At 43.2% G+C, this 288,358-nt stretch overlaps 2 long non-coding RNA genes across 13 annotated transcripts; both read left to right on the plus strand.

Moving 5' to 3' along the window:
• Positions 1-93,295: 93,295 nt before the first annotated feature.
• LOC115090657 lies at positions 93,296-211,260 on the plus strand. Of its 12 annotated transcripts, none has more exons than XR_003856456.1 (8): positions 93,296-93,622; positions 106,487-106,616; positions 110,293-110,367; positions 123,317-123,407; positions 129,540-129,645; positions 146,943-147,083; positions 184,561-184,654; positions 210,869-211,260. It is a non-coding gene; the product is annotated as an uncharacterized LOC115090657 (long non-coding RNA). The 12 variants fall into 12 exon arrangements; XR_003856449.1 differs by having other exon boundaries at positions 93,297-93,622; positions 110,255-110,367; XR_003856455.1 differs by lacking the exon at positions 123,317-123,407 and having other exon boundaries at positions 93,299-93,622.
• LOC115090658 lies at positions 126,002-126,963 on the plus strand. The gene is made up of 2 exons (XR_003856457.1): positions 126,002-126,394; positions 126,637-126,963. It is a non-coding gene; the product is annotated as an uncharacterized LOC115090658 (long non-coding RNA).
• Positions 211,261-288,358: the final 77,098 nt, after the last annotated feature.

Raw genomic sequence — 288,358 nt, forward strand, 5'->3', positions numbered from 1 at the left:
AAACTTAAGCTGAGGCTTAGGTCTTGATCTGGTCTATGATTCTAGAGGTTGTGCAAGGAGGTTACTGTGAGTGCTGCACACTAGCAACAGGCCTGCTCTACAACTACTTAATGGAGGGAGAAATTTCAGCAATCTGCTCCTAGGCATTTGGCCTAGCTTCTCAGCAAAGTTCCTTGAAGAATCATGGAAACCACTACCAGGAGAATATAACCATGAGAAGTCTCGTTTTTATATTATCATCAGCATGATACTAAGTGCAGATTGCTATTGCTGCGAACTGAACTGTTTTTTGCCAGCAGAGGAACTCTTTATTCTAATGAGGAGCTTTGGTTTTTGCTGCTTTTACTATATTATTGTGAGCTGTGGCTTGACAGCTGCAGTACCTCTGGTGTTTTTCCCTTCTGTGAGTGGGAATACATTTTGACAAGTCTCCCGGACTGAACTCATTTTCAGGGTGTGGGTTTGAAGAGGTGTGGGTGCCTAGAGACTGTTTCCCAAATTTTTTTTTATTCTTAAGGGAGGTAACTATTAGAACTACAGATGGGAAAGTTTTTGCCTTTTCCCTTTCCAGTAAAATAATTTATCTGAGGCCAGGTTCACTACAAACCATCTCCTCAACTGTTTTCTAAGAACCGCTGTAGCCAGTGAAAGATTTGGAGTTCTAGTCACTAGTTAAATTCAGGGTCAACTGGGCGTTACACAGACAGATTGGCTGAATCTGCCAAGGAGACTTTCAGCTGCATAAAAGTATTCAAGTACTTTCACAATGCACATACTTTTTTAATCTGCTGTAAAAAAAAAAAAGTCTTTCCTAGGGATGTAACTTGGTCAGGAAAGAAAAGTATGCACATACATTTAAATAAAAAATACGTGTGCATGTAATCAACCCGTGTACTTTGCGCTCCTACTGTTCAAATATATTAAACAATCTTCTTTACAGGTACTCTTGGCTATGAGCATTTGAATATCTTTTGTTCATGTACACTTTTTATCCACACAACCACCTGTTCTTCAAACACAGTCCCAATCCTATCCAGAGTCCACCTTTTGTAACGCCTCTCACCTATGCACATAAAAGTATGTGTAATACAATGTGTGCAAGTAATTTTACACATGTGCTGGTTAGGTAGGTTTCTTAAGGGCCCTTTCTGCAGGTAAAAGACAGAATACTTTACCCTTTGTGGGAGTAGTTCTGTTACACTGCACATAAATTAGCCAGCAAATATGTGCACAAGTTGCAACTATTGTCAAAGCTGAATCACATACATAAGTTCGCTTTGAAATTATCCTTGAAAAGCTGCACCCACCTGCTATTTGGTGTATGTGTAAACTCTGACAGCAGTTTTGCTGTCAGAGTTTACACATACACCTTTTAAAATTAAGAAAAGCATGCACGTACGTCCAAAGCCCACCCAGATTTCACCCCCCTGGAAGGCCTCTCCCTTAGGCGCATAAATGTATAGGCATACAGCCCAATTTTAAATGGCCGGTGGGTGTAAAAAATGGGGGTTACCCGCGCGGCTGGGCCTTGCATCCGCCGCACGCATTTTAAAAAGGGCCTGGCCGCGCCCATAACCCTTGTTACGCACACAAGAGTCAGGCCAAAGAAAAGGGGCGGTCCGGGGGGGGGGAGGGGTAGTCCAGGGGGCGGGGCAGGGTGGAGCTGGAGACGGCCAATACAGCGGCCATTTGCCACTGTGCCAAGGGATCACGCGCTGTCGTAAGTTCTAAAACAAAGAAAAAAAAAACGTAGGGCCTTTTAAGGGGTTGGGGAGGACAGGGGAAGAGGGAGGGAGTCTGGGCAGGGGGGGGGGGGTAGGGAACTGGGGAAGGCTGTAATACGTCGCCGCGCGAAAATTGCATTTTTCAATCCCATGTGCGCGCCTCCCTGGATTTTATAACATGCATGCGCCAGCGTGCGCATGCATGTTATAAAATCGCGCGTCCATGTGCGTGCGCCGGGTAGTGGGTGCTCTTGGACGCGCATGTGTATGTTTTTAAAATCTACCCCATGGTGTGTAAGCACATAATTTAAGACTTATATCGATCACACAGTTTCCTAAAGGGCCATTTCTGTGGGTTAAGCTCTACTTTACTTGTAGAAGTCCTTTGGTAATTACTGTTCAAATATATTAAACAATCATTTTTAAAGGTACTCTTGGCTATGAGCATATGAATATCTTTTGTTCACCCTCTTCTAGTTGGTTTATTGTTTTATACTTCATAAACTTATAAATATCTTTTCAGGCACATTTAAAATAGGCATCATAATTCTTTGTATCACTAACAGTATTCTTTGTATCACTAACAGTATTCTGTTCATATTCTGTGACCTAACGTCTGTTAGGTCACAGCATGGTAAATGTTTCTGAAATTTTGCTCTTCCCAAACTACCAAGAATTATTAGCAGAGAACACCAAAATAATTAATAGGAGCAGAAAATCAATTCACTAGATATTGCATTGACAGAGAATGGAAATATTGTAATGAACATTAGAACCCTAAAACATACATTTAGCCTGTAATGGCAAGGGACAGACGCACAACAAAAGAACTAGCTTTGGTTTTTATTTTATGGACTTAGTCACACACTGATAACCTGTAGGGGGTAGTAGCACCGTACTTCAGATTGAAACCATTTAATCCAAAATGGCATCAAACGCATGCACCAGAGTGTGCTAATTCAGTTTATAAATGAGTGATTCAGAAGCCCACTGAGATCTAAAAGCGTAAATAAATCGTTATTAAACACGTACCATTTCAATTCAGTTTCTAGGCAACGCAATGGCTACAATTCGCAGACAGACTCCATGCATCTCAGCTCCAACTGTGTCAGGTGCTGAAATAGTATGCATTTGATAAAACAGAGTCTTGTAGAGTGCAGACCACTGGTTTGAATGGTTTATTTAAGAATGCACAACAGACACTTTAGTTAATGTCCACTGCATATTCTTCGTTAGTAACTTTTCAAGACTATATCTTAGCAGAGTATAACACATGTAGAAAGCAGGAAATGCACCACATTATTGCTTCCAAAAGGTGCCTATGCAGGAAGAATGATGTATATTTCAGAATCCTCCAATCTGAAACTATGAAAGAAAAAGCGACAATTGTTCATCCTATCTGCTACAACAAAATACATTCTTTTACAGTCTTACCATCATTCTTTCGGCAGCTGAACACTTTCGGTACCTAGAGCCAAAGAAATGTACAGAGCCACAGGGACAAAAAAACATCCATTTCATCAAGGCATTAAGTTTTTTTTAGTGGTAATTTTGTACCAAATATGCACTAATGCATTAGCAAAACAAGAAAATAAAGTGTTATTGTTTAAGAAAAAGTTCTAAATCAGATTTCATTTTCCAATACTCTTATGGCAAAAGTTTACCCTTCTCATAAAATATGCTCCCAGTGTAGAATTCCCCTTGTTGCCTTGCATACATCCTCAGCCAGAAATCGTCACCAAAAGGAACATGAAGGGGAATTACTAACTTTTCATTTACACCAACAGACAGCTATACTGTTCTGTAGCATTACTACTTAGTAAAGATTTTGTGTCTTTTACTGTACTCATGACAAAAATCCTTATAAAATATTAATGGCCAGCTCCTTTTAGCCAGATAACTTTAAACCTAACAGGATACCTTTTGAATACTGCCGGTTAGATTTAAAGTTATCTAGCTAAACATAGATAACTTTTGGCTTAACAAGCTGTATTCAGAATAATATGGTCTGTTTTGCAGCGACATTTAAAAAAAAAAAAAAATCTGGCCCCACAGCTATGGCATCCATTAACCCCCAAGTGAATTCCAAAATTAGGCCAGTGGGCTCGTACCCTCCCCCACCCCCAAGCCAATGGCAGAAAAAAGTGTCTGGCAAAAAGGCGGGGGAGGTGGGCCAGTAACCCCCCTTGAGGATTCAAAAGCAGTATATGGGTATAGTATTCCCCACCTGTCTCCTACCCTCCAAGGAGGCTTCAGCAGTACCTCCTTTTCCCAAACCCCGAATTTGCACAGGCCGACTAGGCCCCCAGTACCAGTATACCACTCCTGGCAGCACCGGTCACTGCCCTTGCACAGAAGCCTGGAGGGGGGTAGGGAAACTGTGGGATCTATAAGTGCTGACTTGGTCCTCATGCTCACTGCAGTCTAAGGATATGGCAATGGAGCACAGCACCTGAGATCTGGGGGCGCAGAAGGGAAGGATTCTGAGATTTGCCTTGGGATTGGGAAGTCTGAAGCGTAGCCGGGGCAGGAAATGTGAAAGGCCCCCAACATTTTGCAGCCCTAGGTATAGGCTTAGCAGGCCTATGTGTAAATCCAGACTTGATCTATCGATAGCATCCCTTAAACAGATGTGGCATTCTCTACTCATTAAAAGCCCGATGGGCGCCAAAACCGGGAGATATGAGAATATGTCGGGCTGGCGCACGCCAAGCGGATTTTAAAAGCCGCCCGAGTAAGCGCATATCTGTTGCTGCGCGCACAAATTAAAAGTTTCAAGAAGGGGTGGGATGGGGCCATGGCCTGGGCGCTCATAGATTTCAACTTCAAATTTGTGCGTGCCAGGGGACCCCTGCCGCATAACTTTACTTCTGCTATGGGGGTCGTGTAAGTAATAAAATAAAGATAAATAGATAGATTGGTAGGGTTTTAAGGGTCAGGGATAACAGGGGAGAAGGGAGGCTTTTAAACTAGAGGGGTTTGGAAGTCCTATCCCTTACCTGGGCGAACTGAGAACGAATTGGGAAAACTGGTAATGGTGTCGGCAAGTGTGTCTATTAAAATCCCACCCCCCCCTCCCCCCACATACACAGCAGAAGTGGCATTTGCGCACAAAGGCGCACGTTCACTTAAAATTGTGCACACATGTGCGCTGGTTCAGGCTATTTTATAAAATACATGCATATTCATGTATTTATTATATAATGGCTGCATCTCTGGGTGCGGGCCAACGAACGCACACACATGTGCGCTCATGCACCTGTTTAAACGTTACCATCAATGGTTTTACTGGTAAAAACCAGCAAAATCTACATTCAGAATTTTAGTCCAAGACTCCTTTTTCCTTTTGGGTATTCTGTCCACTTTTCAAACAGCTGTCAAAATGGAACCCTCTTCATTAGGGCAGACCCATTCCTTTGAAATGAAGTCCTTTATTGCAGGTTATCAAGGAAGAACTGCTTTCCTTCAGCTCAGATCCCAAGAGAATGCCTTCCTGGCATTCATATTTCCCTCAGAAATCCACATTCAAAGTCGTTGCCATCTGCTTAACGAGAAAGCTGAAGCTGGACTACTGGAAAAGACAGATTCTTTCCCCACAGTCCTCGCCTAATTATGATTCAGAATCATCATCAGAATGAAAAGGGAAATCCCTGTAAACATTGCAGGAGCCTAAGGACAGGGGGAGGCAGAATCCTGAAAAGATATGATCTACAGGCACAGTGCATGGTTTAAATAGCAAGAGATCTACCTCAAATCATTTCTTAAGCCAAAGAATAAAGACAAGTCTAGTCATAGAAACTGAGAAAGTACCAGGAACATCATCAGGAGCAAAAGCTTCTTGAGAGATATCTTCAACTGCAAGGAGGGGTTATCCCAGATGCTACCTCAACATACACCAGACAAAGGAAATGAATAATGAAGTCTGGATCTACATCCTCTGTCAAGGTTTTGTACTTAATTATGATATCCATCCCTGGCTCCAGCAGACCAAAAAGCTGCAGAAGTAGCACAACCCAAGTAGTCCTTCCCTGAAAGAAAGGTTTCCAAATTTCTGGCAGGCCGCAAGAAAATAATTCAAAATAGTGCCCTGAGGCCCTCTACCCACTTGAATTTGCCAGCAGCCCCTACTGAAAGAAGTTGGGGATCTGAACTAATAGCCTTCACTTTCTAATAGCCTTTGTAGAGCTTGGAAATAATGTTATATCCATCTTGCAGGGTCATTTATCAAATGGCTATAAGGTGTTTTCGCATGCGTTAAGCCCCTTTAATGCCTGCGAAAACACCTGTGAAAGCACCATAATGCATAGTGCTATGCAAATCAGAAAAAATGGAGGCGTTTGGGGTGTGATTTGTGACCAAGTGGGCTGGGTTCACAAATTTGCAAAGCTGTATCGCACAGCTTTAGCTACACCTTTTTCATTTGCAAAAATGCCATGCAATAGGGCTCTATCATGCTCTCTCTCCCCTCCCCCCCCCCCCCCCCAATGCCCTGATAGCTAGGCTGGCTCTCCAGGACCTTAAAACTACTAAACATGGTCGTCCCCCAGTGGTTGTAGGTAGGAAATACAACCATTCTGGCACTTATCGCAAAGTGTGAAAAAGTTATCGCAATTTCGCTAAGATAGCACTTCACATAGATATTAGCACAAATTGCGATAAACTGCCTATTACCATAAAACACACCCCTTTTCCTATCGCATGCGATATTTAGTGCATTTTGATAAATCCAGGCCTTGGTCACTAATAATTTCTTTCATACCAAAAAAAAACCCAAAAGGATGGAGAATTATGGTCTTTTCCCATTGAAAGACCCAGCAGCAAAACTGGAGGAAAGGACCATATCTCAGAAGAAGAAGGAACAAATCTTGAGGAATGTAATAGAACTTTGCTCAGTATAGTGGCTGAATATTATTAGAACTGAGAAATCTTGCTCTGCCATAAACTGAATTAGGTCAAATATCTTCAGGACAGGTTGTGCAATCGAGGATGGGTTTCTGAGTTGGGGACTTATATTTCCAGACACTTGTTATTTATTTATACACTGAAGAATGAAAGAACTGCTCTTGCAGGAGTATGTACTGCTGTTTATCATTAATCATTGTTCACAAGCCATAATAATTTAGTCCATCTTTTGCGAATTTAATAGTATAAAGATCAAGTGAGCTAAAATTTTGATGGCTAGCAATGGTAGGGCAGGATAGGGCTAAAATACTGTGACATATATAACTATCGTTTAATATAAAACTGTCCACATATAATGGAAAACTAACTAAATAAATCAGTACGTAGGATAGATGGTAAACATTCTTTATTTCTCTGGACTTTGACATTTGCTTCAACATGAATTATGAAGGATCACCCGGAATGATGTTATATAGTGAACTTTGTACTCTTCTTTCAGCCTCAGGAAATTACTTGCTGGAAAATGATGGCATATTACCACCCTTTCTATAGACATTGCTTTTACTTTGGCTTTGCTGGCTTTGGAAGTTGACAGCGCATTTAATAAGATATAATAGGAAAGCTGTGTCACTCCCAAGAGCCTGACAAATACTCAGTCTTAACGGTCTGAAAAGCAAAAATGGGCTGCAATTGAAGAACTGGAAACCTATAGGTATTGCGATATATATATGGGATGTGTGTATGTATATACATATATATATATATGGGATGTGTGTATGTATATACACACATACATATACGTACACAAACCCCAGTGTTCTTTGCATAATATTTGATACTAGCAAAATATGCACAGTCAGGTATTTTAATAAGATTAAAAGTTTAAATTTTAAAGGGGAAGGTGTTGGTTGGAGGGATTAATTTAACTCATTTAATCATATTTGGCAAATCTGAACACACGGATTTGATTTTACTAAAGTACTGTATTTAATTTTCTATAGACAATACAGTGCTATATGCTGGACTTCTACCAGTTTCCCTTATAATATCTCAATTCAAAGTATATAAGACTTTAGTCCTGGGGGAATTCTGTGCTACTGCGGAATGCAGAATTCCCCTCCTGCGCAGAATTTGGCAGGCCTCAACGTGCTGCGAGATGAGGCCATCCCACTCATAACGAAGATGAAGCAGGCCCCGTTGTGTGGGAGTGGGCCTGCTCCATCTTTGCCGTGAGCAGAGGCAGGTCCCAGCGTGCCGCGAGTGGAGGCCATCCCGCTTGTGGCGAAGATGGAGCAGGCCCGGTTACAGTGAGTCTGTCTGTGTGTCTCAGTAAGATTGCGAGCCTGGGGGGTGAGAGAGAGAGCATATGTGAGGGTGTGTGGGTGCTACACAAAGGGAGCTTATGTTAGTTGATTGTGAAGGAGTGGGTATATGTGTGAGAGACTAGTTGCAGGTGTGTATGTGAAAAAGGATTGTGAGTATGTGAAGGTGCTTGTTTGTGAGAGAGGGAGCCTGTGTGAGGGTGTGTGCATGTGTAAGAAAGAGCACCTGTGTGAAGAGATGTGTGTATGTGTGTGAGAGAGGAAGCCTATGGGGGGGGGAGCGAGTAAGCGAGCCAGCGTCAGGGGTGTGTGAGAGAGAGACATACAGGTAGCCTGTGTGAGAGTGTATGTGTGAGAGAGAGATGGAGCCTGTATGAGGGTGCGTGTGTGTGCGAGAGAGAGTGAGAGAGCTTGTATGAGGGGGTGTGTATGTGCACTAGAGAGAGGGAGCCTGTGTGTGTGTAAGAGAGAGAGAGGGAAAAAGGAAGCCTGTGTGAGGGGCAGTTCTGAGAGAGGGGTCAAAATCTGGGAGTGGAGATAGCGTAGAAAGGATCAAGCCTAGAAGGGGAGGGGAGAGATAGTGGCAGTTAGAGGAGTTGGGGCCTGAGAGGGCAAAGTGAAAGGAGACTGGCCAGGGGAGTAGGGAGAAAGGGTGGAAGAGACACTCTTACAATGAATTCCTAGGGAAATTCTGCTCAAAATATTTAAAACTCTGCTTTTTAAGTAATAACATTTTCTGGATTACATTTTAAATTAATTACTTAAAGACTGCCATATATATTGCGCTATTTTGACCAATGTAAAGTATGCAGAATTTTATGTTTTTTGTGTGTAGAATTTAAAATTTTGTTTGCGCAGAATTCCCCCAGGAGTAATATAAGATTACAATTCACTAGAATGGAGAGGACAATAATGTTACAAACCTTGTCTAGAGGAATCAGTCTCAAGAAGAGATGGCTGATTGTTTTTGCTACAGAAAGACAGAACTGCCATAATCAGAGGTATGTTTTGTAAAAGCAAGCAAGCCAAACTTAATGAAACTTTTTATTACAATGTCTGTAATGTTCTTGGGTAATTTACAGGAATGCCATGATCCAAATCCTGTCACATGACAACTGTCTCCACAGGGGTGAATTCTGCTGTTATGAAAACTGGATCATGATATTGCTGGATGCATACAGATGGAAAGAAAGAGGTTTTGATATATATAGATAGATAGATAGATAGATAGATAGATAGATAGATAGATATAGATAGATATATAGTATCAGGGATGTTCATGGAAACTTTGGGTAAAAAGCACATTTTGAAGGCTACAAAACTGTGAGTCTTATATTTTATAATGATACACATCTTCATCACATGTGATATGCTCCATTTTCCTTATTCAATTTGCTGTATCCATATAATGTCAAAATACTTAACAGTGCAATCCTGATCCAGGCCATACATCAAACAACTGACCACTGACACAATCTTTACAACTTAATGATTTTAAAATGGAATTTGATTCATGTCATTCACAGTAAGTCATAATCCAGTTACACATACAACCAAGAAGGATAAAAGTTTTGCAGGAAACAGACTGCACCCTGGAATCTCTATGGATACCAATTTAATGTTTGACGGGGAAGAGTACAGCAGTCGGGGTATTTATCATCCACCTAAGCAGGATGGTGAAACAGGATGTGAAATGTTAATAGATATTAGACAGGCTACTAAAAGTGAAAACACAGTAATAGCAATAGATTTCAATTACCTCAAGACTGATTGGGTAAATATCTCATCAAGGCATGCTAGATAAGTAAAGTTCCTAAATGCTATAAATGACTGCTTCTGGCAGCAGCTGGTCCTAGGAATCAATGAGAGGGGATGCTACTTTAGATCTAATTCTCAGCGGAACAGAGGATCTGGTGCAAAGAGAAATTGTGGTGGAGCTGCTTGTAAACAATGAGCATCAGCGGCCAATTTAACCATCTCCTCCAGCTGCCCTTATGCCTTTGGACAGTCGGCAATCTCCCTCCTCCTGAAACTGTGGTGGGAATGGGGGTGTGGGACATGTTGCCCTCCGAAGTTCCAGACACCTCAGTGGGGTTCCTCCTGCGTTTATATGACCACACAGGAATAGTTGTTGGAACACACTTCTGGCTGCAGGGCGGCCTCCAGCCCACAGGCTTTGGACTCTACGCCTACTGGGAAGTCTGCTCCTGATGATCATTAGGGATCTGCATTTATGTGAAATGAGTGGGTAAAATTCAACAAATGAGATAATTTTTGTTTCATTCATGGAACCCCAAAATGAATGGAAGGTGCCCATGAATTAAATAGGTGTCTATGCTGACCAAAACTGTTTTTTTAATACTCGTCAGAGGTTTTTGTAGATTAGTGCCTTTTTAAACCAGATCAGGTTTGGCTTCTTTGTCTTGCACCTTGTTTTCTTCATGGATTGACTACTGCAATTCCCTGTACATGGGCATTACTGAAGTAATACAATTACTGAGGCATTACAATTACTCCAAAATACAGTGGCAAGACTTACCTTTGGAGCATCAAAGTTTGATCATGTCTCACCACTTTTAAGGGAACTGCATTAGTTGCCTATCTGTTGCAGAGTGGTATTTTTTTTTAATGGCTTTGGCTTGTCTATAAGGTCCTTTCTAGGGGTCAACCTGACTAGTTGGCCAATTTTCTGTTGCCTTATCAACCAGTTAGAATTCTAAGATCTTCAGAAAAGAAACTTTAAAGGCTCCCCTCACCATGGGAGATTTTTCTAGAGAGTACTAGACAAACAGCCTTTCAGTTTCAAGCCCCATTACTCTGGAATTTTTTGCTTTTTGACATGACAGCTGAGAGCAATTTTATGAAATTTAGAAAGTTGATCAAATGCTGGTTGTTTTTACAGGTTTTGACTAACTTCTTAGAACTGTCTTAATGATTTTATGCTTAGTATCTTATTGAAGGTCATTTTATTATGTTTTGTTATTTGTTTATGTGTTTTATGATGTTTTCATTTTTCTGTTTATTTGATGTTTATGTTTATTTGTTTTATGAATTTCTAATTTTATGATTTCATTGTTCATCATTTTGAAAGTTTTGAAAATTGGTATAACAAATAAATTTATCATTTACCATTTAAGTCTACAGCCCATTAAAAAGTGCTACAGAGAGACTAATATAGCAACCAAGGAACTCCTGAGTGAGGTAGTAGCCAGGACAAAGCTGAGGTGGGAGAAGAGAATAAGTAAACAAGATGGAAAACCAATCAAGTTGAAGCTGCCCTGCTCCTGAACATACACTCTGAGGATCTTGCTACTCAGTCTTGCTGTCATACCCTAGGTGCCACACATTAGCCTTGCTGCTATACCATTTAAGCTACATCTTAGAGGTCTTTCTGAACTCAGCCTTCCTGCTATACCACACTTTACACCTTGGAGTTCTTTCTGCTACTCTGCCTTTCTGCCATACCCCAAATGCTACATCTTGGAGTGTTCTTGCCACTGTGGGTAGCTGCTTTGCACCTCTCATGGTGCTTTAGGGACTTCATGCCATCCTTTTTGCTGATTTGTCCCTCTGTCAGTGCCTGGGGATTTTTTTGGCATTTTTGCTGCTTTTTTCCTCCTTGTGCCTTAGGATATTCATGACACTCTTAGTGCTGTTTTTCCCCTTTTATGCTGTCTTTGGGGGTTCATGCCACATAGGTGCCCTTTTCTGAAGCCTTGGGGTATTCTTGACATTCTTGCAGCTGCTTTGCTCCTCTGATGGCACCTTGGAGAACACCTGCCATTGCTGGTACCCTTTTACCCCTTAGTGGTGCCTTTGGCTATTCATACCACTTTTGGTGCCACTTTGCCACAGTATTGATGCCTTGGTTCTCCTTTCCCTTATCATATTGTGTACTCTCAAGTTTCATTATAATTGATTAGAAAACCCCAATTTTGAATCTCAAAATAGGCTGAATTGTTTCCCCCATTGATTTCAATAAGAAACAAATTACATGAATAAATGAAAATTTGTTTTTGATTGAAACTAATGAAACAAATGGAGGCGACCTGTGAAACAAATGAACAAAACAAAATGAAACTGTTGCCTTTGTACATCCCTAATGATCATAATGCAATCAAATATGACAATCACTGGAGGTAGAATAATAAACAGAACTACTGTATTTAACTGTAAAAAGGGTAATTATGATAATATTTAATTTTAATTTAATTAAAACATTTATGTCACACAATCCAATGGTCTAGGGGCTTATACTTAAACATACTGTGACAAATTATAAAATTCCAAACAAGTTAAAAATAAAAACAATACAAAACATACAATAAGGTAACTTAAATTATTAGAATAAAATACTAAAAACATGTAAATATTTAAAAGAGTTCTCATGCTAGACAGTCTGTACAGTATAAATTTGTATACTCCTCAAAAACACCATTGAGATCAAGTACCTGAATCAATAAAATTAATAAAATGCTTGTTTAAATAAATGTGTTTTAAATTGCCTTTTAAAAATGTTCGTACAGGCTTCTTTATGCAACTCTACTGGCAGGAGGTTCCAAAGCACAACATCATCTACAGAAAAAAGCCTTTCTTTACAAGTAACCAAAAGGATCTTATTATAGCTAGAGACTTCTAACAGACATTGTCCCTCAGATGTTAAGGACCTTGATGGATGGTACATTTTTAAAAGGGAATTTATACAGGATGGAGAACTGTTACTCAAAATTAAATGAATCATAACTAACATTTTATATTGAATTCAAAAATTAACAGGTAACCAGGGTATAGTATGTAACTCTGGAGTAATATGTTCATTGTACATCATGTCTGTCCGAATTCTCGCTGCCAAACTCTATATAATCTTAATTGCTCTAATAGTATAGGCAGGCAAACCCAAAAACAGAGAGTTGTAATAATCTAAGCAGAGTAGAATGAGAGCTTGCACAACCATCCTAAAATCTGAAGGGTCTTTAAGGTTTCAATCTATGGAACATTCATAGTTTCCAGTAAGACTTCCGGACTAATGATTTAACATTCTTAAAGTAAGATCAGAATCAATATTGGTATTTGATATCCTTCAAAAGTAAATTGTAAAATAAAATATCAGCTTTCCAACTAAGGAAAATTATTTCAGTTTTTCCCAAGTTAAGTACCAATTTATTGTGTGCTATAACAGCTTTTGATTGCTACCATGTATATTGCTAATGACCCAATAGTTAAAGTACAGACAACTCTAACAGATCTATGAAGATCCAAAGCATGGGTATATCACCTTAGCACATACTAGTCAATGACTTGTATGTATCCCCCTAAAAGATATTGATCCTCCAGGGAAAATATCTTCCATGGCCTCTTCCAAGGAGTTATTAAAAAGTCTGGAGTGATATGTATTGTATACAGGAACTCCCGGTATATAAAAACTATAAATAAATAAATAAATCAATCAATCAATCAATCAATGCTAGGTAAATGTACCTCATCTAACCTGAAAAATCTCAGGCAAGCATTTCAGGGCCAAGGATGAAATATATTGTCAGTGCCCCCCCCCCCCCCCCCCCCCCCAGAACACTGCCATGGGCCAATCTGCTGGCTCACTTTTTGGATATACTGGCCCTACATAGCCTATTTCCACAATTTAGGTTGTGAAGGGATATTGGATCAACATAAGTATGGATGGCAAGGCCAGCAGCATCACAAAATTAGCTGCCTGCATGACCACTGGCCCAAGTACACTATCAAAAATTCTGTATGTACCAGGATTTTGATCTTCAAAGAAATCAAGGGCAGCTGCTGGCTCCAACATATGCCCTGCTGTGTAAACCATCGCACCGAGACTCCCTGATAATCAAGCCCAAAATGAAGACTGCAAGGACACCCATGAGCACACTCGTGTGCCTGGTGCACATACACAAGGCTAATGATCCAGATAAACCTTCCATGTGGGAAATGTCTACATGGAAAAAAAGAAAGTTAGTATCAGTTATCTCAAGCCTAATATAAGACGTAAAGCCCCTCCCCCAACTGCCAATGCCTGATATTCTGAATGACAGAATCTGGAAGGCCAGCCTCCGCAACACTCATGGCAGTGCCAATCTAAAATAAGAGTGCTCCGCACTGACGAGCATCCAAAGCCAAAATTCCAAGAACCTTCCTCGGAATCACTGTAAACTGTTATTTCATTGAAGGAGAAACACTCTCATGATCTAAAAACTGAACACCACCAGCCAGAAGAACCCTCATAAAAACCTGAACAATCCGAAATAGGCAAGTAATCAAATCCAAAGCCAAAAAGGTATAAGTGAAGTATTTGATGATTCAACAGAGAAACAAAACTTCTCAGCACTAATATTGCAAAAAGACTTAATAGTTAATAATTCTCAGATGTTTAAAAATCGGAGGAAAAAAGACCTCAGGACCTGTTGAATTGCCTTAGCGGTTGTGGACCGCAAAAGAAGAATTTTTTGGATGTTAAAAGTTGAGATTCAGAAGTAACTGCCTTGAAGCAGCCTCACGGCGAAACATCGGCTGATGTCAGTTTCAGAACAATGAATGGTTTCAATGCACATTTGGCACTCTATAGCATTGGATACTGCTGAATACAGATAAGTTTGAATCATTATCGTATCCGGATGTTCTAAAAAAAAGTTTTCTGAACATATCATTTTCATGAAATTTGAGCAACAGTGGATCTGGATAATAGAGTATGAAGTTTTAAGAAAATATAAAATTGAAAAATTGAATTTAAATAAAAATTTTGGTGGCTGGAGGTTTTTTAAAGACCAATGATTACAACTTACCTCTTATATGTTGTATGTTGTATGTTGTATGTAAAACAAACATGAGGTCCTGAGGTCTTTTTTCCTCCGATTTTTAAACATCTGAGAATTATTAACTATTAGGGATGTGAATCATTTTTTGACGATTTAAAACAATCGTCAGATATATTTTAAATCGTCATAAATCATTAGAGCCGCGATACAATAACAATTCCCCCGATTTATCGTCAAAAAATCGTAAATCGGGGGAGGGGGGAGGGCGGGAAAACCGGCACACCAAAACAACCCTAAAACCCACCCCGATCCTTTAAAACAAATCCCCCACCCTCCCAAACCCGGCGCGATCTCCCACTCTTGGGCCACGGCTGCGTTAATAGAAATGGCGCCGGTGGCCCTTTGCCCTTACCATATGACAGGGCAAAGGTAGCACCGGTGCCATTTTGGTTCCTGTCACCCGACGGCACGAGTGCAGGAGATCGCTTCCGGACCCCCACTGGACCCCCAGGGACTTTTGGCCAGCTTGGGGGGGCCTCCTGACCCCCACAAGACTTGCCAAAAGTCCAGCGGGGGTCTGGGAGCGACCTCCTGCACGTGCGTTGTATTGCCAATATTCAAAATGGCGCCGGCGCTACCTTTGCCCTCACTATGTCATACGGCCCTCCCCCGATTTACAATTTTTTACGATTTAAAAAAAAAAAAAAAAAACCAAAACATGACGATCAGATTTCCCTCCCCCACCAGCCAAAATCGATCGTTAAGACGATCAATCACACAATTCACATCCCTATTAACTATTAAGTCTTTTTGCAATGTTAGTGCTATCAAGTAATCAAATCACCAGTATTAAGTAAACTAATAGGCCCTTCCTAATATATAGACTTTTTTAATAAGTTCATATTCAAGTGCGTTACAGTACATAATTGTCTCTAAAATGTATTTTTGTTTAAAAAATATATATTTATGCAATATGGGCCGAAGGCCTCGGTCCTGCCCCCACCCCGCCCCACCCACTCCCCACCCCTTTTTTCAAGCCCCGGGACATATGCGCGTCCCGGAGCTTGCGTGCGTTGTTGGGCCTATGCAAAATAGGCTCAGTGCACGCAGGAGCAGGTTTTAAAGGGTTATGCCCTTATATTACCTGTGTAACCCTTTTAAAATCCGCCCCTATATGTGGCACTAATAACTATACTTATCAAAATCTGTGTTTAACAATTATGGGAGTAATTTTATTATAATGTGCATAAGTTAGCTGGCAAAAATGTGCATAAGTTACACCAATATTCAAAGTGGATGTAGGCACATAAGTCTGCTTTGAGTATTATTCGGGCAAAACTATGCTCACACAATTACATCTGCTATTTGGTCCGGGGGTGGGGCGGGGCATGGCCAGAGGCCTCCGCATGGCCGCTGGTAGCGGGGGGAGGGCAGGGGAAGGGAAGGTGGGGTGAGGGTAGAGAACGGGAGAAGGCAGCACGGCTCGGAGCGGACTCGGCGCGCGTAAGGTGCACAATTGTGTACCCCCTTGCGCGCGCCGACCCCGGATTTTATAACATGCGCATGCCTGTGCATGCTATAAAATTGGGTGTACATGTGTGCGCGCCAGGTGGCGTGCGCACATGTACCCCCGCACGCTCCTTTTTAAAACCTACCCCATACTTTTTAATATTGATGGGATCAATATTTCAGTGCACTTTTCTAGTTAAGTCCCAGGTTTAGCTAGACAAACACCAGGATTTAAAAATCATGACAGTCTGACTTTTCTTGACATAGCTGGATAAGGTTTTATCTTTCTATATCAGGGGTGGTCCAGGGCAGTAGAATTATCTGGCTAAGTTATCCAGATAACACTGAATCAGCTGTTCTAAAGTTAGCAAAACCATCTTCATGGTGCACAATAAACAACCATCACACTGCACAAAACAGGCTGTTCCATGAAAGGTGTATCACAGTTCACAACATTTCCAGACAGCCTGTTTCAGTATCCAGAGGGGGGAGAGAGAGAGAGAGGGAGAGAGAGAGAGAGAGAGAGAGAGAGAGAGAGAGAGAGAGAGAGAGAGAGAGAGAGAGAGAGAGAGAGAGAGAGAGAGAGAGAGAGAGAGAGAGCTATCATGTCTACTCCCTAGACAGGTATTTGTATCCCTATGAGAGGCCCACCTAGTAACTCGAGGTGGGAATTAGGTAAGAGTGTAGGGGGTTGGGGCCACTTTCACATTTAACGTGAGACGTACGAACAGAACAGTGGTCTCTTGTGAAGATTTGAAGGCCTTCGGAGTGAGGAAACTCACTCCAAGATGAGATTTGGGCAATGTTCTCTCCACCTAGCCTGTTGTTGCCCAGGTAGAGTGTCCATCAAGCTAGGTGGAGAGAACATTGCCCAAATCTCATCTTGGAGTGAGTTTCCTCACTCCGAAGGCCTTCAAATCTTCACAAGAGACCACTGTTCTGTTCGTACGTCTCACGTTAAATGTGAAAGTGGCCCCAACCCCCTACACTCTTACCTAATCCCCACCTCGAGTTACTAGGTGGGCCTCTCATAGGGATACAAATACCTGTCTAGGGAGTAGACATGATAGCAAGTCTCTCTCTCTCTCTCTCTCTCTCTCTCTCTCTCTCTCTCTCTCTCTCTCTCTCTCTCTCTCCCCCCCCCCCCCCCCCCCCCCGAAACAGGCTGTCTGGAAGTGTCGTGGACCGCGATAAACCTTTACTGGCCTCTAGCGCACAATGTAACGCGAATTAAAGGGTTGTAGCTAGGAGCCGCGCTAACACTGCGGCTGTTTCCCGCGTTAACGGCTGTTAGCGCGATTTGCGAATTTATCTCCCGTGGTAACTCCTTGGAAAATGACCCTCTTAGTTGGTTAAGTTTATCCAGCTAGGGGCAGTTCTATCATGGGGAAGGGAGGGTAAAAGGTGACACTCAAAACGCTCCTGTGGCAGCTGCCTCACCATGCTGAAGAGAAGGGCCATGGCAAAGCCCATCCCGCCATGACCTGAAGATAGAAGGCTTGATTGGGCCACAGCAGAGCCCTTCACATCTCAGCCTGAAGATTGATGGCCAGGTACGACTGTGGCATTTCCCATCCCACTGCAACTCAAACACAGAAGGTCCAGTGGAGCTGTGCCTATCCTGCTGTGGCCCTGAAGATCAAAGGCCCAATAGGAACATGACAAAGCCCAAAGTTCAAAGGCCCAATGGGACAGCCTGAGAGAACCGCAATGAATTCATCATAACACAGACTGAAGAGAGACTCTGCAGGCCACTGCCAACCCCATCCCACAGTGGCCAATGAAGAGAGGGGGAAGCCCTGAGAGAATGTATGAGTATGCAAGAGAGTAAGAGCTCCATGTTGCGAGATAGTCTGTATGCATGTGTGTGTGTGTGAGTGACAGAATGGGTGTGAGAAAGCATGTGTTAGTGTGTGAGAGAGCCTGTATGCATGTGAGAGTATGTGTGTGCGAGCTCTTGTGTTCATGTGTGTTTGAGAGTGTGGGAGAGAGAGAGAATCTGTGTGCATGTGTGTGTGAGTGTGGCTGTATGCATGTGTGTGTGTATGAGAGGGAGAAAGGGTGTGAAATAGTGCCTGAGTTCATGTGTGCATATGAGAGAGAGCCTGTACGAATGGATGAGCGTGTGTGTGAGAGAGACTGTGTGCATATCTGTGTATGTGTGAGTGAGTGCCTGCATGCATGTGTGTGAAAAAACTTATATGTATGTATGTGACAGCATGTGTGCGTGTATGAGACAGAGGGAGGGTGTGTGAGAGCCTGTATGTGAGAGTGTGTTTGTGTTTGTGAGAGAGAGAGCCTATGTGAATGTGTGAGAGAGAGGGAGTGAGTGTGTGTGTGTATGTATGTGAGAGAGAGAGAGAGGATAAAGTTTTGGGGGCACTGTCCCCCAATCCAGGATAATCTCAAGATGGCAGGAAATCAAAAGATCCAAGTTATGGAAAGCAGGAATTTAAAAAAAAAATCTTAATAGTTTTTGTTGTTGGGTGTTATTTGATGTGTTTATTATTTTGAAATATTTTATTGGTTTTTGAGAACGTTTTAAAAACTTTCTTGAGTTTAATTATTGAATGATCTGTTCCTCAGCTGTTTTGAAACACTTATTATTTGTTTTAGTACAGCTTTACTATTATATTTGATGTTATATTTTTTATTTTATTATGTTTTATGAGGAATGATAGTGTTTTTGTTGTACTACATAGAGTCTGGCTTCTTGCAGTTTCCAGTTCAGTTTTTGTTTGTATATTACTTTTTATACTTTTTGGTCACTCTATTCTCTATTTGATGAGGGTCCATCTGTGATCTGTATGTGTAACTGAGGTGGGGTATTCTGCTGGCATGTAGTTTTTGTGTAGGGATCTATAGCAGTCTGGCTTGTTCTGTTTTCCTAATATGAGGTGTATTGATGTTTTAGGACCTGGTATAATATTTGCAGTGTTGCATTTTCATAGGTAGGCTTGTTACTGTTTGAGTGCTGGCAATTGGGAGGTTCACTATATTATAACTGTAATTCAGTTTATTCATGGCTTTCTGAGAGCCAAGCACACGTTGAATATATTTTACAATATGCCTAATACTAAATGGGTTCCAATTGTCTTTTTTTGCAGGGTTTTCTGGTTGGCACCAGCAGTGCATTTGAAAACAATATACATGTTGTTGTGATGTATTCACCTCAGAAGATTATGTATGAACTTTTTTATGTAAAATCTGTTATTATAAATGTAAAAATTTTAATTGTGTGTGGTGAGGACTGGGAAGGAGGGGGTGCAAGGCATGTGTGCGTGCGTGCGTGTGTGTGTGTGTGTGTGTGTGTGAAAGAGAAAGAGAGGGAGAAACGGTATGAGAGAGTGCATGTGTGTGTGAGAGAGCCTGTGTTCATCTAGTGAACCTATTACCCTTTCACTACCTGGAGAGAATGTGCCACACAGAGACCCCCACCATTCGCCCAACTCCCACTTCTCCAGGGGGCAAATGCTAGGAAAGCATGGGAGGCAGGTGGTAGGGTTCCTGGGAATGTGGCAGGATTGCCAGATTTCTAGAAATATTATCACTGACACTCTATTTGCCACTTCACTGGGAACTCCCAACCCCTGTGTTCCCTTTCTGAAGCATCTGAAATCATACAAAGGGCCAGACTCCAAGGGGAACTCTCTTGGCCCTCTCTGTGATTTGACCTATGCCATGCATTGGTGGTGGTGGTGGTGGGAGGGGGGCATCTCATCCCTTGCCTCAGGCAGCAGATTGCCTTGAACTGCCCTTGTAGCTGGCACATAAGTCCCAACATCATCCAGACTCCAGGACTGCCCATGTGCATAAAATTATGCATATGCACTATGTATGCAAATAATTGAATGTGCTTATCTATGGTACAATTTCTTAAAAGGCCATTCTTGCAAGTAAAACACTACTTAACCCACATAAGACCCTTTGAAAATGACCCTCCCTATAGATATATGAATTTTCCGTTTGTTTTCAGCAGTTTAAACACAGATCTCAAAGTCGCATACAGTGTTGAAACAGACCATATCTGATCGATCAGCTGTGGTCAAAGTCACAAAGTCAACTTTCACAGTAACTGATGATGCTACAATGGCAAACTGATAGTCACTCAATCAAGAATCCTCTAAAGCAGCAATAGTAGCAGTTAAATTGACATCCTAAACAAAATGTAACCAATATATGTTATAAAATGGAATACACACTGTGAAACTTATTATCACTGTTGACTTCTAAAGAGAGAGGTTTCACTCATAAATTCTGGAAATCCTTCCCTCAGCTCCTTGCTATCTAGAATAGAAGCCTCATTACGTTTTACCTTAAGTGGGTAGGAAACACATTTCATTTGATTATTACACATCCTTAGAATGAAATTCAAATGGGATGCATTTCAAGCTCATTTGAGGGAAAATTAAATCACAATTGCATTTTATATATGCATCTATATGCAGTTTAGGGAGAACAGACTCTGTAGAATTGCTACACAGATGGGTGAGATGATTTTCAAGGTTTTATTTCTTTTTTTTTTTCCCCAAAAACTGAGTGAAAAGAAATTAGTGACATTAACTGACTAAACTTGCTGTTGTGTACCATTTGTTTTAAAAACTGTATTTCCTCAGGAGATGTACGATTCTGCAAACAATCCAATTATGATAGTGGTTCCCAAACCCACTCTGTTTTGAGGGTATCCACAATAAATATGTATGGATCTCCAGTGTATAAAAACTGATCATATTCACTGTAGATATCCTGAAAACTGGCTGTGGGGTCAACAGAACAGGTTTGGGAAAGGTTGCCTTAAACAATATGGGGTGAATTTTCAAAACATTTTGACAGTGTTTCCAAATTAGTGTGCCGTGAATGGAGTGCAGGTGTGCCATGGCTGCAGTCTCATTTCCTGTTGCCCTTCTGGCCTACAGAATGTCCTCCTGCCAGCACGTGGTGTTGAAGAGCTGCGCTTATCGGCGGCTGCTCCTACTTCCCCTCTGCTGGCTCTCTTGTGCAACAGAAATTGGACGGGGCTCTGTAGGCTTGTGAGACCTGCTGGCCCCATGCAGTTCCGACTGCAGAGGCAAAGGAGGGGGAAGCAGCACTTGGTAAGCCCTGCTCCCAGACGTTTGCTGTTCAGGGATTGGGGATGGAGTGGGGAAAGGGACAGATGAATGTGCCACAGTGTGTGGGAGGAGAGGGAAGGGAAGGTGATGATGATGTCAGGAGATGGAGGATAGGGAAGTTGATGATGCCAGAGGTTGGGGAGAAAGGGAGAGGGAAGATGATGATGATTCAAGAGGATGAGGAGGAAAGGTGTAAGGAGAGGGAAGATGATAATGCCAGGGAGTGAGGTTGAAGGATGCCAGGGTGTGGGGTAAACAGAAGATTGATAATGTCAGTGGGGGAGAGAAGTGGAGAGAGAGGGAAGGTGATGATGCCAGGGAGGTGAGGGAGAGGGAAGATGATGATGACGATGATGCCAGAAAGTGTGAGAGAGAGAGGGGTGAAAGAGAGGGGTGAAGGCAGAGGGAAGGAGATGATGTCAGGGGGAGAAGGAAGGTGATATTGATGATGAAAGGTGGTGGGGAAGAGGTGGTGGAAGGTCATGATGATGATGCCTGAGGATGAGGGAGAGGGAAGGTGATGATGATGCTAAGAGGTGAGGAAGACAGATGAAGGAACAGGAAGGAGATGATGCCAGGGGGTGAGGAGAAGAGAGAGAGAAAGGGAAGGCGATGATGATGATGGGGGTTAAGAGAGAGGAAAGCTGATGATGATGATGTGAAGAGGGGGCGGAAGAGGTGGTGAGGATGCCTAGGAGTGGGGGAAAAAGGAAGATGATTATGATGCCAGGGGGTGGCGAAGAGGGAAGGTGATAAAGATGATGCCAGAGGTGAGGAGGAGGGAGTGAAAGATGATGATGATGATGACAGGGGTGTGGGAGAGAAGGGTAGAAGGAAAGGGAAGGTAGTGATGATGATAATGAGGATGATGTCAGGGGTGAAGAGGTGGAGAGGTAGAGAGAGAAGGTGATGAAGCCAAGGGGTGCAGGAGAGTGGTGAAAGGAGAGGGAAAAGGTAATGATGATGCAAGGGTGGGGGAAGAGATGGTAGGAGAGGGAAGGTGATGATCATGGTGGTGGGAGAGGGAAGGTGATGAAGCTAGGGACTGGGCAAGAGGGGGAAAAGGAAAAAGAAAATGGTGATGATGATGCCAGGGGTGAGGAGGTAGAGAGAGAGAAGGTGATGTTGATGCCAGGGAATGAGAGAGAGGGAAGGTGATGATATTACGAAGGAGGAGGAAGAAATGGTGAGAGAGGGAAGGTGATGATTATGATGCCAGGATGGTGGGGGATAGGGAAGGGAAAAAGATGATGATGCCGGGGGAAGAGGGAAGGGAGAAGGTGATGATGCCAAGAGGGAGAGGGAAGAGAAGAGAATAGAAAGTGATGATGGGGAAGTGGGTGGTGTGCCACAACAAAGTGACCCCTGTGCCAGGTGTGCCACGAAGGATAAAAGGTTCGGAATCACCACATTATGAGGATAGGTTTAATGCGTCCACGCTCATATATGGGGGCATATGGCTGTGTGCAGTATTTTATAACCAGTGCATATACGATTCATGTGTGTTATAAAATACGCATAACTCTATCCTCCATCATCCTGGAGACTGCAGTGCACATCAGCTTGTTATCCGCGTAACTTTACTACTGTTCCAGATGGGACGCAAGTCTGTGGATCTCGGGTTTTAGGGCTTACAGGACAGGGTGAGGGGTCTGGGTCAACTGGGGGACATGCAGGATGAAGAACCAGGGGGATCCTGAAGATATTGACTGGGCAAACTGTTGGACTAATTGGAAAAACTGGGTTGTCCCTCAGGCGAGCAGGTTTTCAAATCCACCTACATATGCGCATAAAAGCTGGCAAACTCACAGGAAAGAAATGTGAAGTACGTTTTCTGGAGTAATCTCTTACGATTAGACTCATACTAACTCGCAGGAGGTGTATTTTAAAACATGCGCATGCAAGTGCACGCACAATTTAAAATTGCAGTGTTATTTCCGCTTGCACGCCGATACCCACACGTATGGGCGCACGCGCGCTTGTTTTAAAATTAGCCTGCGAGATTTTATACGCATATTTTAAGTAGCACTCCCCCCTCCCCCCCTCATAAGTAGCTTTTTATGCGTATGAATCTGTCAATTTTGTAATGTGCATCTGTGAAGGAAATTACCAGTTTTACTAATTAGTCCTGCCCATTCCAAGCGCAGGTCATTGAGCACCCTCCTGGCTCTTCCCTCAGACCTCCCACCCACTCAGTCCTTCACAAGAAAGACATTTAATATCACTTATGCCAAATAATGAACAGGTGTAAATATATGCGAGTAAACTGCCAAATCTCTTATAAATTAGCAACTTACATGCACAACTGTCGGCCCATCCCTGGAATGCCCTAGACCATCCCTTTTTTTTTTTTTTTTTTTACACACATATATTTACGCACAACTCTATTTGCATGTGCATATCGGAGCTTTATAAAATAGCATAACTGCAGGTACATACTATTTACACTGCATATGCTAATTTTTCTGCACTCAACTTTTTGAAAATTCACCTTAATGCACGTAAAAACTGGCATATACGCATGTACATAGCCTCTACTCATGTCATTTGTATTTTATGAAAGTAAAAAAAATACATGCGCACTTTCATTTTCATGCTCACACATGTGGGCGTAAATAGAGGGGTGGTCTAAGGGCATTCTGGAGCAGGGGCTACTTTAAAAGGCACGCATGCAGACTAGCCAAATTACTCATGTCATTTTACACTTGCTAATTATCTGGTGTAAATGATATTAATCGTGTTGATTGTGTAGTACTGATGGGGTGGGGAGGTCTGGGTGAACTGGGGGGGGGGGGGGGAGTTTGAGCTGAAGAACCAGGAGGGTCTTGATGACCTGGAGAAGGACTGGGAGAACTGGCAGACTAACTGGTAAAACTGGTAATTTCCTTGACGTGCGCATGTTTTTAAAATACAGCAACTTATACACGTAAATTCTGAGTTACTCAAGTAAGCCCTACTTTATTTTCGCATGTAAAATATAAGCTCATATATTTTAAAAATAGGAAAAATATGTGCGTTCAACACACTGATATACATTCTTTCATTCGCCTACATATGCGCATATGTTGCAGGGTAGAGAGATGCATATTTTATAAAATTCGTGAATATCATACATGCAGGTTATAAAATACCAGCATTATCTGCTTGTGGGTATATATGTGCGTATATACTATTGTGTGCATCTGTTTGAAAGTTAGCCTCCCTATATTTTGGCAGCATGGGTTTCCTATACAATCTTATAGCTACATTTGTTTCAAACATATTTACATGTAGGCTCATCTGTATTTTTCTAGCTCAGTGGTCACTCAAAGAGGTCTGCTTTTCAGGATATACAGCATGAATATTCATGAAACATGTTTGCAGATTATAGCTATAAAACAGGTTATTTTTGCAGATTATAGCTACCCTGAAAATTATCCCATTTGGGGGCTTGAAGAATCAGATTTAGCACAGAAATGAAAAATACCATGCACAAGGCAATGCTGTATGTTAAAGGTGACAAATGTTGGCCTAGAATTCTGATTGGTGGAATGCAAGTAGGGGCTCACAAAGAATTTTAACCCCTAATTTGGATGCAATATGAAATACTGCTCAGAAAGCTAAGAGTATGTACAAAACTACCTGAGTTAAAATCGGGCATGCTTGTGTGCTTACCCAAGCTATTTTTATAATATGCAGGCTTATGTGTGCGTGCTATAAAATTCCTGCGCCCCTGAGCATGTGCGACATGTGAGCGAGTATGTGCTCCCACACGCCCTTTTGAAAGTTACCATCTTAAGGTTTTATGTATGTAGAATCGCAGAAACCTTGTAAAAAAGAAGCCAATTCTATTTTAAAAGTATCACTCATTTCTTCAATATAAAAAAAGATATGCTTACAAACTTCAAATGCTTCCATGTTGGCTTACAGTAAAAGACATCAATAAATTATGCTCTTTAGTCAATAACTTTATTTGGAAGGGTAAACCTGCCAAAATCAGCTATGCTAAGCTGACTAATAGCAAGAAATATGGGGGACTGAATATGCCTGCTTTTTGTTTCCATAATGTGGCCTGCCAGCTAAGGTTTGGATGGGAATGGTATTTAGGAGAGTTTAAATTTGATATCCCAATTTAGCTAATGAATTGGCACTTCCATATTCCCCTGTGGGGATTTTGCATGCTCGGCGTACCAACTTACCCAGCAGTATTAAAAATCATATTTGGATTAAACCTGTACTAATGGCTTGGAAATATATGTGTCACTGGTGGGGGATGGTAACATTGGACTCTGAGCTGATCCCCTTGGTTGGTAATCCAGAGTTTGTCAAAGAGTAATCTAATTTGGTGTTTCATACTTGGAAGATGCAAGGGACTGAGGGAGGTTTCACAATTGTATTGTAAAGGGTGATCTACAATTTTTTCCTATGATCAACTACAGACCCAGTTTCAGGCTCCCCACAAACATTTTTATGCTTACCTCCAAGTAAGTACAGCATTACGAACATAAATTGTTGGAAAGGACTCCTGCTTTACTTACGCAAGATACTTTTATATCTCTTTTCCAAACTGTACAATGTAAACGTAGTAGTCTTTCATATTGGTACAAATTAAGAATCCTGAAAGAATCTGTGGATATTTGTACCCCTTGGGCCCCATACTGGATGGTGAATACAGGAAAATGTGTTGCTGCAAATGCCATGTCAGTGTATTTTGAACTGTCCTTTCATTCAACTATTGAATCCACTTTTCGGGAACTACAATTTAAAAGAATTCATCATTGTTATATTGACATGGTTAAAGCATTTCGGATGAGAATAACAGACTCGGACAATTGTATCAAGAGCTCTGTGGAGAAAGGCACTTTCTTGCACTCCTTTCTACTGGGTTATAAGGTGTTTCCTTTTTGGGAGGCTGTGTTTATACAAACTGAAAAAGTGGTCAAGGTTAAGCCTCCGTATGAAGGAGCAATGTTTTTACTAGGTGACAGGAACTGGGCTAATGACTTGTCACCTGGATTCCAGAAATGTATTCGCATGGCCCTGTTAACTGCTAAATGGAGTATTCTACAAATCTGCCCGGGCTTTTTCTGTGGAGATGAAAGATGAACTTATAGATGCAAACGGAAAGGCTCGATGTTCGCTTTCTTCACAAGGTGGCTAATTCAAACTACATGAAAGCTTGGGAAATGTTTCATTCTCATTTACCTGTAGACTCTCAGACCTCACTTGCAGCTGCAGGCTATCTACTGCTTGGTTCTTCTTCCACTCTGATTCTAGATGTTTGACTGGTTGAATGTATGTATGGCTGTGAATTGTTGAATGTGGTTTGAATTTTTTGGTTATACGTGATGTTCTGTGGTGCTATTTAGCGCTTGTTTTTTTTGTTTCATAAAGCAAAAATTGCACTGTGATGTATACCATTCTGGCAAGTCTAAGTTGTTATCTTAACTAATGTATATCACATGCTGTTTAAATACAATTAAAAAAAAAAAAAGATATGCTTAGATGTTTTGGTTTGAATAAATGCAGTCTGTTTTAAACAAGACATGACTTACCACTTGTTTAGGACTGGGAACAAACAGTTGAACAATTTATTCAGCCTTTAATTTCATCTCAGACAATGAAATAATGCAAGCCTTTGTTTTCATCAGCTTGGTTACATAAATCTCCACTGTTTTGTAAGTACTGGCATTTATGAAGGCTACCATAACAATCTAAATAAAATATATTCAGAAACTGTAAATCTGGAATTAGGAAGACTGTAAGACTTTCCCAGATTACAAAGCATCATACAGCAGCTGACTGATCAATAAACAGAGCTGGCAATCTCTTATTTTTAGTTACTGTCATGCTATCAAGTAGGATAATGTTTAAAAAAAGGAGGAAATAAGATAAAACACCAATCATTTATGTATATACTACTGTGTTTTTATCCAAAATGCTGTCTAGTTAACATATCATTGGAAATACTGAGAAGTAAATTATAGACTCCTATGAAATATAACATAAGAGAACTGAGGTCTTGGAGGCACCTTCCAGAAATATGAAGCTCTGGAATATATGTCTGGAATATATATGTCTAATACCAGCAAAGTGTGGAGAAAATAGTCCTTTTCGTCTTCACATATTTTGATGTACCTTGACATCATTTCATCTTTGTAATCATAAAATACAGCTTGATAGAGGCTTCTTTTTACCAGCAATCAAGATTCATTGACATGTTTGGTGAACCCAGAAATACCTGAATGTATCTGCAGAATGGCAGAAGGCTTTCCCTCTTTGCGTCTTGGTCTCAGATGGTCAATGGGCATATATCAGCCTCTAAGAAGTCTGAAAAATAAAAGAGGGGGGGGTGGGGACAAGAAAGGATGTGAGTTTGCTTTCCTTCAGACTCCTGTGGCAGAGCAGATTAAGATATTGCACTATAAAGAAGCACATTATCCAGCTAACTCTGGAGGCCTCACACCATGCTGAAAGTGGCTGACAGCCCTGACTTTTCACGGGGAGATGAAAACCCAGAATCACTTACAAAAAAAGGTGTTGAAATGTGAGACCTGGGGAAACACCTCTAGAGATACCTGTTGTTTACTACAACGGGAAAGATTTTCAAATGCTGATGCACAGAATTATCCATCAAAATATTGCCCATTCCTAAAACAAAATAAAGTCTTTCAACTGTTCCAATAAATGCAAGTGTGTCACCAAACTCAGCATGGAAGAGAAGGGAGAAATTTGGAGGGAGCTAGCAGGAACATTGCCTCGGGTTGCCTTGTAGTTATTTGTTGAACTCTGCAGGATTTCCTTATCAATGTCAAAAGAACCATCAAGAGACTCACTTTAGGTGGGTTTTCTGTTCTAGCATGTCTTATACAGAGCACATTATACAGGCAAAGTCAAAAGAGTTACTCAGTGATACAGCCAGGCCACTGAGCTGCTCAAATACATTTGTAGAAACAAAACTAGACAGAAGTGTGATATCTACAAGCTACACAGCAGTTTAAGAGCAGGAAAATACATTTGACTGCTGAAAGGCTGGTTTCTTAAGGATATTCAGAGGTCAATGTTCAAAGGCTTAGTCCAAGTAACCTTTGGAGTTAACCAGACAAAAACCGAGATTTCAATATTTCCCTCTAATCCCTGGCTAAGTTTTATTCGGGTAACTGAGGCACTGGGGGCGTTCTGGGTGGTGCTGGGAGTGTTCCACAGGTAGGACTAAACTTTAGATGGTGAGCACCGATATTCAGGGCTGTCCTGCTAGTCAGCTGGGTAAGTCTGGACAGAAAAATAGCTGTCCGAAAAAGTCATATGGGAAAGCTCACCCAGATATATTCAGCGGTAACTTTTCCGCACAGTAGCCCACCCAATATCAGTGTTTAATGTTTGCATTCCTCGTAGCTTCCTTCTTAGTTGTCCTAAATAACATTTTTTGCAAATGCACTCTACAGTCAGTCGGTCACTACCACAAACACAGGTAATTAAAGCTTCTGCTTAAAAAATTCTTTCCGATCTCAAAGGTAAAATCTCATAATTTTGTGGCTACAAAAGCCCTCAGTGGGAATGGAAACACAACAGACTGATGAAACTGAGATAGTTTCATGAAAAAGCAAAAGATTGTATGTGGTCATGATATTGTACCAAACTGTGAAAGAACCCAATCTTCGGTAAATAGAATGAGCGAAACGGAAAGACGCATTCAGATTAGCAAAAAGAATATGTCTCTATGAGTTTTACTAATTATGGACATGTCTTCATCCATTACCTATAATATTAGCAAAAGTAATTCCTGCTTTTGAGGGAAACCACTGAAAAATACTGGCATAGCTTTAATAAACCAATTATAAATCACTTCCAGTAAAAAAAAAACAACAAAATTATGCTTTTAATGAATATGTACACCTATGGTTGTAAGCAAACTATGCTTTCTCTCTCTGACCTGTCTTGTTCCATATCAGCACTGATGTTAAGCATATTAGACAGTAAATGTAATTTTCTTTTTGAGATTACCATTTCTTGTGCACTCAAAGTAAAACAATTTTGCTTCCTCATACACCCAGTCCATAATTTCCTCTGCAAGATAGTGCACTATTAATTTTCTACAAACTGGGATTCATGCTTAAAGGGCATCTTTTACTCTTGCAACCCCTGAATTCAGAAAAATGCACCCTTTTCCCCAGTTCTAACATAAGAACATGCCATGCTGGGTCAGACCAAGGGTCCATCAAGCCCAGCATCCTGTTTCCAACAGTGGCCAATCCAGGCCATAAGAACCTGGCAAGTACCCAAAAACTAAGTCTATTCCATGTTACTGTTGCTAGTAATAGCAGTGGCTATTTTCTAAGTCAACTCAATTAATAGCAGGTAATGGACTTCTCCTCCAAGAACTTATCCAATCCTTTTTTAAACACAGCTACACTAAGTGCACTAACCACATCCTCTGGCAACAAATTCCAGAGTTTAATTGTGCGTTGAGTGAAAAAGAACTTTCTCTGATTAGTTTTAAATGTGCCACATGCTAACTTCATGGAGTGCCCCCTAGTCTTTCTATTATCTGAAAGAGTAAATAACCAATTCATATCTACCCGTTCTAGACCTCTCATGATTTTAAACACCTCTATCTTATCCCCCTTCAGCCATCTCTTCTCCAAGCTGAACAGTCCTAACCTCTTCAGCCTTTCCTCATAGGGGAGCTGTTCCATTCCCCTTATCATTTTGGTCGCCGTTCTCTGTACCTTCTCCAACGCAATTATATCTTTTTTGAGATGTGGCGACCAGAATTGTATACATCTGAGTGAACCCCTGGCACAGATGGTTTCAGAAACTAACCATTTACTTGTTTCTAAAAGGGAATTATGTATTTTTAGCATGTTTTTTTTTTTTAAACCATATCCTATCTCAAAGAGTAGTGCAAAGGTAATACTTTCCTCAGAATGCCTAAATATTTATATCATGATTGTTCTCCTCTGCTTGTTGATCCTGTGTCTAAAACATTCTTCTCTTAATAATAGGTAGTCCAATTCAGCATGTTTTTTTCTCATTTTATACCTTTGGTAAAACTCCTTAATGATTCAGGCTTATAGTTCTGGAACAGAATAAAGACATTAGTTCACTATGCTCAGTCATCTTCTATGACCTAGTCACCCTGGATTCTAAATTCCCTTAAACTAGTGTTTCCATCATCTCCTTGAGGCACACCTAACCAGTCAGGTTTTCAGGATATCCATAAAGAATATGCATGATATAGATTTGCATACATTGGAGACCCAGGGTATGCAAATCTATCTTATGCTGATTCATTGTGGCAAACGTGAAAACCTGATTGGATACGTATGCCTATTACCTTCAACATTAACATTTCTAGTCACCGAAAAAGTGCATATTTTATTGTTAATTACCCCTCCCCCACAATGCTTGACATTCACAGCAGCAGAAATCTTGGCTTAGTGGTCACTGATGAAAAATGGTGGTCAAATCAGCTTTTACAATCACCCTTAGCCATCTAGCCCCTGGATCCCTGCCACACGGACTCAGAAACATAATGGCCATGATGGGATCTGTAAACCCATAATGCATTTACAAAGCTGAAATTTATAAGTGTACTATTTAATTACCTGTGCTGACAGATGTCCTGAGTTGAAGGAAAATCCACTTAAGATAACATTAGGTCTAACTACCTGATAAGGCTTGCTATCAAGGGCATTATTGCTTTTAGGGAAAAGGAGCTAGAACAATTTATTTTTCTAAAAGTATTGGCTTCATTGGGGGTTTTTTTTGTTTTAGATAATTTTTTCCTAACTTCTATTTCCGTGACAAGGTTTAGCTGGCTTCTGTTCTCAATTCACACCGGCTGAAGCTGGTTTCTAAGGGGCTAATGCTAACATTCATTTTCTACAATAGCAGCATAATTTTCAAAGGAAAATATAAATGTAACATACTATCGTAGCAATTTTCAAAAGCTCATTTACTTGTTTTCTACGATAGTATGTTACATTTATATTTTCCTTTGAAAATGACCTCTTAAGTTAATATAGGTGCTGTGAGTGATGTCTTATGGTATAAGATTTCATCCCTCTGGTTAACACATTTAGAACACATCCCAATCCTCTTAACCAGAAGTGACACCACATGTCATAAGAGATATCCATAACATGCATGCATAGGTGCTGCTCAGAAATGAATAGACAAAGTTCTGGTTTATTCGTCAAGGTTATACATTTATAGTAGCAGTTCTTCACTGTAATACAAAATTATGGGACCATCTTTGAATAACATTTTACTCCAAATGGTTGCGATGGTAAAGACCCTATTAAATAAATCCTCTTCTTCCATGTTGCACTGACAAAGAATATCATTTTCTTGTTGTTGGGACACAATACAAGAAATATATTTAAAGATATATTCACTATAGAGGCCTAATTCAAAGAGTGATTGAAAAAAATCCTCAGACCAAGTTAAGATCTCCTCTTCTCAGACATACTACCTCAAAAATAGTGACTTGCATTTGAACAGGATCCTAAATTGCTATTATGCTTTACAATTCAAAATTCCCCACAATGTCAATAATGAGTGGAGAAATCAATGATGCCCCAACAGGGGTGATTGTCAGCAAATTAGTAGAAGGGTTCACTAGATAGGAGTCTATACTGGATCCGGTTCTGACAAATGGAGACAGTATCAATGACCTCATGGCAAGGGAAAATTTAGGGTAATTGATCACTGCACTAACTGGTTCAGTATTAAACTCTGACCTGAACTGAATCATCATAAGATCAGTGAACATCAGTTGCTATTATTTGAATTGTTGTTTAAGATAAGATAAGAAGATAAGATGAAGGCATTAAAGTACACATTTTAAACAGCTTATAAACACTGTGGACTTGAACTGTCTGCCAAATCATTACTTGTGATTGTGATTATATACGTGATTTGGTTCTCCACCTACTTTGCTAGACAACCAGAACTGTGACAGAATTCAATGATGCTAAGGACAGATATAGTGGGAGGAACAAGATTAGGAGATTCCAATACAATTTACCTTTCATTCCCTCAAGACCAGAGACACGGGAAAGGCAAGTGATAACATGAAAACAAGGTGGAGGTAAAGGAAACACAAGTAAGTGACACTACAGGCCACAGGTTAGCATGGACTGAACCAGCAGGCAACAGCTCCTCGGAAACTAACTGGGTTGATGTTGGTGGCTAGCTACTATCTAGATTGCTTACATGAATTCGACAGCTGGATATTAAGGCAGTTATACTAGAAAGCATCATGATAATCATGGAGGTGGGAGGACTTGCATGTTGGATTAAGTATTTTATGTTTCATATTCCTATAATGAAGCTAGGACATGTTTATAGATAAATTGAAGTAAATAAATACATGAACATGAATACTTGTACCCATGGAACATCCACCAGGAATGGCCAAAAACCAAAAAGGAGAGAAATAAGAAGTGCAATTCTACAAGCAGGCAAGCTTCAATGGCTGGCAGCTTGGATATATTCTTAGCAATGTAGACCAGAAAAACTGGGCAAAGCAGAGAGGCTAATTGGTCTTTTTATGCTGTCATCTATTAGCTACTATACTACAGACACATCCATATACCCCTTCTGTGTGTGACTGTTTCTGTGTGTGAATTTTCTGGAACTTGGACTGCATGAAAGCTTCCATAGAGGACAGAACGAAAGAAAAACATTGTTATTATACAATTATAGTTGGGTAAACTGATACAATGGGAGACAAAGGGATTTGCCCGATGATAGAAAGGGACTGTGGCAGAAAAGAGACTCGTGATCAGCAAAGGGATTATTATTTTATTTATTTATTTATTTGTTTGGTTTTCTATACTGGTATTCGAAACATTATATCGGTTTACAAAGGAAAAAAATTGAAATAAATAAGGACCCAACATGACATGATTGAGATCTCTAATTATTTTATATGCCTGTTCTAACAGAATGTAATAATCTGATTAATAATCAAATTGCAAAAAAACAGACACCTGGAAGAAAGTAACCACATGAGGTGTGGAATTACAGATCATAATTCATGCAGTCTGATTTCTGGTCCATATATATTCTTTGCATCACAATATAATATTAAACAAGTCATAATTTTTTAAAAAATAAAGCAAAATTCTGTCAGCATTTACAACACACCCTCTATAGGCAGGAAAATATAAGCAATATAATTCTATAATAATTCTGAAACTAAATATGTCAGTGTAGTGTTCCATCTCACCCTCTAATTCAAATTCACAAATATTACATCAGTAATAAAGGAGTACTATCATTGCCAATGATGGGTTTCTTTAGTGATGTAGACCATGACTTTTGTTATACGGCTAGAGGACTTCCCAACCTGCTGTGTTAAAATCATGGGCTTAACAACCCAGCACAGCATTCTAGTATGTTCCTATTTATTTAATGCTTTCTTTCATCCTTGGGCATAGGTTGTGGTTAAATCGTAGAATTTGGCTCATCCTCCCAGGAGGATGGCACACTCCTCTGAGCATGAAATGTCAAATCACTGCCAGCTGCTGTGGGGGAGATGGTGGTGCATGACATAGGGTATCTATGTCAACTGAAGCCAACTGCTAGGGGGATTAGGTGCCAGTATAGCACCTGCTATGCCAATCTATCCTAGTTCATGGCGGAGAAATGCTTTAACATAGCATTTCTACAAGCTCTCCATATGTGTAACTACCCCAGTATAGGCCAGCTTTAGATGAGCATTGTTAATCAATGTTTGATGCAAACTTTGGGCCAGATTTATCAAATGTTTTCTCCCATGTTGTTATTATTAAGAAAACTCCTAGATAAATTAGACTCAGCATCTCTTTAGACAAGGGGTGTGACCATAACATGGATCTACAAATCAGAAAAAGGTCTGCTAATCCTAAGTTTAAGTTCTGCCAAACTCCAACTGTAAGTACATCCATTGAACTCCCTTCTTGTAGTAGATTTAATGGAAGCAAATAATAATAATATTATTAACACCATTGATCTCTTTGAAAGCTATCTTGTAGCCCAGGTGCCAAAAATGCTCAACATGTATAAGTGTGAACTGTGTATTGGGTTCTGGTAAGGATCAGCATAGCAAGCAGTGCTTTGGTTTACACAGACTGATTGTGGTAGCAGACAATATGCCATCATAAATGAGATAAAAATCAAAATGAAGCAGAATTAGAATGATTTTTCGACTGGATTTACTCAAAAGCATTTTGGCCACTGGAGGTTAACTATCATAGCAGGAGATATTCACAAGATATTTGCAGCATACATGAGGAGCCCCCATAGTCACTCCATCCAGAGACATATATACACCCAAATAGATACATGCCTTTTATTTACCTTTGCCATTCCTCAAACATGTATATATTTACTCCTGCGTGAGGCTGATGTAAACCAAGGATGGAGCACAGTCACAGTTGTCGGCTTCTATTACTGCCTAAGGAAATAATTTTGGCATCTTTTAACGATGTTTTTATGCTTCCATAAAATTAGGAAAGCTAAGTACAGCAAACACTATTTTTCACTCTATCAAATAATAGCCCCTCATTAACCCCTGCTCCACTTCCTTCCCCCTTTTTAATCAGCCATCATGGTGTTAATTTTTTTTTTTGACATACAGGGAATCTGAACCATATTTTTTTAAATAAATTTAGGATGTGATTTATCCACTAAACTCACCAAATATCTTTTGGCCATACATTTTTCTTATGCCCTAAATTTAGGTGCATTGACTCTTCAATACCTGATACCTATATCTATTTTTCCACTAGTATCACTGTTTTAATGCTTTCTGACATTTCTTTGGTGATTCAAGATAGCTCTAAAACCTAACCATACTACTGTGGATATCTGACATAGCAGCTAAATACTAAAGGATGTACAGCAAGTGTTTAATAGTGAACAGCTGAGAAAAGATATTTTTTATGGCCTTCCCTGCACAGCTTCTTGAGGTATGACCTGCAAAGTTTGTGGCAATCTAGGCAGTGTTCCTGTTTCTAGCCGAGATAAACATTTACGCTCTATTCAGTTCAAACAGGAAAAAGGTAACCCTAGGACGTGACCTTTAATTTCTTTGAGACTGTAAAAGAGCAAGTCTCCACTGCAATGCAGTTAAACATCTATGAAAAGACAGAGGTCTAAGCACACTGCTCCCTTGCTTTGTTATTACAGGTGTACTCCATTCTACATTCTATGAAGAAGGATCAATTATTTGCCCAAGGACGCAATCTTCAGGCAGCTTGTGAGTAGATGTGCAATGATAACAGACTGGCATTAGAGACGCATAAAGAGAAAGATAATATAATGAAAAGATTATTGATGGGCCAATGAAAAAGCAGTTAAGTAAATAAAAATGAACTGTGCTTAACCAAATTTTGCTTCTCTGCAGTGTTGTTATAATTGTGTACTGTTTTATTGTTCAGATCAGTGCAAATGCACTGTACAAGGTTCAAACTTCGCATTTACTGCAGTAAGAAGGTAGATAAAAGCATTTTAAAAGCTCTGGGAGTTCATATTTATATTGTAATTTAGTTTCCAGAAAAAAATCACTTTTTAATAACTTCATTTGCTGTAAAAAAATGTTCTAATACTTCTTTTTTCTTATCTGCTGTGATGACTGTTACTTCCATAGCCATTTTCTATTCAGGGTTCTACGTTCTGATGTTTCTGTGCCCAAACACAAAATGGCTGCTGCTAGAGGCAGACAGAATCAAGGCAGATACCAAACTATAAATGACAAGACTGCTACAGATTCTTGCTCAGGTATTTTTGTGTAGTAAAAACAGCATTACAGAACCCTGAAGGTCAAAAGAAGACAATGGAAGATGAATTCTGAGAATATTGCCCTGTCAATAAATATGTACTTAGAAGAATAAACTTTTTGAAAGCAACTGTGAAATATGTTTCATGTTTCAGTTATTTTATATTAAAAAGGCTGATCAGTAGTTTTAGGTGATGGTTGAGATTTATTTGACATGTCTATTTAAAGTTAAGTTGACATGTTCTTTTGACATATTCAGTCTGTGGTAAATTTCTAGTGTTCATGAAATATTATGTAAAAATTGTTAAATTATAATTCCTGTACTACTCGCCTGATGTCTTAGATCTTTAGTTAATATGTATTAGGACATCTCATTAGTGTAGCGCTCGGGGGTGGACCCTTGTCCTGGGGCAGTGGAGAATGGCTCCCTGGTAGGGACCAGGAAGCACCTGTCCCCAGGGGGCAGAGCACTGGAAGAGACTTGGATGAGCTTCACCACGGGAAGCCCGCGGTCCCCCCGGGTGGAGCTCGTAGGGGCCCGGGCCACTTGGACTTAGGTGGGTCTTGCAGGGTCTCCTGGAGAGGTAGTAGACAGGAAGATCAAGGAACAGGCCGAGGTCAGTACCAGAGAGACAGTCCGAGACGAACGCAGAAACAGAGGGACGCTGGAACAGCAGGACGCCGGAGCAGCAGGACGCCGGAGCAGCAGGACACTGGAACAGAATTCAAGGGAACCTAAGGCAAAGGAGAAAACCTGTTGCAAAGGCAAGCTCTGACTGTCAGAGCTTGCCTTAAATAAGGCTGGACAAGTGACGTCATCCGGTCGGGCCTGATAGCCCTAGCGTGCCGCGGCCCCTTTAATTCCTGAGAAGGAGGGTGCGCGCATGTTAGGGAAATCCCAGAAGTGCAGGAGCCTCGATGACGGCACGTCAGCCGCTGGACAAGCCCGGGGATGGCGGCGGCACCTCCAGCGCGCCGTGAGGCCGCACGCGGCTGGCAGGGCCGCGGCAAGAAAGTGAGCAGGGCCAGCCACGGTGCCCGTGGCCAGCTGTCGCAACAGTACGCCCTCCTCAAAGGCCCCCCTCCCCCCGGAGGGGACAAAAAGGCTGGAGGAACCTCAAACGGGGACTCGTATGCATATGATGATTGACCTTTGTTGGGGGCGGAGCACTGGAAGAGACAGAGACTTGGATGAGCTTCACCACTGGAAGCCCGCGGTCCCCCCAGGTGGAGCCCGTAGGGACCCGGGCCGCTTGGACTTAGGTGGGCCTCGCAGGGTCTCCTGGAGAGGTAGTAGACAGGAAGATCAAGGAACAGGCCGAGGTCAGTACCAGAGAGACAGTCCGAGGGTACTACCTGGGAGACAAACAGATGAATGCAGAAACAGAGGGACGCTGGAACAGAAGGACGCTGGAGCAGAATTCAAGGGAACCTAAGGCAAAGGAGAAAACCTGTTGCAAAGGCAAGCTCTGACTGTCAGAGCGGGCCTGACAGCCCTAGCGCGCCGCGGCACTTTTAATTCCTGAGAAGGAGGGCGTGTGCGTGCTAGAAAAATCCCGGAAGTGCAGCGGCCTCGGTGACGACGCGTCGGCCGCCGGACAAGCCCGGGGGACGGCGGTGGCACCTCCAGCGTGCCGTGAGGCCGCACACAGCCGGCAGGGCCACGGTGAGAAGGTGAACAGGGCCAGCCACGGTGCCCGTGGCCGGCCGTAGCAACAATTAGATTTAGACTAATCCATATTTATGAACACTATCTCTGTAAACTGTCATTAATTGTTGATTTATAGTATGAATGTTACATTTGTAAAGTTGTGCTCTTTATATGGAATGATGGTATATAAAATGTCTAAATAAATAAATAAATAAATAAATAAATAAATGATATACTGACAGCACAGGAAACATTTGTTTTCCATTTACATATCAGGTGGAAGAAGAGCAACAGCAATCCAAAGGTTTCTCACATTGTTCTGCTAATGGGCTTCAACTGTATTCTGCATGGACCAACTCTAAAGATCTAAGAATGGCTAACATCTGAGTTATTATAGTCCATTCTAATACAGACTTCTACCACTCCTGTTACAACATCAATTTTATTAGAAAAATAATTTGTGCAAAATACTTTTTATTACTGACCAGGAAGATTTCCAATACTGATATTCTTCTCTTGGGTAAAGCAAGTATTCTTACCTGTAAACATTGTTCTCCATAGAAGGTAGGATGAATTAGTCATTACTGCATGGCTGACATCATCGAATGATGCTGACTAACCCAGTTCTCAGTAAGGACTTTAATGAGTATGTGTGGGAATGCCTGCACACATACTGCCTCGTGATCCCCTCAGTCTTTTTCAGAGCTTAAGCTTTAGTAGTTGACTTTCCAGAGAAATTTATTTATTTATTTATTTATTTATTTTGCACTTTTATATACCGATTTTCCAATAACAGAGCTACTGATCAATTCGGTTTACATTCTGAACAGAACAATGACAAGTTAATGTCTTACAATGAACAGGTAAAAGTAACTTGGATACAGCTATATGGGGTAATAACATAACATAACATAACGTAAATGCTACAGAGCCTAATGTAGGCTAAAACAAAGAAGCAAGGTATCAATCTGGGAATGGATTTAAGTCTGTTAAGGATTCAAAGAAGGCCTGAGAGTTCTGGATATGATCTATATAGTTCTCTGGGGGGGTTACTAAAGAAGGGTCCTTGGCATGAATAGTTCGGCAGGCTGTTGCTTATGAGAACGCTTGATTCTCATGGAAATGAGAATGGAAATGTATAAGAAATGGAAAGGTATTAAGAATGTTAATTCGTCCTGCTGTCTATAGGGAACCCTGTTTGCAGGTAAGCAAACTTACTTTCTCCATTGACAAGCAGACATGAATTATCCATTACACATGGGGAGTCCTAAGCTGAGGGCTGCAATGTAGATAAACTTACTTAGACAACTGAGTGAACAAGCTGTGCAGATCTGCTAGTCCAAAATTACTGTCTCCTCGGGACATGCTGTCTAGACAGTAGTGGTATGTGAAAGTGTTTACAGATGACAAAATAGTGGTTTTGCAATTATCTTCAATGGAAGCTCACTTGATGAACCTTGACAGAGTCTATAATCTGTAAGCCAGCTAGCACATAACAGTATGCTATATGGACCACTAACCAATTGGACAGTTTGTTTGGCAACTCCCTTCCCAATCTATTGAGATCAAAGGACATGAACAGTTGAGAAGTTTGATGGTGAGGTTGTGTCCTCTGTAGGTAATAAGCCAGGGCTCTCTTAGAGTCCAAGAAGAGAAGAGCCCATTCTCCTTTTGATGCAAAAGATCCTGAAAAGAATACAGAAAGCACAATAGCTTGATTACTGTGTCACTTTCAGAAAGAACCTGGAATGAGTTCACAAAACTGAAGGTATGGTAAATATGAAACTAGAACCTATAGTTCACTTAACCTCCATGCCGAAGCAATGGTCACTAAAAACAACATTTTCCAGGTGAAAAACTTCAAGTCCACCAACTCAAGCAATTCAAACAAAGCTTTCAGCATTTGAGCTATGATTACATTGAAGACCCAAGGAATTGGAGGTTTACTAACCAGAGGTCTAGAATGATACTCATATTTATGAAAGGATTGTATCAAAGAGTGGAGAGAGATCAGAGGCCCCTCCACCTGCTGCTGATATGCTGCAAAGACACTGAAATGAAGCCTGACTGAAGAGGTGCTGAGGCCTCAGGAAGAATAGATATTGAAGAAGTCCTTTGGTCCACAGAAGAAAGAATCCAGGTGGCTGGTCCCATACCAAGTCGAGAATCTCTTCCACTTGAAACTTAGGATCATCTGGTTGATGGATTTCTAGCTGAAATCGGAGCATCCTCCATTTCCTTTGGAAGGAATAAGGCGGAGACTATTGTGCTTTCAACATCCATGCTGTGAGGGTCAGAGATGGAAGGTTAGGATGGCAAAGCCTTCCTTTCTCCTGTGTCATGACAGTCTGAGATATCCTCAGTGGAAGTGGAGAATTAACCAAGACAGATCAGATATGGAAACAAACTTGCCATGGCCAGGATCATCCTCACCTTGTCTTGAAGGATCTTCTGGAAGTTCCTGGTGATTAGAAGAATCTGTGGGGATCCATAGAGTAGGCTGACATTCCAGTTTAGCAGAAAAGCATCAGAAGCTGATCTTAAGGAGCAGACATTTTTTATTTTCCTGTTGACTACTGAGATGAACAAGTCAAACACCAGCTTTCCCCAGTGACTCAAAAGGCATTCATGACCCTTTGATCCATGAACCACTCATGCAACTGTAACATTCTGTTGAGATGGTCCAGCAGAAGTTAGATCACTTAGAGATGGGCACTGTGATGTCCTGCCCATTACCAGATTTGGGTGGCCTCCAGGCAGACGGTATAAGCACCTATACCTCACTGTTTGTTTATATAGAACATGACCATTAGGTTGTCTGTCTGGATTAAGATTTTCATTCCCAAGAGGTGAGAGAAAGCTCTCAGAGCATAGCAAATAGTTCACAGCTCCAGGTGATTTATCTGTAGATGATTCTCTATTGGTGACCAAAATTCATAGAGCCATGTATACTGGTGTGTGCCCTCCTCCACTCCTTGGTGGAGATGTCAGCAGACAATCACTTAATGTGGTAGGACTCATAATGCAAGAACTACCTTTAGAACTTCTGGATCCATCTACCTTTGAAGGGATGCTCTCATTCCGGAGGTCATGGAGATTTGAGATGATCCCATTGGCTTCAGAGACCCAATGTAGTCCCCACATGTGTAAATGAGTAAGAGGTATCACAAGCATCATGGCCATCATGTGACCAAGCAAAATCAGGACTAACCTTGCTGATGTTCGATTCTATTGAAGTAAGACCCTTACCAGGACCACTGGCAATGCAGCTCATCAAAAACTGATGTCCAGTTAGGCCATTTCTGCTGCTGAGCCTTAGGCTGATCCTCTTTCCTCTGTTGATCTCAAGTGGGAGAAGCCTGATGATCCTGAAAAGGGCTGAAGGGACATTTCTGGAAGAATGAGTTCTTGTAAGAGAAATGGAGAAATTACTACTTACCCGATAATTTCCTTTCTTTTAGTGAAGGGTAGGCCAATCCCAACGAGTGGGTTATGCACCTCTCCCAGCAGATGGAGACAGAGCAAAAGCTGACGTCATGGCTATATTTTCCCATCCCAACATCAGCCCGCTAGTATTCTTTGTAAAAACCAAACTGTGGACAAACCTGATTAAACTCAAACATTATTAGCATCAGGCAACCATTTGCGTTTCTTAACCAACAGGATCACTGAGCTCAGCCAAAAGAAGGAACATATCTAGCTAACTAAGGGCTATAGTAGCCACTTACCAGTTATCAACAAAAAGCAGGAATCATACTCTTCATCGTACCCCCAAAAAGGCTAACCACAAAATCCAAATCTGGCAGCCGAGGGCGGGTCTGGAATTGACCTACCCTTCACTAAAGGAAAGGAAATTATTAGATAAGTAGTAATTTCTCCTTCCTTAGCATTTGGGTAGATCAAGCCCAACAAGTGGGATATACAAAAGCTAATCCTGAAAAGGGCAAGTCAAAACCACCCATGCAAAAGTGGCATCCTCCTTGGTCCTAACATCCAAGTGGTAATAACTGAAGGTGTGCAAAAATGATCATGTTGCTGCTCGGCAAATTTCATTCGGCGACAATTAATGAAGCTCCGCCCAAAATACCGCCTGAGCCCTCATGGAATTCAGTCTAATCTGCTTCGGTTAGGCAACCTCAGCAGCCACATAGGCTGCTATAATGACCTCCTTGACTCAGCGGGCAATTGTTGCCCACAACACTGGTGCTCACTGCTTACCTCCACCATGGAGCACAAACAGGCAATCAGACTTCCGAACAGTCTTAGTCACCTCCAAGTAGCTCAGTAAATGAAGCATGTCCAAGGAATGTAAAAAGCGGTATGCAGCTTCATCTCTGTCCCTGGCAGTGAAATGTCCCAGGCAGTGAAAAGTGCTGATTCAAATGAAAGTCCAAAAACACTTTGGGCAAATAGGAAGGCACAGTCTGAAGCTGAACTGCACCATGAGTCATACGGAGAGAAGGTTCATGGCAGGAAAGAGCCTGCAGCTCAGAGACTCGACGAGCCAAACAGATTAATACCAGAAATACTATCTTCAAAGTAAGCATCCGCAAGGAAAGAGTACATAGCGGTTGAAAAGGTGGACGAGTCAGGAACTCAAAGACCAAGTTAAGATCCCACAAAGGCACCGGAATCTACAACAGGGGACGAAGATGTTTAACTCCTCATAAGAAATGGGACACATCCAGATTGGAAGAAAAAGGCTCTCTATTGACGCTTCCCTTGTAACAAGCCAATGCTGCGACTTGAACCTTCAAGGTATTAAGGGCCAAACCCTTAAGCAAACCCTCCTGTAAAAATTTAAAAATCAAAGGAATATCCAACTTGAGCAGTTGAATACCTCGCTCAGAACACCAGGCCTCAAAGACCCTCCAAACTCTAATGTAAGCTAGAGAAGTAGAAAATTTCTGGGCCCGAAGAAGAGTGGAAATTACAGATGGCAAATAACTGCGCTTCAACAGCTGAGCCTTTCAATGGCCAAACCGTAAGACAGAACCGATCTTCATGCAGAATGGACCCCTGATGTAACAGATCCATCCGAGGCAGTAGCTGGAAGGGACTGTCCACCAGAAGTCTCTGGAGATTGGTGTAACATGACCTTCGAGCCCAATCCAGAGCCACTAAAAAGACGGTGTTGGTTTGATTTGCAATCATCTGTACCAGCCTGCCCAAAGGCCAAGGTGGGAACGCAAACAGCAGGGCGCCATGTGGGCACTCCTAAATGAGAGCATCTATGTCCATCACTTTTGGATCCCACTTGCAAATGAAAAAGTGTGGAACTTTCGCATTGTTGAAATTCACCAACAAATCTAGATCCAATAAGCCCCAGTGGTCCACCAGGAGCTGAAAGGCCTCATGCACCAGCTCCCATTCTCCTGCTGAGGATATTGTCCTTTCCGGAAATGTGAGAGGCAGATATGCTTAGGAGATGCTGCTCCGCCCATACCATGAGCGCATCTATCTCCTCTGACACCTGTCGACTCTTGGTTTCACCTTGATGATTGATGTAAGCCACCACTGTCGCATTGTCGGACATTATTTGGACCCCCCAAGCCTCTAGCCACTCGGTGAACCACAGGCACACCAACAGAACCACTTGTGCCTCCAGTCTGCTGAAGTTCCACTGCAGCTCTATTGCATTCCAGCGCCCTTGCTCCACCAACTCCTGACAGTGAGCACCCTAGCCCTGGAGGCTCACATCTGTTGTAATTACCAATCAATCCAGCGTCAATAGGGAAATTCCCTTCCTGAGATGGTCTGCATGTAACCATCAGTTCAACTAGGATTTCACTTCTAATGGAAAGAGCAGCCTCACCGCATAATTCTGCGACTGCCGACTCCATCGGGAGAACAAGGCGGGCTGAAAAGGGCGCATATGTGCCCTTGCCCAGGGAACCACTTCTAATATGGTAGCCATCAACCCCAGAACTTGTAGATAAGATCACACGGTTGGACGAACAGAGTTCCGCAGGAATCAGACTCACAGCAGTAATGAGTGGATCCGAGACTCCGGCAGAAACACTTTGCCCTGCCTTGTATTGAATTGAACCCCAAGATACTCTAGGGTCTGAGACAGCAAATTGCTCTTGGCCAGATTCACTACCCAGCCTAGTTCCTGTAGCAAGGAAACCACCCTGCGGGAAATGCAAAGACTCTCTTCCAATGTCTTGGCTTGAATCAACCAGTCATTCAGATGGGGTGAACTAGAATGCCCTCCTTGTGAAGGGCCACTGCTACCACTACATGACCTTGGAAAAGGTCCGGGGCACTGTGTCTAGTGTGAAAAGCAAGGCCTGAAACTGGTAATGACAATCTAGGGCAGTGGTTCTCAACCCTGTCCTGGGGACCCCCCAGCCAGTCGGGTTTTCAGGATATCCACAATGAATATGCATGAGAGAAAATGTGCATGTTATGGAGGCAGTGTATGCAAATTTTCTCTCATACATATTCATTGTGGATATCCTGAAAACCCGACTGGCTGGGGGGGTCCCCAGGACAGGGTTGAGAACCACTGATCTAGGGTGACAAATCGGAGGACCAGCTGATGTTTTTTTGTCCTGCGAGCCATTGTCCCGAGGACTCAACCCACAGACCAATCAGGGGAGGAGACACCCCTGTTGCGTCTCCCTCAGTCCCACTCCCCTCAGTCTAAAGAGATGGACCACTGTCGTCAAAATCGAAAGGAGGCAAATCTCCCCGAGCATCCAGGCAGCACTGACACAGGCTTAAAGAAAGCTCTAGCTGAATGGCTCTAATGTGGCAGGCAGCACAGACAGATAGGTGCTTAGGTTTCTTTGCTACGAGCGCTATACTAAAAGCGCACAGCCCGAAGAAGGCTTGCACCTAGCTTTCCCATGCATACAAACACGTCTAATATAGACGCACAAAAAATGTGCATCCAAGCCCATGCGCCTTGGCCATTCATCCCAGTGGATGCCCAAACTGGATGCCCAGGACCGATGCCTAAACTGGGTGCACAAGATGTGCGTCCAGAAGGAAGAACATCCAATTGCATGCATAAAAGAGAATGGGTGCACATCTGGATGCACAAGCACACGCCGATGGTCTGCAGCAAAAAGCACTCAAAAGTACCCACGGGCTATCGCATGCCAAATGGGAGAAGCCTAGAAGCAGGACCTAGCTAAAAGGCTGCTCAACCTGCCATTCCTGCAATCTCTCCTCACCTCACAGAACTCCCCAGAAACGGGACAGCCGAACGCCAAGGAAATAGACCCTTCTGCTGTCTTCCTGTCGCTGACTTTTTTTTTTTTTTTCATACGTTAAAAACTTTTACCTGAGCTCAGCCATCCTTGGCTGAGAAGAGGAATGGATCCCAGCTATGGGGAAGACGGCTAAAGCCTTCACTGCCAAGGCTCTCTTGGCCTCCAACCTCTAATTGGAATTTAGGTCCATGCCAGTCAAGGCTACCGGATTGAGGCACTCTACTAAGGGAGGGACTGTACCTCAGGAGGCAAATGGTGCTACATAGACATCTCCTTTCCAACTTCTTTCTTGTATCCCACTGTCATATTAGTAAAATATTTTTTTTCATTTGCAGTTTATCAACAAGTAGGTCCTGCTTTATCAAAGAATGAAAGAAAACCTTTCATGAATCACATCCATGGTTTCCAAATCCTAACTGACTACTTTTTTCAAAATGCTCCAATCTCATCGTTTCTTACAGCAAATTTTGCTGAAAGAAAACCAAAGGATTAACTGTGAAGCTACACAAAAGGCACAGCTAAAATAGTCAGTGAATAACATTTTCACAATGGCTGTTCACATTTGGTGCACAGTATTTTAAAACTCTTAAACATTTGCCTGCGATCCTGAGATAGCACAGTTAGTTTAGGAGAATATGACAATGCAGGGGCTACTACTGAACAGAGAAAGTGAACAAAGTCCGCATGTTTTTGATGACACCTGTTTACAAAAAATGCAAGAAACATTTGTTACCATATGCTAATATCTGATTCAAAATAAAGTTGTACCCATATTAAGGCAAATTTTAAAAGTCCTAGACGTGCCAAAGCCGGAAGATATGTGCAGAGGTCGGGCTGGTGCATGCCACACAGATTTTAAACAATGCGTGAGTAGGTACGTGTACAAAGAATTTTTTGCAAAAAGGGGCAGGGTGTAGGCATAGTCTGAGCAGGGCATGGGCATGGCCATTCTGAGATTTCTCAATAAAATCGGTGTGTAAGTATTTATACACTAAAGCTTGCGCTGGGGTCCCCTACCACAAAACTTTACTCCTGCTATGGATGGCGTCAGTCCTGAAACCAAAAAATCTAAAGAGTTTTGGGTTGGGGCTAACAGGGTAAAAGGCTAGTTAACTGTGGGGGAGGGGGGAGTTAGGAAGTCCTATCCTTTACCGGCTGAACTGGGAATGAATTGGGGAAACTGGTAATTGCATCAGCATCTGTCTACTAAAATCCCCCCACTTACACGGTAAAGCACACATGCACGCGTTTATATAAAATTATGTGCACATGTATGTGCGTACGTTAAAAATTGGCTGCATATATTGACACAAGCTGGCATACACATGTATATGAGCGCTCGCGCAGCTGTTTAAAAGTTACCATTCCCGTGTTGGGCAGTATTTTAAAAGTTCACACAAGAAGCAGGAATACTTACAACCTGAACCAATTACAAAATTTATGCTTAAGTTCTGAAATTCTTTAAGTAGCTCCCCTGGATTTCTTTTGAACACCTGAGAACAATCATGTTCATAATAATGTTATAAATTAAAATTCTTGTACATGGAGTGATATTGCAAAGGTTGCTTCCAGACTTAATGCAGGCTGACTGGATTTGAGCACACGAAAATGTGTGACAGTTCTGAACAGGGATGTTCAAATCTTCCATGGTGGAACTGGAATCAGGTGCATTTCAGTCTGTTTTGAGATTGACTAAATCCTTGGTTTTCAGAAATCACTGAGAGATACATTATTCCCTGTATATGTCAGGGAAAGCCAAAGTGGAGCCTCAAAACTACAAAGCCAATCAACTAATGCAAGGAATTCCACCTCTACAGTACTTCAGATTTTACACACATGCTTTGCGAAGCTGCCTGGCACAGGGGTGGCTCAAGGCAATTTGCTGCCTGAGACGAAGGAAGAGATGGCACCCCCCCCCAGTCCCCCCAGCCCCTCTCACCCTCCTGCTCCTCTGCCCCCTCACTCCTCCTCTGCCCCCCCACACCACACCCTTCTACACACACTCACTCTCACCAGGGCCTTCATCTTCACCATGCGTGGGACAGGCTCCGCTCGCGACTTGCCGGGCCTTCATCTTCACCGTGAGTGGGACAGGCTCCGCTCGCGACTTGCCGGAGCCTTCATCATGCGTGGGACAGGCTCCGCTCGTGACTTGCCGGGCCTTCATCTTCACCGTGAGTGGGACAGGCTCCGCTCGCGACTTGCCGGGCCTTCATCTTCACCGTGAGTGGGACAGGCTCCGCTCGCGACTTGCCGGAGCCTTCATCATGCGTGGGACAGGCTCCGCTCGTGACTTGCCGGGCCTTCATCTTCACCGTGAGTGGGACAGGCTCCGCTCGCGACTTGCCGGGCCTTCATCTTCACCGTGAGTGGGACAGGCTCCGCTCGCAACGTGCCGGGCCTTCATCTTCCAAATAAGGGGCGGAGCATGGGCATGGGCTGGGTGGGGCATGGGCATTTCTGGATTTCAACTTCAAGTTAGCATGTAAATAATTATGCGCGTAGGCGCACACCAGGGTCCCCTGCCGCGTAACTTTACTTCTGCTATGGTTGACGTGCAAGTTGTAAAATAAGGAGAGGCAGACAGATTAGTGGGGTTTTAAGGGTCAGGGCTACCAGGGGAGAAGGGAGCCTATTAAATTAAGGGGTTTGGAAGTCCTATTTCTTACCTGAGAGAACTGGGAATGAACTGGGAAAACTGGTAATGGCGTCAGCGCATGTGTCTTTTAAAATCCCCCAATTACGTGGTAGAAGCCGCATTTGCGTGCAAAGATATGCGTCCACTTAAAACTGCATGTACATGTGCGTGTGGTAAGGCAATTTTATAAAATGCATGCCTATATGCACGTATGTTATAAAATAGCGGCATCCCTTGGTGCAGGCCAACAAACATGCACACATGTGCACCTGCACGCCTATTTAAAAGTTACCATCCTTACCTTTTACATGCACTAAGCCCAGGACAATTTTATAACAGACACTTAAGCACATAAAATCAGATATTATGCGCATAAATAGTTTTGAAAATCGGGCAAATAATTCCCATCCCATTTAGGAAAAAAATCCCAGTGAATACAGTGCTTAACTTTGAGAAAAAAATAACAAGCAAAAGTACAGCAACAGGAAGCCAATTTACTTTTTTAGAGCCTCAGAATTGTAAACTATTCCTTATTTGTAATTTTGACCTTTTAACACTTTGGTACAGTTTAATGTCCTTGGGTATAGTCTTCAATTTGGATATTCTTCATCTGTTTTGTCCTGCTTGCTTTAGATAAGCCATCTCACATATTTCTAGTCTAAGACAAAATACCTTTTTTTTTTTTGAAGAATTACAGCCGGCTCATACAGAACATAAAAACTGTCATTTATTGAAAAGCCCAAACCTCACAAACCTATATATATATATATATATATATATATATTACACTAAACTCTAGGCTAGTATGACCCTAGGGATGTTATCTCAGTCTTGAATCTGCATTTCATAAAAGAATGAAATCAATTTTACTTGGATCTTAAATGGCATCTATGAAATCAGTAGGTCTTTTTTAGTTGAGAATTACGGCCTTGAGCAAGCCAACAAATATAATGTTACCTAATTATAATTGCCCCATCATATTCTTTAAACCAGTCTGAAATGCAGTGTTTTAATACAATTCTTTGTATATTGAGTTGATTATAAATTGCCCTTATTTCAATGAAGTTGTCCTATGCTCTGCTGCAAATGGTACATTTTAGACATTTTGGCTTGCTCCAGAAAAATGTTTAATTTGCTGTACCTTCTCATGATTTCTGTCAAAGCACTTCATCAATCAGCAAGTTACAAAGACTAATACTTCATTTGAATTTCACGGATTTTACCTTCCTTGGGGGAACGGCAAGAAGAACATTAGAGTGGAAAGAACAACTGGACAACAGATTTATATGGTAACAGCAGCAACATTACTTCTGTTAGATGAAGAAAACAGAAAAACTGATATTCCCCATTAGAAAAACCTGCATTTTAGCTACATGCCATCTTCTTCCTAGATCAGGGCTAAGCAACTCTGGTCCAGGAGTGCTGTAAACAGATCAGCTTTTTAGGATATCTACAGTGAATATGCATGAGATAGATTTGCATGCACTGTCTCCAATGTATGTAAATATATCTCATGCCTATTTATTGTAGATGTCCTGAAAAGGCAACTCCGGACCGGAGTTGCCTACCCCTGTACATACATACGCTATATACGCTACATTTACTGACAATCACAGCTCTTCCCTGATGCCCTGTATTGTGTTATTTCTAGGGTTTAATAACAATCAGCTCTTATATATTCACAGAGGTTTTGCAGGAACCAGGAGATAACAGAAATTGCAGTTCTTCAATATTTCATAAGAATATTGTGCAACACGACAAGTTTTCAGAGATCAGATTTTACAGTTTGCTATCGGAAAAGGCATCAGCTAACCTTTATGGACTTGCATGCAAGACACTGTTTCTATAAGCAAATGACGTCACAAAGGGATGCTTGCAAGAAGGGAAACAAACATTTCCCTGTTTCCAGCATACAAACATTCCAGGTGTAAACAATTTTCTAAATTTGATGGCTTACGTCAATCTATAGTATACTAGAGTCAGGACTGGCTTCTACCAGGTCTCAAGCCAGGGGTCTGAGCAGCTGGAAGGCTGGTGCCTTGCTCTCTTTGCCACTGGAGGGCACTGGTGAATGCATACTGGTGCAAAAGAAGAGACCATGCAGGCAGCCTGCTGGAAAAGCCAAAGATGGTGCCCCTGACGAAACAGATAAGTCCCAGGTCCTAGAAAAGAGGCTGCAGGGAACAGAGGATTCTATTCTCAGAAACTTGACAGCTGTCAAGCCACTATGGATCCAAGAATCTGTGATTGATGGGAACTGACCAGTTATGAATACTTGGATATCCTAATACGAATACTTGAGATATGATTTGAGAAACTTGACCTCTGTGTGTGTACCTGAACCTGAGAAACAAATAGATGTAAAGATACTATGAAGAGAACTGCCTTGAATTATCAATGAACTTGTATATACCTGAGCCATGCTCTGGGTGAGCTACCATTTTGTTTCTGGTTTATTATATATGCTCTAGAGATGTGTATTAGTTTTTAAACAAAATGAAAAATGTAATGAAATACCCATATTTTGTTTCACTTAAAAACTAATAAAAATCCCTCCAAATTTTTTTTGTGTGCTGTTTACTTTGGTTTTGGAAAATCAACATAAACAGAACCACCAAAACAGCAAAATTAAATCTCCCCCCTACTCATCCACCCAAAGTGGTCTCTAACCTCCTTCCTGTGGTCTGTGAAGCAGAAAGGGGCAGAAGCAATTCCTACTTGCTCCTGCCCAACCAGGTCCTGATTTGACACTGGGCAGCCCTAAGGCTGGCACCGTTTTGTTATACAGCAGTACATATAGCATTACAACAAAATGGTGCCATCCTGGTGATTGCTCCTGCCTTTCTCTATTTCACAGGCCCCCAGGAAGGAGGTAAGACACTTCTGAGGGTGGGCTGGTGGAGGCCTTATAGGGAAGGCCCAAAGAGAGGGTGTGAATTGTGCTAATTTGTTGCCGGTGTGTGTGTGTATGCGTTGGAGTAATTTCTTTTTTTTTTCAAATATAAATGTTTATTTCAGTTCAGTAAACAAACCAAACCAAAATAAACATTACACAAACCAAAAAACAATTTTTAAAAAACCAAAATGAGAAAATAAAATATGAAAAAAATGTTCCCTGCAAAGCATGTGCTCTGCTTTTGAACCTGCTAGATATCAGAATCATTTTTCCGCTGCCTGTTGCCGCTAAAATATACTGGTTACGATTCTTCTTTTTTTAAGTGACTATATTGTGTTTGCATGCCAAATTTTATATGTCCCTGTGGTAACTTGGGTGATAGCAGCCTAGGAAACAGCCAAGAGAAAAAGGAGGCAGACTCTGGCAGTTTCCTTTATGTGCAATTTATTTGTAGTGAAAACAAAATCAAACAAAGAATGCAGCTCACCTGAAGCTCAGGTAGCACACAGACATCAAACTTACCAGGTCTTTGCACAGACTGGATTCCTGCCTGCTCCCCGGGGCCTGTCTAATCCTTCTAGGCCCTGAGTTCTTATACTCTGATGAGGGGCTCCTCCCTTCACCCAGGATTCCTTGTGAGTCTGGATCTTAAGGAGGACCAGACGAGACAGCTGTGTCTCATCCCTTAAGGTAGTCTGAGAGAGTTTCCTATATAATCGCTCACATATCCTCCCTCTCAGCTCAGCTTTGTTTAAATGAGCACCTGCCTGTACTAGGGACACCTCTCTAGACAGGAAATCTGCATTGGTGTTTACCCTGCCTGCCCTATCTCGTATTTTATATTTGAAGGGCTATAGGCCCAGGAACCATCTCATCACCCTTGCATTGGACTTCTTCTTGGTGGTCCATTATGAGCATTAACTGCCATCCCAGCAGGTAGTAGGATGAGGCCTCAAAGGCCCACTTGACTGCCAAAGCCTACTTCTCAACCATTGAGTAATGCCTCTCTCACAGCATCAGCTTCTGGCTAATGCATGTTATAGGATGTTCTTGGCCATCCTTATCTTGGACTAAGGCTGCTCCCAAGCCTACTTCTGAGGTATCGGTCTACATCGTAAAGGGTTTGGTGAAGTCTTCAATTGACAGGATCAGTTTGGAGCACAATGCCTCTATCAGAGTCCAAAAGGCCTCTTTTCCTTCAGCTGACCACTTTACCTTCTCTGGTGCTTTTTTCAACAACAGCCTTGTGAGCGGCTCCACCTTCTCCAATTAATTGGGGATAAAACTTCTACAATATCCTGTGAGGCCCAGGAACATCTCACTTTTGCTTTTGTTTGTGGGACTGCCTCAAACTTCCAGGACTGTTTATGGAGCCTGCCCTTCCCCAGATTGTAGCTAAGATACTGGACTTCTAGACCTCCTAGCAAGCACGTCTTAGAGTTGGCGACTGGTTAGAACGGCATGGAGTTGACTTAGGTGTATCTTCCAATCTGGGCTGTACACTACGATGTCATCCAAGTAGGCGGCTGTATACCGTTGATGTGGGCAAAGTAGGTGGTCAACCAAGCACTGAAACATTGCGGGGATGCCATGGAGTCCAAAAGGGAGGTCAGTGACCTGGAAAAATCCCCCTGGCGTCAAGAATGCAGTCTTCTCCTCTGCTGCTGACATTAGAGGCACCTGCCAATACCCTTTTGTGAGATCCAGGGTACAGGGCATTCTGAAATTGTTGCTGCCCTGTAGTGAGTACCTGTATCACTTGCTCCATCTTCCTTGCTTTCTGAGCTGCCTCCAAACTGTGTATCTCTCTGGGGCAAGGAGAGAGGAAAAAAAATCTGCTGGCCTGTCCAGCCCTTACTCACTACTTGAACCCTGACTATGCAAGTGGGGCTAGCCCCCTTGGCCTGTTGTAATTTCAGCTGGATGAGTAGAACCAGGAGCCCCAAGGAAAAAAAAAGAAAAAAAATCCTTAGGGTATTTTTTTCTGCTGCAGCTGTGGGCCCCTGCCTGTGCTTCCCGCTTAAGAAAAAGGATCTCACTGTTGCCACCATATTGTAGTAACTTGGGTGATAGTGGCTTGTGAAACAGCCAGGAAGAATAAGGAGGCAAACTCTGGCTGTTTCCATTATTTGCAATTATTTATAGTGACAGCAAAATCAAATAATGCAGCTCACCTGAAGTTCAGTTAGCACACAGCAGGTCTTTGCATAGATTGGGCTCCTGCCTGTTCCCCGGGGCCTGTCTAACCTTTCTAGGCCCTGGGTTCCTATGCTCTGGTGAGGAGCTCCTCCCTTCACCCAGGATTTCTTGTGGGTCTGGATCTACTTTAAGGGACTAAAAGCTATGTTTAGTCCCTTAAGGTAGTTTGAGAGAGTTTCCTATAGACTCCCTCACAGTCCCCAAATAAGTTATGTAAAAAAATTTGAACTTCCTGCAAAGACAAAAAGGATAAAAGATTCATTGATAAGTTTCTCAGAGCCACTGTTTGGGATAACACCATTGACAATGTTTTATTTTGCTTTTAGATGCACTAAATTGACTTCTCAAAAGCTTGTGTCTTAAAATATGTATTAACCTAATTAAGACAACTATTTTCTGGTCTTCTTTTAACACATTTTAATTTTGGCAAGCATTTTCATTGTTTGGGTTTTTTTTTTTAAACTCAAGAGTTTTCTAAGTGCCCACATATTCCTGTGTTTTCTGGAGCTAATCATGTGCAACTAATTTCTCCTTAGTATTTTAAAAGACAATTCTCAGTCTACTTGAACACACATCTCTGATCTTCTGATTTCTGCCTTGCAAGGGTACATTTTGCCTTATGGGGTACTTTTCAACGCAGATGTGGAAGTGCAGAGTCATGCATCTGGGATATGGTAATTCAAAAAAGCTGTATGTAATAGGGGGTGAAAGACTGATGTGCATGGATCAAGAAAGGGATCTTGGGGTAATAATATCTGTTGATCTGAAGATGGCGAAGCAATATGACAAGGCAATAGCTAAAGTCAGAAAAATGTTGGGCTGCATAGAGAGGAATAACCAGTAAGAAAAAGGAGATGATAATGCCCTTGTACAGGTCCTTGGTGAGGCCTCATCTAGAGTATTGTGTTCAGTTTTGGAGCGTATCTCAAAAAGGACAGAGGCAGGATGAAGATGGGTCAAGAGGCAACCAAAATGGTGTGGGGTTTGTATCGGAAGACCTATGAGGAGAGGCTGAAGGATATGAATATGTTTACCCTGGAAGAGAAGAGATGCCTGGGAGATATGATACAGACCTTCAGATACCTGAAAAGTTTTAATGGTGTACAAACTTTGAACCTTTTCCATTGGAAAGAAAACAATAGAACTAGGGGTCACAAAATGACTCAGAACCTACGTCAGGAAATATTTCTTCACGTAGAAGGTGGTGGATGCCTGGAATGCCCTTCCGGAGTAGGTGGTGAAGATGAAAACAATGAAAGAATTAAAAGGGACATGGGATAAACACTGTGGATCTCTAAAGGCAAAAAGAAGGAATGAGAAAAGCGTGCAGGGGGTAACTTGTTGGTGTGGCAGTTACGACCCTTAGCACAAGGCATGGAGATTACTATTCTTGACCAATAAGTCTTGATTCTTTTAAATCCACTGTAACATTGCTCCCCACTTAGACAGCAGAGGGGAAAAGAGTAATTGGATTCAGATGGCAATCAAGAGCCCCGACTTCCATGGTCTGAGATACTGATATGCAGACATAAAGGGGCGGATTTTAAAAGGAGCGCGAATAGCCTACTTTTGTTTGCGCTTCAGGCGCAAACAAAAGTACGCTGGATTTTAGTAGATACGCGCGGAGCCGCGCGTATCTGCTAAAAACCTGGATCGGCGCGCGCAAGGCTATGGATTTTGTATAGCCGGCGCGCGCCGAGCCGCGCAGCCTACCCCCGTTCCCTCCAAGGCCGCTCCGAAATCGGAGCGGCCTCGGAGGGAACTTTCCTTTGCCCTCCCCTCACCTTTCCCTCCCTTCCCCTACCTAACCCACCCGCCCGGCCCTGTCTAAACCCCCCCCTTACCTTTGTCGGGGGATTTACGCCTCCCAGAGGGAGGCGTAAATCCCCACGCGCCAGCGGGCCTCTTGCGCGCCGGGCCGTGACCTGGGGGCGGTACGGAGGGCGCGGCCACGCCCCCGGGCCGTAGCCACGCCCCCGTACCCGCCCCCAAAATGCTGCCGACACGCCCCCGAAACCCTGCGACGACCGGGCCCGCCCCGACACGCCCCCCTCGGAGAACCCCGGGACTTACGCGAGTCCCGGGGCTCTGCGCGCGCCGGTAGGCCTATGTAAAATAGGCTTCCCGGCGAGCAGGGCTCTGAAAATCCGCCCCAAAGGAAAAAGCACAGGACTACTTTACAGCCAAAACTAAAGGAAATGAAGAAACAATGCATGGGAGTAACTTACTGGTGCAGCAGTTACTACCCATAGCAGGAGGCAAGGAGATTACTAACCTTAACCAATAAGCCTTGATGCTTTTAATGCAAATGCAACATTGCTCCCTACTTTGATGGCAGGGGAAAAAGGGAATTGGATTCAGACAACAACCAAGCTGAAGATTTCACGGTATTGCCCACAATGACTCTGAGGTCCTTTCCTGGGTGGTGACTCCTAACACAGAACCCTGCATGTAAATGCACAATTTGGGATTTTATGTTTGAAATTAATTCAAGATTTTGTACCACTAAGACTCAAGTATGAGGCCCTGTATGTTTACATTATTGTGGTTTATTTGTTTTATTCATATACTTTCAGACTTTGAATAACTTTTAAAAGATCCTGTCCAGATCATAAGACTGCACTGCATATTAACCCTTTGACATTAGGTGTCAAGATTTTCTCACAGGGACGGTAACTTTCAAACAGGCGTGCAGGTGCACATATATGTGTTTGTGTGATCGCGTGCCCAGAGATGCGGCAATTTTATGACGCGTGTCATAAAGCATCCTATGTGTACTTACCTGTGCCTAATTTTAGGCTTGTGCTCAGCAAACGTTGGCTAACAGACACACACCTGAAGGGATTTTTAACAGATACATGTCCAACTGATGACCAGTTTCACCCAGTGTTCAGCTAGGTCCTCCCCTCCCCCCGGGTTCTTAGGCCTGCATGATCCCCTGTTACCTCAGCCCCCTTAACACCTCACAGATGCCTATACATTTTTTTTTTTTTTTAGATTTTACATCTCCTCCTTAGCAAAAGTAAAGTTACGTGGCACTGGTCCTGGCCGTGCGCCCAGAACGCCTATGTCCCACCCTAACCACGCTTGTTTCTCTCATGGCAGATAATCGCACAATTGGCACTTGTATGCGCATCTGGTCACCTTATAAAGTCGGGTGCAAGCCCATCTCCCGATTTTGGCACCCGCCCAGCTTTTAAAATTCAACTTCAATTGTAATTCGGGTTCTCGCAGGTAGATCCCTCCATTTTTAGACTAATTAATCCAGTACTCAATTCTTTTATTTCAATTTTAGTCAACAGCAGGAAACTGTTCCATAAATAAAAAGTGAAATTTTCTTTTTGTGGTTTTCATGTTTAAAAACTGAAGTTGTAGAACTCATTGCCAGGGCACATTGTGGAGGCCAGCTGCATAACTAGGATCAAAAGAGGAATAAACACTTTTATAGAAGTCATAATTAAAATCTTATGATTGAACTAACAGCCGTAGATATCAGTACAGGTTTAGTATAACCATAAATCATGACTCCATGTAAATGGAAGGGCATGACAGGGGATGGATATTCCCTGTTCTTAAACACTTTCACTAAGCACTCCTTACTTGCAATTATTAAAGACAGGATGCTGGGCTAAATGGATCTTTTGTCTGAGCCAGTACTGCAGTTCGTGTCTGACCTCAAAAGACCATATCTGACCATTTAGTCCCAAAGTAAATAAATCACATACATGACCACTACTGAATGTGCTGTCACATGAAGGCTGGAGTGAAAGATTTGCCCATGAAACATGCATAATTTTGACTGCTAACTGTGACATATGCCCTGTAATATGCCAACATGTAATCAGATTCAGAAACAGCAAAAGATAAGAGATGTACACATTTTTCACATTTCTGTGAATTATCCATAAACAAGAAACAGTCTGAGTTAACTTTTTTGACCCAAATGCTAAAGTGCATTTATAAATGATCCACTTCCTTTTAGATGATGTTTCATTATCATTGATTTTACATTTGTCATGTAAATGTTAGTCTCTCTGACTAAACCATTTTCATCATTTTGCGAAACTTTTCACGGAAGGTTGATTATGTGAAAGATTTTTTTATTCATATTTGTAAAGTGATAAAGTAACTTTTTTTTTCCACATACTGAGAGAAAAAGGCCAACATTCCCTCTGTTCCTTGTACTGATGATACTTGGGAGGGGGAAAAGGGTACAAATTTTACCAGAATTTCTTACAACTAATCTCACAAAAACATAGGAGAATTCTCATTTATGCAACTTTTAAAAGGATACTGATTTTGTAAAAATGCATAAGTCAACTGAATGTTTACTCAATTGCGATCGGATCAAGGGCTTTTTCCTTAGCACAGTTACAATGGATGAAAAATCTCTCTACTTTCCTGAAGATTTACAGTTGCAATATACAATACTCTGGAATTTTAAGAACATCTCCCATCTGTCAGCCTTATTTTTTTAAATGACTATTAATTTTCTCGAGATGTAGCAAATTTTGTGATATAAAATCTATGTGATAACGACTGCAGTTGAAGGGGCTTTAGGGGTTGAATGTGGCACATTTGGCATTGGATGACAATTTTGTGTAGGGACAACTTGACATTATTGGGGTGTGGTGATGGGAGGGGGGTCTGTTTTATACTGAAACAGTTTAGTGAGGAATTGGATTAGGTGATATATTAAATTAAAATTAAAGTAAAATACATATATATCTATACCTTTAAGATTAGTCCAGTCTTTAATCATGAGGAAGTCCCTGGGCAATACAGGATGAATGCATAACGATGCTTTGACTGGTTCGCCACATCCCTCAACATCATTATGTATTCACACTCTAATATCAAGGGACCTCATCATGAGTGAAAAAAGGGTTAATCTTATATATACGGATTGGGACACTAATGTATACATATTTCTCTCTATCTCGCTCTTTCCCCTTTCAAACAAGATTCTTGGTTAGCATTTCAGCCAGCTTTAAAGATTTGGATACTTTAAAGCAAGAGCAAACATATTTAATACTTCTCTAGCATGTAGCACCTCAGTAAGTTATATTCAAAGGAACCTCAGGAACCAAATGCATCTCTTCCATCTTAATATTACAAATGTTTTTACCATGTTTGTATGCTGTGAGCATATCATGTTATAAATAGTTATCACTAGCATGTTATCTCTTGCACTTCAGATAGATACAGATATAAACCTACAGCTGCAGTTGGTAATTTTTTTTAAACTAGGTCTACTTCTGTTTTTCATTTTAATTTTAATTTTTTTTTCACAGGGTCTCATCTCTAATAGTGGCTCTTGGGCCAAGTAATGAGCGTTGTATTAGAACGGAATGACAGCGGTCTTGTTTTAACTCCAGTATAAGTAAATGTAATAAATTAACAACAACTTTATACATTAGACAAAAAGGGAATTTCATTTCATATTTAAATATGCATGTCGTGCCAAGTATAATTTCACCATCATAGAATATTTATCGAGTATATTGACTAAGTGGTAAACATACGGAGGATAACTTTCAAACAAATTTGCGCAGCAGCATATATATGCACGTACGCGGCCGCAAGCAGATCTACACAAGCATTTTATAACCTGTGGGGTAGATTTTAAAAGCCTGGCACATGCATCAATGAGAGGATGCGTGCACAAGTTGGGATGTGCGCTGACCAAATTTTAAAAGCTGCCCAGATGCGCACATCTCACTTGATTTCAAAGGGGTGTAGTCTGGGCAGGGCATGGGTATTTCAGGGAGTGGTCAAGGGATGTACACGTAAATACTTACGCATCCCAGCACACACCCAGGTCCTCTGCTGTGTAACTTTACTTCTGCTATGGAGGTATAACTGTAAAAAACAAACAAAAAAACCCCAGCCACTGCGGAGGGGTTTAAATGGTCTGGGGTAACCGGGAGGGGGCAGTGCAGGTCATTAAACCAGAGGGGGTTCGGAGGACCTAGCTCTATACTGAGTGAACTGATGGATGAACGGGTGAAACTGGTCATGGCGTGGACATGCACCGGTTTTAAAATGCCCTGACGTATGTGATAGAAACCCGATTTACACGTCTGGGCATGCTCACACTTAGAACTGTGTGCACATGTGCGCACTCCCAGGCTATTTTATAACATGTGCACATAAGGGTGTGCAAGTTATAAAATGATGCATATCTGGGTGCATAACGGCATACATACGCCAAAGTGCACTCGTGCGCCAGTTTGAAAGTTACCATCCCTATGTATAATATATACATATTTTATAAAGTATGCGTATCTTTACCCTGCAACATTTGCTCGTATGTAGGCTTTTGCGTGACTGCATGCCATGCATTGAAACCACGTATATCAATGCATTGAACACGCATACTTTTATACCTATTTTAAAACTATATGTGTGTATATTTTACTTATAAAAGGAAAGAAGGACTTATGTTTCAGTTGGCTAATTTCAAAACATACAGAGGTAAATGAAATCAACCAGCTTACCAAATAGTTCACTAGTTTGCAACAGTTCTTCTCAGGGTCATCAAATCCCTCCTGGTTTTTCAGCCTGAACTCCCTCCAATTCACCCAGACCTTTTACCCAGTTTGTATTACACAATAAACACATTGAATATCACGACAGATAAGTAGCAGGTGTAAAAATATGCAAGTTGCCAAATCTACATGCTATCTTTTAAAATAGCAACTTGGTGTTGGTTCCGCCCCTTTTTTACACAATTATCTGTGTGCATGAAAGGGTAAATAAGTGCATATTTGAGACTTTTTAAAAATATGGAATACACGAGTAAAGGCTACTTAAATAGTTAGTTTTATTCAAGTCATAAAAGAGCACAGGCTTTCAGACTCGAAGTACAACTGTTTCACATTATTTCAATACCATACTGTAGTTGCCATGTAAGGCCACATGGATACATAGAAATAAAATGTCAATCGACTTCCGGCGATGACATCAGACTGAGCGGAGGTCACACTACGGGCTCCTTGAGAGTCCGCGATGAAATCCATATTTTGCTGCTATTCCCCCCTCTGGAAACAGTCTCCCTCCCGGATAAATCGAGGCGCTATAGTCTGCTGATCAATTTGAACTTAAGTCGCGTTTGAAAAAATCCCCGAGATGACGAGTCGGCTACGAAAACCTCCACCGGACAAGACAGCGGCAGAGACCATGCTTTCCCCTGAGGGGGTGTCGGACACGCTGATCAGGGAAATCACTCGCGTGGTCTCCACTGTGCAGAAATTACAGTCCTCTTTAGATGAAATACATGATAAGTGGGCTAATGATCAGACTCGATTGGCGGCCATGGAAGCCCGGGTTCCACATCAAGAAGAACGGCAAGAGGAGACCGAGAATAACGTGGCGGCCCTGCGAGCAAAAAATCAAGATCTGGAGGACAAAGTTGATGAATCTGAAAATCGAGCTTGGAGGAATAATGCACGGGTGGTGGGCCTACCAGAGTCCTTACAATCGGATGCCCTGCACCATTGGTTTGAAAGCTGGTTACCCACTGCGCTTGACATCGAGGTGACGGGCAGGCCTGTTCTGGTGGAAAGAGCCCACCGGTTAAGCCCACAGGCGGAGCCTAATCGGAGACCACGCCAAGCCATAGCATGCTATCTACAATGCATGGATAAACATAACATTCTCCAAGCCTATAGGAAAAAGAAAGAATTGCAATATGAAAGACCTAAAATTTTGATCTTCCTGGATTTCTCAGCTAGGGTATTAGCGGCACTTAGGGAAATGACCTCCTACTGCACGCAATTGTTCCAGAAGGGGATTCGCTTCGCCCTTCAGTTTCCTGCAAAACTGCGGATGTTCCATTAGGGAGAAGACAGGGTTTTCAACACTAAGGAGGAAGCACACATTTTCATGGGCAGCCTGTAACTGGAGCAGCGGGATGAAAGTTTTCAGAGACATCAATAGGCCAGAATCTTCTAAGAGGGTGCTGACCAGGAAAAGGCCTGCAGCAAACCTTTCAATCAAGGTGAAACCATTTCTGGGTGACAGTCACGGACTCTCCGGAGCCCCAGAGTTCTTGGTTTATCCCGATACCTGTGGTATTAAATTACGGGTGTCAGAAACCGTATAAGTGGGGCTGACCTGGGACTTTGGGTGTAGAGGTTGATTCGAATATGGGAAATGGGGTTTATATGTTGGGGTGTGAGTGTAAGAGTGTATGTGTGTGTGTCCAACCTGTGGGAAGGATAGAGAGTTCTTGGACCATTGACCTGCAGTACGATTGTTTCTTTTTTGAATTTTTTTCCATACACAGTTGCTACAGCACTATGGGAAGGCCTCTGCTGAGAGCCCGTCCTGCTGTAAGGGGAGACCAGAGCAGCATCGTTAGTAGGTGGTCCTTTTTTTACGGCTAATATTGTTGTGGGTACTTTAAATATAGCGGGACTAATTCCCCCATAAAGAGAAAAAAAATGCTCCATGAAATTAAACAAAAAGGGGTAAATGTTGCTTTTTTACAAGAGATCCACTTAACCGATGCCGAACATCAAAAGCTGAGAAGGGAGTGATAGGCCAGGTCTTTTATTTGTCTTTTTCCACTAACCAACGGGGGTTGGCGGTGTTAAATTGCCAAATCCCAGTCCTTCCAAGTAGAGGGGACTGTGGCTCATCCAGAGGGCAGATATCTCATTGGGCGGGGAATGACACAGTGTCTGAAGGTCTCATTGGTTAATATTTATGCCCCGAACCTGTTAGTGTTCGTGTAGTTGTGGGTGGATCCTTGGGCCAGTGGCAGATGACCATGCCCCCGGGGGAAGATCCCGAGAGGGACCACTGGTCAGGCTCAGAGTATGGAGACAGACACACACTAGTTCTTTTATTAAACAGTATATCGAACCACCAGAGGTGGCAGTAGTGAGCTGGAAGTGCCCAGCTGGGCTGTAGTCCCTCAGATACTGGAACAGCGATCCTGAATAACTGAGCTGTAGAGAAACTGAATATAGTGAGTAGGCAGGGTATGCAGAGTTCAGGAACAGAACCTTGATGGTAACACTCACACAATAGTCTCTTAGAAGCAGCCCAGGAACTGGAATGAAGTAGGCCCTCGAGGAGCGAGTACCTGGTTCCAGGGAACGCTCTGAGAGAGAGAGATGGTAACTCACTGGTGTTGTAGGCAGCGATGACTTCCTGTGGGAAGTGGTATTCAATAGCAAGTCCAGGAACGTGGGCCCTCGAGGAGCGAGTACTGGTTCCAGACTGCGATCTGAAAAGCATAAGAGAAAGCGAGGCCCCCGAGGAGCGGGTACCCCTGGTAAAGTCCGAGGAGGCAGAGTAGCAAGGTATGCGGAGAGCGAATCCCATCCGCAGCGATACCTGGAAGAAGCTAGGTAAACCTATCCTTTGCTAACTCCATTAGTTAGCGAATTCAGAGACCTTAAATATACGGTGAGGATGACATCACCTCAGGGGGACGCCCCTGAGGTTCGCGCCACTGCTGGTACTTGAGTCGGGGCCGCGCCGCACGCGCGCCCTTACGCTTTTGGGAAACATGGCAGAGTGCAGCGTCTAGCTGGTCTGGGGACGCCGGAGGGGAACGGCAAGATGACTCCGCGGCAGCCAAACTTCCAACAGGCAAAGAGGGAGTCGCCAAAGAAGTAAGGTGGGCGTAGTGGAGACGTCGGGCAGCGACAGTCGCAACAGAACCAATATTCTCATCGCTTCTTTATTTGTCTGGTCTCTAAGCTGATGGAGTGGGAAGAGTATAGTATCCTCATGGGGGGAGACTTTAACATCACGGATAACCCCAGTATCGATTGTAGACCAGCAAAAACCCCTCGTAAAAACTAGGGGGATATGGGTATTAGCTTTCTATATAAAGATTTGCAACTAATTGACATTTGGAGGGTGATGCATTTAGATGAGGTGGGATTTACTCATTTCTCCCACCCTCACAATTTGTACACCCATCTGGACTATTTGCTCCTCACAGAATCACTTTATGCCAGGGCGGAGAACAGTTCTATAGAACCCACCCCCCTCTCCGACCATGATATGTGGTATGTCATCTGGGCCTGAGTTCAGAAGGTAAAGTTCCCTGGATTTGGAAAATGCCTCCTTGGCTGTATAAAGACCCTAAATTCGCCCCCTTTTTAAAAGCTAAGTGGGAAGAATAAATGGGGGGGGGGGGGGGGGGGGTGAGGTGGACTGTTGTCTTCTGGAATGCAGCCAAGGCAGTTCTACAGGGGCATATTTTAGCATATCAGGTTAGTCAACGGAAAAAGCTCAATTCCAAGTTGCTGGTGCTAACCAAGATGTTGATTGCCCTGAAACGCTCCCATGTCCAAACCCTGGATGACACCACAAAAAGAGTTAATGTTAACCCGCAAGGAATTGAACGCTTTACTTACCCTTAAGGCCCAACGTAATCTTTTATTTTATAAATTTAGACTCTACCAGTGGGGGAACAAACCAAGGAAATTATTGGTCAAGCTGATCAAGGGTAATAGAGGCCCTCGGGGGGTCATTAAGCATTTAAGGGGCAAATCTGGCACGGTCACCGGAACCGCGGATATTTTACAGACTTTCACCCAATACTATTGCCAAATATACACGGCCCAACCTTTTTCTTTTGAGAGTAGCGAGGCTTTTTTTTGGGACATGGTAATCCCCCAAATTTCTGACAGCGCAAAACAAAAACTAGAAACGTCTATTCAGCCTGAGGAGGTGATGCTGGTCATAAAAAACCTGACCCTTGCCAAAACACCCGGTCCGGACGGACTTGGTCCGGAATTTTATCGTATCCTGGGGCAACAAGTGGCGGCCCCAATGGTGGCAATGTATCAGGCCACACGGAATAGAGGTTACTTGAATAAGGACCAGAATATCGCCACTATGGTATTGCTCCCCAAGCCTGGCAAGGCCCATGATAGCCCAGAAGGGTACAGGCCTATCTCCTTACTTAACCAAGACATTAAAATTTTAGCCACCGTCTTGACTGCTCGCTTGAGTAGGGTGCTCCGTGATATAGTGCATAGAGATCAGACAGGCTTTGTTAAGGGGCACCTCCCTACCTCGAATCTCTTAAAGGTCATAATGGTGTTGCAATCCCCCCTCAGTTGGAATACGGATGGGATCCTTATAAGCCTGGATGCAGCCAAGGCTTTCGACTGTGTGGAGTAGCCATATTTACTGTGGTCTCTGGGGAAGTTCGGGCTGGGTGGGGACTTTATCAATTGGGTACAGCTGTTGTTTACCAGCCCACATGCCCAAGTAATGGTTAATGGGGTTCTTTCTCAGCCATTCTCCCTGGGGAGGGGGACCCGTCAGGGCTGCCCCCTAGCCCCCTTACTTTTTGTATTGTCCCTAGAACCATTGGCGATCAAGCTTCGCATGTTACCCAGGTACCACGGTATACAAATTGGCCGTCAACAGGTTAAATTGGGTTTATATGCAGATGATATGATGCTATTTGTACGGAGCCCAGGAGAGACTTTGGAAGATATTCTGCAGTCCATAGACCACTTTGGCTCCTTTGCAGGCCTCCGTCTTAATCTGGACAAATCTGAGGTTTTACTGCTGGACGCGGCTCTGCCACAGTGCTGGGTCAGTTCGTTCCTGCTAAGCTGGGCGAGTGTATCTATAAAATATCTGGGGATCCACCTTGATGCGCAGAATAAGAAAGTGTATGAGGCTAATTTCCTCCCTGTTATTGTTTGTAAGGTTTTGGGTGGACCCTTGGACACTGTGGCTGCTGACCACGCCCACGGGGGGAAGTCCCGTGAGGGGCCACAGGTCAGGCTCAGCTTTAGGACACACAACACAGATAGATCTTTTATTAACAGTACTGAGGAGCCACCAGAGGTGGCAGTAGTGAGCCCGGCTGGGCTTGTAGTCCCTCAGGGCTCTGGAACAGCGAACCCACAATGGCTGTGACAGCGGTTTCTCTCGGTAGGGAACACAGGAGCTGAAGTAAAGGCAGGCCCTCGAGGAGCGAGTACCTAGTTCCAGGGAACAGCTCTGAAAGAAGTAGATGGTAACTCACTGATGGTGTAGGCAGCGGTATCTTCCAGGCAGAAGTGAAGTCCAGGCAGCGAGTCCGGGAACATAGGCCCTCGAGGAGCGAGTACCGGTTCCAGACAGTGACCTGAAAGAGAAGAGAGAGGCCCCCGAGGAGCGGGTACCCAATAGAGTAAGTTCAATAATGGAGAGGCAGAGTAGCTAGGTACGGAGAGCGAATCCCATCCGTAAGGAGTTAACCAGTATGAATATCTGATGCTAACTCGATTAGCTAGCAGTAGTGTAGGCCTTTTGTATCCGGGATGCGTGACATCATCACAGGGGAACGCCCCTGAGGTTCGCGCCAAAGAAAGTATTTGAAGCAGGGCCACGCGGCACGCACGCCCTAAGGCAGCTGGACAGCATGGCGGGAGGCAGTGCCCAAGCCGGACCGGGACGCCGGAGAGGACGGCAAGCAGACGCCGTGGCAGCCAAACATCCGTCAACCACGGGAGGAGTCGCCAGAGAGGTAAGGAGGACGGAGTGGAGACATCGGGCAGCGACAGTCGTAACACTCCCAGTCCTGAAGAAACCTAAACATCAATTGGACCAGTGGCGTGATCTTCCATTGTCTCTCCTGGGTAGGTGTGCTGTTGTTAAAATGGCCATTTTACCCAAATTTGTATATTGTCTTCAAATGTTGCCTCTGTGGGTAAGAGAAAAAGATCTACGTAGCTTTAAATCTATGATAGGGAGCTTCGTTTGGGGTGGGAAGCGTGCCCTTATTAAATATGACACTCTGCGTTTGGACAAGGGACTGGGATTTGCGCCTCTATAATGTTGCCTGCCTACTATGCCACATACAGGATTGGGCTTCGGGCCAGACAAAATTTGACTCAAAGGAGCTGCTAGCGGAATGGACTGTGCCCTTTCATCACTTAACCTTCTACACATGCCGAGTCTCAAAGTTGACATTCGGATCTTGTCCTCCTTCTGGATGAAGGCACACTGCAAGGCATGGACGTGGTGATGGATGTCTATTCATCGCAGCTTTCTCCGGAGCCAAGGAGGGAGTGTTTTTAAACAGTGGGCCTCCAGGGGCTTTCGTTTGCTTCAGCAATGGGTGGATGAGGACAGTTCCACTATTTACTCTTTTCAACAGTTGCAAACATGGCTGGCGATCCCCTCAACACAGTTTTTTGCCTGTCTTCAAGCTCACCATTATTGTTTCAAATATGCAAGGGAGATTCAAGCCAACTAATATTATCTGATGAGGAAGATTCTTTCTTTGATACCCCGCCACATTTCAACAAAATCAAGGTGTGGATGTTTCAGCTGAAAGCTGCTCTACCCACCACCCATTTACCCCACTTGGCGTCTAAATGGCAGGAGGATCTGGGGGAGCCCATAACAGTGGACATTCTGAAAAGAGCCTTCTCAGGCATAGGGAGACAACTGCCCTCTGCAGCGCTCCGGGAGACGCAGTTCAAGCTCCTACACCACACATTTCTTTCAAGAGCAAGGGGAGCCTCCACACATCTATGGCCTTCTGATCTATGTCTCAAATGTGGCACACAGGTGGGGAATCTTTGCCATACATCCATATGTTCTCTGGATGTACAAAACTGGGACATTTCTGGTCACAAGCCAAGGGATTGATGGAGAAAGTCATAGGATGTTCTATCTACACTTGTTGAAGGTAAAAGAAGCACTCCCCCGAGGGGGATTAAAATATGTCTGCATGGCCCTGGTACTGGCGAAAAAGCAAGTGTTATTGACATGGAATTCTGACCTGTCACTCACCCCACAAGCATGGAAGAGTTCAATGCAACAAATGGCACAAATGGAACTCTTGCGGAAAATCTCTATTTCCCACCCAAAAAACTCGCATTGCTTTACGTTGTTACTTTCGGTTGTACGAATGTATGCTTCATTTTCTATAGGATATGCTGGTTTTGATCCTGCAGGTTTGGGCACCTGGGTGTGTAATGTATGAATGTGTATGCGAGTGTGTGTTATGTGTTAGCTGGGAGGGAGGGAAAGGGAGGAGGGAGGGAGTTTCTACAAAATTGTGAAAATTGGATCTTTGGGAAAACATTTAGTTGTATGCTGTTATACTGACAATTTTGGCTGTATTGTAATCTATATGTCAGCTGGTTGGCTATATATTTTGCCTATGTTTGTTATTCCTTTGATCCTAATAAAAGATATTATTTAAAAAAAAAAAAAAAAAGAAAGAAAGAAAATGTCAATAAACAAGGTGTGGGTAATACATTTTTATTGAACTAACTGAATAAATTTGTGACAGCAGATGTGGTTGTTAAATTAGTCTAACAGAAAGGTATCACCTATCATTTGTTTGTTGACCTTTAGTTCCACATTATTTCAAGGATCACATTTAAATATGCCATTGACTGTCCTTTTATTTTGCCTTTTACAAACTCAGTATGAAAGCAGATATTGCTATGTTACTTGCCAGTTATATAGAGCATATGATAAGAAGCAATCTGTTAAATGGCTGAAAGAAAATTGAGAGAGGCAGATATGAAACCACAAGTGCTATAGAGTGGTTTGGCGAGCAGGACACTGCATTGGCCTTCTTCCCCAAGTTCTTTCCCCTCCATCTCCCATTGGTGCTCGACACAGCCCTCTCTGACTCAGTCTCAGAAAGGCTGAATCAGACTGCTGGCTGTATTTGCCCCACATTAATTGCTTGCTTTGGTTTCCAGCAGCAGTGGTTCTAGGTTCTAAGTGATTGACAGCAGGAATGGAGACATGCAAGAATAGGGAGATGTCATGGGAAGAGAATTAGCATGATGTATGAATTAAGGGAAAGGGATCCAAACCCAAGTCATGCAACACTATTAGTGATCCATCACACAGAAATTATTATGACTCACTGTGGTGCCCCATTCACACTACAGTGGTATCTAAGCTGTCTGACTTTAAACACAAATTAATTAATATATTAGTAACTATTTAATTATTATACTTGACAAACACATGGCCACAACCTATCATAACCTGCAACATTGTATTTTGAACAACCAGGAATAACCAACAGAAAAAAAGAGATGATAATGCCCTTGTACAGGTCCTTGGTGAGGCCTCACTTGGAGTACTGTGTACAGTTCTGGAACCCGTATCTCAAAAAGGATAGAGACAAGACAGAAGCGGTCCAGACAAAGGCAACCAAAATGGTGTGGGGTCTATATCGCAAGACTTATGAGGAGAGGCTGAAGGATCTGAATATGCACACCCTGGAAGAGAGGAGGTGCAGTGGAGATATGATACAGACCTTCATATTCTTGAAAGGTTTTAAAGATGCATGAACTTTGAACCTTTTCTGTCAGAAAGGAAACAGTAGAATTAGGGGTCACAAAATGAAACTCCAGGGGGAAGGATTCAAAACCAACATCAGGAAATATTTTTTCACAGAGAGGGTTGTGGATGCCTGAAATGTCCTTCCAGAGGAGGTGGTGAAGAAAAAAGCAGTCAATAAATTAAAAGGGACATAGGATAAACACTGTGTATCCCTAAAGGCTAGAGGACTGAAATGAAGGGGGTGCATGGGAGTAACCTGCATGGAGCGGCAGTTAGTACTTTTAACAGAAGGCATGGGGATTACTACCCTCAGTCAATAGCCTTCATGCTTCTGATACAACTGCAACATCGCTCCCCACTTTGATGGCAGGGGTGGGTGGAGGGGAATTGGATACAGGCAGCAACCTACATGTGACCTAACTTTTACGTTCTGGGGTACTGACATGCAGACATAAGGGAAAAAGCACAGGACGGCTTGTAGGGCCAAGTCCCAAAATCCCAAAGCAAAGAACATCAAGCAGCATTGTCTGAATTATCTAGGAGGCTACACACCCAGTAAAAATGCTGCTAGCAGTAATTTGTTATGGGTTTGACAGTTGCTTGGTTTTGATTGTAAATAATACTACCATTATCATAAGGCTTGTCAGTAACTGCACGGTGCAGCAGTTACTATACGTTTAAGAGAAACATGGACGTATCCTGCATGGAACAACAGATACTACCATAGGAAGCTTGCTAGGCAGACTAGATGGTCATCTGGCCCTTTTCTGCTGTCACTACTACGTTACTATATTGATCTGCTGTCTAGTTAACAAATTAGCATGGTTGAAACCAATACAATAGCATATTCGATATTGGTCCTAAGAGACAGACTAAATCAGTCCCGGCTTTTAATGGTCAGTGCATTTCCAAAGCTTGGAAAAAGCCTTAAGTTGGCAGTCAACTATCCACCAAAACCAGGAGATGTGCACAAAAGTCGGGCTGGTGCGCACTTAGCTGATTTTTTTTAAACCACCCATGTACGCGAGTATCTCCCGCTGCACACCCAAATGAAAAGCTTACAAAAAGGGGTGGAGCATGGGCATGCTCTGGGCGGGGCATGGATGTGTCAGGGCCTGCCCAAGATATGAATGCATAAGTACTTGTGCGCACTGTCGCACACCAGGGTCACATGCCACGTAACTTTACTTCTGCTGTGGATGATGCAGGTTTTGAAACAAAAAAGCTTAGGCAAGTCACCGGGGTTTTAAGGGTCGGCGCTAAGAGTGGGGAAGGGAGGCTATTAAAATAGGGGGGGGGGGTTTGGAAGTCCTGTCCCTTTACTGGGGAAACTGAGAACAAACTGGGAAAACGGTGAATGGCATCAGTGCGCGTCCCTTGTAAAATTTCTCTCCTTTCGCGGTAGATACAGGATTTGCTCACCGCATGTTCATGTAAAATTGAGCGCACATGTACGCACATCCCAGGCTATTTTATAACATGCGTGCATATATATATACATGTATGTTATAACATGACCGCATCCCTGGGCACGGGCCGATGAACGGGCTCACATGTGAGCCCACGCGCCTATTTAAAAGTTACAGTCTTAGTGTGGACCAAGATTTCTACAGAGGCCACAGCATATACGACGAAGAGCTGGTACTTACCACCTACATAGAAAATGGGCTCCAAAGGAAATTAGGTGCAGAATTGTTGGATTTCACAGCACTCTGGCTTATTAATGAAGCTGCCAAGGGTGCTTCCAAACTGGATCATGAAAGTTACTGTGATGCTCTTCTGTGGCAGAGTCCCTCTTGGACCAATGACAAGAGGCCAGCAGACTATTTCAGGGCCCTGTGGTGGCCCCAATTATGTTTCATCTGTAGGCAATCTACTAACAAGGTCTCCTATGCTCATATATGCAAATAAGAACATAAGAACATGCCATACTGGGTCAGACCAAGGGTCCATCAAGCCCAGCATCCTGTTTCCAACAGTGGCCAACCCAGGCCATAAGAACCTGGCAAGTACCCACAAACTAAGTCTATTCCATGTTACCGTTGCTAGTAAAAGCGGTGGTTATTATCTAAGTCAACTTAATTATTAGCAGGTAATGGACTTCTCGTCCAAGAACTTATCCAATCCTTTTTTAAACACAAGCTCCATCAGTCTGTGTCCTAGATGACACTTTAATTAAAGAATAGAAGAGCTTGTGGACTACTCTAGAATGAACCCTGCTGAACAGATTCAGCACAGGCCAAAGACCATAGGGTGCCATTTGGATTTTCGTCCTTTATGTAGTTGTGGTGAGATGCAAACAATGCCCCACACTGTTGAGGCATGTCCTCTTGCTATAGCAGTCTAATAAAACTGAACCAAACATAAGATCAGGCTGTTTAGCTCTGTGGTTTTGCAATTGGTAAATAAATTGCTTCTATTGACCTACAATCCTGCTCTATTTTTTTTTTTTTTTTTTTAGATAAATGGAATTACAAATTCACAGATGTAATATAATGTTAACTTACATGTATGGGCCCTCTTTCCTTGAACAAATTGCGACTCTAATACATGCAAATTTATCTCATGCTTGTTCACTATGGACACCGTGAAAGCCCAACTGCCTATGGAGTCATCAGGGCTGGTTTTGGAAGCCCTGACTTAACAAAAACAGCATTCCATACAGTCTTAAAGTTTTGTTGAAACTGGGCATCCTTTTTAGTTGCATCTTTGATAACAGCATTAATATAGAGGCTTTCTATTCAAATGGAGCTACCACAGCATGGTCTATTTGCACGTTGGAAGGACATTTGAAAGTAACTGACAAAACAGTGGCTTTGCTGCGGCTAACCATGGGTTAAATATTTATAACAAACTGTTAATTTACAGTCTCTGTATTTGCTGTGGTTAGGTGTTTCAGGTGGATATGTGTTCCTAAATAAGATAAGATTTAATTCCCCCACCCCGCCCTGGTTATTTTGTTTCTCAATTACCTTCCAGACAAGCACCAGCAAAGATGTGCTAAAAGCCAATCTATCTTTTGAGAAATTATTGCAAAAACGTTTGCCGTGTTTCACCCCAATTGTAAAAATTCTTCTGAAAGCCCAGCCCAGCGGCATAGTGTTAGTGCTATATACTGCCACATGGAAGGACTTGAATCCTAGCTCAATTCTTTTGCCTCCCGCCCCCCCCAGGTCCAGCCAGGCTGGACATACTGCAGACAGTATTCAAAGCTCCTGAGGGGGAGATCAGGGGAGGGGGTGTCATAGTCATTGCTTAATGGGGACAACTAGAGGCCAGTCCTCAGCCAAGAACCATCACAGAAATAATTGGACTGAAGTTGGGAGGCCATAGAAAACAGGAATTTCCTGTGAAAAGGGCAAAGAGTGACAAAATCTTGCAGAATTCACACAAAATCAGTGGCAAATTCTGTCAAAAAACTGTGATTTGTTTAAAGAATCCTTTTCTGGGAGTGCCAAAAGCGATGTCTTCATTTTGTAACTAATTTGAAAAAGCAATAAATGCCACTTTTTAGTTTGAAAAGTTCTGCACATCTCTTAAGAACAGAATAGGTCAGGAGTGAATGGGCAGCTGTAGATAGGCTGTAATGGTCTTTTGTCTGCCATCAGGTTTCTACTTGTGAAGAGGTTTTATTATTTAAAGAAAACACAGACAAATTACCTGAAACGAGTTTGCACCCTTTCTGTGTGTTACTTCCAAAGGACACTGTTACTCTGTTGATTCATGGCATGGTTTTATTTTCTTAAGGCTTTTAATTCAGCTACGTGATAAACCTGTATTTTAATAATAATTTTTCAAGTATGAATCAGATGGATACAATGAGTTGTTATTTTTGGTATCAAGTTAGATGTTACAAAAAGGACAATTTTTGTCAAAATCCAACATTGGTGGGGACAAAGCCACACCTACACACCAAGACTAATATTTGCTCTTTTGTAAATTCAGGCTTTAATCATAATTTTACTTATAAAAATATAAGATTTTTAAAATGTGAAATAGAATATTTTTTAAAAAATTCTAAACCACTGCATTTACCAGCTGTGTCTTAACAGCAGAGGTTTTTCCTAAAGATGCTATAACTCCTTGACAAAGGAGGTAAATTTAGACATAAATTTTGGTGTCCAGGATGCTTTCCATAGGTGAAACAAAATCACAAACCAGCCAATTAAACTAGGTAAGAGTTGGATTTTTGACCACATAAAGCAAGCTGCATGGTTAAACTTTCTGATTGCATAGGACCCTGGCAATTTTGGTTATCTCTTTAAAAAAATATAATTCAATAAAGATATAGGAATGAAAAAGACAACAGGAGTAGAGTTAAAACAATTTTTGTGATATCAACCTGCCAGAACAGGTAACGTTTCCAGAAGCTGTGGATTTCCACCTAGAAAACATACAAGATGAGAAATTCAGCCATAAAAAAATGTAAAAATATAATAAAATTAATAAGAATATGAGCACTTCATCACAAACAGTTGCAATCATGGATGTTTTACTGAAACAAGGGCATTATCTCTTGCACTCCCGTAAAAAGAGATTGCTCAAAGGTTTTATTATCAGTACAAGTTTTACGTATTTCAATCACTGAAACTACATTTTGATTTCATTTCTATTCTTTATCTTCACATGCTCTTTGTGATCTTAAATCCATCATCCCGAATTGTGCATTGAAAAAAAGCTTTTTGAAGAATGAATTTATCTTTTTTTATCTGGTTAGATGGGATAAGGTCAAGTATATATTTGAGTAAAATAAAACAAATAAGGACAGGTTGGCTTAAAACAGATAAGTGTGGAATTGCAAATGTATTTGCTACAATGTTCACCTCTGCTTTTGCAAATCATGCAAAGCTCTTCTTCTGGTAGCTCTCAGGTGTCAAGGGACACCCAGTTTATTTTAACTTCGGTTCTCTGAAACTGTTCAGGCTGTAACTATCTTCCATCTTCCAACAGGAAACAAGGTGTACTAGAAGAGAACAAGCTGTTCCATCTTTGCTCTTAGAATGTCAAAATGGCAGCCCGCAGTCACATTTCCACATACAGTAACATTGTTTCAGAAATTTTCAGAGGAATGCCAAAAGGAAGGAACAATAAATTCGCCAAGTAAACTAATGCTCATGGACCCTGAATGATGACTGCATATAGAACAATGAAACACATGCACTGAGCACATAGTAACATATATATTTTTAATTTAAAAAAGTTTGAATCGGCCCAAGTTTAAACCTGGTGAGCAGCAACACTAATCATTCACACTTCAAACCTGGTTACAGACCCTTCGTGTATCTTTCATAATTGAATTATGAATGTTTGCGAAAGAAATGCAAATGGACAGTAACTAGGATCAAAATCTTGACCTTGGCATTACTGCTGTCAAGATTCCAGTTTGTGCAAATCCAACCTTTTTTTTTTTAATGTTGAACTTAAAAGTGCTTGAGAGAAATATATCCTAGCACTGCAGCTAAGAGACAGCAGAGATGTGCAGTAGAGAGAGGATTAAATTAATCTTGACACAATACAGTGTCTTTAAGTGAATTTTATGTTTGCGAGACATACTGTATTGTCATTTCTGGAATTCCAGCCCTCTAACTACAGGACAACATGTAGAGCAATGGCAACACAAGCTTCCCATGCTAACCTGCTCTGGATAGTAGGCAAGTTCATCTCCACTCTGATTGTTTTTCGCATATTTGCTGAGATGCAAATATAGACACCAATTTGTTTCAAAATGTGATTTTTTTTTCCTTTAATCTCGTGGATACCTGGCAGTTAAGAAATCATTAAGGGAACTGGCAGGATGTCAACTCTGCCCACTGCTATGCAGAAGAACCTGGACGCAGTTCTTCCAATCTCCCTGTCAATTGGGGATGCTGTGAAGGTGATGTTCACAGCCCATGGGGGCTGGGGGCCATAGCCATCATGCAATGGTGACACCTAGTGGTCGGCTTTAGGACCCATGACTGCAGGGTTCCAAAAGAAGGCCTGTTGTACAGCCCCTGGCTGAAGACTGTCACTACAATGGCTTTACTAAACTAAGCTGGGAGGGAATATAAAATAGGGGAAAAGAATCCCTTATAGCACTGGATTCCAGTCCAGGCTCTGATTGAGTTAGAAGCTGAAAAGAACAGGAGGAAACTGCAGGATAAAAAAAAAAAAGGAGAAATAGTAAGGAGCAATGCATTACCACTATATTAGCTTTAATTGCAATTCAGCAAACCTGTCTCAAAATAAAATGTCAAGTTCACGATCAGCCAGCATCACTACTTATCATGAAATCATGGGGTTACTGTTCCTGCATGTCATTTTCTCCTATTAGCATGAACTGGCTTGACACGTGACACAGCGAGTTGCTAGGCCCAATATTCCACTCCCACCGCCCGACAAGTATCCTGAGCTAACAGAGAGGGCACCTTCTCATACGCCAAAGCCAACTCATCTGATAAAACTAGCTAATTTATTACTGTTAATCTAAAATGGATTTAAGTTATATTTAATTGCAGTGTTTTACAAATCTTTATGAACTGCCACATCAGCAGCATACGTCAGTGGTATGTTATGTTTTTGAACCTGGCTGCGGGTTGGCCAGCCGAACTACTCCATTTTCTAATTTGTGCTAAGATTCTGGAAATGCTTGTAGCACTGGAGGCACTGCAAATAACGGTAGCAATTTGTGCCCTTGCAGCCGATGTGTGCATTTCATGTAGGTTTAACAAACCAAAGCCTCCAGTATTTATAGATTCTCTATGGTCTTGCACACAATACTGAGGTAAATGTTCGTCTTTGCATGCGTTGCCCACATGAAATCTTGCTTTCAAGCGCTCTTTGCTACAACTTACTACGAGTGCAGGGCATGGAGTAAATTTTACCACATTTCCATAGCAAAAAAAAAATGCAAGCAGATAGATGAAACTTGGAGCAAAATGTTTCCTTCTACTTTTCTGCGTTGGTTATGAAGGGTAACTGAAAGCTCCTGCTTTGTTGCAGGTAAGGTACATCTAGAAAACCCTCTTCAGATAATTATTTCCCATTTATGGCAAACATTCTTGTTCTCTGGGACATAAAGGATTTTTTTTCAAGGACATACACACACACACACACACACACACACACACACACACACACACAAAAATATACGTTTTTGAAAAGACTGACCTGCACAGAGAAGGAGAGTATTCAGACAGTATATAAAATCACTATCAATAATCATTTCCCCCAAGTCACAAAACAGAAGGCTAACCTAAATGAATACATTCCTCACTGAACAGAGCCCTTAAATGTAAACTCTCCTTTTCTTAATTCAAAGTAGAAAGATATATTAATAGTGTAATTCCTTTACAGCTGATGTTTTTAGGCCACAAAAGTCTTTATAATTGTGAATAGTAAAACAATTCAATCGCTCCCCCAGTTAGGTACAGAAATCAACAAAATGAGGTCAAAGTTATAAATAATAATACCAATACTGCAGAAAAGCTAGGATAATCGGAATTGTATCAACGAGTGCATTAATACTTCTGAGTCCAATTACTTTATGTTTCTCCTAGGCCTCCACGCGGCAAAATTCAGGGGTGCATAATGAAATATGCTCGGTGGCATGCATCCTTGCAACCGAGCTGAGAGTTCTCCTGGCCAGGCCGAATATCTTTTGCTAGCTTACGGGGGAAAAACCCCCCACCACTTGTCAAACATCTCCAAATATTCGGACACAGAGTTTTGCAGGGCTGAGGCCACAGAAAAGAACGGAAAGGCAGCTCTGAAATAAAACTCACAAAACATCAAGCACAGGGAATTTTAGATTTTTTATTTTCTTAGAACAAAGAAAAAAAAAACATGTTTCCTAGTAGCATATGTCAACAGGGATGATCGAGAGAGCCATGTTCATAACTATATCATTATATTCATCGTCTTTTCTTATCAATACTGTGATAAGTCTGGCCAGCAATGGGTCTTCCAAAATACAGATTCCAAAATCTAAAAATGTCTAAAATAGCTATTTTTAAAGTACTCTACTTGAATCTTATTTTTCATCAACTATGTTTAGAAACTTATGTCTGTGTGTGTGTGTATATATATATATATATATATATATATATATATATATATAAACCCATATACAACTGAATAAAATCAGTTCCTCTGAAGTAAGCTCCAGCCTTTATTTTCTTTTTGCTCAGGGTATGAATGTTACATTAATATCCCCTTTTGGCTCTGCATGGCTCTTCTTGGCTGCAAAAGATATTTTCCCACACAAATCAACCCTCAGCTCTTTTGAATTGAAACAATATGGCTTGATTGTTGTGGGAATTTTTTTTTTGTAAGTTACTGTAATTTATAATGTTCCCTACCCACTTTTACATTTTCCTTAAAAAAAAATAAAATTCAAAACCCCATTTTATTCAGGGCCACAATTAAAACAGAGAAAATCAAGACCTTGTTCCCAGTAAGTCTTGTTATTAATCATTAGGGGGAAACTAGAGGCTCAACAATCAGAGTGGTAAGGGCTTTATATTTTTCCTGTCACAAGATACAATTTTCAGAATGATTTTAATCTAAAATGATACCAGTTAGAAGAAACAGATCAGAAAATGAATAAATAGCATGATTCGACACTAAAATAACCTTGTCGTTTAGCCCTTATAGTGTTGTATATTCTCCTAGACCTGGTTTAACAGTTGTATTTAGTTGGCAAGTTATAGTAATCAAATGAGAACCTGTTTTATTTTTATTTTTGGGAGGGAGGAAGGAATATAATACAAAATGTAACTGTGTTCCAAAAATTATTTACAGGATTTTTTATTGAAAGTAATTTATGAACAGGTTTTTGTGATTGTCTTTTTTTTTGGGGGGGAGGGAGGAACCAGCAATAAAAAAAAAGGCCAAACATTCCAAAATGGTCCCTGGTACATGCAATAATATAATGCTGAATGTGGAACACAATCTGTATGTTAATTTGTTCTGAAAAGCAAATTCTATTAGGTGACAGCATGAAATGTAAAACGGATGCCAAAAAATGAAGAGAGAAAAAAAGGGACGTTATGAGACTGGGAAGTTCTATGCTTCAGTTTTGCTAGGTTCCTGCAGCTCACCAACAAAAAAGATTGAGGTTTCTTGCACCTCAGCTTAGAGAAAACCCTGCATCCTCCCTCTAGTTTATCCAAGAAAGAGGTGCCAATGCCCGGGAATATATTATTGAACTAATGCATAAAGTTTTAGCTAACGACGGCTGGTATCGCAGGAGCCCTAACCTAAGCAGCAGTGAGTGTGCTGAAATTTGGGGCATATCCTTTTCACAGCCCAGAAAAGAACCGAAATTGAAATCATCGCAGCCCTCGGTTGTTTTCTCGTTCTCTTGAAAGAGTTAGTGCTCACAGCCAAACTTTTAATTTTTTCTACGATTTTTGAAACTGCACACGGGGGAAAAGGCTGACCTGGCTCTCTCTCTTACCATGGCTAAAAAAAAAAAAAATCAGAACTAAACCCAACCTGTACATGTCTCCAATCAAAGTAACTTAATCCCCAAATTTCTCCAAACACATCCTCAAAGCAAGCACTGTGTTTAACCAGTACAAGCATAATATTACCTTCCAGGTCTCCTGTGTGAATGCAAATGAAAACACAAGAGGTAAGTTACTTACCATAGGTCTGAAGTTTAGGGTTCTATTTAATTAGTCTCTTCTACTGAAACAGTGACTCACTAAGCAGGATAAAAGACACCCCCTGCCCGACTGAAGGGTGCATTTCGGTGCTGGGGTTGCTTCCAGCTATCTGAAATTCCTATTGCCAGTCAGACTGGCAGGGAGAGCCCTGCTGAACTGAGCTGCTGGTTCTCAGCTGCACATGCTAAGCTGGGCTTTGTCTGTCTCCTCCAATAGACCACCCTCCCTGGAAGGAGGGGAGACATGCTACCTCTGTCCCATTTGCTGATTTTCAGCTGCAGGCACAGACAAGTGCTAGCTCCAGGAGGTGTATAAGCTGAAAGTTAATTATTCCAGTCTTGGCCTCTCCTAACAGGAATGCTTATGGGTGTGCTGAGAAAAAAAAATTAAGTAGGGCAAATGAAATCAAAATGCAGAATGACAAAAATTCACGTCTGCTAATGTTGCAGACAAGAAAATGTACTCTGCATACATTTTCATCTTATTGCTCCCCATTCCCATACCCCCCCCCAGAGAGTATCAAGGATTCTAGCTGCAAAAATTATTTTGGTGATTTTGGGCCTATGGTAAATCAAACTATCGAGAATATTGCCTTCGGTTTATTCACATGGAAAGGCTGCATGCTAAGGTAAGCAAAATAAATCTGTTAATGAAAATGTTAATGGCAACCTAGAAAAGTCCAAAAAATGACTTGCAAAAGGCTGCCTACTGGGAGATACATCTTATTGCATGACAAAGTGGCTGGAACTCAAGTTTCCAAAAGGAAAATTAACTTACCAGTGGTCATAGCCCATCATGAGACTTTCTAAACAAAAAAAATCACATCCTATCACTGACTGATTTAAAAGTTAACAAATGTTAATATGGTATCCTAGCCCAACAATTCTAAATAGAATTTATTGTGGAACATGTTTCCAGCAGAAGTTTAGTTTACCTCATCCCTTTCAATCTTTAGGGTTAAATGTAAAGCTGCTTTTCTGGCCCCTGGCCTATTTCTAGCTTCTGAGATTAATCCTACTGGCCTTTTTCTTTTTTTTTCATTTCTCTCTCATCTCCTGTTCACTCCAACATTACCAAATTTCCACATTTGATTTTGTTCTGTATAATATATCCAGTCTAAGATGCATTTTGTAAAATTAGTTAAATAGCGATATAAAAATATAAGTATTCATCACTGTAATGGAACTCTGCATCTGCGAGTGGCAAAATCCAAGGATACTGAGGTTCTACTGCAGCCTCCTGTTGGATGCCGTGTATATGAAGTTCTCCCCCGCATTGTGAGTTTGTTTTGTAATGATATGCGCTACTTTTATATTTGCTGTAGCAGTTGTTACGGTAGCTTCCCCCTTGGCAAAAGGGAAAACCAGAGACGAAGGTGGTGCAGAAAATATAATCATCTGAGCTGAAGTCAATTTGCACTATAAACCTTAAAAACTATAGCATACAGAGCACTATTCTGTTAAACACCCATGGCACATACCCTTCAGGACTCCAGTGGGATCAGTAGAAACTACAAACAGCTGACGTATGATTGTGTCAAGAACTTTATGCAGCAAGATAAATTAAAGAGAAAAAAAGAGGTTAAGCACGAAGCACAATCAGAATAGGTTGAAAGAAAAGATGATTTCAGAAACACAGGCAACATTCAATTGTCATGGATCTCTGTTTAAGATTTAAAAAAGAAGCCTTATAAAATTACAGCTGTTGATTTCAGATTGACAGACATATAGTATTGATTTTATGTCATAGTGGGGCATGTAGAACACATCGAACAGGCCGTGAATAATTCTTCATTTTACCATGCATCCATATCTTTCAACTGATACACCAAAATAATGTCAGGCAACAACCCAAGAAAATCCAAAAACTGGATTACTCATTAGGGTTGGCACTCCAGATTATAAATTTCAGCACCAGCTATAGATTTTGGAATTATAAAACCACTCATTTCTTCTGACTGTTCTGCCGTGTTTTCTTATCTCTGCCTGCATGCTACCAGAAGCATGTGCAAGAAGTGCCATCTAAGACAGTGAGCATCAGGGCTGCCGAGAAGTCCCTGTGAAAATTAAATACATGGGCTCATTTCCCTCTGATTTATTGAATTTGATCTATACTACTTGAGTCTTTAGTAACAACCATGCCCCACCATGCATTTGGTGAGCATTTCATGGTTTGCAAAAGTACACAGCACATTTTCCAAGAGATCTGGGAAAATGAATCCACTAAAAGAGAGCTTGTGGTTTCTTTTTTACTGATCAGCTTCATAAATCAGATATAAAATGCTGGCATCAGGGTTTAAAAAAAAAAAATCAAGCTTTGCTATTGTGTGGATGAAGAATACCATATAATTCATATGACTACTATTCCACTATACTTTTAAACTCCAAGAATTTTTTAAGAATTATCATGAAAGCAAAGAACATAGGCATTTCACAATTACACTAGAAGATCAATATCTGGAATTTAAAGAAGATTAAAAATACTTTATTTTCTTTGAAATATGTGTCTTTAAAGTAAAACTACTATTTCGGCATTTATACATCATCCAAAACCAGGACACTTAACAGAAAATATGGAAACATTTGAAAAATAAAAATTGAGACGTGTGTGAACACTGTCTATTCTTGACGTGTTTTTTTTTTTTTGTTTTTTTTTAATAATTCAAGAGGGATTCTCCCACTCTGCCTGCAGCAAATTTTGAAAATGGAACCCACACAGCTTAAACCTTAGAACACAAGCACAAAAATAATTTATTTTTCTCTCTCTCTCTGATATTTATCCTGTTTTAATTTCTCATGCCAAAACATTGCACAGAACAACACTTTCATGAAGTCATTTTTTAAATTAAAATTTGGGGCTCTTATATTTGTTCTTGATAGCATGTTATTTCCTTTTCATGTGTTCTCTGTGCAATACACAAAGAGAAAGGATATAACGCACCATCTGTCATGGCGTGCGCACAAGTCCGATGTGCCAACAGACTTCGGCGGGGAGAGGCTGACTAATGTGCACGCCCAGAGAAAGCCACAATCTAGGGTCCAGCTTGGCAAGGAGGACCTACAGTGCCCTTGACTGTACTCCCAAAGGGAGCATACGTTGCAAAATTCCTTTTAATAGAGGCCAAAATTTAATAGAATTATGGATCAATGCAAAATATACAAATAGGGAGGATAACTTTCAAACAACACATGCATAGTTTTACCACTGTATTTTGAAACCAGCGTGAATGAGATATACACATTTCATAAAATATGCGTATCTCTACCCCGTAAAATATGCACGTGTGTAAGCTTACATGTGAATACAGGCAATGCATTGAAACATGTATACGTTTTCCGACCTATTTTTTAAATATGCGTGCGAATATTTTAGGCCTGAAATTAAAGTAGAACTTACTTGTATAAATCACAATTTACACGCATAAGTCAGCCAATTTTAAAACATGTGCGCATCAAGGAACTTAACCAGTTCACCAATTAGTCCACCAGTTTGCCCAATCCTTCTCCCAGTTGATCAGCCTCAAGTCCCCTCAGTTTGCCGAGACCTCCCACCCAGTAAATACTAAACAATAAACTCGATTTAATATCACTTTTGCCAGATAATGAGCAAGTGCAAAAATAACACAAGTAAACTAGAAAATGTATGCATTTCTTTTAAAAAAAATAATTTATGTGTGTAAAGGATGGCCCTGCCCTAGACGGTCCCTTTTTTATACGTGTATAGGTGTGTGCAATAGTGGAAATAAGCACTTTTTGGACATTTAGAAAATACAGAATACATGAGCAGAGGCTACTTACGCATACGGCCTGATTGTCAAAAACATTCATGTGCGTATAGCTGGGTTGTACACATGTAAATGCACTTTACCCATGTAAGGGGGCTTTTGAAAATTGCTACAGTAAATGCCATTGAATTGTCCATAGGGGTTTACTCGCATAAGTGCACTTTACTCACGAAAATGGCTTTTGAAAACTACTACCATGGCCCTGATTTTCAATAGTATTTGCACGCTTAAAAATAGGTTTTTACACGCATAAATGTACTTTACACTTGTAAATGGCTTTTGAAAATTGCTACTATAGTATGTTCCATTTATGTGCATAACTCCTTTGAAAATTCATCTGATAATGTTTTGAAAATTCACCTTCGAGTAAGGTTCGGTGGTGGTGCTGGGGGGAAGGAAAGGATGCTAAGAACCTGAAAGCTGTTTTATAGCATGCACCTTTGCATAAATGTGCTATTATAAAGCTGAAAAATGACTACAGGACAATAAATCCATGAATATGAAAGACTATTGACAACCCAGAACAGAGGTCTACCTTTTTCTAGTGGCCTGATATTACGGTAAACATGTCCAATGTTGCAGTCAAGGTCTGAAGGCGATGTCCTGAAAATGCCTCGTCCTTTTAGTTCTGAAAAGAGATCTGAAAATTAATCTTTTCTTTTTTTATTTATAATAATTTCTTCATGCATAATGTAATATGACTGGATTTTGTTTTAAGAAATAAGAGTCTTATATACTAAAGGCTTTTTCCCATTTTATATCTATGGAGGAACATACATTGACTGAGATGCAGTGTAAAAGGTCATCTGTCCGCTCTTTCATCTTAGAACAATATGACAAGGACATTAATTATGGACTCACTTATTTGTTTATCTTTAAAATGGACAGTAGGATAAGTACCTTTATTTTATGTTTGAATTATCAGAATAACAACTTATTAATCTTTCTACAAGCTCTGCAAAAAGGGGAAATGAGCAACCAAAAAACCCAAAGCAACAGAAATAAGAAATGGGGTATTTTGCATACATAAAAACTAAAATAAACCCTAATAAAGAATAAAATATTATAACATTACAATTATAATACTGGAACCTGCCTCCCCCAAACACAAACAGATATGGTTAAAATACCTATTATAAGTTCAAGCACAGTACTTGAATTAGACAAATTAACTTTAAAGACGCTATATTGCCAATGATAAGTGCAGGTGGATAAGTGGCTCACTTTGGGGATACTCAGAAAATGATTTCTGTGCATGTTGGACATGGACTTTATTTCACTTTTTAAATTAGAGCAAGCCCTGGTGATAATCATCGGCTCTATACCATGAACATGCCATTAAATAACTTAAGGATGCAGTTATTAAAGAGGTTTTGTTATAGTCATGGAATAGGAGAAACCCTTTTGAAAACGCAGCCTCGTTTTATATATATATATATATATATATATATATATATATATATATATATATATATATATACATACTGATGCACATTCTCAGCCAGAGCTGTTTCACAAACAATCCCAAGGCAGGTCCAAATGTGAAGTGTAAGCCAAGGTCAACGCTAGGGATTCCAAACCCAGAGTCACAAGGACAAAAAGGGACTTGTTCAAGATCACACAGATCAGTAGCAGAGCAGAATCTTAAACTTATGTTCCACGACTTTTCTGAGCTCAACCAATGAGCTATTCCTTCTCCCGTTGTTGGCATGTATGCTTAAAGAATATGTGAAGCAAGAATGCACAGTTTTCAATTCCTTTATATTATGTTTCATAATTTTAAAAAACCCTGCGTCCAACAACTTATTTATAGAAAATATGTAAAGACTGCAGTGCTATTAATACTAATTTGGGATTAAGTAATTGTACCTGTGCTATTATAGTGAACCAACGTTACAGGGTACAAAAATAAGTACAAGAAAGAATGAATGATAAAAGTGTGCTTTCTGTCTGGGAATTCTTTGTTGTTGAATCTTCCAAAGAGGATTTTAAAACCACATAAAGGGGCTTAGGAACCAGAAATACAGGGCCTTACTCAATAAATATTTGTCCCACTGGCAAAGAATGGGAGAAAGTCCTTTTAGAATAAAATAAACATTGTCCCCATAGTCACAAAATAGAAACACCCCTTTAATACATCTGGCCCATAGTTTGAGAAAGAAATATCCATAAAAGGTTCTCCATTAGTAAATAACAGTTTGTAAATACTTTTCCTCACTACAAATCACTGACCCAATGTAAATAAATCATGGCTGGACATACCAGGGGGGGGGGGTCAATTTGCCCAGGACCTTAAAAGGTGGCACTTGGCTCCTGCTCGAGGAGCAAAGGCTGCAGGAGATGAAAGAGCAGAGGCAGCTTGGACCAGAAAAAGCACCAGCATTAGGGGAGGAGAGGCGACGTGGCAGCCCCAGGCCAGGCCAGCGGCCAGTAACTATGGCCTAGGTTGGGCTGCAGAATGGATGCTGAAAGGATGGGAGGGAATTAAAAGAACAAAGGAAAAATAAGCATCTGTACAAAAAGAAATGTTTTTTTTTTTTTTTAAGTTATTTTTTTAAAAAAGCTATCAAGATTGTTTTCCTTGGCTCCTAAGAATTTTGGTTGGCACCTAAGTTTTCAAAAAATTGTTTTATCATTGTGAATGATTTGTACTGAGGCATAAGTGTTTTCCATTAAGCCTCAATGTCAGAACCCAATCATTCATTAATTACTTTTAAAAACTTGTGCTTAGGGGACCAGAATGACCCACGAAGCTCTTTCTCTTTTTATTACGTGAACTTAAGATTCAGATGCACAGTTTATACATTATTAATACTCTAGCTAATGTGATGTACTTGAATACACCGTCTTGGACCTCCAAAATAAGGAAGACACTCTTCACAAATGACTCTATCCAAAGACCAAGTGTCGGGAGCATGCAGGGTGGCTTTTAGACGAAGCAGCCAAATTCTATGCACCTTGACATTTTGTTTTTCCAGAATGGGCACTGGAAACTCCTTCCTTCAAGCCTTACCATACCCCCCCCACATACATTTTGTGCCAGTAACAAAAATCCCTGCATCCCAGTTAATAAAGTATGCCTCCCTGGTGTGTACCTATAACATGCACTCTTACTCCTGGAGGCCAGGGCACTCAGTGGCAAAGTTCCTGCTCATGTTGCCATTTTACCACGATGTGTTCCCATATTCCTCAGGACTCTGTAAGGCTTTAGTTTTAGAGATTACAGCCTTAGATATTCAGTAATCAGCATATTCCATGAGTCACTGTTTATTTGTTATAGAACAGGAATGTATAGCAAGCACTGAGCAAAATATGATTTTGGAAGTTGGTGTTGATTATAAAAGGAAGTTGACAGAAGGAAAAACTATAGTATCTATCAACCATATATTATAAAATTACATTTATTACAAGTTGGCTTCTCCCACTAATTTCTTCTTATAGAAATAATAAAAAGCTGTATTTTCAGGGAATAAGTTCAACTACAGCATTTTTTAATTCTAGTTTCACTTATTTCTTGGTGAATGAAATGCGTATTGTAAAGAGAGTACTACAACAATATCCTGTGATTGGTCGGTACTTCAAATGAAAAACAACAACCTAACAAGCAGATTTAAGACTTTTGAAAGAGATCGAGGTTTGGCGTATCTGGGGCTGAAACAGATTCCGGTTGTGTGCGCAAAATGTGCAATTGAGGGCGCTGCAATGTCACTCTTCTTAGACTGCAGCCCTCAGGCAGCAGAGAAGGAAACGTCACATAAAATATAAATCCTGCTAAATTTCATTTTGAATTAAACTGTATTGTAAAGGAAGATTTTTTTTTTTTTACTGAGAGTATATTAGAAGTAAAAATGAAAAAATGCAATTGCCAATCACCTTTGGCTAGTAAGGACAGGTGCTATATAGCATTGCCTGGTGATTTAGAAAATAGACATCATCCAAGAGGCCATTATGAATGTTATAAGCCTTTGAGCTGCGGTATTTGTCAGATTCCTCAAACTATACCATTGTTTCATAAGATCAATTGAATTCTATTTGGCACTTATTGCCATGTCACCTTTCCTTGCTGTCCTAACAAGTATAGACTTTTATCTTTTGATACTTATTTTGGAATAAAAGGTGTGCACCACATCTCATTTTTAAAACTCCCCTCCTTCCCTGCATCCACTTTCTATTCCTTAATTATGTGTTCATATTCTCCTTGCATTAATATTAAACTTGATAATGATCAGTACAGCAGCACCTCAATTTCATTTACACTGAGGGTTGTGGGAGTGCCAAGGAAAGAGGAGCTTTCAAAAACCTTAAGTTAATGTTTCTTCAGGAATAAAATATGAATTGGAATGAAAAATCTGATGCCATGATTTTTTTTTTCACATTGGCAGCTGAATTATGTATACAAAGATTGTTAATGCTGCTACTTCAATGCTGTCATTTCGGAAGAAAAAGTATGTTCTTTCCTACAGTGAAATCTAAACAAGGATACTGTACTGGGAGCAGCCTGGTGAGCATCAAATTCTTGTCTCTTTTCCCCTTTCCACTAGTCCTCCTGCACCTTCACTTTCTTGAGTTCCAGGTGCTGCTATCTGAATGGTCTCATCTTAGCTGGCTCTGTCAGACTTGTGCTTTAATACTCTCTATAACAGCCAATAAGAATGCAGGATTCATTCCCAGCCTTCCACTGGGGTTTCCAGGTAGGTGCCAGGCCCAACCCTAGTGATTGACACTTTTCTAGCCTCTTAGATTTTTACGCAAGCATTTTTACAAGCATAGCTCCCCACTCTCTCTGAAAATACCTGTATGAATAAACACATGTTTTATAAATATTTGTATGTAGATTTAAAAAATATATATTTCATAGAAATATACCATTTTCATGTCAGACTCCAATCATCTACATGTTGTAAATGATATTCAATATAAGAGATAAAGGTATATTTTATGTATTAAATTTATAGTAAAATCACCATTAATAACTCATCAATAAAGAATGTTTACATTAAATATTTCAACTAATTTTTTAAAGATTGAATTTAACAGTTTACAATTAGGTCTGCAGTTTTTATATCACATGATCTTTCTCACTCATCTATATCACACGTCCCATATCTGATTTAAGAAAAACAGAAAAATATATTACTGCAAGAAGCTACAAACATGAATATTAACTGAAAAATATGGCAGATGATATTCAAATTACATAACAGAACTGGTGGATGATGTGCAAATTATCTAGTTACTTTTCACATTTAACCACATTCTGTATTTTACCAGTATAAAATATATCTATCTATACCTATATAGATAAATAGATATGCATATAACTATAGGTATATAAATAGATATCCATATATCTATAGAAATATATAAATAAGCACATAACACCTAGAAAACTTAAGACAATATAAGAGATGGCCTCCATTCTTTACTAGGGCAAGGTACACATTGTAACATTTCTGAATGCACCATTTGAAATGTCTGGGCATATCTTAAAACCAATTAAAATAAATCAGAACTGTATTTAAAAATATAATTTTAACTCTCATGAGTACATGAGCATGCTTCTATATTCTAGTGAATAGGTCTTCACCATTTTTCTAGATAAGTATTCTACAATGGGCACCCATAGGTGGTACGTTGCAGTGTCTTAATTGAAATAAATACATATCTATTTTGCCAGGTGTAAAACTGTAGAAATCTAAATTAAAACTCACATAGTAATAAATTGTTTTAGCACCATCATAATAAACCATTGAGTAAAGAGGGATGATTATCTGCACCTGTTTCAAGCTGAGACCAAATGATGCAATGAGCAGGAAAATGCCTCATTATATAATACATTTTAGTTCTCTGAAGGGAAGGCACTATAACTCTTTTGGGTGAAGAACTCCTAAACCCATGTGCTATTTTCTATATTTTGGGGAAGACACTGCCATTCCAGGTCCTCGGCTCTCCCACCCTAGCTGATTAACATCTCCAACCCAGAACCATGAGTAATTCTGAGCCTTGCTAATCAATCTGATGGGCCCTGCAATGGCACTGTAGTGTGCCACATGGAAAGGAGAAAAACCGTAACTGTGAAAAAAACCCTCAGCTATAAAAAAAAAAAGGCCACTGACTCACTAGTTGCTGAATATGACTAACATTGCTACATTAAAACATTTGTGAATATATCTGATCCAATCCTTCATTTAGCTTCGAATCATTGAGTATGCTTCATATTTTGCTTTATGTAAAGTCTAAACAATGGCGTAAAATCTAAGTCACGAGCCGTGCACTTAAATTGCATACTATATGCGTGTATGAGCCTGTGTATAGAAACCAAGATGCAACCAATGGATGGAAATCAGGAAACCTTAATTCTATAAAGAACCTGAAGCCACCTTATTCATGTTCTGAAAACAGTACTGCAGAAAATGACATTGGTATTTTTAGAAAGCAGTTTTCATTCTATATTTAGGGGTTGAAAGAAGCTAATCTATTGAATATTTTCAGCCATAAAAGAAGTGGTTGAATGTATAACAGAATATTTTCATCTTTCACTGCTGCTTTCCCTATATTACCAATGTGTACCAAATATAATGTCGTCCAGTAACCTTTTACTGATAAAACTCTAATTGGATAGCTTACGAGACATTACAATTTTCATCAAGTCATTTGCTTGCCATTATCAAAGAGAAAAAAAATTATAGAATGTTAAAATATGTTGTACCCCTTGGGTGACTTTCTTATTAAAAAAGGTAAATAATAAATCCAAACAACAAATAAAATAAATTATTTTGAATCTACTAATAATAGTTAGTTTGTTCCATAGCGTGAGCCTAAAATAATGCAATTTTTAAAAAATCACTACATTCTCAAAAATGTGCAAAAGTGGATTTTTAGAATAAATACATTTTAAAAAGAAAAAAAGCTTTGAAGTTATTAAACACATTAAATGCTGCACCACAGCTCCTAATCAACCAGTTCAAAGGTATAAAATATGAAACGCACATACAAACATAAGTACACCAGTGATTGCTGTTGCTGATGCAATATATCATGTCCTTTCCCTTTTATTTCATTTCTACACCTACCATAAAAAGTCAATTAAAATTAGAATATTGGAAATTGTATAAAGAATAAATTCCATCTTCACCAACAATCCTCCAGCAGCTGTGCCTTTCCAGGGTGCCAAGTCACTCTCTCCTATTTATAAAGACTCTTCCTCAAATGATTCTTAATTTTTGGACTATTAACTGATAGCTATTTAATTCTACACTATACAAAAAAAGCATTTCGTTTTTGTACTCTGCTGATGTTATTTTTTTTTTCTGAAAAGAATATGAATTTTCAGGATTTAAAAAAAAAGCCCTCTCTCTTATGTACACTGCACAAACTGGGCCTTCTTCACAAAAGTATATTTCCCATAAGCAAGAAAAGGAATTGAATTCTTGCTGATCAAAACCCACTGGAATTAGAAGCTGCTGTACAAAGTACAGCAGCATCGATGACACAATACAAAATCTACTGGATCATGTGCGTGGATTGTATATCTAATATATATTTCATTTACCAGAGAAAAACCAGAAAATCTTAAAATAGCTGATATTTGTTCTACAGAAAGTCATCTTATACTTTATAGCCATTACGAAGGAATCAGTGGTAGCAAAGCCTTCTCAACCGATTATCACTAGCAAATAATGCATTCTTGAATAGTGCAAGTCACTGTTGCATATGGCTTGGCCTTGTGGGTGACCGGCCAGCAAGAATCGTTTTACTGCCCAAATTCAGAAGCTCGTAGTTTCGTACTCTGCCATCGAAATGCAACAAACCTGTCCACGGCCCCTGTGAACGAAAGGGGCTGGGCACTCAGAGAAGTTAGACCTGATCACTTTAACCATGCTTAAAAAAAAAAAAAAAAGAAAGAAACAACTTTACAAGCCACAATACGGTAAATGGCATGAAACACATGTTCAAACCTCTAAATCTGGCGATAAAAAGTTACCTATATTCTTGAATCTGATCCACCTTGATAGGTTTTCGCTTCGATTTTCACAGTGCTAACAGACACACGCGCACACACACACACACACACGCGCGTGCGCGCGCACCCGTTCTGCTGCGGACACTTAGCAACCAATATAAATCGGAAATACCAGCCTTTCCCCTTCATAGTCTCAGCATTTTTAAAATACTTAGATGCAGACTTATTTTTTATTTGTATTTTTTGTGTAAAAACCGAATAAGCAGGTACCTGGACCGGAAGAGAACAAGCATCACTCTTCGGCTATGTTACAGGAAATAAACTACGGGGATACCGCCTCCGTGCAACAAGTTCATTCTTTCGTTTACCCAGATTAAACGAAGACAAATCTCCTTGGGTCGCTTAAGAGACTAGGAACCTGGCGTTTAGTTTAACACCCCCAGTCCCCAAACCATACACACAAAGGATGCTATATGTTGTAAAATCACGCACTCCTTACCAGACGAGAAAAATATTAAATAGAAAAAAAAAAAATCCTGCACATGCATACTTAGGTCGGAATGCATGTTCTTTATTTATCATGGCAACTGCATCAATATAGGATACGATCATCGAAGGCCTCCACCCAGTAATATTTAAAATTAGCAGATATCTAGGTACCACGAAAGCAAACGAAGGAGGATGCACTGTTAAAGAGCTTTGCTGGTTCCACGTCTGTTTGGCTAAACACCTTTTTGGTTCATTTTAGTTATCTAAACAATAATCCGTTGTCGCAGTGTTCAACTTTGATTTGCCTCATTTTAGACTTTTCCCCCCTTCTCTCTCCACCCCAACACTGAAACACAATAACATGAAAAGTTGGCACCTGAAAACGGAGCTAACCTAACCCCTAAACTGCTAAAGCACACTGGCAAAGGTCCTACATTTGCATTGAGAAGCACTTAAAAAAGAAAAAAAATAAAAGTAACAAGGGATCGAGCTTTGCCCACTAACAAATAAAAGCTTGGCAGATTTTGGGGGGGAATAGGAGGGAGGAGATAAGGCACAACTAAAGGATTAAATCCATTTCTTAAAACTGATCTGACCAGAAGATCGAATTAAGCAACCCGGTTTTGCACTTTCACTTTTTTGAAACAAACTTAAAAAACGTCCTCGTTCAAATTGTGCCAAGAACCTTTGTTGCGTTGGTGTGTGAGTGTGATAATCAGTAACTTGGAAGGTTGCAGCACGTCAGTGGGGGAAGCATGGCGCGAGCGTGACAGCGGCGCTTCTTACCCTGCAGGTGATGGCGCGAGCAGCCTCGCCGAGAGACCCGGGCGCGGGCGGGAGGGAGGGAGGGAGGAAGCCGGCCAGCGTTGCCACCTTGCAGCTCTTGAAGCCTCCTGCGAAAAGCAGACGGAGAAGAAGACACTCAGCGCTCGAGTTTCAGGATTCGGCAAGTGCATGCAGGCCTGGCAGGATGGGAAGGCGGTCCCTTACCTAGCAACTGGCTCCGGTTTCTCAGCAGCATGATTTCCACCCTCCCGCCACCCCCCCCCCCTCCCTGCCACCATTACCCCTTGGCTGCCAGCACCCAGAAACAATAGGAGGCTAAGAGGGGTGGCATGAAAAGGAAAAAAAAAAAAAAAAGGAGACACAGAGAGGGAGCGGGAGAGAAGCGTGTTAAGCTTGTCTGGCAGTTAACAAGTCTTGAATGAAGAATGTTAGCAAACAGACAACAGCATGTCTGATGCATGCTAATAGTGCTGCTTCACTACTCGCACAATGAATAATTCAGTAAGCAAAAAAAAAAAAGACACCCCCACCCCTTTCAAATGCCTGCAGAGAGGACAAGGGGAGCGGGAGAAAGTATGCTGAAACTTTCCCTCAGTCTATATTAAAAATGCATTTTACCTACTAAAGAGACAAAGTTGCAGTGCTTGAGATGCTGATACAAATTGTGCCCGTCTTTAAAATTCTGATCTTTTTTACATTTTAACTGCCATATTTCCCCCTTGCCGCCTATTTTATGCCTTTTGTCTTAGAGCTGGCACCTGTCCCAGACAGCGTTTTACTATACACACCCCTTTTCCCTCCCAATCTGAAGGGAAAAAAAAAAAGGCGAGAGAAAGAAAGGAGGATGGAGGGGGCGTTGCGGGGTGGATGGAACGCAGCGGTCCCATCGCAGCTATGGTCATATGAAAAGGAGAGAGTCCACCCTTTTCTTGCCCAGACAGCGCAATTTCTGAAATAAATAAATAACACGGCGCCTTTGAAACGAAGAGCTGGCTTCGGGGAAAGTCGCCGAGAAATGAAAGCCTTTCTCCTCGCACCCTGCAACCCGGCAGACCCCTCGATTCACTGTCTGGTTGTTGTGGGAAGAGCGAGGGGGGGGGGGGGGGGGAAGGAGGGGGAGTATATTTCTGTGCTGTAAAAATGGGGGAGGGCAACAACCCCCTTCAAATAAATCCTTGGTAGATGAAGAGATGAAGCTTCGGCACTGGCATACATTAGGAAGCAAAGCAAAGGCAAAAAGAAAAGAGGGAAAAAATAGTCCAGTGGCAAAGAAAAAAAAAAAACAAAAACCCCGAAGGCGGAGGGTTAAATAAAGCAAAAGATGGGGAGGGGGGGAGAAGATCCTATTTTGAGTAATTGAAAAAGTTGTGCTTTGGCAAATGCAGTCTGAAGGGGGGAAAGGCCCTTGCAGCGGGAGTGGAAGCGGGCGCGGCAGCAGCAAGCTTTTTGCACGGTCCAGTCCCCACCTCTTGAGCTGCTCCGGCAGCTCTGTCTGCGCCGAGGAGGAGGAGGAGGAGTGCCTGAGCGAGAGGCCGGAGCTGATGATGAAAGCGACGCCCGGCCCTGCGTGAGGCCGGCTCCCTTTTCCCCTCGCGCGCGCACGCATGCACGCGCGCACCTACAGAGCCTGCCTGCACGCGGGTAGCAGCCCCCTGCTGAGGGACCCGCACTTGTTCGGTCTCTGTCACAGTCATGCAGAACTCTAAATCCAGTCTCAGATTGACGGGGGGGGGGGGGGGGGGGGGGGGGGACCGTTTAGAGAATGTAAAGCAATTTCAAATTAGGTACTGTATACTTTCAAAATCTCGACGCATGCAACTATTTCAGTGACAAAGAAATCTCTGCTACCCCGCCACTTCTGCTCTCCTCGCACGCTGGAAAAATAGAGAGGGTTAAGTATACAAGGAAAGAACTAGAAAAATGCTTCCATTCAGTGCAGGGTATGGGAGAATCGGAGAGGCAGGTAGTGTTCGTGAAAAGAACTTAGCGATTTTTGTTTTCTCATGCCCCCTTGCTTCTAGACCAGCTGCACAGCCCAGCCCGGGCTGCTTGGCCCTTATAACTATCTTGGCACAGAGTCAAAACCTGATAAGCATTTGGGCGAGACAGCTCAACTGCTGTGCTGGAAGAAAAACAGCTGCCATGATTGCTGTTTGATTGAGAGCGCTTACAAAAAAATGAGAGAGAGAGAGAAGAAACAACATCGGATTGCAAAAGGCAGGCCACAAATGCCTGAGGATTCAGCTGAGGAGAGGAGAATCTGCACACATTTCACTCAAAAAGAAATAGGCTTTTCATTTCCCTCCATTTCTTTTTTTTTTTCTTTCGCTTGAAAACTTGCGATGCAGAGTTGCTTTTCTGCTCTCCCATCCCCCCGTTCATAACCTCAAGCAAACTCGAGGAATCGTGCCAAAAGTCACGTTGCTAGTTACTGAATGCATTTCTTTCCCTCCTAACATCCCTTCAATACCTTTCTTCCTTTCGGCTTGCCCTTCAGTGCAACCAAGATTGTTTTCTTTTTTTTCCCATAACGTTAGGAAATAAGCAATTATAATCCTGCCACCTGAGTTAAAACTTTGGGGTGGGGGTGGGGGAAATAAGGAGGTAGAATGGGGGGGGGGGCTTTTTAACTTCAACATTTGGCTTTTTCCATTTGTAGATCACTGTAACGCTATTGTAAAACAACTTCCTGCCCCCTTTTGGCTCAGGTTCCAGAAGCAGCTATATTAAGTTCACAGGATAAACTTTCATTTCTTTTTTTTTTTTTTTGTTTCCACCGAAGAAGCACGAGAAAAAATGTCCTGCTAATCCCCCCTTCCCTTCCCCACCCCCCATTTCCTTGTGTCCCCATCTTTCCTATGGAGGATTTCTAAAAGGGAAATACGGTTTTCTGCGGCTGTCCAAAGGACATTTTTCAGAGATGTTTGTCCCTCAGCTGGATAAAGCATGAATTTAAAAGGTGGGGTATTTATTTATTTTTTATAATAATCAACATCTTTAACATTGATAACCTAATTTGACTGCTTCCTCTGCTCAGTTTTATCCGCATATCTGTCAGGGAACCAGGGGTTAGCCTAAAGTATGCACACCCGCCCCCCCCCCCCCTCCAACTCCCCACTCAGAACCTGGCTCTGCATCTTTCAGAAAACTAACCTATAACACCCAACCCCCTCCTACAATATTTTCATATGTAGGCTAAAACATTCCTCCTTGCTTTAAAAAAAAAAGAGAGAGAGAGAGAAAGAGAGAGAAAGAAACGTTCTCCAAGCTCTTTAAAACCTGGCTGGTGCAAGCCAAAAGGGAAAAAAAAAATTAGGCCTCATGAGCGCTCTCTTAGCAACAGCATTTCTTGGTACGCCTGCTTTGGCACACATCAGCATCTCTACCCGGCCAAGTGTCCTTTTACACCACATCTCGCCATTTCTAACAACCAATTGAAAGCCTTCTGCTGCAATCAAAAATCTATACTTTAAAGTTTATTGGTAAATTAACAAAAAGTATCTGTGCATGTATATATATATATTAAACATTTACCAACCTGCAGCTTTCTAAGACATTGGGGAAAAAAGGAAGGCTTTCTATACTGTTCCTTCCTCATCCCACCCCATTTATTGCAGTGTTTGGTGTATAAATAAACCTGTGAAACTTGTTTTAAAGACAATCCTGTTTCCTCTTTTCCATGCCTATGGTGCCAATACCGTCTTTATTTGATTTTATTTTTTGCTGTTAGTAATTTTCACACAGTGCTATCCTTATGGGATATGCCTCATACATACCTTCACTGAGAATTATGTCAGCCAAAAATACAGAGTAAGAAAAAATATATGATATCAGAGAGTAAACATATAAAGGTGAAAAGAACGATAATGTTTTGTAAATTCAAAATGTTACTCTACAGTTTCTTTCTGTTGAGGCTGGTCTCCAGGTTCCTGCTTAACCCTTGCATAGGGCTTTTTCAGCTCACTGCTGCAGAGTGCATACAGCCTACTGCAGTTTCAGCATTTATTTTATCCATTCAAAATGCAGTAATAGTTTTTTCAAGATTTCTCATTGATCTCCATGGCTGTGATCTGTGAATGTATTAGGCTGTATATGAAACAACTGTGCAAGGATTCTGTTTAATCCAAAATTAACTGCTTTGAACCCAATTTGTTAAGGTGGTAAATTATACAAAACTTTAAGCTTGAAATGTAAAATTTTGGAACCATCCCTCATTTTATTAGTGGTATCCTTAAATTGCAATGTACACCAAAATGCATAACCATTTTTTTTTAATGGCTTACCTTTCTTTAACAAATTTATATCCTTTCCCCTCTTCTGAATTGGCCGAGCTGCAACATGCCAGTCAAGTTGTAAGTGCAGTAATGCTGCTGCATGTGTGTTATTTTCTCACAAAACATATTGTAGGAGTAAGAAATGCTGCACCCTGAGTCTCCTGAAATATTCAGAAAACCATAACACACACCCATCTTCTGCCTGCCATCCTAGATCTCAGCAAAAATGCAAATATTTAGTAGAATAATGGATAGGCAATTTCTTCCATTAAAAGCAACGCAGGTACAGTGGCCTACACTTTTATTTTATGCCTGCAGTATCTTCAGTTTATATACATATATATGGCCATTTTGTAGGCTACAGCACAAAAGACGAGTTTTTAGATTTCAAATGCATTTTTCTACCTGCTAGATGAACCTATAATAATTTTCAGGAATAATGAAAAGAGAGCACAAATTATGGAATCAGCTCTCCAAGTTTTATTCACCCAGAGCAAATGTGTTCCTTACATGCCTGTAGACACACACACTGTTAATCCTGTAAGAGAAATCCATACTGCAATGACAAAAATAACATTTTTTTGTAGTGTGCAGTTTGAAAATATAATACAAGATTAAAAGGGAGATTAGAAAACAGCTGTTCTAAAAGAAAGGAATATTGAAAGGATGCTGTTTGATAAAAAAAAAATAACCTGGGACTGGAAATATTCTGCAGTATTTGTATCTTGTCACCTCCACAGACAGCATTTATTTTACTGTGACTGAAGTTTGGTTTGGATGCTAAACAGGAGTTTGAAATACGGCTAGATTTCTTTGCTAATTAGTTCATTATCTTTTGGCCATCAAATTTTAGATTTTTTATTAAAGGTCCAAAAGGTATTTATTCCTGAAAAATAATTATATATAATGTCTCTCATCTTTCTTTCCATATAAAGTGTATTACCAATTAGACAACAGTATAATAAAGGATTAATGGCTCTAATGTACATTAGTGGAAAAGAAAATCCTAAATTGAAAAAAGTGACGTTGGCTTATCCAACATGACTGAATTTGGTTGAAAGTAATCAGATGATTATGCCATAAATACTTCAGTATTCTTTCCAATACATTTGTATTCTTTTTAATTTGACACTTTTGTATGTTTTGCTTTTTTATTCCCAGTGAGGTTCTTTGCTTTTCTGAGATCTGACTGAATAGGCACCACCTTAATTCTGTTGCACTGAGTAGATTTGCTCTGTTTCGTTCCTTATTTATTTTTTGACATACTTTCCTGAAGGTAATGTTAAATCTGATTTTGGCCCAGAATATTTGGCAAGTCTGACTTTAGGCTTTGAAGAAGGAACTGCACCCTGCCACCGATCATCTTTATAAAACGTGCAAGACTTTCCGAGTTTTGCTATTTTAAGCAAAAACTGGAGATGATTAAAGAAGAATCCTCAAATTAAAAATCTTTGACCAAATGTATAATTGTCAGTATGAGAAACTTGCATGTTTAAGAAACAGATAAGCAGGTATAGGTATTTTTAAACATGTATACTTTTTTGGTATTAATGTGATAACCATATACCATTTAAATCTTATTGCAAACGTTCTTTAATTATACTGCCCTTACTTGGATATATAATGTAGAAATATTAACATGTGAGATCAGTCTTACCCTGTGCATTCTAAGGTCTGCACAGCCTTTACTATACTGCATGTATTAGGCCACTAAAAACCAATTAGAGGTAACAGTGTCCTTAGAACATACATACATACATACATACACACATGCACACAAGAACTACAAACATAAATGGGATACATACAATCAAAGAAAAGTTTTCAAAATGTTAGGTTAAAGCCACTCTTTTTAACAGAGCATTTAATAGCAATGAGTTTGTTTTATAGGAAACTTGGCAAAAAGCTTCTATCGTTGTTAGTTAAACTGGCAGCAGGACATGTTTTAGCAGAAGGAATGCATTTTCAAATACTGTTGTACGTTAGCAATTAAACAATCTTGAAGTTAGAGGGATTTTTTTTTAATGTTTTCCTTTAATTTCTTTTTTTTAAAACAAAGATAGAACAATACCAGCTTACACAAAATATTCAATTCCGTCTCACTGTAAATGAACATTACCCTGGCCAAACACAAAGGACTGGCTGTGGGGTGACTTGTTGGCTTCACTTTTCTGACTTTAAATCTACTGAGTATTTTTTATATTGTTGCTGCTCAGTTCACTAAAGTGCCTTTAGTTTCTGATGGAAGTAGTGTACATTCTTGGACCCAAAAATTAAAATACTGGTCACAGACACAGCCTATTTATAGCTGTCTGATACTATTCAAGCACAGAGTAAAATAAATAGTTACCGATTCGGCTTCTTAATAAGTGTAAACCTATGAAATTGTTTGTAATACTGCAAAGAAAATGCTGCTATGATCCGCTGTGCAAAACATGATTTTAGAATACAGCTCAGGCGATCTGCCTTTCCAGTATGAATAGCTGTCATTTGCTAATGTTTACTTTTTTAATAATATCTATTTACTTATTTATTGAACTTAACTTGCTCTTCCCTGCATGCACAGGAGGACTAAAAACAGTCATGTTACAAGAACAGTTCTTACACGATAGGCATTGCATAGCAAGAATAACAAATTATACATTTACTGCTGCCATTTTTTTTGTTTTTATTTTCATATTCTATATTTTTGTCAGAAAGCTATTAGCATTATAGCTTCCAGTAGAAAATCAGAACAAGGGGAATGAGTTAGATCACCTTTTTTTTTCAAGACGCTATCTGGACTGGGCAACATGAAAACATGTAGTTTTGAGTGTTGGAGGTATGTACGCGATTTTAATGTTTTGGCCTACCCTGTAGGATTATAATGTCTGCATGCCAACACGTCTTACTTTTTTTGCTGGCTGTCCCAAGCTGCAAAAAGAAATAACCAAATCTGTTCATATCTTTCAAATTCTGATTCCCCTCCTCTATTGCAGCATAAATCATAAAACCCTCTCTGATATATTCATGCACAAAAAGCAGCAAATAGCAAAAATGATTCATTCACTTATTAGAACTTCATTTTCAAAGTCCTCCCATCCAAATACAATTTTAAAATGGAGGTATGGTATGTTGGAAAAAATGCACATAATTATACGTAATTACATAATAATTATAATGTGTAGAAAAGCTATTTAAAAAGGAGATGAAACACTTCTATATTTTAAATATACTAGGCTGAAAGATGTTTGTTCATACATGTATACAGACACATACTCCAATATAGCCATCATATGAGCTAGCTAAATGCAAGTTCTCAGGCAAAAAGTTCTGTAATATGTTAAGACTGCAAAACAGCATGTGATGTAATGGGCTCACGTCAGTCATCTTATTTCCCTAACATGAGACTTTACTAACTAGAAAACCCTGAATCAAACAAACTGATTAGCTAATTCAGCTTTTCCAGTGAAAAGAGTAATCACGTTTGATCATATATTAGCCACATAAAATATCTAAATTGGGCCCTATGTGGTTCGAATTTAAGTCCAGGAAAGCATATTGAATTTCAGAATTCTATGAATGATGATTAATGACCAATTTTTCCCTGTCCGACTAATATGTGTGCAAGCTCAGACTACGTCAGCCACAATTTGTAGTGCAGACCTGGTCTGACTGCTTCCTTAGTGCAGTTGCAGGCAGGGCTGTTATTATATTTAGTTACATGCCTTAAAGATAAAAAAATAGACTGAAAAGATGCATTTCATCACAGGTAAGAGAACAAATCCAGTCCTGAATAAAATTTTAAATATTTTTATTGATGTTTATATTTTGCACAAGGAAGAGTTTGAATAAAAAGCATTTGATATATAAAATGTATATAATAAATAAGAAGAAAGGCATGGACTATAGCAAGGAAACACTAAAAATTAGACATTTTTAAACTTATATGCAAAGAAACGAAATAAAATTTGTTTCATCCCAATAATTTTTCCTTTCTTCTACTAACGTTGATGATGTGGATCAACTGCCATATGCAGATAAGCTTCTAGAAAGGTCTAGCAAGCTGCAGTACCCTCTCCTATTCTTTGGCTCTTGGCATTTGTCATTTGGCTTTAGGGTCAGAAACTGCCTGTTTCCTCTAAATTAACCCAAAGGAATCTGGCATATTAATAATTAGAATGTGCAGAATGCTGTCCATCCACAATTTAGTACCTAATAACACATTCTGACAGCAGATAAAGACCTCAAAGTCCCATTTAGTCTGTCCATTTTCCCTTCCTGATTTTTCACTGCCAACTCAACATGAGCTACTTCTTCCATTCACTTCCCTTGCAATTACCGCACATCTAAGAATGTACATACAAAATATACCAAAAGTCACAAAATCCACTATCTAAAGCAGAAACCATTTTTTTCCCTGAGCCTTCTTTTTTTCCCTTCATCTTAGTTTCTCCTCTGCTGTGGATTCTTTTTCCTTTTCCTCTTTCTTTCACCTTTCACCTTTCATTTGGAAGATCTTTCCTTTCTCCATCTCTGCCTCCCTTGGCTTCCATTTGTCTTTGACAGTCTGTCTTCCATGTTACCTCTTCCCATTAACACATCTTCATTTTTTCCCCTTCTTATTCCTCCGCCTACTTTTCTAGAGCTCTGTCTAACCCCCCAGTGCCTTCACCTGGCCTCTTTCAGTATCAGATCAACATCAGCCTCTGTCTCTTATCCCGTTCCCATCCCTCCCGTTTTCACGTTCTCTTTTCACATCTTCCCTTCTTCACCTTTTCCCTCTCCCCCATGCCACCTGTTCACCATTACCCCCCCCCCCCCCACTTTCCCTGTCTCACATTCCTCCCTTTCTAGTCTCTCGCCCCTTTATTTTTAGATCAGATGAAGGAAGAAGGGAAGAAGGAAGACATCGATATTACCCGATAACGGGGAAGCAAAGGAACGTCATAATGCATTTCACTGCCATCACTGCTGGAGTGTGCTTGCAGTTCTCAATGAGGTTTTTATGTAGCTACTTCCTCCAGTTGAAATATAGTTACATCAGAGTTTTTAGTACTAGCTCTGTGCCACCATTTTTATTACGGGTTTTTATTTTTCCATATATGTTCAATAAAAGTATACAGCAGCAATTCATAATGGAGAGAGACTGCTTGTTAGGAGAGAGACTGGTAAATGCACTACTATTTTCAAAATATAAATCTAGCAGACCAGTACACTTTTATGTATCTCTACAGGCCCTCCTTTTAGGGAGACAGTTTGCTCCCTTTATCCTTGCAGGGGAAATTTGAAAAGGTAAGAGGGGTGTTGCAATCCCAAAGTTCACTATCTGCAACTATTTGATCAAGTAATCTTACGTGGAGCAATTTTATTATCTGCTACATGAATTATTGCCTTTTATACAGCTGGGCTTGATTTGATTTTGTCATCAAGGCTGACCTTCAGAGGGTGCAGGTCCCAGGGCAAATCAGCAGGGCCCAGAAAATTATAGTGTTAGGAATGGGGCTACCATGGTGGTTCGAGGCCCCAGAGTGCTCGAGCCATACCACTCTCACCCCACCCCAGGACTGCCTTGTCTGTCACATGACCTTTCACAAATCAGTTATTACAGATTAAAGGTTTTAGAAATTAATCTAGGTATGTATCAGAGTCTTTAATTTGTGTTGCAGTTGACAGTTTTGGGTGGCGTGATCAGCTCTGTATTCACTGCTTCCATCAGGTATCAACAGCAAGCTATAAAAATTGCTGTTTTCTCTCTTAGGCCAGAGAAAAGAGGAGGAAGGGATAGGAGAAGCAGGAATGAAGAAAAGCAAAGGGGAGACAGGCATGGAAAGGGAAAAGAAAAGGCAGGAAAAGAAAATGAAGACAGAAGAAGAGAGGGAGATAATGCATTATTAAAAAGAAACAATTTACAAGCAAATATAAAAGAAATGGTTTTATCTTGTGGCACCTCAATTAAATTACTTCCCCATACCATAATCCACAATTCACTGCATCACTTGCAGAATTACATACCTCTACTAATTGGTCTCGGTGTACAAGCCTTTTAGTGGATTGAGTCATATATTTACAGATGATTGTTTCCAGAGAAAATTCCACAGATAAAATTTAGAAAGCATCCTGAGCTGTATCTCATTCCGTTTACGAGTTGAGATCCATTACCCAAGAGCAAGAGTCTATTTCTGTGATACCCTAAATTATAATACCTATAAGAGACCTAAAACAATTTTTCAAGTTTCTGACAACCACGAACAGTTCCCCAGGGGAAGGATTTGTAAGTATCGAGATTATCAAACTGAATTTTTATCTATAAAAATACTCATCTTAGAAGTCAAGAACTCCAAAGAATAGAAAATTAGAAATGTTGTTTCCTAAATTTAGACAAAACCAGAAAACTAAGATAAGATTTCTGGAGGCAGTTTGCTGTGAAATGTACAACTCCTCAGACACCAGCACGCTGCCAAATTCTGCTATCTCAGTCAAGCAGGCCTGAGGGGCAGACATTGGAGACCTGCATGGAAGAGAATACTCTTGTTCTTGGAGATGAGATCTGGGGAGGTCACTTAACTTGATAGGGTCTGTAATGCCCATCACATCTCCAGGAAATGGTAGGACATTTGGTTTCCTTGAGTGACGGTATTCCCTGAATGAGCAGTTCCTTGAGAATAGCTCCCTGACTCAGAATACATCTGTTGTAATCAGTCTGAGGATGAGAAGTTTGGAAGTGCAAACCCTGTCTCATATTAGCATGGCAGTGCCAATAGTCTGACTCAGAGGTTACCCAGGAAAAGTACAATCTTCTGGACTTTGACTTGTCAGAACCAATACAACTGCCTTTTTACTCTGGGCAAGTCTTGGGTAAAACCATACCTTGAGGGTGCTATGAAATTCCATGGCCATTATTCCCAGCATTCCTTTTTTAATCAATAATTTGTATTGGCAAGCTTATAAGTATCTTCATACAATACAATGGAGAACATTGAACTTAAAAATTAAACTAATCAAAAGAATACTAATTTAGGGGGTCATTTATCAAAGTGCTATATGGCGTTTTCGCATGCGTTAAGGCGTGTTTGCATGCAAAAAACACCGTTAATGCATACGAAAATGCCTTAATGCATGCAAAACCGCCATTAACACGTGCAAAAGCACCATAACGCATGGTGCCATGCAAATGAGAAAAAGGGGAGGATTTGTGGCCAAGTGGGCTGGGCTCACAGTTTTGTGCAGTTATATTGCATGGCTTTAACTTGAATTTTAACTAAATCTTTTTCATTTGTGTAAAGCCGTGCGATAGCCATAATGCCCTCACACTAGATAGGTATTTATATCTTGAGGCCCACCTAGTAACTCGAGGTGAGGTTTAGGTATTAGTGTAGGGGTTATGGGCCACTTTGACATTCAAAGTGAGACGTATGAACAGAACAGTGCTCTCTTGTGAAGATATATCACATAGAGATATAAATACCTATCTAGTGTGAGGGCATTATGGCTAGGCTCTCTCTCTCTCTCTCTCTCACATAAAACACACCCCTTTTCCTATCACATGCGATATTTAGTGCATTTTGATAAATCCAGGCCTTAGTTTTATATCAATGCCCTCATTAGACTGTTCCCCAAACCCCTTTTCCCCATCCCAGCTACCCACCTTAAACCCCATGCAGCTATCTAGAACATGTTATTTAGATATTTATAGGCCATGTTCCCTACTGTAGAATTCCATTACTCAATCACTGTAATACTTTTCTAAACAATTTGTTTACCCCTTCTGAGCATTGTGATACTAAATAAATCTTCCCCAAACCTCATGAAATATCTTAGGTTTGTCATTTATTCTGGAAATGCATTCTTCATACCAGGCTGCCTTAGACATCAGCTCATACCAGTCTCTGAAAAAAGCCAATTTGTTTTCCATTTTCTTGAAATCAGTCTCTATGCAATGCTACCATGCACCACCCCTGAATATATTTCAATCTTTCCCCATCAGTGTCTATACTAAATAAGGCCTACACTGTGCTGTACATTTCATCATATAGATGAGCTCAGCCTGCCCACCAGCTCCCTGGAGATCTCATGGCCATTACGGACCCCATCAAGTTTGCAATCTCACCAGATCTCATCTCCAAGAGCAAGAGTATTCTCTTCCATTCCATTCTCCAATGTCTGCCTCTCAGGCCTGCTTGACTGAGATAGCAGAATTTGACAGCGTGTTGGTGTCTGAGGAGTTATAAATTTCATAGCAAACTGTGCCCCAGAAGTCTTTCTTATTTTTCTGGTTTTGACTAAATTTAGGAAACATAATCCTTGGATACTTGATTTCTAGGATTAGTATTTTAAAGATAAAGTTCAATATGCTAATCTCCACAAATATGACTTGGGGAGTTGGTCATGGTTGTGGTAAACTTGAAAAATTGTTTTAGGGCTATTATAGGTATTATAATTTAGGGTATCACATAAATAGACACTGTTACACAAGAAATGAGATCCAGCTCAGGATGCTATCTAAATTTTATCTGTGGAGTTTTCTCTGGAAACAATCATCTGTAAATATATAACTCAATCCACATCTTCTCCAGCACATTTATGAGAGGCCATTCATATTATCCAGTGTTCAGTGCCTTCTTTGAAAGAGTTTAAGTCATCAGTTGGGTTTCACTTTTGAATAATCCTTTCAACATGTCAGGGCATTCTTATAACTCTTTTTTTCAAATTGCATGCTCAGCTCTCTCTTCTGTTTAAGCTTGTCTATATTTTTTTGCAATCCCTTGCACATCCCTATCAGGCACTGTAGATAAAGTATCCCAAAAAGAGATACATTGAACAGTCAGTCTTAAGCCAAGTACTGTCTACTAGTAGATTCATTAGGCTGTTCCTCCTAAATCCAACATTTTCACTCATGACTCCCATTGAGGCTTGGTAAAACTGATAGCTAACTCAGCATTCAAATGGTGATCCAACTTGATTTTTAATTTCTTGCCAACACCAGCTAATCAGGTGCACTCCAGCATCATACTTATGTACCACCACAATAGATAGATGCATAATTAAAATATGCCATATTAATACCAGCCCAAAAGATGACACGACATTCTAGAGATGTTACTTCCATGAAAGAAATCTAGGACACCTCCTTTGTCTGAAATGAATACCGATGGGTGAAAGTTTTTCAGATCCATAGAGCATAGTCAATATTCTTGATTGATGAAGGGAAGCCATAGGCACTAGCAAGAAAGTTCATGCTGAAGTTTTACTTTACAGGGTAGAGGCTTAGCGCCCAGGGCCGGTACACAGGAATTAGATGCTCTAGGTGAACTTATTTTAGATTTTTAAATACTGCCCATGCAGGTGAAAACCTGATCAGAGAGATGTACAACCTTAAAACAATACAAATATAAACAAAATACAACATTCACATTATCATATTTTAAACCATAAACATTTAAAAATAGGTTATCTATATAAATAAAAATGTAAATGTTCGTTTGTTCAAAATCTTAAATCTCCGAAAGTTCTTCACCGATTGCTTTGAAATTTTGACACAACGTTGCATTTGAATACGCGCGTGTTTATATTTACCTATATTATATAGATGTCACACTTGTGACAGGTAAAAACATGCTTTTTTGGAAAAACAGCGCCATCTGTTGGATGTACAAGCAACACACGCTATCTACAATATAAATGGGCTCTGACCCATGGCCCGCAAATGCACAGTAGAGAGCAGCTCTACCGCGCATGTGCGGACCATTGAGCTCTGCGCTACGTGCTGGGTGTCACAGAGGGGAGGAGGAAAGGGCAGACGAATCGCCGCTCCTAGAAACGGCTCAGCCCGTTCCTCCCCCACTGGGGAAGGGGAGAGGGAGTAGGGACTGCCAGACAGTTACACACAGGAGTAGGAAAGGGTAGAAGAGTTGCCGAGCCAGTCCGTCCACCGCCGGGCAAGGGGGGGAGGGAGTTGGGACGGCCGGAGCAGAGCAAATGCAGTAGAAAGCGGCTGTGAAGAGATCATAAGCAGCTGCAGCCTGCAGCAGCCAAAGCGCAAAGAGCTGAACAGAGAACAGCTCACTCTCCTCCCCCGCCCCCTGAGTCCCGCAGATAAGGAGAAGCCAAGTAAATATCCCGCAACTGCGGGTGGGGGGGAGGGGGAAGGCAGTGCTGTCAGCCCGCCCGTGGGTCTCAGCGCCACCACGGGAAGAGTTTACATGGGCATCACTCCACCCCCACTCCCAGCAAAGCACCGTGACGAAAGTGAAAGCCAGAGCCCTGCTCCCTCCTCCCTCTCAAGCCCCGGATCAGATTTCTTAAAGGCACAGGTCTGCCAGAAAGAGCAAAGTCAGCTAGGCAACGTGTCCCAAATCTGTTGCAGTGCCTGCCGCCTGCCCTTTGCGAGGGAGGGGGACGGAGTGTTTTCCTCTCTCTCCCAGATACAACTGGTGTGGGAACTTTGCAAGCTCTTGCGAGTGCAGAGCAAAGACTTAGGTGGGGACAAAAATCCCACCCATTTTAACTGTGTGAGAGAGAAGTGTGGTAGTGTGCGCTGAAGGCGAGTGTGAGTGCCAGAGAGAGAGGGAGACTACGTGAGGGATTGTGTATGTGTGTGAGAGGGATTGGGCGTGCATGTGTGAGGGACAGAGGGAGAGAGCCTATGTAGGGGGCTGTATGAGAGAGAGCTCTCCACTTATAGGTTACAGTGGAAGGGGTTCAGTGTAGAGGGGAATGGGACAGCAAAGGAGTTGGGGCCTGTAAGGATAGAGTGAAAGGGGTCTGAGCCTGTCCCTCCGCCACCGGAGAAGGGGGGAGGGAATTGGGATGGCAGGACCATTATGCTTCGCGAGATCCCCCTCAGCCACCACTGCAGCTCCTACCACCGCCGCCACCTCTAGCCCTTCATGGTGCTGGGGGAGGGGGGAGCGGAGCAGAACAAAGACGTAGGAGGAGAGGGGACAAAAATCTCGCCCGTTTTAACGGGCTTAACGGCTTGGACTAAATATTTTACGACTCCATTTCAATGTTTCCGATTGCATTGTTAAATTGAATTTTCATAGATTTCGATTTATTTTCATTTTGATTTAATTATTTCATGTGACATTGCGTTGGAATTGAGCGGTGTCGTTTACCATACCGTTCATTTAGTGAGTATAGTTTATGGTTTTTCTTTTTTCATTCTTTTTCATTTCTAGAATTATGCTGTTTACATCTAGACACGGATTGCTTCTCACATGGACAATTAAATGTTGCGTGTTCTAGAGTCGGCAAACCAGACAATCTCTATATCTGCACAGACAATGGAACAAAAAAAATGTTGTATACCCACAAGCATTGTGAAATTAACCATATTCAAAACGTGCGCTTTCTCTTTTCTTTCTTTTCCATTTAACCAGACTGAGCCACAGCAACGTGTGGCTGGGTACAGCTAGTATAATCATAAAAATAAAAGACATAAAATAAGTAAAATAAACTATAATAGAAATAAAATACAATAAACAAAACTAAGTGCCTGGATATGTCATTGTCTGCCCTTTGCTGGACCAGTCTCTAAGGAAACAACCATGCCTTGACCTTTCTTACAGAAACAACAAATTTGACTCCAACCTAATAACCAGAGGAGCAGCATTCCAAGTTACAGACTCCACCACAGTAAAGGATCTCCTCTGATATAACATTTTATGAACTTCATGTACCGTGAACACCTGAAACAAGGTACCAGCCTACAAACGAAGGTTGTGTCTAGGGGTTTAATTAGTGACTGCTTTCTTTAGATATTTTTCCCCCTCACCCCAGGCTACTTTAGAGTCATGAACTTTCAACCATGTCTCTCCCTAGCCCCATAAGCATTTCCCTATCTATTTCCTTCTCCTGGCCCCAGGAGCATTCTCCTCTCCCTCTCTTTCTCCTCAGCAGCATCATGTGTTCTCTTTCCCCATCTATCTGGGGTCGCCCCTTCTTCTTTCTCCTGCTACCAGGGGTGCTACAGGCATGGCAGGTCTCGCTCTCACCTGGGGCTGGCATCTGCGGTTCTGGAGTGCCTCTGGATACGAAACAGCAGTGGCTTGAAGAAAGGCAGCCTCCTGACTCTACACTAGTCAATGCTCTCCTGTAGAGTGTGCATGCTGCACATAGCTCATGCTCTTCTCTACATGTCAAGTTCTGGCTGCAGGAACAGGTGCAGTATGATGCCAGGGAGGGTGGGGAGAGAGATAGGTGACTCCTTGGTTCACTCTCCTCACTGCTTTTCTTGTGTTGGGGCTCTGGTTGAAGCTAGAACAGTGCACTGGAAGCTGGACCGACCAATACTAGCCTGGGTCTTGCTGTTTATGCCCCCGAAATCATGGTGCTCTGGGCGGCTGGCTAGTTTGCCTAGTGCTTTCATTGGCCCTGTTAGCACCATATAATATTCAGTTAACTGAAGCCATCCTTTCTTTGTGAGTATCAAACACTAAAATTGTTGTCCCTTTATCCTATGATGGAGTTAGTTCAATATTTGTCTTAGCAAGTCATTATGAGAGATCTGGATACAGTCTTTGAAGACCATTTAGGAGAACTGTCCAAAATCTGAATTCTATAGCTTCTGCTTCTGGAATAAAACCTCCAAACCTCCAAACTCTACCTGGTGTGAGGAAAAGTAAAGGCCAGTAACTGATGGGAAAGGAGTCTGGGATATTAACTGGCTTACTGTTGAATGTGTGTGTTTATGTGTGTGTATATATATAAATATATATATAAGATACAACTATACATATATATATGTGTGTGTGTATAATATCTATATATCTATATACACACACACACACACACATATATATATATATATATATATATATATATAATTATATCTTACTTTATTACTTTATTATTTAATTCATTTTTAGCTTTTTTTTTTTACAAATCTGCAATGAAAATTTGAAAGTAATAGGGCCACAATATGTCACATTAAAATGACTGAAATGTATTTACCACTGTGATGAGGCAGCAAAAATATACAAAGCGAAGTATAGAAACTCGTCAGTGGTTCAGTTAAAACTGACTCAATGGATCAGACTTATTTCTTCAATTTGCACCTCTCTGCTGTGGCACCAAGGTTGTAAACATATAATCAGCTATTTTCTGATTTCCTTTTCCCTACCCCCAAGTGCCCCCTTTAAGCCCTGCTCCTGAGTAGGAATGCAGTGATGTAAGTGAACAGTTCTGAGCTATCAGGGTCAGCTACTTCACAGTCGTCAGTGCCATCACAAAAGCACCAGCAGTCAATAGGGCTGCGGCAGCCCCATTCTTTCATGAGACACCCTTCACATATACCGGCTGTGCTGTGGGATGGCCATCACAGAGGAAGAATATTATCATACAGCCACAAAGTACTCTAGAAACCTTTCGCCTTGTGCAATCAGCATAGTGGCTTTGCAAGCAATCCAAAATGTTCTTCATCATTTTACACAGATCTGCCACCCTGCACAGAGCTGTTAAAGGCCAGAGTATTCACAAAAAATGTTTCTGCAACAGCTTAGAAAACAGTAGGGATGTGAATCGTGTCCTCGATCGTCTTAACGATCGATTTCGGCTGGGAGGGGGAGGGAATCGTATTGTTGCCGTTTGGGGGGGTAAAATATCGTGAAAAAATCGTTAAAAATCGTGAAAAATCGAAAAACCGGCACATTAAAACCCCCTAAAACCCACCCCCGACCCTTTAAATTAAATCCCCCACCCTCCCGAACCCCCCCCCAAATAACTTAAATAACCTGCGGGTCCAGCGGCGGTCCGGAACGGCAGCGGTCCGGAACGGGCTCCTGCTCCTGAATCTTGTCGTCTTCAGCCGGCGCCATTTTCCAAAATGGCGCCGAAAAATGGCGGCGGCCATAGACGAAAAAGATTGGACGGCAGGAGGTCCTTCCGGACCCCCGCTGGACTTTTGGCAAGTCTCGTGGGGGTCAGGAGGCCCCCCACAAGCTGGCCAAAAGTTCCTGGAGGTCCAGCGGGGGTCAGGGAGCGATTTCCCGCCGCAAATCGTTTTCGTACGGAAAATGGCGCCGGCCATACGCGTATGGCCGGCGCCATTTTCCGTACGGAAAATGGCGCCGGCAGGAGATCGACTGCAGGTCGTTCAGCGAGGCGCCGGAACCCTCGCTGAACGACCTCCTGCAGTCGATCTCCTGCCGGCGCCATTTTCCGTACGAAAACGATTCGCGGCGGGAAACCTCGCTGAACGACCTCCTGCAGTCGATCTCCTGCCGGCGCCATTTTCCGTACGAAAACGATTCGCGGCGGGAAATCGCTCCCTGACCCCCGCTGGACCTCCAGGAACTTTTGGCCAGCTTGTGGGGGGCCTCCTGACCCCCACGAGACTTGCCAAAAGTCCAGCGGGGGTCCGGAAGGACCTCCTGCCGTCCAATCTTTTTCGTCTATGGCCGCTGCCATTTTTCGGCGCCATTTTGGAAAATGGCGCCGGCTGAAGACGACAAGATTCAGGAGCAGGAGCCCGTTCCGGACCGCTGCCGTTCCGGACCGCCGCTGGACCCGCAGGTTATTTAAGTTATTGGGGGGGGGGTTCGGGGGGGTGGGGGATTTAATTTAAAGGGTCGGGGGTGGGTTTTAGGGGGTTTTAGTGTGCCGGCTCACGATTCTAACGATTTATAACGATAAATCGTTAGAATCTGTATTGTATTGTGTTCCATAACGGTTTAAGACGATATTAAAATTATCGGACGATAATTTTAATCGTCCTAAAACGATTCACATCCCTAGAAAACAGTACATATCACTTTTTCTCATGTGTGCAAACTCAAAGCACCATTCACTTACAATATTTGTGGCAGTTATATAACTAGTCACATGGTATTGATAATTTTTATATCATAAGCCTACTATAAATCTCAAGTATTGAACATGCAACAGAATTTGGAGACGGGAAATAACCCCAGAATACCACAGGCACATTTTTGTCCCTTTGTCTGTTCTCCTTTTGGCTGTATGTCACATACCCTACAAATAAATAAAGCCTTAAAGTTTGTGCTGCCATAGGCAAACTGAAACATGTGCCTATCTGTGCCCACTCTTTCCAAATCTAGCACCTAATGACAATAATATCCATATTTTGACTGATCAACCATACATAGAATAGTTCTAGTACACCTAAAGCTTTACAGTTTCTTTCACAGACTTCTACAGGGGGAATATCCTACCAAATTTTAAAAAAAATGGTCATGGATAGACAGTTTGGAAAAAACTCCATAGGAAAGATATTTTGCAAAAATAACTTTAAAATATGCATGTCTTGTGTCAGCCCCATGGCCCAGTCTGTAATGCTGTGGCATAGGAGACTAATGTTTACATTTCTTGTCTGACAGGGTTGGCAGACATGCAGCAATGATGTGTTTGTTTCCAGGTATCACAAAAATCTTCCTTTAACGAATTCTGACTCTGGCCTTCGATTCCCTCCAGGAAGAGGTGACAAGCACAGGTAATGATTTTCTTTCTCTTTTTCTTTTTTAACAGCTCCAAAACTGGGCCAGGGTATGCAGCACCCCCCCCCCCCCCAAGTCTACTTCATATGTATCCTCCCACAAATGCAGGCAGTGAACGTCACATAGTCACTAGCTTGTGACTAACAGTGAATCCCTTCCACAGGCCACACAGCTTGAAGAAACATTCTCTAAACACAATCCTGCCACTCTCCCTTCACAGAGCAGAGACAGCATGATTTCACTTTTCCCTCTCTTTCAGCCACACAAACAGAGATAGACGAACGGTCAGTTCCCATTTCTAACCGTTTCAGAGAGAAGAAACCCACAAAACCTAGGTGCAGCACAGAAAGATGATCCAACAAAACAGAACCAAGCCCAATTACACTAAACAGCAGTTCTTTCAGGAGAGCCTGATATTCACCCTGAAATGTCATTGCCAGCAGAAGGAAATTCCAGCAACATTAATTTAGTTAGAGTTACTCAGTTACTAGTATTTCGATAGATATACCTATCACAATTTAACTTTAGTGACAGCAGGTTCTAATGTGAGATAAAACAAAGACAAGGCTGATTAATAAAAAGAAAAAAACTTAAGCAGCACAAGTTTACACCACCTGAATTATTTCAGCAAGTCTACAAATATAATTCAAAAGCAGATAATTAAAAAGGAGATTTGGGAGAATAAACCAATAACAAAACCATTAACCAAGAGGATAATGCTCTAAAGAGTGAAAACATTTGCACAGTCCTCATCACGCGCTGAAACGCCAGAGAGAGTGCACTAAGGGCCTGATTTTAAAAAGCATTTACTCGCTTAACCTTGGGTTTTACATGTGTAAATGCACTTTGCCTGTGTAAGTGGGCTTTTGAAAATTGCTACAATACTGGATATACCATTGAATTGTCCATTGGACTTTATGCAAGTAAATGGCTTTTGAAAATTGTTACGACAGTAGATATATTTAACGTAGAAATGCTTTTGAAAATCAGGTCCTATATATGCAAACATGCAAGCAAAATGGACTTTGGTAAATATTTTTACTTTGCAGAGAGTAAAATTATATATGTAGCTTTACCATGTGAAAATTGTATTTAAGTTAATGGTTACTGAGTTGCTGTGATGCAAAATTATGCAAAGCAGCTCATTATAATGATTAACACCTGAAAACACTATACTCATGGGGTAGATTTTCAAATGTACTCACGGGCGTACATGTGCACGCGCTACCTGGCACGCACACATGTACATCTGATTTATAACAATTGTGCACCTTGTGCATGCCAAGCCACGCTGCCTTCCCCCGTTCCCTCCCCCCTATCCCACCTTCCCCGCCCTTTCCCCCCTACCTTTTCCTTTTTTTAATTTCCAAACTTACTTCAGCCGCTGTGCCGGGAACCTCTGACCCCCGCTCCGGCCCTGCCCCCGGATCGCCCCTTTAGTAAAGCCCCGGGACTTACATGCGTCCTGGGGATTTACACGCGTCGCCGGGCCTTTTGAAAATAGGCCCAGCGCACATAAGACCGGATTTATGTGCGTAACCCTTTGAAAATCCGTCCCATAATGTAATTTTACAATTTATTTTTTTTGCAAAAAATCCCCGCCTCAGTGAAGTATAATTAAGGTTTGTAAAATAAATAATAATAAAAAAAAACCCATTGAAGAAGAACTACATGTGCTATTTTTCTTTCAGGCTTATCCAAATGGCAGACCTAGTAGAAAAATAGTATGTGCATATTTACTAACACTGCACAAAGATTTTCTCCATCTCAAACCCCAATACGCACATCCCCTGAACCTGGCAGGTGGGTATCACGGATCAGCTTCCATTTGGCCACTTTGAACACTGCAAACCCTATGAACACGCCAACCCCTGAGAGTCTCCCGTTAGTACATTGGCCTCCAAGTACATTATGAGGACATTATGTTAGTGATTCTAGCTCCCATTTTTAGCTTTCTTCTTCCCATCTCTCCCTTTTCTGCCTAGATACAATTTTCCCTCTTTTTACCTCCCAAAGGACGCACTCTCCTTCCATCTCACCCCAAAACAAGGAGAAGTCATTCTATCTTTAACAAAGGGCTTGAACAATGAATAGATATTAGGTAAAATGAAGGAGCATAATTTTTAGCTCCTTATATTGCTGCTAAAAATATTTCTCATCTCCGTTTCACTGGGAGGCAGTGAGACATGGTGATCTGTGCCAGAGCATGCAACGTTTCCCCTCAGCTCCTCTGCCACGGGAAGACGGCAATGCTTGGCTGGCCTGATGGCTGGGCAGGAGCACTGCATGCTGCCATGTGAGAAATCCAGCTTCGGTTTCCAAGCCTGGTTTCTGCTCCATGGACTCTCAGGGGTTGGCGTGTTCATAGGGTTTGCAGTGTTCAAAGTGGCCAAATGGAAGCTGATCCGTGATACCCACCTGCCAGGTTCAGGGGATGTGCATGTTCCCGAGATGGAGTTGCATGTTCTTTGATCTCGGGTCAAGAAATGTTACAGTGACTGGGTTGGATGAAAAGGGGTGAAAGTTAAAAAAACTGGAAGTTCTGTGCGGAACTAGTGGAGCCTACTTTCCAGAACATGTGTGTCTGCATGCATATACATGAATTTAAAAGAACGCTCCTACCAAGATCCCCTTGGAGCCCGTACGTGTAGTGAAACTTTGGAGTTGACAGTACACTGTATGAGGAAGGGGGCATGGACACATGCATGGTAATCTCATAAGCTTTTTCCCTTTGGAAAAGTAGGCTAAAAACAGAGAAACAACCAAGGTAGCTGCAAGGGAGAGCTCATGGAGCAGTAGCCCAATAGGAGAGAGAAAGGTGCGGGAAAAGGCTGCTATGCAAACAAACAAAAAAAATTAGGTGGTGGTGGCGTCAGTGCTTATACTTACTTAGGAGTGACCATTTTGCTGCCAGCATCCCCCCTCGAGATATTCTGCTGCTTTTGCCAGTCACCTGTTCTGCCTGTTTGGTAAGAGCAGTTCTAAAGAAACACCACAGAACAGAGACCACGATAGTTTCTTGTTCAGTGTAAGGTATGTAACAGTAGTTTATTTATAAAAGCTTCAGCATAAGAAAGCTGGAACAGAATGCAGGACATTTCGTTCTTCGTTAGAAGCACAGGAAATAGTCCCATGTAGTCATTAAACCCCCTCCAAAAGGTCTGAAAACTTGGAGATTAGATAGAAAGGTTTCCAGTATAGAGGCAGATGACAGAGTTTATCTCAATTCTTACAGGGCCCTGATCTTCAGATCTGCAGCTCTGCTGCAAGGTCCTTATAATGTACACAGCTTCAGATGCCAGACTGTTTCCTGATTAACTTCTTGTGGACAAATAGGGACCCTGATGATGTACTGCACATAGGAATGGTAATTTTATAACTGTATGCATTGGGGTAAAGTTTGTGCCTTCCCTCTGCATGCAGGCTTTATGCACATTGAGCTCCAGGCTAATTTTAATGCCTATTTAACACAGTTTTAGGCGTGTAAATAGTATTGAAAATTTACTCCTAATAAAAAAAAAAAAAAAAGAACACCTAATGCAGAGACTGACCAACATAGAAAGTATTCTATTGCTGGGCATTATGATATAAGCAAGACCACGAAGGAAAGCCGGGGTACATGGAAAGGATCATGAAAAAATCCTGACTAGAAAAAAATCACGATACAGGGGCTCAATGACAGCAGAAGCATCCTTACAGTTAACGGCCTAAGATGCATGCCATGGTGAAGTAGGATAAACTCAAACACATAATGAGATGGAATCTGATTATGTATTCCCTGTTACAGTGCCTAAGGACATATGCTATACGGACATCCGGCTGGGTAATGTTCAGTACCTTCCTATCAATTTGTTACTATGGCAAAAAAGACAGTTATATTATAGCTACACAATGACCCTAACTTTCAAAACTGTCCACAATACCCAATTTGTGCACATATGTGGATGCACAAAGATTTATGCAAGCATTTTATAAACTGTGTGGCGGGTGCTGGAGAGTTACAAAATACCACATATTTCTGCCCTGAAAGTACATGCACATGTTGTAGTAAATGCGCATATTTCCAATGCCAGAGAACGCTTACTTTATCTGCCTGTTTAAAAATGTAGGCATGTATATTTTGAGTGCATAAGAATATATAACGTCTGCCTGAATAAAACACAGAGGCATGTATTTTGTAAAATATGCTCGAATACGGCACTGAAAATATTTATATGCATCCCGATGCCTCCACCAGTTCACCCAGTGTCTTTTCAGTTCACCTAGATCCTCCAGCATGTTACCCTGATCCCGCACCAGGGCACCCAGACCTCCCAACCTAAAACTGCAGACAAAAGATAAGTTCGATGTTAATTGTGTGAGGCTATTAGCAGGAGGAGATTTTAAGAGCTGCGCACGGGCGCACATGTGCGCACGTTTGCCGGCACAAATACATGGATGCGGTGATTTTAAAACATAAGCGCATATATGTGCGCGTATGCACGCATGTGTTTTAAAATCGGCTATTCATGTGTACATGTAGCTGATGTTATGCGCACAAAAAAATTTGACGGGAAAAAGGGGCGGGGCTGAGGAATGATTTTTGCATGTTACCTATTTATGCGCACAAGCGTGCGCCAGAGTCCCCTTCACCGTAACTTTACTTCTGCTATGAACAGCACATAAGTAATAAATTTAAAAAAAGAAGTTACTTAGCAAGGTTTAGAGGGTCTGGCCTAACAGGGTAAAAGGTAGGCAAAATAACAGGGGTGGTTAGGAAGGACAATTGGTTAGCTGGGCGAACTGGGAACAAACTGGGAAATGCTACAAAATGCAGCTGCCCGCATCATCACTGACACGAGACGCCATGAGCACATCACTCCAGCACTTCAGTCATTGCACTGGCTACCTGTGGCTTCCAGGATAGTATATAAATCCATGACACTTATACATAAAGCCGTTCATAACAGAGAAATGCAATGGTTCAATGATCAATTACAATTCAAAACATCTATCCGCCCTACTAGATTCCAACATTTAGCGAAACTGAAGATCCCAGCGCCTAATTTGACCAAACTATCAACTACAAAAGAACGTTCTTTCACCATTGCTGGATCCACAATATGGAATACTATGCCCTCTGAATTACGCCAGGAAATTTGCCACAAAAAATTTAAACAAAACCTAAAAACCTGGCTATTCAAAAAAGCCTTCTATCAATAAACTGAGTTCTATTATATACCTTTCAGAATATTTCTACAGACACTTTTATATTGATTTTCTTTATGTGATTTCAAAGTTATATTTGGTCTTATATTCATACAGTTATTATGTTATATTGTAAAGCTCTATGCTGAATTAATGTTTGAATGTAAACCGAGGTGATGTTTTTTACGGACCCCGGTATATAAAAATCCTTAAATAAATAAATAAATAAATAAATAAAACGGGCTGCAGCGTCGGCGCGTGTGTCTAATAAAATCCCTCCCGCTTACATGAGCAAGGCGACATTTGCGCGCACACATGCACGTCATTATAAAATCGTGCACATGCATTGTCTCGGGCCTTTTAAAATCCGTATGGCGCACACACATCCGAGACATGCGCATATCTCCCAGTTTTGCATGCGCAAGGCTTTTAAAATTGACCAGTAAGCATTTTTCCCATAGACACTAAATGGGAGAAAACTTCTAGTAAATGACCACCTAATAGGGTCATTCATCAAAATGCGTTATGGCATTAATGCACGCGATAATGCATTAACGCATGTGTTAACACCATAACGCATGCGATAATAGTACTATCGCACGGCTCAAATACAACTTTTGGAAGGGGTGGGATTAGGGAGGGGTTTGGGTGGGATTCATTAAAATGAGAGGCAATATTGCACCATACGATAGCATAACGCATGCTATCGCATGCTTTTAACATCGGAAATAACTACACCTTTTTACCTGGTGTTAAGCTGTGCGATATGCCCGAAGCAGCCATAACGCAATTCGTGATAAATTTTGCAAATTGCATTTTGAAGCTTAGGAGGGGAGTGGAATAGAGGTGGGGGGGGGGGGGGGGGGGGGAGAGAGAGAAAGAGAGATTTCTCCTATGTTATCTCGCCCTAGCTTGATGGTACCCTGTAAGAGAGTCCATCAAGCTAAGGCGAGAGCACACTGTAAAAATATAGGGGGTCATTTTCAAAGGAGTTACGCATGTAAATGTGACATACTATTGTAGCAATTTTCAAAAGCTATTTACTCGAGTAAAGTGCACTTACTTGAGTAAATCCTATGGACAATTCAATGGCATATATTGTAGCAAGTTTGAAAAGCCCACTTACTTGAGTAAAGTGTATTTACTCGAGCAAAAACCAGTTTTGCTCGAGTAAATGCTTTTTAAAATCTACCCCATAATCTTTGTGAGACTTTCCTCACTCCAGATGATGTCAAATCTTCACTAAGGAGTATTGTGCAGTTCGTACGTCTCACTCTGCATGTAAAACTGGCCCCTAAATCCTAAACCACCACCTCGAATTATTAGTTGGCCCTCCTATAGTCATATAAATAGTTGAATACTGTGAAGGCCTCCCCAGAGTCTCTCTCTCTCTCTCTTTCTCTTTCTCTCGACACTTTGTGAGCTGCAAAATAGAAGTATTGCAGGGTGCAAAACTTTTACTGCACTATGCGATGCGCTGTTACCGTGCAGTGGGGTAATTTTAAAAATTACCATAAAAACACCCCTTTCTCTTACTGTAGGTGTTATGCATGCGATATTATAGCATTTTGATGAATCTAGGGGTCAGTTTGGTAATGTGTGTATAGACACCTCTTACAAAATAGCAACTTACACACTCACTTCTAAACCCCCATGCCAGAATGTGCCTAACCTGCCCCTTTTTTCACCAAAAAAATGTATGTGCCATACTGCAAGTACACATGGACTCTTGAGGTTTATCAAATAGTACAGACATGCAATCCTGCCATTTTTACACACGAAACCCCCTTTGAAAATTCTCTCTAATGCACATTGATTCAAATGGAGATGGACAATTTTCTGATACAAGCAATGCATGCATGCTGCACACTATAGGCCATATTTGTCAGACGCAATAGATAAATAAAGCAATGTATCACGCTAATGAAATTTCTGTAACTACTGCAATATAAATACAATCTAAATCAGGAATTGTGTTCCAATTTTGGGAATAGTTTGAAAAGCCATTTTATGAGGAAAAGGAGCTCAATTCAATTTACATGCTCACACCCAAATAACTGCATTAACCAGGTAGTTGCATTCTCTCTGGAGCTCATGCCTTGCTATGCACCAAGCTGGTGTACTTATTCCATTAAGAAAGCCCATCATGTTGTGTGCTATTCTTTTTATCTTTATGCAACTATACATATTTGTAGAAGTATATATATGATAAACATCTGTTTCACATACCTTTACTTGGCTACTAAAAACAATTAATTATGCCTGCAGAGAATGAATACATTTTATCTGTCTTTTTCTTGCTTGCCATGAAATGTATACACCTGGCTCCTGCATACCCAGTCCATGTTCTAGCACTATATATGTTAAACTCATTTCAGTTTACACATGACTAGAATTAACAAATGGATAGTTCCAAGAGGTTTTTCAGTTGTGTATGCAAGGGCAAGGTATGGCAGTAAAAACTTTATGGAGAACAGGCTGAATTAGTTGAAAGACTATTTTGCTAACTAGCAGGGTCATTCATCAAATTGCGATGGGCCGTTATCGCGTGTATGAGGGCATAGCCGCATATGATAATGCCCTAACGCACACGATAACCTCCGCATCACGATTTGAACATTTAAATTAGGGAAAAGGGAGGAGCTTGGGCGGGATTTGGGAAAATTAGGGGGCCCGCAGCAGCACTGGAAATAGCTACAGCTATTTCATTGGCGCTACGGGGGCGACAGTGTGCAGCGTGGTCGCAATTGTGGCAGGCGAAAACGCACCGCTGCGATGTGGCCGCCTGCTCACTATCACCCCCCACCCCCACCCCCTTCTTTTGTCGCCGCTCATCATTCCATTAATATTTATAGTGGAATGATGAATCCAGACTTAGGATTGTGGTTTTAAAATAAGTTCTCACCCTTTCACTATATAAGTAAAGAGAAATGCATAAAGAAACAAATATATAAACATATATTAAGCTTTCTTGGATTATTCTGCAGTTAAACGTTTGGTTCTTGCACTTGTCATTGGGGTGTTGGATTATTGGATTAGGGTTGCCTAATACTTTGATAAGGAAATTACAACTCATTCAGAACAGTGTTGCTAGAAAGGTATCTGGGAAGTCTAGGCAGGAGAGAGTTGTCCCCATTGTTGGAATTTCTGCACTGGCTTCCAGTTGTAGAACAGGTTAAATTTATATTATCATCACATACTTTTTGGTACATGAGGGCAGATGGACTGAAGTATTTGTCATTGAAACTGGGATGGCATAAGCCTTATCAGGCTCTTAGAGCATCTCATGACTAGCATTTTCATTTGGGCACAAGTTTAAATCTGCTAAGGGATGAAAGTGGGGCCTTTTCATCAGTAGCACCTCAGGTTTGGCTATATTTGGAGCAAGGTTAATTTAGGAAAATGGTTAAAATGTTTCTTTTTCCATCATAGTGTGGAAAGTAAGGGTGGTGTACCATGGTTGTGGTTTGATAGGGGAGGGTGGTAACAAAGTTTTTGATTTGTTGGAGCTATATTGGTTGTATTGATTTTTTTTATTCTGTATGTGAAGCTGTGAACCACTGCTATTGTATTTGTACTGATTATGTGGTATATAAACTTTTTAAATAAAATAAATAAAAATAAAGATTGTGTAAGTTTTCTGCTGTAAACATATGGAAGCTAGGTACGCCAGATAAACTTTATAGAGAGCAGTCCCTATTAACCAAAAATCTTTTTTTGACTAACATGGACTACTGTTTTAAACTGAGCTGTGTTTTATATAGAGATAAATTGATATATGACAATATTGGCGTATACATAACATTACTAAATTACTACTAATTCCTAATAAATGTTGTAGGTATCAAAAGTATTTGCCCACTTCAATAATTTAAAAATGAATTGAGAAATCTATTCCCATCATCAAATTAAAATAAATATTTAGCAAGGTAAAAACATAAAATACTAGGATTATATACTCAAAAATAAAAATGGAATAAAAAAAATCACATATTTTTCAAGGTAGGACTTTCTTTATAAACCTGAAATGAACTGAATCAAGATGAAGGCCAAAATGTTACAGGTAACAAATAAATGACATCATCAACATTAATGCTGACAATTTTCTTACATAAACAAGCCGAAATGAGACTCCATGTGCACAGCAAAACTCTGATAACCCAATACATTTTAACAGCAAATATCAACTTTAGGAGCATGTTAATAGCAGGGAAATCTGTCTGCAAAGGCAGTCATGAAATTAGCTCGGAATGGAGGATTTGAAAAGACAAGATTCCTTGGGCTTTGGCTATTGGAGATTCTCGGCAGAACAGCTCCTAACTTAGAACATTCCTCCTTGTCTGAAAACAACGTTATGTACATGCAATTGAGTTTGGGGAAGCAAATATCCTGAACTGCATGGTTTCCAAGAAAATGTATTCTTCCCATCCTGGCCCCAAAGGCATGACACCTCTTTTGAAAAAAATTAAACATCTTATATTTTTATATGGTTCCCTAATATGCCTCCCCAAGCATTCTTCGCCTGAGTAGCTGCATTTGAGGGGGACATAGACAGCTTTGCAGAAATGTGAAAGTTCTGTTTAAACTGAACACGAGTCGTTGCAAGGGTTTTCAACCCCAAATTCCTGCCTGCATTTAAATTGTCTAATATCAACTTTTGCCTCTAAAAGGAAAAAAAGATTAGAAGATGTGAATCATCTGCACGTCTGTGGCCTGCTAAATGGGGAGTCAGTGAGACTCCTTCGTTTATTTTAGATCCCGTCTTCTCTTCCATTTGACTCTGTACCCACTTTATTTTATAATAACCCAAATGCTTACAACTTACAGGAGTGCACAGGACAAGGCAGGTAAAAGTATAAAAAGGAACTGTTGCATTCTGGAAAGTTCTATACTTTTCCCATTCCTGCACTGAGATGTTTTCCAAGAAAAAGAAGCACAGACTGGAATATAAGTGAGCGGAGGAATGATAGAAAACGTCACTTGTAGAGGGAGTGGGTTACTCCTCGAGCAATATTTTCCGTTTCATTTCCATAAGTTGAGCAAATAAAATTGGTGAATGCTAAAAGATACAACCAAAATTAAAAAGTTTTTGAAAAAAAATCTTTAATAGCTGTGAGCAGGTTTTTTTTCTTTCTTTTTCTTTTTTGCATATGAGAAAGATATTGCCTCATCTAATTTTAGTGAAATAGGCAAAAGTAGCAAAAAATAAGCAAGCCAAGGTTTGCTGCAGGAAAGGGGGGGAGGGGGGGAATTCTTCTTCCATACCATGTGATGATGCTTCTTTTCTTTCTATTTGACAGAGTTGCTAATGTTTTACGTCAGGCACCCAGATGCATGCAACGAAGGAAAATAAGATACCTCTCTAGTGCCTTCGTTTCTTCAAAATGAGATTTTTTTTTTCCAAGAGGCCTCCCTGCAAGTAAAACAAACAAAAACCGAACAATTTACTCCCAAAACAGTCTCTGCATTCTTAATACTCTGTTCTTACATCCCCATCATCATCTCTGTCATTGACAAGTGATAAACACAGTGCACGAAAATATAACAGTGCATCAGAGAAACCCTAAAAGTGATGGACCAGGCCTCTTGTCTGAAAACTCTTTGAGATGTGCACATTTTGAGTCTACAAAATAGGAAGCGATTTTTCCTAGTAATATATCTATTGTCACATCAAGCCCAGTTACTTAAAAAACAAAACAAAAAAGAGCACAATTAGCAGTCATAATATATCCATTAGCTAATGGATCATAACTTGAATCATATATTTGAATCAAATCACCTGAATATTCTTACGATTAAATGAAAATGACAGCATTTCAGAAAAAAAAACTTGTAACAGGACATTTTCCTATTTCCATTATGATTATTAAAAATAAAATGATAACATTTTGATACCTGAGAGAGGAAAGACAGAGAAAGGGAGAAAGCGTAGGCACATTTTTTGATTATGGCCATAAAGACGTAGACATTTCAGTTGAAGTATATCTGATAGTCTGCTATTCTGTGACAGCACGTGCCTAAATTAGTTCTCCATTTTGTGGTGGCCCTCTGAGATCAGCTCCCATTGAGAGGAGAACAAAGGCCATAACCCCTAGGTCAGAGTGTAATGCAGGAAGCGTGACCTCTCCTTTGTTCTGAACACCACTGTTTACTTTGCCTAAGTAAAGATCACCAATACATTAACTAAAGAGGATTAAAAAGGTTATACCCCTAGGGATATAGTTCAGACAAGTGGCAACCATCCTTAGATCACTAGAGCTGGTGGACTTAAGTTACTGGTCTCCCTCCTAGAGCTTTCACTCCAAATATCTGTGCTTAAGGTATGCCAGGATATTTTTACGACTGACCAGTTGATTCAACAACCCTGAAAGTTCTTAGCAGGTATTATTTTATGAAGATGAATAAAATCTGTTTTTTTTTTCTTTATGGCACTGTATTTTATCTTTTTTTAAATTTTTATGAAATGATGCATTATTATTGGATAATTTCTGCCTGTTTTACATGTTTTATTAATATTTATGTAGTTTTGTAATCCACATAGTACAAATATGTTTGGTACATGTGGAATATAAGTGTTAATAACTACAAATGAATAAATAAAATTAGATATGAAATATTTTCAATGTACATGTTTATTAAGATACATGGAAATTTATGAAAAGATTCGAGTCCACTAGTTTTTCACACCCCATATGTGTATATATATATATATATCAGAATATAAATCAAATAAGAAAAAAATGAAATATACACATACTCCAACAAAAAAAAAAAGACACATATGAAATAATTATTTAAGTGCTAAAATGTTCTAAAAAATGTCCAAATAAACATATTCAGACTGTTTCCATTGACAGTTATGTAGGGGCACAAAGCCTTGCAGTGGGACAATTCGTGTTAACACTGACCTTTCACTGTGGCTTCACTTTGCTTGTTGTTAATTAGACTATTAGTGGCTTATCCATAAGATATTTATTTATAATCCTCTGGGTTGTCTTTATATCCATTTATAAATTCAAATTTTATTTGCAGTGCAACTGAACTGATTTCTAAAGGGCAAGTAAGCAGTCCATGCAAGTCTGCTCACTCTTTTCAATGAAAAAATGTCATTACTTTCACATACTGTATAACACATTCATCCCTAGCCAAACTAAATCATAAAAAGTGTCTCAAAGTCAATGCATTTTACTTACCGTGCAGATATATATATATATATATAAAATACATATTCAACAGTCATATTTGTGCAACACTGTATATATAAATTGAATTCATAATTTAAAAATTGGTACTTTTAATTTTGCATATTATCAGTTTTTAAGTATTAAAATTAAACTGGATTAAGAAGATTTTCCTTATAGCACATTTTGTATTTAACCATAGGATATCCTCTATTTAACTGCTCAAAGAGAAGAGCTTGTTTTGATAAAATCACTTGTGAATTGAGCATTGGATATTTAATTATGTGAAAGAATGAGGTTTCCTCTGCCATAATTATAAGAAACCTAGTATCAATGTCTAAGTACAAGTTATCTGCTAGATTAATGTAAATCATACCAAATCTTTCAAAGACCAGAGTTTTAAATTTTGTACGGCCATATATTTTCTGAGAGCAAGTTATGAACTTGCATTTGCTCTTAAAATCAAAGGCTGCAGCACTAAAAATACACTGAATGCATATACTGCAGATTTTGATAAATGCAAGCAGTAGGTTAAAGGAAAATAAACGTGTTTTCTCTGTTGGTTACTTTTCATTAGAAATGTTCTCTCAGCTTCATCTCATTAAAAAGAAAATCATACAACTATCAGCAGCATGTTTTAAGATGGGGAAGGTGGTTTAGTGGAAAAGGTAATATTTTTTCATTCCTAAAAACTGGCAGAATAATTACTATATTAATAGTTGGGAGCAATGTAAAAAGTCACTTTCTTTCCATCTTACAGGTTGAATTCATACATACTGAGTTACACTAAGCTTCCTTACTACTTGCCAGTAGAAACCCATTCACTACTCCATCATATGAAAAGAAAAAAAAAATCTTAGACTGCTGGAGAAGTAATTAACATACCATTAAACTAATACAAACTATCATTTTAACACCGACTAAATAAAACAAATAAATGCACAGAAGTCCAGATTTCTCTGTGCCTTTACACTTCTTTATATAATAAAATACTCAGCTTCAAACATGTCTTGTTACAGGGAGTAAAACTGTGTGCCTGCGAGAATTTTCAGCTGTCAAATAAGAAAATATATAACTGCAGCATCGTTAATACAGAAGAACCACAGTGTCTGAAAGAGCCTAGTGATAAAGATATAATCATATCTAAGACAGAATGTGCAATATATATGCAGAACAAAATTCAAAGGTTCAGAGTGCTCCTGTGTGTGTATTTCTGCACAGATTACATAAAGACAGATATAGAGAAGTCTTATTCCAATGATCACCAGCTCTAAAATTTAGCCTACATCCAAATATGGTACAGAAAAAGCCTAGAACTAAATAAGGGCATTTTTTGTAAAAATAAGAAACGGAAATGTTTGCAGCCTGCTTTAGTATTACTTCTAATTATATCATTGAACACTGTGTATAGATTTTTCTTTTGGAAAGAAAGTTACTTAACATGTAAATAGTAAATCCCACCCCCCCCCCCAAAAAAATCCTTTTCCAGCTTTCATAGTTCAATCTAAAAAATATTTTTTAAGCTCCTTTCTTTCTGAGTACTAATTAATAATATTCATGTATTAAAGGAGCTGTAGGTAGGTAGGCAAAGGTGCTCTCACAGTATGTTTCAAAAACTCCAAAAATAGATGTTCTTATTTCCAGTTTATAAATGGCACCCTATACAACATCTTAAAACAAATTACAATTAAAATAAAAAAAAAATATATATATTTTTTTCTTTCATGGAAATCATTGCAACTGGTATTCCTTTCTATTTCAGCATCAGTAAAAATGGCCATATTTATGCTGCAGTCTTTTGCAATATTGCTATTGTGTGGGTTAACTGAGCTTTGTATTTCCCATGTAACAGTTTTCACTCATTCCTGTTTTGATTCTCAGTATCACACTTTTAAAATCCAAACAAGAAGAACATTATTAAAGTAAAAAATAAAAGAGAAATGAAGGCTAACCTCGTGTAGAAATCTGAATCCATATTTAATGTCCTTGTTTTTAAAGAGAATAGCCTGGATAAAGAAAAATAAATAAATAACCCCCAATTTTACTTATCTCATCTCAGTATTTCTTTTCACCCGAAACTACTTCACTACTCGTTTTTAAAACATTTATCAGATAAGAACTTCTAAAATGGGTGGGACACCATACGTCTTATCCTAATGAATGTTTTCATTGGCAAATATTTCTCACATCGGATACTTCAATATCAAATGCATATGCTTTTAAGAAAAATAAGATCAGATAATGCACTACAACACCACTGAAATGAGAAAGTAATTCCAAATAATTTCGAAATAACTGACTGCATGGGGCATCCTGAAAAATCAGCTGCAAGCCCTGCTATATTTGTCTGCATTACAAAATGAAAACACAAATCTGTCTGCTTTATCAGGGTCTTCCATTGATTTTAGCAGCTACTAGTTAAAATGAAATATGAACTAATAAATCTACAGAATTTATTAGAGCACAAAAGTATATATACAGCGTATGCATGCGGAGGAGGTTAATGAAAAGAATGATGTAACAGAAGCCTTATTATTGCAGCTTTCTTGACTGAAAAGGATACATAAAACAGCACTGTAATCTCTGAGTGCTTTTCACATACAGATCTTGCTAAATTTAATTTCCAGGATTACCTATAATATGTACCAATATAAACCAAAATGCTCACAATCACAAAATCTTTGGAATGGATTTGGAACCTCAGAAACTTCTAGAATTTTCCAATTCAAAAGTATAGTTTTTTTCTCCTTAATGTAGCAGCATGATAAGTGATCAATACTTCATTAGTATCACCTTGACAGCTTCAAAGAACATACAGCAGTGTTACTTTACAATATGCAAAACAACTAAAGACTGGTAATATTCAGTCTTCTATTTCTCATACTTGTTTATAGTGCCCTTCAGAGTTGTCAATTTACTTTGCCTTATTAGAACCAATGGAAATAACTCCTTCAAACTTTGATTAACAGTGCATATTTGACTCTTTTTCTCCAAATGATGCATATTATACCTCGTGTGCTCAGGCTCACCATATAATCTCTTTCTAGGGATATTTTTGTTGCCTTTGGGCTGAGATTTTATTTTTAATTGTCTGAAAACTAATTGAGAAATAAGTGGCAGTAAACATAAGGGTTAATTAAAAAAAAACAAAAACTAGTCCAAAAAGTACCTTGAAAAACACATTCTGCACATATAGTAACAAGTTAGGTGGGGGGTGGGGGGTGGGGGAGAGACAGATGAAAGAGACAAACACAGACTTCAGTGTCTAAACACTGCCTGAGATGCCAACTAAGGATTTGGCTGCCTTGGGTCACAAGGACTATCTCTCTGACAACATAGCCCATGGTTCATGTACTATTTTCTCCCAGCGCTGCAGCCACACTGTGACTAACCGCCTCATTATGCTACTCCTGGCATGTTCTGAAGCAAACTTATTGAGAAATTGTACAAAGCCAAGTGAAAACCAGGGGAGAAAGTGTTTCTTCTCTCAGAAGAGTGGCCCAGGGACAAGTGTTGTCCAAGATGGGTGACAGGCTAGGATTGTTTTTCAGAACCACAGAATGGCAAAACTGGTATGAGTCCCACTGCAAAGCAGATGCTGAACGCCCTGAAATGCAAGCATGGCAATACATCTCAAGACAATAAAACTTAAAAGGTTTGTTTAGCAAAGACAGCTTTTTAAGACAAGGTTTATGCTTCAAATGTGCAATGAACAATTTAACTGTATTTTATGGAGTACAGAAATGTGCTGAAACATTTAGGCTGAACATAGTAATGATATGACTGCCAGACTAAAAAAAATCCATTATAATTTTCCTTTTTAAGCTTGCATGATTTTTTCTGCATTCTGTTTTTCCTTCCTTGCTTCACTCACTTTACAACTATTTTCTTTTGTAGATGTCCATCCTTTTTATTAACAGTTATTTTGTTCATCTAATGCTGCAGTCACCCAGTTATGTCTGAGTGATGACCAGAAAGAGACGTGCTTTGGAAGATTTAGCTAATGTACACAAAAAAAAAAACAACCCATACCACTTGAGAAAGCACATAGGTTCCTAAGAGAACATGGAGATTTTGGAATGGGCCCAGCCTCTCTTCATGCAATCTGCACTTTGCAATCATTTTGAAAGATTTTGATCTTGGTCTTTATCTATTTATAAGCCTTTTAAATAAATGTGAGCGAGGTTTCTGTGGCTCTGAGGCCTTTGCTCTGCATCACTTTAAGACCTCTTTTATATACTGGCGGTTCTGATGCTGCTCATATATGAATGGTTGTGTTAGAAAAGGGACAGCACTAAGGCAGTTAACATAATTTGTGGTAGGTTGCTGTATCTCTCTGATTCCTGCCATCTTCCAGGGTGTCAACAGCTTTAAAAAAAAACCTACAGATTTATTGCAATTATATCTGTAGTTTTCAAAATCCATTTGTCATTGTGAAAAGTATGCACACTATTCAGAGAAACATTATTAATGGAACAGTTCTTTCCAAGTTGTGTCATTTGTTAATTATCATAAATTGTCAATGATGTATGCAATTAATGTTCTCCAATAAAGACAATCGTCTACTTAAATTTTGGTTTTGATAGTCAATGTAAGTCTATAATTTTTGTAGATTAATGACATCTTCAAATCAATCCAGTTTAAATAAGCCCAGTTCCAGAAATCCTACTTAGGGCCTGATTCAAAAAGGCATTTTTCCTATTCTGGGTCTATGGAAAACAAGCACAGTAAATCAGGCCTTTAGTGCACAGAGTTTGCTTATATGCAATATTACAAAATTGAATAAAAACCCTAAATTAACAAGGGTTTAAGTATAATCATAGTTAAAATGAGTCAGAACCATTTATGGTCTACTTTTTTTTTTTTTTTTTACATTCCTAAAATAATATATTTGCTGCATTTTCCTTTTATATCGAAATGCTCAACATTTAACTACATGATCTTTTTTAAAGACAAATTTAACATTGCTCTCAAGCTCCAAATACAGAGTGGCAGGAATATTTCTCATTGCACTGGCATTTCATCTCTTTTCTCTTCTCCTCCAAACAAACCACTTTTAAAATATTAATTTTTAGAAGCAGTATATCCTGGTACAGTAACACTCTTCTAAATGTTCTTCAAAAATTCTTATTATTTCAATGTTTGGGAGAAGGGTGCAAGGCAGTAGATGGTTAAATTCTACATCATTTTTAATAGCCTCAAGAGGAAGCACTGCCTTTTTTCAAAAGAAAAAAAAAAAAAGCTGAGAACAGCAATTTGCAGAGCTTTTTCCTTGACAGTACTTTGCCACGCCTCAGTCTGGCCCTTCCTCCAACCTCTGCTAACTTAAAAAAAAGGCAGCAGAGCCTGGCAGTGTGCCATGCATTCAAAACTAAACATGATTCTCCTACCATTTTTCGGTGCTGTTTATAATAACACCATCTCCCTGCTCACTTGTTTCCACTAAAGCTAAAATCATATTCTTAGCTCCCAGTTTATTTCATTTGGAAATCCAAGGACGAACCTCTGAAGCAGTTCACCTCCAGCTTACAACAATCTGGTAGAAACCCTGGATTTTGTTCCCTAACCGCCCCCCCCCCCCCTTCCACAAGTTAAACCACACGCTATTCAGAGAAAAAGGAAAAAAAAAACCCAAAACCACAAAACAGCAGCCATATCGATCTCATTCCAAAAAAAAAAAAAAAGCTTAATCTGTCACGAAAATGATGATCGTTTTCCTAATATTCTATAGGAATGCCCTTCAAAACAGCGCAGCTACATTAATTACAATCTCTCAATGCTAGAATCATCCTATGCAATATAGTCTTACTGCAACCACTCAGGGAAGCAGTTACAACTCAAAGCACTAATGAATATGCAACACACACACTGCATCTGGGTGCTGGTTACACTTTTACTACAGTCTGCACTCCCTCCCTCCCTCCCTCCCTCTAGTTAAACAGTTCTTTGAATTGCTTTAAAAAAATCCAATCATTCACACGTTTATTTTTTTTTTCCTTTCACATAATCAGGATTTTATATGCAAGGAAAAAAAATATAAAAAAGATATTGCAGCTTTTAATACTGGGAAACCATCACCTTTTCGTTTTCCCTGGCAGCAGATGCGCACTGGCAAGGCCTCCATGACACTGGAGAATTGCTGCTTCCTATTAAGGTTTTAAGAGCGGAGACTAAACAACGGCCATGTTGTCAGCGCTTCTCTCTCTCTCTCTCTCTCTCTCTCTCTCTCTCTCTCTCTACCCTCCTGCCCTGTGCTATCGCTGAGAAACTGGCAGCGCGCCAAGCAAGAGCCTCCTGTCGCAAACTCGGTGTCAGTCAAGGGCAAAGCTGAAAAGAAAGAAAAGATTGCAACAACCATCATTCGCAGTCAAAACGGCGCACAGATTCCCTGAGCTACGATGGGTGCACGTATCTGGGGGTTGTTGTTATGATTATTATTTATGTACGCGGAGCAAAGTATAAACATGGAATGGTTTAGTCAAAACAGTCATGTACAAGTAGCCTGGCAAAGAAAAGCTCCCCCCCCCTCCCCCTATTTATTTAGTTCCAGCACAGATAAGGAAGAGCTTTTGTGCACATAATTTCACACACAGAAAGGGGATGCCATGCTGCTTTCTGCAGGCTGACACAGCTTGTCCTGCAATGCTTTGGGACTGCCTGGAGGCTCATTAATAATTGCGGAAGGCTTTCAATTTCCATATTTAAATTGTGAAGCACTGTATGATTAATTAAGAAGAAGCAGCAGCAAAGGAAAGGCCTGCGCATTCTATCCAGTCTGACTTTTTTTTTTTTTCTACCAGACAGGCTGCGGGCTTTAACTGTTAGCTTGCCACTGACTGACGTCACTGAAGCACGCCCAAATATTTCACTCTGGTTGGTTTACAGAGAACTCAGATTGAATGTTAAGTATGTTCCAGTATCTTTGTGCACTTAATCCTTAGAGCTGTTGTTTTGGGTTTTTTTTTTGCACTACAATTGCCACGCAGTCATCAGGAATGCATGCTGCATGAATGTACCCAGGATGCTCTCTGCACGTTGAAAGAAATAAAGATCAAATACAGATTTAGCAGCGCTTTAAACCAACAAATTTGTATTTAATGAAGTTAAAATTGTATTTATACCTAGAAAGGCTGTCATTAAGACCCAGAAGGCTTGTATTTAAGCTGTTCAAAAAGCTCTTCCACAGCTCAAAAAGCAGCAGTGCTGCAAGATCTCATTAACAGGCTGGTAAAAAAAATAAAATACATAGACTTAAATATAGACTGGCACAACATAATGTGAATGTAACAAATTCTACAATGCTACAAAAGGCATTTAATTTCAAAATATTTTATTTGGTTAAAAGACATACATTTTTCAGATTTCAGTGTACCAGGAATGGAGGAAGAGGATGGGAATTTCTCCAGACTACTGAACCATTTTAAATCATGCTTTGCTGCTGGGAAGGAGATCCAGGTTAAGGGATGCCCTTTTGGGTCAAGCTAGTCCAGAGCAGAGATTTTCTGTGTGCACTTGCACATTTGCAGGACAATTTTCAGACTCTCCCGGAAATTCCCCATTGAATTTCCCTTTTGACTCTTCTTTCCCAGGAGGGGCCTGCAAGAAATAAACTTCCCTAAGTAGGGGAATTAGCTCAAGTGGTAGAGCGCTCGCTTAGCATGCGAGAGGTGTCGGGATCCATGTCCCCATTCTCCATGTTGCTATTTCACGGCACGATGTATGGTGGTAGCAGCAGCAGTCAGCATTTTTCCAGGTTCTTATGGCTTGGGTTGGCCACTGTTGGAGACAGGATGCTGGGCTTGATGGACCCTTGGTCTGACCCAGTATGGCATGTTCTAATGTTCTTAAGTATACCTTACTGGGCTGACCCCGCTCCCATCCCCAGTGCCACCCCTTTTTCCCTATTGGGAAAAGTATCCATTGTCAGCTTTCTGTGAGAGATGGCTTCAGAGGTACCACATTCTCCAGAGTGACATCTTGAACATGAATTGTCAAAGCTGGGGTTGGTTCATTGAAATTTTGTTGACAGAGGACCTTAAGTCTTCTGAGAGTTACGCATCGGTCTCATTTTCTCGCTTACACTGGTAGGGGCATCAGTATTTGCCTGAAGATCCACTTCAGGACGAACACACACACTACAGCATCCAAAACATACTGCAGCTCGATGCCTGAAGCTAGGGCAGCCTTGGCTCTGGATCAGAGTTGGCTGATGTTAAACAGCTTATCGATAATTTAGCTCCACGCTGACTGGTGGCTTGCTAATGGTCTGATGTAGCATCGTAATAAGGAATATCGTGAAGAGTATTGGGATGGTAACTCAGTCTTATTTTACTCCTTTATAAGCCTCAAGGGGAGGGGGGTCTCTGATGGATCCATTACTGAGAGCCACTGCTCGCAGGGATGGGAACTTTGAAACCGGCGTGCGTGCACACATTTGTCAGCAGCTGCCCAGGTACACGGCCATTTTATAACATACGTGCACACATGTGCACATTATAAAATAGCCTGGCCACATGCACATGTGCGCCGAATTTTAAGTGGGCATGCAAATCCTGCTTCTGCCACATAAATCAGGGGATTTTAAAAAGTATGTGCGCTGACTCCATTCCCAGTTTTACCAGTTTGTTACCAGTTCTCCCAGTTAAGAGATAGATCCACCTCCTGGTTTTGTTACGTTCGTGGACCCTTGGGCTGGTTGGAACAGAAGATGGAGTGCTGTAGAGGTCCACAGCGAATGTCCCAACCAGGAGGCGGTTCGGAAGCTCGGTGCTGGCTGACACACTGGTCTATGGTGAAGTCCTGTGCGACCAAGGACTAAATCCCCACTGGATGGATGGACGGTGTTGGACCTGAGCGGTAGAAGACTCTTCACCCTGGAGACCGGCACTCCCCCGGGAGGAGCCCTTAGGAGTCCAGCCACTGGGACTTAGGAGATTCATCCTGGAAGCCGAAGTCCCCCCAGGAGGAGCCCGTAGGGACACAGCCGCTGGGACTTAGGCGACTTCCTGAAGGTGAGGGTGGTCCGGATGCAGGCGCCTCCTGCAGGTCGAGGTTCCGGATGGCTGGCGCCTCCAGCAGGTCGTAGGTAATCCAGAAGTCGGTCCAGGAGTCGGAGCCCAAGAACGGTCCGCAGCCAGTCCAGGGGTCGGTATCCAGAGAGTGGTCCGCAGCCAGTCCAGAGGTCGGAGCCAGAGAGCGATCCAAAGCCAGTCCACGGGTCAGAGTCCAGAAGAATCAACAGCGGAGGGAAGGCAGAAGCGGGACGAAGTACAAACCAAGAACGCAGCAAGAACACACCAACTCCAGGAACCTTGTTGCAAGGCACTGGAGTGAAGTAGATGCAGGGTACTTATACCCTAAAGGCGTCTGACGTCATCCACAGCTGCAGACAGGATTTTCCCGCGCTGGCCCCTTTAAGGGGAGCTCCTCCTCGCGCGCGCGCGTCAGGGGGCGGGGCCAGCCGTGCCAAGCCGTCGGCGTCTCTCCCGAGGAGGGAGAGATGCGCTGGAGGGCCTGCAGGCCCGAAGACGTCCCGAAACGGCCCGGGCCGCCCCCGAGGTAGGTGGAGGGACCGGGGCACGGCCCAGGACCGTAACAGGTTTGATAGCCTTCACTCCCGTCAGTTAGATTCGACCCTGTTTATCTTTAAATTTTAACTTACACAGCATCCATAGCAGAAGTACAGTTATGTGGCAGGGGGCCTCGGGGCATCCCGGATCACATCAGGAAGCGCACAACTTAGGTTCACACCCCGAAATGTGCATGCCCCGCCCAGATCACCCCACGCCCCACCCCATTTTTTAAAGCTGTCAAGATGCACATGCTGCGGGAGATATATGTGTATCTCAGCGGCTTTTAAAATCCATTTGGCACGTGCGAGCCCGACTTCTTCGCTCATCTCCTAATTAATGTGCATGTTGGGCTTTTAAAATTCACCTCATATTGTCATGGAGCAAGAAAAAGTCACGATGAATTTTGGTGGGCATCCATACTTCAGAAAAATCAGCAACACTGCTTGCAGAGGCCAGGTAAAGTGAAAACTGCACGGTTAAAAGTGAATATAACACAAAATTAACAGAATTTAGGGCAAATGTCAGTCCCCAAAGGCCATAGTACCACTTTGCCAGTTGGAAACTAGACTATTAGAGGTGAATTTTAAAAGCCTGACGTACACATTAATTAGAGGATGCGCAAACAAGTTGGGCTTGTATGTGCAAAGTGGATTTTCAAAGCCGCTGAGATACGTGCCTATCTCCCACAGCGCACACATCTCGAACGTTTTCAAACAGGGGTGAGATGTGGATGTAGTCTAGGTGGGGCATAGGCGTATTGGGGCATGAACCTAAGATGTGCGCATAAATATGTGACCCAGCGCGTTCAGAGGCCCCCTCTGCGTAACTTTATTTCTGCAATGGATGCTGGGTAAGTTAAAATTTAAAGATAAATAGGCAGATCTGTGGGGTTTTAAGGGTCGGGGTTAACTGGGGGGAATGAAGGGGGGCTAGAGGACCTACTGGGCGAACTGGGGATAAACTGGGAATGGCGTCAGCATGCGCCCCTTTTAATATCCCCTAATTTTTATGTGGTAGAAGAGGGATTTGTGTGCACATGCGCACGCCCACTGAAAATTCATACGTGCGCGCACGTATGTACATATGTTATGAAATGGCTGAGTACAGTGGCGCAGGCCGTCTTATGCGCAGAAATGTGCGCACATGCACCAGTTTGAAAATTACCATCCCTGTGATTTATGCATAAGACTTTTATTTACAGTACACTGGTTAATCTCTTTAAGATCATGAGAGGTCTTGAACGAGTAGATGTGAATCGGTTATTTACACTTTCGAATAATAGAAGGACTAGGGGGCACTCCATGAAGTTAGCAAGTAGCACATTTAAGACTAATCGGAGAAAATTATTTTTCAGTCAACGCACAATAAAGCTCTGGAATTTGTTGCCAGAGGATGTGGTTAGTGCAGTTAGTGTAGCTGGGTTCAAAAAAGGTTTGGATAAGTTCTTGGAGGAGAAGTCCATTAACTGCTATTAATCAAGTTTACTTAGGAAATAGCCACTGCTATTAATTGCATCAGTAGCATGGGATCTTCTTAGTGTTTGGGTAATTGCCAGGTTATTGTGGCCTGGTTTGGCCTCTGTTGGAAACAGGATGCTGGGCATGATGGACCCTTGGTCTGACCCAGCATGACAATTTCTTATGTACTTATGTTCTTATAAATTAAAATCTTATTTACAATGCATCAAACTAATTTCTAAAGAGCAACTAAGTGGACAATGCAAGTCTGCTCACTCTTTTCAATGAAAAAATATTAATACTTTCACATATAGCACATTCATCTGTATCCAAAGCAAATTATAAGAAGTTTCTTATGTTCAGTACATTTTACTTAATGCCAGACATATAAATAAATATAGATATAGATGGATATAGATAGATAGGCACCTTTGTTTTCAGTTTAAATTTTATATTTCCCAGGAATTTATCAATGTTTATTACAACAAAGGGAGAAATCAGTGGAAAAGAAATCACTCATTTTTCCAGGTAGGTATCATTTTTGCTCTCGCTGTAATAAATCCTGATAAATTCGTAGGAAAAATAAAATAAAAGCTGAAAATGAAGGCCCTGTATATATAAAATGTATATTCAATTGTCAGATTTGTGCAGCACGGTATACCTAAACTAAATTAATGGTTTACAAAATGGTAGTACTTTTAATTTTGCAGATTATTATAAATTTTTAAGTATTGATATTAAATTAGATTAAAATACTTTCCCTACAACACATTATGTTTTTAAACAAAACTGAACTTTTAGTGCTCCGAGTTCACAATAGATGCGGATTACTATGTGTTATACAGGAAGGGATCTTCAATAACCTTCCTGTTCTCTCTCCCTCTCTCTCTTTTCTGGCCTACTAAAGGATATCTCTGACAATAGGACTAGGAAATTCATTCAAGATGTTTCATGGTGCCTTTATTTACTTGATTAGAGATTTTATAGCTTTACTTCACAAGGGATTTCCTGCTTTCCTAGTAGATCTTTTAGTTAGGGTTTAACTGTTCTGAATATAAGGCCGTCGCGAATACAAGAAAGCCCCCCCTTGCAGCCAATAGCAGCCATCTCCCCTGCTGATCCAATTCCTGTCCCTCCCTCGCTCCTCCACCCGCTCAAGTTCCTACTCAGTTCCCACTCAATCCTCCATCCCCCTCCTTCTTCCTCACTTCACATCCCATCCAGTCACCAAATACCTGCACTCCCCCACCTAGCCCCAGAGTCCCTGCCCCCCCCCCCCCCCCCCCCATCTCACCACCACAATCGCCTCTCTCTTCCCACCCCCTAACCATGTGACACTGCCCGATCAGGCCTGGCTGGTAGGAAAGTGAGGCCCATGGCCCAGCACGGCGCAAACCTCTTGGCTATCCCTCCACGCCTCCTCTCCTTAGCCCTGGTCTGACCCAATCCAGCTGGTAGGAAAATGGAGCCGGAAGCCCAAAGCTTCTCTAACCTCTTTCTCCTCCTGCCAAAATCTTTCCCTATTGCACAATTCAAAACACCAGCTATTTGAACTGCAATGGTGCATCCTAAATTTCAACAGCTGGATTAAGCGTGCAATTCAAATAGTTGATCTGTGAAAACCAGGCAAAAAAAAAAAGGTCTGCTGGCAGGAGAAGCAGATTAGAGAAATGTGGGGCTACTGGCTTCATTTGCCTGCTGGCCGGTCCTGGTTGGTTCGGGCCACTGAGCAAAGTGTGAGAGAGATAGGTGATGGCACTGGCGGTCTATAGCCACAATTATAAGACAAAGTTTGTGGACATGGAAAATGTTCAAAGAACATTTTTTTTATAGTAACATATTCAGGCCAATATGACCTATACCAAACCCTCTGTAGAGTGTCAGTCTGAGACCCAGAACAGTTCTATGCATTATCAATCGTGTCCATGCTCAAAAATGGACTATGTGCCCTCCTCCTAAGATAATCTTCTCAACAATATTTTATTTTATTTTGAGAAAGAAAATAATGTAACCCAAAATATTTAGGGGTAAATTTTCAAAGGCTTAGTTGGGATCTATGTACATCATGTAAGGAGTTACGCGGTTAGATCAGCTGAAAGTGGATTTTCAGTCATCTAAAACTATGCACTTACTTTTAGCCACGTAGGAGTGGCATTCCAGGGACAGATTTGTGGACATGGTTGGAAACTACATATGCATATTTTTACTTTTGAAAATGCACACATGTAGTAGGAATGCCACCAGCGCATGTACATTGAACTGTCATTCAACATCACTTAAGCAAATGCCTATACTTTTAACCACGTAGCAAATTGATCTTCAAAGACAATTATAGCCTTGGCTCATTCTTTAATATGAGACAGGTGCAAGAGTTCTTGTCTACTGGGAAAGGGAATTGTCTCTCAGGTCCATGAATGGGGAAACACTCCAGTTGGTATCACAAGTAAAACAAACTACAATGGACTGGGTGCTCCCAAATACTTCTTTTACTTGAGGTAGACAGTATGTAGGTATTTTTAGCAGCAGAAGCAGTCTATTTACTATCAGTATTCCTTGCTCTTCTTCCCAAAGGGTTTCATTTCACTTTTGGGTAGCAGAACATCGGACACAAGGGGTCTCATTTTGTTTGGGGCAGAAGTGGTTTCCAGCCCACTTGGGTAGGTTCCAGCAGTGTGTTACTGCCTGGTCATCATGCCAAAACAAAGGGTTTGTCACGCCTTTCTCACTGAAGGGTGATTAAAGGTTGATCGGGAATGCATTTCTTCTGATCTAGCTTGCTCACAGATCCCATGGAAGAGTAGTTCAAGGTACCGGTGGGTCTGATCCACTGGATTACAGGTAGCTCTCCTAGTGCTAGCCCTGTTGCTCAGGGCTGCAGATGGTAAGAGGATCCTGTACAGAAGGTCAGGGAGGGTCAGGTTGTTTGTGCTGAATCTTCCAGGGGCCTCTAGATTCTTTTGGCATCCCCACAGAGGCAATAGCAGCAACTCTCAGTCCCTCTTTCATGGAGAAGTCTGGAATTTACCACAGGGGCTCTGTATACCCTCTGCTGGCTGAAACTATTGACACCTAAAGGGGTGTCATGGATTATTTCATTCTGTGTGTTACGAGAATGTGGGCCTTTACACAATGTTCAAAAGTTTGAAAATCAGTTGGATTAATGTGGGCTGAAAAATGCATCTTCATTTGAAGTGAGGTACCCTATTGATAATGCACTCTTTACTAGACATTGTAAGGGGAATTTTAGAAGCCCGGCACGCGCATTAATTAGGGGATGCACGAATAAGCCGGGCTCGCCTGTGCCAAGGAGATTTTTAAAGCTGCCCGGATACGTTTGTATCTCCTGCAGCGTGCACATCTCCAAAGTTCTCAAAAAGGGGGCGGGGCGTGGTCATGGCCTGGGAGGGTCACGGGCATTTCGGGACGGGAACCAGAGACGTGCGTGTAAATACTTCTGCTCCCCAGCGCACAAAGAGGCCCCTGCCACGTAACTTTACATCTGCTATGGATGATGGAAGCTAGAAAATAAAAGGATCGAGCCATTTCAGAGGGGTTCAAAGGGTCTGGGGGGTAACGGGGGGAGTGTAGGCTATCAAATGGGGAGGGGGAGGGTGGGAAGACCTATCGGTTAACTGGGCGAACTGGTAGACAAACCGGTAAACTGGGAATGGCGTGGATGCGTGCCTCTTTTAAAATTCCTCCAATTTACCTGGTAGAAGTGGGATTTGCGTGCATATGTGCACGCTCACATCCAATTTGGCACACGTGCACACGGCCAGACTATTTTACATCATGCGCGCGTATGTTATAAAATGGCCACGGCCCTGGGTGCGGGCCGACTATGCACACAAATATGCACCTTTGCACCAGTTTGAAAGTTACCATCCCTGCTGATAACTGATCAGAAAGAACTAGAACATTGTGATTTTTGATGGGCCCAAAATAAAAATCTTCCATGAGCATCATACACCACTGAACGTTGTACTAACAAATGGCTCCTCATGGCACTGACATATTAGAAAGTGTAGAAGTCTAGGTTTTGAGCAGTTATTTCACTTACATGTACTATATCCCTCCTTGCTCGGGTAGCGATGCCTTCATTGCTACTAGGATTGCTAACTGGCTCCACACTTTCAAGACATGATGATCCAGTTCTGGTTTTACCCCCACTGCATGCAGGGGCTTGTATTTTTGCTGTCTTAGAGAATTCAATATAGAAATCAAAACTACAAGTCCCTGCATGCAGCGGGGTAAGACCAGGTTTTCCCCTTCCTGGAAGAACACATGAAATATGAGAGGATCTGGCATCTGATTGGGCCAAGTTCCAGTCTCTCAATCAGTTTAAACAACAATTTGGGTCAAGCAGATGGTGTAGTGCAGGGCTTCCCAAACCTGTCCTGGGGACCCCCCAGCCAGTCGGGTTTTCAGGATATCCACAATTAATATACATGAGATAAATGTGCATATGCTGAGTCTCCATGGTATGCAAATGTATCTCATGCATATACATTGTGGATATCCTGAAAACCCGACTGGCTGTGGGGTCCCCAGGACAGGTTTGGGAAGCCCTGGTGCCCTGGTGTAGTGGTTCAGGCCCAGAGGCAAGGTGGGATTTTCTTTTTCCTCAGCTGGACAGGGGACCCCACAGCACAGGCCCCATCTCTGTGAACCCCCTTTGGTCCCCAGAAACCCAATAAGTAAGGATTCACTGTAAAGATATATTCAACAAAAGCAGAGCCATAGCCAGGCCATTTGTGACCTATGGCCAAGTGATAAAGTACGCTCTCACCCTGAACATACATGACATACAACAAGGCTTTAATTTTTATTTTTTACTTTGTGATTTCGTCCTGCTCCTTTGGGCTTCCAGCGCAGTCGGATCCACTAAGGAGATCCTGGAGCCATGAGACTTTATTTACAATTACCAGGATTTTTTTCCCCCTTATTTTATATCCCCTCCCAACTTATATTTATTCAAGTCATTGTGGCAGTCCTAGGCTGGGGGCCGTGCACCGACTCCCCTTGGATCCCTGCAATTCTTGTCCCCCAATCCAACCACTAGGTGTCATCTTTAGACAATGATCAGATCCCTGCAATCTTGGGCCCCCAATCCAACTACCAGGTGTCCACCTTAGGCAATGTTCATGGCTCCTTCCTTCCTGAGGGCTGTGAATATGGCCTCTGCAACATCCCCAGACTTGGCCAACCCAAGGAGCAGAAGATCTGACCCCACGATCAAACCAAACATCTTCTGCATGGCAGTGCACAGGTACTTAGCAACTGGGTCACCGGGACAACCCTAGATTAATTTTATTAAAAAAAACACTATTCTTATTTTTTTTATTTATAATCTATGTGTCCTCGGTTGCAAACATATGACCCTTCAGTCTGTATGAATGCAGTCCTTAACCTCTAATAGAACTGAGTATTAACCTTTATCCAGTTGATTAGTAATCTGTACCTTATATATATAATTAACAATGTGTTACTCAATTCTTCAAATATTTGAAGAATAGTACAACAACTAATCCATTAATACATAAAACAACATAAATAGTCCATCAAATTACAGATAATAAACCGCTCAACCCATACAACTAAAAACCTATTCATCCCCAGTTAAGCAATAAGGAGTGTGTGCTTCTAAGTCATGATGTCAACCACAGACCCTCAACAAATACAGAATAAGTGACCACAAATTAGAAATATGCCCACAAAAACTGAAGTGGAAATCCCAAGAAGCCAGATGCCCCATCTCATGCAACACCAAAGAAATAGAAACTAAAAATTATATTTACATGTACTGCTGTGGTGCCAACCAGAAAACACTGCAAAAAAAAAAAAAAAGTCACTTAGAACCAGTATGGCATTAAGCCTATGTAAGCACCTTCATTTTCAGTTTTTATTTTTCCTAGGAATTAATCAATATTTATTACCCCAAAGAACAAAAATGGGGAAAAATGACTCATCATTTATGTGGGTAAATATTGTTGTTCTTATAATAAATATTGATAAATTCCTGGGAAAAATAAAATAAAACCTGAAAACAAAGGTCTCTAGCCCTAGAGTAATGCATGTTGGGTATGAGCATGGCCCTCAGAAAGCCATAAGTAAATGGAATTAAAATTACCATATAGTAAACCTTCCATACCAAAACAGTACTAACTGCCCGCACTCAAACATTGACAACATAAGAACATAAGAAATTGCCATGCTGGGTCAGACCAAGGGTCCATCAAGCCCAGCATCCTGTTTCCAACAGAGGCCAAACCAGGCCACAAGAACCTGGCAATTACCCAAACACTAAGAAGATCCCATGCTACTGATGCAATTAATAGCAGTGGCTATTCCCTAAGTAAACTTGATTAATAACCGTTAATGGACTTCTCCTCCAAGAACTTATCCAAACGTTTTTTGAACCCAGCTACACTAAGTGCACTAAGCACATCTTCTGGCAACAAATTCCAGAGCTTTGTTGTGCGTTGAGTGAAAAAGAATTTTCTCTGATTAGTCTAAATGTGCTACTTGCTAACTTCATGGAATGCCCCCAGTCCTTCTATTATTCGAAAGTGTAAATAACCGATTCACATCTACTCGTTAAAGCCTCTCATGATCTTAAAGACCTCTATCATATCTCCCCTCAGCCGTCTCTTCTCCAAGCTGAACAGCCCTAACCTCTTCACTTTTCCTCATAGGGGAGCTGTTCCATCCCCTTTATCATTTTGCTTGCCCTTCTCTGTATCTTCTCCATCGCAACTATATCTTTTTGAGATGCAGCGACCAGAATTGTACACAGTATTCAAGGTGCGGTCTCACCATGGAGCGATACAGAGGCATTATGACATTTTCCGTTTTATTAACCATTCCCTTCCTAATAATTCCTAACATTCTGTTTGCTTTTTTGACTGTTGCAGCACACTGAGTAGACGATTTTAAAGTATTATCCACTATGATGCCTGTTGCGACAGCCAGTCTCAGACGGCTTCGACCTCTGACCCTCACCTTTCTTCATTCTCTCTCCTCAAGCCTTGGGTAGATGGCTGCTGCCGCGTCTTCATGCCGCTCTCTCCGGCGTCTCCAGAACGACAATAGCGACGGTGTTTGCCATGGATTTCCTGAGGGCCTATTAGGGTGCGCGTGCACATGCCACCCACTTCTTTATCTACGTCATGGCGAGAACCTCAGGGGCTTCCCCTCTGAGTGACGGCATGCCATCTGGGTATTTAGCCTTCGCTTCGTTTGCTAACAAATCGAGTTAGCAAGGACTTGTCTCGTACCAGTCTAAGCTGCTGTGCCGCTCCCAGCTGCCGCTGGAATCTCTCTACCCTTTGGGGGTCAACTCTAACCTGGGTATCCGCTCCTTGAGGGCCCTTGTGCTTTCTTTCAGGTACCTATCTGGGATACCGGGTACTCGCTCTTCGAGGGCCTGCCCTCTCTACCTTGGTGCCTACAGCTCTACTATTTCTGCCTGCCAGGATTTTCATCAATACAGCTGTCTCCTTCAGTGAGTAACTTAACTTTCTCAGCTTTTGTCATCTACAGCTTCAGCGCTGGGTGTCTACTTCCGGGCTCTCTCTTCCACTCTGCGCTGCTTACCATCTACACGAACGTGGGACTGGTCTCCTCTCCCAAGGACCCCTGGACTACCTACTGGGTTACCTCACTGCTGCCACCCCTGGGCAGTACCACCAAGCTGTATAATAAATACGAATTCACTGTGTTTCCGTGTATTGAGTCTAGCCTAGTACTGCAGTTCCTCATGGGGCTCCTTCCCGTGGGAGTGGCCATCACTGCAGTACCCAAGAATCCACTCCAATACCTCAAAACCCTAACAATGCCTAGATCTTTTTCCTGGGTGGTTGCTCCTAATATGGAACCTAACATCGTGTAACTACAGCAAGGGTTATTTTTCCCTATATGCAATACCTTGCACTTGTCCACATTAAATTTCATCTGCCATTTGGATGTCCAAACTTCCAGTCTTGCAAGATCCTCCTGTAATGTATCACAATCCGCTTGTGATTTAATTACTCTGAATAATTTTGTATCATCCGCAAATTTGATAACCTCACTCGTCGTATTCCTTTCCAAATCATTTATATATATATTGAAAAGTACCGGTCCAAGTACAGATCCCTGAGGCACTCCACTGTTTACTCTTTTCCACTGAGAAAATTGACCATTTAAGCCTACTCTCTGTTTCCTGTCTTTTAACCAGTTTGTAATCCATGAAAGGCAAAACTGCAAATATTATACCAGAACCAGAAATACCAGTACTCCTTCTATTAGGAAAACATAGAAACAATACAGAGAAAAACTGAACTGAAAACTGAAGCAAGACATACTATGTATGTAGTGCAACAATAGAAAAATAGAAACATCACCATTCCTCATAAAACATCAATCAATAACATCAGAAAATATAAAACATCAATCATAATAGTACAATCATGCTAATAAAAAGAATAAATATTTCAAAACAGCTGACAAAATATCCAATAATTAAAAACTCGTATAAAAAACTTTTCCAAATGCCCATAAAATATTTCAAAACAGCAGATGCCTCAAATAACATCCAAGAATTGTAATGAATAAGGATAAGAAAAATTCCCCTGCTTCTCATACCTGGGAACTTTTGATTTCCAAATGCCTTGAGATTGTCATCGAATAGCAGGGAGAGGGAAGGGGGGAGGAGATTGTTGAACACAATTATTCTCTCTCTTTCTCACATGCTCAATCATTCACATACACACACATGTTCATTTGCTCTCTCTCTCTTAATCATCACACATACACACACACACACACACACACACACTCACTCAGTCTGTCATACACAGATAAGTTCATTTGCTCTCGCAATCGTACACATATGCTTGTTCACACGCTCTCTCTCTCTATCAAACACATATATGTTTGTTTGTGCTCTCTCTCAAATCATACACATACACGCTCGTTTGCTACCTCAATCATATTCACACACATATGCTGTCTCTATCATATATACACACGCATGCTTGTTTGCTCTCTCTCACTCATACACACACACACACTTGTTCATGCTCTCCTGTCATACACACACACTTGTTTGTTATCTCTATGACAAACATAGACATGCTTGTTTGTGCTCTCTCTCAATCATACACACATGCTCATTCACCCTCTCTCTGAATCACACACACACACACACACATACACTTGTTCGCTCTCTCTCAATCATATATACAGAAACATATGCTCTTTCACTTGTATCTCCTGTAAATGCACAGGGGGCAGCAGCAGCAGCCGCCGCCTCTTTCTTCAGCTACCATGGTCTACCAGATTGTTCTAGACTCCAAGCAGTGTTGCTTCTGTTCCTGAGTGGGGGGGGGGGGGGGGTCTTCTTCAGGCCTATGGCTGCGATGCTCCTTACTGTGGTGAGGGAGGTGGGAGGAGAATGGAGGCCGATGATTCTTGTGGCCCCTCGGCTGTGCTGCTCTTGACTGCTGCCAGGCTGGAAGAAGGCCGGGGGGGGGGGGGGGGCCCGATATTTCTAGCAGCCCTTCAGCCATGCTGCCCCTCACTGGGGGGAAAGAGGAGGAGGCCACTGCTTCCTGCAGCGCACGGCCATGCTTCTCACTGCTAGAGGGGAACTGAAAGGAGGCCATTGCATTTGGCGGTCCCGCAGCCACCCTGCTCCTCACTACAAACGCTTATTTTTAAGGCCCACTGCTCCATGGACGGAGGGGGTGGGGGCGGGGACCATGTAGGCTACATATGAGCTGGATGGCAGTGTTAGTGCAGATTTGTCTGGATTTGCCCTCTCCCCCCACTGCCTTTAAGGAGGGCCCTGAAAGGAGAAGGGCCACATGAATAGGCGCAGCTGCTCTTCTCTTCCCCCGCGCTAAGTTCGTAAGAGTAAGGCCTGTATCAGGTAGTGGGGAAATGCCTCTTCAGGCTCAGTGGGAGGGAGCAGTGGCATCCCCCCCAACCGGTAGCTGGCGCCTATGGCCAAGGCCATGTCGGCCATAGGCTAGCAACAGCTTTGTACAAAGGAAACTTATTTTCTGGGGTTATCGACAGAGATTACAATTGAATTTAGAATATCCATTTGGGTTTCAGAGGTTCACAAGTTTCTACTGTCAGGTGGTAACATCAACAGTTTCAAACGTAATAGATTGATTCATTTTGCCATTCTCAACTTTAACTTCTGCAACAGTTTTACATACAATGTTACCAGTATCTCTTCTCCCATTACTCCATGCCATCCCTTAAGATAACCACAAAACAATTTCTCTTACTGATGTACCTTAATATTTTCTCCAGACATACAGATACACTCCTATTACCACCCTGGAGTCTCCTCTCTTCTCAGGACAGCTCCAGCAGTATTTCTTCAAACCTTGGTAAGGGTTTTCTCCCAAATCCAAGACTCTACTCAAACACCCCTTTCTCTGGTCTTCCACTGCCGGTCAGACCTTCCCCATTTCTCCTTTACTGGGACCCTGAACGAGTCCCTTGGGTTATTTCCCCATGAGAGAAAATATCTTCCAGCCTCAGGCCTTTCCTCTGGAGGGGGGAATGCCTTTTCATAGCCCTCTCCCATTGGAAAGGCATTCTGGGGCACCCCACTCTCAAAGTGGGTTCCCTCCCACCAAATCTTGAATTCCGAATTTTATACTGTGGAGCACTTCCTTTACAGGACCTCTCTCTCCTCATCCTTTTTAAAGGAGACATTTCCTTTATAGTCTGTTAAATGCTCTTCAAACATTTTACTCAATACACAAGCATTTTTTCATTCATTATGCCATCTAATGACTATTCGGGATACCATGCCTTTTATAGCAGTGACTTAGCTGTAACTGATAGCTTCTGCTCTGCTCTCCTATAGTACATCCATACCCTCTTCTTTCCACAAGTTTAACAGTAGTGCACAAGTGGAGGTTAAGTAGTCTGTCTCTCTCTCTCTCTCTCACACACACTCACACATACCCACACCCACACTCTCTCTCTCACATACATATGCTGTCACAGACACACATACACACACACATGCATGCTCTCTTTCACACACATTCTCACACACACAGACACACACACTCTCACACAAACATGCACTCTCTTACACATACATAAATCTCCGACTCACACACATGTGCCCTCTCTCTCACATTCACACACTCCCCTGCTCTCTCTGACATTTGTACACATGCTTACACACATGCTGTTTCTCACATCCTCACTCACACACACACACACATAGTCCTTCTTTCAGTTTTCCTCCCTCTTGAAGCAGCAGCAGTCTCCGCTTTCAACCCCCACAGCCAACAGGGTGGCCTTCTTTGGGCCATGGGAGCCGACTCAGCTTTGATTTTGTGCTTCTTTCTGCAGGGCAGGCTGTGCTGCTTCTTCTCCTTAGGCCCTGCCAATCACACTGCTAATTCTGGCTAGGCCTCATCACGACTCCTGCTAAAGCCCCCTTGTTGATGCTGCTAATTCAGGCTGGGCTGAGCCATTTCTTCTACTAAGGCAGCATGTCCCTGTCAGAATTAGCAGCATGGCCCAACAGTAGCAACAAGCAACATCTTTCCTTCTACACCAGGAGAATTATAGCGCCCTTCAGGTTATAGACCAGTGAAGCAGTGAAAAAGGACCCAAACACACACCAAGGTTAAATCCACAAGGAAGAAGTGTGCTTAATGAAAACTTAAATTCATCTGCAGACAAGAATGCCTTAATAAAGAATACATTTATTAGTGTTCATTAAGTCAGGCAGGCAGGCAGTCATAATAACCATTCAAAAATGACAAATCATAGTTCATTCACAAGAATAGCAGCATCGGTCCCCCAGCACAGAGTCTGCATTGGGAGGGACAAAAATAGACTGCGCGGGTCTTCAAAGCAATGGTATATGTATCTCACAGCAACAGTTATTTAAAGATTACATGTAACATTGCTTTGAAGACCCGTGCAGTCTATTTTTGTCCCTCCCAATGCAACTTCTGCATTTATAATCAAGAAACTTACTTGAACCCAAGTTCATATACAGACTTTTGTTTACAACTATAACAACTGTGCAAGTTAGCCCAGAAGTACAGGATTTCTAATTTGTCATTCATTTTACTTTGATATGAACTATCAGTAAAGTTATGTTGGAACTAGCATGCTTGTTACTTGATCCCTTCGGAGACTGATAGAAAACACCCAGGTCTTTGGAAAGTAATCTTCCCGACAGAGAATCCTAGAAGAGAGTGAGGCTTATGGAAGGTATGAGAGGTGAGGACATCTTAAACCCTTGAAAGTTGAGTGGCCTTGGACTCTTTAAGTGAGGATCACAGCCCAGGGGTTACATATAGATGCCCAGTGTGAGACCATATAAGTGGTCTTAAGCTTCAGGAGGGCTGGAGAACAGCAGATTCTGGACTCCAACCTTTTCTTCATAGAGAAGTGCTTTATCTACAGTACAGAAAATAATAACAAAAGCAGGCAGCTTACCTCAGCAGCATAATTCAAACATTAAAGCACTCATGGTTAGGATAGACATAGCAGGAACTGCTTTCTCCTCTCCCCAAGCCCTCTATTCCTCCATAGTCCTAAGCCTTTATTCCTCTCCCTAAAGGAAATACCTTACCACCAGGATTCCCTGGTGGATCTGGCTAAGTGCCTGATCCAGGACTTTTAAGGGAGTCTTAACATTTACATACCCTCACCCTCAGCTTGACTGGTCAGTTTGAGCACTTGCCTCTACCTGGGCTGTCTCCCGGGGAAGTGGAACTGTTGTTCCTATTTTCCTTTCCCACCCTTATCTGGGACTGACTATTCCTTTTCTCAATAAAGGGTAGGGTCAGAGAAGGGATCCCTAAGCCAGAGGGTACCTTCCCCTCTAGCATCTGTATGTGGCTCCAGCCATACTCAAGGAACCCAATTTTAAGTGGGGTTCAAATACCTTTTCCAGGGTTACTCTCCCACTTCCTTTCCTGGGGAATCAGTTACGGGTTCCTGGAACGTCCACAGTTCCCTCTGTTTTCATGTCACCTGGCAGTGAAGTCCCTGGCATGCTTTTTCCCAGTCAAGCATGCCACTTTTCCTTTTGTCTTTAGTGTACCTTTGCTATAGCAATGTCTAAATATTGAGCCCTATTGGGTTTTCTTCTTTGGCATTGTCTTCATGATCTGAGTCTCTTTGGCTCCCTTAGGTATTTCTCATCTTCCAGTGGAGAAGCTTCCAGAAGACAGTAATGTTTGGCTGGCTGCAGGATCACTCTGCATCCAGCTGCACACACCATGGGATGCTGCTGGCCCCTTCCCGACACCATGCTCCTCTGACGCTGATGCAGGTAGGACACTGCCATATTGTTCCTGCCCTGGACCTTCTAGGTGTGTGCGTGCATGCCACATGATGCATTTTAGAGGCTCCCATGGCAGAAACTGTCCTCTGGTGCTCACCTATGATGTCAGCCAGCCTGGGTGACTTAAGGAACAACTGTGCAGGAATTCAAAGCCTCAGCAACAGGTCCTCCTGCCTTGCACTGCATATTGCTACCTCTCTGTGCCTTGTTGCCCTGCTTTGCCTTGATGTCATGTCCAGTCCTGCTGTTCTGCATTGCCTTGTTGCCCTGTCATACCTCCTTGTCTTGTTCCTGTCTTGCACTGCCTTTCTGTTAACTTGCCTTGACCGCCCTGCCTTGTCTGTCTTGGCCTGATTCATGGTTCTGACCTCTACTACCGATACTGATTACTCTCTTGCCTGCTGCCTTGTTCTGAACTCTGCTACAGACTCCGGCTATTCCTCTGGACTTTTGCCTGCCCTGACCTTGACTTGGACCTGGATACTGATTCTCGCTGCCTGCCCCTAACCTTGACCTGGACTTCGACCATGCCTATGTGCTGCCAACCCTGATGAGGCACTCGCCTAAGCCCTGCCAGCCCTTGCAATCCAAGGGCTCAAACTGTGGGGAATGGAGCTGGTAAAGGTGACGTTCCAGCTCCAGTCCCAGTAAAGGTGTGTCTACCAGCTGTCAGCATGGGCCTAGTGGATTCACCTACTATGCTGTGTCAACCACGTCACAGCCCATGGGCTCACATAAGTGACAAAAAGATGTCTCATTGTAATTTGAGTTGGCCAAATTAGTTGTAAGCTGCCAAGCTGGCTCCACAAACTGGGAATAATCATGCACCAGAATAACGGGGTATGGGAGCTCAGGAAGTATTCCCACTTCTATACTGGCTTGCTCCGCCAGAGTCGTCAGTACAAAATGACTGGTTGGGTACCGTTGCTGATCCCCATGTATGCAGGCAGGTGTCACCTTCTTCTTGTAGTCGATATGTACTCTCAGGGCTAACTCAACTGGGGGTCACGAAGTCACTGTTGCGGCCGTCGCACTCAGACGGCTTCGTCCCACATGCCTCACCTCAATATTTGCTTTCTCCACCAGCCTCGGGAAAATGGTGACCGCCGCGTCTGCTTGCCACACTCCCCGGCGTCCCCGGAACGGCTATGGCAAGGCATTTTGCCATGATTCACCTGAGGGCCTCCTAGGGTGCACGTGCGTGCGCTACCCACATCTTTATTCCAAAGTTGGCGCGAACGTCGGGGGCGTCCCCCTCGAGTGACGTCACAACATCCGGGTATTTAGGTTGCCCATTTGCTGACTGACTTTGAGTTAGCAAGGATTGGACTCGTCCGGTCTAAGCTGCTCTGCCGCTTCTTGCTGCTGCTGGAAGCTCTCTCTACCTTCCGGGGTTCTACTAACTTGGGTACCCGCTCCTCGGGGGCCCTATGCTTCCTTCCAGGTGGCTATCCGATATCCAGGTACTCGCTCTTCAAGGGCCTGAGCTGTCTACCTTGGTGCCTGCTACTATTACTTCTACCTGCTGGGAACTCCACCAATACAGCTACAAGAGTGTGAGTAATCTAACATCTACCAGTCTGTCTCACCTACAGCTCCTCATTGGAAACCTGTATCAGAGCTCCCTGTACCACCATTGTGGGACGGGTCTCCTCAGCCGAGGACCCAAGATTGCTGCTGCAGGAATCTACTCACTACTGTCACCTCTGGTGAACTCTACAAGCTGTACAATAAAAACTATCTCTGTGTTTGTGCATCTTGAGTCTAGCCTGGTACTGCAGTTCCCCATGGGGCTCCTCCCTGTGGGAGTGGCCATCACTGCAGCACCTAAGAATCCACCAAACACCTCAAAACCATAACAGTCACTAAGCCCTAAACAAGAAATATCAATGAAATTACAGCTGTGAGGCATCATTAGATTGCCATTCAAAATGTATTCTCAATCCAGGGACATTCCATGGCAACATGTCCTCTCTCTCTCAACAGTAGAAGCATGCCTGTGAATTTAGACCCAGTGATCGTCCCTTCTCTGGACATTTTACTTCACTTCTGCAGACTTTAGGACCCAGTGCTGACCGTCCTTGCAGTCTGGGGGGCTCCAGTCCTGGTTGTGCTTGATGGAAGGCATCAACAGCTTCTATGGCAGACTTGAATGTAAGCTTTGAATGCTGACGCACTCACTGTTGCATGGCTGGTTGCAGACCCTCTACAAACTGCTCTAAGAGAATAAGGTTGGCCACTTCTGTGCCAGTCTTCCATTCTAGCTGATGCCACTTCCATTCTATGTCTTATAAACAATAGAAGAGGTTCTGTGGACTCTCTCCTGGATGAAGTTTTCCCTGCTGGAACTATTCTTGGTATGCTTCTGGGGTGTACCCTGCTCTCTCTCGCATGGCAGCTTTAACCTCTGCATAGCTGGCCCTTCCATCCAGATTTGCAGCTTAAAAAGCAGCTTGGCTGCTGCCTGTCAGTAAATTTCCCAGATAGGTGGTCCAAGCAGCCTCAGGCCAACCTGTCTGCCTAGCGGTTCTTTCAAAATTCACTAGGAAGCAGTCTGGGTCTTCCCCGGAGGCCTATTTGAGGTATCATGGGGTTCGCCTGGGTAGGCTGGACTATAACTACTTGTAGGATTTCTACCAGCCCTAGCCAGGAGGCCTGTTGTTTACTCATTTGTTCCTGTAGTACTTGGTGCTGGTAGGGTTGCCAACTTTAAACTGTGAAAATTCTGAACCCTTGGATACACAGTCACAGAGTAAACTTTTCGCCTATGTCCTTCCACACAGCTATTTTAAACTTTTATTAATGGCTTTATTACTAGAAAACTGTGCACAAAGTGTGGTGCAACCAAATGATCCCAAATATAGAAATACCAATAGCATTCCATTAGAACAATCAGGAAAACTACAATTACTTAACAACTGCCACCCCCACCATTAGGAAAACCTATCTTTTTCTTTTTTTTTACCTTATATCACACACCTTGACCCTCCACTGCCATCCCAGGACTGGTACAAGGATATTAGATGTCCTAGGGCCTACGCAAAGTTTACAGCCTTGTGTGACCCTCTGCCCCCAGCCCTCCCTACACACACAATTAAAAGGTTATGCAGTTATTGTAACAGATTTTACACAGAAAAAGACATTCAAAGTACAGTCTTCTGAGGTAAAAGTATCACTTCCAATATGCACATTCTATTTACATGCATTGCTGTGGGGCCAACCAGAAAACTCTGCAGAAAAGACACTTGGAACCCATATGGATTTAGGTCTTTTGTAACATGTGTTGGGTGTAGGCTTGGCCACCAGAAAGCCATAAGTAAACTGAATTACAATTACAATATAGTACTCCTCCCAAACCAAAACCACACTAATTGCCAGCACTCAAAAAATAAAAACCCTACCTAAGAAAAGGCAATACTGCAAATATTATACAAGGTCCAAAAAATACCAATTCATCTCCTAATTAGGAGAGCAGAACAAGCCAAGCTGCTATAGATTCCTACACAAAAAGTACATGCTAGTAGAATACCTCACCTTCGCCACACATGCAGAACACAAACTCTCACCAAATAGAGAATAAAGAGACCATAAAGTATAAATAGAAATGTGCAGACAAAAACAGAACTGGAAACTGCAACAAGCCAGCCTTTGTACAATATGTAGTTCAAAAATGGAAAAAACAAACATCTTCATTCCTCATAAAACAAATAATAAAACCAAGAAATATAAAAACCTTAATATTGAAACCATTCCAATAAAAAGAATACACATTTCAAAACAGTTATTTGGCTAATATCTAATAATTAATAACTCATATTAACATTTAAAAAAATCTACCAAGCATCAATAAAACATGTATGGCTCTACTGAATGACGGTATATAAAACTCATCAAATAAATAAACAAATAAATAAATGTCAAAACAGCATACACATCTAATAACATTCAATATCTAATAGGGGTAAAAAATAAAAATAAAAACCCCAGCTCTCCATACCTGAGTTTTTTGATTTTCAGTTGTTGATTAGTGGGGGAGAGGGAGAGAGGGAGGGTACACACTTTATCCTCTCTCATATACACAAACTCCCTAATATACATATTTATTCTGTCTCATACACATGTTGATTCTCGTGCACACTCCTTTCTCTCACAGACGAACACACAGACTCTTACAATCATTGGTTTTCTCTCTTTCCTTTACATACATAGTTTCTCTCACATTCACTGGCTTTCTCTCTCTCTCTCTCGCTCACACACACAAGCTCTCACACATTCATTGTATCTCTCTCCTTTACACACACAGGCTCTCACACATTCATTGGCTTTACTTCTCTCACACACACATAAGCTCTTTTACATTCACTGACTCTCTTTTCCTCAAATACACACACACACACACACACACACACACAGAGGATTTCACACTCACTAGCTTTCTCTTCCACAGACACACACAGGCTCTCTCATACTCGACTCTCTCTCCTTCCCTCATACACATACTGACTCTCTCACACATACTCACTGGTTCTCTCTTACACACACAGGCTCTCATGTATTCACTGGCTGTCTCTCCCTCACACCCATACAGGCTTCTATCACACTCCCCTCACTCCCCTCACTCACTCACACATACACACTCAAAGGTTCTCTCACCCCACCAGGCTTTTTCACACTCACTGACTCTCCCTCATACACACTTTCTCTCCCTCAGACAAACACACAAGTTCTCTCACATTCACTTACTCTCCCTCAAACACACACACACACAGGCTCTAACACTTACTGGCTATCTCTCTGTCTCTCTCTCTCTCTCTCACACACACACACACACACACACACACACACACACATACACTCATTCTCTCTCCCTCATACATTGTTGCGACCGTCGCTGCTCGACGTCCTCACTCCGCTCTCTTTACCTCTGTGGCGACTCCCTCCGGGTCTGATGGATGGCTGGCTGCTGCGGTGTCTCCATGCCATCTCCCTCCGGCGTCCCCGGACTGGCTCGATGTTGCAGATCCGCCATGTTGCCTGAATACCTAGGGCGTGCGCTCTGATTGAAGTACCAGCAAGAGCACGAACCTCAGGGGTGTCCCCCTGAGATGACGTCATCCGCTTCCAATATTTAAAGGTCTCTATTTCACTATCTAACTGAGTTAGCAAAGGGTTGGGTATGGGAATGTGTCTTGCTACCTACGGACTACTCCCCCCAAGCTACTCTGCCTCCTCGGACTTACCAGAGGTACCCGCTCCTCGGGGGCCTCGCTCTTTTTCTTTACTTCAGATTACAAATAGCAACCGGTACTCGCTCCTCGAGGGCCCATGTTCCTGGACACTCTGAAGATTCTCTACTGCTTGGAAGCTATTGCTGCTACAAACAATTGTGAGTTACCATCACTCTCTCAGAGCTTTCCCTGGAACCAGGAACTCACTCATCGAGGGCCTAAACCTTTCCAGCTCCTGAGCTTCCTTGAGACCTTACGTGAGTTTTGTCATCTACTTCTGTTCATGAACTCTGCCTACTCTGCCTATTCACTTTCTACAGTTTCTCAACAGCTCAGCCATCCTGGATCGCTGTTCCAGTACCTGAGGGACTACAGCCCTGCCGGGCATATCAGCTCACTACTGCCACCTCTGGTGGTTTCAAAAACTTGTTTAATAAAAGAACTAATATGTGTCTGTCTGTTATCGATCTCCTCATGGAGAGGGAGGAGTTAGCAATCTATTAGAAATCTCCTCCTGTAGAGGGAGGAGCTAGCAATCTGTTATGGATCTCCTCCTGGAGAAGGAGGAGTTAGCACACTGTTATCAATCTCCTGCTGCTAGGAGTAGCAATCTGTTAGAAACTGCTCCTCAGGGAGCACCCCGCCAAGGGGAGGAGTTGGCAATCTGTTATAAGTTCGCCAGAGAGTAGCAATCTGTTATGGATCATCCTGCCAAGGGGAAGAGCTAACAATTGTAATACTCTGTAGGCGAAGTTAATGATCTGTAGTGGTTGGCTTCCCACAGAGTGGCAGTCTGTATAATACCGCTCTAGTAGTGTAAGGAAGGAACACTTAATGTAAATTGGTGAATCCCTGGGCCGATGGCAGATGACAGCACCGCCAGGAGGATATCCTGAGAGGGATCACCGGCTAGGCTGGAGTATGGAGACAAACATAGATAGTTCTTTATTAGACAGGAAGTAGAACCACCAGAGGTGGCAGTAGTGAGCTGCTGTGCCTGGCAGGGCTGAAGTCCCTCAGATACTGGAATTGTGGTCTCTGGGTTGCTGAGCTGTAGAGAGAGACTATAGGTAGTGAGTAGACAGGGTATGCTGGATACATAACCAGTAGTGGATGATACACTCACAATTGTAGATATCTGTAATGGCTTCTATGCAACAGAGAGTCTTCAGTATATTCAGGAACAGGAGCCGTAGGCGAGTACTGGTTCCTATATGCAGTCTGGAATGAGAACTCACAATTCACAATATCTGTGTTTGAGATGGCTTCTGGAATAGAAGAGAGTCTTTGGAGAGTATTAGGAACATAGACCCTCGTGGAGCGAGTACCGGTTCCTATCAGCAATCTATAATAGTAATTCACAAGATATAGGTATATGATAGCTTCTGAAAATAGAAGAGAGTCTGTGAAGGGTTTTAGGAACATGGGCCCTCGTGGAGCGAGTACTGGTTCCCATCTGCAATCTGAAATAGTAGTGCACCAGATATAGGTATGCGATAGCTTCTGATATAGAAGAGAGTTGAGAAGGGATTTAAGAACCTGGGCCCTTGTGGAGTGAGTACCGGTTCCTATCTGCAATCTGCAATAATGACTCATGATCTCCGTACCTGCAATAACATCTTAGACAGAAGGGAGTCTTCGGAGATTAGGAACATAGGCCCTCGTGGAGCGAGTACCGATTCCTATCTGTAATAGAACTCACAGTGTTCACATCTGCGATCGCTTCCAGGTAATCAGGAGTCTTCTGAGCATTCAGGGACGTAGGCCCTCGAGGAGCAAGTACCGGATCCCGTCTTAGCAATCTGAAATCAAGAAGAGAGAGCGGGGCCCCCGAGGAGCGGGTACCCCTAGGTAAGTTTTTGGAGGCAGAGCAGCGGAGAAAGAATTCCCCTTGCTAACTCGATTCGTAGTTGCAAACAAAGACCTTTTAAGTTGGAAGCGGATGATGTCACTACGGGGGGACGCCCCCAAGGTTCGCACCCTTGCCGGTTCAAACTCTGGAGCGCACGCGCACGCACGCCCTTAAGTCATCAGGAACATGGTGGATCCGCAGCGTCAGGCCAGCCCGGGGATTCCAGGGAGAAGCCGCGAGGAGAAGCCGCGGCAGCATCTGTCCATCAGACCTGAAGGGAGTCACCACTAAGAAGCAAGGGCGAGAACAGGCATGAATGCAACAGTACCCCCCTTGAAAGGGCGGTCTCCTCTTCTGGTACCAGGTTAAGTACCAAGGATGCGTGAGATGGAACTGATGAAGCATCTCTTTATCCAATAGGTCTGAGGCTCCCAAAGATGGATTCGGGGCCAAAGCCCTTTACAGGCAAACAAAACTCAGCCTACGTTCAAACATCCAGGATCTCTAAATTCTTGAATTCAAGTTCGAATATTCACAAGGATAGATGGATGTTGAGATTTTAAGAATCTCGCAGAGTGTATAATGAAGTCAGCAGTAATGAGAGGGCTGCCGTGGACATCACTAAGGTTTCAGTGGAAGTAGTGATGTAGAAACTTGTCCAAAATCCACTTCTGATTGGCTCTTCCGCAGGATGCTGGAAGAGAGATGATGGCAATGCCAGCAAAACAAATAGGCTGATGGTTGGAGATATCTTCATCCCCAGAATCAACAGTGCTGTAAACCTCCAGCATGATGTCCGAGTAAACCAAACGTAAAGTTGATAATCAGAGATCTCTTCTTCTTCAGAATCAACAGTGCCATAGACCTCCGGGCATGACTTCCGAGTAATCCAAACGTAAAGTTGATAGTCAAAGATATCTTTTTCTTCGGAATCAACAGTGCCATAGACCACCGGGCATGACTTCCGAGTAATTGAAACGTAACGTTGATAGTCAGAGATATCTTCTTCTTCGGAATCAACAGTCCCATAGGTAGTAGGGCACAACTTCCGAAAGAACCAATTGCGGAAGCTGGTAGCTAGAGATGTCTTCTTCTTTGGAACTGATGGTAGCACCAGCAGACAACCAGGCTGGTAAATAGAGATATCTTCTTCTTTGGAATCAACAGTACTGTAGACCTTCAGCACGACTTCCAAGTGGGTAGAATGTAATGGATATCTCAAAATTGTAATCCAGGAAGACATTAAAGATGTAGAGTGCCACCTAGCTATGGCGCGCATAGCAACTGCTATGAAAACAGCAGGAAATAGAAAAACTGCTGGTGATGTTGATAAGATCCTCAAAAGAAGTGGTGGTAAAAACAATCATCCAAGACTCACTTCAAATTGTGATACAATAGTGGATCTTTAAATTTGTTGAATGGACTCCTCAGATTTTCCACAAAATGTCTAAGATTAAAGTTGCTTCCTGCCCCTGAGTCCTTCAGGGCAGGGGTTTGAACCGTCATTGGTTCAGGGATCACAGAGACTGGACAAGAGAGTGGAGGAGATATATATGCTGTATAGCCCAAGAACAGTCCTCCCCCGGGACTCAGGCTTGTCTGTTTCTCGGATGAATAGGACAAGCAAAAACATCATGGCCTGGCTGACCACAGTACATGAACAGGCCATTCTTCCTTCTAAATCTTCTCTCTTTAGAGGTCGTGACCGTGACCAGGTTCCTTCGGTTCATTCTTCTCCACAGCAGGAGGTGCTGTACCCCCTCACAGTGCAGGAGCACTGGTTAGCTTCAACCCAGGTAACACCTTAGGCCTAAGTTCGTTCACCTTGTCTTGAGCCGCCAGTCAATCCGAGTAGCTAAGGCTATTAATTCTTCCAGCGAGTCAGGTGTCTGACGAGCAGCCAGCTCATCCTTTACACGGGTGTCCAGTAGAGATGTGAATCGGAACCGGAATCGGTTCCGATTCCGATTCACATCGTTAATTTTTTTTAGTGAGGCCCGATTGCATTTTTGTTTATCGGCTGCACCCGAGCCGATAAACAAAAAACCCACCCCGACCCTTTAAAACTGACCCCTTAGCTTCCCCCACCCTCCCGAAACCCCCAAAACGTTTTACAAATACCTGTTGATCTAGCGGAAGTCCCGGGAGCGATCTCCCGGTCTCGGGCCGTTGACTGAGCAAATAAAAATGGCGCCGATGGCCCTTTGCCCTTACCATGTGACAGGGTATCCGACAGAAGGGAGTCTTCGGAGAATAGGAACATAGGCCCTCGTGGAGCAAGTACCGATTCCTATCTGTAATAGAACTCACAGTGTTCACGTCTGCGATCGCTTCCAGGTAATCAGGAGTCTTCTGAGCATTCAGGGACGTAGGCCCTTGAGGAGCGAGTACCGGATCCCGTCTTAGCAATCTGAAATCAAGAAGAGAGAGTGGGGCCCCCGAGGAGCGGGTACCCCTAGGTAAGTTTGTGGAGGCAGAGCAGCGGAGAAAGAATTCCCCTTGCTAACTTGATTCGTAGTTGCAAGCAAAGACCTTTTAAGTTAGAAGCGGATGACGTCACTACGGGGGGACGCCCCCAAGGTTCGCGCCCTTGCCGGTACAAACTCTGGAGCTCATGTGTGCGCGCGCGCACCCTTACGTCATCAGGAACATGGCGGATCCGCCGCGTCAGGCCAGCCCGGGGATTCCAGGGAGAAGTGGTGAGGAGAAGCTGCGGCAGCATCTGTCTGTCAGACCCGAAGGGAGTCGCCACAAAGGTAGAGAGGGTGGAGCGAGGGGGAGAACAGGCATGAATGCAACACTATCTCCATACTCAAGCCTAGCCAGTGGTCCCTCTCGGGATCTCCTCCCAGGGGCGTGGTCATCTGCCACCAATCCAGGGATCCACCCACAACTATATCAGATTCATTACAGATTGCTACTCCTTAGCAGGACGATATCTGAGACACTACAAGATTGCTGACTCCTCCTTCTTTAGGAGCCTATAAGAACAGATTGCCACTCGCAGTCTAACAGCAGATTTATTACATACATATACCAGGCACTCTCCCTCATATACACTTTCTCTCCCTCAGACACACACAGGATCTCTCACATTCATGACTCTCTCTCTCACAATCACTGGCTTTCTTTCCCACAGATACACGCAGGCTCTCTCACACTCACTGGCTCTCTCTCCCTTACACACACACAAGGCACTTTATGTTCCTTATATACTTTCTCTCTTTCCCACACAGACAGGCTCTCACATTCACTGACTTTTTCTTCCACACACATATAAAGGCTCTCTCCTTCTGCTCCCTATCCTCTCCTCCCTCCTTCTCTCTCTCTCCTCCCCCCTCTCTCCTTCCATTCACCTCAATAGGCTCTCTCATCCAGGATTCCTCTGCTTCAGCACACTGGCAGCCTCACTGGACCTCTTGTTCCTGCCATGGGCAGGAAGGAAGATGTGCCCCATTAGGCCTTTTTATGTTGTGTCGCAGCAGGAGGGGAGGTATGGATAGGTCCTGCTGGGCTGCTTCTTGTTGTGCCATAGGTGGGTTGAGGGGGAGATGCTAAGGACCCTATTGGGTCTTTTCCTGTTGTATGGCATGCTGTCAGCAGGTGGAAGGGAAGGGAGATACCGATAGCTCTGCTGAGCCTCTTACTGTTGCGCGGAAGGTGAGATAGAGAAGAAGCGGCGGGCCGTGTTGGGCCTATTTCTGTTGTTCCGTGGGCAGGAGAGGAGAGATAATGAATGCCTTGCTGGGCTTTATGCTGTTGTGCCGCAGGTAAGAGGGGATCCCTTAGCTGACGAAGACAGCAGTGAGAAGAGGCATGTGCAAGGCTGCAAGCAACTCCTCCATAGTAGTGTAGCACCAACTTTGGAGTTAAACCACAGCCACTTCAGGCACGGGTTTGAAATGTGGCTGCTGCGCTGGCTTGGAGGGTTAAAATCTGGACAATTTCCAGACATTTTATTTTTTTATATAATTATATCCTTATTGGATTTAAATCATATTACAAGAAACATGAAACATGATATAAAACAAGAGAAGGAAAAATATACATATACGAGATCAGTACAGGTAAAGAAAGCAAGCCACATCTTTCTAAGTACAGTCCACATTATCTTGGAACTGGCCATTAAAGGAACATTTCAAACAGTGCTAATCTCTACCTCTACAATCAGTAGCTAGCATTATTAAGAAGACAAAATGTCTCCAGGTGCATTGGGTCCACAAAAAGAAACTTTTTTTTTTTTTATATCTTACTATACATTTACATGGAAATTTTAAGCAGTACATAGCTGCTAGAGACAAAACGCGAGGCTTAAGTTATAAGAATTGCTTTTTCTTAATCTGTGTCTCCCTAAATACATCTACCTTTTGACCACAAAATAAATTATGCTTATATTTAAAATATTGTTTAAAGAACAATTCTTTATCAGCGGTCAATGCAAAGGAAGTTTGCAAAAATAAAGAAAGATCAGGACTCAAAACAGGATGCAAAACATCTGCATCCCCTTCCTCACTACCAGGTGTTATCTTTTTATCAGGTATATAATAGAAATTAAATAACAGGAATTTCTTCTCTGGCAGGAATTGCAATGTTTCAACCACATACTTCTTAATGTATTCTTCCCCTGAAATCAGGCAAAAATGTGTTGGTGTTTGAGGTAGTTATGGGTGGATCCTTGGGCTGGTGGCAGATGACCACGCCCCCGGGGGAAGACCCTAAGAGGGACCACCGGTCAGGCTCAGAGTATGGAGACAGACACACACTAGTTCTTTTATTAAACAATATATTGAACCACCAGAGGTGGCAGTAGTGAGCTGAAAGTGCCCGGCAGGGCACTTTCAGCTCAGATACTGGAACAGCAGATACTGGAACAGCAATCCTGGATAACTGAGCTGTAGAGAAGCTGAATATAGTGAGTAAGCAGAGTATGCAGAGTTCAGGAACAGAACTTTGATGGTAACACTCACACAATAGTCTCTAGAAGTAGTCCAGGTGTTGGAATGAGTTAGGCCCTCGAGGAGCAGGTACCTGGTTCCAGGGAAAACTCTGAGAGAGAGATGGTAACTCACTGGTGTAGTAGGCAGTGATGACTTCCAGGCAGAATAAGTATTCTGCAACCAGTCTGGGAACATGGGCCTCGAGGAGCGAGTACCGGTTCCAGACTGTGACCTGAAAAACAAAGAGAGAGCGAGGCCCCTGAGGAGTGGGTACCCCTGGTAAGTCCGAGGAGGCAGAGTAGCATAGAATGAATCCTTGCTAACTTGATTAGTTAGCCATTTCTAAGACCTTATATATCCGGTACTGATGACGTCATCTCAGGGGGACTCCTGAGGTTCACGTCATTGCTGGTACATCAGTCGGGGCCAAGCCGCACGCGTGCCCTTAGGCCCTTGTGAAACATGGAGGATTGCAGCATCAAGCTGCTCCGGAGGTGCCGGAGGAAGATGGCAGAATGATGCCGTGGCAGCCAACCTTCCATTTGAGCAAGAGGGAGTTGCCAAGGAGGTGAGGAGAGTGGAGTGGAGACATCGAGCAGCGACGATCGCAACAGTAACCCCCTTCAAAGGGCGATTTCCTCTTCGGGTACCAGGCTTAGGTTTTGAAGGATGCGTGAGGTGGAACTGATGAAGCATCTCTTTGTCCAGAATATTGGTCTGAGGCTCCCAAGAGTTTTCTTCAGGACCAAAACCTTCCCACTTTAGAAGGTATTCAAAAGTCTTGCCTCTTTTACGAACATACAAGACCTCTTCAACTTTGAATTCTAAGTCGTCTTCTGCATTGAAGACAGGTGGATCTTTTGGAAGAAATTTCGCTGAGTATGAGTGGTTTTATATGAAAGCGTGGAAAGCGTTATGAATATCAGCAGCAGTGGATGAGCTGCTGGGACATCACTGAGCTTCAGTGGAAGTGGCGGTGTTGGGAAACGTCCATAGACCACTTCAAAAGATGACACAGTAGTGGATCTTCCAGCTTGATGGAGGGACTCCTCACGTCTTCCATTAGATGTCTGCGAATGAAGTTTCCTTCTGCCCCTGGGTCCATTGAGGCAGGAGTCTGAACCATGACCGGTCATGAGTCCAAGAGACTGGAATGGAAAGCGGAGAAGTGGGCGCGGTATGGACTAAGAACAGTCCTCCTGCAGGACTTAGGCCCGTCTGTTTTCCAGACGAATGGAGCATGTAGAGACATTATGGCCGGGCTGACCACAGTACATGCAAAGACCGCGCTTCTTCCGAAGTCATTTTTCTTTGGAAGTAAAATGTCCATGACCAAGTTGCATTGATTCATCTTTATCTACAGATAAATTACTGGAACCATCCGAGGTGCAGATATGGCACTAGCCTGTTTCAACCCAGGTAACACCTTGGGCCGGAGTTCCTTCATCTTGTCCTAGAGCCGATGATCAATCCGAGTGGCCAAGGCTACTAATTCGTCCAGCGAGTCAGGTGTTTCGCAAGCAGCCAGCTCATCCTTTAAACGGGTATCCAGGCCTCTGCAAAAGAGTGTCTTGAGACATTTGGGGTCCCAGCTAAGTTCTGCCGCAAGAGTTTTGAACTCAATGGCAAATTCAGCCAATGATCTCCTGCCTTGCTTCAGTTCCACCAAAGTAGAACCGGCTACAGCAGTATGAGCAGTGTCATTGAAAACGGATTTAAACAAGTCCATAAATCCTTCTATGTTCTGCAAAGTGGGGTCCTTGTGCTCCCACAAGGTAGATACCCAACACAAGGCCCTACCATCCAGGTATGAAAGGATGTAGGTGGTCTTAGAAAGAACCGTTGGAAATAAAGATGGCTGTAAGGCAAAGTGCATGCAGCACTGGTTTAAGAAGCCCCGGGCCTTCTGGATTTCACCAGAAAAGCGGATAGGAGCCGCCAGTGGTACAGCAGTTTTTAAAGTTACCTCCTGTAACTGACCTTCTTGGTTGCAAGCTGTGCCTTGAATCTTCTGTGTGTGTAGCTGATGAAACGCTGAAGTAAGTTTCTCCAAGGCATCTTGCTGCTCCACAATGCGCTGGGCCAGGCCCGGTATGGCCTGCAAAGCACTGAGTTGTGCCGGATCCATGGAGTTAGCAATCTGTTGGTGTTTGAGGTAGTTGTGGGTGGATCCTTGGGCCGGTGGCAGATAACCACGCCCCCGGGGGAAGATCCCGAGAGGGATCACTGGGCAGGCTCAGAGTATGGAGACAGACACACACTAGTTCTTTTATTAAACAGTATATTGAACCACCAGAGGTGGCAGTAGTGAGCTGGAAGTGCCCAGCAGGGCTGTAGTCCCTCAGGTACTGGAACAGCGATCCTGGATAACTGAGCTGTAGAGAAGCTGAATATAGTGAGTAAGCAGAGTATGCAGAGTTCAGGAACAGAACCTTGATGGTAAAACTCACACAATAGTCTCTAGAAGTAGTCCAGGTGTTGGAATGAGTTAGGCCCTTGAGGAGCGAGTATCTGGTTCCAGGGAAAGCTCTGGGAGAGAGATGGTAACTCACTGGTGTAGTAGGCAGCGATGACTTCCAGGCAGAATAAGTATTCAGCAACCAGTCTGGGAACATGGGCCCTCGAGGAGCGAGTACCGGTTCCAGACTGTGACCTGAAAAATAAAGAGAGAGCAAGGCCCCTGAGGAGTGGGTACCCCTGGTAAGTCTGAGGAGGCAGAGTAGCGTAGAATGAATCCTTGCTAACTCGATTAGTTAGTGATTTCTAAGACCTTATATATCCGGTACTGATGACGTCATCTCAGGGGGATGCCCCTGAGGTTTGCGCCATTGCTGGTACATCAGTTGGGGTCGCACCTCGTGTGCGCCCTTAGGGCCTTGTGAAACATGGCGGATTGCAGCGTTGAGCCGCTCCGGAGACGCCAGAGGAAGACGGCAGAATGACGCCGTGGCAGCCAACCTTCCATTTGAGCAAGAAGGAGTCACCAAGGAGGTTAGGAGGGCAGAGTGGAGACATCGAGCAGCGACGATCACAACAGAATGAGGAAAATTCAACAGATGAAAGTTGTTAGACCTAAGTCCATTTTCAAGTATTTCACATTTAGCATAAAGCAATATCTTGTCTTTTATACCTACATTAGGCATTGACTGCAAATTGGTAATAGAGGTGGACTGAGCAGACACTTTAGTTTCTAAGGATAAAAATGTAGCACACACTTCCTGCAGTTTATTGCTGGTATCCCTGGAAAACTGCCATAATTGAGTAACAGTACTAGACAATTTAGAATCTATACCCACAACAAATTTCCAAATGTCCTTAAGGTGTTGGTGACAAATTTGTCTCTCCCCATTGCACCACCAATGGAAACTTGCATAGGAGTTGGAATTGGAATGACTTCCTTCCTGACATTTGCCAGTTCAATATTTGATTCCAATAAGCAGTCAGTGTGTCCCAGCAAAGGAGAGGTAATTACAGTTACCTGATCAAAAAAACCCTCTTGCGATATATTAGCTGGCATAACCAGAATAGGAGGTGGAGATCGATCTTCAGGACTCAAGGAGGTATCCTCCAGATCTGTACTCATGTTTTCATGCAGAGATGAATTGGAGTATATAACATGGTGATCCACTGAACCAGAAATAGGAGTTGAGCTAAAGGCTAAGGAAGGAAAAGAAATCTTTCCCTTCCTCTTTTACCCCATCCTTAGCTGGCAAAACAGCAATCAAAAACTCAGCATAAGGGGCGAGCCAGTGGTGCACACTGCTGGGCGTCTCCTTTAGTAGGCCCCTGGTGCGATGATGTCATCAGTGTTGGGTAGCCTTGATGACCCCAGGTGGGCTCTTTCTATGGGTCCAGGCAGCGACATGGTAGGCGGCTCACTTCTGGGTACAGTTGCAGGACCTGCTCCCTTTGCCATTCCCAACAAGCCGGCAGAGATGAGGTACAATGAGGCCTTATGTGCTACCCGCTTTGTCAATGAATGCATCTCAAAAGTCGCTTTCGCTGTTTGGACAAGATGGGTGGAGCTTTAATGTATGCCCCACCCAAAGTTGCAGATATAATGCTGCTTTGCTGTGTCTTCCATAATATTGCTCTATGCCATAGACTACGAATGAATTTAGTTCCTGATCTTCCCCCGGCTCCCCCATGATTTCCCCGCATGACTCGCGGACACCATGCTGAGTGGCAGCCATCACCTACCACATCCTCACCTACCACATCCTCTTCCAGGGAAGGGAGGCCAGTAGACTGTTAGCAGCTGTTCTCCTCTCTATCATCTCTCTTTCTCTCACTGCTTCTCTGTGAAGGTCACTGTGTTACAGAAAACATGTATATCTACTCAGGATTCATCTTGACATTGGAGCAGTAGACTGTAGTTGGAAAACAGTTGTGAAAGTAAAGATTACATCAAATACATGTGGCTGCCATTATGTGTTCTGCTCGATAGTGACACTAAAAGATGCATGTGTGGCACAACAGTTTGTGGCCTAGCTGGCACCGTGTGGCTTGCCACCCCTCTCCAGTGGACCCCCATCCTAGTGCTCACATGTTGATGAGATAATGCCACAAGTGTGATGCCACCCAGAGCCAGTGCAAGGGTATAAAGCGCCTTAGGTGAATCTTCTGCCTTGCGCCCGCTCACCCTCCCTCATTGTGCCACCCCCTACCGGCTCGAGTCAAACTAGTTTGACTCGAGCCAGTAGTCAGGTTGGTTGAGGACGGATGGATCGCTCATCGGTCGGCAGCAAGATAGAAGAGATAGCTGCTGCAGTGGCGGCGGGACTGGAAGCTCAGCAGCTGCTGGCAGGATATTTCACCGACGACTGACGAGTGAACTGTCCATCTTAACCTGATCTGACTACTGGTTTGAGTCAAATTAGTTTGACTCGAGCTGGTAGGGGGCGCGAAGGACGGGTCACTCAGTCGTCGGTGAAATATCCTGCCGGCAACTGCTGAGCTGCCACTACCGCTGCTGTGGCAGCAGCTGTCTCTTCTCTCTTGCTGCTGCGGCTGCTGCCCCTGGGACCCTGGTGCCCTAGGCCCCTGCCTAGTTTGCCTAGTGCTTCCTCCGGCCCTCATGCCACCCCAGCTACTCCTGGAGCATGGAGAGTTCAGCTCTAGAAATGCTGTACATCTCAAATACCTCTGAAGCTTAAAGGCAAACCTAAAAGTACAGGTAGACAGTTTAAAGTTTCACTGACAGATTTCTCAATTTACTGCCTCATTCCGTAGTAGAGAAACATGTGCATGTGAGGTCATACACCTGTACTAGGTAGGCTTACTGTCACATGGGAGTGATAAGACACAGCTGACACCACAGCCTCACCAGTTTCAGAGCTACTGCAGACTAGGTTTCTCAACTAGATCCAGATTTACAGGTCATGTTGATCCAGTCCTGGTATTGCTCCCATGCATGCAGGTATTGATAGTCTTGGTTTCGCTCAGAAAAACTATAGGGAAGATCGATGAAATCCTAGCATGTAATGGGTTCCTAACCAGGACCGGATTTAACTGTCCTGAAATTTGCAACCAGTTGGCAAGCCTATTGCAGACATCAGAGTGCTGTAGTAGCATATATTCCCTTACATTCCCTGACACTGATGCACCATACTACACCTAACAATGCAATGTAATGTACACATGATCATGTACAGAAGGTGAGGGCTTTGCCCATCATTATCTCATTTAGGTTCTATTACCTTCTCGGGTAGCCAACACCAGGATGCACGTCTGGCTCTGTGAAGGCAGGATTGGGAATCAGATGGTGTCCTGCCTTCACTTGTATTTTCCAATGACATCTGAGATGTCACTGTCACAGTATAGATTCTAAGCTCTCTTATAGCAACCACATCTCTTCTGAGCAAAGGTAACCATCATAGAAGGCAAAGGTAAGTTGTGTTTGAACCTCCTGGCTTCAACTCAGCCATCACAGTTAGCCTTACTCAGATAAAGAGATGTCAGGGTGCTCTAAGGCCCGTGACTATTTTGGTTCACTGATAGGCATGCAGTGCAGCTGTATAGATGTAGGTATGTACCCTAAATTTATGGAGAGTATTTTGCTTTTAGCTATAGCTAGTATTTCTTACAGTCCTTGTGTGATTGGTGACCACCCTTAAAGCACATAGGCTGAGCACTCCTGCATCAAATAGCTTGCAGATAGTTCCATTTTCAACATCACCCTACACATTTCTGTGCTTTCATAGTTGCAGGCTCTTGCTGATCGACATTCCTGTCATGACTTGTGGGGAATCAGGAAGAGCTGCTATCTTCTAGGCTGTACCTCATGTGGTGTAAGTCACTTTTACAGTTAGTGGTGAGCAGGGCAGGTGTGCTTCTACACTGTCACTGATCTACTGTTTGTATAGCTTTGGCTAGAGAAACTGTTGTCAGTTGATGATTTAATGAGCCTACAAGCTTCCTCCATAGTGAACGATACACAGTGCTGAATGTATAGGCCTACTGCTCCCAGAGGTCTCATGTGATTGCCATGATGGCTGATGGCCTTTCAGTGTTGGTGTCTTGCCGGACACCCATTTAGTGCCACCTAAGCCCTCAAGGGGCCCATGTCAGTTCCTCAGACAAAGTATGTGTCATATATGCCTCTGACAGACATGTTTTATATGGCCAGGTATACGTAATCTGTGCTGAGGAAGTACTCAGACTACCTCATTAGAAGTTTGGGACAAGCAATGTGGTTTGAGAACAAACATTTCAGGAACGTACACATTGCCCATGTGTAGGTGCTGAAGTGCCGCAAGTAGTCCATACTCAAAAGATAAGTGTGTGACTGTGTGATAGTCCCTGTCAATCTCTGTGTCTGGGGGTACTGTTGCACTCAGAGGTTCCTCCCTCACCACAGCAATCAATATCCCAGAACAGGCAGTGTGTGTGTGCATTCACTTTGCACACACAGCTTCTGCACAGCAATGATCCAATGCTTGCACTCTTGAGAAGGGGCGCATTTGACAGTTGAGCATATGGGCATGAATGGCCTCATGCCTTGCACTCTAACAATTCCCTTAGTACGCTCACAGTTTATACTTAGTGTTGAGAGAGAGGCGGAGGTGTGAAAGTTGCCAATGTCACACGTCAGATATGCAGTCTTACATGCACGTATTAGTTGACATTTGTCTGTCATGCACAATGCTCCCCCACGCCCCACATGGATGCTTTTCCACCTAATACTTGGAGTGAGCCTAGTAGAGGCTGTGCAGGCTACCCAGAGCTTAAGCTATCACTGAGGTTTGCCACTTTAGGGAGGGAGGAAGTGGGTATTAAGAAGCTGTCCACTGAATGTGGGGATGCTGTGATGGATGGAACATGGAGTGACTATGACCACCTAATGCCATCGATGATGAGCTGATTCATGGTTTGCATGATGATGGTTTCATTGCAGTATGTTCTGAAATATCCTATCCAGGGAGTTGTGTGTGTGTGTGTGTGTGTGTGTGTGTGAGGGGTTGGTTTGATTGATGGATGGCAAAAGCCTGGTGCCAGTCCTAATTGAGAGTCTCTTTTTCCAGTCAGTGGTCTCCTTAGCCTCCCCTCAGTTGATCATATCATGCAAAGTTTACATAGAGACTGCCAGCCCAGGCCGCATAATTTGACACTAACTTTGTCCTCTGTAAACGGTGGCAGGGTAGGGCTACCTTATTTCTGCTATATGGTCACTAGCTTTCTTGTGCATACAAAGAGGTGGGGTGCCCATATGTGCTGTAGAATGTAGGGGACAGGCTTTGCTTAGCACTTTAAGTGCTTCACTTGTACAGTAACCTACCTTTCCCTTCCACATCGCTGTGTACTTCCTGACTGTTGGCACAGAGTGAGAGCTGCTGTGTGACAACTAGGGACGATGAGTGAGGGCGTATTGTTTTGTCCATAATGTCCACAGGTGAAGAGCAGAGGGCCTAGAGGGCTGCTGCTGCTGGAGCTTGGGACCAGGAAGACTTCCATAGATTGACTGCCATCCCTGTAGTGGACAGCCTTCAGGATCACCCTAACCTTTCACGCATTATACATATCCCCAAGCCATGCCAGTACAGGGATGGCTGTCCCGAACCCCCTCCAACCCACCCCAACCCTTCACATTTAATTAACTGCAACCTCCCACCATCCCGACCCCCCCCCAAGACTTGGGGGGGGGTTCCTGAGAGCGATCTCCCCCTCTCGGGCCGGCGGCTGCCAGTAATCAAAATGGCGCCGGTGGCTCTTTGCCCTTACTATGTGACAGGGGCTACCGGTGCCATTGGTTGGCCCCTGTCACCTGTGCGCCACCTGCTCCCTGCTTTGTAGTACTCCGCTGCCCGTGGTGATGCCCTGGGCTATGTTGTGCCATATCTGGCCCTTGGCTGCTTTTGAGGTCTTGGCTGCCTGTTTACCGAAGAGCTTTGCATAGTGCTGCAGGACCCCTGCAAAGACCATGTCGTTCTACTGGATGCTGAACTTGATAGCCCCGAGACGAGGGTGGCCTGCTGCCTGCCTGCCAGAAGCGAGTGCCACTTCCGCTTCTGGAGAGGTGTCCTCCCTTTCCTCACTCTCCCTCCCACTCCCCTCTCCCCTCTCCCCTCCCTTCCTCCTGCCCCTATCCTGCCAACTTCCTTCCCCTCTGCCCTCTCTCTCTATCCCTATCCTGCTGTCCTCCTCCCTCCGTCCTCGCCTGCCTATCCCCTTTCCCTCCCACCTCCTCCTATCCATTCCCTCCTGCCTCTCTCTACTCCTGTCCCTGTCCCTCCTCCTACTCCTCCTTCCACTAGCACTCTTGTCCTCCCTCGTCCTCCCTCCTCCCCCTCCTCCTCTCCTCACACCTCTCTCCCCACACTTCTCACACTCCATCCTCTCCACAACCTCCACTTACCTCCTCACTCCTCCACATACCTCACTCCTCCTCTCACTCCTCTGCACATCTCCTCCATGCACATCCTCACTCCTCCACTCACCTCATCACTCCTCCACTCCTCCTTACTCCTCCACTCCTCCTCACTCCTCCACCACCACCACCACTCCTTCTCACTCCTTCACCACCACACCTCCACACCATAAAGACAGACAAACAAACTGGACTAACAAACAAAAAAACTTTCACTCCAACAAAGAAGACAAAAGACCAAGGTAAAAGGAAATAGATGTCCCTTATTTTATCATGGGCACTATTTCCACTATATTTATAGTGATATGATGAATCTAGGTTTTGGTTGGAAAAGAGTCCATGTAGTATGGCATTGCAATAGTCTAGTCTATTGAGTATATGAGAATGGGTGAGTGTCTTCAAGTCCTTAATTTCTAAAAATGTTTTGAGTCTTCTAATGAACCATAAGAAAAAATAGGATCACTGACCTAAGAAGAGAATTTGAGTGAAGAATCTAGTGTACCCCTAAGGAAGTGACTATATTCTTCAGAGGTATTGGAGTTCCAACTATGATAGGCATAGATAAGTCCACTGGATCACTATTTCTGGTGAACCAAACAGCCTCCGATTTTTCAGGATTAACTTTAAATTTAGAGGACCGAAGCCAAGTGGCTATCTCAGAGAGGCAAATATTGAATTTAGTAAGAGGTTCCCCCCTTTTAAATCAATACTAGCAAGAATCTGAATGTCACCAGATAATTGTAGCTGCTGAAACCAGGATTGTGTATCAAAATTGCGAGTGGAGAGATAAACAAATTGAAAAGAGTAGGAGAAAGAGTTGAACTCCGGGGTACCCCACAAGTAAGTGAGTGAATAGATGATATCGAGGAATTGCAATGTATTTGGAATGTTTTTTTGTTCTAAAAAGATTTGAACCAGAGAAGGGAAGAGTCCTGAATACCAATGTCAAATAGACAGTTGAGAAGAAGCTGATGGTTTATTGTGTCGAAGGCAGTGCTAATGTCGAGAAAAACAATGCAGACAGCAAAACCTTTGTCCAAGTTTAAGCTGATTTCCGAAATCAGTGCAGTAAGGGCTGTTTCAGTACAAAAGCCTTTTCAAAAACATGATTGCTAAGGGTTTAATACTAGCGTTCTGTCAAGAAAGTAAGTTGTCCATGGACAAACTTCTCATGGATTTTTGATAATACAGGCAGATTGGAGACAGGTCTGTAATTTTCAGGTTTAGCAGAATCTAAATGTGTTTTTTTTAAAGAAGGGGCAAACTTTGGCTGCTTTTAGACTAGTAGGTAAAATACCTAATTCTAAACGTTAATGATTGCTGCTAACGGATGCAGGAGTTCTAAATCAGCATTTATTTTATGAATTTAAAAGGAAAATCATGAATAGATGATGCAGAATTCATCTGTTTGAGCAATAAAGCTAAACCTGCAGCTGTAATGAAATTAAACACCGAAGGCTTGCTTGTAAAATGCTGCTAGTTGTGGTAGAAGGCAAGGAAAAGCCCACAGTAGCAGATGGAATGGAACCCAGAATGAATGTTTCGAATCTTGTCCTCAAAGCTACATGCAAAATCCTTAGGAAGTAGTATCTCTATATGTGATGAAACAGATGCATATTTTATATGCTGTATATTTTAATTTTATTTGTGAGAATGTTTTTAGTTAGTATTATCATAATTTGTTACTTTTTTATTGTTATTTTAATTATTGGTTTGAATTTGTATCTCTATTTACTGCTTTTTATTTTTTATATGTTAATTAAATTATACTATGTTTCTTTAAGCCCAAAAATCAACCTGCAGACCTGCAGACCCTACCCACTAGGGAGTGGATAAGCAGGGCAGGTCCCTGACCTCACTCACAAACTCCCAGCAGGGTTTGCTGGAGTCCTAAGAGCAGACCCAAAAATCTAACTTAGGAAAAAAAACTTCCAACACCTCCAATAACTTGAAAAGTAACTCACACTGCCCCCAGAGCTCTCAGGAGAGAGTGCTTATAAAACCCTCACAAAGGGTTTGGACCTTCCAGCACCCTTAAAGAGAGGGGCAGTACAGAATGGGGCCTCCCTTCACTGGTTAATCTATACCTCACTAACTGAAACAGGAATACCCAGGGCCATGCTAGCAATTCCACTAGAGGGTCCATTACACATTATAAAGATAAAGTAGTTTGGTAAGCTTGCTTGTGTCTGCATCTTTTTTTTTTTATTGGGTGAGAGAGCAGAGTAGTTCATTTTTTGCTCTGCTATGTCTACTTCCGGCTCATCTCCTCTCCTTCTGTTCCTGACATGCTGCCTAAGAGGGAGGGGCTGGATCAGGAAGTATAGGGCTGCTCTCTGCTGAGTGAGATGGGAGGCAGGAAATCTTCAGCCAGCCTGATGCCTCCTTATCGTTTCTGCCCTAAGCACAGGCCAAGTATGCCTATTGATAAGTCGAGGCCTGTTCACTATACCATCTGCTCAACCACTTTTCAGATTCCACTGACCAGTGCAAGGATTTGGAAACACCTTAGCTTCTTATTTTATTTTATGTATTTTAGGTGAGGGATGGTACCTCCCACAGGGAGGAGCCCCGTGAGCCTCACCGTCGGGAGGCCAGGTCTCAGCTGCTAGGTGTGCAGGTCAGCAGGTACTGGAGAGGAAGAGAGAGAGAGAGGCACTGCCCGCGGAGCGGGGAGTGCAGGCAAGAAAGTCACACAGACACAGAGGTGCCACAGGGGCTGTGGAGTGGGGTATACCCTCAGGAGAGATGGTACGGTAGTGGTCCGCGATGAGGGTTCCTCAGTAGAGATGATACGGTAGTGGTCTGCATAGCGGGGTACACCGATGAGGGTTCCTCAGTAGTGAGAATACGGTAATGGTCCGCAAGTGAAGTACTCACAGTGGAAGTAGTGATGGTTCCAGAGAAAGCCCCGGGGAGCGGGGCAGGCAGCGATCCTAGGCACATGGCCCTCCGAGGAGCGGATAGCCAGAGATGAGGAAGTGGCCCCCGAGGAGCGGGTACCCGGGACGTCTCACGCCAAGGAAACAGGAGCTGGAACGGAAGTCCTTAGTGAGCAAAGCGGATTCAGCAATGAGGGAACTCGTTGCCAAGTCATAGGCAGACAGGGCCAGCCGGCTTAAGCGTCCACGATGAAAGACGTCATCCGGGTGGGGGGGGGGGGGGGGGGGGCGTGCCCCCGAGGTTCCCGCCATGACGTGGATAAGACTGACCCGGAAGCGCGCATGCGCCTAAGGAGCTCCAAGGGCAAGATGGTGGTCGGCAGCGTCCATGCCGTCCAGGGAGAACCGGGAACAGGGGTGGACAGGCCGGCAAGAGGTGAGCAATAGCAGTCGCAGCCTTCTGCGACCGACGGGCATAACAGTCCTTTTTCTCATAACCTCACACTCTATCCAGAGAGGGAGCTCCAGTATCCTTGAAGTAGCAGCCCTCCAGCTCATAAAAAAAATGAAGAGATTGGGAGGCATTGTTTATTCACAGAATCGGAGATAGGACTGTTGACCAGATGGCTGACTTCAGGTCCCAATACTAGAGGCAAAGAAACCTTAGAAAAACAGGAAAGCATATCCCATTCTACTAAGGACTTCCAGATTAAAGATGTTCCCCAGCTCATCCTACAGCAGGGAAGGAATAACCTCACTCACACTGGAAAGTAGCTCTTCTAAAGTGTTTTTCTAAGCTGATCAGGCTACTGAAGCAAAAGATGGATTAGTAAGGCTTTGCCCTTTCAGTGACTAGCACTATATCACAGCTTTCAAAATATATGGCTAGAAGGAGCAGCCTCTCTGAAAGACAGCATGAACGGGCCCATGAAAGGAACTACAGAAAGGATTCATGTTATAATCTGTGGTGTCCTCAGTATATATGTTCAGAGCTAATGAGAAGTGGGTTCAGCAACTGAAAAGAGAGAACCTCATGGCAGGAAGAGACCAGAACAGGATGTTTCATTTAGGGTTTCTGATTTTAAAAAAGCATTTACACATTTAACGTTGGGTTTTACATTATGAACATTTTGAAAATTGGAGACTTTCCTTTCTTTGAAAAGTAAAGTGCTAGCTCTTGGAGCCTCTTTCTAAAATTTCCTTGTAGGCGTTTCATTACTTTACAATCTAATAAGTTTATTTTCATAGACCCTTTGCATTTAGCATCTTTTATTGTTAATAAAAGTATGGAGTGTGGGTTGGAAGCTTAGCTTTTGGGGTGATTAATTAGGCTTATAGAGAATTGGTAAGTTACTCCTTATTCTCTTGTTTTGTTTTTTTCCTGTATGATACAATGTATCTTTTCTTTTTGGTAATGCTCTCCCTATTATGTTTATACAATATGTTGCAGCCTGGTTTTTTATTTGTATACATTTCATTAATATGCTGCTGACTGCAGTGTATATTTCCATGTATTTCATTGTATTAAATGAAAACCCAATAAAGATTTAATTTAAAAAAGAAATACAATTTTGAAAATTGCTACAATATATGCCATTGAATTGTCCATAGGATATTCATGTGTGAGTGCACCTTACATGCGTAAATGGCTTTTTAAAATTGCTATGATAGTATGTTACATTTACATGTATAACACCTTTTAAAATTACCTCCTTAAGGCCCAATTTTAAAAACCCGGCACGCACCAAGACGGGGCAGACATGCACGTGGCCGGGATGTGCGCTTGCTGTGGGGATTTGAGCAGGTAAGTTTTAAAACAACAAAAAAATTTAGCTGGGTTAGGGGTCAGGGTGGATAGGGAAAAAGGAGGCAGGTTAGCTAAGGGGTTTAGGAAGTTCCCTCCCAGTCCGCTCCTTTATTGGAGCGAACTGGGATGGAACTGGGGAAAGGGCATATCGCTTCACCGCACGCTTCTTGTAAAATTTGGCCCCCTTATGCATGTGAGTCAGCGCTCGTGAACACAGATTTGCACTGATATAAAATCAGGTGCGCATGTATGCGTGGGTAGCGGATACATGGACGCCATCACGCTGGTTTTAACCAATAAACCATGATAATAATAATAATTAAAAAAAAGAGATAAACACCAGAAAAACAACACTTCCTCTAGTACCCTCTCACCTCTCCTTTGCCTATCCTGGATCTTCTGCTTTGTTTTTGTGCCTTTTCCACTCTTCAGCTGCACAAATATATGTATTTGATTCAACTAGAAACACAGATAAAAAACAGTTTTTGGTACCCACAAAGAACCTCAATCAGCTTGAAAATAAATACCTAAATTTACAATTTATAAACAACTAAAATAAGAAGCTCTAATTTTATTATATGTTATGGGCTCAGATGTAGAGACCGGACAGTGCTTGTGAAACCATATCAACTTCTTGATTGGTTTCTGCTCCCTCCCCATGAAACCCTCCCTCACACTGGTTCCTCCTCCTTCCACCCATAACTCCCTCATTAATCCTGGTTCCTCCTCCCTCACCCTATGAACCCTTACTCTCCCTGGTTCCTTACAAACCTCTCACTCACCCAGGTTTACTCCCCCCTCCAAAACCCCTCACTCCCCCTGGTTCACTACCCCCCACAAACCCCTCATTCACACTTGTTCACATCCTCCCCCCACCCTACGAATTCCACACTTACCTCCGCTCACTTCCCCCCATATCCAGCTCACTCACTCCTGTCCACATCTGGCAGGTTAAAGTCACCACGGCTTTGAGTGAATTCCTCGGAAATGCAGCAAATATGTGACATAGCAATATTTTGTGCAACACCTTCTGGACATTAAGGGGGTCATTTAAAAATGAATTTATGCTTGTAAAACATTGTTTTACGCATGTAAATGGGCTTTTTGAAAATCACCTCAGAGGTTGTATGTGTACAAGTACGCATGGAAGCAATTTTGCTCACACTTTTACACATACTGTAAATAATTGTTCCTGGGGGTAGAGCTGGGGTAGGGAAATCATTTAAGCACACATTTTTTATTTTTGAATGTAAGCACATAAAGGGGAAGATTTTCAAAGGGGTACGCACGTAAGATATGTGCGTACCCCCCGAAAACCTGCCCCAAGCTCCCCCTACGCGTGCCGAGCCTATGTTGCATAGGCTGCCGGTGTGCGCAAAGCCCCGGGATGCGCGTAAGTCCCAGGGCTTTCCTGGGGGGCGTGCTGGGGGCGTGTCACGGCATGCGCACCATCGGGGGCATGTCGGGGGCATGTCGGGGGCGTGTCGTGGCCGGTGCGTCATCAGGGGCGTTCCGGGGGTGTGGCCACGGCCTCCGGACCAGCCCCCGGACCGGACCATGGCGCACTGGCAGCCGGCCCAGAGCACGCAACTTACGCCTGCCTCAGGCGTAAAGGATACGTGCGGCTATGCACGTATCTATTAAAATCCGGCGTTCTTTTGTTTGCGCCTGGTGCGCGAACAAAAGTACGTGTGGGCGTACTTTTATAAAATCTACCCCAAAGTGGTCTAGCAGGTGTAAATGTGCATGATTATGCTGCACAGTTTAATTAATTTTCACAGTGGATCTGAGTTGGGCTGTTCTAAAATGCGATGAATTGAGCTCTATTAATGACCATGGCTTCATTTGAGAATTTGGAGAAGGCTTCAAAATGCATGATGTAATAAGGATTGTAATATGAGAGTATGATCTATGGTATAAGGGTTTTAGAAATTGGGGCTTAACATAAGGGGAGAGGGGAAGGATAGCATTGGAAACCTGCATGGGGCTTAACATAAGGGGAGAGGGGAAGGATAGCATTGGAAACCTGCATGCTTAATTTAGGAGCGTCTTGGAGGTATATAACAACATATCCATAATGTTAATGGTGTTAAAATAATGTATTAAGTTAGTTACTGAAAGGTGCCAAAATGTTGGAATCTGAAAGGGTGCTGCAGTCTTGATATGAAGTTTATGATGGTTGCTTATATGTTTGTTCTGGAGAAAGGTGCAGAATAGATTCAGGGAGCTGGGAAATGGTTCTTGTATATAGAATGCTTATTAAAATGAATGCAGGAGATTAAATGAAAGGATGCATGTTTACAAGGGGGAGAAAGAAAATTGAAGAAATGTCTGGAATAAGTGAGCTGATGAATCTGAAAAGTAAATGAGTGGAAGATTAAAGGGATGTGATTAGGTTTTGTAAGGAAATGCTTCAAGGACTTGATTCCTCAAGGCCTTTTCGCCTAGACACAGAATGAGAGGAAAGATTTGGTGAATCAAGCCCATAATGTTAGATTGCTGTTTTCAAATTTAATAGGAGGAAATGCAGTCGTTTATGGGAAATGCAGGGTGTGGGAAGAAAAAATTGAATAGTAGATTCCTCTTTCAGCACTTCTGAATGCAACTCATGGAGCCAAATGTTTGTTCTAGGCTAATTTTACTGTTTATAGTATGTTCTGAGAGGATTTTACTGCAGAAATTGCACAAGGTTTGGTATATGTTGTTTGCTGATATTGAAATGATGTGGTACACATAAAGAATGCTTCTTATTATAGCGATAGTATCCTCTTAGATGAGTTCATGTAATATTGCATTGAATTCAAAATAACTTTTTATATATTTATTTACACTTTGAACACAAAAATATTAAAACAAAGATCTGAATCTTTCTTCTTTTGAATACTTTTTCTCATCTACCATTTGTAATAAGTAAATACTATATTTTGGTCTTCTGCTGTTACAATATGTTTTTAATGACTTGCAAAGTGTTATGGCCCTCGGCGGCGGCAAGCCGCGACCGGGGCCCGGCTCTTACCGGCGCGGCAGACCGCCTTGTCCACGCTAACGGTGTCCTGCTTCAGCGGGTGTTCGCCACTTCAACATGGCCGCGGCATCGGCCGTCCTCCTGGGGCTTCTGGCTCCGCCCCCTCTAGGGCTATATGCGGCAGAAGAGGATTTGCTAGAGGAGTCATTCCTGTGTTGGGATTGGCTCCTCTCTTGGAGTTCCAGCCTTTGGGGACTATTTAAAGGCAAGGTCTGCATCTCAGACCTTGCCTTGACTTCATCTTAGCTCTCGTGGTTTGTTCCTGAGTTCTGTTCCTGTGTTTGTCCCTCCGTGCTTGATTCCTGGACTGGCTGCGGTGTATTCTTCTGGCTCTCGACCCCTGGACTGGCTGTGGAGAGTCCTTGGCTCTCGACCCCTGGACTGGCTGCGGTGTATTCTTCTGGCTCTCGACCCCTGGACTGGCTGCGGAGAATCCTTGGCTCACGACCCCTGGACTGGCCGCGGAGTATTCTTTGGTACTGGACTTTTGGGACCGGTTGTGGAGTTCCCCTTGGCTCTGATTGCTGGACTGTGTATACCGATTCCACGACCTGCTGGAGGCGCCAGCTCCGCTCTGTTTTCCCTGACCTGCTGGAGGTGCCAGCTCCTGATCCCATGACCTGCTGGAGGTGCCAGCTATCTGGACCACACGACCTGCAGGAGGCGCCTGCATCCAGATTTCCCTTCTCCCATCTCTTGTGAGTCTTGGAGTCGGCCTCGCCTTCCGGTGGCTGGACGCACATTCATCGCCGGATCAAGGGTCCACCTCCCAAGGCATAACACAAAGGTATCTTACAATCATGATACATCAAACTTCTTGTCCTGTAATCTCTGTGTACCAGTGTTTTGTTCATTTTGAAAACTGGAATAAAGATATTGACAAGGGAGTCTTCTGAGACTTCTCCAGTGCTGAATATCCATTTCATGAAATTTAAGAGAGATTTATCTTCTTCCTTTCCAACATTCTATAGATATTCCACAAGATGTCATCAGCTCCTAGCATGTTATTTTTTTTTTTGCACACTTTTTATCACATTTTTTATTTTCTCCTCATTGACCTTACTTATATTTTCTTTATTAGTAAATAGAGGGTTTGGGCTTTTGTTTTTCTATATTCTCTTCCCCTATTTTGAAAATTGTCTTAGGGAATAGCCACTGCTATTAATTGCATCAGTAGCATGGGGATCTACTTAGTTTTTGGGTACTTGCCAGGTTCTTATGGCCTGGATTGGCCACTGTTGGAAACAGGATGCTGGGCTTGATGGACCCTGGGTCTGACCCAGCATGGCAATTTCTTATGTTCTTATGTTCCTTCTTCTATACTAAATAAACTTCCCTATCTTTTACACTTAATTCCACTCTACAGTTGTCATATGTTTTTTAACTTTTTAATAAGTGACTATATTGTTCTTTACATTTTTGTTTTAAAAGCATCTTTCTTTTGCCTCATTACAACCTTTTTCAAGTTCTAGATTTACTTTCTTATATTTAGCTTTGCTGTTCTCATTGCTCTGCCATTTATAACGCTTCTTTATTGACATTTTATTTAGGATTTCAGTAGCTATCCATGCTTCTTTCCCTTTCCTTTCTGCTTTTTCACAAGTTATTATTTTCTCTATGCAGGTTTGCATTTGTAAACAAATTCTGTTTGGGTTGAATCTATTTTTGTAATTGGTTCTGGAGCTCTGCTTTTGTTGCACTGCACTTGAGACATTCCAGATTGCAGTTTATGTTATCCTTTTTCACACATTTTTTTTCTTTAACTTCATATTTGCCTGGATTCAGACAAGTGGCATGTCTAGGCAAAAGTAATTGGGGGTGGGGCAAGTCAAAATAACATCCCCACACTCATGTCCACCATCACAACATGTCCTCAGGTCTTTAAATTAGCTACTTCAGACAATAAGAAAAAGTCCCCAGGGCCTTCTCTGCAATTTTAAAAGCCTCAGCCAGGTTCAACTATCTCGAGTACCATTAAAATTGTTTGATAACCTCATTCAAGCAATCCTTCTATATGGACATGAGAATCTATACAGGAAGGGAGAGAATCTCAATATAAATCCCACACTTCCAGTTCTGTGGCAAACTCTGCATTCACAAAACTTCCCCTAACAATGGACTTAAGCCACTGACCCACACAACTCACCAAAGAAAATGATATATATTCAAATTCTAGTGTCAGGAGATGACTTCACTAAAGCACTGCTGCTGCTCCTGCTGCTGGCTCACATCGGGAGGAGCAGGGCATTGCTACCCCACATTGGATCAGGCAGGGGTTTGGTTACCTCTGCCTGATCCATTGCGATGCCTGTGATTTGGACAGGACTGTGATTTGATTCACAGTTTGCTCCAGGATTACTCTTTGCAGTCTTTGTACCATTACTGAATCTGTTCTTAATGATTATATCATTGATTTGAATTTCAGTATTACTATCTGGTGATGTCCATGCATGTCTTGTTATCGTGTTTGCTCACACCAAGTATTAGTTATAAATCACAGAAAGAGCAAGACAGGCAACAATATCTAAGAGAAGTTGAGAAAGTAATCAGGTATTGTGGAGCGCTAGGAGAGCGGTCCCACTTACCAAGAGGTGTGTGTTCTTGGGCCATGGCTCGACCTCAGAGGAACTCCGAAGAAGTGCCACAGTAGGCGAGGCATGCCCGAGCATGGGCTGGACAGGAGCGAGACTGGAGATACTGACCCTCCTCCGGACCTGCATGCTTCGGAAGACCAACAATGCAATGATGGTCTTATGAACAGTCCTCCAACCGTTCCAAGCCCTTTCGGACCTGCCGCAGGGTAGGCAAGAAGTGGCAAGCCGGATGGAGGCCAGGGCAGCAAAGACTGGAACATGGAGATTCACACAAGACTCAGGGACGAGGTACTTGGATGCGTAGACTCAGGAATAGATGTAGACTCAGGAACGGGGTACTTGGATGCACAGACGTAGACTCAGGAATAGACGTAGACTCAGGAACGAGGTACTTGGAGGCACAGACGTAGACTCAGGAACGAGGTACTTGGATGTACTGACGTAGACTCAGGAAAAGACGTAGACTCAGGAACAAGGTACTAGGCTTTCAGAAGACTCAGAAACAAGGTACTTGGCTTTCGGAAGACTCAGGAACAAGGTATTTGGCTTTCGGAAGACTCAGGAACAAGGTACAAGGCTTGCATCATGAAGCGCCTTACTCAGCCCGCCCGTGGGGCTGGTCGCAGATCACGACATGGCTTGCCACGGGGTACCAAGCGTACAGAAGATTCAGGAACGAGGAACCAGGGGTTCAGGAGAGCAAGACAGGATCACGGACTTCAGGATCAGGAGAAGTAACATCAGAGCTGGGTCACGGACATCAGGAACAAACATCTGGACTGGAACACAGATACTGGATCAGGAGACAGACCTTAGGGCTGGAACACGGACATCTGGAACAGCAGGTGAACATCAGGACTGGAACGTAGACAATAAGACAAGATGAGGAGCTCCAACGAAGAACAGGAAACACAGGACCTTGAAGAAGAGCTGGAACAAGGACGACTCCTGGAGCGAAGGACAGCAGGATCCCAGGAGTGACCAACTCCTTGCGAAGGCAAAGCTGGAATGGACGCTGAGCCCTTTTGTAGGGCTGAAGAGGACAACGCCCAGGGAGGGGTCAGCAGAGGGCCACACCTGGCTGGCCCTTGAAAAACAGACGAGAGGCACGCACCCGCACCTAAGGAAAGCTGGATGAAGAGAAAGCTGGAAGCTGGTGGCGTCTTCAGCCATGTGGAAGGCCGAGGAAGCAAGGCAGAAGCGGGGCAGCCCTGCCCTGAAGCTGGACGAAGGGCAGGCTACTGGAGCGACTTCCAGCCACGAAGAAGACAGAGCAGGAAGAGAAGGAAGGCTGCAGGACGAGCAGGCAGCTGTAGAAGATGCAGGCACCGGCAGGGACGGCCTCCCTGCCGGGCGAGGACCCCGGCATCGAGTGCATCGCGTCGGGGAAGAGCAGGAGCGGCAGCAGCTGTCTCGGCCGCATGGGAGAGTTTCCGGTGGCTCGACCCTGCCTCGCAGGGCTGGAGGCAGCTGGGGAGGAGCCCGGCGATGGCGGCACACCCGCCACGAAGAGGATAGCGTTAACAGCCCGACTGGCCGCGGAAGGTAAGTAGCCTGCCCGCGCTCCTCGTGGGCAGGACCGCAACATCAGGAGAGTGAAGATGTATATGGAAGAAAAATAGCAAAGACAGTAAAACAGGGGGACAAGAATTTTTTTTTAGATACATTAGTGATAGAAGGAAATGCAAAAGTGGCATTATGAGACTCAGAGGTGAAGGGGAGGAATATGTAGAGGCTGTTGAGAAAAAAGCTGAATTACTAGGATAACAGAAAATGGACTGAAATAGGGTTGGAAGTGAAATAAACCTCAATTTCCAAAAAACTATGTTCATGAGGATACATCTGAGGGTATTAAGGGAACACAGAGGTTTTGGTAGCTCCACTAATTGACCTCTTCAATGTTTTTTTAGATTTGGGAGTAGTTCTGAAGTGCTGGAGACAGGTGTTATGGTTCTTCTTCTCAAAATTTGAAGTAAGTTGGAGACTGAGAACTTTAAGCCAGTTAGTCTGACCTCTGTGTGAGAACATTAATGGAATCGTTACTAAAACAGAGGATGGTACAGATTCTGGAAATTTACAAGATGTGAGGCAGCCTGATTTTAACAGAGGTAGGTCTTGTCAGACAAACATAAGAACATGCCATACTGGGTCAGACCAAGGGCCCATCAAGCCCAGCATCCTGTTTCCAACAGTGGCCATTCCAGGCCATAAGAACCTGGCAAGTACCCAAAAACTAAATCTATTCCATGTTACTGTTGCTAGTAATAGCAGTGGCTATTTTCTAAGTCAACTTAATTAATAGCAGGTAATGGACTTCTCCTCTAAGAACTTAACCAATCCTTTTTTAAACACAGCTATACTAACTGTACTAATCACATCCTCTGGCAACAAATTCCAGAGTTTAATTGTGCGTTGAGTGAAAAAGAACTTTCTCCGATTAGTTTTAAATGTGCCACACACTAACTTCATGGAGTGCCCCCTAATTTTTCTATTATCTGAAAGAGTAAATAACCGATTCACATCTACCTGTTCTAGATCTCTCATGATTTTAAACACCTCTATCATATCCCCCCTCAGCCGTCTCTTCTCCAAGCTGAAAAATCCTAACCTCTTTAGTCTTTCCTCATAGGGGAGCTGTTCCATTCCCCTTATCATTTTGGTCACCCTTCTCTGTACCTTCTCTATCACAATTATATCTTTTTAGAGATACGGCGACCAGAATTGTACACAGAATTCAAGGTGCGGTCTCACCATGGAGCGATACAGAGGCATTATGACTTTTTCCATTTTATTCACCATTCCCTTTCTAATAATTCCCAACATTCTGTTTGTTTTTTTGACTGCCGCAGCACACTGAACCGACGATTTCAATGTGTTATCCACTATGACGCCTAGATATCTTTCTTGGGTGGAAGCACCTAATATGGAACCTAACATTGTGTAACTATAGCATGGGTTATTTTTCCCTATATGCATCACCTTGCACTTATCCACATTAAATTTCATCTGCCATTTCGATGCCCAATTTTCCAGTCTCACAAGGTCTTCCTGCAATTTATCACAATCTGCTTGTGATTTAACTACTCTGAACAATTTTGTATCATCTGCAAATTTGATTACCTCACTCATCGGATTTCTTTCCAGATCATTTCTAAATATATTGAAAAGTAAGGGTCCCAATACAGATCCCTGAGGCACTCCACTGCCCACTCCCTTCCATTGAGAAAATTGTCCATTTAATCCTACTCTCTGTTTTCTGTCTTTTAGCCAATTTGTAATCCACGAAAGGACATAGCCACCTATCCCATGACTTTTTACTTTTCCTAGAAGCCTCTCATGAGGAACTTTGTCAAACGCCTTCTGAAAATCCAAGAAGACTACATCTACAGGTTCACCTTTATCCACATGTTTATTAACTCCTTCAAAAAAGTGAAGCAATTTTTTTGACTGGGTGACCAGAGAATTGGATCAGGGAATTAGGATTTCAGAAAGGCCTTTGACATGGTTCTGCATAAACGACTTATAAATAAACTGAGCATCCTTGGTATGGGCCCTAAAATGACAGACTGAGTTGGAAACATCTTGTGAGTTAGTATAAGATAGTTGCAGTCTTTTTTTAGTTTGGGAGAATATCATGATTGAAACCATTTGCATGAAGATATGGTTTATAGATGGAATGTTATTAAAACTTCATTGTGAGTGTATTTTGAATATTTTATAAATAAGTATTTATACTGAGTTTTCATTTCTCGTTTATTTATAGGTATTTTGTATTAAGAATGGCATGTTGAATTGGTATTACCATTTTTGAGCGGCATAGTATGGGGAGAACATTAAGTAAGAAGGTGAAGGATTTCTGTATTAAGAACATTTTGGAGATTATCATGTTTGACAATAGTTTAACAGTATTGCAGAATCAATGGAAATATATTTCAAGATTGAAAGAGGAGAGAGGTTAACCTCCATATGAAGTGGTTTGAAGACATGAGGAATATATGTTGATGATATTTATTTGTGTTACACAAAGGTATTTGATTATTCCCCTGAAGAAGCCCAGGGTTGGGTGAAACAAGGGACACTTATTGGGGTTTGTTCTGAATTGGGGTGTTTTTTTGAAGCCAGATGGTACATTGGATTGAGAAGTCGAAGCTCTAATAATAATGTAGTGAGGATAATTTGTGGGACAGTTTATTGGAATAAGGGATATTGATCTTTTGATCAAATTCAGATAATTACTTGTGTTAGCATTTTCTGCACTAAGGATATAACAGTTTATTATATTGATTTTATTGTAATTGGGTAGTATGAGTATACATGATTAATAGGGATGTGAATCGTATTTTGACGATTTAAAATATCGTCCGATATATTTTAAATCGTCAAAAATCATTAGGGCCACGATACAATACCAATTCCCCCGATTTATCATCAAAAAATCGTAAATCGGGGGAAGGGGGAGGGCAGGAAAACCGGCACACTAAAACCCCCTAAAACCCACCCCCGACCCTTTAAATTAAATCCCCCACCCTCCCGAACCCCCCCCCAATGCATTAAATTACCTGGGAGTCCTCCGTAGCGGCGGTCCGTGGCTAAATCGGGGGAAGGGGGAGAGCACGAAAACCGGCACACTAGATCGTGAGGTCTACAGCCGGCGCCATTTTTCAAAATGGCCGCCGCAAAATGGCGGCGGCCATAGACGAAAACAATTTGACGCAAGAGGTCGTTCCGGACCCCCGCTGGACTTTTGGCAAGTCTTGTGGGGGTCAGGAGGCCCCCCCAAGCTGGCCAAAAGTTCCTGGGGGTCCAGCGGGGGTCAAGGAGCGATTTCCTGCCGCGAATCGTTTTCCGTACGGAAAATGGCGCCGGCAGGAGATCGACTGCAGGAGGTCGTTCAGCGAGGTCCGGAAATCTCGCGAGGGTGCAATTGGCTGGCCCCTGTCACATGGTAGGAGCACTGGATGGCCGGCGCCATCTTTAAAGATGGTGCCGGCCATCTTTACTCATCAGCCCATAGTATAATATGGACTGATGAGTAAAGATGGCGCCAGACATCCAGTGCTCCTACCATGTGACAGGGGCCGGCCAATGGCACGGATATCCTGTCACATGGTAAGGGCAAAGGGGCATCGGCGCCATTTTTTTTTTTTTTTAGAACAGCTGATGCCTGGGAAATCTTTCCCCGAGGCCCCCCTGGATCTCTCCCCGAGGCCCCCCGAGGACCCCCTGGACCACCAGGTAACTTTAAAAGGTTTTGGGGGGGTCGATTTAAAGGGTCGGATGGGGTTGTTTTTTCTTGCGGCGCGGGCCTCCGTAAAAAAAAAAAAATAGCGATGGGTCGGGGGGGGGGGGGGTCGATTTAAAGGGTCGGATGGGTTTTTTTTTTCTTGCGGCGCGGGCCTCCGTAAAAAATAATTAGCGATGGGTCGGGTCGGGAGGGGGGGGTGTCGATTTAAAGGGTCAGATGGGTTTTTTTTTTTTTTTTTGCGGCGTGGGCCTCCGTAAAAAAAAAATAGCGATGGGTCGATTTAAAGGGTCAGGGTGGGTTTAGGGCCTTTTTTGGTGTGCCCTATTTAACGATACAATACAAATGCCCCTGACGATAGATCGTGGGCATTTGTATTGTATCGTGCACTCTAACGATTTTGGACGATTTTAAAATTATCTGACGATAATTTTAATCGTTCAAAAACGATTCACATCCCTAGTAGCCAGTTCTGCTTCAGTTCCTGCTTGCTTCAGTACTAGCCTGCTTCAGTTCCTGCCTGTCTCCTGATCCCTGCCTGCCTGCTCCAGCTCCAGCTTCCGTGATCTCCTAAGTCCCAGCGGCCGGGCTCCTACGGGCTCCTCCCGGGGGAGTACCGGCTACCAGGGTGAATCACCTAAGTCCCAGCGGCTGGACTTCTACAGGCTCCTCCCGGGGGAGTACCGGCTACCAGGGTGAACCTCACCTTCAGCTCCTGCCTGGTATCCGCCTCCCGACCTGTCACTCTCCAGAGACTATAGTACACCTCTCCCCAGTCTCTCACAGGTCGGACCAAGGGTCCACTAAACAGTTCACTCACAACAATGGTGATATACAATTTTTTTTGCTATAAAAGTGTGCTGAGATTAGAAACTGGTTGAACAGTAGGCAACAAAGTGTAGTGCTAAATGGACTTCACTTTGAGGAGAGGGGCATTATTACTATTAGTGATGTGCTGTATGGATAGGTTCTTTCAACATTTTGTAAGCAATATTGTGAAAGAACTATTGGCAAAGGGTTGTCTTTTTGCAGATGAAACCAAAACCTGCAACAGAGCGGAGACCCAGGAAGATGTGGAAAACATGAGGAAGGATCTAGCAAAACTTTAGGAATGCTAATTTGGCAGGTAAGATTTATTGCCAGAAATGCAGAGTCATGCATTTGAGTTGCAAAAATTTAATGAGTAACTTTTCAAAGGCATTTCACACGTATAAACACCTTATATATGCTTACATTCGACGTATGTACATACAAGAGATTTTCAAAACATGCCAAGTATACATGTACTTGGGAATATGCATGGGAAGTACCCATTAACAAAATGGGCATGTTGGGGAGTGATTTAGATGTTGACTCATACTTTGCTATTTTATAAAGAACATATGCTTGAATGTCATCAAGAATGTGTGAACGCTTTTACACCTGCTATTTAACATACCATATTCTAATTTGCATTGTCTTTTTGGACCTGGTGTTTGGCATGCTGGCTTCTCTTGGTGAGTGCACAGAGCTGCTTGCTAGGAGGAGAGGGAGAGGATGTGGGGATCTAAATAGGAAGTCAGTGGAAATGGAATCTGATTGAAGAAAACAGGAAACAGCATAAGCACTGGCAAGTTAGATATAAAACATTGAGAAGGATGGTAAAGACAGAATTTAAAAAGAAACTTGCTGGGGAAGCAAAAACTCATAATAAAAACGTTTGCAGGTACATTCAAAGCAAAAACCCTGCGAGGGATAAAAGGGGCGTTAAGGGAGGATGAAGCAATAGTGGAGAGACTGAATTAATTCTTTGCTTCGGTCTTTATTGAGAAAGATGTAAGGCAGATACCATGCCAGAAGTAATATTTAAAGGTGATGATTCAGAGGAAATGAAACAAATCTCAATGAAACTGGAAAATGTACATAAGAACATAAAAACATAAGAAATGCCATACTGGGTCAGACCAATGGTCCATCAAGCCCAGTTTCCTGTTTTCACAGTATTGCCAATCCACATAATAAGTACCTGGCAAGTACCGAAACATTAGATAGATCATAAGCTACTATTGCTTATTAATTTCTGTAATAGCAGTTTATGGATTTATCCTTGAGGAACTTATCCAAATCCTTTTTAAACCCAGTAACAGTAACTGCTGTAACCACATCCTCTGGCAATGAATTCCAGAGTTTAACTATGCTCTGAGTTAAAAATAATTTTCTTCAATTTGTTTTAAATGAGCTACTTGCTAACTTTATGGAGTACCCCCTGGTCCTTCTATTATCTGAGAGAGTAAATAACCGATTTACATTAACTTGTTCAAGTCCTTTCATGATTTTGTAGACTTCTATCATATCCCCTTTCAGTCGTTTCTTCTCCAATCTGAACAGCCCTAACTTCTTTAGCCTTTCCTCAGGTCCTCAAGTGTCCAGTCCTTGTCTATGGAAAAGTTGGCAACCCTAACTTCACCCTTCCCCTCCTGTTCCCTGCAGGAGAGGGGGGAAGGGAGTAACAACAGGAGGGGAACAGTTGGATTAGGGAACGGAATGCCTCTTCCTTGATCTGCTTTGTGCTCTGTCTACTCCAGGCTCTCTTCTCCCCCTCCTGTTTCTTGAAGCTGATTCTCTCTTGCCTAAGATTCTGGCACTGACCAACAGAGTCATGAGTTGAGCCTTGTGCACTCATGTATAGAAGCCCCAGTGCCATCCCCAAAATTGTAGCTGCTCTAGCAATTGCCTAGAATGCTAATGGATGATCTGACTCTGTCTTTTGCCTCCTTCCGTAAGGTTCTGGTGATCCACATGATGTCAGCCTTTGTCTCTATCATTTCTTGAATTATACAAAGATATTTTCCAGATATCATGGAGGATTTATGACATTCCAAATACTAATGTTTTAACTGTAGTCTGATAAAGGTACAGATCTGTTTGCTGTCCTACAGCCCCTTCTTCCACACTCCCTTTTGCCAAGATCTGCATTCTGCATGTTGTGTATTACCATAGTTATCCTCATGGTCTGATAAATGCTCAAGGCCCCTAGAATTGCTACATCCAACAATGCCTACTGACGATGTAATTGCCAACCTTTGCTGGCTGGAATCTTCCACTTGCCAAATTATCATCTGCTATTGACACAGAACCCAATTTTCAAAACCACTCACCCAGGTAAATGTGCCTGTCTGAAAATTGCCTGCTTCAAGAAAAGCAAACAATAATGTACTTTTCAAAATTGCTCACCAGGTCTGCTGTTACATCTAGGCAGGCTACTAAACTTTGCCCCCATAGAGGTCTTTTGGTCTTCTGTCTGATTAGACTACTTTTATGTTGTGGACCCATAATGGAATGTATATTTTTAGGTTAACTTTTCTAGATCTGCCTGTTTTGCAGTATAAGATCTAGGCTTATATTTGGAGGATATGATTCTTTACCATGCACAGTCTTCTTCTTATAGAGGCTATGCCTGATGCTTCATCATAAATTGCAGGGGAGGGGACGGTGTGCCAGTGCCAGGGAGAGGCTACATTTTGCAATACACCTGTAAAAGTATTAGCCTTCTATGACTCTCATTTATTTGTAAGAATAATGTTGTTGTGCTCTATGTATTTATTATATATCATTTAAAGTGTTTTAGTAGCAATGGGGGAATGTTACTAAACGCATAATACATACATTTTAATAGAACACAAGATGCATTTTATAGAATGGTATATTATTAGATTTTATTTTTGCATAATATTGACAGTGTATGCTGCTCTGGAAAGTTAAAAAGACAATATAATGATTACCTCATCTCATACAGGTGACATAAGTAAGGACATTCCTTGTACCAAAGAGCTGACAGTCTAAGTGAAGGGTAAATAACCCACTTGTGGTTGGAAAATGTGACTCTTCAATACATTTCCCAGAACTCTGGTTTTCTTTTCTCTATGTAGGATTTCCAGGGAAAGATGAGATTTTGCTGGCAGTGCAACTTTGGTCAAAATAATTGGCATGCCATTTGTAAATACAGGGATGAATGCTCTGAGTTTGAGGATCAGCATACTGATGTTTTAAGCAATTTAAAAAGTCAGGGTCTGTAATGAAAGGGGTAAAGAAAGATCCAAAATACCTTTTGTATAAACATTCAGGAGGAGGTCATCAAACTGAAGCGGTGTTTTTTGGAGCATTTCACCATATTCTGGATTAAAAAAGGACAAAAAAACCATTAGTGGTGAAACCAAAAATGACAGGCACCTGTCATTTTGGATATTCAAGGTAGTTATGTGCTCACTACCTATGAAAAAAACCAAGGTAGTGAGCAAGTGCATAACTAATTCAGTTTTCACAGGGAGTTCAGAAGAGAAGTAGATTCATTTGATCATAATAATCCTTTTGACAATAGAACAGCCTCTCACCTGTATGTGGTTATAAAAGTGGACAAGGCAGGTGAAGTAAACAGCGCACACATGTAGGAAACATACAATAACAAAATAATGTGTGGCAAACAACCTACTGGTCAATATTTCTTAGAAATATAAAAGGTTTTTAATTATACATACAATCACCAATATGGTATATATTTTTCGAACATACAGTCACAGTCACAGAATCATAATACACACAAGGACCCCATATAGAGGACACGTTTATAGGCTCGCTTAGTGATATGTCCAGGATCACCATGTTCTTGGAAACGTAAAGACATAATTTTTGCTTTTATAATGAAGTCCTGCCGAGTAGAGCAGATTCAACGGAGACGAAGGACTTGGCCTACCGGGATGTTAGCCCGTAGTGGGCGTGGATGATGGCTAGTATATTGAAGAAGAGTATTGCGGTCGGTGGGTTTATGATATAATGAAGTACCAAAAGAAGAGTCCTGAACTTTAATCACAATGTCGAGAAAAGGAATCTGTTCACGGTGAAAGTGGAAGTGGAATTTAAGATGTGGGTTGCGGGTGTTTAACCAGTCGTAAAAAAGAAAAAACTGAATCTCGGTGCCTGTCCATATAAGAAAGATGTCATCTATATACCTGAGCCACAAATGATGGAACTGTTTAAAAGGAGAGTCAGAGATAAACATGGACTCAAACTGGGCATCATATAAGCAGGCTATTGAAGGGGCCATTTATTTATTTATTTATTTATTTAAGGTTTTTATATACCGACATTCTCGATATACATATCAAATCAAGTCGGTTTCCATATAACAAAACTGTCGCCGGTAAGGCGTTACATTGAACAAAAGACAAAGTATTGAACAGAGAACGTGCAGCGTTACATTAAACGATCAACAGCTTATTTGAACAAAAGAACGTAAATCAATAAATATTAAGTGTAAAAAAGATATATAAAATAGACGACAAAAATTCGTCAAATAACATGAATAAATGATATGATAACTGCAAATAATTGGTGGTAAGGTTGGATTGTGCAGGAAGGGGTATACAGGTGCCAGTGTTCAATGTTGAAGGACATAAATATGGGAAGAAAGGTCCTGAGGGTATAAGGTCAGTAGTGTACTTTATATTGCACTATTTTGCTCTTTGACCTGTGTCGAAGTGTTCCCGCGATTCCGGAAAGGCTTGCCGGAAGAGCCATGTTTTAAGGTTTTTCTTGAAGGTTAGATGGCAGGTTTCAAGTCTAAGATCTGGCGGTAATGAGTTCCAAAGGGTGGGCCCGGCTGTGGAGAGTGCTCGTTTAGCTAGCGAAGTTTTAATCGGGGGCGTATATAAAGAACCTTTATAATTATATCTGATAGGTCTTTTTGATGTGTGAAGGCGGAGTGGCGAGGTAAGATTTAGGTGAGCGCTTCCCATAATATCCTTGTGGATCATAGATAATAGATAATGTCTTGAAGGTGATTCTAGCTTTTATGGGAAGCCAGTGGAGGTATCGCAGAATTGGAGTGATGTGGGCTCTTTTGTTGGTGTTGGTGAGTAGCCTCGCCGCAGCGTTTTGTACCATCTGTAAGGGTTTTATGGATGATAGCGGAAGACCAAGCAGAAGAGAATTGCAGTAGTCTAACTTGGACAGAATTATAGACTGAACTACTAAACGGAAGTCACTGAAGTGAAGGAGTGGTTTCAGATTTTTTAGCACTTGGAGTTTGAAGTAACATTCTTTAGTTGTGTTGTGAATGAAAGATTTAAGGTTGAATTGATTGTCGATGCGCACCCCTAAGTCTCTGACTGAAGGTGAGTGGTTGATGGGTGGTATTGTGGATTGTGTTGAGCTTTGGACGTTGAAGAGTGTGTGGTTTTCGTCAGACGAGATGATGAGGATTTCTGTTTTATTTGTGTTGAGTATAAGGTTGAGGCTGGATAACAAGGAATTGATGGATAGTAAGCAGTTGTTCCAATGAGCCCAGGTTTTTTGGAATGATTCTGTGATGGGAAGAAGTATCTGAATGTCATCAGCGAAAATATAGTGCTTTAGCTTAAGGCTGGAGAGTAGGTGGCAGAGCGGAAGCAGATAAATGTTAAAAAGGGTAGGGGAGAGCGATGAACCTTGAGGTACTCCTCTGATTGATTTGATAGGAGTTGATTCTACATTATTTATCTTGACTTTATAAGATCTATTTTCTAGGAATGATTGAAACCAACTATGAGCTTCTCCTTGGATTCCTATATCCGATAGCCGCTCGAGCCATAGTGGCCCCCATAGCAGGACCTTTAATCTGCTGAAAGAATTGACCCATAAATTGGAAAAAAGTGTTAATGCTATGCAGGTCAGGGAGACCAGTGGAACCAGAAAAATGCCTAATTTAGCTGTTTTCTTATATGAGGCTTGATTTGGTTGATTTTATGTTTATCTTCACATGGCACAATTTAAAGGACTAGTCAAAGTTTAGTTAATAATTATTAAAAGCAGATAAAGTTGTTTTTTAAGAGTACATCTAGTACAGAGTACACAATACCCAATCTATGCAAAGATTTATGTTTGAAGACAGATTTGATAGTGTTGCGCTTCCTGGCCCCGTACGCTCCGCGGTCGGGCCTACTCACCTTGCTACACCTTCTACTAGCTCCGGGCACGTCCCCTCCACAGCCGCTCCCAGTTCACGACGTCTCTGGTCTCCCTGCGCTCCCTCTCTGGACCAGGCTTCATGGCGGGGCTCAGCGTATTCCGTGGTGTTGGCCCCTCCCCTAGGCGCATGCGCGTGGGCTGTCTGGCCTCTTAAAGGGTCAGGGGTGGGACACAGCTCCACGGCGCGCCCTGATAGATCACTGCATAAAAGGAAGTGGTCTGATCCCACTCCCTTGCCTTGGCAATCGGGTTGATCACGTTGTGATAGCTAGTTTGCCTTCCTGATCCAGTGTCTTGTTCCAGTCTCCTGTTCATAAGAACATAAAAACATAAGAACATGCCTATACTGGGTCAGACCAAGGGTCCATCAAGCCCAGCATCCTGTTTCCAACAGTGGCCAATCCAGGCCATAAGTACCTGGCAAGTACCCAAAAACTAAGTCTATTCCATGCTACTGTTGCTAGTAATAGCAGTGGCTATTTTCTAAGTCAACTTAGTTAATAGCAGGTAATGCACTTCTCCTCCAAGCACTTCTCCTCCTCCTGTTCCAGCGTCCTCCTGTTCCAGCGTTCTCCTGTTCCAGCATCTTCTGTTCCAGCGTCCTCCTGTTCCTACGTCTACCCAGGTAGTACCATTTGGACAGTCTTCTTGGTACTGACCTTTGCCTGTTTCCTTGACCACGTCTGAATGCTGCCCAGAACTGACCTCTGCTTTGTCAATTGACCACGTCTGAATGCTGCCCAGAACTGACCTCTGCTTTGTCCACTGACCATGTCTGTATGCTGCCTGGAACTGACTTCTGCCTGTCCACTGACCATGTCTGACTGCTGCCTGGAACCTGACCTTTGCCTTACTGACCATCCTCAGATTGACCATCCTCAGATTGACCCCTGCTTTGGCTGACCACGCTATCCTTGACTCTGGCCTTGATCCTCGCTCTTCATTCAGAGACTCTGTTCTGGCCTTCTCTGGCTCCTGGACTACCTGACCTGAACATCGACCGAGCACCCTTGTTCGTGGTGGGCACACCCTTGAACTTTATCTCTCAGAGATCCTGCGAGGCCTACCTAAGACCAGGCGGCCTGGGTAACCAAGGGCTCAACCTGAGGGAACCCCGGGTTGCTATTGGTGAAGCTCCAGCTAGCCTCTGTCTTCTCCTGTGCTCCGCCTCCTGGTGGCAGGCGTTCTCTGGGTCTGACCAGGGAGCCTACCAATCTTGCACCAGGCCAAGGGTCCACCTCCCGGCGCAACAAATAGATGAAGGGTGGGCCAAGAGAAGTGTTCAGTTTCTTCTCCATACATTAGGTTACTTAATGTGAGTTTTGATTCAATCTTTAGCAGCAGGGACAGATTGCAGGAAAATATCAGCCCAGGAGATTTTTTCAGAACCAGCCCATGGGGTATCTAACGCCCTCATGCATGTTCCCTGCAGCACATGTGTCAACAGCTCCCTGCAGCACATCAAGTCAACCCTGGAACCCGGCAGAATTGAGCCAAAAGATCTCCAAAATAAACTTCATCTTTCCTAAATAACTACGAAGTTGAGCACATTCTAGATCAGGGGTGAGCAGAGTTGCAGCCCCCATTCCATCCATTCAAATTGGTAGTGCCCCCTACACACCTGTTTATATCTCTTATAGAGATATATCCTGCATTCCCGATCTGGCTCTTGAACCAGTTGCAAGTAATGGCACTGCCAGCCAGTGTCAGATGCACACACGCTCAGTCACAAACAGATTTTTAGATTGCAGAGATGTTATTGGCACATACACACTAACATCCATAAAGACACATACTCTTTCTCAGACCCAAAGACACACCCACACACAGAGTACGGGTGTGTGTGTCAGAGAAAAAGATGCACACCCACTTACACTCTCTCTCACAGACAAAATGTGTATAGGTGTGTCCCTCTCGCTCACTCTCTCTGACACACACACACACACACACACACACACACACACATATACATACAAACACACACACACATATACACATATACTGACATGCTACTGTTGTGCTGCTGCTTATGTGCTCACACAGTGAGTGCCCCCAGTCCAGCACTGCTGCATCATTCTGTAAAGTTCTTGCTTGCTGCCAGTCCGTCCTCATTCTGCAGCAGCCCCCTCCTTTTCCCAATCCTATTCTCTAGGAGTCTCGTTGGTTCCAGAGCCAGCGGCTTCTCTCAGAGCTCAGTACAGTCACCTCAGACAGAAAACTCCCCAATACTGCATAGGCACTTCCTCCTGTCTTACCCCCTTCCTTCCTGTGCCTATAGCTTGCCTCCACTTCTCCACAAACCTCCCACCTCTCTAGTGCATTTCCATTGACTGCAGGCTACACAGCCTGCTGCTTTTATGGTTCCTCAGGCTCTGCTCTGCCTACCGACTTCAGGGAAGGGGGGAAGCCAGAAGTGACCCATTCTGTTCTCTGGACTTATAAAAAGAGAAAATTAAGCTTTGGCTGAGACTGGGGAGTAGCTGCTAACTAAAAGTAGCACAGTTCCATATGGAATCATGCTTTCTTTTGTGGATCAGTACAGACAGGGCTGGTGCAAGTAATACAAGGGTACAAGGTGTCATAAATGAACCTTACAGCCTTACACACATTCCTGGTCCCACCTTCCCACAAACAATTAAAAATTACGTATTTTTAGTAACAGATTTTATATGAAAAAGAACAATCAGTATTTTAAGGTAAAAATTTCACTTACAAAATGTACATTATTTACATCCACTGCTATGGTACCAACCTGAAAACTTTGCAAAAACGTCATATGGTATTAGGACTATTGTAAAGCATGTCAGCTTTGAGATAACTGAATTACAATATTGCAAACGTTCCATACGAAAACAGCACTAACTGCCAGCACTCAAACAGTAACTGTTGGATTCGTGGACCCTTAGGCCGATCGGAACCGAAGGATAGACTGCTGAGCGAGGTGGCAGCAGTGGTCCCGACCGGGAGGTGGCAAGGACGGAGTCGTGGACAGCCGGAGGAGGAACCAAGGAAGCCCTATGTGACCAAGGGCTTTGGCGAGGAAGAAGGAGACGGTGGAACTGGCGCAGAGATGAGAAGATCTTCGCCCTGGAAGCCGATCCTCCCCCGAGAGGAGCTCGTAGGAGTTCGGCCGCTGGAACTTAGGAGATTCACCCTGGAAGCCGGAGTCCCCCCAGGAGGAGCCCGTAGGGACCCGGCCGCTGGGACTTAGGAGGGCCCGCGGGGGCCGAGTCAGACGGAGTCCAAGGTCGAGTGCCGGAGGGTCGTCGCTTGCCAGTCCAGAGTCGTGTACCAGGGAGTCTTCGCTTGCCAGTTCAGAGTCAGGAACCAAGGGATCACCGTAAGCCAGTCCGGGGTCAGAAGCCAGAGAATCACCGCAAGCCAGTCCGGGGTCAGAAGCCAGAGAATCACCGTAAGCCAGTCCGGGGTCAGAAGCCAGAGGATCGCCGTAAGCCAGTCCGGTGTCAGAAGCCAGAAGAGATCAAGACGATACAGGAACGCAGCAACTGGAATCAGGGAATACCTGGGAACCTCGTTGCAAGGCGAGGAGCAGATCTCGTTGCAGGGTTTAAATACCCTGAGGTCTGACGTCATCCTGGGGCTGTGCTGTAGTTTTCCCGCGCTGGCCCCTTTAAGAGCCGGGGCCTGCCACGCGCGTGCGTCTAGGGGGCGGAGCTAGCCGCAGCTGGACGCCGGCTGCTTCGACGCAGCGAAGACGCGATAGCAGGGGAAGCTGCAGGCCCGGGCGAGGTGGGCAGGCGCTGGGCCTGCGGCGGCAGAGGTCCCCGGAGGTCCGGGGAACGCGGGCCCAACCCGGAAACACGACGGGGTAGGTGATGGTTCCGGGAGTGGCCCGGAATCGCAACAGTAACAACCCTACCTATTAAAAGGCAACATTGCAAATATTACACCAGGCCGTAAAACACCAATACACCTGATATTAGGATAACAGAACAAGTCAAGCATGCAAGTCAATCGCATGCAGAATACACAGACCCTCACCAAATATAGAATAAAGAGACAATAAAGTTTAACTAGAAACATGCAAATAAAAACTGAATTGGAAACTATAACAAGACAGACTTCATATGCAGTGCAAAAATGGAAAAACAGAAACATCACCATTCCTCATTAATCAAACAATAAAATCAAGATATATAAACTATTAATCATAATTGTAAAATCATACTTATAAAAAGAATAAATATTTCAAAACAGCTGATGAATAGAACATCCAATGATTAAAAATATATAACATTGTTTCTTTTTAAATTTTTCAAATCAATAAAATAATTTAAAACAGCAGACACATATAACACCAAATTATTAAAACTAAAGCTAAAAAAATTCCTTGTTCTCCATATCTCCACATGTAAATAATATCTCCATATCTCCACATGTAAATAATCAAACGCTAATCTTGCTCACAACTTATCATGAGGTTTGGCCTCTGCCTCCATCCCATACTCCATTGTATATAGTAATTTATTGTATGTAATAATTTATCTTTCGTTCTCCCCCTCTTTTTTTCCTCCTCCCAGTTAAGGCAACCTTGTTATAATGTAACTTTTATGCTCCTTCTAAATGTCTCTTGTTGAATTGTTGGTTATAGTTCTGCTTAGTTCGATGTAAACCGAGTTGATTTGATCTGTATCAAGAAAGTCAGATAAAAGCCTTAAATAAATAAATAAATAAATAAATATCTGGGAACTTTAGATTCCATTCACCCAGAGATTGTCATAGATTAGTCAGGGATAGGAGGTATGTACAAACTGTCTCCTCTCTCTTATATATACATAGTTTCTAACATATATATGTTCATTCTCACACAAACTCCCTTATATTCTCTTTCACATACATGCTGACTGGTTCACTGGTTTAAATAGTCCTCTTGCTCACACAAATGCTCATTGATTCACTTGTTCTCTCTCACTCATATACATGATCTGGAAAGCCTGGCAATTATGCAGTGCAACACTGGAAAAACAGAAACAACATCATTCCTCATAAAATAATAAGCAATAAAATTAAGAGATAAAAATCATCATTCATAATATTAAAACCTACTAATAAAAAGAATACATATGTCAAGCAGGCAAAAGAACTCACAAATTGTTTCTAATATTTCCCAAACACCAAATATTTCAGACAGTAGTCACATGAAATAACACCCCAAAATTTAAAATAATAGGATTAAAAATCACCAGTTCTCCATACCTAGGATCTTTTGATTTCCAGTCACCCACAGATTTTTGTGGATTGGGGGAGGGGGGCCTTACAATCTTTATGCTCTCTCTCCTTCCCCAACACACAAACATGCTGTCACACTTACAAGCTCTCTCTTACATATATGCTGTCACATACACAGGCTCTTTTACTCTCTCTCTCTCTCATACACACATGCACACACACAGTCTCTCTCATGCTCACATACACACAGGGTCGGATTTCCCATATGGCCAACCTAGGCCATGGCCTAGGGCACAGCAATCAGGGGGGTGTATATACAGCTGAAATAATCAAACATTTACAAATTTTTCAGAATTATTTTGAAAAGGCCATATAAAATGCTGTTTTTTAAATTTTCATCCATATACTTTAAATAAATTGAGCGGTACATTTATGTTGCCCATCTCTACAGTTTGCGCTGTCTTGCTCAGTCACAGGCAAAAAGCATTTGCTATTTCTTTCTCACACACTCAGCGTGAACCACGTGTTAAAGAAAAATTCCAGATTTGGCTTTACAATAGTGATTCCAAGTGATTCATTACGCACATATCGCTTGTCTTCTACATATCTACTTATAATAGGTATGTAAAATATATCGTTACTACTTTTATATATTGTTTTGTTAACTCAGGTGTTCGCCAAATTATAAGGGGGCTGCGATTTTTATTACAAGACATGAAATATACACAACTTATGGCTTGTTTATGCAGCATAATTTAATGTGGTGTAATGTAAGTTTGACACAAAATGCAAAACATTTCAATAGAATTCTATAATGTCAGATGAGAATCAATATAAATCTTCTGCATTTTATGTCAATTTTATTCGCTGTTTTTTGTATCGAATACGCCATCTGGGTGAATAATTTGAACTAACCAAAGAAATAATCGTCGCACCTCGTATGGGTTATATAGGCAGACATCTGTATTTTGCGGGCTGGCCTGACCCGAACCCGCGGGCCGGGTCGGGTTCAAAATATTTCAGCGCGGGTCGGGTCTGGTTGGACAGAAGAACTTCCACAGGGCGATGCAGGTCCCGCGGGCTGAAATATTTTTTACTGGTTTCGGGCTGTTTTATTTTGCTTCTGGGTTCACTCATCGCAAGTTTAAAAATGTTTCAAAAATAAACTATTACATATTAAATAGAAAATTATAAATCTACTTTTGAGGGGGAGGGGCGCAGAATTGTGCTTTGGCCTAGGGCGTATCCGGCCCTGCATACACACAGGTTCAGGCTCTCACAAACACATGCAGGCATTCTCATTCCGTCATACCTACGCAGTCTCTCACACATAGACAGGCTCTGTTGCTCTTTCATACACATGCAGACTCTGACACACACATGCAGGCTCTCTCGTACACAAGCAGGTTCTCACATACACACATTCAGGCTGTCTCATACATACACACATACACACACCCAGGCTCTCTCTCTCACATATACTTGCAGTCTCTCTCATACACACATACAGCATTCAGGTCTGTCTCTTCTGGCCTTCCCTTTGCTCACTGTAGGATGGTAATGCTGCTTCTCATAGCTGAAAGGGAGGTGGAAGAGCGCTGCTTCTGCAAGGTGGGGGAGGGCCTCAGCTGCTTTTCTTCAGGCCATGGCAAGATGAGCTTTGCCACAGCCATGCAGGCCTCTCTTCAGTCCGTAGTAGGATGAAATCTGCCGTAGTCACACAGGCCTCTCTTTAGGCTGTGGCAGGATGGGCTCTGCCATGACTGAGCAAGCCTCTCTTCAGGCGATGGCAGGATAGGCTCTGCCACAGCTGTGCAGGCCTCTCCAGGCCACGGCAGCAGGGGCTCTGCCGCGGCTGCGCAGGCCTCTCTTTAGGCAGCGGCAGAATGGGTTCTGCTGCGGCCTTGCATTCCTATCTTCAGGTTATAGCAGGATGGGCTCTGCCATGGCCATGCAGGCCTCTCTTCAGGCCATGGCAGGATAGGCTCTGCCACAGCTGTGCAGGCCTCTCCAGGCCACGGCAGCAGGGGCTCTGCCGCGGCTGCGCAGGCCTCTCTTTAGGCAGCGGCAGAATGGGTTCTGCTGCAGCCTTGCATTCCTATCTTCAGGTTATAGCAGGATGGGCTCTGCCATGGCCATGCAGGCCTCTCTTCAGGCCATGGCAGGATGGGCTCTGCCATGGCCATGCAGGCCTCTCTTCAGGCAATGGCAGGATAGGCTCTGCCACAGCTGTGCAGGCCTCTCCAGGCCACGGCAGCAGGGGCTCTGCCGCGGCTGCGCAGGCCTCTCTTTAGGCAGCGGCAGAATGGGTTCTGCTGCGGCCTTGCATTCCTATCTTCAGGTTATAGCAGGATGGGCTCTGCCATGGCCATGCAGGCCTCTCTTCAGGCCATGGCTGGATGGGTTCTGTTGCGACCCCGCAGGTTTTTCTTTGGGCCAGGAAGCTGAAAAGAAATATGTGATCAGATGCCTGATCCCTTGCTAGGCCAATCTGCACCTGATTAGCAGTAACATCAGTACTTCCCTTTTAGAAGGGAGGTTTTTTTGTTAGACATTTGGACCTGGCTTTTACCAGTTAATAATTTTTGAAGGCTTGTATGAGTTCATATGGCAGAGTACATGATGTAAAGTCTCACAGAGTGGCTACAGTTCTTCAGACAGGAATTGAACTCTGCCAGTACTTTCTCTTGCTATCTAGCTGATTAAGTTGTGTCACCATTTCCAGCCATTAGCAGGGGATTTGAAGCAGGTACTATAGATGTTAAGAGAAAAGTACTATGCCATTAGGTCTGCAAGGCAACAACCAGATAATTTAGCAATTTGGGAATTATTCCTGTCACAGTTTAATGGAACTACCAGTATAGAAGCTTTTAGCAAAATCAAATAGAAAATTAGAACTCACCATTAATTCACTTAGAGGAGATAGTTTAATATAGATTGTATGTGTTCTACATGTGCATAGAATTGGTGTCTATTTTGAAAAGAGGACAGTATTATTCAAAACAATGTTTTTGCAATACCTTCTTATGGGGTTACTAAAAGGTTAATAAAAAGAAAAGTAACACTCTTACAGAATAGCTTGGATATGATTGACCTGGTAGGCTACTGAAAGTGGTTGTGTTTAAATATACATTATTTGTGCATTTGGAATAAGGCCATATATTTAGGTGCCTATTCATCAAAGTGCTTTAGCATTAACACATACAAAAATAGCTGCTATAGCATGTGCCTATGGTTGTGTTCTATCAATTTAGCCTAGCTGAAAAGCAATACTAAATTGATTGATTGTATTCATGTTCAAAGTGAAAAAGACTGTATATTTAAATTATTTAAATAAAGAGATAATGAACTTATTAGTTCACTGTAATGGTTTTGCCTGCCGTGCAGCCTGCTGTGACACTTCCCCACCTGGAGAGGCTTACTGTGAGCTCTGTTTTGAGCTATCCAAGCCATCTACTGAATAGCCATATGACTCACCTGTGGTGCAGCCTCTTCTCCACCAGGAGCCTTCAGCAAGCTTCACCTCCAGCCTTGAATGCTCCGCCTTGCAGCCTGCACCACACCTAAGGTCCAGCCCCATTTAACCCTGCCTTGCTTGAACCTAGACACTGTTTCATGGAATCACTCTTGGCTCTCTGATCTGGCTTTTCTTATCTTACTCTATTCCTTGTGGCCTTTGGGCCTTCTTGCTCCTTGCGGCCTATCTAGGTCTTATCTTGCCTTGTGGCCTCCAAGCCTTCTTGCTCTTTGTACCTTACTCTGTGGCCTATCCTAGGCCTTACCTAGCCTTGTGGCCTCTGTGGCCTGCTTTTTACCTAGGGCCTTAGGACTTATAGCCTAGTGGCCTACAGGCCTCCAGCCTTGTGGCCTTTGGGTTTCTATGTTCTCTGTTTTGTGTTATTCTAAGTCCTGCCCCAGTCTGCCTTATTTAGTCCTGTCCACAGCTCCCTGTCTGCTCCAGTATCCTGTCCACAGCTGCTTGCCTGTCCTAGTACATAGTCCACAGCTCCTTGCCTGTTCCAGCATCCAGTCCACAGTTCCTCACCTGTTTCTGTATCCAGTTCTCAACTCATTGCCTGTTCCAGACTGCCTTTATCCACAACCTCCAGCTGGTGCATGCCCTTCCCTGATCATCTCCCAGCTTGTCCATCTAAGCCCTACTGGCCCCCAGAACCAAGGGCTCAACCTGCGGGGAAGGGGCCTGGCTAGGCAGAAGATCAGTTTTTAACTATGATGTTCAGCCAGTGTACCCAAGTCCTACTGGGCCCCAGAATCCAAGGGATTAATCTGCAGGGGAGGGCTAGGCAGAAGACAGATCCTGCACCTGAGAGGGTATTTCTTGACCAGCCCTCATGGCATTCACATTAATTCATGTTTCCTTATTTACTAAACTATGCAAATGATATGAAATGCCAAACAGAACTGTATACCAGCATTTAGGAGCTAATGTAACAAGACAACACACTAGACTCTTATCTACCACCCATCTGACCTAATGTGCCACTGTAGGATCCCTTCTCATCCTTTGAGTCTGATTCAGAGCCCCTGATGCCTCTATAAGAACACACTCCCTGATCAAGATGCCCTAATGTGACGATAAGAACCCATCCATCAATATCCTACTGTCACCCCGTCAACTCATCCACTGGCAGGACGATAAGCATTTTGCTCCTACCAGATAACGACTGGTTCTATTTTCATATCCTTCTACTAGCAGGGAGGCAAGAGGGGGACAAGGGGGGCTAGTAGGACATGGAGGGTCCATTGACAAGTGGGGGAGGTTCTTTATGGTGCCATCAAGGAGATTTTATCAGGAAGTAGGGGGTGTTGTTGTGGAGACATCAGGGGGATCTTGATCAGGGTATGGAAGGGAAGTTCTTATAGTTGCACATCGAGGTCTTGATTAGGAATATGGGGCCCCATCCTTCAACACTCTGCCTTGCTGGCACTGGGATCATTTTTCTGCTGTGCTGTTATTATCTACTGCTCAACGGCAGGAACAATTGCAAAGCTGCACTCTGCATATCATTAGTTTTGTGACTTGGGTGAGAAGGCCCATTTATTTTGTGTGTTCTAAGTTTAAAAGGTTGGTGGCACTAACCTAAATGTTACCTGGACATTTCTCGGGTTACCAGTAAGCCCTGGGTATTTATTGACAATGTCAGCTAGTCAGTATAGGATGGATGTTGGGAGGTCCATGCACATGCAGCCCCTCCTTCTGTGGGGTTTGCCATGGTCATCCCACTTGAAATGCTATATATTAGCTCTCCAGCTACAGTTGAGGAGGCAGTTCTTTGAGTTTAGTACTGAGTACAGAAGGTAGAGAGGAGTTATATTTTTGCTATTTTACAGGCCCAGCTAGTTTGGGCAATTCCCCTCTGGGTCATTTTTTGAAACTTTTACCCTTTAAGTATTGAGGCCTCTTTGAAGCTTGTTCAGCTCCTGGCTCAGGGAACAGGGAACCCTGAGTCTGGGCCTGGGCAGGTTAGGGAAGACCTACCCTCCGTGAGCCTCAGTGAGGAAGGGGATGTCAGTCACCCACTGTGAGCCACCCTGGAGATTTCCTGAGTTTGGTAAACCTAATTTCAAGTTCCAGGTCAGAAGTTCTGACTGCCCTTCCTTCCTGCTGGGAGCATTAAGAATCCTGCTCCAATGGATCCCTCCCATCAGGGACCCAAAAGAAAACTACAAGGACTGCAACAGTAACCAAGGCTAATCCAACAATCTGTGAGTAAAGGCAAAGCCTAGCATCTGGGAAGTTACCCATCCAGTGCTTCCAAATCCTAGGAAGAGAGAGAGTTTATCTCTCTCTGCAGAGAATGCAACAAAATATCCTTGCCAGTTGGAGGGGGTGGTTCTGTCCATTAAAAGGACACCCTGCTCACCTGGGGACCCTATTTTTCCAAGCCTGGAGCATAGGAATTCCCTGGCTGGTGTTTGACCTTCCTGCATAGATTGAGGAGGAAATTGTTACAAGAGGAATCATAGTGCTGCTGTGAATGATGATTGTGCCAATTTCATTGTTTTCATCAGTAAAAATTCCTTTGGACACTAATTCAGTGACTCCACTCTTTCTTTGGTTCACCCAGCACACTGTGGGACAGACATGCATTGCTTGCCCCAGGGAAATAATAAAAGGATTACCGGGAGCCACCCGTAGCACTCTGGGCCTTGAGAGTCATTCAACCAAGAACCCAGGTCCTGGAAGGAAGAGTCAGAGATCAAGCTAGCCTGGGAAGAATCCTGTCCCCACGAGAACAACAACCTGCACCTGGAGTTGGGGTTACATAAGCTTAATGTGCTTTGTGAATTCGCTGCTTTTAATATTTGTGTACCTTTTAACTCTATGTCCATACTGTTGTTCTATCCTGTGCATCTGTGCGTGGAATCTGATAGAATTTTTTTCCTTCTCCAGTACCAGTTCTGACTCAATCTGCTTATTCAGGATCAGAACTGAGTGTACGCAGCAGGAACCACCCATGCTTCCATGAGGAACACTTACTGGGGTAGCTTTTAAAAAAGTACGCCCGCGCGTACTTTTGTTCGTGCACCAGGTGCAAACAAGAGTACGCAGGATTTTAATAGATACGCGCGTATCCTTTAAAATCCAGGGTTGGTGCGTGCAAGGCTGTGCAAAATCGGCAGCCTGCGCACGCTGAGCCACGCAGCCTGCCTCCGTTCCCTCTGAGGCTGCTCCAATTTCGGAGCGGCCTCGGAGGGAACTTTCCTTCCACCCCCCCAACTTTGTTTGACAAGTTACGCCCCGAATGACATGCCGCCGCGACACGCCCCCAACACCCCCCCCCCCCAGGAAAGCCCTGGGACTTACGCTCGTCCCGGGGCTTGCGCGTGCCACCGAGCCTGTTCAACATAGGCTCGGCACGCACAGGGGGAACTTGGGGCAGGGTTTTGGGGGGGGGGGGGGAGGGAGGTACGCTCGTATCTTACGCGCGTGCCCCTTTGAAAATTTGCTCCTCTGTGAAGCAGAAAAATTTCTTCTGTGCCAGCATTTAAGGATTCTTTATTTGGTAAACTGGAATAGAAAAGCAATAAACATTTATGAGACAGATATTCAAACCATAGCTGGCTAGAAAAGTTAGCTGCGCTGATGAATATACCCAGATAACTTTTGAGTTAGCTGAATAAGTTTATCTGACTAACTTTTGGCTTGCTCAGTAGCAGGTCTAACTTAACTGGCTAACTTAGACAGATAAATCTAAATATTGCTACTTATCTGACTAACAGGGAGCTGCAGTAGAGCTCTAACACTTGTTAAACAGAGCATATACCAGAGAATATCGAATGATATATGCTGTTTATTGTGCGATATAGCCCTATTGTGGTGAAATTGTGTGATATATGTGATATTTAGCATAGCCCAGCCCATATTCCCTCCCCTATTACAATAAACTGCTTTGCATGGGATTTGCAAGCATGAATTAAGCAAATCAGCTCATTAATAGGCAAACTGATGTAAATAAATTAAAGTGGCCGACTGAGAAAGTTGTCAGCCACATTAAATTAACGTTTCTCAAACAGATGTGGTTAACGCAGGAGCATCGAAATTCTAACGTTCTAGCGTTAGATTTAACAAGCCACCCTAATCCCCCCTAAAAAAAGGTGGTAAAAAGTAAACCCATGTGCAGGAGTCAAACCTGACCCGCCTACTAACCCTGGGGCTGCCACTCGAGGCATCCCTGATAACCAAAAGAAAACGTTATTAGCAAGTGGTTGCACAGCGATGAGGCCCTCCTCCCCTCAAACTAATTACCAAGTAGGGAAAGAGTTCCAAAATACAAGGTACAGTCTCACTATGGAGCGATACAGAGGCATTATGGCATTTGTGTTTCCATTCCCTTCCTAATAATTCCTAACATTCTGTCTACTTTTTTGACTGCCATAGCACACTGAGCCGAAGATTTCAATGTGTTATCCACTATGACACCTAGATCTTTTTCCTGGGCGGTAGTTCCTAATATGAAACCTAACATCGTGTAACTACAGCATGGGTTATTTTTTAGTATATGCATCACCTTGCACTTATCCACATCAAATTTCAACTGCCATTTGGATGCCCAAACTTCTAATCTTGCAAGGTCCTCCTGTGATTTATCACAATCTGCTTGTGATTTAATTACTCTGAATAATTTTGTATCATCTGCAAATTTGATTACCTCACTCGTCATATTCCTTTACAGATCATTTATAAATATATTGAAAAGCACAGGTCCTAGTACATATCCTTGAAGCACTCCACTGTATATCCTTTTGCACTGAGAAAATTGACCATTTAATCCTACTCTCTGTTTCCTGTCTTTTAACCAGTTTGTAATCCACGAAAGAACATCGCCTCCTATCCCATGACTTTTGACTTTTCTTAGAAGCCTCTCATGAGGAACTTTGACAAATAACTTCTGAAAATCCAAATACACAACATCCACCGGTTCACCTATATCTACATGTTTATTAACTCCTTCAACAAAGTGAAGCAGATTTGTGAGCAAGACGCCTTGGGTAAAGCCAGTACTATTTACGCGCACATCTTAGGTTCATGCCCTGAATCATGCATGCTCCACCCAGATCCTGCTCATGCCCCACCCCTTTTTGAAAACGTTCGAGATATGCATGCTGAGGGAGATATTTTATTTATTTATTTATTTATTTATTTAGTGCTTTTTTATAGCGACATTCATGATACAGATCATATCATATCGGTTTACAAGGAACAGGGGGTTATAACATTAACATAAACATAGATGAAAAGGCAAAAGTTACATTAAAACAAGGGTACTGGAACTAGGGAGAAGAGGAGCCAGTAGCAGAAGGTAACTTGGTAACTATAACAATAACAAATCATTTACAATGTCAGTAATGGAGTGCATTGAATAGAAGGCATTGGTATATGACTATAGCTAAGACGGGCCTGAGTAAAGGGAAGGCTTGTTGAAACAGCCAGGTCTTGAGTTTTTTCCTGAACGTCAACAGGCAGGGTTCTTGTCTGAGATCAGGGGGAATAGCATTCCAGATGGCTGGCCCCGCTGTCGAGAAGGTCTGGTGGCTGAATGAAGGGTGGATTTGGTTGGAGGGGTGTGCAGAGATCCTTTGTATGCTTCTCTGATAGGTCTTGAAGAGGTGTGGAGTCTGAGTGGGCATTGAAGATTGATGGGGATCTGGTTGTGAATGGTTTTGTGAATGATGGTGAGGGACTTGTGTAGGATTCTAAAGCTTATAGGTAGCCAGTGCAGATTTTTGAGGATGGGCATGATGTGATCTCTTCTGTTGGTATTTTTTAGGATTCTAGCGGCCGCGTTTTGAAGCATCTGAAGAGGTTTGGTGGAAGAGGCGGGGAGACCTAGCAGAATAGAGTTGCAATAGTCTAACTTGGAGAATATAATGGTCTGGAGGACAGTTCTGAAGTCATGAAAATGCAGAAGAGGTTTAAGTCTTTTTAGCACCTGTAGTTTGTAGAAGCAGTCCTTGCTTGTGTGATTGATGAACTTCTTTAAATTCAGATGGTTGTCAATTATAACTCCAAGGTCTCTTGCTTGGGTGACCAGGGTGTTGGGGTGGGTCAGCTGAAGGATATCGCTGTAGTCAGGAGATATAAGGAAGAGTTCCATCTTAGCAGAGTTCAGTACAAGGTTTAGGCTGGTGAGGAGGAGGTTGATATCTTGGAGGCAGTAGTCCCAGAACTTAAGTGTTTTTGTAATGGATTCAGTTATAGGGATCAGGATTTGTACGTCATCGGTGTAAAGATTGTGTTTTAGTTTTAGTTTTGCTGGCAGAGGGGAAGGAGGTAGATATTGAAGAGAGTGGGGGACAGGGAAGAGCCCTGAGGTACTCCTAGTAAAGAATTGATGCGTGGGGATTCTTTGTTGTTGATTTTGACTTTATAGCCTCTATTACTGAGAAAAGAATCGAACCATCTGAAGGCCGTTCTTGTTATCCCAATGTTGGATAGTCGATTTAGGAGAATAGAGTGGTTCACCGTGTCAAAAGCCACTGAGATGTCAAGAAGTACTAGTAGGAAGGAGTGTCCTGTGTCCAAGCCCATGATGAGGTGGTCTGTGAGGGAAATGAGGAGGGTTTCGGTGCTTAGCGATTTGCGGAATCCGTATTGAGTTGGGTGGAGTATTTTATGGTCTTCGAGATAATCTGATAGTTGGGTATTGACTAGTTTTTCCATAATCTTGGTGACAAAAGGCAGATTGGAGATGGGACGGAAATTGATATGTGCGTTTCCCAGAAGCTTTTAAAATCCACTCGGTGTACATGGGCCCAACTTCTTCACATATCGCCTAATTAATGTGCAGTTTGGGCTTTTAAAATTCACCTGAGACCTAAAAGACACTTATAATAGTATTTGGACAGTATATTTGACATGGAGGCATGATAGAATAATTGCCTAAATAGGCAGGCTTTGTTTTGGTTATGCCTTACTTCAACTTATGCTATTCCTATTGACTTACATAAGATGCTGTATATTTACTGTGCCTTGTTTAAAATAAAAAGTTGAAAAAAATATATTTTTGTTTTGGGGGACAGTGGGAGATTTTTGTTGGGATGCTAAATACTGCAAAAACCAGGGTTCAAGGGGAACACTGCGGGCCTTCAGATTTTAGCTGAGAGAAGGTGATGATTGGGCCATTCTTTGAACAGAAAAGATCCTGATAGTCATGAATTAGTTTATCTGGGTGAATCATTCTTGGCTCATAATTAACTGTCACGATTGGATAATACATAGGGAGGACAATAATGATTACACAAATTTAGCAAAATGCTCACTGTAATATTTTTATATCTTTTTATAATTTTTAAATTTTTTTAATTTAAAGTCAAACAAAAGTTTTTGAGAGAATAAGTAAACTGCATCAGCAAGCCAGTCAGCGTCTCTCCTACAACCAGGAGAGCGCTCGGTCTTCTCAATCACTTGCAGTTACTTAGAAGTACAGTTAAATAAAAAAAAGGTCCTTATTAAACGCCAAAGCAGGCGATTAGATAAATACTGGCTTTAATGCAAAACGGACGGTGTTGCAAAATTTGAAGACAAAACTCATAGACGGTATTGCAACTATGTATATGGGCCATTTCAAGAAAATTTGGATAGAAAGCAGAAATCCTTTTTCATCATTTATCAGATCATGGCATCGATATATATATGATATCTTCATCTTATGGCAAGGAACAAAAACTGACTTCGATGCTTTTTTTGACTGGCTCAATTCATTGAACAGTCATTTAAAATTCACAGCCAATTTTCAATCGAATCAGATTAATTTTTTGGAAATTCTTGTAACTAAAGTAACAAATGGCTTTATTACGGCACTACACAGGAAATCTGTGAGTAGTAACACCTTGTTACATTTTACCAGTGCTCATCCCAGTCATCTCAAAGAAAACTTACCTGTTAGTCAATTCTTTAGAGCTCGGAGATTATGCACGACTATGGATGATTTTAAACATCATTCTAGAAATTTATCATAATGTTTTCTTAGCTGTGGCTACCCTGCTCGATGTGTAAAAAGGGCTTACACTCATGCTAGGTATACACATTGCAACTGGCTTTTTTTACCCCGGTCAGATATAGAAGAAAATCAAGATCCATTGATCTGTGTGATACCGTTCTCCTCAATGGCCTCTAAAGTTAAAGCTATTATTCTGGACAATTGGCATATTTTACAAAGTCATGAGGAGTTTGCTTGGATGCCTTTATGTATGTATACCCGTGGTGCTAATTTAAAGACCAATTGGTTTTCACAGATTCGACTCCGCGTATGGCTCACAGTGAACAAGGTTTTCATCAAGCATGTGGCCATTGCTCGGTCTGCCATGTCATGATGGATGTGTCTTCATTATATTTTCCATCTTTTAATTTGACGATTTCTCTACGATCTGTTTCAACGTGTCTCTCATCGGGTGTGATCTATATTATTAAATGCCCCTGTGTGAAAGTATATGTGGGCAAAACGAAGCGATCTTTAAAAACCCGTCTCATTGAACACTGGTCTTGTCTTGCCCACGATTGGGTCAATGCACCACTGGTTAGTCATTGTCAAGACTCAACTCATACATTTGATGACTTACGAGTGTGCGTTCTTGAACTTATTCACCTGTCGTGGTGGGGGGGATGATTACAGTCACATCCTACTTCAATCAGAGCAGCGCTGGATACACCGCCTCGACACAGTGCAACCTAAAGGGTTGAATGCAAGTTTGGACGTACAGGTGTTTCTGTGACTGATTTCGAAATCAGTACGTGATGACATCACTTGACTTCCCATTGGTTGTGCAAGAACTAGGTCCGCCTGATTTAAACACACTTTGGTGCTTACTATGTGGTTTCTGTCCATCTTGAAATCAAACGAGAGACCTAAGGGTCCCCGTTTGATTCTACACTTTGCTCCTTTGGACAAGATAAGTACATTTTTACTATTTCTTATACTATTTTTGTTTTCTTTATATCAGCCTCAGAAGTGACAGAGAGCAATAATGTGAATACTTTGAAAAGAACGTAATACTGACAGGTTACTTAACCCTGCTGCATGCAAGAGACGGAACTGTTTGAATTCCACCGTGTCGGTAGACACCATGAAATTTAGTTATTTTTAGCTCCTGATGAAGCTTACTTCAGCGAAACTTCAGCCGTAGTAGAACCTGTTTCATAGTTGCAATACCGTCTATGAGTTTTGTCTTCAAATTTTGCAACACTGTCCGTTTTGCATTAAAGCCAGTATTTATCTAATCGCCTGCTTTGGTGTTTAATAAGGACCTTTTTTTGATTTAACTGTACTTCTAAGTAACTGCAAGTGATTGAGAAGACCGAGCACTCTCCTGGTTGTAGGAGAGACGCTGAATGGCTTGCTGATGCAGTTTACTTATTCTCTCAAAAACGTTTGTTTGACTTTAAATAAAAAAATGTAAAAATTATAAAAAGATAAAAAAATATTACAGTGAGCATTTTTCTAAATTTGTGTAATCAGTTTTCCCTTTTGCTCCTTGGATTTCCTTTTTGTGGGATTACTTTGCTCTTTTTGTTGTTGTTGAGGACAATAATGAAACACCCTGGAGGCAGGGGGGGGGGGGGGGGACAGACGACAGGACACCGCAAGCTCATATTCAAAGGGAAATTCCTCAAGTTTGTACTCGCATACTTTGCATCCGCATGGAAACAAATTTTATGTTTAAATATGTTTATTAAATTTCAACAGCCAGGTACAAAAACACGTGCAAGAATTCAACAAAATTAGCAAAGCATACGCGGAGATTAGAGATGTGCAGAGGGATGCCATACGTTGCATTCGGGATTCGTATTTGTCGGGGGGCAGATACGTTGCATTCAGCAAGGGGGCCCCCGATACGTTTATACGTTAATTCTTATTCGTTTCCCGGCTAAAATTAAATTCACTACATTAACTAAATTAACTATAACCCCCACCCTCCTGACCCTCCCAAGACTTACCAAAACTCCCTGTCGCTCCCCGGACCCCCTGGACAACCAGGGACTTTTGGCAAGTCTTGGGGGACCCTCCTGACCCCACAAGACTTGCCAAAAATCCAGTGGGGGTCCGGGAGCGACTTCCTGCACCTGGGCCGTCAGTTGCCAGTATTCAAAATGGCGCTGATAGCCTTTGCCCTCACTATGTCACAGGGGCTACCGGTGCCATTGGTCAGCCCCTGTCACATGGTAGGAGCACAAGATGGCAAAGGCTATCGGCACCATTTTGAAACCAGCAGCCATGAGTGTGAGTGCAGGAGATGGCTCCCAGACCCCCTGCTGGACCACCAGGGAGTTTGGTAAGTCTTGGGGGGGGGGGGTCAGGAGGGTGGGGGGTTTGTTTAAATTGGCTCCTTTAGACGGCAGAATAATTCAGCAAAGATTTGTTCTATTCATGGGGAATCGCGATACGTTTCGCTTCCCCATGAATACAACGAATATGGCCCTATACGTTGTGGATTACCAATTTGTAGGGAACAAATGCACACCCCTAGTGGAGATACACTGGTCGATCCTTCCCATTGCCTCCATTTGTGTGTACATATACCATGACATTCCATCCCCTGTAAACCATTCCCTTATCCCTCCCCCTCCCACCCATCTTGGTATAAAGCCATTTATTAAAAATAAAAAACATTACCTACAAACCAATACATATAAGCTGGTAAATACAAGTATGCATGAAATATGCATAATATAGAATTAGCACCTTGGATCTAAGATACATGATAGCTCTATGTCAGAAAAAATCTGAAGATATGCATAAGAAAATCCTAAAGACCCACAATCAAAGCTGATTTGACAAATGATCTTGAGTGCCTGACTCTTGTGAACTAAACCTGGGAATTATAGATCCACAGTTTGTCACTTAGAACCCACAGTCTGATACTGAATACTTTGTAACTCTGATGTTTTTGGCCAAGATTCATCCAAGATGATGAGCACTTTACTTTCTTTGTGGGAGGGTGGGAAACAGGGTGGAATATTCCTGTTTGTTGACCCTTTGTTCTATTCTTTGACTGTGATAGGGAAATAGAAACAGATTTTATTTAAAGTACACTCATGAAAGTTCATGTAGAGATTTGAAAATGAAATCTCCATGTGTGCTTTCACTCCCCGGACCTGTCCGCACTTCTTTTTTTTATGCTGTTCATAATGCATGTACTTTTATCAATACTGAGGGGGGAAAAGGGCAATATTGAAAACGTGTTCTTATTAGAGATGTGCTTTGGGTAAAAATTTCGTGTTGGGCTTCGTTTCGGGGCCCCCCCATGGGAATTCCATTTTTCCCATGGTTCGGGGTTTTTTTTTTTTCGGGGGCCCCGATTTTCGGGTTAGCGCGCACTAACTCAAAAATAATTTTTTAATGAAATTTCAGAAAAAATTCAATCGTTTTTCAGTTCTCTCGAACCATTCTGAATTAGGTAATTTCATTGACATTGCCTAATTCGTGAAAAACGATTGCACATCCCTAGTTCTTATGTGGATAAAGATGCGTTTACCCATGTAAAATGCTTTTGATTATTGTCACCATATTTTTTTTGATGAGAGTTTGTCCCCTTATCTTATTTAGAAAGGGAAGGGACAATTGTCCTGGATCCCTTCTTCTTTCTTATGCTCACCATAACCCAAACCATTCATGAATATTCATCCCACTTTTCCTTGTCTTTGCAGATATGCACAGAAGGGTTGAGCCAGATTGGTGGTTGATGAAGGAGAAATCTGTGGCAACAAAGGTCTCAAAGCAGATAAGAAGCTCAGCATGGGAGCTTATGGGCACTTCTTGGACTTTTTCTTGCATTCAATCCTATTCCTGTCTTTCAGCTCTTTACTGTATCTGTATCTGAGTATGCCTTCTACTTCTTAACCATGAGCTCTTATCTTACTTGCTGTTCCAACATGATAACCAGTGGGAAATCAATGTCCGCTGCAGATGTCTTCTGGACTGTTTACTAGGGATGTGCAGACCAAAAGTTTAAGTTCATAAGTCCATAAGTCGAAAGGGGGTCCCATTTGCGGTCAATATGGACATATGGAGAATTCCATAAGTTGAGTCTATGTCCATATGTGCAAATAAAAATTTAAACCCCTCACCCGCCTTAATCCCCCCCCCCCAAAGACTTACCAAAACTCCCTGGTGGTCCAGCGGGGTCAGGACGCCATTCCTGAACTCCTTTGCAAGGAGCACGTGACGTCGGCGCCATGTCGGAGTGACGCGGCGTCACGTGATTCCCCTCGGGTTCCCTCCCGGAACCCTCGTTGGGCCCAAAAGGCACTTTTGGCCAGCTCCCGGACCCTCACTGAACTTTTGGCCAGCTTTGGTAAGTCTTGGGGGGGTGGGATTAAGGAGGGTGAGGGGGTTTAAATTTTTATTTAGATCAACAATCGCGATTTCCAACGTATTCAACATAGCTATGTTGAATAAGTTGGAAATCCAATCGTTTAAGCCTCATCTTTTTTTTAAGTTAAAAAAAAAAATAAGTTGCGTTTTCCATTTAAGTTCAAAACGAATGCACACCCCTACTGTTTACCCAATAACCAATAAGGTTTCATATTTCACTATTGTGATGTTGCTAGCACTAGTCAGTCTGCAGGCACAGGTATGCTAATACTGACACAATGTTTCTCTTTGCATCCCTTCATTATACTGTATGTATTTTACTGATAGTCTTCTTCACGCTCTGTGTAATTTTCATTGCATTATATTTTTAATATTTGTTGTTTTGTCTGAGCTTTATGAATTCTAATTGTGCTCTGCCTCACACTTTTGGAGGGAGTGGGTTATGAATCTTTTAAAAGAAAATGAATGAACAAATAAATAAATAAATATTGTCCTCAAACTTGTCTTGTCCTGACTTATTCTTTTCAATAGAAATGAATTCAGAGCAAGTATTACAGCACACAGAATCAATTGTTTGTGTTCAACAAATTCTTAGGGGTAGATTTTTTTAAAAAGTGCGTTTGTGTACTTTTGTTTGCGCACCAGGCGCAAACAAAAGTACGCTGGATTTTATAAGATACGTGCGTAGCCGCGTGTATCTTCTAAAATCCTGGATCGGCGCGCACAAGGCTGCCGATTTTGGGCAGCCGGCGCTCGCCGAGCCACGCAGCCTGTCACCGTTCCCTCCGAGGCCGCTCCGAAATCGGAGCGGCCTCGGAGGGAACTTTCTTTCGCCCCTCCCCTCACCTTCCCCTCCCTTCCCCTACCTAACCCACCACCCCGGCCCTATCTAAAAACCCCCCTACCTTTATCCACGGATTTACGCCTCCCGGAGGGAGACATAAATCCACGCGCGCCAGCGGGCTGCTGGCGCGCCGAGACTCAACCCGGGGGCGGTTCCGGAGGCGCAGCCACGCCCCCGAAACGCCCCGGGCCGAAACCACGCCCTCGGTCCCGTCCCCGAAATGCTGCGCCCCGCCCCCGAAACGCCGCGTCATCCGGTCCCGCCCCCTCGACACGCCCCCTTCCAAAAACCCCGGGACCTACGCGCGTCCCGGGGCTCTGCGCGTGCCGGCGGCCTATGGAAAATAGGCGCGCCGGCACGCAAGGCCGTGCTCGCGTAAATCCGGGCGGATTTACGCGAGCAGGGCTTTTAAAATCCGTCCGTTATTGTATTATGAATAACAGTAATAGATCTTGAGAAACATGACATAAGCAAAACTGCAAAGAAATGAAGAGATAGACCAAGATCAGCTAGGGTGTATGGCATTGCAACAGGAAGTAATTTCAGCAGACTAGATGGGCCTTTCAGTCCTTATCTGCCATCTTATTCTTGTTTCTGTTTCATTCGGTGGACCTCAGGCCTGTCCCATGCCCTGCTGCCCTTATCTCCAGGCCAGGCCAGCTCTTGTCCCCCCGACACCATGCTGGCTTTCTGTGATGTGGCTGACTGCCGTGCCTGCCTCCAGGCTCCTGTCTGTCCCCAGGATCTGACCCTTCTTGGAGCGTGGTGGAAGGCTGCACCATGACTCCCCTTCACTTTGTGGCAGGACACTGCCAAATCCTCGAGGCACTTACCCTTCCTTTAAGGTGTGCACATGACAGCTGCCCTAAATTTAAAGGGCCAGCAACGGGAACCCCTGGAGGCACCCCCTGATGATGTCATCCAGACAGCCCTATAAAGGGCGAGACCGAGAACCATCCAGTGATTCAGCAACAGGTCAACACCATTGAAGAAGTGCTTTGCCTATGCATTCCTGATTCGTGATTCGTGATCCTTGTTTCCTGGATCCTGCTTCCACTGTGTATCCTGTTTCTGGTTCCTTGGCAGTATAGTTTGTCTTCTGAATTCTTAACTTCGTGGTCAGCCTTCTCTTCATCTGTCTTCAGCGTATCGTCTTGCTCTTGAGGTTCCTCGTCCTCCCTCCTCCTTATCTCATCTCATCATATTAGACTTCTAGCTTTGACTTCGGAATGGACTTCTGGCTTTGACTTGGATTGAACTTCTAGCCTGACCTCAGATTGTACCTTGATGCTGCTTGACCTCCGCTTCCTCTGATCTCTGCTTGCTTACCATTACTGCTCAAACTCGGCCTGCCCTGACCATTACCTGAACCATGACAGTGCGTTAACTCTGCATGCCACTGACCACAGCCTGATTCTGTCTCCGCTGACCACTGCCTGTCCCAACTGCTGCTCTCCCAACTCTGCTTCTTCACCATGCTGGCCTGCAATATCTTTTTGTGATGCATCCTCACCTCCACAAAGGCCCATGCCTAAGTCCAGCTGCCCCTGGCACCTGAGGGCTCAACCTAAGAGGAATGAGGGCTGGTATTGGTGAAGCTCCAGTTGGGCCTCTGCTCCAGTCAGCTCCACCTGCCAATAGTGGTGACCTGCAGGGCTCCTCCCTATGGGTTGTGCCAACTCTACCTCGGCCCAAGGGTCCACTTCCAAAACAGATTGCTGAGGCTATGGATCCAGCAGTACCTTGCGCCTTCAGGTCATCCTGGGCTGAGTACAGAAGATCCAGCAGCAGCAGCAGTTTATTGAGCTCCTGGTGAGCTCCATGGAGTGAATCAGCGCTTGCCTGGATGCAGCAGCAGTGTCAGCCACCTCCTTTCTTCCTGCTGCCATTGCAGCCTCTCCAGCGGTACCTACTCCTCCCATGATTCGGCGCCACCCTGGTACACTGGGGATCTGAAACAGTGCCAAGTGTTCTTGAACCAATGTTTCATGCACTTCTTTCTTCATCCAGCACTGTTTCCCAATGACTCAGTCAAGACAATCTTCATGATCTCCTTGCTAGAGATGTGAATCGTGTGATCGATTGTCTTAACGATCAATTTCGGCTTGGGGGGGAGGGAATCTTATCGTCGCGGTTTTGTTTTTTAAAATATCGTGTAAATCGTAAATCGGGGGAGGGCGGGAAAACCGGCACACTAAAACATCCCTAAAACCCACCCCGACCCTTTAAAATAAATCCCCCACCCTCCCGAACCCCCCCAAAATGCCTTAAATTACCTGGGGTCCAGAGGAAGGGTCCCGGTGTGATATTTTACTCTCGGGCCTCCGGTGCATTGTAGAAATGGCGCCGGCGCTACCTTTGCCCTGTCATATGACAGCAGGGCAAAGGTAGCGCTGGCGCCATTTTGTTTTTTTGTCCCCCGACGTCAGGAGTGTAGGAGATTGCTCCCGGACCCCCGCTGGACCCCCAGGGACTTTTGGCCAGCTTGGGGGGGCCTCCTGACCCCCACAAGACTTGCCAAAAGTCCAGCGGGGGTCCGGGAACGACCTCCTAAACTCGAATCGTTTTGCCGTACGGCAAAATGGCGCCGGCCATACAGTGTATGGCCGGCGCCATTTTGTACAGCCTATTGGCAAATCCACGCCTGGTCTAATCTGCTGTACTCATGGTACATCTAATAAAGTATGGTTACAAGATCTTAATTGCTGCGAAGGTTGGTATATCTTAAAAACCATGCTTAATATTTAGGGACAAGCCCATTTAATCCCTTAAAAACTATCACTTTAAACTAACTTTACCTTCCAGATAACTGGGAGCCAATATCATTTAAATAATAGGTATGGGTTAAAAAGGGATTATGTGGTCATGGGTATGAGCTCCAGAAACTACCCAGGCAGCAGCATTTTGGCCCAGTTGTAGTTCCCTGATGTTGAGTGTGCAGCCCCATGTATAAAGAATTACAGTATTCAAGCACTGAGATAACTAATGCCTGTATTACTGTTTTTAAATCATTTTCTCTGAAGACAGTTTTAAGATGGTGCAGAATGCAAAGTTTATATTGTAAAATCATTTTTTTTAATGACAGATTTAACTTGGGGGCCTCATCAATAGATTAGAATTGAACTATACATCCAGAGTCCAGATCTGATGAGAAATTGGAATTTGAATACCATCAAATGACAGACTTAGTGGAGTGACTCTTGATGGGAACAGTGGCAACAAAATTATCTCCAATTTTTTTTTTTTTAATATATTTAAAGCTAATCTATTCAACGTCATTCAAGCCCTGAGTGATACAAGACAGCATAAGATCATAGCTAAAGCAACCTCATTAGAAATAGAAATAGTCAAATAAAACTGTATATCTAGGAACCTTCATTTTCAGGGTCAGGCAGATAACCTTCCATCTGCTAAGATCTTCTCTAAGAGCCTTCATCAGGAGATTGGAACATGCATTCTTAGGACAATAGATGTTTAAATTGGCAATAATGTGGCAAATCTCAGTTGAAGAAACTAGCTTGGAATGTTCCCATTTCCAATCATCATTAAGGGCAAAAGTGTCCCTGGTAATATTCAAACTAGAAAAAGAACTTCTGCAATCTTTTGTCAATTTTTAACTGAGCTCTCATTCAGTTGAAAAGTTAATGATTTAACAATATGAAATAGTTCTCAGTGCTTATAAAGACAATTCACAGAAGTGAGAAGAAAAATATTCCTTCTGCACAAGCTCGATTGCAGTTAGATAGTGCCTATAGATCTCTAAAGTATCAGATGATTTTGTTTTGCATCTTGCATGTTCAGCCTTCCAAAATCAATGTTTAAAGGATCTCAGCTCACTGGTAAACCAAGGGATACTTTTGTTTCTAAATGAGAAACATGTTACTGGTGCAATTGTCTCAAGCTTGTTGTTCAAAGATGTTTGCCAGTCAACAACAGCAGTCTCAGCATTTAATACAGCAACATCTTTTAAATTAGGTAACCGAATCTCATGCAATCTGTCCACAAAACCTGGGGAACAAGAAGTAACTTTAGGGATGTGCAGAAGAAAACTAGGGGAACAAGAAGTAACTATTAGGAATGTGAAGAAGAAAAAAATTTGTTTCGATTCATTCATTTCATTGGGACCCAAATTAGTTTCATTAATTTCAAAATGAAAAAAAAAATGTGTTTATTTGTTTCATTCGTTCATTTGTTTTCCATTAAAATCCATGTGCTCCAGAATTGTGATTTTCTTATCAATTCTCGTGGAAATTGTGGGAAAAAAATCATCTGAAAGGAGAAAGAACCCCAAGGTACCTAGACTGTGGCAAAATGGCACCAAAAGTGGCATGAATAGCCTAAGGCTTCACAAAGGGGCAAAAGGGTATCAGCATTGGCAGGAATTCTCCAACACTCAAAGAGAACAGCAAAGATGCAGCAAGAGGGGAAACAACACACCAAGGCTTCAAAAGAGTGCACCAACAATTGTGACATGAACCCTTGATGGCATCTTGAGTTGCAACCTGGCACTAAGAGTGGCATCTTATCAAAAGGCAGCATGGAGGAGGAACAAAGCAGAAAAGGTGAAAGAAATAAAACCCAAGGCAGGCACTGATAAAGGGGCCAAGCAGCACAAGCAGAGGCTTCAAGATTCCAAAGCAACATGAGAGGTGCAAAGCAGTCCTCTGGGCTGGCAAAAACAACTCAAGGTGTAAGGTCTGAGGTCTGACAGAAAGATGCAGTGACAAAGAGAACTCCAAGGCATAAGGTTTGGGCATGAAAGCAAGGTTCTGGGTGACATTTTGAATGCCTTATAAAATGAGCTTTCCAGATGAAAATATCACATTCTGAACATGTAAATAATTTCACAGAAGAGTGTAGATAGTTTTTATAGTAAGTTGTGAGGGTTATGTTTTTCACAAACTGTTTTCTATATTCTGTAGCTCAACTCTGGCTGTTTTATTACCTGATTTTCTGGTTTTGCATGAATTCTATCTTTGCCTGACTTATACTTTTAACACACTCAGAACATTTAAATGGTTGCTCTAATGAGTGTGATTAGGTTTTATAGTAAGTTGTATGGGTTTTTAAAAAAAAATGTATTAAAAGCTTTTTCCCCATATTCTGTATCTGAACTCTGTTCCATTCCCTGATTTTCTAGTTTTGCATGACTTTTCACTGGTTGACTGTCTGATAGTTTAATACAATCAGTACATATAAATGGTTTCTCTTCTCTATGTTTTTCTGTTTTGTCTGTACTTCTTCCTTAAGAGTAGGGACTCTTATGGACAAACTACTCCAGTATAATCAATAAACAAAAAGGGTGAAAGAAACAGGCTGGGATCACTGAAGAGTAGTTAGAACAAAACAAAGAACCATAAAATAGGTGGATGGGAGGTGAATTTTTATACTTCTAAATGTTTCACTTGTTTTCTAGGGACAAGCAAATACCCTAGGACAAAAAAAGAAACAAACAACAACAAACAACATGCAGGTTCCAAAACTCCCATGCTCATACATATCAGGCATGTACTAGCAAGATCCCTATTTTTTATTTTTATTTATTTATTTATTTTTAATTTTTATATACCGGTGTTCCTGTATGACATACAAATCACATCGGTTTACATTGAAACAATTAGAACAAAGAACAAAGAGATTCGCCTGGAGGCGGTACATGGAACAAGGATTACAAGAAACTGGGATCGGGGGAACTATTCTAGCTGAGATATGGATTGGTCTGGGAAACCAAACAAGCAGTTAACTATATAAAGTAATAACCTATGGTAGAATTAGGGGCATGGCAGCTAGGTAGCAGGCATCAAGTGCCCTAGGCTGGAATTAGGAGTCCTCAGTCAGCTGTAGAGCGGTTTGGGAAGCCAAAAGATAAGTTATGGTTCCAAGATAAGTTTAAAGCAACATTAAATTCACATTGTGGCTACAATCCACTAACTTTTGTAATGGAGGACATCTTTATCCATTTGTATATTTCCTGAAGCAGAGAGCTTTCCACTCTTGAAACACTGCAGTGTCTGAACTCCAGTCTGCCAACAGCAGGCAAATCATTGAAGTGAAGCAATCGGCATCTTCTGCAGGAATTGTCTTCAGGCCTCTGCATTAATGTATAGGTGTCATCTAAAGTGTTCCCACATAAGTGTTTCAGCCACTTTTTAATAGCAATAAAAAAAAGACTTTAAAAATATGTCAATATATTGACACGAATAAAATAACCTTACCTTGGTATTTCAGTTGTTAGCCAACTACGAGCAATTTGCCGACCTCCAATGACTGATGATTATACAAGTCATACCTATTGCTCTCTCTTACAGACTTCCTCCTAGCCGGCATCGATTATACAAGTCATACCTATTGCTCTCTCATACAGATTATACAAGTCATACCTATTGCTCTCTCTTACAGACTTCCTCCTAGCCGGCATCGATAAAGGTCACGCATACCTTCTAATTCTCCTAGACTTCTCGGCGGCATTCGATACGGTTAACCATCACATCCTACTAAACCAACTGGCAAACATTGGAGTTTCAGGCACTGCACGGACCTGGTTCAAAACCTTCTTGGAGAACAGAGGATACAAGGTTAAAATCCACAATAAAGAATCTCAATACCATCTGTCTTCACAAGGGGTGCCACAGGGTTCCTCCCTTTCTCCAACCCTTTTTAATATTTACCTTCTCCCACTCTGCCACCTTCTTACTAAACTAAAATTAAAACACTTCCTATTCGCAGACGACGTGCAGATCGTTATCCCCATAAATAAATCCATTACAAACACATTAGAATTCTGGGAGAGCTGCCTAACGGAGATCAAACACCTCCTCAACAGTCTGAACCTGATTCTCAACGCTTCAAAAACAGAATTCCTCATCATAGCCCACGACAACAACAAGATCACCACAAATCCACCAGCCAACCTGCAAACCACAAACGTAAGAGATCTAGGAGTTATCCTCGACAACCGCCTAACCCTAAAACCATTCATTAACCAAACGACCAAGGACTGTTTTTACAAATTATACACCCTCAAAAAAATCAGACCGCTCTTCCATTCCTGCGACTTCAGAACAATTTTACAATCAATTATATTTTCCAAGCTGGACTATTGTAATTCCATTCTACTAGGCCTTCCAGCTTCTCATACAAAACCGCTACAAATGGTGCAGAACACAGCTGCCAGAATTCTGACCAACTCTAGGAGAATCGACCACATAACCCCGATCCTGATAGCCCTTCACTGGCTACCTATTCAATACAGAATAATGTATAAGTCCATAACTTCCATCTTCAAAGTCATCCATCATATCGCACCATTAAATCTACAAATCCCCCTGGAAAAACACTCCACAGTCAGACCATCCAGGAATTGCTATAAAGAAACATTACAGGTTCCACACGCCAAAGCCTTCAAACACAAATCACTTGAAGACAGAGCACCATCAACAGCAGGACCACGCCTATGGAACTCTATCCCAGTAGAGCTGCGCCAGGAAACATGCTTACTAACTTTTAGAAAAAGACTAAAAACCTGGCTTTTCAGAGAAGCCTTTCCGATCTTAGATTAACCCATGTTAATATTATCCCTTAATTACTTTGTCAGAGTTCGCATCATCTCATAACTCCACTATAAAGTCTTAATCATCCACCACCTACTCCAGACCAGGACTGCTCTCAGTCTGGGTCTTTAAGTTACATATTTTGTAAAGATCCATTGTAAATGCATTTCTATTAATTGTTATACTCTCTTCTTCTTCTTCTTCCCACTCTCCCAGTTGTATAATTCCTTGTTCATTGTAACTGTATTTTCTGCACCAGTTAGTTGTTCCAGTTCTATGTTTTAATGCACAAACTGTTCAATGTAAACCGGTTTGATGTGACCCCTGGTCGTGAAAGCCGGTATAGAAAATAGCTAAATAAATAAAATAAATACCATTTTGGACATTAGTCATTTAAATGATGAATGCAGATTTTTTGACATTTTAATGATGGTCATTTAAAATCAAGTCAAAAGTTTTTTCTGAGCATTTTGATTTACAAATCAGTTTTAGTGTTTACAGTATTCAGAGCATTTTTTTTCTTATATCTTATTAAATTGCATTTTGCTCCTGGGTTCATTTTTTTTTATAGTATTGACACTAGAGTATGGCAGTTAGGCACAGGCAGCAAGTCCCCTATGGTGGTACTAGGGGTATCAAACAAAGGCAAAAGGTGTGCTGCAATAAACTTCAGGTCTGGAAATTTCAATACAATATATTTAATCAAAAGTTCTTGAAGTATTGTATTGAATAACCAAAGTCATCAAATACAGGCATTTTGAACACAAACCATTCAATCAATATGAATATGAAGCAAATACAGTTGTATAACAAAGCTCTGTCCCCCCAACAGGGACCGTGTTTCACGGGAGCTGCATCGGGAGGAACACATTCAAAGAGAATATCAGGCAGGTCAAAACAAAAATGAGTAAACTGTATCAGGCAGGTCGGACTGGCAGAATTGCTGCTTAAACTCACTGAGCATAACGAACCTTTAAAAAGATATTGTTTATTCCTCTAGTCTGAACTGGCTCATAGGTAGGAATGTGCCAGCAAGTCCCTTATGGTTGAATTAGGAGCATGGCAGATAGGTATGTGCCACTGCCAGCAAGTCCCCACTAGTGGAATTAAGGGCCTGGCAGGTAGGCATGTGCCAGCAAGTTCCCCATGGTGGTATCCTTCCTCAGTAATAGACTCTTTAAGGTCAAAATTGGCAACCATGAATCTAACCCCATTAACCTGAACCGTGGGGTCCCCCAAGGTTCTTCCCTCTCCCCTATACTCTTCAATGTTTACCTACTACCCCTGTGCCAACTCCCAGCTGATCTCGGTTTAACACACTATATCTATGCGGACGATGTCCAAATACTCATCCCCATCACTATATCTTTACCTAAAGCCCTCAAGACCTAGGACAGCTGTCTCACCACCATCAACCAACTCCTAACTAACCTTAACCTCGCCCAGGGACGGATTGGCCTATCGGGGGATCAGGCTTCCCCCGGTGGGCCGGTCTAGCTGGTCACGTGGTCTCGACCGCATGGCTAATGGTCTCTTGCAGCCTGCACTGCAGTATCTTCCTAGCCTAGCCTCAGCCTCAGCCTCAGTGCCTCCCAACCAGCCCCTGCTGGAGACCAAGCCGGCGGGGGCCGAAAAAATGAAGATGGGCGCTGCCCAGCCAGCCCCCGCTAGAGACCAAGCCGACGGGGGCCGAAGAAATTAAAATCGAGGCCGATGGAGGCTGAAGAAAAGAAGATGGGCACCTCCAAGCCAGCCCCCGCCGGAGACCAAGCCGGTAGGGGCCAAAGAAATTAAAATCGAGGACGGAGGAGGCCGAAGAAAAGAAGCTGGGTGCCGCCCAGCCACCCCCTGCCCGGAGACCAGGCTGGCAGGGGCCGTAAAAATGAAGATGGGCGCTGCCCAGCCAGCCCCCACCGGAGACCAAGCCGGCAGGGGCCAAAGAAATTAAAATCGAGGCCGGCGGGGGCAAAAGAAGTGAACACCGGTGCTGTTAACTGCCGCCGGAGACCAGCTGTTCAGCTGGGGGGCCTTAGATTGGAAGGGTGCTTCTGTGTGTGTGTGTGTGTGTGTGTGTGTGTGTATGTGAGAAAGGAATGGTGCTTCTGTGTGTATGTGTGTTGTGTGTGTGTGTGTATGTGTGTGTATGTGAGAAAGGAATGGTGCTTGTGTGTGTGTGTGTATGTGTGTATGTGAGAAAGGAATGGTGCTTGTGTGTGTGTGTGTGTGTGTGTGTATGTGAGAAAGGAATGGTGCTTGTGTGTTTGTGTATGTGAGAAAGGAATGGTGCTTTTGTGTGTGTATGTGAGAAAGGAATGGTGCTTGTGTGTGTGTGTGTGTGTGTATGTGAGTATGTGAGAAAGGAATGGTGCTTCTGTGTGTGTGTGTGTGTGATGTGAGAAAGGAATGGTGCTTCTGTGTGTGTTTGTGTGTATGTGAGAAAGGAATGGTGCTTCTGTGTGTGACAGGGAAGGTGCTTCTGTGTATGAGGCAGGGAGGGTGCTTCTGTATGTGTGTGGTGTATATGTGAGTCAGGGAGGGTGCTTGTGTGAGTCAATGTGTGTGCGAGAGAGAGATGGAGCATGTTTTTGGCTGGCTTGTGGCTGTGAGAGAGAGGGCATGTGTGTGATTGAGCCTGTTTGTAAGTGAGATAGAACATGTGTGTGATTGAGAGCTTGTCTGTAAGTGAAATAGAGAGAGCATGTGTGTGATTGAAATCCTGTGTGTAAGTAAGAGAGAGCGAGAGCATTGTGTGATTGAGAGAGACTGGCCAGAGAGGTGACGTGTGTATGTGTGAGACTGATCAGGGAGATGACTGGTATGTGTGTGCTTGTGTGTGTGTGTGTGTGTGTGAGAGAGAGAGACTGGTTGGGGAGATGATTGGTATGTGAGAGACAGAAACTGGTCTTGAGGGTATGACTGGTGTGTGTGTGTGAGAGAGAGAGAGAAGAGACTGGTTGTGGTCCCTAAGGAAGAGGACCGTGAGGACAGCTTCAGCAGCTACTACCACTTCTGGTGTGGCCTTCAAGGGAAAGGAGTAGGAGAACTGCTGGAGAGGTTAAGTAAAGGTGGCTTTTTAAGTTCATTTTTCTTGATTGACTACCATTTAAATTATTGGGTAGTATGTGGTGTGTCTGCTGTTTGAAATATTTTATTGGTGTTTGGTAAAGGTTTCAAAATTTGCTTGAGTCTTTAATTATTGGATATTCTATTCATCAGCTGTTTTGAAATTATTTTATTAGTATGATTTTATAATTATGATTCATGATTTATATATCTTGATTTTATTGATTGTTTCATGAGGAATGGTGACATTTTTGTTTTTCCATTGTTGCACTGAATAGAGTCTGGCGTGATACGTTTTATAGTTTAGTTTTTGTCTGCCCATTTCTATTTATACTTTATGTGGCTTGATTCTGTATTTGGTAAGAGTTTGTATTCTGCATGCAAAGACTGAGATGAAGCATTCTTTTAGCATGTGGTTTCTCTATAGGAATCTGTAGTAGATTGGCCTGTTCTGTTTTCCTGATAGGAGGTATATTGATATTTTAGATTCTGGTGTAATATTTGTGGTATTCTTTTTCATAGGTGGGGTTGTTATTCTTTGAGTGTTGGCAAATAGTACTGTGTTGATACGGGAGGACCATGCTGAAGTATAGGGGTGTGTACATATATATGTAAATTATATTGTATATGTCATTGGGTATCCATGGGCCAGTATGGAGAAAAATCCCCCGGGCCACTATTTTCCCACAATCCGCCCCTGACCTCGCCCTAAACACCACATAAACTGAGCTACTTCTCATCTCCCTAGGCCACCTCTACCTCCTCCCCTCTGATCAGCCATCTCCCTTTCCCCAGCACATCAGGGATTTAGGTGTCTCCCTGGACAGTCATCTGAACTTAAAAAAAATTATCAATAACACAACCAAAAATTGCTTTTATAAAGTACAGGTCCTTAAAAAGCTAAGACCCCTCCTCCATCACAATGACTTCCGAACTGTCCTCCAAGCCACTTTGTTCAGCAAGATTGACTACTGCAACACCCTACTTTTAGACCTTCCCACAATTTCCATCAAACCACTCCAAATGCTGCAAAACGCAGTTGCTAGAATCCTGACCAACTCCCGCAGAATAGATCATATTACGCCAATCTTTAGAGATCTCCATTGGCTTCCAATCTCCTCCAGCATCCTCCAAAAGACTCTCATAATCATCCACAAAACGCTACACAACCAGAATATTCATTGGCAATGATTCCCTGTACTATCACACCTCAAACAGACCAACCAGAGCTGCCTACAAAGGATCCCTGTCTATACCCTCTCACAAACTCACCCACCACGTCTCCACTAAAGATTGAGCCTTCTCCATAGCGGCACCTACATTATGGAACTCAATGCTCCCCGAACTATGCCAAGAACAATGTAAAAAAACCTTCATAAAACCCCTTAAAACTTGGCTATTTAAACTGGCTTATACATAACAACACCCCCTGCTCCCTTCTCCCCAAAAGCATCTACCCTTCACCCTCCAAAGAAAACTTGGACCCTAATTTATATAACTTTCAGTTAATTTCAGAATATAGTTTCTATACAGAATCTTATAAATAGTTATTCTATCATTCTTTTATCCAACACCCTCCTTAAAGGCCTATTTTCTTCCTCTACTTTCCCATCTTGTTCCTTCACCTCCCTGTTACATGTAACTTTATTTTCCACTTTCTAAATTATGTTTATTAATCCCGTTATCTGTAAACCGATGTGATATGCAAATGAATGTCGGTATATAAAAGTGTTTAAATAAATAAATAAATTAGGGGTGTAGCAGGTAGACATGGTGCTTCTAGGGTTATGGCAGGTAGGCATCAAGCAACAAGTCCCCTATGGTGGTACTAGAGGTATGGCAGTTGGGCATCAAGCAGCAGGCAAACATGATAAAGACTACAAAAGGAATGCACACATTGCACAGCATATCTCAGACATGTTCAGACTTGAAAATTCATGTCCCTGGATCTGAAGAGTAATAAGCTGGTTTAGAAAAATGCTTCACTGCAATATTTTGTCTCCTTGACAATGTGTCCTGCCAAGGCGTAACAAGGAACACTGGATGCTAATAGCTATACATAAGAATTCCTAAATGACTGCATTACTGTATTGTATCTGTTCTTCTCCATAGACTATAATGACCATTGAAATGAATGGGGGAAAAATGAATGAAACAAATACGATTCATTTAAATAAATTAGACACAATTCATTCTGGAATGTCCATTAATTTTAAACAAATGCATATCCCTAGTAATCATTGTGTTACACCTGTCGGTCGCAGATGGCTTCAACCTCTCATGCTCACCTCTTTTTTCCCTGCACCATCAAGTCTGGAAAGAATGGCAGCCTCTGCTAATCCTCTCCTGTGTTCCCGAGACAGCGTTGGCGCTGCCAACCGCCATCTTGGACCTGGAATTATGTAGGCGGGCGCGCGCATGAGCAAAGGCCTCCTTTGAGTACGTCATGGCGGGAACCTCGGGGGCGTCCCCTGCCGATGACGTCAAACCGCTAGTGTAATTAATCTGACTGGCCCTTGACTTCTGCGAGTTAGCAAGGAGTTCCGTCTTGCTGAATCCACCTCACTCAAGGACTTCCTGTTCCTGACTTTGGTCATGGCATCTAACGCTCTGAATACCCGCTCCTCGGGGGCTCCCCTGCGTTATTGGCTATCCGCTCCTTGGAGGGCCTACCTGCCTGACTACTACTAGACCTGTTTCTCAGTCTCTCTCTCTCTCTCCAGGAACCATCTACTGTGAGTACCTCTACTGATTTCTACTATACGAATTGTATAAGGATTTCCTGCAGTGTATCCCATACCTCGGGCCACTACCGCCTGTCTTCATTAGAAGTTATTCAGCCGCCCTGCTTTGCAGAGTATTGACACACCAACTATGGGAGCCACTTCTGGGTTCTGGCATCTCTACCAGTTCTTCAACATCTACTGTACAGACATCCTCGGCATAACCCGCTCCATGGGTCACTACCGGATCTGCTCATCTGTAGCTTCACTCTGGGTATTCCTCATTGCACAGGACTGTACTAATACACCTCCTACTCTGTGGACATTACTTTTTCCTTCCTTCATAATAAAGTTTCTACTTCCAGCTGTGTCCCACGCCACTGAGACTATGCCTGTTGACGAAGAGGCTCACAGGACTCCTCCCTGTGGGCGGAGACACCTCTCATCTCAGCCCAGGGTTCACATTCTTACAAAAACATAACAGATTGCTAACTTGATGGACCCGGCTCAGGTCTCAGCCATCCAGGCCATCCCTGGCCTGGCCCAGTGTCTGACTGAACACCAAAGGACATTAGAGATTCTGGCTAACGCCATCAATCAGCTAAGTTCTCAACTGAATGTTGCATCTCTGCCTGACAAGGCTACCGCCTCTTCACCTGTGCTCTTGCCTGCACCCACTCATTTTACAAGTGATCTCCTATTATGCAGAGGCTTCCTGAACCAGTGTTGTATGCACTTCTCCTTACAGCCTACCTATTTTCCAGACGTAGTGTCCAAAACTACGTACATCCAATCTCTGTTAGATGGGAAAGCCCTGGCCTGGGCTTCTCCTCTCTGGGAGTGTAATGATCCAATCCTCAGTGACTTGACGGGTTTCCTTACTTTATTTCATTCTGTGTTTGACGACCCTGATCATAAGACCATCGCTGGATCTGCACTCCTAAACCTTCAACAAGGTATTGGGTTTAAAACCTTGTCTTCCGAGTTACTTTGGGATCTGGGTTGTCTGCTGACTATTTTTCTGGAAGGTCTTAACTATCGCATCAAAGACAAATTAGCATCCAAGGAGCTCCATGATACCTTGGACTCCCTCATTGATCTTGTGGGACGAATTGATCATCGTCTGCGTGAGCGCTCGCAAGAGGTAAAGGATCCTAAGAAGATGACACCAGGAGTTCCATGCTCTCGTCCCACACCAGTTACGCAGACCACTTCCATACCCAGTATCGAGGAGGAAGAACCCATGCAATTAGGCCACAGCCACCTAACAGCCAAGGAGAGGCATTATCGTAGAAGATTAGGCCTTTTATGTACTGGGGGCAACCTGACCATGCAATCCCCTCCTGTCCTATCTGTCTGGGAAACTCGCAGACCTAGGATCCGCTGGAGGACTCCTCCTAGGTCTAACTTCTCCATCTGCTCCACTGACTCTTCCAGTCTCCATCATTTTGAATACTTTTGAATTTCACACATTAGCCCTAGTAGACTCCGGAGCCAGGGGAAACTTCATACTCAGACAACTCGTAGAGCACCTACGAATCTCCACTGTCCGGACACCTACACCACTGCTGCTATCATCCATACATGGCAAGCCGCTTCCTGGAGAGGTCACTTATTCTACTCAACCTATTCATCTCCGCATGGGGTTGCTCCACTCGGAGAAAATCTCCTTCCTGGTTTTGGATAAAGCTATACACCCTGTAGCACGGAATATCATGGTTACAGACGCAATCACCCCAGTTTGATTGGAACACTTTGGAATTTTCCCAATGGGGAAAAGATTGCCATGGAAGATACCTACAAGTGGTCACTCCCATGCAGTATCTAACCACTACCACCTCCCTTCCGAGCCTACCTCAGCAATATTCATCCTATCAAGACGTGTTTTCTAAGAAGGCAGAAGATACTAGTACCTAATCCTGAACCTCCTAGAGGAAGGGTGTACCCACTTTCTTTGTCTGAAACCTAGGCTATGTCAGCCTATATTCAAAAGAACTTGGCAAAGGGTTTCATTCAGCCTTCTAAATCTCCAGCTGGAGCTGGATTCTTTTTTGTGGGTAAGAAGGATGGATCCCTTCGCCCATGTATAGACTACTGCAGCTTAAATGAGATTACCATGAAGGACCGCTATCCACTGCCATTGATCTCTGAACTCTTTGATCGGCTCCAAGGGGACAAAATATTCACAAAGCTGGACCTCAGAGGGGCATATAACTTGGTCCGAATACGCCAGGGTGATGAATGGAAAACAGTATTTAATACCCGCAATGGCCATATTGAATATTTAGTCATGCCCTTCGGCCTTTGCAATGCCCCAGCTGTATTTCAAAAAATGATGAATGAAATCTTCAGGGACATGCTGTACAGCTGTGTAGTAGTATATCTCGATGACATACTGGTTTTCTCTCAAAACCTACAGAGCCATCAAGTAGATATCACCAACATCCTCCAAAGACTTAGGGATAACCACCTTTATGCCAAATTAAAGAAATATTCTTTCCATCAGGAATCTGTTCCATTTCTAGGCTATGTGGTATCCAGCCAGGGATTTCAAATGGACCCGCAAAAAACCAAAAGCATCAGAGACGGAACCCAACCTACTGGTCTTAAGGCCTTGAGAAGATTTCTCGAATTCACAAACTACTATAGGTCCTTCATTCATCACTATTCCACCTTGATCGCACCACTTACAGCAGAGGGAGCCAATCCCTCTCAATGGTCTACAGAAGCCGTTGACGCTTTCCAGAAATTTAAAGAAGCGTTTGTTCAGAAACCATGTCTATGCCATCCCAATCCCCAATGACCATTCATTGTCGAGGTGGATGCTTCGGACATCAGAGTTGGTGCTGTTCTTAGTCAACACAGTGACACCCACACTTTACATCCTTGCTCCTTTTTCTCTCGGCGTTTCTCTCCCACCGAGCGGAATTATGGGATAGGAGACAAGGAGCTACTTGCCATCAAATTGGCATTCAAAGAATGGTGCCCATGGCTTGAAGGTGCATAACACCAACCACAAAAATCTTGAATACCTATGTCATGCGCAACTCTTGAACCATAGACAAGCTCGCTGGTCCCTATTTTTTAATCGATTTGATTTCATATTGAAGTATTGTCCAGCGGATAAGAATACCCGGGCAGATGCTCTCTCCCATTCCTTTGTTCCAGAGGATGTTCCGGACACACCGCGACATATCATTGACTCCGCCAGGGTACTTCTCTCAGCCACACACATGGTTCCAGCCGGAAAGACAGTGGTACCTCACTCTCTCAGGAAGAAGATCCTCAGATGGGCCCATGACTCTGGTTGCAAGCCACCCTGGACAGTCCAGAACACTCACCACCTTACAGAAATACTACTGGTGGCCCTCTATGAAAGAAGACATATGGACCTACGTGGAGTCATGTCCTACCTGTGCAAGACAGAAACCTCCGGCCGGCTGGCCCTGGGGACTTCTCCAACCACTGTCCGCTCCTAGTGAATCATGGACACACATTGCCACAGACTTTATCGTGGATTTGCCTTTGTCCAAAAGCAATAATACCATCTGGGCCACCATTGACTGCTTTTCAAAAATGGCTCATTTTGTGGGACTACCCGGCTTTCCGTCTGCCTCGGAATTAGCAAGGTTGTTCATTCATCACATCTTCCGTCTACATGGCATGCTAAAGCATATCCTCTCGGATAGAGGGGTTCAGTTTACGGCTAAATTTTGGAGATCCCTGTGCAAGAAATTCGACATCTCATTGGATCTTACTTCAGTTTACCACCCGCAAGCCAAAGGACAGATGAAGAGAATGAACCACACACTAAAACAGTTTCTCCGGGCTTATGTTAATTCCAGCACCAATGATAACGGTACTATGAGCATTAAAGTCCCTTGGCAGTAAGACGCACCAAAGAAGCTGACTTGGTTTCCCACAATTCTGTTACTAAATTGATGTTAAATGATAAAAATGATCTTTACCTGCTTTGTCTTCCTTTAGAGATGTTAGAATTAATATTTTAGAATGAATTTGTGACTTCTTTAGTACTTTAATTTTTTAAGAGTTGTAAGAGCCAGTTGTCCAAATGTATACATATAGATTTCTTTCTCCTTCCTCATGGAATAGGGTGAATTTCCCTCCCATGTAGATGGTGATTAGAATGTTTAGTCCCAGGTAAATATGCAGTCTCATTTACCTCTCCACATAGTATTCTCTTGTGAACTCATGTTCTCCTCCAAGTACCAGACTGATAACTCTTGTTATTCCTCTTCTCCCACAATCTCCAATAGATTGTGGGAGGTGCTACTACCCTAGATTGTGGGAGGTGCTACTACCCAAGAAAGAGATCTAGGCGTCATAGTGGATAACACATTGAAATCATTGGTTCAGTGTGCTGCAGCAGTCAAAAAAGCAAACAGAATGTTGGGAATTATTAGAAAGGGAATGATGAATAAAATGGAAATTGTCATAATGCCCCTGTATCACTCCATGGTGAGACCACACCTTGAATATTGTGTACAATTCTGATCGCCGCATCTCAAAAAAGATATAATTGCAATGGAGAAGGTACAAAGAAGGGCGACCAAAATGATAAAGGGAATGGAACAGCTCCCCTATGAGGAAAGACTAAAGAGGTTAGGACTTTTCAGCTTGGAGAAGAGACGGCTGAGGGGGCATATGATAGAGGTGTTTAAAATCATGAGAGGTCTAGAACGGTAGATGCGAATCGGTTTTTTACTCTTTCGGATAATAGAAAGACTAGGGGGCACTCCATGAAGTTAGTATGTGGCACATTTAAAACTAATCAGAGAAAGTTCTTTTTCACTCAACGCACAATTAAACTCTGGAATTTGTTGCCAAAAGATGTGGTTAGTGCAGTTAGTATAGCTGTGTTTAAAAAAGGATTGGATAAGTTCTTGGAGGAGAAGTCCATTACCTGCTATTAATTAAGTTGACTTAAATAATAACCACCGCTATTACTAGCAACGGTAACATGGAATAGACTTAGTTTTTGGGTACTTGCCAGGTTCTTATGGCCTGGATTGGCCACTGTTGGAAACAGGATGCTGGGCTTGATGGACCCTTGGTCTGACCCAGTATGGCATGTTCTTATGTTCTTATATTTAGGCCCTTGTGGGAGTCCATCCAAACTCCTTTCTCCTCTCTCTCCCTCTTCTTCTTTCCTCTAGATCACTGAAAATCATCTCTATTTTGGATATTGATGATGTCCAAGGTTCCTTCACAATGAAGAGAACATTTCCTTTGAAATTATCAAAACAAAAGTTGAGCCCCTAGTTAACGGGAAACCAGAAAAAATAGAAGGAAAATCTCTTTACAAAATACAGAAAAACCCATGAGTCTAGGAGGGTGGACCAACTCCCAGCTCAGCAACATAAAAGGGTCTCTAACATGGTCTTTCAAAAATAAAGAAAGGCCCTCTGACTCCATGTCTAACCCAGGTCTCATTGTGAGTTCCCCAGAGGCTTTACCCCTTCATCATAATCCAAAACAGGGGAGAGCACAAAGCATGCTGCCTCTATGAGAGAAACAAAAATCTTCCACACTGTAAAATGGTGGTCAGAATATGTATCTCAGAAGCGCTTTCAATTTCACTTCTCCCACATGGGGGAGCCACCTACCCACATTATTATATTTCTTCCCCACAAAAGAATTGGTTTCATCCTGAACTGATACAGAACCAAGGGGTCTCTACACTTCTAATAACAAAGGGCAATTGGGATTTGAAGGTATACATCCTGTAGATCCAAAGAGCACAGGAAGTTCTGTGATCTGACTATTGGAACCAGAGAATGAAGGGATTCTGAGCTTGACAGAATTACTAATTACTTGATAAACATCCTAGAGTGCATAATCTATATAGACCTGCTCAACTGGAGTGGAGGAGTAGCCCAATAGTTAGAGCAGAGGGCTGAGAATCAGGAAAGCCAGGGGTCAATTCCCACTCATGCTCCTTGTGACCTTGGGCAAGTCACTTTACCTTCCTTTGCTTCAGATACAAACTTAGGGGCTTTATGCAATATGCCAAGCGCACTCTTAATGAGCAGTTAGACATGGGTAAAATAGGCACTAATCAATCCCCTAATGCAATAAGAGGATTAGCGCCTATTTAACGCGCGTCTAACGTGGAGTGAATGAGATAGTGCTGATCACATAAACAGTAATAGGGTCCTGATCCTCGATCCAGGTTCTGCTGGATGTAAAGCAACATAGCTTGGGTCTCGGAGGGCGAGAGAGGATAAGTGCACCCCCGGAGGGATTCGGTACCCGGTAGCAGATTAATCACGCAAAGGACCGATGAGGTGGTAGCATCTCGGCTTTTTTCTTGGAAAAAACATCTATGTAGGAAGCGTATTGCGGTGGAAAACCATGAGGAAGAGTGGTTGCGGTCAGGCAGGGTAATGGAGAGACAGTGTTGAGACATGAACTTAGTCAGGCAGGTCCCTAGCGGACCAACTGTAGAGTCTTCCAGTCAAACTGGGGGCAATATACTTGGAGCCAGGGGAGCCCCAGCATGATATGGTGTATAGAACGGTCAAGGACATGGAAGGAAAGATGTTCCACATGAATCAATCCAGTGCGAACCTGGACAGGAGCGGTAACAGGGGTGACCCGGCCCGGAAGGGGTTCACCTTGAATGGATGAGAAGACCAACGGAACCTGGGCGCAGATGAGTGGAATCTCGAGGAGTTCCACTAAACTCTTCATTATAAAATTACCCCCGGCTCCCGAGTCCACCAGGGCTAGGGTATGGAATTTGTGGACTTCTGTAGTCAGCTTGACCGGCAGAGTCAGTGGAGGTATGGGTGATGCCAGGAAAAGTCCTCCTTCCGATCCTAGGCCCAGCAGTTTCCCGGACGCACTGGGCATGATGACAAGATATGCCCAGCACCACCACAGTAAAGGCAGAGGCCGCCTTGCAGGCATCTATGGTGTTCCTGAGAGGAGAGTTTGCCTCAGCCTAGTTGCATGGATTCCTCAGCTGAAGACCCTGGAGGACCTGGTTCGACTTTCGGGGATGGCGAACGTCAAGGGTGTCTGAAGGCACTGGAAGCTTTCTTGAGAGCTGAACCTCCTGGTAGCATTTTTTAAGGTGTCTGTCAATGCGCCCGGTCAAGTCGATGAGGGAGTTTAAGGACTCTGGTATGTCGCGGGCTGTGAGTTCGTCCTTAATCCTAGGGTTGAGTCCTTCCAGGAATATGGTTCTCAGGCAGGCTGTATCCCAGTGCAGTTCCGAGGATAATGTTCGGAACTCAATCACATATTCAGATAACGTCCGGGAGCCTTGGTGCAGATGTAACAGAGTCGCTCTGGAAGCCACCTGTTGAGTGGCATCATCAAAGACGATACGGAAGAGCACCAAGAATTCACTCAGGTTACGTAAAACAGGGTCATCACATTCCCACAAGGGAGACACCCAGGCTAGGACCTTCCCATCAAGGAATGACAAGATGTAGGTTGTCTTCTTAACGTCGTCTGGGAAGAAGGTTGGTTGTAAGCGGAAGTGCATCTTGCACTGGTTAATAAAGCCCTACAGGAGCGAGGTTCTCCAGCAAAGCAAAGAGGAGCGGGTAGAGGAATCACCAGATGGACACTGGATGTCGACTGTGCGGCAATAGGCACTGATGGTAAAGTGGGATTCAAAGGCCTGATGGAGTCCAGACGATGACTCAGGCTTTCTACTGCTGAGGTGAGAGAATCCAGGGTCTTCTGTTGATCCAAGATCCTTTGTGCCATGCCCGGAATGGCTTGAAGAGCCGAAGCCTCTGCCGGGTCAATGGACTTGGCAATCTGTTGTGAGGATGGAAGAGAGCGCGGACCCCTTACACAAGGGGGAGTTGGTGCTACTTGAAGTGGCAAACCCCAATAGGTCCCCACCATCGGGAGGCAAGGCTTGAACTGAAGCAAGGGCTGGCTGGAGCTTCACCATACCAACCCTGTTCCCCGCAGGTTGAGCCATTGGGTGCGTGGGGCCGGTTGGACTTAGGTGGGCCCTTGAGGAGACAAGGGAATCATCAATATTCAGTCTGAGGTCAGAAGCCAAAGGATCACCAATCGCCAATCTGGCTTCTGAACCAATCTGAGTTCAGAAGCCAGAGAATCGCCAGTTGCCAATCCGAGGTCGAGGACCAAGAGAATCACCAACCGCCAGTCCAAGGTCAAGAGCCAAGAGTCGTCAGGAGCCAATCCAAGGTGAGAAGCCAGGAGAACCATCGAATGACCTGGAGAAGGGAAAGAGAAGCAGGACAGGAACTTGGAAGACAGGAGCAGGACTCAGAAGGCAGGGAAGGACACGGAAGGCAGGAACAAGGAAGCAATACCACACAAGTGCCACAGACCTCACAGGAAGTGAAGCAGACTTGTTGCCAAGTTGAGGAACAGGAAGAGGACGCTTCCATAAATAGTACCTGGGTCCTGACGTCATCTAAGAGGCTGGGCTGAGTTAAGATGGCCAGCCCCTTTAAGAACAGCTCTGGGGGCATGGCCAAGCATCTAGGGAGCATCCTGCCCGATGTGGGTTGCAGCAACGGAGGCCTGCGGCCTGGTGCCGAAAAGAGGAGGACCAGGAAACATCCCGGCCATCTAGGAGTGCTGCGCTGGTCCTGCGGCAGGGGCTGCAGGTGTGGAGAAGGCCAGAGACTTGCGGCGGGAGCAACTCTCCACCGCAGCATGGCTGCCGACGCCCAGCCCAGAGCTAGGAGGGGCCGACCGCGGCCGCCCGTGGCGCCTAACATAAATAACTGATTCACATCTACTTGTTCAAGACCTCTCATGATCTTAAAGACCTCTATCATATCCCCCCTCAGTCGTCTCTTCTCCAAGCTGAACAGCCCTAATCTCTTCAGCCTTTCCTCATATGGGAGCTGTTCCATCCCCTTTATCATTTTGGTTGCCCTTCTCTGTACCTTCTCCATCGCAACTACATCTTTTTTGAGATGCAGCAACCAGAGGTGCGGGCTCACCATGGAGCGATACAGAGGCATTATGACATTTTCTGTTTTATTAACCATTCCCTTCTTAATAATTCCTAACATTCTGTTTGCTTTATTGACTGCTGCAGCACACTGAACCAACGATTTTAAAGCATTATCCACTATGATGCCTAGATCTTTTTCCTGGGTGGTATATCCTAATATGGAACTTAACCGTGTAACTACAGCAAGGGTTATTTTTCCCTATATGCAACACCTTGCACTTGTCCACATTAAATTTCATCTGCCTTTTGGATGCCCAATCTTCCAGTCTTGCAAGGTACTCCTGTAATGTATCACAATCCGCTTGTGATTTAACTAATCTGAATAATTTTGTATTATCTGCAAATTTTTTGAAGTTAGGATTGTTGAACCAGTTTTCTGAGAAAAGGGCAAACCCCTGGTATCTTGATCTGCTGGATTCTGGATCTTTTACCTTTGTGACCATTTAACAGCTGAGGTTAGACTTTGTGGAGTTTTAGGAATTTTGAGATTTTTTGCAGAGACTGTTGGAGTTATCTGTTGTTGGAAGAACTATTTTTGGACAAGGGGATTTCCATTCTGCCAGCCCTTGTTTCATGCTGGAACTTGAAAGAGGTTATCCTACCTTCCAAAGGGAAGGAATTCTACAGATGGACACTGATTCAGTTGTGAGAACAACTAGGGGATTTATCATGGCTAAGCTCATCCATAAAACTGCACTCACCAAACAGAAACCTCAGATCAGCAAACAAAGGACTACTAAAGATTCCACCTGCTCGCTCTAAACAACACACCTCAACTCAAAAGAGAGCAATTTCACTAGGAAGCCCTAAACTCTGGAACACCCTCCCAACCGAACTCCGAACATAAGAAAACTTAAAAACTTTCAAAAAGGATCTAAAAACCTGGGGGGCGGATTTTCAGAGCCCTGCTCGCCTAAATCCGCCCAAATCCGGGCGGATTTAGGCGAGCAGGGCCCTGCGCGCCGGTGAGCCTATTTTACATAGGCCTACCGGCACGCGCAGAGCCCCGGGACTCGCGTAAGTCCCGGGGTTTTCGGAGGGGGGCGTGTCGGGGGTGGGACCGAGCGCAGCGGCGTTTTCGGGGCGTGTCGGCAGCGTTTTGGGGGCGGGTATGGGGGCGTGGCTACGGCCCGGGGCGGTCCGGGGGTGTGGCCGCGCCCTCCGTACCCACCCCCAGGTCGCGTCCCGGCGCGCAAGAGGCCCGCTGGCGCGCGGGGATTTACGCCTCCCCTCACCTTCCCCTCCCTTCACCTTCCCCTCCCTTCCCTTCCCCTCCCTAACCCACCCACCCAGCCCTGTCTAAGCCCCCCCCTTACCTTTGTAAGGGGGGGGAAGGTGAGGGGAGGGCAAAAGGAAGTTCCCTCCGAGGCCGCTCCGATTTCGGAGCGGCCTCGGAGGGAATGGGGGTAGGCTGCGCGGCTCGGCGCGCGCCGGCTATACAAAATCAATAGCCTTGCGCGCGCCGATCCAGGTTTTTAGCAGATACGCGCGGCTCCGCGCGTATCTACTAAAATCCAGCTTACTTTTGCTTGCGCCTGATGCGCCAGCAAAAGTAGGCCAATTCGCGCTATTTGAAAATCTACCCCTAAGTTTATAAAATGATAATATCTATGTTAACAACCATATGAATGAACCTTTTGAAAACTCTGTTAAACATCGAAACCTTGTAAACCGTTGTGATGGCGAAACCGAATGAAAGTATATAAAACTCGATGAATGAATAAATAAATAAATAAATAAAATGGACATCAAGGCTATTGCCTTTCTGATTATGATTTTCATGATGCTATTTTTTATTTTTTTGCCATACTGGCTTGGATTTTGATTTTCAAATTTTAAATGTTTCTTTCAACATCATTCTGCCACTCCTTGGTTATTTTTTTACCTGAATCCCCAGTGGACTTTCTTCCCATCTGAGAATACCACTGACCAGTGTCCAGAAAGAGTGAGTTGAGTGTGATTTTGATGACTATATGCATGACTGCACCAGGGGCCCAGAAGTTTAATCCTCCCCTCTACTGGATAAACACCATTGTCTCCAGGGGCTCTTGTGAAACATGTGTAACCCGTCGGGTGCACTGAAACAAGGGGGTTACACAGTTCCCCAAGCGGGTCCTCAAAGTTCCAGAACTCTTTCACTCTCAAATATATATCACAGAAGCCCTTGGGGCACTGGTGTTCATCCAGTGGTGGGGAGGTTTAACCTTTTGAGCTCCTGGTGCTATGATGGGCAACACAGCCTTGGTCCTCAACTCGCACCCCAACTCACTCAAACTGGTCAGTCTAGTCACAATGGCAAATGTCTTCTGGTAGGAAAGGCACACACGAATAGTGCACAGAGTCCCAAAGTACTGAAACTTTAAAATGATGGCAAAAATCATAACCAACAAGAGGAAAAATCATAATAGGAAAAACAATGATTTCTTTATCCATGCTGTCACATCTACTCTCATTTCTTTTTGTAACTGAACAAGTGTTCACGTCAAAAGACTCCTTTCCCCTGTATGGAATTAAACAAGAAAAGGAGATACTATTAATATGTATACAACTCTATAAACCAAAGCTAGATTGAAGGACTTTGGATCTATCTCCTTTTTGTTATCTCACGGCTTTGATAGATCAACTCCCTTATTGTTTTTTGGGAATTAAACAAGGGCTGTATGGCAAACCCCCTCAGTCTCCAAAAATAGATAACTCCAAAAACTCTCAACACAGCAACAAATACTCAGGTCTTCACCTCTGCTGTTATCTGGATGAAAAGGCACCCCCTCCCCAAGATCTCACTTCTTCAAGAGGGTGTGTGGGGGTGTATGTCCCTCTCTCATTAATTGGTCCAAAGTCCAACAATATAAAAAACTCTTCACTTCTCCAATTCTCTCTATAATCATCCAGTCTTCTTCACACTCTCCAAAATCCTCAAAAATACTCCAGAAATATCCCAGCTCTTATCTCTTGCTGTTAACTGTGACATAGGTGATAATCCAGTCCAGAGGAGGAGGAGATGCAAGTGGATTGTTCACCAGGAGAGATGAATGAAAAGCTGATGGAGATAGAAGAGACAGTTCAAGTAGCTGCCATACATCAAAATGGGGGAGTTAATTTAATCCAGCACGTCGCCAGTGAATGGCATCATTTCAAAAAGAAAAAACAAGACAGAAGACCTGTGAAGAAGACCTCAGAGACTTGGGCTTCAGGCCTGTGCCTCACCCTGGGCTGAGGCCCAGGTGTTGGGAAGCAGCTTCTGGGCTGGGCCCCAGTGTCAGGTGTGGGCCTGGGCTGAAGCCCAAGCCTCTGAGGGCATCGGGACTCTGCATTGGGTCTGGGCCTGGGCCCTGGCTTAGGCCAAGGCCAAGGCATCAAGACCCATCCTCTGGGTTGGGCTCTGACATCAGGTCTGGGTCTGGGTCAAGGCCAAGGTCTAGGCATTGGGACATGGTCTCTGGACCGGGACCTGGCAACAGGCCTGGGCCTAGGACCCGGCATCTGGACTGGGCCATAAAGCCTGGGCCTTGTGTAAGGCCTAGGCAGAGATCTTGGCAACCTAACTTGGCCTAGGCTAATCCATGGCTTTGGCTCCTGCCTGGGTCTAGGCCTTGGTGTTGGATCCCCCCAGGCTGGGTAAGTGGGGGCTAGGGAGAATCCTGGCTCTGGAATTTTTTTGGGTGGGAGAAATGAGTGGTCGGGATGGGAGATCTCTGGAGGCCCTATCTCTTTTTTTCATTTTTTAAATGTTTATTTCATTTTTTTTTAGCAAAATAAACATTAAACAAATTAAATTCTTGGGGAAGCCCCTTGCAAAATATTAAATTGAATTTTTACTTCTTCCCATCCCTATAAGCTAATCGTTTTAAGCACCTGTATTAGCAAAGGGAAGTGATGACTGAGATCTGACTATAGATAGGATGAATCACCTGGATTCCTCAACAAGGATATAAAAGTTAGATAAGACTAAAGACTTCTTAGTCACCAAGAGAGAGGAGGCCAACAGCAAACTAAAGTCTGGTCAAGACAGGCTGCAAAGAAGAGAGAACAATGGTAAAGACTGTTTTATTGTTGTTCCTTTTTAACTGAGTTAAAAACTGTGATATTTGTTGTGCCTATGCTGAGCTGGTGAACTCACCTGAAGTCTAATGAAGACAACAAGGAAGCCAGAGTATGGCTAAGCATTTGACATTGAAATAGAATCAAGGCAGACACTATCATTTCTGGATACCACACTTTACTAAAAAGGGATTGCTGGAGCAAGTCATCTCTGAGTGGAGACAACAGGGAACTAAGAAAATGGCTTATCCCTAGGTGTTATGATGCCACTTGAGCAGCCTCTCATCTTCCACGCTGGTCGGGCCGGCGCCTGACTGCCTTCGCCACCATCCCAGCCAGATGCTCACTGCAAATCTCTTCCCCCACGGCTTATGATGCCCTGGACCATCGCTGCCGCTCCTATGTGGCCCGACGGTGATGTATGCAGCAGGAGGGGCCGCCGCTGTTTCTTCACAGCATGGAAGCTGCTGCCGGAACGCCTCTTCTCGCGGCAAGGAGCCACCATCTTCACTGCTGCCTGAGCGGTAGGGAAGCCGCTGTCTTTCCATCCTCTCACGGCAGGAATGCCGCCGACGCCGACATCCTCTCTCTCCTGCATTGGGCTCCTCTAGGCGCATGCATGCACCTGTTCTCAATATTTGGGCCAGTGGTAGAACTTCATGGTTGTCCATGCTTCTTCTGTCGGGTCAAGGTCCTCCGTGGTCTCCTTGTGTTTAGATGGCTTTTCGTTGGATGTTCCTGAGGTTAAGAACATAAGAATATAAGAACATGCTATACTGGGTCAGACCAAGGGTCCATCAAGCCTAGCATCCTGTTTCCAACAGTGGCCAATCCAGGCCATAAGAACCTGGCAAGTACCCAAAAACTAAGTCTATTCCATGTTACTGTTACCAGTAATAGCAGTGGCTATTTTCTAAGTCAACTTAATTAAGAGCAGGTAATGGACTTCTCCTCCAAGAATTTATCCAATCCTTTTTTAAACACAGCTATACTAACTGCACTAACCACATCTTCTGGCAACAAATTCCAGAGTTTAATTGTGCATTGATTGAAAAAGAACTTTCTCCGATTAGTTTTAAATGTGCCACATGCTAACTTCATGGAGTGCCCCTAGACTTTCTATTATCTGAAAGAGTAAATAACTGATTCACATCTACCTGTTCTAGACCTCTCATGATTTTAAAAACCTCTATCATATCCCCCCTCAGCCGTCTCTTCTCCAAGCTGAAAGGTCCTAACCTCTTTAGTCTTTCCTCTTAGGGGAGCTGTTCCATTCCCCTTATCATTTTGTTCACCCTTCTCTGTACCTTCTATATCACAACTATATCTTTTTTGAGATGCGGTGACCAGAATTGTACACAGTATTCAAGGTGCGGTCTCACCATGGAGCGATACAGAGGCGTTATGACATTTTCCGTTTTATTCACCATTCCCTTTCTAATAATTCCCAACATTCTGTTTGATTTTTTGACTGCCGCAGCACACTGAACTGATGATTTCAATGTGTTATCCACTATGACGTCTAGATCTCTTTCTTGGGTGGTAGCACCTAATATGGAACCTAACATTGTGTAACTATAGCATGGGTTATTTTTCCCTATATGCATCACCTTGCACTTATCCACATTAAATTTAATCTGCCATTTTGATGCCCAATTTTCCAGTCTCACAAGGTCTTCCTGCAATTTATCACAATCTTCTTGTGATTTAAGTACTCTGAACAATTTTGTATCATTTGCAAATTTGACTACCTCACTCATCGTATTTCTTTTCAAATCATTTATAAATATATTGAAAAGTAAGGGTCCCAATACAGATCCCTGAGGCACTCTACTGCCCACTCCCTTCCACTGAGAACATTGTTCATTTAATCCTACTCTGTTTCCTGTCTTTTAGCCAGTTTGTAATCCATGCAAGGACATCACCACCTATCCCATGACTTTTTACTTTTCCTAGAAGCCTCTCATGAGGAACTTTGTCAAACGCCTTCTGAAAATTCAAGTACACTACATCTACCGGTACACCTTTATCCACATGTTTATTAACTCCTTCAAAAAAGTGAAGCAGGTTTGTGAGGCAAGACTTGCCTTGGGTAAAGCCATGCTGTTCCATTAAACCATGTCTTTCTATATGTTCTGTGATTTTGATGTTTAGAATACTTTCCACTATTTTTCCTGGCACTGAAGTCAAGGTTAACCGGTCTGTGGTTTCCCGGATCGCCCTTGGAGCCCTTTTTAAATATTGGGGTTACATTAGCTATCCTCCAGTCTTCAGGTACACTGGATGATTTTAATGATACTTTACACATTTTTACTAATAGATCTGAAATTTCATTTTTGAGTTCCTTCCGAACTCTGGGGTGTATACCATCCGGTCCAGGTGATTTACTACTCTTCAGTTTGTCAATCAGGCCTACCACATCTTCTAGGTTCACTGTGATTTGGTTCAGTCTATCTGAATCATTACCCATAAAAACCTTCTTCAGTACAGGTACCTCCCCACCATCCTCTTCAGTAATCACCGAAGCAAAGAAATCATTTAATCTTTCCATGATGGCCTTATCTTCTCTAAGTGCCCCTTTAACCCCTCAATCATCTAACGGTCCAATTGACTCCCTCAGAGGATTTCTGCTTCGGATATATTTAAAAATGTTTTCACTGTGAGTTTTTGCCTCTACGGCCAACTTCTTTTCAAATTCTCTCTTAGCCTGTCTTATCAATGTCTTACATTTAACTTGCCAATGCTTATGCATTATCCTATTTTCTTCTGTTGGATCCTTCTTCCAATTTTTGAATGAAGATCTTTTGGCTAAAATAGCTTCTTTCACCTCCCCTTTTAACCATGCCGGTAATCGTTTTGCCTTCTTTCCAACTTTTTTAATGTGTGGAATACATCTGGATTGTGCTTCTAGGATGGTATTTTTTAACAATGACCACGCCTCTTGCACACTTTTTACCTTTGTAGCTGCTCCTTTCAGTTTTTTTCTAACAATTTTTCTCATTTTATCAAAGTTTCCCTTTTGAAAGTTTAGCACAAGAGCCATGGATTTGCTTACTGTCCCCCTTCCAGTCATTAATTCAAATTTGATCATATTATGATCACTATTGCCAAGCGGCCCCACAACTATTACCACTCTCACCAAATCCTGCGCTCCACTGAGAATTAGATCTAAAATTCCTCCTTCTCTTGTCGGTTCCTGAACCAATTGCTCCATAAAAATGTAATTTATTCCATCCAGGAACTTTATATCTCTAGCATGTACTGATGGTACTTTTACCCAATCAGTATTGGGTAATTGAAGTCTCCAATTATTACCGCACTACCAATTTGTTTAGCTTCCCTAATTTCTCTTAGCATTTCACTGTCAGTCTCACCATCTTGACCAGGTGGATGGCAGTATACTATCACTATAGTCTTCCCCGACACATAAGGGATTTCTACCCATAAAGATTCAATTGTGCATTTAGTAGAGATGTGAATCGTTTTTTGACGATTTAAAATATCATCCGATATTTTTTAAATCGTCAAAAATCGTTAAAGAGTGCGATACAATAGAAATTCCTCCGATTTATCGTGAAAAATCGTTAATGGGGTTTGTGTCCACTAACGGGAGTTATTTGGGGGGAGGGTGGGAAAACCGAAAACAACCCCTAAATCCACCCTGACCTTTTAAAACTAATACCTTACCTTCCCCCACCCTCCCAAACCTCCCCAAAACGTTTTAAAATCACCTGGTGGTCCAGTGGAAGCCCCGGGACCGATCGCCCGCTCTCGGGCCTTCGGCTGCCACTAATAAAAATGGCGCCAATGGCCCGATAAAAAAAAATCCACCCGACCCTTTAAAACTGACCCCTTAGCCTCCCCCACCCTCCTGACCCCCCCCAAAACATTTTAAAATTACCTGGTGGTCCAGTGAGGGTGCCAGGAGTGATCTCCCGCTCTCGGGCCGTCGGCTGCCACTAACAAAAATGGCGCCAATGGCCCTTTGCCCTTACCATGTGACAGGGTATCCGTGCCATTGGCCAGCCCCTGTCACATGGTAGGAGCACTGGATGGCCGGCACCAAGCCAAGGGTGGATGAAGACACACTAAAGATACTGGGCAAGATGAGTAGGAGAAGGCGAGGCTGGATGAGGTGGGCTGGATAAGGAAAGCTGGAGAAGACAAGGCTGGACAAGGCAAGGCTAGAAGGCATGGCTAGAAACAAGGCACAGGAACCAGGAATACAGGACGACAAGAATCAGGAACACAGACAGGAATCAGGAACGAAAACTCAGGAGCAACATGCACTACTTCAGGAGTAGAAGACCTGTTGTTGAGATGAGGAACTGCTGAAAGGCCTTAGCTTATATAGGCCAGGAGGCTGACGTTATCTGGAGGCACTACTCAGGATTTCCTGCCACAGTGCGAATATTATGTGTGCACATGTGCATGTGCCCTCACCTAAGCGGCATGGCTGGAATGGTGATGTCAGCGATGGTCGGTGGCATTCCACAATAGCCACCACAAGGAGAGGCCTCTGGAAGCATCAGGCAGTGGCACAGGTGAGTGTGGTGGCTTTCAGGACTGTCCTGTGAGCCACCAAATATAACAATCAGGAGAGATGAATGAGGAGTTGATGGGGACAGAAGAGATTGGTAAAGCTGGGAGCATCAGGAGGACTGAAAGAGAAAGCGAGGTCAGTGTTCTCTCTCCTATCCATTTTAGGCAACTGTGTTGGCAGTGAAAAGTGGTGACTGAGATCTGACTATAGGTAAGGTGAGTCAAAGTGGATTCCTCATCAAGGATATAAAAGCCAGATAAAACTAAAGACTTCCCAGAGGTCAATGTTCAAAAGCCATTTAGACATGTTATCCATATAAATGGCAAGTTTTGCCATGTTCAGCCACTTATCCAGCTAAATTATAGCCAGAAAAGTCATTATATAGCTATAATTTATCCGGATATAAAAGAGGTGTACGAGGGTTGTTCCGGGGAGGGTTTTAGTTATCAGCTAACATAGCCAAATTTCAGATACATCTGGCTATCTGGGAGATGCATCATTCTGCGATAGGGCTCTAACATGTATTAGACAGTGTATATCGCGCAATGCAGCGATATACTCGATAATTTGCATGGCCCTGGCCAGATTCCCTCCCCTATTAGAATGAGCTGCTTTGCATGTGATTTGCATGCATGAATTTTGCAAATCTATGCACAACAGCTCAATAATAGGCAATTTGAAGCTAATAACTTATAACGGGTCCTAAGGCTCTTGCAATAAATTTAAAGAGCCATGGAAAAAAAAAAAAACCTTCCAATGCCATAAAGCCAAACCTTGAGTGGGTTCAACATTTGGGGGCAAGGTCCAGTTACCAGACCTAGGCTACGTGACCTAGGTCTGGTTCCTAGACCTTGTCCCTTTCATGTGATAGGGCAAGGTCAGGTTGGTGCCATTTTGAAAAATGGTGCCAACTGGGCCTGGGGTTAGGGAGCAGGGGATCCATTTTAACATTTTGAGGTTTGGGGGAGCGGGAGGGGATTCAGGGGGGCTTTGGGTGGGTGGGAGGGAGGGTAGGGTGTCACTTAACACCAATGTCTTTTGTACATTTGGGGGTTGGGAAGGGGAGGTATTAGGGGTTCCCTATACCCCAGCAATTTCATTTGGCCATTGGGGGAGTGGCCAGTGCCTGTACTTATTTCTAAGGAAAAGGAGGGTGGGGACATATGTTTTTAAAATTCGGACAGGATTGGGGGGCTGTCGTCGCATGACAATGTTCACATTATTAAATTTTGGTGGTTGGGGCCACCTTGAGTGGCGGCCTTTGGGTAAGACCCCGCTCCAGTTTTTCTTTTTTTACTGCCTTTCTTTTTTTGCATTGGCCCTTTAAGGCAATGGCAGTCCCATGATGTTGGTCCCACAATTGTGCTTAAAGAGCCAATGCCTTGTTTTGCCCCGCGGTGTTTGGTTGAAAGACAAAACAATGCCGCAATTTCAGAGAAGGCCTAAAGTTATCCAGCCTTGCATGGCCAGATAACTAGCTACTTAGCAAACTATCTTCAAAAGATATCTGGTTAAGTGGCCATCCTTTTCATGCACCTGACAGGCCCTCAGATGGTTTTATTTTTTTTAAAGGATGGCCACCTAACTATATCTTTTGAAGATAACTTTAGCCGGATAACTTTATGCTTAACTAGCCATATTCAAACACTGGACAGTTAGGGTTAAAGTTATCTGGCTATGTGTAAGCAGATAACTTTAGGTTGGAACATTCAGCAGGATATTTATCCCACTGTATATATGGGACAAGTTATCTGACTAACTTCTCTACTTCCCAGCTTGCCTGTCAGTCACCAAGAGGGAGGAGGCCAATAGGCAGTCTGAAGTCTAATTAAGACAGGCTGCAAAGAATCCAGAACTCTGGTATAGACTAGTATTTTATTTTTGCTCCTTTTTCAAAGTGAATTAAAAACTTTGATATTTGTTGTTCCTATGCTGAGCTGGTAAACCCACTTGAAACCTAATTAAGAATCTGCAAAGAAGCCAGAGCACTGGTAAAGATCGCATTATTTTGTTCTCTTTTAAACGGAGTTAAAAACTGTGATATTTATTCTGCCTGCTGGTGAACTCACCTGAAGTCTGATGAAGACAGGTTATAAGGAAACCAGGATACTGGCTAAACATTTGGACATTAAAATTGAATCGAGGCAGAGACACTATCTTTCCTAGACACCACACTTTACCGAGGAGTGATTACTCAAGCAAATCATCTCTGAGTGGAGCCAACGGTGCTCAGGAAGTCAAGCTTAACTCCCGGTCTACAAGGACAGCGGTGGTCAACCGTCCCCGTGACAATATGTATGAGAGATTTGCATGCCCTGCCTCTATTGCATACAAATATATCTCATGCATATTCAATATGGCCATCCTGAAAACCAGGCCTGTTTGTGGCTCTTGAGGACTAGAGTTAGCCTCCTTGCACTACAGCATCAATTTTGGTTGATCCAATAAGTGGTAGTGGAACCTAAAAGGATAACTTTTTGGTTGGAGCCAGACCTTTCCCGAGTTGCATTTCTCACATATAGGGGCTTTAGACACTGGAAAAAACGATCAAAAACAGGATCTAAGTGCCTGGGGAAAGGTTTGAATCAGACCCCCAGATGCATTGGTAGAATCCTAAAATGCTTTCTAAAATACATTACAGACTGGCCACACATAATCAGACAGAAGGGACTTGAATGTGCTCTATCTAAGCACTTATTGTGTACGATCTTTTGACGATATTGCAGCTGAGGAGTTGAAGTCATGTGCTGAATTTAGATCTATAAACATGAAACAGAGTGCCAACCTGGCAGCAGTCCACTAATTCAAACAGAAAACAGGGCTATTTCAAACAGAGGCCTCAACAAGAAACTTACCTTCCACCTGATGTAATAGAACTTCTTGTCTAAACCAGTGCACATTTTACAGAAAACATTTTTCAACAGTTACAAAATAGGTTACGATATTGGAATGAAAGTATCAAGAGTATTAAAAGAAAAATAAATTAGCATAGTGAAATACAGTTGTCAGAAAACCAAAAATGGAAGATATTCTGAAGGATACCTTTTGTGTTCATCTGTACTTGGATGAGGACCTTCTTCATGCTCACAAGAAGCAACTTTGAAACGCACAATTTATTGATCCTGGTGAAGCAGATGCAGTCAGTTACTTGCAAACTTTAAAGTAAAAATAGACAATAGCATGCTTTGAAAAGGTGGAGAGTTATTTCTGTGCTCAAGAAAAGACCTTTTCAAAACTTCAAGATGTTTTAAATTGTAGATGTGTAGTTCATCATCTCTTTAGCAAACAGTCTTTAAGGAAGATGGCAAATGATACATATTTTGGAGGCATGTAAGATAATTCACTATTGTCCTGTGAAGGATGAAGTGTCTGTCTGCACTCAGCGTTAAAAAAAGCTCAGTCATTGTTTTTTGGGGGTTTTTTTTGTTGATTTTTCTAAATAAACCGATGAGATTTCAAACAGTTCTATTCACAGTGTAGAGGGATTTTTTGAATTCATTTTAAAGCTGTATTAGTTGCTATTTGGCTACACATGTTTTCATCAGATAGTTAAATCTTTTTCCTTTCTAATGAAAAAAAAACAAAACCCAGCAGTCCTGTGGTACACTGGTGAGTACTGTGATACACTGGTGAGTAAGTACTGCCACCTTACCGCCTCCAGATGTACTGACATTCAAATCACTGCTGATTAGTATGGGCAACAGAAAAAAAAAGTTGGCATCAAGTCATATCCTCCATCTTAGTCCCAGCTGGTACCAAGCTCTTGAGAAACAAAGCGACTTCAGACTGTGATATCATATATTCATGACCAAGAAGAAATATAAAAACCAGCATGTTTAAATTCCTGACAACCATAGAAGAATAGCACATTGGCATGTTGGATTTTTCCAGCCAGCCTCTGTTGACCTATAAACCTTTGTGACTGGAACAAATGCAAATGGAGCGGACTTGCCTAACAAACTACTGAGGGGTATTCAAACTGAATTGTGTCTAACAGGCTAACAATAACCCACTGTCCCACCCATGCAAAACACACAGTCTGGGAAAAAACAGCAGAAGAAAAGCACTCAACTAAGACAAAAAAAAAAAAAAAAAAATGCAGACGTCAGGGAGTAACCATCTTTCTTTCGGTTATGTTTCTTTATCTGAAATGGCACATGAAAACGAAAAGCGTGTGGACAAACAAATACAAATATTTTGCCATGATGAATTAATTTAAAAAAGACACTATTGATTGGAAGCAGGTAAGAAAAAAAAAAAAGAACTAATTATCAGTAGCCAAACACTGCAGCAAGTTTTTTCAAATTTACTCAGACAATAATGTTATAACTGATCACAAAACTATATAAATCAAGCTAAATAGATGGTATATTTGTACAGAATATTCTACATGCACAACTGAAAGACTTTACAAACATTTATATTGTAGAAGCTAATTTACCAAAGGAAAAATTATATTAATGAATCTCCACAGATTAAAGCACCTGAAAAGAATATGTATCAGTTGAAGGACAGCCTGTGCAGGAGACTGGGTGGAAACAGAAATTATCTAACCTTTTTATACAAATTTGCAAATTCCAGAAAGATGAAAGGGCTATTTATTATGCAGAAAGAATTTTAAATTGTGTCAAGAGCTCATATTGCATGGATTTGACCTCAGCACTTTAAAATCTATTTTTAATATAAATGACATCCAGAACAAGCCATTTCACCTATTAAAATTCCATTGTGAGCTTACTGCAGAAGAATAAAATGCCAGACATCTATGGCATATAGAACATATCAAGGCCCTATGTCTTTTATCAAAGATATATAACATTTATAGCAGAGATACATGTGTTGAATCTTTGGAGCGTAATCTCACTTTGCACAGAAATTGTAGTGTGTAGTGCACTTCTTCAGTACTTGCTATTGAGAGGTCACCAGGGAGAGAATAGAGGAAGAATACATGGGAATCAGGGTTTAAAATCTTTACCACAACATCTAAATGTTTTTATTATTGAATCACATGCTACAGTGGCTCCTCTTTATAAGAAATGGGCCAGGAGCCAAGAAGTAATATAGCTGGGGGATTGTTACAGTAAAATATGACAGAATAAATACCGTTAAGATTCACTTTAGAAGACACAACTTCAGTTGGTTAGAGCCGATTTGTTTATAAAAGGAGGAGTGAGAATATGTCCATTTCAAAATACTGTGGTTCGAAAACATTATTAGAATAAGAATTTGCTTTGTGGTGTACTACCCTTCAAATTATTGTTAAAGTTTTCTATCTGGCTCTTAAAAATGCATAGAGAAAATCATAACTATTACATTTCTGAGTGAAACATTTTACCATAACTTATCTCCATTCATTTTTATTTGCATATAATCTGTTAAAATTAGAGTAATTTAGTTTGTTGATTTTGCCTGTTTTAGGCAAAGAATATTTGACAGTATTGCAGAACCAGGTGCCAAAGGAAACATATATATGGAAAAATAAAATCCCTTTCATGTGTTCTCTTTTCTTGTCCTGCAGTTTTCTAGTTCAGCAGATTTTAGGCTGCTTGCCATGACAAAGTGAGAGTTTCGAGTGCGAGCTTGCATGGCTAGGAACATGAAATAATCAAATGAAAACTAGGATTAGGAAGTGTTGGGTAAGGATCCATATGAAGAATGTAATGCAGTGGGAGAAAGTAGTTCATTCCCTGTACTCTAAACTAATCCAGTACCTTACTAATAGCCATAGTAATTGAAGGTCTTACAAAGGTGCATTTGTATTTTATTTATTCAATTTTCTTTTCACAGCATTGAAAATAGTTGAAAAGAAAACACTGCATGTTTTAATTTAAAGGTGGAATATAAACCAAATAAATTAAATTGAATGCAGTATTATAAATTTATGTTTTTTTGTTTTTTTTTTTGGTGGGGGGGGGGGGGGTTGTTGCTATTCTGTCTCCATCATGTGTTTTCTATGTGTAACTTAAACAGATTGCTTAACTTGGTCTTTACTAGTAGACAGGGGAGGCTGCTTCTTCAACTTTAAACTTTATTAACAGGCAAAACAAATAAAGTTTTACTGTGCATCAATTGGAGATAACAGGCATAGAGCAGTCTGGGCTACAGAAAAAGATAGGCAACATGAGGATTATTCTGTAGGACTGGCTAGATTAGCTGCTGAATCACACAGGATGGAGAGAGCTGGCCAGAGCTGACTGAAAACAAATGTGGAAAAACACACAGGAACCTCTGCATCAAGTCAGAGGTTAACCCTTTAGCACTGAATACTAGGGATGTAAATTCATTTAAAATGCATAGGTAAAATATACCGAATAAATCCATTTTTGTTTCATTTGTGGAAACAAAAAACAAATAGAGGGTGTCCACAAATTTAAAGAAAAATGTGTCTCATTCAAGTCTATGGCTGTGCTTATCAAAGAACAGGTGACCAGCTGGGTCTAAATGGTAACTATAGTAACCAACTCTTGCTTGTATGACATCACAGCCTCCTGGTTGCCAAGGCAGGACAAGCTGGCAAGGAGACCAGATGGAGGACAAATCAGGAGGAATCAACTGTTTAACTAGCCTATAGCTGCCATTTGGCTCAAGTAACACTGACACCCTCCTACTAAAAGGTTTGGGCATGTGCATGAAACTCTGTACTTGCTCTCTGGCAGTTGGCAGAGAAGTATCTCTTTGCAGAAGTTCTCTCAGAGTTGAAAATCAGCTTTAAAATAGTAGGCTTTGGCACTGGTAAAAGGCTTTTTCTGATCTTCTCTGCTGCAGTGGTCTCTCACTTACTGTGTCAGAAACAAAGAGGCAATGGCACTGCCTGATGTGATCACTGGTGGTAGGGTAGAAGTAAAGCAGTTTTTTCTAGTTTGGACCTTTAAATCTTCAGCAGAGGCGCGTGCGCGCGCCTAGAACAGGAAGTAGCTGGGGGCAGCGCCGGCGGCATCCTGCAGGCTGGAAGCCCCACACAGGTGTTGGCAGTGGCTGAGGCCCTACGGCCTCGGGGAATGGCCCGGGACGAGGAACTGGCCTGGGGGTAAGTATAACAGTACCCCCCCTCTTAAGCCCCCTCCCAGGAGGTTTTGGCTTCTTGGGATGAGAAGCATGGAATTGCCGAAGTAGACTCTTATCTAGGATGTTACTGGCGGGTTCCCATAAACCTCCCCAAGCGAGAAGATATTCCCACCTCCGGCCTCACTTCCTTACGTCTAGTACATCTCGAACTTGGTAGGTGAGGCTACAGGTTGTGGTTATGAATATAAGAACAAGCCATACTGGGTCAGACCAAGGGTCCATCAAACCCAGCATCCTGTTTCCAACAGTGACCAATCCAGGCCATAAGGACCTGGCAAGTACCCAAAAACTAAGTCTATTCCATGTTACTGTTGCTAGTAATAGCGGTGGCTATTTTCTTAGTCAACTTAATTAATAGCAGATAATGGACTTCTCCAAGAACTTATCCAATCCTTTTTTAAACACAGCTATACTAACTGCACTAACCACATCCTCTGGCAACAAATTCCAGAGTTTAATTGTGCGTTGAGTGAAAAAGAACTTTCTCTGATTAGTTTTAAATGTGCCACATGCTAACTTCATGGAGTGCCCCCTAGTCTTTCTATTATCTGAAAGAGTAAATATCCGATTCACATCTACCTGTTCTAGACCTCTCATGATTTTAACCACCTCTATCATATCCCCCCTCAGCCGTCTCTTCTCCAAGCTGAAAAGTCCTAACCTCTTTGGTCTTTCCTCATAGGGGAGTTGTTCCATTCCCCTTATCATTTTGGTCACTCTTCTCTGTACCTTCTCCATCGCAACTATATCTTTTTTGAGATGCGGTGACCAGAATTATACACAGAATTCAAGGTGCGGTCTCACCATGGAGCTATAGAGAGACATTATGACGTTTTCCGTTTTATTCATCATTCCCTTTCTAATAATTCTCAACATTCTGTTTGCTTTTTTGATTGCCGCAGCACACTGAACCAACGATTTCAATGTGTTATCCACTATGACGCCTAGATCTCTTACTTGGGTGGTAGCACCTAATATGGAACCTAACATTGTGTAACTATAGCATGGGTTATTTTTCCCCAATATGCATCACCTTGCACTTATTCACATTAAATTTCATCTTCCATTTCGATGACCAATTCTCCAGTCTCACAAGGTCTTCCAGCAATTTATCACAATCTGCTTGTGATTTAACTACTTTGAATAATTTTGTATCATCTGCAAATTTGATAACCTCACTCGTCGTGTTTTTTTCCAGATCATTTATAAATATATTGAAAAGTAAGGGTCCCAATACAGATCCCTGAGGCACTCCACTGCCCACTCCCTTCCACTGAGAAAATTGTCCATTTAATCCTACTCTCTGTTTCCTGTCTTTTAGCCAGTTTGTAATCCACAAAAAGACATCGCCACCTATCCCATGACTTTTTACTTTTCCTAGAAGCCTCTCATGAGGAACTTTGTCAAACGCCTTCTGAAAATCCAAGTACACTACATCTACCTGTTCACCTTTATCCACATGTTTATTAACTCCTTCAAAAAAGTGAAGCAGATTTTTGAGGCAAGACTTGCCTTGGGTAAAGCCATGCTGACTTTGTTCCATTAAACCATGTCTTTCTATATGTTCTGTGATTTTGATGTTTAGAACACTTTCCACTATTTTGCCTGGCACTGAAGTGAGGCTAACTGGTCTGTAGTTTCCCGGATTGCCCCTGGAGCCAATTTTAAATATTGGGGTTACATTAACTATCCTCCAGTCTTCAGGTACAATGGATGATTTTAATGATAGGTTACAAATTTTTACTAATAGGTCTGAAATTTCATTTTTGAGTTCCTTCAGAACTCTGGGATGTATACCATCTGGTCCCGGTGATTTACTTCTCTTCAGTTTGTCAATCAGGCCTACCACATTGTTGCGCTTCGAGGTGGACCCTTGTCCTGGAGCAGTGTAGAATGGCTCCCTGGTAGGGACCAGGAAGCATCTGCCCCCAGGGCACGGAGCACAGGAGGAGCCAGAGGCTAGGAAGAGCTTCATCACTGGAAGCCCGCGGTCCCCCCGGGTGAAGCCGTAGGGACCCGAGCTTCTTGGACTTAGGTGGGCCTCGCAGGGTCTCCCGGAGAGGTAGTAGAGAGGCGTGTCCAGGAGCAGCAAGGGAGCGCGGTTGGTCACTAGGCTGTAGGCCTGGAGAATCAGGGAAGGCCAGTACAGCATAGGCGATGAGAAGGCAAGGGATAAAGCCAGAATCAAGAGAAGTGATTAATGGCAGCCGGGGTCAGGTTCTGAGGATTAGTCCGAGAGTAGTCAGCGAAGCAGTGGTCAGGTTTCAGAGGTCAGACGAGGTCACAAAGGCAGGCAGAGGTCAACATCCAGGCAACAAGCAGAATGGTCAATGGAGCAGGCAGAGGTCAGTACCAGAGAGTCAGTCCGAAGGTACTACCTGGGGAGAAAGGACAGACAGACACTGGAACAGAAGAATGCTGGAACAGGAGGACGCTGGACAAGGCTGGAACAGTAGGATACTGGAACAAGACTGGAACAAGACTGTGAACGCGGAGGCAAACTAGTACACATACAATGCCGACCCGATTGCCAAGGCAAGGAAGTGCAGGCAGGATCTTCCTTATGTAGTACATTCAATCAGGATGCGCCGCGGAACTAGGATCCGCCACTGGCCCTAGAAGAGGCCAGGCAGTCCACGCATAGGGGCGTGGCCGACACCACTGAGGACGCCAAACTCCGGTGTAAGGCCTGGTGCGCAGTGGAAGGACCGGTGACTGCCGCCGACACGTGGAGGAGCTCACGGCTGCCACTGGGGAGGCTGACCCGCGACCTGCAGAGGAGCTAGTGAGGTGATCAGGCCCGTGCACGGGCTGAGTGCGGATGGGACACGCAACACACATCTTCTAGGTTCACCGTGATTTGGTTCAGTCCATCTGAATCATTACCCATGAAAACCTTCTCCGGTATGGGTACCTCCCCAACATCCTCTTCGGTAAACACCGAAGCAAAGAAATCATTTAATCTTTAAGCGATGGCCTTATCTTCTCTAAGTGCCCCTTTAACCCCTCGATCATCTAATGGTCCAACTGACTACCTCACAGGCTTTCTGCTTTGGGTATATTTAAAAAAGTTTTTACTGTGAGTTTTTGCCTCTACGGCCAACTTCTTTTCAAATTCTCTCTTATTCTGTCTTATCAATGTCTTACATTTAACTTGGCAATGCTTTTGCATTATCCTATTTTCTTCTGTTGGATCCTTCATCCAATTTTTGAATGAAGATCTTTTGGCTAAAATAGCTTCTTTCACCTCCCCTTTTAACCATGCCGGTAATCATTTTGCCTTCTTTTCACCTTTCTTAATGTGTGGAATACATCTGGACTGTGCTTCTAGGATGGTATTTTTTAACAATGACCGTGCCTCTTGCACACCTTTTACCTTTGTAGCTGCTCCTTTCAGTTTTTTTCTATTTTTCTCATTTTCTCAAAGTTTCCCTTTTGAAAGTTTAACACGAGAGCCGTGGATTTGCTTACTGTCTCCCTTCCAGTCATTAATTCAAATTTGATCATATTATGATCACTATTGCCAAGCGGCCCCACCACCGCTACCTCTCTCACCAAATCCTGTGCTCCACTGAGAATTAGATCTTAAAATTGCTCCCTCTCTTGTTGGTTCCTGAACCTATTGCTCCATAAAAATGTCATTTATTCCATCCAGGAACTTTATATCTCTAGCATGTCCCGATGATACAATTGCCGTTAATATTGGGGTAATTGAAATCTCCCATTATTACCGCACTACCAATTTGGTTAGCTTCCCTAATTTCTCTTAGCATTTGACTGTCCGTCCCTCCATCTTGGCCAGGTGGACGGTAATATACTCCTATCACTATAGTCTTCCCCGACACACAAGGGATTTCTACCCATAAAGATTCAATTGTGCATTTAGTCTCATGCAGGATGTTTATCCTGTTGGACTCTATGCCATCCCACCTCCCAGGTGCTCCTCTCTGTCACTGCGATATAATTTGTACCCCGGTATAGCACTGTCCCATTGGTTGTCCTCCTTCCACCATGTCTCTGAGATGCCAATTAAGTCTATGTCATCATTCACTGCTATACATTCTAATTCTCTCATCTTCTTAGACTTCTGGCATTAACATACAAACATTTCAAAGTGTGTTTTTTTATTTGCATTTTCATTCTGATTTTTAATTGATAGGGATAAGTTAGAATTTTTTTTAGCTCAGATGAGTTTTTAGTTACAGGCACTTGGACTACTTTTCTTATTATTGGAACCTCACTGTCGGGATACCCTAATTCTAATGCATCATTAGTATCCTTTGAAGATACCTCTCTCCGAACCATGCTCTGCTGAACGACTGTCGGCTTTCCCCTTTGTTCTAGTTTAAAAGCTACTCTATCTCCTTTTTAAAGGTTATCGCCAGCAGTCTGGTTCCACCCTGGTTAAGGTGGAGCCCATCCCTTCGGAAGAGACTCCCCCTTCCCCAGTAGAGGGGCCAGGAGAGTACCAAGGGTTTTTGGAGTGATATGAGAAAGGAGTTATGTATCCGGAAAGAAGGGGGCTGGCGAAGCTGGTGACAGGTCCCAAGCGCCGAAAGACTGGAAATGGCTAGAAGCATTGATGGAAATTTAAGGCGGATATGTTGAGTGCTGAGCCAGACCTTCTCTCCTGGCCTGAATTGAGGTGCCAGTCTTCGGTGGGTGTCAGTCACCTCCTTGGCTTTGTGGCCAGCTTCCTGTAGAAGCCGTTGGGTCTCATTCCAAAGATGGTGTAGCTGCTGGGCTTTTAGCTGAGCTGCCGGGGATGGTACCATCAACGGTACTGGCAGTGGCCATATACCAGGAGAAAAGGAGATGTCTTAGTGGCTGATGAGACATGAGAATTCAAGGCGAATTCCGCCCAAGGCAAAATAGATGCCCAATCGTTTTGTCGGGCATTGATGTAGCTACACAGGAACTGTTTAAGGGTCTGTTGGGTCCTTTCTGCCTGTCCATTGGCTTGTGGGTGATATGCTGTGGAGGCGGAAGATGTGCTGGATGAAAAGCTTCACCAATTGTAGAGCGGATGGAAGAGCTAGCAGAGCGACAAAGTGCGCCATCTTGGAGAACCGATCCACTATAGTCCAGAAGTCCAGATGACTGTGTTTCCGTTGGAAGGTGGAAGATCTACCACGAAATCCGTGGCAATGTGCAACCAGGGTCCATGGGTGCTGGCAGGGGTTGTAGGAGCCCCTAAGGTTGGCCTGCGAGAGGTTTCTGCTGGGCGTAGACCGGGAAAGAGTCTACATAGTTGCAGACGTCACGTCTGATCGTGGCCCACCAATAAAATTGTTGCAGGGATGCCAGGGTATGAGCTCTCCTGGGGTGGCCACAGTGCGGGTGTCATGGGCCCATTGCAGCACTGTGTTTCGGAGGCGGCGAGGAATGACCATCTTGTCCAAAGGAATGGTGGTGGTCGCTGAGAGGAGGACCCGAGCGGGGTTGATGATATGACGGGGGGGGGGGGGGGGGGGGGGGGGGTGTTCCTCCGTGTCTTCGGAGACAAAGGAACGAGACAAGGCATCGGCTTTAAGGTTTTTGGCGGTGGGCCGGTAGCATATGCAGAAGTTGAAGCGGCTGAAGAAGAGGGTCCAGCGGGCCTAACGAGGATTTAATCACTGAACTTGGTGTAGATATTCTAAGTTTTTATGGTCCATGTATACAGCGATGAGATGTTGTGCCCCTTTGAGCCAAGGCCTCCACTCCTCGAATGCGAGCTTTACCGGTAAGAGCTCCTTATCGCCTATCCCGAAGTTGCGTTCTGCAGGAGAGAATTGTCTGAAATAAAAAGAGCATGGGTGCAGAGTACCCATCGGGGAATGCTGGCTGAGTACTGCCCCTACCCCCCACGGAAGAGGCATCCACTTCGATAATGAAAGGTCATGATGGGTCGGGGTGCCGAAGACAGGGTTCTTGAAGGAAGGCGGTCTTTAGGCACTGGAAGGCTGATACGACTGCGGCGAGCTACAGTTTCAGATTTGCTGTCTTACGGGTCAGGATGGTGAGCGGGGCTACTAGTTTAGCGTAGTTATGGACGAACATTCGGTAATAATTAGCAAACCCTAAGAAGCGTTGCAGGGCCTGCAGGCCAATAGGTTGAGGCCAGTTCAGGATACTTTGGAGTTTTTCTGAGTCCATCTGGAAACCACGGCGGGAGATGATGTAACCGAGGAACGGTAAACTCTCTACCTCAAAGGTACATTTTTCCAGTTTGGCAAACAGTCAGTTGTTTCGAAGACGTTGAAGGACTCGGATGACATCTTGTTGGTGAGTTTGTAGGTCCTTGGAGAATGCAAGGATATTGTCTAAATAAACAACCACTGAACTGTAGAAGAGATCGTGGAAGATCTTGTTCATCATGTTTTGAAAAATGGCGGGGGCATTACACAAGCCAAACGGCATTACAAGGTACTCATAGTGCCCGTCTCGAGTGTTAAATGCCGTTTTCCACTCATCCCCCTTTCAGATACGGATCAGGTTGTAGGCCCCGTGGAGGTTGAGCTTCGAAAAGATTCTGGCTCCTTGCAAGTGGTTGAACAATTCCGAGATGAGTGGCAGAGAATAGCAATCCTTGATGGTGATGGCATTCAGACCCCTGTAATCTATGCAGGGTTGTAGAGACCCATCCTTTTTAGCCACAAAAAAGAAACCCGCTCCAGTGGAAGATGTAGACCGGCGGATGAATACTTTAGATAAGTTCTCCTGTATGTAGTCCGTCATGGCTTTGGTCTCTGTGAGTGAGAGTGGATAGACTCGCCCACGAGGGGGTTCCGTGTTGGGCAGGAGATTGATGATGCAGTCATAGGGACAATGAGTTGTTAAGATATCTGTCCCTAGTTTCAAAAAGACATCGGCGTAGGAGGAGTAGTGGGCCGGTAGCCTGGTAGGAGACAGGGCAGTGGAGAGACAGCGCCAAGTGGATGGTATCTTCAAGCAAGAGTTGTGGCACGATGGTCCCCATTGTGACATTTGCATGGAGGCCCACTCAAACCTAGGGGAGTGTTTCCGGAGCCAGGGCAAGTTGAGGACTATGGGGCGAATGGCTCGTCCAACATGTGAAAGATGATTTTTTCTTCGTGGAGAGCACCAGTGCGCAAGGTGACAGGTACGGTGGTATGGGTGACTTTCCCTGGCAGGGGTTCACCTGAGATGGAAGAAAGTAGCAGCGGCATGGGGCCAGGCAGGTAGGAATCTGCAGGTGCTGAATCAGTTGTTTGAGGATAAAGTTACTGCCTGAGCCAGAGTCGACTAGAGCCAGAGTGTGGAAGTCATCTTTTTTGCCAATGATGGTGACTGGTAGAGTAAGCGGGGGAGTGGGAGAAGTTAGGCCTAGAGAAAGTCCCCTGACTCAATCTAGGCCTGGGAGTTTCCTGGGGGCACCGGGCAACGGGCAAGCATGTGTCCAGCTCCTCCACAGTATAAGCAAAGTCCTCCACATCGATGTCGGAGGCGTTCCTTGGGGGTCAACGGACTGTGACCCAACAGCATGGGTTCCTCAGGGACGTCTCTGGTGGCAGTAGGCACTGGCTTGGGAGAAGGCGAACGATGAGAGGATCTGGAAGTAGGTGGAAGTCTTTTAGAGGATGATAACTCCCAGGACCTCTCCTGGGGCCGGTGGTCAATACGGCCAGCCAGGTCGATCAAGGCGTCCAGAGAAGAGGGTAGCTCACGGGCCACCAATTCATCTTTTATCCGAGAGATGAGACCATGTAGGAAAATTGAGAGCAGACAGTCCTCGCCCCAATGAAGTTCGGACGCCAGTGTACGGAACTGGATTACATAGTCCGTCAGGGGTTGGGACCCCTGTTGCAAGTGGAGCAAGGTGGTACGGGAAATCACCTGTCGCCTGGGGTCATCAAAGACAGTACAAAAAAGTGACAGGAATGCTTGGAGATCCTGCAGGACAGGATCGGCTTGTTCCCACAGCGGTGAAGCCCAGGTCAGAGCCTTTCCATCCAACAGGGAGAGGATGTAAGTCGTTTTGGTGAAGTCCGTGGGAAAGAGGGTGGACTGCAAACAAAAGTGCACCTGGCACTGGTTAATAAAGCCGCTACACAGCAGGGGGTCCCCGGCAAAGCGAGGAGGAACAGGAAGCGGTAGGACCAGTCATGGGACAGGCACGGAAGGAGAGAGATTCCCGGCTGAAGAAGAGGAGGCCCCCTGTTGTATTGTGGACTTCAGATGTTGGTTGAGGCGATACACCGCCGAAGCAAGGGACTCGAGGACCTTCTGCTGTTCTAGGATTTTCTGGACCAGGCCGAGTATGGCCTGTTGGGCCGAGACCTCTGCCGGGTCCATGGTCTTGGCAATCTATTATGGTGATGGATGAGAAGGTGGAACCCTTGCCCGAGGGGGAGTTGGCGCTACTTGAGAGGGCGAACACCCACAGGTCCCCACCATCGGGAGGCGAGGCTGAACTGGTGCAGGGGCCGGCTGGAGCTTCTCCAATACCAACCCCCACGGGTTGAGCCTTTTGGGTGCCGGGGCCGGCTGGTCTTAGGTGGGTCCCTGTGAAGATGGTTGGATAACAGCCGGAAGGATCACCGATAGCCAGGCCAAGATCAGAAGCCAGAGGTTCGTCAGAAGCTGGTCCAAGGTCAGCAGCCAGAGGATCGTCGATAGCCGGTCCGAAGTCAGAAACCAGAAGAGTCACCGAAGCCAGTCCGAGGTCAGAAGCCAGAAGATCCATCCGCAGGAACCAAGGATGGGGAGGAGGAACCGGAGCAGGAACAGGAGTCGGAAGGCAGGAACAAGACTTAGAAGGCAGGAGCAGGAACAAAGGCACAACGAAGCACGAAAGACTCCACAGGAGTGAAGCAGACTTGTTGCCAAGTTGCCAGGGGAATGTCAGCTGCAGGTTTTTATAGGGCAGCGCCCTGGCGTCCAGAAGAAGGGCTGGCAGCGACTTCCTGCCGCAGGCCCTTTAAATCTTCAACAGAGGCACACACGCTAGCCTAGAACAGGAAGTAGCTGGGGGCGGTGTCGGCAGCGTCCTGCAGGCCGGAAGCCCCACGCTGGCATCAGCAGTGGCGGAGGCCATCCGGCCTCGGGGAACGGCATGGGATGAGGGACCGGCCCGGGGGTAAGTATAACAGAATGCTTACATCTCCTTGACAGCATACAGGTAGAAGCTGGCTGAGGTAAGGGGAGACAACAGTTCTAGCAGGAACCGAGCCTCAGGGTATAAGTGAGCTGTGCTGCACACTCAGGTGATGGATAGCCCTCAATATATATATTGAGGGCTATATATATATATATATATATATATATATATATATATATATAAATGATCTGGAAAGGAATACGATGAGTGAGGTTATCAAATTTGCGGATGATACAAAATTATTCAGAGTAGTTAAATCACAAGCGGACTGTGATACATTACAGGAGGACCTTGCAAGACTGGAAGATTGGGCATCCAAATGGCAGATGAAATTTAATGTGGACAAGTGCAAGGTGTTGCATATAGGGAAAAATAACCCTTGCTGTAGTTACATGATGTTAGGTTCCATATTAGGTGCTACCACCCAGGAAAAAGATCTAGGCATCATAGTGGATAATACTTTAAAATCGTCGGCTCAGTGTGCTGCAGCAGTCAAAAAAGCAAACAGAATGTTAGGAATTATTAGGAAGGGAATGGTTAATAAAACGGAAAATGTCATAATGCCTCTATATCGCTCCATGGTGAGACCGCACCTTCAATACTGTGTACAATTCTGGTCGTCACATCTCAAAAAAGATATAGTTGCGATGGAGAAGGTACAGAGAAGGGCAACCAAAATGATAAAGGGGATGGAACAGCTCCCCTATGAGGAAAGGCTGAAGAGGTTAGGGCAGTTCAGCTTGGAGAAGAGATTGCTGAGGGGGGATATGATAGAGGTCTTTAAGATCATGAGAGGTCTTGAATGAGTAGATGTGACTTGGTTATTTACACTTTCGAATAATAGAAGGACTAGGGGGCATTCCATGAAGTTAGCAAGTAGCACATTTAAAACTATTCAGAGAAAATTATTTTTCACTCAACGCACAGTAGAGCTCTGGAATTTGTTGCCAGATGATGTGGTTGGTGTAGTTAGTGTAGCTAGGTTCAAAAAAGGTTTGGATAAGTTCTTGGAGGAGAAGTCCATTAACGGCTATTAATCAAGTTTACTTAGGGTATAGCCACTGCTATTAATTGCATCAGTAGCATGGGATCTTCTTAGTGTTTGGGTAATTGCCAGGTTCTTGTGGCCTGGTTTAGCCTCTGTTGGAAACAGGATGCAGGGCTTGATGGACCCTTGGTCTGACCCAGCATGGCAATTTCTTATGTTCTTATGTTCTTATGCAATATTCTATCAGCCATAAGCAAGAAGCTGGAAGTTTGGCAGCTGAACAGGAGAGGCAGGAGTTTTCACACAGGTAATATGGAAAATGGGGGGTTTAGAGGATAATATGGTAATATGGAAGATGGGGGGTTTAGAGGATCTGTTGCTTTGCACGTTTGTTGCACCTGACAGTAAAAGATGCCCTAGGGCTGGGATCCATGGACCATGGGAATTTATTCCTGAAAGACCTGATAGAGAGGTGCACGAAAATAGCAGGGCATGTCCATTGAAGCATTAAGGGGGAGACAGATTCTCCACAAGAAGCAGGAAGAATTGCCGATGCCTCATAAGCATTGATTCAAGATGTTGGCACCCACTGGAATCTCACTTAAATGATGCTGCAGAGATTAGTGGAGCAGCAGACATCCCTTCATGATCTGTCTCTGGAAACAGAGATAGGTGTGGATCTCCCCTTGGGGCATCATGATTGGGTAGTGACAAGGCAACTGACACAAATCCTGTAGCCCTTCAAAGATGCCATGAAGGATCTGAGTTCCAGAAATGCCACTCTGGAAGAGGTCATTCCTATAGTAAATATTCCGGAGAAAATGTTAAAGGGTTTCCGTAAGCAAGATGGAATGGAAGCAGAGTAGTTTGTGGAGTCCTTGCAGCAGTCAGGGCTGGATTTAAGGATAGGCAACATAAGCACATGCATTGGGTACCAAATTCTGAAGATGCCAAAAAGCTTGGATTCCTCCTGCTGCTCTCTAATTTCCATGGGGAGGAGAAAGAGGAAATCCCTTGCCCCAGGTCATCTGCCTACAGGCATCAACATTTCAAATCCAGCCCTAGCAGCAGCAGGTACAAAAGAGACTGAAATCTCTGACATAAAAGAATGCATACATACTTGACACGCTTTGTGACCCATGGGTGAGAGGAAGTCTCACCTTCCAATCCCAGCATCTCACATACATGAAAGAGATAAGTAGGTGTATGAACAGGGGTACCATCAGCAGAGGCACAGTGAAGATGTAGTGCAGGAAAGAGTAGCCACCCCAGAGAGTAGTGCAGGCATGAGCAGCACTCTGTCAACCAACACTTCCTCCCCCACCTCAAAATGCCAAAGCCACATTGCCCCCATGGAACAGTCTCTCCTGACATAAGCCATAGTTAAAGCGGTTGGCAAGAGAGACCCTCACCCCACCCAAACAAAGGAGATCCCAGCAGAAATATCTGTGACATGCTATTTAACAGAGCCATTACAGACATGGACATAGATGTGCTGGCATATTGGGCACACAATTCCATGATCTGGCCTGAATTGGCTCAGCATTTTCTTTCATGCTCACCAGCCAGCATGCCTATTGAACATGTCTTCTCAATGGCAGCAGACATCATGAACCCTCATTGTTCAAGGCTGGTACCAGGCTTGATGGAGAAGTTGGCCTTTTTGAAAATCAATTTTTGCTGGGCTTTCCAGAATTTCCATGCAAGTGATAAGATGATTGAATGTACTTTGGAGATGTTGCTGCCACTCTACCTAACTGCTATGCCACCTATTCTACACTGTGGGGGCTCTTGCTGTCACTCTACCATGCCTCAGATGTATCACATTGGTAGTCTTTCTCCTACTATATCTACCTACCGTGCTTCTGTACTACCTCAGGGTCTTGATGCCAATATGCTTACCTGACATGCATCTGAAGTACCACTTTGGGGGTTTTGCTGCCATTATGCTTACCTGCCAGGACTCAGGTAGTCTACTTTAGGGATCTTGCTGCCAATATGTCTAGCTGCCATGCCCCCGATGTACCACCTTGGGTGTCTTGCTGCTACTATGTCTTCCTTCCATGCCCCAGATACATCATCTTCGGGGCTTGCTAACAATATGTCTAGCTGCTATGCCCTAGATGTACTACCTTCAGAATTTTGATGCTTCCGTGTTGTTTGCTGTTTGTATCCCAGCCTAGTTCTCCCAACCTACTTCTTTTTTTGTTATACTGTGGTATTTTGTCCCCAAAATGAAAATGTGAAAAAAAGAAAAAAAGGGTACTTTCTCCTCTGCTCCAGTTGCCTTCTTGGTTCTTTCCAAATCCCCTTTACCTAGGTTATCGTCTGACACTTGGTCTTGCCCTGACCATTTGTTTTTTTGCATGCTTCTCCACCACTCCTTGGGCCCTTTGTGCCACTTCTGGTGCTGCTTTGTCCCTCCTGGTGCCATGGGCTTTTGCTGCCATTCTGCCTCTTGCCTCAGTTCTCAAGGTACATCTTGGGGGTTTTTCATCTGTTCTTCTTGCTGATTTGCTCTGCTCATACCATATCTACTTCACCCTGACTTGAAACTTGGTAGGATAGGTAAGACATTTCTTCAATAAAGCAAATAAATAAATATATGTTTTTAATCAGCAGTGCCACTGCTTTTGCTGCCTCTCCAAGCTAGTCTTGGTAACTTAGGGTGCTTCTTCCTCATAAGAACATAAGAAGTTGCCATACTGGGTCAGACCAAGGGTCTATCAAGCCCAGCATCCTGTTTCCAACAGTGGCCAAACCAGGTCACAAGAACCTGGCAAGTACCCAAACACTAAGTAGATCCCATGCTACTGATGCCAGAAATAGCAGTGGCTATTCACTAAGTCAATTTGATTAATAGCAATTAATGGACTTCTCTAAGAACTTATCTAAACCTTTTTTAAACCCAGCTGCATTAACCACATCCTTTGGCAACAAATTCCAGAGCTTAATTGTGAGCTGAGTGAAAAAGAATTTTCGCCAATTTGTTTTAAATGTGCTACTTGCTAACTAGTCCTTCTGTAATCATAAAGAGTAAATAACTAATTCACATTTACCAGTTCTTGCCCTCTCATGATTTTTTAGATTTCTGTTATATACCCCCTCAGCTGTCTCTTCTCCAAGCTGAGCAGCTCTAACCTCATAAGGGAGCCATTCTATCCCCTTTATCATTTTGGTCACCCTTCTCTGTACCTTCTCCAATCCTACTATATCTTTTTTGAGATGCAACAACCAGAATTGAACACAGTACTCAAGGTGTGTGTTACGCGTGCTGTCCACGGCAGAACTGCGGCACGGCCCCCTCATCTCTGCAGTAACTCCAGTGACTGGTTACTCGTCCCTGGCTGTGGTAGACCACCAGCTCCGTCCTTGGGCCAACCCTGGTGCCTCCGGCTAAGCTACATACCCTGGTGTTCCCAGTCCAGCTCCTACTTCCACTACTCCATGTCAGGTCTCTCCGCGTGGTCCGCGGAGAGATGCTGCTACTCGGCGCCACGCCCCTCCCTAGGTGCACATGTGCACATCACTGAAGCTTAAGTAGGGCCCGTGGCAGGAACTGAGCCACGGCCCCGGATGATGATGTCAGCAGAGTGCTGGTACTTAAGCCCGAGCTCTGCTCCCTAGCTTTGCCTTTGCAACAGGTCTCCTCGCTGGTCGAGTACTCGTTGCCTCCTGAGAGATTCGTCTCACTCCCGTGTTCCTGTTTCTCGCTGATCATGGTTCCTGATTCCTTTGCTCCTATGTTCCTGCTCTTCACCTTTCCTCAGATTGCCTACACGGACTCTGACTCTGCTTTGCCTGACCACACCGCCAACTCTCTCCAAGCCTGGACCTCTGCATTGCCTGACTACTCCGTTGCCTCTCTCCAGACCCAGACCTCTGCATTACCTGACTACATCGTTGCCTCTCTCCAGACCCAGACCTCTGCATTGCCTGACTACTCCGTTTCCTCTCTCCAGACCCAGACCTCTGCCTTGCCTGATTACGTTTGACTATCTCTGTGATCAGACCTCAGCCTTGCTTGCCACTGCTTCCAGATTGCCGCCAGCCCTGACTCAAGCTGTTCCATGATGCCTCTTCAGCCTACGTCCTGGACTTGGCCTATTCAGGCTTTGGCCTGCTTTTGCTCAGGCGCCCCCTGTCTGCCTATGTTCCATTGGTGCCCAGGTCTCCGGGACACTACCTCGTCCAGTACAAGACTGTACCATCTCTCTCCTGCTGTCTCTGGGCTGACCTCGATCTCTGCATCGACGATGACATATGGAGGCCCACCTAAGTCCAGCCGGCCCCGGCACCCAAAGACTCAACCCGCGGGGAACGAGGGCTGGTATTGGTGAAGTGCCAGCTGGACTACATTCATCAGCCCACTCTGCCTGCCGACGGTGGGGACCCGTAGGTCCCTACCTACAGTTGCGTCAACCTCACCTCAGCCCAAGGGTCCACCTCCGGCGCAACAGTGTGGTTTCACCGTGGAGTGATACAGAGGTCTTATGATCTTTTCCAATTTATTCACCATTCCCTTCCTAATAATTCCTAACATTCTGTTTGCTTTTTTGCCTGCTGCAGCACATTGAGCTAACACTTTCAATGGTGCCTAGATCTTTTTCCTGGGTGGTAGCTCCTAATATGGAACCTAACATCGTGTAACTATAGCATGAGTTATATATCTCTATATGCATCACCTTGCACTTATCCACATTAAATTTCATCTGCCATTTGGATGCCCAATCTTCCAGTCTTGCAAGGTTCTCCTGCAATTTATCACAATCCACTTCTAATTTAACTACTCTGAATAATTTTGTATCATCTGCAAATTACCTCACTTTTTGTATTCCTTTCTAGATAAGGCCATCGTGGAAATATTAAACGATTTCTTTGCTTCGGTGTTTACTGAAGAGGATGTTGGGGAGATACCCGTTCTGGAGAAGGTTTTCATGGGTAGTGATTCAGATGTGTTACGAGCCAAAGGCTTGATGGCCTTCGGATCCTGTTATGAGCCGAAGGCTTGAAGGCTTTCGGATCCTGTTATGAGTGTGGCCTCGGCTGCTGTTATGAACCAAGGGCACGGTTGTTTCTGAAACAGGTGATATGAGCCCTTGGGCCACAGCATGACTCAGGGAGGAGCCCCAAGCACACCGCGGGAAACAACTAGCCTATTATAAAAAAGTAATTCTTGTCGCAAAAAAACAATTCTTTAGTTCAAAAATTGAAAAATTCTCAAATAACCCAAGAACACTATTCAACATAGTAAAAAATCTGACCAATGATAAAGCAGAGATACATCAAACCCCACAAGAAAACAAATGCAACGAACTAACATACTATTTCTCAGACAAAATCACAAACCTTAGAGCTAAGATTCCGATCCTAACCAAACAGGAAATCAAAATGCAAAAAAGAGATGTGAAACAATTCTCCACATTTGATGAGGTATCACAAACAGAAGTAGAATCCATGATAAAAAGGTTGAACCCTGCACCACATATAATTGACACCATTCCCACCACAGACATAAAAAAAACTAACTGATATAACCTCCTACACACTAACCAAAATAATCAATTCATCACTCAGTGAAGTAGTATTGCCAGACCCACTGAAAAATGCAATAATCAAACCAGTTCTGAAAAAAAGAAACAGTGACCCAAATGTTTTAAGTAACTATAGACCTGTTTCAAACTTACCTATGCTCGCAAAATTAATTGAAAAAGCAGTACAAAAACAATTAGCTGAACATCTAGACGACAATAACATACTCTACCCATCACAACATGGCTTCAGAAAACACTATAGCACCGAAACATTACTAATCTCTTTAACAGATAACATACTACGTGGATTTGATAGTGGAAAAAACTACATCTTGATACTACTAGATCTGTCCGCAGCATTTGACACAGTAAACCATAACATACTATTAAAAAGACTGGAAGAAATAGGACTACAAAAGAAAACAATTGAATGGTTCACATCCTATCTTTCAAACAGATCGTACCAGGTACAGATAAAAAACACAATATCAGACAAGATCAACCTAAAAACAGGAGTCCCCCAGGGCTCAGCACTCTCAGCGACTCTATTTAACATTTACATGCTCCCCCTCTGCCACCTACTGGCAGGACTAGGTATCATACACTACATATATGCTGACGACATTCAACTAATTCTACCAGTCGAAGAATCTATTGAGAAAACACTAAACTTTGCAATGTTGTACCTAGACATAATAAAACAACTATTAAACCAAATGGAACTAGTAATTAACATAGAAAAAACAGAATTCATACACCTTGAACGAAAAAACATTGTAAAAATTCAGAATCCTATCAAACTTAAAAATGATAAAACAGTAGAGTTTACTGATAAAGCTAGAAACCTAGGAGTAATTATAGACACTGAACTCAGCCTTAAGCAACACATATCAATAAAAGTAAGAGAAGGCTATGCCAAACTAATGGTACTTAGAAGACTAAAACCACTGTTAACTCAAGAACACTTTCGTACAGTACTACAAGCACTAATATTTGCTAGCACAGACTACTGTAACATACTTTTCCTAGGATTACCATATACCACAATCAGACCACTGCAAATACTACAGAACTCAGCTGCCAGAATACGTACTGGAAAAGGCAGGAGAGATCATATCACCCAAACATTTGCGGATTTACATTGGCTCCCAATAGAACAAAGAGTGCAATTTAAAACACTATGCACAATTCATAAACTAATAAATGATGAAAATGCTGACTGGCTAAACACTGCCCTATGATTACATGTCCCTCAAAGGAATCTCAGGTCAGCCAATAAAGCACTGCTAACCATACCCTCAGTCAAAACAGCAATGTTGACCCAAGTTAGAGAGAGAGCACTATCTTTGGCAGGACCATTATTATGGAACACATTACCACTTGAACTAAGACTAATGAAAGAATTAAAACTCTTCAAGAAAAGCTTAAAATCTTGGCTTTTCAAAAAAGCATTTCACATTGAGAGCGTTGAATAACAACAACAAATAAATCCAGCTGAAAGTCACCTATATATAAAAAGTAGAATTATTTTATTATTTTAATCATAATTAAATATTAAATGAAAACAGTATACACATATATGATTATCCTGACAATCATATAAATGGTAACCTCATCCCACTTCTCATTTACAGTATATTATTGATCTATGTAACCGTAAATATTGGCACACTAAGGATAACTTAGAAACCAAACATATTTCGTGCCTAAATGTAAACCGTTGTGATGGTACATTACTAAACGATGGTATAGAAAAGTTTTTAAATAAATAAATAAATAAATAAAATAGTTACGGTGGAGAAGGTACAGAGAAGGGTGACCAAAATGATAAAGAGGATGGAACAGCTCCCTAGTGAGGAAAGACTAAAGAGGTTAGGGCTGTTCAGCTTGGAGAAGATGTTGGCAACAGGATGCTGGCTTGATGGACCCTTGGTCTGACCCAGTATGGCAATTTCTTATGTTCTTATTTTGAAAAGCACCGGTCGAAGTACAAATGCCTGAGCCACTCCACTGTTTTTTACTCTTTTCCACTGAAAAAATTGACCATTTAATCTTATTCTCTGTTTCCTGTCTTTTAACCAGTTTGTAATCCACGAAAGGACATCCCCGCCTATCCCATGACTTTTTAGAAGCTTCTCATGAGGGACTTTGTCAAGTGCCTTCTGAAAATCCAAATACACTATATCTACTGGTTCACCTTTATCCACATGTTTATTAATCACTTCAATAAAATGAAGCAGATTTGTGAGGCAAGATTTCCCTTGGTTAAATCTATGCTGACTGTGTTCCATTAAACCATGTCTTTCTATATGCTCTGTGATTTTGATCGTTAGAATAGTTTCCACTATTTTCCCAGCACTGAAGTCAGGAGACTTTAATATCCACGTAGACTCTTCACCCCTCTCTTCTTCATGCCAAACCTTCCTTGACTCACTTCAGGCCATAGGTTTCTCTCAAATTATCTCCACTCCCACACACAAAGCAGGGCACACCCTAAATCTCATTTTCATCAACTCCTGCATCCACTCGCCTTCCCCCGCCACCTGTACCCCAGTACCCTGGTCAGACCACTCGCTCATCGAGGTTCCCCTCACCATAAACACCCCCACTACTTGTAACCCTCCCCACAATAACTCCTTCTCCTTTAGAAAGCCCTGCCCCACTGATGTACTCACATCCGCACTAACTGAATCACTGACCAAATTAGACTGCTCCACACCTGAAGCTGCACTTTGCTCATGGAATAACATCACTCAAGACATAGCCAACAAACTATGTCCCCTTACTACCCGTAACCAACACCCTGCACATAAAAACAACTAACTTTGGTACACCCCAGAAGTACATCAAATGAAGAAAAACCTCAGACTGAAAGAGAGAATCTGGCGTTAAAAACCCTAGCCAGCAACACGCTGCATCATACAAATCGACCTTACACGCTTACCGACTCTCCATTCTAAAAACTAAACGTGACCACTATGCCGCCAAGATACATGAATACAAGTTCAATCCCAAAGTCCTGTTCTCATATGTTGCCTCCCTCACCAAATCTGCCCCTCCTCCCATCGCTGATAACGAAGCCAGCAGTAAATGTGAGGAACTTGCCCTTTTCTTCCATAATAAAATAACAAACATCCTCTTCGCTTCCCCATCACATCCCCCCCCATGTCCCCCACCCACCCCACCATCCACAACGCCACACTAGAAACTATTGAGCTCACATCCTCCAAGGAAATCGAGTCCATACTCAGAAAGATTAAACCTGCCACCCACCCCTCCGACACCATCCCCACTAAAACCCTTCTAACCATTCCCAACACCATTGCCAAACCCCTAGCAGACATCATTAACTGCTCCCTTTCCATAGGCGCAGTCCCCGACTCCTTAAAGCATGCAGTTGTCAAACCCCTGCTCAAAAAACCCTCCCTAGACCCCAAAGACCCAGCCAACTACTGTCCCATCTCAAACCTTCCCTTCATCGCAAAAATAATGGAAAAGGTGGTAAACTCCCAATTCATGGACTACCTAGAAGACAACATCCTCCACCCCTCTCAATTTGGCTTTCGTGAAAACCTGAGTACCGAAACCCTCTTACTCTCCCTTACTGATGCCCCCCTCACTGGCCTTGACCGAGGTCATAGCTACATCATTGCCTTCCTTGATATTTCCGCAGCCTTTGACATGATAAACCACAATCTTCTCCTATCCTGCCTAACTGACATTGGCATATCTGGTGCTGCCCTCCTTTGGTTCAAATCCTACCTGGCGAATAGAAAATTCTCTGTAAAACTAGGAAACTCAGAATCAACACACCTCTCCCTCACCCAAGGAATCCCCCAAGGATCCTCCCTCTCCTCCATCCTATTTAACATATACCTCCTGCCCCTTTGCCAGTTACTCTCTGAACTCGGCCTCAAATTCTACATCTACGCATATGATGTACAAATCATTATACCTTTATAAGAATCCATTGCCACAATGCTAAACGTTTGGGAGAAATGTCTCGCCTCCATAAACTCACTACTCACTAACCTCCACCTCGCCCTCAACTCCTCGAAGACTGAACTGCTCCTCATCCACAACTACCAAACACTCAAGCTCTCACTAACTGATGACTCAGCTTCCAACTCCTTTGCTTCACAGCTTCCAGTACGAAACCTGGGTGCTCTAATTGATCAACTCCTAAACCTAAAAAAACACATCAACTCCATTTTAAAAGAAGGATTCTACAAGCTCAATATTATAAAAAAATTCAAACCTTTACTCCATACCCACGATCTCAGAACAGTCATCCAAGCCACCCTCTCGTCCAAATTAGACTATTGCAACTACTTGTACCTAGGCCTCCCTTACTCCACAATCAAACCCCTACAAATGCTACAGAACGCCACCGCTAGAATCATCATGCATCATGCATCATGCATCAATCAGCACGTAAATCTGACCACATAACCCCCCTCCTAAAAGAACTCCACTGGCTCCCTATCCCATCATGCATCCTATTTAAGACCCTCACCATTATTCACAAATCCATATACAACAACTCCTCCTGGCTCAACGAACCCCTCCACTTCACACATTCCACCCGCCCAACCAGAGCAAACCTCAAAGGCACTCTGCACACCCCACCCCTCAAAAATGCCCGCCTCACCTCAACAAGGGACCACACCCTATCAATAGCCGGTCTCACCCGTTGGAACACCCTACCCACTAACCTCCACCTTGAACCCTGCCCCTTCAAATTCAAGAAAATGCTCAAGACATGGCTTTTCTACCAGGCATACCCAGACTAGACACACATACTTCTCTACACCACCTCACCACCTCATCCGCTAACCTCATGCACTCTAAGTTTTTATGTTAACCTGTTACCGTTAAGCGTTTATTTTAACCTGTTACCTCTCCAGTTCTCCTTCTCAGGCTCTCCTCTATAGCCTATCCTAACAGCAGCATCGTTGCTGCACATGTTGCATTGTTGTTCCCTCCCCCTCTCCCTGTTCTTTTTATTTTCCACCTATTGTTTTACTGTAAACTGATATGATGTGCCCATTAATGTCAGTATAAAAAAACCTGTTAAATAAATACATAAATAAATAAAATAAATGTATTTATTTTATTTCTTGATTTTATTGTTTGATGTTCGAGGAATGGTGAAGGTTCTGTTTTTTCATTGTTGCACTGCATAGAATGTCTGGCTTCTTACGGTTTCCAGTTCAGTTTTTGTCTGTGCATTTGTATTTCTACTTTATGATTGCTCTGTTCTGTACTTGGTAAGGGTCTGTTTATGTTCTGTATGTGTGGCTGAGGTGAGGCATTCTCCTAATAGGAAGTGTATAAGTGTTTTAGGGCTTTCAGAAGATCAAGTCCACACCCAACACACATCACAATAGGCCTAATACCATATGGGTTCCAAGTGTCTTTTTTGAAGGGATTTCTGGTTGGCATCACAGCAGTGCATGTAAATATAATGTAAGTGAAATTTTCTCCTCAGAATATTGTACTCTGATATTTTTTATGTAAAATGTAAATACATAACTCTTATCTGTGTGTGTGGAATGGGGCGGGGGGCATTGTGCAAGGCTATAAGGTTCGCCTAGGGCACCTAATACCTTGCACCAGTCATGGGTTCGGGGGGTGGGGGGATGGTGTCAGTTTCACTGAAGGGAGCTAGGTGTCCTTTTGGTGGGTCCAGGACAGAGAATGAATGAACAGCGGCAGTGGGGAGAGGTAGCACAGTAATTGTTCGCATAGGGCAGCAAAAATGCTAGCACCGGCCCTGGACATGAACACAACCTGAACCCCACATACACTGTTAACCATACCAGCCCCTGAACCATCAAATTTCTCCCCCTCATCAAGCCCTGCAGCCTCTGGGCAGATTCTGCCTTGTCCCAGCAGTAAACCACCAATAGCCAACCCCGATTTCCGCAGCTGCACCAGCAAACCACTGCCATGCACCAAGATCTCCCTGCTGCATTCCAGCAGGTGAGGCTCCACAGCACAATCAGTGACCACACCCAGCCACCACTGCCTCGGGATAACAGTTCTTTCCCTCCCAATACATGAACAGACTGCTTGTTCAACATCATGAACAAACAAGTTTATACATGAGAATAAACCAGGGCTAGGGTTACCTGTCATTGTGTCATTACAGCATGAGACTGAAATACCAAAATGTAAAAAAGAAAGAGGGAGAGAAGGAAGGAACAAGAAACCTAGCTGAGGGATAGGGTACAGTCAAGTGAGGGTCCATGACCCCACTGCTCCTATTCAAACCACTGTGGGATCTCAACCCACCAGGAGCTCCTCAGACCTCTGTTTGGTTTGAAATTGCCATGAGGACATAACCAGAAAAGGAAACTGGGAAGGGGGAGGGGGGGGGGGGGGTTAGAGAGGCCAAAATAGCTCATCCCCCTTGGCACCTACCCCCCAAGCCAGCACTTCCATCTTAGTAACATAGTAAATTACGACAGAAAAAGACCAACATGGCTCATCCAATGTGCCCAGCAAGGTGTTCGGGCTTGTAACTGCTGCTCCATGCAGGGTACTCACATGTTTTTTGTTTAGGGTTGTAGCTGCCACTGTGCAGATGCCCCCTGTCCTTTTGGTTTAGGGTTGTAAGTGACACTCCATGCAGTTTCCCTCTGCACCTTCTGTTTAGGGCTGTAACTAACTACTGCTCCCTGTAGGTTAGCCCTGCGTCTCTTGTTTAGGGTCACAAGTGCCACTCCATGCAGATTATTCCCCTCGCCGTGCCCTGTGTTTAGGGAGGTAACTGCTGTGTAAGTTATCTCCTCGCCTTTCTTAGAAATACAGTAGTGGAAGCAATCTGAAAAATGTGCATAAAACCTGAATCAAGTTTTCTGAAGAGCTGAAGTGGCTTTCTGAAAATTCAGCATGAAATCCGTTTGCCTTTACATAACTAAGTCAAAAATCAGATATGAACTTGTTTTTCTAATTTTACTGTAAATCCACATTTTATTTCATAGTTATACATTTGATATATGTCTTTATTCTTTAAATAATAATTTGAATATCACTTCTTATGTTCTGAAGAGGGTTTGCTCAAGCAGAAGGCGACGGCTGTAAGCAGACACTAGAAAAGAATGATTTTGGGGTACAAGAGTTTGATTTCAGCTGATGCCCATGCAAACTGAGAATGCTTCACACTATCCTCATTTTGATCATTGTTTTTATTTCTTTGTGTGGTCAAGAGGGCAGCAAAAAGCCCGTATAAGGATTCAATCCATTACATCTTGCAGGTGTGAAAAGAGACTGATCCCGGTAATCTGAGCAAATCCCTGAATGAGGAATCAACGCACATGTTCATGGTTATCAGACTGCACCATGCTTTGCAGACCTTACAGGGATTAGCGATTTGCCACTTTTATTTTTAAAAGAAGGTTTGCATAAACAATTTCCTGATCCCAGGAATATTTTAAAAATTTGCTTGGGATAGACCTTTAGGGGCCTTTAATGGTAGAGCAAGAGAGGGAGAAAAGAGCACATACCAAATAAAAACTGAAACAGCAAAGCGGGCAGGTACATATGGGCAGACATATATATATAAGTATATATATATATATATATATATATATATATATATAACATATAAGCAAGTGGACCTTTTCTGCTAATATTTGTATTTTAAGAAAATGCCTGTTTGATGTTCAAACCCACCAGAGTCTATGTGTCTCATTGGATTGCTCTAAATTCTTGGGGTGAATATGTTATGGATTTTTCCTGGCAGATCTCTGAAAACCATGCTTTTCTGTCTAACTCAAATGAAGCTGAAGTCCCTCCTGGTTTGTGTTCTCTCTCTAAGGGTTTGCATCTCCCTAATGAGGATTACAAAAGGGACTGCATACTATACCATTTGAAGCATTGAACAAATTAAATACTTGTGTCACTTTGTGTAATGAAGCAAAATAAATTTCTATTCTGTTTAACTACATTTTGGAAATCTTTATATTTCTCTTATATTTGTAAGAAAAAAACTCCCTTCAGCCATCATCCATTGTCAATATCTGCACTGAAACAATTAAATATCCTTCTAATCTCATTCTGTAAAACTCACTTTTGGGGGTTTTAACATAAAATTTCTGCTATATGTAACCCTTTGATGGTTGAACCTGGATGACAGTTCCAGAAGCCATGTCTCACTTTTATGTTTTAGGTTGAACACTGTGGTGTTGCCAGAATATGTAATTCCCAGGGTTTCCTGCATGGGGGGGGGTGGGGGGGGGGAGAGCTTACTTTCAAGGCCCTTCACATTGCTTAAGTTCATATCTCATTTCAATATATTGTATACAGCAGTGATGATCACAACTTTAATAATCATTAAAGTCACAACTCAGTGAGGCACTTGTGAGTTTTGGGTGGTTTCCAATGTTTCTCTGTACTGATAAGATGTAATTGAGAAAATAATGCTCTTTACAGCTGATGTATTATTTTTCAAGATGTTACATGTACATTTTTAGTAAGTTTGTGACTTCTTTCAGTCCTTATTAAATCAGATATTAAAGCCAATATATGTAGTTCCTTAAGTTAATGACTTCTCATAGCATTTTTTAAGTTCTTGATGTTAAAGCAATTTAATTTACTTCACAAGTTGATTTACATCTACCCTCCCAAGTTATTGGCTTTCCTCCCAATGTAGGTAATGTATAATTTGATGGAATTTATATTCCACAGTCATTTTATCTCTTACCACATTCTTGTAGTTTTCTCCTTGAAACTCCTTAGTTTTCTCCCTGTACCTGAAAGGCACAAGTTATTTTCCTTCTCAGTGGTTCAGTATCATAACAATACTGTTGGGGGAGCGCTAGGGAGTGCTCCCGGTTCTGGGGAGAATTGTGCCCTTGGACTACAATACAACTGTAGAGAGGAGCTCCGTAGAAGTGCCACAGCAGGCAAGACATGTCCTAGCTTGGGAGGAACGGACTGGCCACCGAGCCCTAACCTCTGCCGAACCTGCATGCACCAGTAGAGATCCAGTAATGCAATGCTGGTCTCTGGGGTAGCCCTCTGGCCACTCGATAGCTCTTTTGGGCCTGCCACTGGGGAGCGGCAGATGCGGAAGGATGGACAGAGGTCGAGGACAGGCGATGGTATTGAAGCTTGGAACACTAGGGAAATCAGGAGATGAAGACACGGAGCTTGGAAGGACTCAGACAAGGACTTGGAACTTGGAAGGACTCAGGCGAGGACTTGGAACTTGGGCCCAGGAACTAGGAAAAATCCGGGCAGTGCTCAAAGACAGATCCTGCCGGAAGAAGGCTCCAGCCACCAGGAAAGCGGACACCGGATAGGACGGATTTACTCCCAGGAGCGGTCAGCTGGAGACGAGATCCGGGGTGAGCGAGCTAAACCCATAACTGTAGGATTCGAAGAACCTCAGGATCGGAACTCGACAGAGGTCATCAGGGGCGAGACATGGAACAGCGGATTGGAATGTGGGACATCAGATAGGCACAAAGACCAGTATCTCGGGGCATCAGGACATCAATGAAAACTGGAAATCGGAACATCAGGTCATCTGGGAAATATGGACGGCGGGACATCTGAAGAGTAGCAATGGGACGTCTGAAGACGAAGGGACATCAGGACAACCAGAGATGTGGTCATCAGGATATTCGGAGACGTGGACATCAGGACAACTAGAAAATGAGTGGATAGGATCCGTTGAGAGACCAGGACTTGGAACAAAGAACAAGACATGGATTAGGAACCAAAGACATGACAACGAGGAACAGAATGCCCTGAAGAAGAGGAGGAGGACATCATTGGAGACTCCTGGACCAGAAAGCTGGAATAGGGGATCCAGGAGCAGTCCAACTCCTGAACTGACTCCTTGCGAAGGCAAAGCTGGAATGAAGAAAGGCCCTCTTTATAGGGCTGAAGAGGAAACGCCTTGGAACGTCAGCAGGAGGAGCCTGGAGGACAGCCCACCACTGGCCCTTTAAGTCCTGAGAGGAGGCGTGGCCCCACGCCTAATGAAACAGAAAATGGGCAGGACAATGGACAGCGGCATCCCTGCCACTGAGGGAAGCAGGAGCTGGAGCAGGCTGCGACCTGGCCCGAAGTGGAGGCGGCTCCTGCCGCTGAAGAAAGAAGCTGCAAGAAGAGCTGGGAGTGGCTCCCAGCCCCAGGAGAATGGCGTGGTTCGGCGATGGCCTCCTGTCCATGAAGAGGAGTTCCAGGTGGCCTCCTGGCCGCAAGAAGAGGACGGAGGAAAGGGGCTCCAGCTGTGAAGAGGATGGCTTTGGCAGCGGCCTCCAGGCCACGAAGAGGATTCAGTGATGGCTGGAAGATAGTGGTGGCTCCAGGCCGCAAAGGGAATGACGGTGGCCTCCACGCCACATGGGAGCACAGCGGCAAGCCTTCCATGCCGGAGCAGCAAGTGGGAGGTCTCCTGATCACGGAGATGGCATCGGGGAGCTGGCTGGTGGAGGTAAGAGGCTGCTCGCGGCTAGGCCCACGGGCAGTATCGCAACAGCATCCTCTCCTCAAAAGACCCCCTCTCCAGGACTGTTTACAACAGAGAGGGGTCGATAACCTGAAGCTGGAACTTCTGATGGAGAATCCAAGGCTGGAAATATGGAACGGAGATGATCAAACATTCAGATAAGACATATACTGAAGGCACAGGTGAACTTGTACAAGGTTGCAGGACAGTAAGACTGCATCTCAGTTGTTTTATGAAGAAGGATGGTATAAGCTTGAGATTTCCATAGGGTCTTGGAAGGCAGGGGAATAGTAGACCTATCTAACGAGAAGACGCCACTTCATCCTGGCTCACCATCACTAAAACAATAGCAGACAAGATAAACCCCATGATAAAGAAAACTATAAAAAACCCAAAACCCAAGAACCAATGGTACAACGACAACATCAGATCAGCCAAACGTGAACTCATAAAAAAAGAGAAAACATGGAGGAACAATAAAACAACCACACTACTTAACACCTACCGATCACACTTAGTGGAATACAAAAAACGTATCCACAACGCAAAAAAAGACTTCTTCTCAAACAAAATAAACAAATAGCAATATAACCCAAGAATGCTTTTCAATATCGTACAAAGCCTAACCAAATCCTCCAATGACCAGATATGATCAACCTCCAAGATCACAAGCAACGATTTCACAGATTTCTTTAACGAAAAAATAAAAAACCTCATAAATAATAACCTCAACAACAACTCGCAAGACCCAAAAATACAGAGCAATCAAACACCAAGCTAGCCCAACTTTGATACTAAAAACTCTTCTGTTCAACCATGCCTACACAGAATAACTCCTTCCACTCCCCCTCGTAGTCCCCTTCAGGTGACCTCCCTCTCCTTATATTAAGGAGACCTTCATTGTAAATTGTTTTGGTTATTACTTTCTTGTTCCCCTATCCTTCCTACTGCCTCTCTGTTCTACCCCCCGCCCAGTTACATTCCCCTGTTGCAATGTATTTTCCAATCTTTCAGTTACTATGTGAACCGGTATGATGTCCCCACAAATACCGGTATATAAAAGTTTCTAAATAAATAAATACAGCATCTTCACTGAATATCCAAAAGATCATAAAAAAAATGAACCCAGCTAAACACCCTATTGACTGCATACCCATAACGATGATCAAAGCCATCGAACCATCAATAACCAAAACGTTAACCGACATCGTAAACCTAGCCCTCACAGAAGGAAACTATCCCAAATGCCTAAAATCAGCAATTATCAAACCCATATTGAAAACCCATCAATTATCAAACCCATATTGAAAAATCCAGAAATCCCACTGAACTACTGACCCATATCAAACCTACCTTTCATTGCCAAATCATCGAGAAAATCGTCCACTCCCAACTCAGCGACCACCTTGAAGAAAACAACATCCTACTACCCACGCAATTTGGCTTCAGGAAACAACTGAACATTGAGACACTACTCCTGTCATTAAATGACACCGTACTCAAAGGTTTTGAAAATGGCCACAGCTACCTTTTAATCCTACTTGACCTATCAGCAGCCTTTGACATGGTAAACCACTCTATCATGATTGACCGTCTATATGAAATTGGTGCAAAAGAAATAACCCTACAATGGTTCACATCCTATCTATCACAAAGAACCTACCAAGTGTTGATCAACGACACCCTCTAAAAAAAAATAAACCTAGACACCGGAGTTCCCCAAGGCTCCACTCTATCAGCAACACTCTTCAACATTTATCTGCTCCTGATATGCCACTTCCTCTCAAATCTTAAACTGACCCAATTCATATATGCGGATGATATCCAAATATTAATCCCAATGCACAACTCTCTGAAAGACACCTACAAAAAAACAGCCACTTACCTCACCAAAATAAAGCAACTATTAACCACATGAAACTCATCCTAAACTTCGATAAGACAGAAATATTTATTTATTTATTTAAAAGTTTTATATACCGCATAATGGGGTAGGGATCTATCCATCTAGGCGGTTAATAATCATACTGGAAAGAAGGAACAACGCTCCTCAACTACCACCACTCAACCTAATGAACCAAAAAGCGCAATCTCACCTGCCAATCATGCCCGCAACCTTGGAGTCATAATTAACAAAGAGCTTTCCTTCAAGAGCCACATCATTACTAAAATCAAAGATGGATATCACAAACTCCTAACCCTACGTCGTCTAAAACCTTTCCTTTCCCCCAACGACTTCAGAAAAGTCTGTCAACTTCTCATCTTCTCCAACCTGGACTACTGCAACTCCCTGCTATTCAACTTACCTCTCAACACCATCCGACCACTCCAAATCCTCCAAAATACAGCTGCAAGAATACTCACTGGAACTAAAAAAACATGATCATATTACTCCTACACTTATATCACCACACTGGCTCCCAATAAAATTTAGGATAGAATACAAAATACTATCGATATTACACAAAATAATATACGAAAAACAAACAAACTGACTAAGTACATCCATAAAATTGCACTTTCCAAACAGAAACCTCCGCTGAGCTAATAAAGGTCTATTAAAGATTCCACCTGCTTGTTCTAAACCACTCACCTCAACTTGGAAGAGAGCCATATCCCTAGGAAGCCCCAAACTCTGGAACACCCTCCCAATTGAACTTAGAACACAGCGAAACTTAAAAACTTTAAAAAAAAACTAAAAACCTGGATGTTTACCAAAGCCTACCAACTCACCCAATGACTCTCAAAAATTACTTCCCTCCTACTGATCCTATGCAAATGCAAGCATGTAATATAACACATAACCGAAACTGTACAGTTTGACATCCGAACTACGTTTATATAGCCTACAATATCTATGTTAACATTCACAAGAACCTTTTGGAAACTCTGTTAAACATCGAAACTTTGTAAACCGTTGTGATGGCAAAACTGAACGACAGTATATAAAACTCGATAAATAAATGAATAAAGCAAATAAATAAATAAATAAATAAATAAATAAATGTGTGAAGGAATAGCTTTGGTAATGCTGAATGACTAGGCAGTTTTCTGGGAAATCGGTTGTTGGACGAACATAAGCTCTTTCACCTGTGGAAGAGCTTATGTTCTTCCACAGGTGAAAGAGCTTCCTGGAGGTGATGACATTTTGGAGCCAGACAGGGACTCTTGCTGACCAAGATCTCCTTGAGTTTCCTTAATGGGATGAGCCCTTTGCGAGAGTGGAAGTCAAGGTCTCTTAGATAAGTTAGAACTTAAGATTTTCTTGACTGATGGTAATGTTGACATAAAGAGCACCAGAAATAGGTGTACTTGGAGAGATTCATGCAGGCATATACCTTGGAAGGCTGAGGAGACTTGCAATGAGTCCCCAGAAGTTTTTTAACTGAAGAGCAACTGGCAAAGAGGTCACGACTGTCACTAGTGAATGAGTTCAATGTTACGTAAATGTTGGGTTTGTGAAATATTGTGGACTCTTGGTCGAAGTGGCGATGACTCCTCCCACAAGGAGGGTCCCCGTGGAGAACCACAACAATTGGCTAGACTCTAGTAAGCAGACACTGAGGAAGGAAAGCTTTATTATACTGCTGTAGAAGAGTTGAATCTTGCCCAAGGAACAGACAATACTGTAGTCCAGCGAGATCCCAGTAGCTCAACAGTCTCTGTAGATGATAGTCTCACCCAGATATAGCAAAGGTCCGGTAGTGTTCCGCAGCGTGGGATAAGCCGTGAACCTGGAGGTGGAAATGAGAAGAGCTGGAGCGTAGAGGTACTCACGGAGTAGCAGTGTTGATAACTTCCTTCGGTAGTTGAATGAAGCAGGGGACCAGAGGTCCAAGGTGCAGGATACCCTGAGAATAGGCCCTTGAGGAGCGAGTACCCAGGAGTGCCAAGGGTTCCTGAAAGAAAGCAGATAGGACACCCGAGGAGCGGGTGTCCTTAAGGTTAGACAGATTAGCCCCGGAGGGCAAGTAGAAGCGAGAGGTCCCTGAGGAGCGGGTACCTGGAGCTTCCATAGGAGCGAGATACCCTGAAGGGCAGTGAGGGATCCAAGCGAGCAGCTTAGAAGCGGTCAGAGTAGCAAAACCATAGTCCTGCTAACTCATTGAATTGGAGCGGAGCGGAGGTTTAAATACCCGGAGGTACTGATGTCATGCGGTGGGGCCGCCCCCGAGGTTCCCGCCATGACGTATTCAAAAACGAAGGCAGTGTGCGCGCGCATGCCCTAGGAGGCCTCAGGAAGAAGCATGGCGGACAGGGACGCCCATGCTGGCTCATAGACGCTGAGGGTTTCGGCAGGCAGGAGCGGAGGCAGCCATCCTTCCAAGGGAGGAGGAAAAGGGTAGAAGAGAGGTGAGGCAGAGTGGTCGCAGCCTTCTGCGACCGACGGACACAACAGTAAAAGAATTCTGGTAGTGAAAAGACACCAAAAGATATGGTTGGACTTGGAATACAAGATGGTAAGCCAGGCTGAACATGGAAACTGGTTAGATCTTGAGTGCTGAGCAGGACAAGCAGGACTAACTTGCTGGTTCAACTCGAGGAGTAAGGACGAAGTAATCCAGACCCCTATCAACGATGGTCATAATTGGAGTACAGGCACCTCCTGCAGGTCATCTGGAAAGGGAAGCCTGAACAGGCTGTCAAACTGGAAACCAAGTAAAGAAGACACTCCTTACCCAGTGGTGATACTGATTGATCGTAGGCACATAGTTTCCGCTATGCGATGGTAGCTCATAGGTACAGGTCATTGGAAGCAAAGTACCGGAGGCTGATGACTTGGAAACCATGAAGAGTTGATACCCCCCAAAAGAGCAGCAAGGTTAATGAAAAAGGCACAAGATTTGAGGTATGGAGTTCACTTCTGGGTGCAGGCGCCTCCTGCCGGTCGAAAAAAGGTACCCAGGGAAAATACAAAATCTTGATGAGATGGACACAAAAAGAGGAAACAGGAACTTGGCAACTTAAAAGAGGCTAGTGAGCCCCGGTGCAGGCGCCTCCTGCAGGTCGTAGGAAAGAATATACCTGGGGAAAAGGTATCCCTCTTGTCGAAGTGGAAGTAAAAGAAAGAAACCAAGAGCTGAGCAGTCAATGAAGCTAATGGTCCTGGGTGCAGGTGCCTCCTGCCGGTCATAAACCAACTATACCCAGGCCAAATAGAAGCTTCCCATGGAAAGTTCTTGATGACGAGCAGAGGCAAATGCCTCCTGCAGGAAGTAACCAATAAACATTTTTCAGCAAAAGCTGGCGCCTTCAGCAAGTCGAGAGATACTTGAAAGGTTCAGGACTTTAAAAGTTCAGGAAAAATACTTGAATCACTTGGAACGTGGAACAAGGCATGAGCCCAACACTGGAACACGCTCACCGGACACAGCGCCTTGTAATCTGTTGTGGGAGAGCTAAGGAGTGCTCCCGGTTCCGGGGAGAAGTGTGACCTTGGACCACGACGCAACTGTAGAAAGGAGCTCCGTAGAAGCGCTGCGGCAGGCAAGATGTATTCTAGCTTGGGAGGAACGAACTGGTCACCGAGCCCTAACCTCTTTTCTGAACCTGCATGCACCGGTAGAGACCCAGCAACACAATGCTGGTCTCTGGGGTAGCACTCCAGCCATTCTATAGCCCTTTCGGACCTGCCACTGGGGAGCGGCAGATGCGGCAGGACGGACAGAGGACAGGTGATGGTACTGAAGCTTGGAACACTAGGGAACTCAGGAGACGAAGACACAGAACTTGGAAGGACTCAGACAAGGGCTTGGAACTTGGGCCCAGGAACTAGGAAAAATCCGGGCAGTGCTAGAAGACAGATCCTGCCAGAAGAGGGCTCCAGCCACCAGGAAAGTAGACACCGGATGGGACGGATTTACTCCCAGGAGCGGTCAGCTGGAGACGAGATTTGGGATGAGTGAGCTGAACCCATAACTTTTGGACTCGAAGGAACTCAGGATCGGAACTCGACAGAGGACATCAGGGGCCAGACATTGAACAACGGATTGGAATGTGGGACATCGGATAGGCACAAACACCGGTACCTCGGGACATTAGAACATCAATGAAAACTGGAAATCGGAACATCAGTTCATCTGGGAAAAATGGACCCCGGGACATCTGAAGAGTAGCGAAGGGACATCTGAAGACAAAGGAACATCAGGACAACCAGAGATGTGAACATCAGGATATTCGGAGATGTGGACATCAGGACAACTAGAAAATGAGTGGATAGGATCTGTTGAGAGACCAAGACTTGGAACAAAGAACAAGACATGGATCAGGAACCAAAGACAAGACAATGAGGAATGGAATGTCTTGAAGAAGAGGAGGAGGACATCATCGGAGACTCCTGGACCGGAGTAGTCCAACTCCTGAACTGACTTCTTGTGAAGGCAAAGCTGGAATGAAGAAAGGCCCTCTTTATAGGGCTGAAGAGGAAATGCCTTTGAACGTCAGCAGGAGGAGCCTGGAGGACAGCCCACCACTGGCCCTTTAAGTCCTGAGAATAGGAGCGGCCTCGCACCTAAGGAAACAGGAAATGGGCAGGACCCTGGATAGCATCCCTTCCGCTGAGGAAAGCAGGAGCTGGAGCAGGCCACGACCAGGCCCGAAGCGGAGGCGGCTCCTGCCGCTGAAGAAAGAAGCTACAAGTAGAGGTGGGAGCAGCTCCCAGTCACAGGAAAATGGCATGGTTCAGCGACGGCCTCCTGTCTGCAAAGAGTAGTTCCAGGCGGCTTCCTGGCCGTAAGAAGAGGACGGAGGAGGTGGCTTCAGCCACGAAGAGGAAGGCTTAGGTGGCGGGCTCCTGGCCGCGAAGAGGGTTCAGTGTCAGCTGGAAGATGGCGGTGGCTCCAGGCCGCAAAGGGAACGATGGCAGCCTCCGGGCCGCATGGGAGCACTGCGGCAAGCCCGCCGTGCTGCAGCAGCAAGTGGGCAGTCTCCTGACTGTGGAGACGGCATCGAGGAGCTGGCTGGCAGAGGTGAGAGGCCCGTGGGCAGCATTGCAACAAATACCTGTATCTCCTCTTTTCCTTATCTGTTATAGATGTATATGGGCACAGTTGGGGTCCACTCCAACTCCTTTCTCCCCTACCTCTGTCTTCCTCTCACACAGGATGGCTGGATCTTGTTGATCTCAGATTACTATTGCTTGAAGAGAACCTCTCCCATTGAGTTGAAGAGCAAACTTAAGTAAGCTTAACTGAGTCCAAAACAACTTGGTATTCCAACTCAAATTCTTAATCAGTGATTAAAGAATGGAATGAGAGGGTGGAAAGAAACTCTCATTCAAAACAGAGAACTCTATGAGGTCCTTCCATGACCAGCCATTTGCTGTAGTGCTTACTTTAGTTTTAGCAGCCTCAGTGAAGGAGGTGTTTGACACAGAAGTGTTGCACCTGGAGGTGGACCCTTGTCCTGAGACAGTGAGGAGGGGCTTCCTGGTCGAGCCCAGGAAACAACTGTCACCAGGAGGCGGAGCACAGGAAGAGACAGAGGCTAGCTGGAGCTTCACTACTGGAAGCCTGAGGTCCCCCCCGGGTGGAACCCTTGGGGACCCAGGCCACTTGGACTTAGGTGGGCTTCACAGGGTCTCCCAGATAGGAAGTATAGCGGTGTGCCCACCAGGATCAAGGGTGCGTGGTTGATGTCAGGACTGGAGTCTTGGGGAATCAAGGAAGGCCAGAACAGTGTCTGTGATGACAAGGCTAGGAGCAGGGCCAGGCTGAAGGAGACATGGTCAGTGATAGCAGAGATCAAGTTCCAAAGGTCAGCCCGAAAGTAGTCAGCCAAAGCAGGGGTCAGGTTCCAGAGATCTGTCTGAGAGTAGTCAGCCAAAGCAGGGGTCAGGTTCCTGAGGTCAGACATGGTCAAGGAGGCAGGCAAAGGTCAGAGTCCAGGCAGTGATCAATGTAGTCAAGAGCAGGCAGAGGTCAGTTTCCAGGCAGCGATCAGCGTAGTCAAGAACAGGCAGAGGTCAGTACCAGAGAGTCAGTCCAAGAGCTACTACCTGAGGGAACGCAGGAACAAACAGACGCTGGAACAGAAGGACACTGGAACAGAAGGACCCTGGGATAGGAGGATGCTGGAACAGAAGGATGCTGGAACAAGACTGGAACAAGACTAGAACAAGACTGGAACAAGTGATGAGACACTGAGGCAAACTAGTACACACACGGTGTTGACCCGATTGCCAAGGCAAGGAAGTGAAGGCAGGAACTTCCTGATATACTGTGCTTAATCAGGGCGTGCCGCAGAGCTGGGACCCACCGCTGTCCCTATAAGGGACCGGGCGGTAGGCATGCGCACACCTAGGGGCAGGGCCAATGCCACAGAGGACGCTGAGCCCCACCGTGGGGCCTGGTGCGCTGAGGAAGGCCCGGCGACCGCTGCTGCGGGACGCCGAGGCCTCGAGGAGCTAGCTGTGGCTGCTGGAGAGGCTGACCCGGAACCTGCAGAGGAGTAGGGAAGGTAAGCAGGCCTGTGCGCGGGCCGAGCACGGACGGGGCGCACAACAAGAAGGAGTTAAAGGGATGGTTCGATGGAATGTGTTGCCGCAAGAAGGTTTAGTAGGCAGACGGGAATTTTCCAAATTTGTTGCTACAATTGTAACTTTGTGTTCTTGTAGTGGGGAAAAGTTGCAATGGAGTCAAATGGTTATAATAATATGATAATGTGCTATATATATGGTTTTGTAACATGTTTTATGTTTCAGGGTGGCATGATAACTTGCATCAGTTAGTGCCTATACCAGGTGTAGAGCCTGTTGAATCTAAGCACATACAGTCACAATAAAAATGATTTGCAACTCTCCTTATATATAAAATTGCCCTGCAACCTATAGAGGAAGATTTTGATAATTACTTTTGTTAAAGAACTTGCATGGGTGGAGTAGCCTAGTGGTTAGAGCAGCTGGCTATGAACCAGGAGACAAGTGTTATGCCCATCGGTCACAGATGGCTGTGACCACTAATGCTCACCTCTTTCTTTACTACTTTGACACCATTGGGGAAAGTGGCAGCATCCACCAGCTACCGCCAACCCTCCTGGCATTCCCGGGACAGCGTGAGTGCTGCCGACAGCCATCTTGCCTTCGGGATCACTTAGGCGCGCGCACAGGCCAGTCTTAAGCACGTCATGGCGGGAACCTTGGGGGCGTCCCCTCCGGATGACATCTTCACTCTGCAATACTTAAGCTGGCTGACCCTGCCTATTGACGAGTTAACAAGGAGTTCCTTCATTGCTGAATCCGCTTCACACTTGCGGACTTTCTGTTCCATTTCCTGCACTTTGGCATGAGACGCTCTGGGTACCCGCTCCTCGGGGGGCCTTCCTCGTCTCTGGCTATTCGCTCATTGGATTGCCTTGGTCTGCTGTCTTTTCCCGTTCCCCAGGACCTTCCTGGAACTACCACTCTGTGAGCAACTTACTTCATGGACCACTATTGTACCAGCTTAAGCTTTATTGTGGGATCCTCTCCGGTGTACCCCGTGTCTCGGGCCACTACCGTGCCATCTCTAAGTGGGGAACCACCTCGGTGTACCCTGCGCTGCAGGCCACTACTGCATCGTTGCTATAGGACCCTCACCTGTGCACCCCGTACCTCGGGCCACTACCATAACATCTTGGAGTGAGGAATCCCTCGGTGTACCCTGTGCTGCAGGCCACTACCGCATCATCCCTACGGAGTAACTTCTTCGGTGTACCACGCTCTGCGGACCATTACCGGATCTTCACATCTGAGGTATTCCCTCTGGGTATACCCCTCTGCACAGATCTTGTTACTTTCTCCTGCAACCCCTGCTCCGCGGGCTGTGCCTCCCTACTTCTCTAATAAAGGCTTATTCCACAGCTGTGTCGACATCCGCTGAGACCGCACCTCCCGACGGTGAGGCTCACAGGGCTCCTCCCTGTGGAGTGGATCATCTCTCACCTCGGCCCAGGGTCCACATACCTACAAGTCATAACAACAAGTGTTCAAGTCCCATTGTTGCTCCTTCTGACCATGAGTAAGTTATTTTACCCTCCATTGTACAAAGGTAGGCCTAGATTCATCCATAATGCATGTTGGTAAGTTACCACAGTGCAATAAACCCTACTTGAGAGAGAGACTATCTACAAGGCCCTCATAGTAGTTAAGTATTTATATCTCTATAGGAGGGCCACCTGATAGGTAGAGGTGGAAACCTTGCCCCACAGACCAACTTAGCAAACTGCTCACCAAAGAGCTTGACCGACTGGATCTCACTGACACTCCCTCAGCTATTAACTCTTGGCTCAAGATAACAAGCGAGGTCACAGATCTATCCTGCCCCACCATCACTAAACCCTTGAAACCACCTCAAGCTAATAGGCACCCGTGGTACATTCCGGAACTTAAAATCCTCAAACAAGAACTTCGGAAAAAAGAAATCAGATGGCGCAAGTCTCCTTCCATCGTCACAACGTTAAACTACAAAGCCCACCTCAATACATCCAGAATGGCCATCCTCAAAGCCAAAAAATACTTTTTTGCAAAAGAAATTCACAACTTCTCATTCGATCCCAAAGCCTTATTCTCATTTGTAACATCTCTTACAAAACCTTCCCCACCTATCATCCCTGATGAGCAAGCATCCAACAAAGCCACGGAATTAGCCATCTACTTTGATAAGAAGATAACCAACCTCCTTAAGCCTATCTCTACCCTACAGCCGACAGCACTGCCTTCTAGCTCCTCAACACCTACCAAGAAATTCAACTTAACATCTTTCGAGACCACATCATCAATGGAAATCGAAACCATACTCAAAAAGCTCAAACCTTCCTCTCATCCATTGGACGCAATACCCTCCAATCTTCTACTATCCTGTTATGTTATGAGTAAAGTCAATAGTGGACCCTTGGGCCGGCTGAGGTGGACAGCGTCCACAGGAGTTAATAAGCCGGGAGGCGGCACTCAGCTGGAGCGGACTGGTGGCGTCTTCACCCTGGAAACCCGAGACCCCCCCAGGAGGAGCCCGTAGGGGTCCGAGTCGCTGGGACTTAGGAGAATCGTGAAAGAGTCCAAGGTTCGAGGCTGGCAGAAGACAAAGGAGAATCGTGAAGAAGACCAAGGTTCGTGGCTGGCTGAAGACAAAGGAGAATCGTGAAGAAGACCAAGGTTCGTGGCTGGCTGAAGACAAAGGAGAATCGTGAAGAAGACCAAGGTTCGTGGCTGGCTGAAGACAAAGGAGAATCGTGAAGAAGACCAAGGTTCGTGGCTGGCTGAAGACAAAGGAGAATCGTGAAGAAGACCAAGGTTCGTGGCTGGCTGAAGACAAAGGAGAATCAGGAACCGGAGCTGGAGTCAGGATATGTAGACAGCAAGTGGAGCCCAGAGCTGGAGCCAAGGCACAGCAGGACCAAACAGAACCTGACCTGGAAGCAAGGCACGGCTGGGACAAGCTGGAACCGGAGCTGGAAGCAAGGCACGGCTGGAACAAGCAGGAACCAGACCTGGAAGCAAGGCACGGCTGGAACAAGCAGGAACCAGAGCTGGAAGCAAGGCACGGCTGGAACAAGCAGGAACCAGAGCTGGAAGCAAGGCACGGCTGGAACAAGCAGGAACCAGAGCTGGAAGCAAGGCACGGCTGGAACAAGCAGGAACCAAGGCTGAAAGCAACGCTGGGAAGCAACTAAGCACTCAGGAGAGCGACCTCGTTGCAAAGGCAAAGCAAGGAAGTCAGACGATGGTTTAAATAGCCAGCCAGCGTCTGACGTCAGGAACAGGGCGGTTCAGCACTTCCGGGTGCTGGACCTTTAAGAGCCCCCTGCTCACGCGCGCGCGTTGCCTGGCAGTGGGAGGAGTCAGAATCGTCCTTCGGCAGCGTCTCCACGTGGAGAGAGACGCTGCCATGCGGCCCTGCAGGCCCCAGGAGCAACGGATTGCAGCGAGACCGGGGGAGGCAGGA

Source organism: Rhinatrema bivittatum, chromosome 4 (assembly GCF_901001135.1).
Source record: "Rhinatrema bivittatum chromosome 4, aRhiBiv1.1, whole genome shotgun sequence".
Classification (NCBI taxonomy): Eukaryota; Metazoa; Chordata; class Amphibia; order Gymnophiona; family Rhinatrematidae; genus Rhinatrema; species Rhinatrema bivittatum.